General features: G+C 41.6%; 1 protein-coding gene across 5 annotated transcripts; it reads left to right on the top strand.

Moving 5' to 3' along the window:
* The first annotated feature begins 87,221 nt into the window (after positions 1-87,221).
* mid2 (midline 2) lies at positions 87,222-279,441 on the top strand. 5 transcript variants are annotated; one of them, XM_033030584.1, is made up of 10 exons: positions 87,222-87,452; positions 183,591-184,306; positions 241,224-241,319; positions 250,799-250,906; positions 252,905-253,053; positions 256,491-256,618; positions 258,524-258,667; positions 265,287-265,448; positions 277,434-277,641; positions 278,310-279,441. In XM_033030584.1, exons 2-10 carry the CDS (start codon positions 183,647-183,649, stop codon positions 278,713-278,715), a joined length of 2,061 nt encoding a protein of 686 aa, XP_032886475.1. In that variant the 5' UTR covers positions 87,222-87,452; positions 183,591-183,646; the 3' UTR covers positions 278,716-279,441. The 5 variants fall into 5 exon arrangements, with proteins under 5 accessions (XP_032886475.1, XP_032886478.1, XP_032886474.1 ...); XM_033030587.1 differs by lacking the exon at positions 87,222-87,452 and adding an exon at positions 160,609-160,873 and having other exon boundaries at positions 183,591-184,192; XM_033030583.1 differs by lacking the exon at positions 87,222-87,452 and adding an exon at positions 160,610-160,873.
* Positions 279,442-288,358: the final 8,917 nt, after the last annotated feature.

Genomic DNA, 288,358 nt, shown 5'->3' with positions numbered 1-288,358 from the left:
CTGGAAATAATAAGGAAAATTAAATATGTTTTAGATTCATTTTAGTCACAAGCTCATTCCGTTTTCAGCTCCAATGTTGGAGTGCATTTTGTTCTCTGGGCAGCTTTATAATTCAATTTATTTTAAACCTTTAAGGGGCTCCTAAAGCAAAGAACTCCAAGATCCAATTTGGAATATTTCCCGGACTAGATTTGATTCAGTGTCTGACTTTTGGCACGGGCGATGCTTTCCTTACATTTTATAGCTTGTTTCTGCTACACAGCTGTTGCCGTGTCCTCATAGCTAAATGGTGGAATGCCCTGGTGTGAGCTGACCACACGGTATCACTCAGCATGGAGTTGGTGCAGTTATATTGTTAGCAGCAAGTCAAAGGAGGACCATAACATTCAGGCTAATAATTGAGGAAAAATGTAGAAAGATTCCCAGCCCTACTACAGTTATAATTCCTTCAGGGGTTGACTAGAGTCCAAGTCTGAATCGAAATTCTTGCCATTTATTTTGATTGCTGCATAAGAATGGTAGCCTCCATTTGCTCATTACAAAACCAGTAGCATAATGTGGGTAGCATCCTATTTCCAAACATCAGCCTAGTTGGACCTCAGTGAGACCAATGGATAAGGAAAAAGAGAATGAGCAATCCATTTGACCCCTTAACCTTGCTCTTGTGTTTCACAACTAAGCTAATGTTCTAATTCAACACCATTTCTATACCCTACCCCTCGATTCATTCCATATTTAAATGTACATCTACTTCTGTTTTGAATGCGATCACTGACTGGGCATCCACAGCCTTCTTGCGAAGAGAATTACAAAGCTTCACCACCCTCTGTGCTAAGAAATCTATGCTCACTTTAGCCCTAAGTGGCCTCCCTTTTATTTTTGAGAGCATGTCCCATTATTCAGGGCTTCATAGCATCAGAATAGATTCCCTCCATACCAACTCTTTAGAGACCTCTAAGTATTTTGGGCAGCACAAAAATATCACTTTTTATTCTTCAATCCTCTACATTGGTCTACTCAGTCATTCCTTATGTGACAGACCCATTATCCCAGGATCCAATCTGGAGAAGGGGGATTGAAAAAAAGAACTACAGTTGCAGAAAATCTAAAGTAAAAACAGAAAATGCTAAAAATACTGTTCACATTTGGCAGGATCGGTGGAAAGAAAAACACAATTAATGTTTCAAATTGAAACCTTTTGTGCATTCTAAATACTGAGTGTTTCCAGCATTTTCTCTTTTTATTCCAGCCTGAAGAACCTTCACTGCATTTGTTCCATAGTAAACATTTATTTTCTCATCCTAGAACTACAAAATTGTACTCAATATTCCAGTTGTAGGCTTTCCAAAGTTATATATAATTGTGGTAAGACATATTGTCTCTTGGAATGAAATCCTCTGGTAGATCCATTAAACATGAATTCCCCTTGAAGTCCATGTTAATGGTGCTCAATCACATTATTTTCTCAGTTCCTTAATATTATAGCCTTGATTATAAGATTCAACAATATACCCCGTTGCCTTTCTAAATGCCTGCTTCACTTTAGAGAGATACAGCACGGAAACAGACCCTTTGGCCCATCGAGTCTGTGCCAACCAGCAATCACCCCGTACACGAGCACTACCCTACACACACTAGGGACAATTTACAATTTTTACCGAAGTCGATTAACCTACAAACTTGCACGTCTTTGGATTGTGGGAGGGAACTGGAGCACCCAGAGAAAACCCACGTGGTCATGGAGAACGTTAATACTCCGTACAGACTGCACCCGTAGTCAGGATCAAAACCAGGTCTCTGGCGCAGTAAGGCAGCAACTTATCGCTGCGTCACTGTGCCACCCCTACATGTTTGTGTTCAGTGACTTGAGTATAAGGACATCCCCATCGCTTTGACAAATATCATTTCCCATTCAAAAAATATTCTGCATTCCTGATTTATCTACCAAGTGGATAATCTCATTTTCTCCACATTGCCCTCCACCAGCTGCGTTGCTATCCACTCACTCAATTTATCTATATCTCCTTGAAACATCTTTGTAACATCATCACTACTTTTCCACTTAGTTTATGTCGTCAGTAAATTTGGAAATGTAACGTTTAGTCCCCACACCCTCAACCAAATCATCAGTGGACCTGGCGTGGGGAACCACCGTGAGGAGAACAAAGAAGGACCTGGTGTGGGATACTTTGTAACTTTGTCAGCGCCCTTTATGTTGCGACTCTTTGCATACATTGGATGTGCGAAACAAAGAATATCACCGTGACAATAAAGTATCATTCAATGATTCATTCAAAGCAGATTGTGAATTGAGAGGCCCAACACTGACCACTGTTGTACTCCACTAGCACAATCTGCAAACCTGACCTGGACTATTTTATTCCTACTACTAGTTTACTGGTCACCTCGGGGCGGGGCTGTGGCGAGTGGTAGAGTTGTGGCTTACAGTGCCAGAGAGCCGGGCTCGATCCTGACTACGGGTGTTGTCTGTATGGCATTTGTACATTTTCCAGGCATTGTTCCAGTTTCCTCCCATACTTAGTAAATACAGGTTTGTACAGGTTTGTAGGCTAATTGGCTTGGTAAAATTGTAAATTGTCCCTAGTGTGTGTAGGATAGTCTTAGTGTGAGGGAATTGCTGGTCGGCACTGACTCAGTGGGCCGAAGGGCCTGTTTCCATGCTGTATCTCTAAATTAAACTAAATTAAACTTGGATGGGACCTTACCAGAAGCCTTTTGAGAAACAAAGTAAGGCATAACCACTTTGTCTTCCTCTTCTGTTCTCTAGATACATCCTCAAAGTGCTCTGATAGATCAATTAAAGATGATTTCCCCTTCATGTTAGCACTGCTCGATTATATTATTTTCTGAATTCCTTGATATCATATCCTTTACTATAAATAATAGATAATATGTCCCCAGTTATCAACATCAGGCTAATAGACTGCTAATTTTCGGTGTTTCCTACATCCTTTTAAAAAAAACAAAAAAAAACACTCTTCAATCTGCAAGAGACAATCTTAAATACAAAATAATTGTAAGATGATAACCAAAGCATCCATTGTTTTCCAAGCCACCTCTTTCAAAACTAGGTGTACATTATTTAGGACATGATTATTTCTGTTTTGAGGTTCATTAACTTCACAAAGTAGTTCTTTACCAACATCGATTTTGTTAATTCCCTCATTTTCACTGGATCATTAGTTCTCCAATATTTCCAAAAGTATTTTTGTAACTTCTTCTGTGAAGACAGATAATTTATATTTAATTCTGCTGCCATATCACTATTGCCTATAAAAAATTATCTCTTTTCTCTAATTGACCTACATTGCCTCATGCTAGTCAGACCTTTAGAAGCTCTTTGAGTTTGTTACTATGTTTCCTGCTAGCTTGCTCGTGTTCTGTTTTGTCTATCTTCATCAACTTCTGATCACTTTTTGAATTTTAATATTTGCCCTCTCCTGAAGCTTGCAGCTTTTTCTGGCAACTTTACAAATACTATCTTTAACTTTGATACTGCATGGTTGGAACAATTTTCTTGTGATGTCTTTATGCCTTAAAGGAATATATAGTTTTGGCAGTACCTGTACTATTTAATTGCTATTTACTTTGTATCACTATCAGGCACTTTAATATAGTTTCCCAACTAGCCACTCTTGTTTCCTTTGTTTTGATCGTTGAAAATATTTGACTTCCAGCTTTGGCCATCCTGCATGTTTCTGCAATGGCAATCAAATCATATGCCTCTGTAACTATTAAATTAGTTTTAGTTTAGAAAAACAGCATTGAAACAGGCCATTCGGCCCACCGAGTCCGCACCGACAGCGGTCTCTTAAACTAGCACTATCCTACACACTAGGGACAATTTTGCCGAAGCCAAATAACGTACAAACCTCTACGTCTTTGGAGTCTGGGAGGAAACCGGAGTCCCTGGAGAAAACCCACGTGGTCACTGGGAGAACGTACAAACTCCATACATACAGCACCCATAGTCAGGATCGAACCCGGGTCTCTGGTGTTGTAAAGCAACAACTCTACCGCTGCACCACCGTGCCATTTCTAATTCATGTCCTTTATTGCAAATGCAGTGCGTAAATAGATAGAGCCTTAAATTTAGGTTTTTTAACTTGTTTCTGGATTCTGACCATATCGGCTGCTGCCTTGGTTTCCTCTACCTATTTATTTTGTTTCCATTCTTTAGATAAGCTCCCAAAAAACATCATCAAACACCCCATGGGGATATTGGTGCCAATTCTGCCAAATATATAAACTGTCCAGAGTACACAGATCTCATCTGGTCCAGAAATATTCCCAAAGTCTCAACAATCTGAAGCCCTCCTTCCTGTTCCTTCATCCAGCAAGCATTCATTTACTCTGTTATATACTTGTTTGCACATGGCACTGGGAGTAGTCTTAAGATCTTACGGCTTTGTAACCTATTTCCAAGTTCCTCTACAATCCGTTTGTAGACCCTTATTCCTCTACAACCCGTTTGCAGACCCATCATACTGATCCACAAATTACTTTTTTTTCATCTTTTTCCTTCAGTATTCTTAGCAGTCATCTAGTAACACTTTTCATCATAGCATCAGGAGGCTACCTATGGTCATTCATTGGAGTCACATCTATGCCTATCCATTCCTTGACTCATGAATTCCCATTTTCTATTGCTCTTATAATGGTGTATAAAATCATGAGGGGGATAAAAAAAGGTAAATGCACAGGGTTTTACTAAGGATAGGGGAATCAAGAACTAGAGAGCATAGGTTTAAGGTGAGTGAGGAAAGATTTAATAGGAACCTGACAAGCAACTTTTTCACACAAAAGGTGGTGGGTATATTGAACGAGCTGTCAGAAGAGATAGTTGAGGCAGGTACTATAACAACATATTAAAATCATTTGGACAGGTACATGGATAGGGAAGGTTTAGAGTGATGTAGGCCAAATGCGGGACCTCCAAATGGAGCGATATACAGTGTATTCAGAAAGTATTCAGACCCCTTCAGTTTTTCCACATTTTGATACGTTACAGCCTTATTCTAAAATGGATTTAATTCAGTTTTTTAATCATCAATCTACACACAATGCCTCATAATAAAAAAACGAAAACAGGTGTTTAGAAAATTTTGCAAAGTAATTAAAACTATATAACTGAAATATCACATTTACATAAGTATTCAGTCCCTTTGCTATGAAACTCAAAATTGAGCTTCGGTGTATCTTGTTAACATTGATTATCCTTCAGAAGCTTCTACAACTTGATTGGAGTCCACCAGTGGTAAATTAAATTGATTGGACATGATTTGGAAAGGCACACACCTGCTAAATATAAGGTCCCGCAGTTGACAGTGCATGTCAGAGCAAAAACCAAGCCATGAAGACGAAGGAATTGTCCGTAGACCTCCGAGACAGGATTGTGTTGAGACACTGATCTGGGGAAGGGTATAAAACAATTTCTGCAGCATTGCAGGTCCCAAAACGCACAGTGGCCTCTGTCATTCTTAAATAGAAGAACTTTGAAACCACCAGGATTCTTCCTTCCTTCCATCGAGGGGATTTATCGCAGTCGCTGCCTCAAAAAGGCTGGCAGTATCATCAAAGACCCACACCATCCTGGCCACACACTCATCTCCCTGCTACCTTCAGGTAGAAGGTACAGGAGCCTGAAGACTGCAACAACCAGGTTCAGGAATAGCTACTTCCCCACAGCCATCAGGCTATTAAACCTGGCTCGGACAAAACTCTGATTATTAATAACCACTTTCTGTTATTTGCACTTTACCAGTTTATTTATTCATGTGTGTATATATTTATATCATGGTATATGGACACACTTATCTGTTTTGTAGTAAATGCCTACTATTTTCTGTGTGCTTAAGCAAAGCAAGAATTTCATTGTCCTATACAGGGACACATGACAATAAACTCACTTGAACGAACTTCTTCATAGAGCTGGCCGCCCGGCCAAACTGGGCAATCGGGGGAGCAGGGCCTTGGTCATGGAGGTGACCAAGAACCCGATGGTCACTCTGAAAGAGCTCCAGAGTTCCTCTGTGGAGATGGGAGAAACTTTCAGAAGGACAACTATATCTGCAGCACTCCACCAATCAGACCTTTATGGTAGAGTGGCGAGACAGAAGACATTCCTCAGTAAAAGGCACATGACAACCCGCTTGGAGTTTGCCAAAAGGCACCTAAACAATATTCTCTGGTCTGATGAAACCAAGAATGAAAATTTTGTCCTGAATGCCAAGTGTCACGTCTGGAGGAAACCAGGCACCGCTCATCACCTGGCCAATACCATACCTGTGGGGATGTTTTTCAGTGGCAGGCACTGGGAGACCAGTTAAGATCGAGGGAAAGATAAACGGAGCAAAGTACAGAGAGATCCTTGATAAAAAACCTGCTCCAGAGCATTCTGGACCTCAGACTGGGGCAGAGGTTCACCTTCCAAAATGACAACAACCCTAAGCACACAGCCAAGACAATGCAGGAGTGGCTTCGTGACATTCTGTGAATGTCCTGAGTGGCCCAGCCAGAGCCCGGACTTGAACCCGGTCAAATATCTCTGGAGGGACCTGAAAATAGCCTTGCATCGACACTCCCCATCCAACCTGACAGAACTTGAGAAGATCTGCAGAGAAGAATGGGAGAAATTACCCAAATACAGGTGTGCCAAGCTTGTAGCATCATACCCAAGAAGACTTGAGGCTGTAATCGGTGCCTCAACCAAATACTGAGTAAAGGGTCTGAATACTTGTGTAAATAGAAAGATTAAACGAGAACTTACCATTTGAAGTTTGATCTATATTTTATGAGAAGTTGGAGTGAGAGACTATGTGAAGAACTCGCCAGCCCGCATGCACGTAAATCTTCAAAGCAACTGTATGAAACCACAGACCACTTGCACCAAATTAATATACGTACATTGCCCTTAATTGGACCACAGTCCCAATTGCCTTTGGGTTAGACAATAGGTCATGCAATATTGCAACACTGTTCAGAATTCTATCTGCCACCGTCCAGACATGCTCAACAAAATTTTATAACTTCTGAAAGTGCGCTTATCTGAGTCTCCTGCTGTTGCAAGAAAGTGATCAAAGGGAAATATCCATTCTATTGGCTGCTGACGATCCAGCCATCCTGGTAGAGTGAGACTTGAAATGATTTGTATTCACTCCTGCTTTCAGCTGCTTACACTCTATCCATCTTGAAGTAGTCTGCACCAACAATCTCTTGTGAAGCTATTATATAACTATAGAAACATAGAAACATAGAAAATAGGTGCAGGTGGAGGCCATTCGGCCCTTCGAGCCAGCACTGCCATTCATTGTGATCATGGCTGATCGTCCCCTATCAATAACCCGTGCCTGCCTTCTCCCCACATCCCTTGACTCCACTAGCCCCTAGAGCTCTATCTAACTCTCTCTTAAATCCATCCAGTGACTTGGCCTCCACTGTGGCAGGGAATTCCATAAATTCACAACTCTCTGGGTGAAAAAGTTTTTTCTCACCTATTTCTCACCATCTCATAGGTTCTTAGTAACCTCAGTGTACCTTTAAATAATAAACACCCCCAATCTACGATCTGGTGGGTATGCTGTCAACTACAACTTGTACGCAACCATGCCTGTTTTGCTTTATGAGTTCATTCACATAAAATGTTACCCTCTTGTCAAATATGATCGAGAGATCCAGACGGAGATTGTGTAAAGACTGTGCTCAACACATTCCACACTACTTTGTATCTAGGCTTTAGAGTGTTCATATAAAAGACACCTTCCATAACCTAAAGGGCCTGTCCCACTTGGGCCGTCACTTGCGCAACAGGCCGGTAGTGACGGTCGCGCGACGGTCCCGTGAGAGTCGCGCACGTCATCATGTGCCCGCACAGCCGTCTGGAGCGCGTGACGTCATTTGAAGATAGGCACAAAATACTGGAGTAACTCAGCGGGGCCGGCAGCATTTCTGGAGAGAAGCAATGGATGATGTTTCGGGTCGAGACTCTGAAAGAAGGGTCTTGACCCGAAACGTCACCCATTGCGTCTCTCCAGAGATGCTTCCTAAAAGTTTTTTAGGACCAAGATGAAAATGTTTTTTTTCACACAGAGAGTGGTGAATCTCTGGAACTCTCTGCCACAGAAGGTAGTTGAGGCCAGTTCATTGGCTATATTTAAGAGGGAGTTAGATGTGGCCCTTGTGGCTAAAGGGATCAGGGGGTATGGAAAGAAGGCAGGTACAGGATACTGAGTTGGATGATCAGCCCTGATCATATTGAATGGTAGTGCAGGCTCGAAGGGCCGAATGGCCTACTCCTGCACCTATTTTCTATGTTTCTATGTTTCTAACCCTGAACCAGGTATTGCTGCCGCAGACCTCTGACTGGAACTACCTGTCTCGGTTGCCAGTGTGCGCAACACATTCCCTTCGACTAGCCTCTCAATCAAGCCTACAGATGATATCCTCAATGGATGTTGAGGCAGTACCTACCTGCCCAATATTGTCCTTCTGGACATTTAGGCGTTTTGGCCTTGGCCTATCCTGAACTTGGGTTGCCAAACTGCTCCCTTGCGGAGCTTTTGCTTTTTATTATTTACTTCTATTTATGTATTTATTTATTGAGATTTATTTGTTTGTTTCTTTGTTTGTATGTTTTTTTACTTTTACAATATGAACATTCTGGAGGGGGAGGGTGAACAGCCAGTTGTCGTGGGGCATATTGGCACCAACGATATAGGCAAAAAAAGGGATGAGGTCCTACAAGGTGAATTTAGGGAGCTAGGAGATAAACTTAAAAGTAGGACCTCAAAGGTAATAATCTCTGGATTACTACCAGTACCACGGGCCAGTCAGAGTAGAAATAGGAGGATATTGCAGATGAATACGTGGCTTGAAAAATGGTGCAAGGGGGAGGGCATTGGAACCAGTTCTGGGGGAGGTGGGACCAGTACAAACAGGATGGTCTGCACCTGGGCTGGAATGGAACCAATGTCCTTGGGGGAGTGTTTGCTAGTGCTGTCGGGGAGGATTTAAACTAATGTGGCAGGGGGGTGGGTGCAAGAGCAGAGAGGCAGGGGGGTGTAAAATGAGGGTAGAAGCAATAGGTAGCAAGGTGAAAAGTAAAAGTGTCAGGCAGACAAAACCAGGGCAAAAATCAAAAAGGGCCACTTTTCAACATAATTGTATAAGGGGTAAGAGTGTTGTAAAAACAAGCCTGAAGGCTTTTTTATCTTAATGCAAGGAGCATTCGTAATAAGGTGGATGAGTTGAATGTGCAGATAGTTATTAATGAATATGATATAGTTGGGATCACGGAGACATGGCTCCAGGGTGACCAAGGCTGGGAGTTGAACATCCAGGGATATTCAATATTCAGGAGGGATAGACAGAAAGGAAAAGGAGGCGGGGTAGCGTTGCTGGTTAGAGAGGAGATTAACGCAATAGAAAGGAAGGACATTAGCTTGGAGGATGTGGAATCGATATGGGTAGAGCTGCGAAACACTAAGGGGCAGAAAACGCTAGTGGGAGTGGTGTACAGGCCACCTAACAGTAGTAGTGAAGTTGGGGATGGCATCAAACAGGAAATTAGAAACGCGTGCAACAAAGGTGAAACCATTATAATGGGTGACTTCAATCTACATATAGATTGGGTGAATCAAATTGGCAGGGGTGCTGAGGAAGAGGATTTCTTGGAATGTATGCGGGATTGTTTTCTAAACCAACATGTAGAAGAACCAACGAGAGAGCAGTCTTGTTGTGCGTGGCCCCTTGGGCAAGAGTGACCATAATATGGTTGAGTTCTTCATTAGGATGGAGAGTGACATTGTTAATTCAGAAACAAGGGTCCTGAACTTAAAGAAAAGTGACTTTGAGGGTATGAGACGTGAATTGGCCAAGATAGACTGGCCAATGATTCTTAAAGGGTTGACGGTGGATATGCAATGGAAGGCATTTAAAAACTGCATGAATGAACTACAACAAGTGTTCATCCCAGTTTGGCAAAAGAATAAATCAGGGAAGGTAGTGCATCCGTGGATAACAAGGGAAATCAGGGATGGTATCAAAACAAAAGAGGAAGCCTACAAATTAGCCAGAACAAGCAGCCTACCAGAGGACTGGGAGAAATTCAGAGTCCAGCAGAGGAGGACAAAAGGCTTAATTAGGAAAGGGAAAATAGATTATGAAAGAAAACTGGCAGGGAACATAAAAACTGACTGCAAAAGTTTTTATAGATATGTCAAGAGGAAAAGATTAGTTAAAACAAATGTAGGTCCCTTGCAGTCAGAAACAGGTGAATTGATCATGGGGAACAAGGACATGGCAGACCAATTGAATAATTACTTTGGTTCTGTCTTCAATAAGGAAGACATAAATAATCTGCCGGAAATAGCAAGGGACCAGGGGTTAAATGAGATGGAGGAACTGAGTGAAATCCAGGTTAGCCGGGAAGTGGTGTTAGGTAAATTGAATGGATTAAAGGCCGATAAATCCCCAGGGCCGGATAAGTTGCATCCCAGAATACTTAAGGAAGTAGCCGCAGAAATAGTGGATGCATTAGTGATAATTTTTCAAAACTCTTTAGATTCTGGAGTAGTTCCTGAGGACTGTAGGGTAGCTAATGTAACCCCACTTTTTAAAAAGGGAGGGAGAGAGAAAACGGGGAATTACAGACCAGTTAGTCTAACATTGGTGGTGGGGAAAATTCTGGAGTCAGTTATTAAAGATGGGATAGCAGCACATTTGGAAAGTGGTGAAATCATTGGACAAAGTCAGCATGGATTTATGAAAGGTAAATCATGTCTGACGAATCTTATAGAATTTTTCGAGGATGTAACTAGTAGAGTGGATAAGGGAGAACCAGTGGATGTGTTATATCTGGACTTTCAGAAGGCTTTCGACAAGGTCCCACATAAGAGATTAGCATACAAACTTAAAGCACATGGTATTGGGGGTTCAGTATTGATGTGGATAGAGAACTGGCTGGCAGACAGGAAGCAAAGAGTAGGAGTAAACGGATCCTTTTCAGAATGGCAGGCAGTGACTAGTAGGGGTACCTGCAAGGCATCAGTGCTGGGACCCCAGCTATTTACAATATATATTAATGATCTGGATGAGGGAATTGAATGCAACATCTCCAAGTTTGTGGATGACACGAAGCTGGGGGGCAGTGTTAGCTGTGAGGAGGATGCTAGGAGGCTACAAGGTGATTTGGATAGGTTGGGTGAGTGGGCAAAGGCATGGCAGATGCAGTATAATGTGGATAAATGTGAGGTTATCCACTTTGGTGGCAAAAACAGGAAAGTAGACTATTATCTGAATGGTGGCCGATTAGGAAAAGGGGAGATGCAACGAGACCTGGATGTCATGGTACACCAGTCATTGAAAGTAGGAATGCAGGTGCAGCAGGCAGTGAAGAAAGCAAATGGTATGTTAGCATTCATAGCAAAAGGATTTGAGTATAAGAGCAGGGAGGTTCTACTGCAGTTGTACAGGGTCTTGGTGAGACCACACCTGGAGTATTGCATACAGTTTTGGTCTCCTAATCTGAGGAAAGACATTCTTGCCATAGAGGGAGTACAGAGAAGGTTCACGAGACTGATTCCTGGGATGGCAGGACTTTCATATGAGGAAAGACTGGATAGACTCGGCTTGTACACGTTGGAATTCAGAAGACTGAGGGGGGATCTTATAGAAACTTACAAAATTCTTAAGGGGTTGGACAGGCTAGATGCAGGAAGATTATTCCCGATGTTGGGGAAGTCCAGAACTAGTGGTCACAGTTTAAGGATAAGAGGGAAGACTTTTAGGACCGAGATGAGGAAATCATTTTTTACACAGAGAGTGGTGAATCTGTGGAATTCTCTGCCACAGAAGGTAGTTGAGGCCAGTTCATTGGCTATATTTAAGAGGGAGTTAGATGTGGCCCTTGTGGCTAAAGGGATGAGAAGGCAGGGATGGGATACTGAGTTGGATGATCAGCCATGATCATATCAAATGGCGGTGCAGGCTCGAAGGGCCGAATGGCCTACTCCTGCACCTATTTTCTATGTTTCTATGTTTCTATAACCTGCAGGTAAAAATGCTACATGCCTTAACTGGTTTATCTATCCCCGAGAGGATGGCAAATGATGTTCCAGCGTGCTGGCAACTCTTTTTAGCCGAGCTGAAAGAATATAGCATGTGTTGAGGGAATCCTCAAACTCCCTGCCTCCTCAAATATCTGAGTTTCACTGCCTCTATCAATGAAATGCACCCTCCTCACTCTTGTGAGCAGCCTGATAACCTCAATCATAGATGTTGAGGCAGTGCTTCCATGGCCAATATGATCCATTTGGACAGCCAGTTTCAAGTTGGTCTACACTGAACCAGGGTAGACAAGCTGCTCCTTCTGGAAGCTTTCACAGAGGTTGCTGTGCGGGCCACCCTGCCAGCGTCTCTGAGCCCGGGTCGCCAACCTGCTCTTTTTCAGAGCCAGTGGAAGGTATTAAACAGACTATACTGCCAGTGTTTCCGAGCCCGGGTCGCCAGGCTGCTCCATTTCGGAGCTTTCCTGGAGGTTAGTAATCAGACCTTACCTGTCAGCATCTCCGAGCCCGGGTCAACTTCCTTATCGGAGCTTCAGCGAAGTTCCTTTTGCATGCTGTGCCTGTCCACATCTTCGGTCCCACGCTTGCCAAACTGCTCCCTTTCGAAGCTTTAAACGGACATTGCTGTGCAGGTCGTGCATGCAGGGTCTCTGCGCCCGGTGGGACAGGCTACTCCTTCAGAGCATTGGTGGAGCTTACTGTGCAGGTCGCGCCTGCCAGTTTACTCCGAGGCCGGCCGCCTGCTCCCTTCCGGAGCCTCAGTGGTGGTAGCTGTACAGGTCGTGCCTGTCAGCCTCTCCGAGCCCGCTGCATCTATTTTCGGAGCTATTTTCAGGACGTTCCTGCAAATAAAAACAGCTTACCTGCCGGAGCATTTTCAAATGCCTCCGAATCCCGCGCCATGCGACAACGTATTGACGCGCATGCGGGCTGGCGGGTTCTTCACGTAATCTCATCACGAGACTTCGATATAAAATGTGATATTTCAATTATTTATTTTATAATTGCTTTGCAAAAATTTTCGAAAACCCCTGTTTTTGCATTTTCATTATGGGGTGTTTGAGGAAGGGCATTCGTGTTATTGAGGTAGTGTAGCGTAGGTTTACAAGGTTAATTCCAGGGATGGCGGGGGTCTGGAGTTTAGAAGGATGAGAGGGTATCTCATTGAAACGTATAATATTGTTAAGGGCTTGGACACACTAGAGGCAGGAAACGTTCCCGATGTTGGGGGAGTCCAGAACCAGGGGCCACAGTTTAACAATAAGGAGTAAGCCATTTAGAATGGTGACGAGGAAACACTTTTTCTCACAGAGAGTGGTGGGTCTGTAGAATGTTTTGCCTCAAAGGGCGGTGGAAGCAGGTTCTCTGGATGCTTTCAAGAGAGAGCTAGATAGGGCTCTTAAAAATAGCGGAGTCAGGGGATATGGGGAGAAGGCAGGAACGGGAACTTTATTGGACTTTATCTTCCAACAAACATTATTCCCTTTAGCCTGTATCTGTACACAGTGGATGGCTTGAGTGTAATCATGTATAGTCTTTCCACTGACTGGATAATACGGAACAAAAAAGCTTTTCACTGTACCTTGGTACATGTGCCAATAAACTCAACTAAACTAAACTAAATGCTGGTAGGAGTGACTGGTATAGATGGAACATATTGGTCACCATGGGCAAGTTGAGCCATAGGCCCTATTTTTGCGCTGTATAGCTCGATGACTCACTATTCTTTGTCTCCTTTGTGCAGCCAATACTCTCCAAAGTTTTGCAGCAATCCCCTGAGGAACTATTGCTTATACCAATATCCCACCTATCGGGGAGTGAAATGGGCTTGTGGGGATTCATGGACTACCTGCTAGTTTACCTGATTATCACCCTTCACACTTTGTCTGCACATCCTTTGATGTACTGTGGCCACCAAACTAAATGTGTAACCCAAGAAGAACTTGGCCTCAAAGAAGCACCACAGTAACTTCAGCCATCACTCCAGCTCTAAAACCCAGAGATAAAGCTGCTGCGAAAGGATAGGCTTCAACTTCTCACCTTGTACAGAATGCACATTCCACTCAACTGAGCCGGCCTGCCATGCCTTGATAAAAGTAACAATTGGAATTAACCAATATGTTTAAAACATTATAAATTCACCCACTGACTGCTCAAAGCTTACACTAAGACCAAATACATACTTAAATTCATCCAATGTTGAGTCCCATCAGCATTTTGGTGTTTAATTCCAAAAAGGTTATTATTTCAAAAAATATTCTGCAGAGGGTAACTAAAATGCAACATAATGCGATGGCAATTTCTTGAAATGAATTACTTCTACGTAATTGAAATCGACAATCTGCTGGAAGTACATACACCTACAATTAATGGAATACTAAAAAAATAACAAATCACTTTTCACATATTGTCAACAACTTGAATTCCCACAGGGCTCATGGAACCTAAATTCTTCACAAGAGAGCTGTCAAACTTAATTTGACACTGACCCATTCAGGCCACACTAATACGGGGCAGCAGAGTTAAAGATTTCTAATTTTTTTTTAATGAAGAAGAAGTTGTTTATTATGAGTTCTTTATGGTTGGAGTTCCAATATTCATCATGTAAATCATAAAAATAATAGGAGCAGTCAGCTACTAAACCCTGAAACCTTGCCTCACCATTAAATAAAATCAATAAGAATCCTCGCCTGCTGCAATTTCTTTGTTATCTCCATATCCCTTGATCCTCATGGTGTCAAGGATCTACATTCTCAATTTTAAATGGTCTTTATTATTGATCCTTTCAGATGGAGAACTCCTAAAATTCACTTTCTTCTCCATGAACAAATCTGTCCTCATCTCCATCCATATCCTGAATTGTAGCTTTTACTGATCCTGTATCTTTAAAACTGTTCTGCTCTTTTGCTCTCCCTACAAAGGTGAATAATTTTCTTACCATCATAATCCATCTGTTGTCTTCCTTCCTTTTCAATTAACTAGTCAATAACCCTTTGCAGACTTTTTGCCCCCTTCTTGAAACACCTGTGTGACTTTTTATTGTCAGTTTTGATCTATAAAACGCATATCTCTCATCTATTGGCAGATTGAAAGTAGTTGAGGTCCAAACTCCACTAATCACATCCTGCCATCATCCGAAATATCATTTTTTTCACTTCATGTCTTGTGCTCTAACCTTGTTCCAAACCAATATATTATTCTTTATCCTATGAACACCATGTCTGCCTATTGTATGATACTTTTGTGAAACCTGATAGCCCAAGATCAAGATCAAGATCAAGATACATTTATTTGTCACATGTACCAATTGGTACAGTGAAATGTGTTGTCGCCATACAGCCAAACAAATAATAAATACAGGGCTTGGGGTTTCCTTATCTGTCCTATTCATCATACACTTGAACAACATTATTTGTTTGTTAATCTTGAAGTAGGTTTCATAAAACTATGGCTAAACATGCTCTCATTTTCCAAGTACCCTGCTTACACAGACTTTGTAATCCTTGATAATACTTTCAAAAATGTCCACTACTGATCTCAGGCTTATTGGCCTGTAGTTCTGTGTTTCCATCTCCCTCCTTTTTTAAATAGCAAGGATAAATTTGTTACCAATTTGCAATGGTTGTTCTAGAATATAGGTAACTTTAGAAGATTCATCTATCATATTTACAAAATATAATTTCATATATTTAGGACTAGTTAGCCTGACATCGGTGGTGGGGAAGATGCAGGAGTCAATTATAAAAGATGAAATAGCCGCACATTTGGATAGCAGTAACAGGACCGGTCCGAGTCAGCGTGGATTTATGAAGGGGAAATTATGCTTGACTAATCTTTGGGAATTTCTTCAAGATGTAACTAGGAAAATGGACAAGGGAGAGCCAGTGCATGTAGTGTACCTGAACTTTCAGAAAGCATTTGATAAGGTCCCACATAGGAGATTAGTGGGCAAAATTAGGGCACATGGTATTGGGGGTAGAGTATTGCCATGGATAGAAAATTGGTTGGCAGACAGGAAACAAAGAATAGGGATTAACGGGTCCCTTTCAGAATGGCAGGCAGTGACTAGTGAGGTACCGCAAGACTCGGTGCTGGGACCGCAGCTATTTACAATATACATCAATGATTTGGATGAAGGGATTCAAAGTAACATTAGCAAATTTGCAGATGACACAAAGCTGGGTGGCAATGTGAACTGTGAGGAGGATGCTATGAGAATGCAGGGTGACTTGGACAGGTAGGGGGAGTGGGCAGATGCATGGCAGATGAAGTTTAATGCGGATAAATGTGAGGTTATCCACTTTGGTAGCAAAAACAGGAAGGCAGATTACTATCTAAATGGCGTCAAGTTGGGAAAAGGGGAAGTACAACGGGATCTTCTTCTTCTTGGACCTTGTTCATCGGTCTATGAAAGTAAGCATGCAGGTACAGCAGGCAGTGAAGAAAGTGAATGGCATGTTGTCCTTTATAACAAGAGGAGTTAAATATACGAACAAAGAGGTCCTTCTGCAGTTGTACAGAGCCCTAATGAGACCACACCTGGAGTATTGTGTGTAGTTTTGGTCCCCTAATTAGAAGAAGGACATTCTTGCTATTGAGGGAGTGCAGCGTAGGTTTACAAGGTTAATTCCCGGGATGGCGGGACTGTCATATGCTGAGAGAATGGAGCGGCTGGGCTTGTACACTCTGGAGTTCAGAAGGATGAGAGGGTATCTCCTTGAAACATATAAGATTGTTAAGGGTTTGGACATGCTAGAGGCAGGAAACATGTTCCTGATGTTGGGGGAGTCCAGAACCAGGGGGCCACAGTTTAAGAATAAGCAGTAAGCCATTTAGAACGGAGACGAGGAAACACTTTTTCTCACAGAGAGTGATGAGTCTGTGGAATTCTCTGCCTCAGAGGGCGATGGAGGCAGGCTCTCTAGATGCTTTCAAGGGAGAGCTAGATAGGGCTCTTAAAAATAGCGGAGTCAGGGGATACGGAGAAGGCAGGAACGGGGTACTGATTGGGGATCATATTAAATGGCGGTGCTGGCTCGAAGGGCCGAATAGCCTACTCCTGCACCTATTGTCTATTGTCTGTTGTCTATTGTCTAATAAGCAATCAGGACATTAGTGCCGTGTTTCCACCCCTTCATAATGTCTTAACTCTGCCCTGACTAATTCTGTAACCTGATTTTCTGATCCAAGTTTCTTCTCAACTTCTGCCTTTCTCAACACTACCTAAATTCCTTTCCTACTTTGCATGCCTTTGCTAGGACTTCAAATCCTGTCTTGGAATAGGATCCATCCTGTACCATAATGGAATAGTGGCCGACTAGGAAAAGGGGAGATGCAGCGAGACCTGGGTGTCATGGTATACCAGTCATTGAAAGTGGGCATGCAGGTGCAGCAGGCAGTGAAGAAAGCGAATGGTATGTTAGCTTTCATAGCAAAAGGATTTGAGTACAGGAGCAGGGAGGTTCTACTGCAGTTGTACAGGGTCTTGGTGAGACCACACCTGGAGTATTGCGTACAGTTTTGGTTTCCAAATCTGAGGAAGGACATTATTGCCATAGAGGGAGTGCAGAAAAGGTTCACCAGACTGATTCCTGGGATGTCAGGACTGTCTTATGAAGAAAGACTGGATAGACTTGGTTTATACTCTCTAGAATTTAGGAGATTGAGAGGGGATCTTATAGAAACTTACAAAATTCTTAAGGGGTTGGACAGGCTAGATGCAGGAAGATTGCTCCCGATGTTGGGGAAGTCCAGGACAAGGGGTCACAGCTTAAGGATAAGGGGGAAATCCTTTAAAACCGAGATGAGAAGAACTTTTTTCACACAGAGAGTGGTGAATCTCTGGAAATCCCTGCCACAGAGGGTAGTCGAGGCCAGTTCATTGGCTATATTTAAGAGGGAGTTAGATGTGGCCCTTGTGGCTAAGGGGATCAGAGGGTATGGAGAGAAGGCAGGTATGGGATACTGAGTTGGATGATCAGCCATGATCATATTGAATGGCGGTGCAGGCTCGAAGGGCCGAATGGCCTACTCCTGCACCTAATTTCTATGTTCTATGTTCTATGTCTAATACTTAATCCACAATGTTGGTCACCACAATAATGCCCTTCCCACAACTACAACTAGGATGTCAAGAACATCTGATGTAATTGGCCTCTTCTTTACATTTTCAAATGTTGAAATGAAGGAAGCGTAAGAATTAGTGTGCAGTGTAATCTAAGAATGAATCTGAAATCTGAGGTTTGGTGTCATGGTGAAATTGCCCACCCAAAAAAATAAAAAAAGTTCTATTTATATGAATTTCTTTGTGGTAAATTTATACCAAAATGAAGTGAAAAGAATCTTGGCTCCCATAAAGGTGATGAAGTTGTAATTTATTTTATGTACATTACTGGGAATCCAGTATTTAGTCTCAAACAAACTGAAACAATTTGAATTGCATTTATTTTAGATTGCTTTGCTTAAGCCTTTGGGCCCCTTTCAATTCAAAGTTTATTATTCACTTTGTCAACAATTTAGCAGTAATTCTGTTGAAAATGGAGCACATATTTTCTATATCAGAATGCCGAAGGACCAAATAATGTATTTTAATCTATCATTGTGCCGTGAGAAAGGGTTTATTAATAATCCCATTGTTAGGGTCGGGGTCTTTAGGGAAGAGTGATCACATTTATATTAAGATTGAAAGTAAATCATTTCATTCCCAAATGAGGATGTTAAATCTAAACAAAGCCAAAGGCAAAAGTGTGAGGTTGTGAGGTGGCAATAAACCAACTTTGGCTAACGTTTGAAGAACTAATATATTGTTTACAACAAATATATATCTCTTTAGGGCACATTTCCCCCAACAAGAAACTGGTCCAAGTGTGGGGCTATTGTCAAGATTGTACTAGATAAAAGGAGGAGGCTAATAATACTGCTGAGAAGAGCAAGTGAGCAGGGGAGGTACATGAAAGCTGGGCAGCTGTGGGTCGAGCACAGGAAAGTGGATGAAGTAAAAAACCATCAATAACTTTATCGAATGGAAGAGCAGGCAGGAACTGCATGGCCTGCCCCTGATTGTATTTCATATTCTTAACTACTTAAAGCTATTGATTATCTATTCCATTGTTGATAAATTATTAATTTTCCAGACTCTAATCCTTTCTTCTATTACATTGGTATATAAATTGTCATTCTAAACTCTCAAACACTCCCGGCTCATGCTACTGGAAGATGGCACAGTAGAGTGAGTAACAGAGCCACTTCTTCATAACTTCACAGGTCCAGCCACCTCGGTTCAGTTCTGATCTCCTGACCTCCAGTGTTGTCTATTTGAAGTTTACATGCTCTCTCTGTGTCCACGTGGGTTTCCTCCTAGTATTCCAGTTTCCTCCCACGTCCCAAAGATGTGCAAGTAGGTTAACTGTCCACATTAATTCCCGAGTGCTCTTTAATACTCTTTAATACTCTTTAGATTCTGGAGTAGTTCCTGAGGATTGGAGGGTAGCTAATGTAACCCCACTTTTTAAAAAGGGAGGGAGAGAGAAAACGGGGAATTACAGACCAGTTAGTCTAACATCGGTAGTAGGGAAACTGCTAGAGTCTGTTATTAAAGATGGGATAGCAGCACATTTGGAAAGTGGTGAAATCATTGAACAAAGTCAGCATCGATTTATGAAAGGTAAATTATGTCTGCCGAATCTTAAAGAATTTTCCGAGGATGTAACTAGTAGAGTGGATAAGGGAGAACCAGTGGATGTGTTATATCTGAACTTTCAAAAGGCTTTCGACAAGGTCCCACATAAGAGATTGGTATGCAAACTTAATGCACACGGTATTGGGGGTTCAGTATTGATGTGGATAGAGAACTGGCTGGCAGACAGGAAGCAAAGAGTAGGAGTAAACGGGTCCTTTTCAGAATGGCAGGCAGTGACTAGTGGGGTACCGCAAGGCTCAGTGCTGGGAACCCAGCTATTTACAATATATATTAATGATTTGGATGAGGGAATTGAATGCAACATCTCCAAGTTTGCGGATGACACGAAGCTGGGGGGCAGTGTTAGCTGTGAGGAAGATGCTAGGAGGCTGCAAGGTGACTTGGATAGGCTGGGTGAGTGGGAAAATGCATGGCAGATGCAGTATAATGTGGATAAATGTGAGGTTATCCACTTTGGTGGCAAGAACAGGAAAGTAGAATATTATCTGAATGGTGGCCGATTAGGAAAAGGGGAGATGCAACGAGACCTGGGTGTAATGGTACACCAGTCATTGAAAGTAGGCATGCAGGTGCAGCAGGCAGTGAAGAAAGCAAATAGTATGGTAGCATTCATAGCAAAAGGATTGAGTATGGGAGCAAGGAGGTTCTACTGCAGTTGTAAAGGGCCTTGGTGAGACCACACCTGGAGTATTGCGTACAGTTTTGGTCTCCTAATCTGAGGAAAGACATTCTTGCCATAGAGGGAGTACAGAGAAGGTTCACCAGACTGATTCCTGGGATGCTAGGACTTTCATATGAAGAAAGACTGGATAGATTCGGCTTGTACTCGCTAGAATTTAGAAGATTGAGGGGGGATCTTATAGAAACTTACAAAATTCTTAAGGAGTTGGACAGGCTAGATGCAGGAAGATTGTTCCCGATGTTGGGGAGGTCAGAACAAGGGGTCACAGTTTAAGGATGGATAAGGGGGAAATCTTTTAGGACCGAGATAGAAAAACATTTTTTCACACAGAGATATAACCATATAACCATATAACCATATAACAATTACAGCACAGAAACAGGCCATCTCGGCCCTTCTAGTCCGTGCCGAACACGTATTCTCCCCTAGTCCCATCTACCTGCACTCAGACCATAACCCTCCATTCCTTTCCCATCCATATAACTATCCAATTAATTTTTAAATGATAAAATCGAACCATGATTGGTGAATCTCTGGAATTCTCTGCCACAGAAGGTAGTTGAGGCCAGTTCATTGGCTATATTTAAGAGGGAGTTAGATGTGGCCCTTGTGGCTAAAGGTATCAGGGGGTATGGAGAGAAGGCAGGTACAGGATACTGAGTTGGATGATCAGCCATGATCATATTGAATGGCGGTGCAGGCTCGAAGGGCCGAATTGCCTACTCCTGCACCTATTTTCTATGTTTCTATGATTCTATGAGTGTGCAGATGAGTTGTAGAAATGGGGATGGGGCAAAACAAAATGAGATTAGAGTAGTATTGGTATGAATCGATGCTTAATGCTTGGCCAAAACTCATGGCAAAAGGGCCTAATTGCTTGTGGAGTCTTGAAGAAAGTGTTATGGATCAAAAGAGAATTTGTTGAAGGTGAGTACAAGTTTCACCAGGCAAAGGAGAGTGTTAGTAGAGGGAAATTGATTGGATCTCTGTTTGAGGAAGAACCTGAGGGCCCTGAGACCTTCCTGGTGGGGGATGGGGGCGTAGAGAACCTGGAAGTCCATGGTAAAGGTGAGGCAATGGAGGCCAAGAAGTTGAAAGTTATTGAAGAGTTATTGTAAGGGTGTATGAGGTGTCTCCTTGGAGAAAGTGAGTGGTCAATTTCTGGCCTATTTCCTTGTCGTACGACACTCTGATTCCATGAATGGATGGTCACTGGTTATATTTGTTTTAACCTGTAGCCAATTAGTTCTATGCTGTAAACTTGTTGAGATGAAATATTCAGTTGGCCTGCTGTAACCAATTTACAGCTAGCTGCTATTGCAGTGGTAGCAACAAATCTCTCACTTTTGCTGGATTTAAATCCATACTAAGTCCCCCAAATCACTTACAAAAACCTGTTTTTTCTGGTTACAAGTTTTAGAAACTTCTAAACTGATTTCAAATGCAAACAAACTTCTGAGCCCCTTGCTCATTGTTTTTTTTCTCCTGCTCTGTCACTCTTTTAATTTATTTTGGATGCATTTTGTATTCTGTATTTGATTTTGTTTTAATTGAAATTCACAGCCACCAAGCCATAGAGTTATACAACCTCTTTGACCTCTGTGTCTGCACCATTCATTTAGCACTGATTTACACTAATCCCATTTTATTCTCATACTTCCATCACCTCACCTACTCACCATATGCTTCCAAGATTCTGCTGCTTACTTGAGGGACACTTTACCAATCAATTAAAATACCAATCTGTACATTTTTGGGATGTGGAAGGAAACTGGAGCATCCAGATTAAGCCGATGCAGGTAGAAATAATGTGCAAACATCACTGAGACAGCACTGATGGATAGAATCGATCTTTGATCACTAGGGCTGTGAGGCAGTAATGTATTAGTTCTGCTGCAGTATTGCAATATAATGATGTGGTGAGGTATAATAATAATAATACATTTTATTTATGGGCGCCTTTCAAGAGTCTCAAGGACACCGTACAAAAATTTAGCAGGTAGAGGAAAAACATGTAAGGGGAATGAAATAAATAGTAGAGACATGACTAGTACACAAAGTAGAGACAGAATACAATTCAAAACACAATATGAGGCAATTAATGCACAGATGAAAAGGGAGGGGGACGTGGGGCTAAGGATAGGCAGAGGTGAAGAGATGGGTCTTGAGGCAGGACTGGAAGATGGTGAGGGACACGGAATTGCGGATCAGTTGGGGGAGGGAGTTCCAGAGCCTGGGAGCTGCCCTGGAGAAGGCTCTGTCCCCAAAACTGCGGAGAATGGACTTGTGGATGGAGAGGAGACCGGCTGATGTGGATCTGAGGGACCGTGAGGGTTGGTAGGGGAGAGGAGGTCAGTGAGATATGGGGGGGCCAGATGGTGGAGGGCTTTGTAGGTGAGGATCAGGATTTTGTAGGTGATCCGGTGGGAGATGGGAAGCCAGTGAAGTTGTTTGAGGACTGGAGTGATGTGATGCCAGGATTTGGTGTGGGTGATGAGTCGGGCAGCTGCGTTCTGGACCAGTTGGAGTCGGTTGATGTAGGTGGAGCTGATGCCAAGGAGAAGTGAGTTGCAATAGTCCAGTCGGAAGGAGATGAAGGCATGGATGAGTCTTTCAGCAGCGGGCGATGTGAGAGAGGGTCTGAGTTTGGCGATGTTGCGGAGATGAAAGATGGAGGTTTTAATGACATGGCGGATGTGAGGCTCAAGGGAGAGGGTGGAATCAAAGATCACGCCAAGGTTGCGGGCCTTGGGAGATGGGGAGACAGTGGTGCCGTCGATGGTGAGAGTGGGGTTATTGATTTTGCTGAGTGTGGCTTTGGAGCCTATGAGGAGGAATTATGTCTTATCGCTGTTGAGTTTGAGGAAGTTATGTTGCATCCAGGTTTTTATAGCTGACAAACAGGAGTTGATATGGGAGAGGGGGGGGTTGTAGGGGGATTTGGTGCCGAGGTAGATCTGGGTGTCATCGGCGTAACAGTGGAAGTCCAGGTTGAAGTGGCGGAGTATCTGACCAAGGGGGAGGATGTAGATGATGAAGAGGAGGGGGCCGAGTACGGAGCCTTGGGGAACGCCTTGAGTGACTGTGGCTGCAGCAGAGGTGTGGTTGTGGAGAGAGGTGAAGTGGGATCTGTTGGAAAGGTAGGAACGGAGCCAGCTGAGTGCAGAGCCTTCAATGCCGAGGTCTTTGAGTCTGGTGAGCAGGATGTTGTGGTTCACTGTATCGAAGGCTGCGCTCAGATCGAGGATAAGATCCTTGTTTTGGAAGCAGAATTCAGTGTGCTCTATCATGTCCTTCTCCGTGACTGCTTGAGTGGCCCCTGTTGTTTTTCCTGTGCAGTTCTGCCTCACTCTAATGATTTAAACTGTCTGATAAATTTGTACTGGTGAATAGGACTTTATTGCTTGTTGTCACAGCTGCTTTCATTCGGGAGGGTTGTTCAAAAGTCTTTCTTTAGTGATTTCTAAAAAAAAATTCCAAGGTGGCAATCATATTGAGACCGAAAATTACAATAAATTGCATTCATTAGTTTACCACTAACCTTCCACCAAAATTATGGAGGTTAGTCAGGAGAACCCTGAAAATCCTAGCCAACCATCTGATCACATTTTCCTTAATGTTATCTGCTGCTAATTTTGCTGAAATTTATCAGACCTAATTAAATGGTTTCTGAAAATCCATTTAAACCACATTAATTGCAACTCCCTTCCTTGTCAACTCTGTTATTTCTTCAATTAGGTTATAAAGATGGAGCTTTCTTTTATTAATCCATTTTAAATAGTTAAAATTAACATATATTTCTCCAAGCACTCGGTAAATGAATTCCCACGTTATTAACTATAGTAATTTATTTTAAATGATTGCTGGGTTTATAAGTGGTCTAGAAAACATTTCCAATATTCGACAGGGTTTCCATATTAAAGAAGTAGATCAAGGTTGGAATATTTCTTCTTTCAATCCCATTTAATTGTACTGTGGATTGTTTTAAAATGAGTATTGCATTCCACCACTGATCAAAAAAAACTTGACAAAAAATGTATTTTAAACATAGAACAGCTGACATTATTTCAAATAGAATCTCAGATCAGTAACTTAACTAAAACCTTTTCATGGGGTATTTGTAAGGGATCACTTCTAATTTGTATTCTCACTGTTTTGAAGTAGAGGCACTTACCAAAATAAAGGAATACTTTAACATCATAAATTGTAAGCACTAATTATCGAATAAAAAATGTGCAGGAAACTCTTAATTCATGATCACTTCCCACAATTATGTTCTGAAAGCTCTGAATAGCACACTTGGGTCATCAAAAGCCATCTTGTAAATGAAGGAACACTCATTCCTGATTAACCAAACTTCCAATTAACATTTCATAAACTGCAGTAAACAGCACTCAGCAGGTGCCCATTTGAAATATTCCCAAACTATAGCAGGATATACCATAAATAGCACCATTTTGCAAAATCAGAACCAATCGCTGATAAACATCCGCTTTCTTGGTAAACACCTTAATTCTTTGAGATAAAAATGACTAACAAGCATACCATGATTTGATGTTGAAGTAACTATTTATCTCCGGTCCTCATGATCTGTGTTATTTAGTAATTTTTTCTATTTCAATTGTGCTGGTATATTCTGGACTGTAGGTAGAAATATTCATCGGCAAATAATTATACATACAGAGAGACTGGTTGCTTCTTCAGCTCCTTGTTCAATGGCAAAGAATCAACTCCACCAAAGTGCTAGCACACAAGGTAGTACACAATGTATCAGGAATCATTAGGCATTCACAGTGTTGATGCTACGTATGTGGGTCTAGAATTCCAACAATGTAATTCAATAGTGGACAAAAGGCAACATGTGCAAGAGAACACACTCTGCACCTTTCATCCAAAGAACTGCCTTTCCCCCAATACCCATAATGGGGCGAGCAGAGGAAGGTGTTTACACTATATATCAGCGGTGTTGGGGTGGGTGGGAGCAAGATCTGTGGTGATCATGGATGAGAAAACGTGAATGGGACACACAAGGAGGATCAGGGCAGGGTCAATTTGATTAGCAGCTGGATCAAGAAGCAGTTAAGAGCTGGGGTTAGGGATCAGAAACAGTGGTGACCTGGGGCTTGAGGGCAAGAGGTAGGTGAGTGATGGTTGGTAAATGGGTGAGAGGATGAGATAGGTGTTTGGAGCAAACAATAAAAGCAAACTGAAGAGAAAGCCATTGACATATTGGACTCCACAACAGCACACCTGGATGGCACGGTGGCGCAGCAGTACAGTTGCTGCCTTACCATGATTTGATGTTGAAGTAAATATTTATCTCCGGTCCTCATGATCTTATATCAGTTGTAGACCCGGGTTCGATCCTGACTACGGATGCTGTCTGTACAGAGTTTGAGCGTTCTCCCCATGTTCGCGTGGATTTTCTCCGACATCTTCGGTTTCCTCCCACATTCCAAAGACGTACAGGTTTATAGGTTAATTGGCCTTGTATAATTGTAAATTGTCCCTAGTGTGTAGGTAAGTTTTAATGTGCAGGGATCGCTGGTCGATTCACATGATTTCCATGTGAAAGGTCCTTGCTGTTGTGCATAAACAGGAGTTCTGCATGTGCAATGTAAAAATGTTTAATTTTACACCATCTAACATTCACACATTTGCCTGGTAGCCTCAGTGCTTTTATGCATTTGAATGACCAAAAATCAATTTATGGAAGTGGTCTTTGTTTTTAAAAATATCTCATTTCATATTGCAGAAAAACATTGTGCTGCACAGAGAATATCTTGGGCTATGTGCCTAGTCTTGCATTCTACCAGACCCATTAAATCTTATGAGAGAATGCTCTTCATCAATATTCTGTGCAGAGAGCTTCCAAGAATTCTCAATTTCCTGATGTAGCTTTGGCAATAAGTTTGGAAATATATCATAAAAATATGTTTTTAGCTATTTGTACAGATCCCCCAGGGTTCAGATGATCTTCAGCCAAAGGAACAGCTGTAGGATCAGGAAAAACTCAACAAATACTTCAGGGCCCTGCGTTCCTCTGTCAACATTCTGGAGTATCCCTCTCTCCCCATATTTCAACTGTGCGATTCTCTATTTTCCAACAAACAATAATCCCATTACTCCAATAGTTTAATACTGTAGATGCTGAACATTTGAAATTTAAAAAAAAGAACATGCCGGAAATGCTCAGGTCAGGTAGCATCACTGGCGAGAGAAACAAAGTTAATGCTTCAGATCATGGTCTTTCATCCGAACGAGGAAGTTTGGAACAAGGACAATTTAAAGTTGCGTAGAACATGCGGATTAGCACAGAGAGCAAAATAGAGGTCAGTGAACAAGATAAAAGAAGCAAGTGGAAAACGCACATGAATAATGCTAATTACTGGTTCCAAAAATCACTGACCGCTCATGTTGTTTCTCATCAATTTAGACTTTAGGCTTCAGAGATACAGTGCGGAAACAGGCCCTTTGGCCCAACGAGTCCGCACTGACCAGCAATCGCCTTGTACACCAGCACTATCCTGCACACACTAGGGGCAATTTACAATTTTACCAAAGCCCATTAACCTATTAACCTGTACGTATTTGGAGTGTGGGAAGTAACCGGAGCTCATGGAGAAAACCCGCGCGGTACAATGTACAAACTCCATATAGACAGCACCCGTAATCAGGATTGAGTCCAAGTCTCTGGCGCTGTATAACAGTAACTCTACTGCCGTTTCACTGTATCACCCTGAATTCATTGAACACTTAGCTATTCAGCTTCAATTCTGTTTCCAGTCAGATATGGATTCCGTTTTTGTCATTAAGTTATTATCGGTGCAACACAGTTGGCTTGTGTAAGGGACTAACAGCCCAACCAGAACATAATGGCTGACTAGTAGGCACAAAGAACTGCAGAGGCTGATTAAAAAAAACACTTAAAGCTTCTGGAATAACACAGCGGGTCAGGCAGCATGTGTCGTGGACAGGGACAGATAGTGTGTTAAGACCCTTCAAAATGGCTCAACGTACAGCAGGCACCAGCAGCAGCTGCTATTACTGTCAACAGTGCTTGTCATTGGAGGCAGGAGGTGAATTAAACTTACAAGATCTTCTTTGACACTCTTTCAAAAAGTGTACACAATTTTGCTTATGATTTTGAACTAATCTGTGAGCAGAATACAATGGTTATAGAACAAGATAGAATTCAATTTCCACCTAAATCTGGGATCATTCACAGGACATGCAGGATCTAGTAAAATAAATCCGCCCAAAAAATTACTGAAAGGATACCAATAATATTTCAAAACTACATTATGTTTGCTCTCACTGTTTTAAAAATACTCCATTCATTTTCACGAAGTTTTTAATCAGGATTTCTCTGAATTGATCTAATTTGGGCAGAGAGATTTATGGTTTGAGGTGCAGAACGAACCAGTAAAATTGCAACGTGTTATTCTCTTCTTTGACGTGATAGCCATGCAGTGGCATTTCCAACCAAGGGCTTATTCAGCAGGATGGAGCTGATTGTGTTCTCTCCCTCTAGGCACTGCATATTTTTATCGCCAACAAATGATCTAGCACTGAAGGTCATGGAGTACTTGCTGACAGTCGCTCAGTCTCTTTAAGTGAATCCCTCAGCAGCAGAGAAAGTCATTCATTTCTTAATATGCATTCAAAAAGATTTGTTCCTCTTTTTGTACATAAGAAAGAAATTTACAACTTGGCATTCAGGAAACCGCATGAAGACTTGTACTTTGTCAGTTCATGGTAACTGCAGAACACCCATTAGAATATTAAGGATGATTCAGATTCTTTCCTTGTGATGTTGTCCCTTCCAATCCCAAAAGCAATGAGTACATTATGCGGCATAAATCATTCTGGTCAGTAACTCAGCCATAAAACAGGGCACAAGGCCACCTCCCCAGGTTCTTTCTCTGCCAATGCTACTTTAATTCCGTGAGTTTCTGGCAAGAAAAAATTGATGTTATTAAAGGTTTAAATAGGGGAGTGAGACCAAAGTGACAACAGACAATAGGTGCAGGAGTAGACCATTCGGCCCTTCGAGCCAGCACCGCCATTCAATGTGATCATGGCTGATCATTCACAATCAGTACCCCGTTCCTGCCTTCTCCTGATATCCCCTGACTCCGCTATCTTTAAGAGCTCTGTCTAACTCTCTCTTGAAAGCATCCAGAGAGCCAGCCTCCACTGCCCTCTGAGGCAAATAATTCCACAGACTCACAACTCTCTGTGTGAAAAAGTTTTTCCTCATCTCCGTTCTAAATGGCTTACTCCTTATTCTTAAACTGTAGCCCCTGGTTCTGGACTTCCCCAACATCGGGAACATGTTTCCTGCCTCTGGCATGTCCAAACCCTTAATAATCTTATATGGTTCAATAAGATTCCCTCTCATCCTTCTAAATTCCAGTGTATAGAAGCCCAGCTGCTCCATTCTATCAACATATGACAGTTCAGCCATCCCGGGAATTAACCTGGTGAACCTACGCTGCACTCCCTCAATAGCAAGAATGACCTTCCTCAAATTGGGAGACCAAAACTGCACACAATACTCCAGGTGTGGTCTCACTAGGGCTCTGTACCACTGCAGAAGGACTTCTTTGCTCCTATACTCAATTCATATTGAGCCATATAAAATTAATGGGAGGCAATGGTAGATAGTCAGAACCTTTATCCCAGGGTAGAAATGTCAAAGACTAGATGGCATTACTTTAAGGTAAAGGGAGAAAAGTTAAAGGAGATGCACAGGGCATGCTTTTCACACAGAGGGTGGTGGGTGACTGGAATGCACAGCCAATGATGTTGGTGGCAGATATGCTGGTTGCATTTAAGAGGCTATTAGATAAGCACATGGTTATGCAAGGAATGGGGGGATATGGATCATGTTCCTGTGCTATACATTTCTACATTTTATATTTAAAAATGAAAATGTTTCTTCAATCCCATATTTGTTTTTGATATTCCCCATCTCCGTAATTGTTTGCAGCCATAGAGCACTGCCCAAGCCCCTGATCCTTTGACTACACCTTCACCCGCCATACTCCTGCTAGCCATATCCTATTGAGTGGAGTTCCTGCTCATTTTATCCAACTTATTCTCTTTTACTACCATTGTAGACTTTTGGTCACTCCTTCCTGTAACACTTCTTTGAGTTGGCATCCATTTCTGATGATTATACCGAGTGAGAACAAGATTAAGGTGTGAGAAGGAGCTGCAGATGCCGGTTTATACTGTAGATAGACACAAAATGCTGTAGTAAATCAGCGGGTCAGGCTGCATCTCTGGAGAAAAGAAATAGGTGGTGTTTCGGGTCTGAAGAAGGGTCTCAACCTGAAATGTCACCTATTCCTTTTCTCCAGAGATGTTGTTTGACCCTATTTCCTTCGCTCCATAGATTCGCACCCGCTGAGTTTCTCCAGCTTTTTTGTATACCTTCGATTTTCCAGCGTCTGCAGTTCCTTCTTAAACAACATGTCAGTCTGAAGAAGGGTTTCGGCCCGAAACGTTACCTATTTCCTTCGCTCCATAGATGCTGCTGCACCCGCTGAGTTTCTCCAGCTTTTTTGTATACCTTCGATTTTCCAGCATCTGCAGTTCCTTCTTGAACAACATGTTGTTTGACCCGTTGAGTTACTCCAGCATTTTGTGTCAATCTTCGAGGACAAGATTAAGCTGAGCATTGGACTGTTTCATAACTTTACAGCCTGATACTAAACTTTGTTTTAAGGCATCTGTGGCAACCAGCACCAGAAAATCTCAATGTTTCAGTCTTCTGAAATGAAACAAAATATGGCTAAGGAGCTTCTTTAATTCAAATTCTATCTCTATTAATTGTAAGGTTAGTGATAATTGTGTAAATTCAGAACACAGTACGTGGCACGGAGGTACAGCAGTAGAATTGCTGCTTTACTGTGCTACAGACCCGGGTTTGATCTTGACTACAGGTGTTTGTCTGTATGGAGTTTGGACGTTCTCCCTGTAACTGCGTGGGTTTTCTCCAGGAGCTCCGGATTCCTTCTACACTCCAAAGCCATACCGGTTAGTAGATTAATTGGCTTGGTACAATGATAAATTCTTCCTAGTGTGGGTAGGATAGTGATAGTGTGCAGGGATCGGTGATCGGCGCAGACTCAGGGAACCGAAGGGCCTGTTTCCACTCTGCATTTCTAAACTAAACATGAATTGGATGGAAAAATTAAATCACTCCATTAACAGCCAGCTGCAAGCTGGCTTTTCTGGAACAACAAGACACTAATGGTCTTTTTTATTTTTGGTAACTATATTTAGAAGGACAACAATGTGTTTTCCTGAGCCTCAAAAGAAATGACCTTAGTTGCAGGAAAGGTCAAAGGGGAATAGGCATTTCCTCTGTTCTCATGCAAATGTTAGAATCTTCAAGTAAATGAGTTGGTCCTGAGTCATACTGCTTTAGGAATTGGGCAACAGTACTTTGATATGTTTCTTAGTTTGATGCTGGATCTGTTCAGGGTGCCTTTCCAAGTTTGGTAGTTAAGCAGCTAAAGTTTGTGATGAGAAAATATTTGAGGCATCTTTCTACAAACACAAAGGACTGGGAGAAGATACTCTTAGATATTTGACATGCCTGTGTATTTGTCAGCTTCTTTCAAGAATTATTTCGGCAAAAGAAACTTCAAAGTGAATTTGCAATATTCAGGAGTTGTGTGATGTGTTATGTAACTTTCAGTAGGGCAGCCTTCCTCCTCCAAACTACATTTACATGCAGAACTAACAACACTGATTTAACAGTGCCTGGCATTCTGTGATCACTGTTGATAAATTATTCACAGCTGGATATACAGCTTCAGCCTTTTTTCAGGATCCAATATCACAAATGTAAAATGGGTTTTGATCTCAAATGTGGGGCTAATTTATCAGAACTTTAATTAATATCATGTATTTTTCAATCATTGCCAAGGATGGAGAAAGGATGAAGGCTTTTAAATTGTGGCAAAATTAACATAAGATAGAAATTTGTGCACTATGTCCCAACACAGCTCCGTGCAGTGTTTGATGGCTGGCAAAACAGATGCAATGCTGGTGGAAGTATGTCAAAAGTTGCCTCTTTTCATTGCAAATACACTAAAAAGGGTGGAGGCTGAGCTTCATCCTCTAGGAAGTGTATTTATTTTCATCAACTCTACCAAGTACACATATTCAAAGCACCCCGGACAGACATCAATCAAAATGGTGTCTGCTTGAATATATGTATGTATGTATATATCTATATACAAGCAGAAACCATTATGCCTGTGCATATGTATATATATGTGTGTGTGTGTGTATACACACATATATACACACACACATATACACATACATACCTATATACATATATATACGGACACGCACATATGTATGTGCATGTATGAATACACAATAAAGAAGAATGCTCAACAGGCTCTTCAGTCCACAAAGTCCATGCCAAAGATATCACCAAGTTAAACTAGTATAATCTGCTTGCACATGATCCATATCCCTCCATACCCTATGTACCCATGTGCCCATCCACAAGTCTCTTAAATACCAGTATCGTATCTGCTTCAACTATCACCCCTAGCAGCGCATTCCAGGTACCCACCACTCACTGTGTAAAAACACTTACCCTGCACACCTCTCTTAAGTTCTAACATTTATATTTCTACTGAAATTCTCTTTCATGAATTATGGGATTTGGTTTGTTGTTTTTTATTCTAGAGGACTTACACGTAAGGAAGATATAATTCAATGCACTTGTGACTTCTAATTGCGACAACACTGAGCAGTACAAAAAATGTACCTACAACCTTAGTAAAGCCACTAAGGCGGCCAAGAGGGAATTCTGGACCAATTCGGGGTCCCGAGACAATGACACGGAGACTTCAATTGCGACAAGGCATGCATGCTATAACGGGCCACAAAGCGAAGTCGGCCAAAATTGCTGGCAACAATAGGTCCCTCCCCATGATCTCAAAGCTCACTTTTAACAGTAGATCATAGAAGAACATCACCCACCCCATCAGTCTCAGGTGCGCCTGTACCAACAGTTGCTGTGGCAGATGTAAGATGGGCATCCTGAGAATGAATCACCACAGAGCAACTGGCCCAGATGAAGTCCCTGACCCCATCCTCAGAACCTGTGTGAATGGACTAGTTGGCAAAGATATTTGCAGACATGTTTAACATTGCTACTCCATTCTGAGGACCCCAACTGCTTTGGAGACCATTATTATCCCAGTGCCAAAGGAAACTAAGGAAATGTGCATTTAAGACTACCATCCATTGGATCTAGCAACCACCATTCTGAAATGTTTCAAGAGACTGGTGATGGTGCACATTAATGCCAGTCACCCAGCCAGCCTGGATGCATGCAGTTTCCCTGCCATTGCAAGAGGTCAATTGCAGACTGCATCTCCCTGGCTCGAAGCTCATCTCTGGAACACCTAGACAATGAAGATACCTACATTATAGTCCTATTTATTGACTGTAGCTCCCCCTTCAACACCATGGTCCTTCAACATCCAAGACCTCCAAAACTCCTGGACCTAGGAGTCGGCACCCACTCTGCACAGAATCAATAATTCCCTGACCTACCGACCACAATCAATATGGATAAGTGGCAACACATCCTGCACAATGATTATCAACACTGGTTCCCCGCAAGGATGCATTCTCAGTCCCTTACTGCACTCCCTATAGACTCATGACTGTGCAACCAAATTTTGCGCGAACTCCATTCACAAGTTTGCAGAATACATCACTGTGGCGGGCTGGATCATGAACAATAACAAAACAAGTAGAGGCAAGAGATAGAGAGCTTAGTAACATGGTATCAAAGCGACAACCTCGCCCTCTATGAGAGGAAGATGAAGGAACTAGTTATTGATTTCAGGATGTGTGCTGGAGTACTTGTCCCAATCAGCATCGTAGGTGTTGATTTGGAAATGGTTGAGAACTTCAAGGTTCTTGCCGTTAATATTGCCAATTGTCTTTCTTGGACCTCCACATTGAAACAACAGCAAAAAAAGCACACGACACCTCTACTTCCTCAGGAGACCAAGGGAATTCTGAATGAATCCAATGACTCTCACAAACTTCTACAGATGCACTGTGGAAAGCATACTATTCGGTTGTATCACAGCATGGTTTTAGAACAGTTCTGTCCAAAGACTGCCAAAAATTGAAGTGAGTTCTGAATGTAGCCCATTTCATCATCCAGACCAGACTCCCCACCATTGACTCCATCTACATAACAGGCTGCCTTGGGAATACAGTTAACATAATCAAAGACCATTCCTTCTTCTCCTCGCTCCCATTGGGCAGAAAATACTGAAACTTGAGGGTGCACATCACCAGACTCAGGGATGGTTTCTTCCACTCTATCAGGCATCTGAACAGTCCTTCCATAACCAGAGTACTGTCCAATTCTCCTGCCTGCCTATTGCAGACACTGAGAACTACATTCCTCTTCACTCCACTATTGTATTTGGGTTTGGCTTGATCGTGTTCACGTGTGGTATGACCTGATTTGATAGGATAACATACAAACACTGTACCTTGGCATAATAAACCTAAAACTAATCCTAAACCTAAACACCAAATCGCCCCAAACCCCTAGATATAGCCTATCAGCTCTGAAGATATGTCAGCTCTTAGTCCCACTAACATGTTTGCTAAAATATTAATACTAATTCCTTTAAATAACTCATTCTCACAATTCCCATGGTACCCCATTATTTTTGTGTATTCTACCATAAAAGCAATAATTAGGTATGCATTTCTCATTTATTACCATGTCATTATTCTTGTTGATCCATTTTCCCATGTTTTATTTTACTATTTTAAAAAAAAATTATGATTTATAGCTCAAAACAGCTCCCGTCACCTAGTTGACATGATATTTGCGGTGTGATTGTGTGGCCCCCATGAGAATGCTTTCAACTCTATTCTCTATCAGTTTCCAACTAAAACTCAGGGACATATCTGGATTAAAACAATGCGATCTAAGTAAACAAGTAATTGTGTTAAATCATTGACGTGTTTCTCTAGATCCATTAGATATGTACACATCTGTTAAGAATTTTTGAAGGAATTTATGAAGTACTCATGTCCAAGCAATATTCAGCTTATATAAACCCCTTTCATACTCTACTCCAACAGGTCATAAAATCACAGGATCAGGAATTTATATTTATGGTTGTAACTTCAGGAGAGTGTGTCGTGGAGTTTTATTCAATCTGCAATCTGATAATTATACACAGTGATTGCTGACTTTCCAACTTGTTTGTCTCGAAAGAGGTCAGCAGGACAAAGAAAGTCAAAGACAAGAAATGAAATAAAACTGGAAGAGAATGCAATTAGCCCCATAACATTCATCACAACATCAGCAGAACCTGTGCATTGCCAGACCCATTTGAGGTTTCTCACACCCATGGTTCAATTTCACAAACGGTCAAGTAATAATCTTGCTTGGCAAATTATCCATCTCCACTGTTGGCATTTATGTACACCAGAGGATACAAAGTGTTGGAGTAACTCACCGTGTCAGGCAGCATCACTAGAGAATGTGGAGAGGTCATCTGTCCCTATTCTCCAGAGATGCTGCCTGACCCTCTGAGTTGCTCCAACATTTTGTGTCCGTTTGTGTATTAACCAGCATCTGCATTTCTTTATCCTGTATCATTTCACTGTAAATGGCATGATTGTAATCATGTATTGTCTTTCTGCTGGCTGGATAGCAGGCAACAAAAGCTTGTCGCTGCACCTTGGTACACGTGACAATAAACTAAACTGATAAGCATTGTTTCTAATGTACACTGGAGGTGTTCAGTAGAAATATGTGCAAACCCTTTACACCCAATATCCTGACACTACCGATATGATTCCTTAGCACGATCATTCACAGCTCATCCTATGAAAGCCACAACTGAACTGCTTGGAGGCTTGGTGTTGTAGGAGGTTTGATGGTACAACAACCACTAGGTCAACATTCAATGGGTAGGACGTACGAGTCTTCTCCCAGAACTCCTCTTTAATTTCAGTGTGTTTTTTTTCCCCTTCAACTTGAAGAAGCATTTCACTTGTGTGAATAAAAGCCCTCCCGGCACTGAGACGGAACGTGCTGTTTGATAACATTCACCCCCATTATCTCCCTTATTCCAATACCAGTTCTACATTAAATATATTCAGCTCCTCTTTCAAATTCCTTTTCGAAAAATGACCTGCATTCAGAGAGTGATTGTGAATGGAGATTGGTTCCTATCAGTAAATGAATGTGGATATTTGCACCAAACCTTTGCACATCATGGTCAACCAGGAACAGTCTGTACTATACTCGAACATATATAAAGCTGCTATAATGTGACCATCTGATCGACTATAAATAATTTACCCGACATCTCTCATATACAGTAACTGGAAGTGTTACTCGCTGATACCTATAAGATGATACTTATAGATTGACATGCCTTGAAGGTATATGACAATCCAAGCATCTGAGAGCTCAGATGTGGCTGAGTGCAATAATGGCGTCCTGGTCACGTGATTAAAGGGGCTGTCCCACTGCGGCGACCTAATTGGCGAGTTTAGAAGAGTTTGCCCTCGATTCATACTCGCAGCATGGTCAACACGAGGTCCTAGGAGGTCTTTGTTACTCTCCTTCATGCTTGAGAGTAGTCCCCGCGTACTTGAGGCCTCAGCTAGGTCGTGGCGTATTTCTCTACATGCTGAAAAATGCCCGCGAGTGAAAAAAGGTCGCCATGGAAAAAATCCTTATTATTTTTTACTCGTAGGTTTAGTCGAAGTAGGTTGCAGTAGGTCGGCATGTTATTCGTAGGTAATCGAGGGTAGTCAAAGGTAATCGAAGGTAGTCAAAGGTAGTCATAGATAGTCTTCAACATAGTCGAAGGGAGGTCAAAGAAGATCGAGGAGGTCGTCTTCACTCTCCACTATTCGGTGTCCAATTTTCCCGAAGCTAATCGAAGCTAGTCTTGAACATAGTCGAAGGAGGTCGAAGGAGGTCTTCTACATAGTTGAAGGAGGTCTTCAACATGACACTTTTTCAAACACTCCTAAACACTTCTAATCTCAGGTTTTCCCCAGGAACTCCAGTTTCCGCCCACACTCCAAAAACATACAGGTTTATAGGTAAATTGGCTTGGTAAAATTGTCCCTAGTGTGTGTAGAATAGTGTTAATGTACGGGGATCGCTGGTAGATGAGGGCTCGGTGGCCGAAGTGCCTGTTTCCACACTGTCCTGTGCACGGCTGCCCAGCCAGCAGCTGTCTGTCTTTTCATCTTTTTATTTCTTATTTTAGTTAGTTAAGTGTTTTGTTTGGAGTTCTAGACTTTTTTATGTGGGGGGAGGGGGAAACTGCCTTTCAGGGTCCCTACCTGGTCGGAGAGGCAGCTTTTCTCCGGGCTGCAGCTTCGACCCGTCCTCGCGGCCTACCAGCGGGCCTGGAGCGGCGTTTCCTGTCGGGGACCGCCCAGAACCTCGGCTTCGGCGGCGGCACAGCGCTGGAGCGCTATCGCGGAGCAGGCGATGCCTTGCCCGGGTTGCCGCGCTGGAGCTCCGGTGAGCTGAAGATCGCTGAGGAAAACATCGCGGAGCTGCGGGACTGTGGAGCGATCAGCTGCGGGCGGCGGCGCTGAACTTTACATCGAGAGCCTGGGATCTCTAGATGAGATCACCAGTTGTGGAGCTCCAACCGGCGCGGCCTTGTTGGCTTCGGAAGTCGCGGCCTCCAGTACGGAAGCGGCCATTCCAGGGTTCCCAAGCCGCTGAGAGGACTCTCCCGACGCCGGAGCAACATCACCCGGCGAGAACGGCCTGGAACATCGGGCCTCCGTAGAGGCAACTGTGGAGGCCTCAATGGGCCCGACTATGGGTGAACTGGGGTTGGGGACTGGACTTTGTGCCTTCCCTCATAATGGGAACCATTGTGGGGGGATGTTCTTTATGTTTAAAACTCTTATTAACGTTATGTCTGTATTCCTTCTTTATGTGCTGCAAAATGGCAAGAAGCATTTCACTTCACTACACCTAGGTGTATGTGAATGTGACCAATAAAATACCTTTGATACCTTTGGTACCTCTAAACTAAACTAAAGAGGAGAGATAGCTGGGATAAAGAGGTGAGAGGAAGAGATGGGGCATAAGCTGGCAAGTATTAAAAAAACTAAACTCTCAGAGGTCTTCCACGAGAGATATTAAATGGAGGACCCTGCTTGCTTTCTCATTTGGACATTAATTTTTTGGAGCAGATGGTGCCCCGGCCAATATTTATCTATCAGTCAGTATCATGAAAATAGGTAAGTTATCTGCCAATGGAAATTTTGGGGAAAAAATGCATATGCTGGAATTGAAAATAAAAGGAGGGAAACACTCCAAAGGTGAAGCGACATCTGGGGAAAGTAAACCAGGGTGAGTATTTCAGATTAGATTAAACACTTTGACCTGTTATGTGAATTCTGTTTCCCTTTTAACATTTGCTACCTGGCATACTGAATTCTTCACGCATTTTTTGTTTTTATTTCAAGTTCCCTGTTTATCTCATCATAGTCAATCATGACCTAATGGGTCTAATTGCATTAGGGAATCCTGAGGTCATGAAGGTTCAAGAGTCAAGTCAAGTCAAGAGTGTTTTATTGTCATGTGTCCCAGATAGAACAATGAAATTCTTACTTGCAGCAGCACAACAGAATATGTAATCATAATAAATAATATAATAAAAACTCAGAAAAAAAGAACAAAAAATAACAGTGCAATAATAATAATAATAATAATAATAATAATAATAATAATAATAATTATAATAATAATAATAATAATAATAATAATAATAATAATAATAATAATAATAATAATATTGTAGCTTATGAGGTTGTAGTGTTTAATAGCTTGATGGCTGTAGGGAAGTAGCTGTTCCTGAACCTGGACATTACAGTTCTCAGGCTCCTGTACCTTCTTCCCAATGGCAGCGGTGAGATGAGTGTGTGGCCAGGATGGTGCGGGTCTTTGATGATGTTGGCTGCCTTTTTGAGGCAGCTACTACGATAGATCCCTTCAATAGTGGGGAGGTCAGAGAATGTGATGGCCTGGGCAGTGTTTACAAATTTTTGCAGTCTTTTCTGCTCCTGGACATCAAGTTGCTATGTAAATGTAGCTACGCTCTTTAAATTGCACTCAATATGTTTTCTGACATGTTTTCTGACATATCTTGCGATGTTCAGAATTATTCCCACTCTCAAGACAGCCTTCAGGGTTTTTGAATAAATGTTCTCTGCTGCACAGAACACCAGGAGTGTAATGTCAGATTTCATTGTTACATCAGCTGTATATGACATTAGTAGCAATTGTACCGCACACTCCTCTCTCACATCAAGAAGACCTTAATACCTTGGAGTGAATCCATAAGCCAAATCCATTTTTAGCCTACTGCGAGGGGAAATATTGAAAATAACCCAGGAAAATAGCTATGGGCATTGAGCTCAGTTCAAGGGAATAGTGATATTAAATATTAAAGTGGGTACAGATGTTCAATGCATTTGGCATGTACCAACAAGTGCTCAATGTAAAGGCAGTAGATGTATTGTGAGCCTTTGGATTTTATAATGAATAGTTCTCGCAAGTCAAGGATTACTCTTGTTGAATATTAATAGTCAAGAAAAAAATTGTGACAAATCAGAACCAGGAAATCATTAGCCCAACAGTTTACACAACAGTTTTTGAGGAATTAATGAAAGGGTTATTTATCCTGACTGCCCACCATTGACTCCATCTACACTTCACGCTACCTTGGGAAAGCAGCCAACGTAACCACGGACCTTTCCCACACTGGTCATTCCTTCTTCTCCCTGATCCATTTGTGCAAAAGATATAAAAGCTTGAAAGTGTGTACCACCAGACTCAGGAACAGCTTAGAAACATAGAAAGTAGGTGCTTTGAGCCAGCATCGCCATTCAATATTCATGGTTGATTATCCAGAATCAGTACCCTGTTCCTGCCTTTTCCCCATATCCCTTGATTTTGTTAGACCTATTTAACTCTCTCTTGAATACATACATTATGCAAGAAAGCTTCTTTCTCTCTGTTATCAGACTTCTGAAAGGTCCTTCCATTAACAAGGGCACTGTCCCAATTTCTAAAGCCCAGTTCTAATTTCCCAACCTATCTTACTGCAGACATTTAAAAAAATCTCCATTACTGTTAAGCTACAGTGCTGAGAAAGTGCATTCAGCACTTGAGTATTTTTCTCTTCACTCCACCTGTTGCTCAAGTGTTTGGCTTGATTATGTTTATGCACAATGTTATCTGGTTTGTTTGCATAGGATGCTAACAAAAACTTTTGACAGTACGTCGGTACAGATGGCAATAAGAAACCTAAATCTAAATTTAGAGATAATATGAAAGAATGGACGGAGAAAGGGGTAATATGAGGCCCAGTCTGACTCGGAACAGGTATGTTTTCATAGCTTTAGTGAATTTATGCAAGGAAGCGTATTAATAAATGAACAAATGACATCAGTGCAGAGATGAGAGTTAGAAGATGCGAAATCAATTTTGCTGGAAGTAAAAGAATATCAAGGGAAGGAACATTGCTAGGGGCTGTGCATGGGCCAGCAACAGCAAACATGCAATAGCAAATTGCATAAATCAAAAAATAGGAAGGCTTGTAAAAATAAAGTAATTTACACTAACACTATCATATACACTAGGAGCAATTTACAATTTTAGCTAACCTAATTAACCTACAAGCCTGCACGTCTTTGAAGTGTGGGTGGAAACTGGAGCACCCAGGGAAAAAAACCCCGCAGTTACAGGGAGAATGTACAAACTTCGTACAGACCCCTTGGTCCCCTAACGTTTGGAAAAGCACCGGATGTAAATTAGAAAGTGTAAACTAGGATGATGTTGGATACGGATGGGTTGTCTTTTGAAGAAATATGGAACAGGTCGGTGTTTAAAGGTAAGAGGGATGAAATAATTGAAACATGTAAGATTCTTCGGGATAAACATTGGGAGGATATTTCTCCTTGTGGGAAATTCCAGGATCAGGTGACTTAATCTCAGAGGAAGGGAACATTTAAGACTGAAATGAGGAAAAAATGTCTTCTCTCAAAGCATTGTAAGTCTTTCTGGAGTGTTTTGGCCCAGAAAGCTATGTAGGAAGAATCCTCGAATATAGTCAAAGCTGAGACAGATATTTAATCAGTAAGGAAATCATGGATGGACACGAAGTGATGGAGTAATTCAGCGGGTCAGGCAGTGCTTCTGAGGAACATGGATAGGTGATGTTTCAGGTCGGGACCCTTCTTCAAACTGATTGTAGAGGCCTCCATGTTCTCCAGAGGTGCTGCATGATCCACTGAGTTACTCCAGCACTTCATATCCTTTTATGTAAAGCAGCATCTGCAGTTCCTTGTTTCTATAGGAAAGTGGTCTTGGTCAGCTGGAGAGGCAGAATAGCCAATTTCAGTTCTTATTTTGTATAGTCTTAAGTTCAGTCTATATAATTTGGGTTTTCAAAATTGACACACAGTAGGCTGCAGGATTCCGCATCACATGGAATGATGGCTGCTTACCAAACTGCCATGAAAGGATTGGTTTCGAGACAACTGGTCTTCGCGATGTACATTCCAATCCAATCCAACTTTATTTGTTAAGCACTTTAAGACAACCAATGTTGACCAAAGTGCTGTACAGAAGAATAAACAAGACATCATAAACAGACAACATAACAGAACATAACATAACAGCTCACATAAGGCGCATAAATCACATATGAAATACAACAATAAATCAAAAGACATAAAACATGAGTAAAAATAATAGCCATGCAATAAAGCAATCAAAATAAGAAACTAAATCAAGCAAATAAAGTCGACATCTTACTGGGTATCAAAGGCCACGGAGAAGAGATGGGTTTTAAGAAGTGATTTAAAAACAGACAGAGAAGAGGCCTGTTTAATGTGGAGAGGCAGATCGTTCCATAATTTGGGTGCCGACACAGCAAAGGCACGGTCCCCTCTGAGCTTCCGATTAGTTTTAGGCCCACTCAGGAGCAGCTGATTATCTGACCTGAGAGAGCGGGCGGGTGTATAAGGGTGTAGAAGCTCAGATAGGTAGGGCGGGGCAAGACCATTTAGGGATTTAAAAGCAAATAAAAGAATTTTAAAATGGATCCTAAACTGAATAGGCAACCAGTGGAGTGAGGCTAAAATGTGCGAAATGTGCTCATGTTTACGTGTGCCAGTTAAAAGACGTACAGCTGCATTCTGTACCATCTGGAGACGGGCGATGGAGGACCCACTAACCCCCACATACAGTGCATTGCAGTAATCCAGCCGAGTGGTAACAAAGGCGTGGATTACCGTCTCAAAGTGCTGCCTTGACAGAATTGGCTTTATTTTGGCCAGCTGCCTCAAATGGAAAAAGCTTGATTTAACAACAGCCTTGATCTGACTGTCAAATTTAAGCTCAGGGTCCACTTTAACCCCTAGGTTTGTGATGCATTGGCAGTATACACGTTGTGGTTTGGGAAGCTGCCTGAAAATTTATGGATGATTCCAAATTTTGTGCTCATGTTAGAATCTCCAAAAATGAAAGAGTCAGATTCACATGTGATGGGAAAGCGGGCCCATGTAGAATTTAACGTGGAAGACGTGGCGTTGTACTTAGTAGACAGGGGTAGACAACAAGCCTGCATTTGCCCTATGGAGTAATGATTGCTGAGTGGGAGAAAAACTTAAGCCTAGAAATTAGATTGCAGCTTGATATATTTCTGAGAGCTACACTTATCTAAATAAAACATGGGATGGGTAATTAAAATTTGGGTTTTCATGTGCACTGCTTGAAATATGCAGGTTTTTTAGGGGCAGTCTTCCATGCCAGCACACAAGGGGCCCTGGACATGTGAAATAATTCCAATGGCGTACAAATCTCCAATAAACCAGAAAGGAATATTGATGCGATCTGTCACATATGAATCTTCGTGTACAATGCCACCTCAGAACGCTCCTGGAATAATTTTCCCATATCTGCCTTCTCCTTGAGTGGTCACATTTTGGATCTTGTTTGAAGTTAAGGTTTTGATCAATTTTTGCCAGATTTCAATTGTTGCTATGAATGGGTGCAGTTTATCCGGTAGAACAACAAATGTAGAAGCTGATCCAATTCCTATTTATTTTGTACCCCTGAGTTCAGGAACGAAAAGGCAAGCAGAGTTCTGGGCCCTTAAGGGCCTGTCCCACTTAGGCAATTTTTTTGGCGACTGCCAGCGACTGTCACAGTCGTAGCAGGTCACCGAGAAAGCGGCGACTGGACCCCCTCTATGACAATGTCTACGACAATATATGAGGCCCTACCACCTAGTTGACGTCAAGCTAGGGCAAGCTACCGACAACCGCCGACCCATTAGGACGTCCACCTACGACCACACCTACGATAACCTACGAACACACAGGCGACAACCTATGACAACCAAAGTCAACCTATGTCCCCCGCGCCAAGCTACAAGCAACGGTACCAGGACGTGGCGTCGAAGGATGAGAAGCCGAAGCAAAGAAGTGGAAGCAAAATAACCGAACGGAAACTAAGCCAAATCGCCAAATAACCGAAAATGTACAAAGCCGAAACACCAACTAACCGAAAGGGTGGGACGCCTAAAAGCAAACTCACCGAAAGGCCGCTCTGCCGAAACGCCAACTCACCGAATGGCCGCTCTGCCGAAAAGTTAAATAACAGACATGACATTGCCGGGGGGGGGGGGGGGGCGGAACTTGACAGCGATTGGTCCAGACCCCCGCGTCCATCATATCACTGGCCGGTGGAGACGGGAGGGTGGGGGTCATTTTCCTACACAAGCCATAGGTGACTGGGCACTCTGAACCCGAGCACCAAGTTGTAAGCGGCCGAAGGAATGCATCCCTCGGGGCAGCCCCCACTCTCCCACGGCCACGGCCGCCCTCCGCCTCGTCTCCCCCATGTGGCCGCACTTTGACGGGCTGTGTGTCGGCAGCGCCGGGTGGAGAAGAGGTGTGGGAACAGGCTTGTCTCTCCGCCCACCAGAGTCACTGACCGTGATGCACCACCATCGGACCCCAACCCCCACAACAGGGTTTTCACACCCCATGACCTCCGGACCCCGACCCACACATGGGGTGATTCACACCCGACACCCACACTGGGTGATTCACACCCACACTGGGTGATTCACCCCCACCCCGGCTGCGGGGACAGATGGCTCGGGGCATTGGCAGCCATAGTAAATCGCTTTTAAAACATGGGGGTGGGGGGGGGACGAATTCCTTGGCGGGCCGATGACAAGCGTGCATGACAATGAAATTTTTTATCTCCTCCCAATCCGGCCCACCTTGACAACAAGAAGCACATTTTATTTATTGTTTAAACACAGTAATACCATCCTTTTCGATAAGTAATGTTCTTTTTCAGCTTTTCGATGTCAGCGATTCAAAGAGATTGACATTTGTTTTCTTTTCGATCAGTAAGATCTTTCTTTCCAAAGATCATAACCTTGCTCTATTATATTTGGGTTTTTTTCAGCTTTTTGATGTCATGTCCGCTCGGCGTCAGATTGTTTTTAGGCTTAAAGTCTGACGGGCAATGAAAATGACGTCGAAAAGCCTCTGTGGCAATTGCAGTATTGTCGAGTCACTGCCAAAGATCATAGAGCAGATCCACATCTAATGCAGAGCAGCTATGAAAGTTGGTAAAACTGGCACTGACAGCGGTCCATGTGAAAGATCAGCACCTACCAACAATGAAGGCACTATGAAACCAGCTGCACAAGCCCTTCCCACAGGACGGGGTCGGCAATAAAACTCAAAAGAGAGTTACTGATTTAAAAACAAAAATGAATTGAATTGAATTGAATTGAATACCTTTATTGTCATTCAGACCTTACGGTCTGAACGAAATTTCGTGCCTGCAGTCATACATACAATCATACAATAATAAACAACAATAAACACAAATTAACACCACCACAGTGTATCCTCCAAGCACCTCCTCACTGTGGTGGAGGCAAAAATCTTAGGGTTACTGTCTCTTCCCTCCTCTTCTCCCTCTGCGCTGAGGCGATTCCCCACCGGGCGATGGCACAACATGTATAAATAGTTCTTACATTCAAGAACCTGGTTAATTAAGTGGTGGGATTATTTCCTTGTCCTAACGGCCTTTGCTTTAGCCGATGGTCACTTCCATTCCATCCCTCCCTCGCAAAGATGTGAGATTTCATTAAGAGCACACTTGGATGAATAGATACAAGCGGCATGTAAAGCGTTTCTTCCATGCGCGCAATACATGAAGCCGATGAAATGAGACAACTGTCACACCAAAGATGGACACAAAATGCTGGAGTGACTCAGTGGGACAGGCAGCATCTCTGGAGAGAAGGAATGGGTGGCGTTTTGGGTCGTTGTCATGCACACTTGTCATCGGCCCGCCAGGAAATTTGTGTGTCCCCCCCCCCCCCATGTTTTAATTTACTATGGCTGCCAATGCCCCAAGCAATCTGTCCCCATGGCCGGAGTGGGCGGTGAATCGCCCGATGTGGGTGTCGGGGGTGAATCACCTTGTGTGTGGGTCGGGGTCCGGGGGGTGAATCACCCTGGTGTGGGGGTTGGGGTTCGATGGTGGTGCATTGCGGTCAGTGACTCTGGGTGGGCAGAGGGACCAGCCTGTCCCACACCTCTGCTCCACCCGGCATCGCTGACCCACGTCACAGTGCAGCCGCACAGGGGAGATGAGGCAGAGGGCAGCCATGGCCGTGGGAGAGTGGGGGTTGTCCCGAGGGATGAGCTCCTTCGGCCGCTTACAACTTGGTGCTCGGATTCAGAGTGACCAGTCACCTATGGCTTGTGTGGGAAAATGACCCCCATCCTCCCGTCTCCACCGGCCAGTGATGTGATGGACGCGGGGTTTGGACCAATCGCTGACAAGTCTCCCCCCCCGGCAACGTCATGTCCATTATTTGACTTTTCAGCAGAGCGGCCATTCAGTGAGTTTGCTTTTAGACGTCCCATCGTTTCTGTTAATTGGCTTTTAGGCGTCCCGCCCTTTCGGTGAGTTTGCTTTTAGGCGTCCCACCCTTTCGGTTATTTGGTGTTTCGGCTTTGTTTCCATTCGGTTATTTGGCTTCCACTTCTTTGCTTCGGCTTCTCATCCTTCGACGCCACATCCGCACACGACAAGCAACGACCCTGTCGGCGACAACTGAAGACAATTCAGTCGCCGGTACCTGTCGCCGGTTGACGTAGGTTGGCGTATGTAGGCGCCAATAGAATTTACCGAAGTCAGCACACAGCGACAACCAACGTCACCTGGCGACAACCTGCATCATCCTGGTGACAACCTACGACAGCACCTACAACAGGAGAAGACAAGTTACATCAAGCTACATCAAGCCCACAGTTGCCGAAAAGTTTTGAACATTTCAAAATCCAGCAGGGACCAGAAAAACGTTACGACTCTTTAGGCGACTTGAGGAGACTACTCACAACCATACAGGTATCACCCCGCATGCATGTGGTGACAGCCTAGTCGCCTGTAGTCACCGAAAAAATCACCTAATTGGGACAGGGGCTTAATGTTTGTCCAATAATCACGCCCAGAAGCTGTTTTTGAGCTGCAACAATAAACCAAACACACATCAATCAACGTTATTTGATTGTACATAGCACCTTCTATCATGTAGCAAATTGGAAGAATAGCATTTCTTACCTTATACTTTCAGAAAGGTGTACAAAATTAATGAATGATTTTCATGCCAAGTCATATAGAAGCACAATTTGGAAGTAGAAAAGAAAATGACTGCTAAAAACATGTTGTGACAAATATTGCGACCATACTTTCTCAAATCAAAGCTTAAGTGGTTTCCCTGGAGGCAACAATTGCAATCATAAATTTCCTACAACTGAGCTCAAAATAGAATGCAAAATATTAACATTAATAGGGAAAAAAACTCACAAATCTGCAGTAGTAACATTACTAATTTACATATTACAGCAGGTTGGGACCCAAGTAAGCATAATTATGGAAGAGCAGCTGAAATTTCTATGAAGTGAAAAATCGCACTGAACAAAACATTCACGTTCATAATTCTGAGACATCATTGTTTCTTAAGGCATCCAAAATAAACATAAGCATCAACCATCACCAAGCAATATAAATGGAATGTCATTCTGTCGCCATCCTGTGCTAAATACAAGATGATATTCTGACCAGATATAAATCATTTAATACTGATCTTCTATGGGACTTTGTCAAAGATACAGATCAAACATTTCCTGATGAAACGTTTACTGTACAATAAGGACACAATTATTTGGAGTGTTTTAATGTGGTTTTCTATTAAGAAAGGAATCAACAATCCTTTCATCTTTATTACTTTCAAATGCTCTCATAGTATTCTCTGAAGATGGAACTGGCATGTGTGGTGAACCTTAATAATGATCCATACACTGTGTTCACTCCTTGCCAACAAAGCTGATAAACACATGGCACTGTATAGTTACAGCTCAGTCATTTCTTTAATTCAGTTGCTTATAATCCAAATGACAACGGTGCAGGAACGATGGGCCAGTAGGGAATTAGCAATGATTTGACGCTTTCTTTGAACAATGAGTGAGAATTTTAATCCAACTGTCGGTTTTGGAAATGATTGTCAGGATTCAGATCCCAAGAGAAGAAATATTAATGTGGCTCTGACAGATTTGACAGCTGTTTCTGTTACCGAGGTTATCATAGATAATAATGCTGCACAAATCGTCCATTTCCCATAGGGCTGTTAATTCTGCAAAGCGCACAGGTAAAAAAAACATTTTCTTTTGGTGCCAGGCCAGCAAATGATCTGCCCTTAATTGCTTATCAAATGAATTATATAATTTCCTTTAGAATTAAAAGGTTAACAAAGGGGGACCCAGCACGGGTGGCCTGCCGAGACCAAAGAGGAACCCAGCGGGGATTAGATGGAATACTTTGTAACTTTGTCAGTACCCTATATGTTGCACACTTGTGTATGCAAAACAAAGTCTCTCACTGTGACAAGTCACATGGGATAACAAAGTATAATTCTTTTCCATTTTAATGTTACTAGACCAAGGGGGACCGCTCACTAACCAACCCCCCATACACATACACTAACCACCCCCCCTTGATATTATATTAATATTATTCATTGGCTCCTTTTACCCCATCCCCGCCCCATCCACTGACGCATAGCCCCCAACTCGCAGGCGCATCTAGAGAGGGATGGGGGGTAGAGAGGGAGGGCAGAGAGAGAGTGGGCGGAGACAGGGGCAGAGACAGAGATGGGCAGAGCAAGTGGGGCAGAGAAAGTGAGAGAGGGAGGGGGGAGGGGGGGGTGGAGGGAGGGGGGAGAGGAGGGGAGGGGGGGAGAGGGGGTGGAGAGGGGGGTGGGGGGATGGAGAGGGGGAGGGGGGAGAGGAGGGGGGAGAGGAGAGGGGGGAGACGGGGAGGAGAGGGGAGAGAGGGGGGCAGAAGGGGAGAGGGGTAGAGGGGGAGGAGGAGAGGAGAGGAGAGGGGAAATGGGGGAGGAGAGGGGAGGAGAGAGAGGGGAGGAGGGGGGAGAGGGGAGAGGAGAAGGGGAGGATGGAGAGGAGGGGGGATGGGGGGAAGAGAGAGTGAGAGTGCGGACTTGAACTCGGTGAGTGGTGGCGTGGACACTGAGTGGGCAGGGCCGACTGCGAGCAGGTGGCGGGCCTCGGGAATGCTCAGGACCTCAGGGGACCTTGAAAGACCTCAGAAGCCCTCAGAAGCTCAACGAAATTAATGCGTGTTCAGCGGCTTCAATCCAGAGCACGGGGGAGGGGTAGGGCGGCTGGGCTGTGGGCGGGGCGAGGCGGGGCGAGGCGGGGCGGGGCGGGGCGGGGCGGGGCGAGGCGGGGCGAGGTGGGGCGCTGTGGACGGCCGGCCGAGTGCAAGTCGACTGCAAATCCGGGGGGTGGGGTGGTGGGGGTGATGTAACTCACAGCGTATGGAAAACAGTGCCCAGCAGGCTGCATGTTGAAAACAGTGCGTAGCGGGCCGCAAGGAACAGAGCCATTGTGACGTCATCAGCTCGTTAATTATTTCAGATTTGTGAGCAATTTTAATAAATAACTCAGGATATAATGCATCAAATTTTCAGATGAGGCGATTTTTGACATCATGGCATAAATCTCTATCGGAATATGTAAAAATGTCACCGTTAGCATGTCGTGTTTTCGAGGAGATGTGAATCACACACGAACATCACACAAACACACAAATACACACACACATAAATACACATCCAAGATCAGAGTTTTATAAGTATAAAGATTCTTATCAGAAACTGTTCATCTGCCAATTGATCATATGAGAGGTTATTGACCTGGCACTTTGTCACTAAGTTCTCTGTCACCTTCCTGTAATCCCTCATTATTGTCCATGATTCGTCCCATGACAGTGGTGTCATCTGCAAAATTGTAGATGGAGTTAAAGCCAAATTTGTCAGTAAAGTTGCGATTGTGTAGGGAGTATATTAGGGGACTGAGAACACATCCTTGCACGGCACCGTTGTTAAGAATCATTGTGGAGGAGGTGCTGTCACAAATCTTCGCTGAAAGTCGAGGATCCAGTGGCAGAGGGGAGGAGCTGATTCCCAGGTCTAGGAGCTTGGAGATGTGTTTGGATGGGATTACAATGCTGAAGCAGAGCTATAGTGGATACATAGGAGTCTAATGTAGAAGTCCTTGTTGTCTTGATGTTCCAGAGATGAGTTTAGGGTCTAGGGGCAGGCGTCTGCTGTGGACCTGTTGCGATGGTAAGTTAACTGCAATGGGTCAAGGCTGGTTGTGAGGCTGGAATTAATGTGCTCCATCACCCAGTGCTTCGAAGCACTTCATGATGGTGGATGTCAAAGCCATGAAGTGGTAGTCATTAAGGCCCGCTAGCTTACTTTTCTTTGGCACTGGGGTTAAGTGGTCTTTTTGATGTAGCTGGGGATGGATTAGTGCGAGGTTAAAGACGTCTGTGAATACCTCTGCAAGCTGATCCACACAGGTACTGATGACACGACCAGGAACTCCATCCAGCCCAGTAGCTTTCCGTGGATTCATTCTCAGGAAAGCCGTTCTTAGCATATGTCTGCCACAGTAACCATTGGTGTGAGACTGGCGTGGTAGGTGATATTTCTCCACCGACCTTCTGTTCAAAACGGGTGTAGAATGCATGAGGTTCAATATGGAGGGACCCATTGTTGCCAGCGATTCTGCCCGTCAGTTTTGAAGCTCTGTTCAAGCCTTGCCACAATCTACGGGGGTATCGCTGTCATTGCCTCAGGACTCCCGCTGGATCCTAGATTCCCTCCTGGCATCTTTAATGGCTCTCCAAAGGTCGTAGATAGATTTCTTGCGCCACTTGGGATCATTGGGCTTGAATGTTGCAGACTTGGCCACCAATTGGCGGTTCATCCACCGTTTCTGGTTGGGGAACACACGTATCATCGTCTTTGGTACAGAGTCCACTGCACACCACCTCTTCAGCTAATCTGCGACAGCAGTGAGATATTTGTCTCAATTAGCTGCAGGGGCCTTGAATATTTTTAACTCAATATCTCACAAATATATGGAATCTTCCCTCCACAAATTGTACTCTGAAAAGGAATGAAACTTTATAATATTTTTCAGATATTACATTGCAATCTTGTTTTGTTTTCACTTTTTCTCTCCCTGTTCATCCTCTGTATTACCTGATTTCCCCACTCTAGAATGATGCTGTTACATTTCAATCAGCTTTTGCACTCTTAGATAGAAAAGGAAAAGGGTTCAGGGCTCCATGCAACATCACAGTTTTTTCTCTCTTTCAATATGACCATAGTGACTGCTCAGATATATAGTGTGCCATAGGTGCAGGAGCCCATATACTATTGTTGTTCCTTCCATCATTATTATTGACAACTATGCCTCTCAGATATTTTCCAGCCCATTTCCTGATTCGTTCCCAGACCAAAAAATACTGTGCAATTGCTTACATCAATCAACTTTTGTTATCTTGTGAAAATAACATCAGCTATACCAAGCTATTCTTGATGGGGTTTTTCATTCTGCTTCTACACTACAATCCTTCACCTAGATTTATTCATGAATGTATAGTATTGCAGTTTCCAATGGGTACTTGAAAAGATTTAAAATCATTGGAACCTCAAATCAAAATAATTTGAATACAGAGTAATTTAACGTAGGGTATCAATCTCATTGTCATTTGTGTTCTGGTGTTGAGTACAAACTGCTAATCATTTATCCTTTGCCAATTCCAGAAGCTTGTCCACATTGCTGTGATATTGATCACACTGTTTTCTGACTGTAATCAAGTATATTTTGTTTCCGTCACTTTTCTTTAGACTTTAGAGATACAGTGTAGAAACAGGCCTTTCTGCCCACTGAGTTCACGCTGACCAGCGATCACCCCACTATGCTAGCACTATCCTACACATGGGCAGTGGCGGAAATCCCAGGAGGGGGCCATCTGTTTTGAGAGGTGGGGGACGATCCCCACCTATTTTTTGTAATCCGGTGAAATCTCCGCTTTCCGCGAGACAGTGGGGGTGGGACTGCTGATCGATTGCGCCGATTGGACGAGAGAGACGTCGGTCAGCTGGCAATGGGGGCGGGACATGATGATTCAGCACGATGATTGGAGGAGGGAGGTGGCGGTCAGAGGCGGAAGTAGGGGGTGGGACTGAGGATAGAGTGCGGTGATTGGAGGAGGGAGACGTGCCCAGGTCATAGGGTCACAACGGCAGCCCTGGACACAGACCTGTGCCTCATCTGCAGCCAGGATCGATCCCGGCCGGCTCTCCGGTGCTGCAATTGCTGCCGAACCTCTACTGGACCATCCCCGTCCCCACTTGAGTGAGAAACTCAGCGGGTGCAGCAGCATCTATGGAGCGAAGGAAATAGTCAACGTTTCGGGCTGAAACCCTTCTTCAGACTGTCTCAGTGTACTACTGCTATACACTTGTACTGTAGCTGAGATGCTTATCTAAGATGTATCTAAGTACTTATGTACAGTGATACTTGTATTGAACTGTATACAAAAATGAATTTCATTGTACCTCGGTGCATGTGACAAATAAAATATCATACCATAGCATTTTAACTGGTCTGGGTAGGAATAGCTGATTTCCTTTCCTGAAGAACATTATTGACCCTAGTAATTTTTTTACAGTACTTTAGTGGACTCACTTTATTCTAATTCCAGAATATGAACTGGATTTAAATGCAACTGCTGCCATGCTGTGATTTGAACACCAGTTGAATGGATCAGTCCAGCCCAGTAACTTAATAGTTTATCACCACCGGAAACAAAATCAATCCAAAATCACTGTGGTGAAGAACAGACTAATCTTTAGACTTTATACTTTCAAGATACAACATGGAAACAGGCCCTTCGGCCCGCCGAGTTCATGCCAGCCATTGATGACCCCATACACTAGCACTATCCTACACATTAGGGACAATTTACAGAAGCCAAGTAACCTCCAACCCCCCATGTCTTCGGTATGTGGGAGGCAACTCGGGTCACATGGCAGCACAGTGGTGCAGTGGTAAGGGTTCTGTCTTACAATGCCATGGATCCATGTTCGATCCTGATTACGGGTGCTGTCTGTACGGAGTTTGTACTTTCTCTCTGTGACCGCTTGAGTTTTCTCCGGTGCTCCGGTTTCCTCCCACATTCCAAAGACATGCGGGATTGTAGGCTAATTGACTTCTGTAAGATAGAACTAGTGTATGGGGTGATTGTTGGGCGGCATGGACTCAGTGGGCTGAAGGGCCTGATTCCATGCTGTATCTCTAACCTAAACTGAACTAAGGATCAGCAGAATGTTAAAATAAATCAAGTTTCTACATTGCATGGAAGTATATATCTTAATTAAACAGAGGGCTCTGCAAGTCTGGAGAAGAAACCTTTGGAAATACATTAGAAACGTCAGGTCAGATGGTATAACATTAGTTCAGGGTTTGCCCACCTTCACATTGACAAATGTTGACCATTATGCCCAAACAATTCAATGTTGGGCACTGACCAATACATTCTTCCAAAAATACTACATCAGCTACTTCCTCTTTCTATCTTAAAATATAAGAAAGATATTGTCAAGCTTGAAAGGGTTCAGAGAGGATTTCTGAGGATGTCGTCAGTACTAGAGGGTATGTGCTATAGGGTGATTTCACGAAAGGTCACTGGAGCGTAGATCCGCACCCACGTGACCGAAAATTTTAACTGGGGGACAAGCGTCACTTCCGGTACATGTTAGTGAATGGGAAAACACGCACTTTCACACCCGTTAAAAACATCGAAAACGGCCAGGTTTTGAGCTGCAATTAACTGAGCCAGTCGGGGTGACCGTGAGGAACAGCTACCTAAATTTACAGTTAAAAAAAAAGATAGAAACTAAGGTAAATACAAGAGGGAGCTGAAGGGGCAAAATAAGCGGAAGTTGTTAGCGGACATTTGTCGTGGAGATTTAAAGATCCAAAATATCGGGAATTATCGCGTTTGCTCGCTGCATTTCATCAAAAGTAAGGCATTATTGACTTTTTATCTTTATTCATTTGTTAGATGAAAAGTATTAAAAGTTAGAAATCCTTCAGTAAAATTGCAAAATCGCCCATGGTTCTCGGGTGGGTTTTAACATGCAAAATGAAAACGCTTCTGAAGCTCCATTCACCATTTAAATAATCGTAAACTATCAATGCGTCTTGAAATAAATTTTACTCAGATGCAAGCTAAAGAATGGTATAATTGTCAGCTGTTCATTTGACAAAATCAGGACATTTTTTGGCTAATAATAAAATGTCCTGATTTTGTCAAATGAACAGCTGACAATTATACCATTCCTTAGCTTGCATCTGAGTAAAATTTATTTCAAGACGCATTTATGATTCACGGATATTTAAATGGTGAATGGAGCTTCAGAAGCATTTTCATTTTGCATGTTAAAACCCACCCGAGAACCATGGGCGATTTTGCAATTTTACTGAAGGATTTCTAACTTTTAATACTTTTCATCTAACAAATGAATAAAGATAACAAAGCCAATAATGCCTTACTTTTGATGAAATGCAGCGAGCAAACGCGATAATTCCCGATATTTTGGATCTTTAAATCTCCACGACAAATGTCCGCTATCAACTTCCGCTTATTTTGCCCCTTCAGCTCCCTCTTGTATTTACCTTAGTTTCTATCTTTTTTTTTAACTGTAAATTTAGGTAGCTGTGCCTCACGGTCACCCCGACTGGCTCAGCAAATTGCAGCCCAAAACCTGGCCGTTTTCGATGTTTTTAACGGGTGTGAAAGTGCGTGTTTTCCCATTCACTAACGTGTACCGGAAGTGACGCTTGTCCCCCAGTTAAAATTTTCGGTCACGTGGGTGCGGATCTACATCCAGTGACCTTTCGTGAAATCACCCTATAGGGAGAGGTTGAGTAGGCTGGGTCTCTATTCCATGCAGCACAAGAGGATGAAGGGTGATCTTATAGTGGTGTATAAAATCATGAAAGGAATAGATCTGGTAGATGCACAGAATCTCTTGCCCAGATTAGGGGAATCGTGAACTAGAGGACATAGGTTCAAGGTGAAGGGGAAAAGATTTAATAGGAATCTGAGCGATAACTTTTTCACCCAAAGGATGGTGGGTGTATGGAACAAGCTGCCAGAGGAGATAGTTGAGGCTGGGACTATCCCACCATTTAAGAAACAGACAGGTTCATGGATAGGACAGGTTTGGAGGGTTATGGAACAAGCGCAGGCAGGTGGGACTAGTGTAGCTGGGACATGTTGGCCGGTGTGGGCAAGTTGGGCCGAAGGACCTGTTTCCACACTGTATCGCTCTATGACTCTATGACTATGGCAAATGAAACCAGGTCTTCCTAGAGATTTTTCAAAGGTTTTTCAAGCAATTATTGGCACAGAACCACTCTCCGATGAAGTAAACTACATTAATAACCAATGTTAGCAAAGCCCGTTTAAGCTCAAGATTCACACCCGGAAACAATGCACAAGCTTCAATTGCAAGATTTAACTAAACCGTAATATCAAAATAGATGGCTGTAGGAAGTACATTGTTGAAAGAACCTGCTGAACATTTGAGGCAGATCTCTTTCCATTTCTCACACCTTTCACCTCACTAATATTCAGATATTTTGTATGTATGACTGCTTCAATTTCGTTCAGACCTCGGTCTGAATGACAATAAAGGCTATCTAATCTAATCTTATCTAATCATAAGTTTCTCAAAGGACGTTTATATGTGAGGGGGACCTTTCCCAATCCATTTTTAATAATATATCCTCTTTTACAGCCCATGTTGTAGAATTTTGTAGCATCTGCTAGTTTAATAAATGTGCTGTCAACACTTTGCTCCATATGTTACAATAACTATAATAAATATGAAAATGGCTTATGCATGTATTGAAAAGGCATTCACTTAATAGACATCTTTTATAACCTGAACTCTAGCCAATTCATTATATACTTACATATGTCACCCTTAGTGCTGCATTTTGAGGCTTGTGGGGTATGAATGGGGTGAAATTGTAACCTCGAGGTTACAATTTCACCTCATTCAACCAGTAATTGATAGGATCTGATTTGCAATTCACTTTACGGGTCTTCCATTTCCACCTTCCAATGACATATAACACAACATCCCCACGTTTCCAAGTCCCTTTGGTTTTGTAAATCATGCCTTTTAAAAACACAGTCTCACAATATCCCTAAATTTAAGATAACATCATGATATTTTGTGGTCAAATCCATAACGCTTCTCCAATCGAATCAGTTATTCCTCAACACTATCTCCGAAATAATGTCTTAGAGTGATACAGTGTGGAAACAGGCCCTTCGGCCCCACTTGCCCACACTGGAACTTCTCCAGTACTTGGTTTCTATGTATTAGGTTGAAAAGCAATCATTAATCGGACAAACAAATACTGCCTGGGTGATCTCCATCGCTTGCTGCTTCTCTTTTGTAAATCACCAGCCACCAGTGCCCAACATTGGTTATCATGTTGATTTGATTGTATAACTGCAAAATATTATCCCCAAATCTATTTGCCTATGTCTGTACTGTACAGTCCAGCATATCTGTTATGTTCCAATTGGAGCCAGGCGAAATCTATATTTAAAATGTCTTTTAACTTTGATGTTCATCCAACCTTGCAACCAGCAGTATTATTTGAATAGTGTGTAACTTGAATCCCCAACCATATCTCTGTGTCTTAGCAGTACAGGGGTTCCAGTAGTGCCATATGGCTGCTGTTCAGTCCATTTATTTTTCATAGCTTTGATGTTCTAGAAGACATACTGCTCAAAGAGTTTGAAAAGACTTTCTTTCTTGGCAACCTATTTTAGTAACAGATGCAACTCCAGAGATGGGAAAGAATTTTCTCCATCTGTTATGATATGTTGTAGTTGGAGTTTTACCTTTTATCCCATTAGATATATGGTTTATCTGCTGACTTTAGCTGACTGTGGAATGGCCCCGAGCTTCCTCCTCAACTGCATTAATGAGTTCAACATCTTTGAGTGACCTTGATCAGCTTGCAGACATGTTCGTGATGGCAACACACTGAATCATTTTCTTCCTGCCTTGTGGTGCAGTCAGTTCAAAACTATGGCCTAGAAAATCAAGCCATTTTTGAATATTTTATGGCCAAATCCAATTTGAAGCTTCCCCAAACAAACCAAGCCAGCATTTGGACAGGTACAGGTACATGGATCGGAAAGGTTTAGAGGAGATATGGGCCAAATGCAGGCAGGTGGGATGTGTGTAGATGGGGCATCTTGGTCGGTGTGAGTAAGTTGGATGAAGGGCCTGTTTCCATGCTATATGACTCTATTACTCTATTAGCATTAAATGAGTATCATGGTAATAGTTCCATGTTCTTCTCTGCTTCCAAATTCAGGTTCTCTTGCCTATGATGGAAGGAAATGTTGAAAAGAGAATAAAGCAAACAATTAATACTATGTAGTCCTTTAGTGTTATATTGGGGTAACTAACTATTCTAGTTACCAGCTCCTCTGCTCATAGCAGACATGAAACAACAATGTCAATAGCACACTGTTTAAAGTTAACTGTTTTTGTTTTGAACTCAGAGCTCAAGTACTTTGTTCCATTACATCATTTGGCACCATATCAATGCAATTTGTCATCCAAATGAACATGCATTTTATCATGGCAGTATAGCACATGAAGAAGGCCATTAATCAGAAAACAAATTGCTGAAGGAATTCAGCAGATCAGGTAGCATCTGCGGAGGGCAATGCACCGGCTTTTTGATAGTCCTGAAGAAAAGTCCTCACCTGAAACATCATCAGTCCACTTCCCTCTACAAATGCTACCTGACTTGTTCAAATTGCCAGTTTCTGTAATCTCTTGTATCTCCAAAGCCCATTATCTATTCTGCCATAAATGGATTTGAGGATAAATCCACTACCCAGCTCTTGGTATATAACCCTATAAGTTATTTCTCTTCAAGTGTTCATCCAGGGATTTTTAAATGTCATGGATTGTTCTGCCTCCATCATTGTATCGATGGGGAATTTTAGATCCCCACCACCCATCGAGCAAATTATTTTTTTGCATATCTCCATTCCAATCCTCTCACCAATTGCTCTACTTATTTACAGACTTCTCAGCAAAGGGAAACGTATCCTTATTCTTTACACTATTTAGACGTCCCTGAAATTCTTGCACTTCAATTAAATATCCTCTTATGTTCCAACCTAGACTGTCTTTCCTCATGATTCCAGTCCTGGCAACAGTCCTAAACAGTCTCCATCACAGGAAATAGACTGTTGGCTATTTATAAACCCACTGACCCCCACAACTATCTCGACTACACTTCTTCCCACCCTGCTTCCTGAAAAGAGTCTATCCCTTACTCCCAATTCCTAAGTCTACGCCACACCTGCGCCCAAGATGAGGTGTTCCATATCAGGACTTCCGAGATGTCCTCATTCTTTAGAGAATGGGGGTACCCTTCTCCCATCATAGATGAGGCCCTCACTCGTGTCTCCTCAGTACCCAGCAGCTCTGCCCTTGTTTCCCCTCCCCCTAGTCACAACAGAGACAGAGTTCCCCTAGACCTTACTTTCCACCCCATCAGCCGTCGCATACAACATATAATCCTCAGAAATTTCTGCCACATCCAACGGGATCCCACAACTAGCCATATTTTCCTATCGCCACACTTTTCCGCCTTCTGAAGAAACCGCTCCCTCCATAACTCCCTGGTTAACTCATCCCTTCCCACCCAAACCACCCCCTCCCCAGGTACCTTCCCCTGCAACCACAGAAGATGCAACACCTGTCCCCATACCTCCTCCCTCAACTCTTTCCAGGGGATCCCAATTGTCCTTTCAGGTTAGGCAGAGGTTCACTTGCACCTCCTCCAACCTCATCTACTGTATCCGATGTTCAAAATGTGGACTCTTATACATCGGCGAAACCAAACGCAGACTGGGCAATTGTTTTGTGGAACACCTTAGCTCAGCCCACCTGAACCTACCTGATCTACCGGTTCCTGGACACTTTAATTCTCCTTCCCATTCCCACACAGACCTTTCTGTCCTCGGTCTCCTCCATTGGCAGAATGAGGCTAAACACAAATTGGAGGAACAGCATCTCATATTTCGCTTGGGCAGCTTGCAGCCCAGTGGTATGAAAATTGATTTCCCCCACTTCAGGTAGCCCCGGCTTTCCCTCTCTCTCTATCCCTCCCCCACCCGCACTAGCTTCTCATCTTCACCCTACAAACAGCTAACAATGGCCTGTTTCCTTTATCATCGTAACTTTTTTACACATCTTTCATTCATTGTTCTCTATCTCTCCACATCACTGTCTGTACTGTATCTCTCGTTTCCCTTATCCTTAACCAGTCTGAAGAAGGGTCTTGACCCGAACCGTCACCCATTCCTTCTCTCCAGAGATGCTGCCAGTCCCGCTAAGTTATTCCAGCTTTTTGTGTCTATCTTCGTCCTAAATATTCTCCTCTGTTGACTCTTCAGTCCATCGCATGTTCCTGTAATGCATCACCAGAACTGGGCAACACGGTGGTGCAGCGGTACAGTTGCTGCCTTACAGCACTTGCAGCACCGGATAACAGGGTTCGATCCCGACTACGGGTGCTGTCTGTACGGAGTTTGTACATTCTCCCCGTGACCACGTGGGTTTTCTCCGAGTTCTTCGGTTTCCTCCCAAACTCCAAAGACGTACAGGTTTGTAGGTTAATTGGCTTGGTATAAGTGTCAATTGGCCCTAGTGTGTGTAGGATAGTGTTAATGTGCTGGGATCACTGGTCGGTGCGGACTTGGTGGGCTGAAGGGCCTGTTTCCGCCCTATATTTCCAAACTAAACTAAACAACACAATAATCAAATTAGAGTTGAACCAATATTTCATAAAGTTCTAACCTTACTATCCTGGTCTTGCATTCTCTGTCTCAGCCCTGGGATCGGATGTGCAATCCTTCTGTCCTCTACATTTTTTAGTATTCCACTGCTTATTATTGATTCTTGCTTTTGTTGCCCTCTTTAAATGCTTTACCACACAATGTATCACTTTTTGTCCACTCAACTGGTCAAATGAGACATTTATATAGCCGTGAACTTTCTTTCACACTATCAGCCACACTGCTAATGTGACACCATGCGTATGCACACCATCATTCCACTATTTACGGCACTTATCGTACCCCCTGGAAAATTTAGTATGATGACACTTAGTCCATTCCCTGGACAAGGTTTGTTATAAGTAGCATACCAATTTACAATGCTATTCATACTTCCAGGTATTTCAGTATCCCTTTTTCAGTTTAGTTTATTTTCACGTGAACCGAGGTACAGTGAAAAGCTTTCAAGTTCAAGTTCAAGTGAGTTTATTGTCATGTGTCCCTGATAGGACAATGACATTCTTGCTTTGCTTAGCACACAGAACATAGTAGGCATTTACTACAAAACAGATCAGTGTGTCCATATACCACAATATAAATATATACACACATAAACAAATAAACTGATAAAGTGCAAATAGCAGATAATGGGCCACCAATAATCAGAGTTTTGGCCGGGCCAGGTTTAATAGCCTGATGGCTGTGGGGAAGTAGCTATTCCTGAACCTGGTTGTTGCAGTCTTCATGCTCCTGTACCTTCTACCTGAAGGTAGCAGGGAGATGAGTGTGTGGCCAGGATGGTGTGGGTCTCTGATAACACTGCCAGCCTTTTTGAGGCAGCGACTGCGATAAATCCCCTCGATGGAAGGAAGGTCAGAGCCGATAATGGACTGGGCAGTGTTTACTTCTTTTTGTAGTCTTTTCCTCTCCAGGGCGCTCAAGTTGCCGAACCAAGCCACGATGCAACCGGTCAACATGCTCTCTACTGTGCACCTGTAGAAGTTAGAGAGAGTCCTCCTTGACAAACCGACTCTCCGTAATCTTCTCAGGAAGTAGAGGCGCTGATGAGCTTTCTTGATAATTGCATTAGTGTTCTCGGACCAGGAAAGATCTTCAGAGATGTGCACGCCCAGGAATTTGAAGCTCTTGACCCTTTCAACCATTGACCCGTTGATATAAACAGAACTGTAGGTCCCCATCCTACCCTTTCCGAAGTCCACAATCAGTTCCTTGGTTTTGCTGGTGTTGAGGGCCAGGTTATTGTGCTGGCACCATATGGACAGTTGCTCGATCTCTCTTCTGTATTCTGACTCATCCCCATCAGTGATACGTCCCACAACAGTGGTGTCGTCAGCGAACTTGATGATGGAGTTCGCACTGTGACCGGCTACGCAGTTATGAGTACAGTGAAGAGCTTTTGTTGTGTGCTAACCAGCCGGCAGAAATACAGTACATGATTACAATCGAGCCATTTGCAGTGTACAGATACGTGATAAGGGAATAATGTATGGTGCAAGGTAAAGCCAGTAAAGTCAGATCAAAGATAGTCCGAGGGTCCCCGGTGAGGTAGATAATAGTCCAGGACTGCTCCCTGGTTGCAGTAAGATGGTTCAGTTGCCTGGTAACAGCTGGGAAGAAACTGTCCCTGAATCTATTGTATTTGACAGATATTATGGTTTAGGGACTCAAAGCCTACTCCCTATCTACACTGCAGCTACCTTCAGGATATAGACGAATGTCAGAGCTGCTATCATTTGAAAATAAGACACTGTTTAGCATTCCATTGTATGCAGATGCCGAGAAGTGTGTTCAGCTCTGGCTGAACAACTTCTAATCTTGTAGGTAGACAAAAATGCTGGAGAATCTCAGCGGGTGCAGCAGCATCTTTGGAGCGAAGGAAATAGGCAACGTTTCAGGCCGAAACCCTTCTGAAGGGTTTCAGCCCGAAACGCTGCCTATTTCCTTTGCCGAGTCTGAAGAAGGGTTTCGGCCCGAAACGTTGCCTATTTCCTTCGCTCCATAGATGCTGCAGCATCCGCTGAGTTTCTCCAGCATTTTTGTCTACCTTCGATTTTCCAGCATCTGCAGTTCCTTCTTAAACAGCTTCTAATCTTGTGTGTGGACTCGATAAGAAGAAGACTGTTTAGCATTGTGTGGTGGTTAACTGTGTGAGTGCCAAACTCGTCTGCATCCTGCCTGGAAAGAATTACAAAGAAGCAGAGCTATAGAGGAAATCCTCCTACTCTGAGCGAAATGCTGAAGGTCATTAGCTTCCTACATTAACCTTACAGATTTAACAACAGATTTAAAAATACATGCTGTTACATTTCAATGGCAATTTGTTCGGTTTTATCAATGAAACATATGTCAGCAAAGTCTAAAATTCATTATTCAAGAGACCAAAGAATGAAGTTTGTACAAGCAAATGGAGCTGGTCTGTGTGTGAATGTCATTTGTAATTCTGAGAGTTTGCTCATTTTTTATTTAGCCTTTACCCTGTCTATTTTTCCTTTAAAAATAGCTAGAGATCTCTTTCCTTCCTCTGAATCCGTTATTTGCCCAGCCACATCTCTTTCTCTGATGTAGTTTCAGGGCCAGCTTATACAAAAACAAATTAAATGATGGCTGAAACAAACCATATAAAATTAATTCAAATTGTATTAATCATTAAATCCAAAGTAAAGACATTTCCACAACTGCATCATACTATTTGATATACAGATGATATATGTGCGCCAAATCCTAGCATTTGGTATTGTACAGTGAATATAGAAAATACTTCGGAAAACAATTAATCCTCAGATAGAGAATATAAAATCATAAGTGGATAGTGGCAGGATTACACTTGATTGCATTACTCTTTCCCCATATATGAGCAGCATCCAGCCTGTCTACAGTTAGCAGCATTTGCAAACTACCCCATGAACACCCTACACCCACTTCCTGAGCACCAGGTCAGCATTAGGGTGATACAGTGGAGCAATGGTAGAGTTGCTGCCTTACAGCGCCAGACATCTAGGTTCAATCCTGACTATTGGTGCTGTCTGTACGGAGTTTGTACGTTCTACTTGCCGCCACGTTGGTTTTCTCTGGGTACTCCGGTTTCCTCCCACACTCCAAAGACATACAGGTTTGTAAGTTAATTGGCTTCGGTAAATTGTAAAAATTGTCCCTGGTGTGTAGATGGTGCATAGGGATAATCGCTGGTCGGCGCGGACTCGGTGGGCCGGAGGGTCTATTTCCGCTCTGTATGTCTAAAGTGAAGTACCAAAGGTGTAATTGCTGTTGAAGATCATCTCGCCTTGTAGGAAGATCAGTTATTCCACCCTCTAATACTGAGCACACTGACCTGCCTTGTGACCACGTCATTTTGTATGGAGAGATTTCAAGTGGCTACGGGCGGAAAGGAGGAGAGAGACAGGCAGAGTAGGAAGGAGGGCAGAAAATTTGAAGTTGGCATGCAGAGGGTGAGAAGTGAGAACAGAAAATGAAGAAAAATGAGAGAAGAGTGTAAAGGGAGAATAAAGAGAAGAGATCCACAGCTCCTGTACCATCTCCCCAAATGTTCCATGCCCTACCCCCAATCCCTCCTTGCCCCTTTCAAACTCCTCCTGCCTTATTCCTTGTTCTATATTAGCCTGCAGCGGTGTGTTAATGACACTCTGCCTGATAGTGAAACCTGGCATGAATTTCAGTGTAACACTGTACTAAATATTTTAGGTGACAGCATGTAGCTCAACTGCTGACAGTGACAGCTCACGAGTTGCAGCTTTTACTGTCTTCAGGCACTGCTTAGCAACTGTCGGGATGTTCATTAATAATGACAGCGGGGTCCGTATGTAGGGAAGGGATATATGGCCAGCACAGAAGAGGCAGCCAGGGATTAACAGCAATAAAATCCTCAGAAGTTATAGAAAACGGAAAGAGAGAATAAAGTGCAGATCATCATATAATATTGCTGGTGAAATATCATTCACCTCATTTTATCCGTTTATGTCCTGGTTATATTGCAGGATTGGTGCCTGCATTACAATGAGGAGCGGTATCAAATTTGAAATACATACCTGGCTCTGACATTTTATAGTCACTTATGTGCATAGCTGTGCTTGGCAGCATCCAAATGTATCTGAAATGAAAGACTGTTTCATCACATAGGTACCACTGACTAGCTACCCATGTTTCCTCCATTCCATGGGGTAACCCAGTTAATTTACAATACGTTGACGGCATTGTAGTTTGCTTCAGAACAATGCAACTAACTATTTTGTGCACATGGAATTTGGCTTCCTGGAACATAGTAGGAGAAATATAATGGGCCAGATCTGGCTGGTGCATGGTCTCACCCACTATCTCTGCCCAAACTCACCCCATGCTTAAAATGGTCCTGATACAAAGGGCTGATCCAACTGGCTTAACGTATCCTGGACTCCAGTGGTGAAACCTGAGTGGTGGTAGAGCTTTAGCGAGTCGACTGGAAAAGACCCAGGCCCAAAATTGCTCTCACATCAAGCACCATCAGACTACCACAGTTCTCGTTTTCACCCAACAAACAGCTAACAATGACTTGTTTCCTTTATCATCATTACTTTTTGCATATCTTTCATTCATTGTTCTTTAGCTCTCTACATCATCATCCATATCCCTCATTTCCCTTATCCCTAACCAGTCTAAAGAAGGGTCTCAACACGAAACGACACACATTCCTTCTCTCCAGAGATGCTGCCTGGCCCGCTGAGTTACTCCAGCTTTTTGTGTCTATCTCCGGTTTAAACCAGCATCTGCAGTTCCTTCCTACACAGCCTGTAACCCTGCAGATTGGCATGTTCCGCATTCGACACTAAAGACATGTCATCAATCCTGATTCAATGAGGAGTGTTGAAGTGTGGGCCAGGTGCATCATCAGGTACATCTGTAAACGAGGCGCTGGTTTACTGAAGCTGCAATATCGGGCTACATGTGCGATAAACAGCAAAACAGAGACACCCATGAATGCATAAAGTGGCCTTGTGAATGATGGTGAACAAATATACAGTAGATGGGAGTCGGGGGCGGCTCGGAGAATATCCCATCCTCAACAAAAACAGGGTCCAGCCTGTGAGTGCTAAAGGGAGGCTGAAGCATTTACAACCATTTCAGCTAGAAATGCAGACTGTACCATCCATCTCAGCTACCTCTTGATATCCCCACCTACACCAAAGCAGGTCTTCAGCTATTCAATTTACCATTGCATCATTACCCAGCAATCCCACTGCTCCTTTATTGTGTACCCTGATTAATGAAGGAAATTATGCCAAATGCCTTCTTCATCACCTAATATACATGTGCTACCTGCTTCAGGGATTCTTCAATTTGTATCCCATGGTGTCTCTATCATGGCATTGTCTTACAAGTAAGCCATCTATTCTCTGTTTGAAAGAAAGGCAAGGAAAATATCCCGTTTACCCAAAATATTTTTTTATTTCTTGATGAACTTTGCTAAGACAATTGGGCAGCCATGGTGGCACAGCGGTAGAGTTGCTGCCTTACAGCACTTGCAGTTCCAAAGACCCGGGTTCGACCCCGACTACGGGTGCTGTCTGTAAGAGTTTGTACATTCCCCGCGTGACTGAGTGGGTTTTCTCCAAGGTCTTCGGTTTCCTCCCACACTCCAAAGATGTACAAGTATGTAGGTTAATTGCTATATGTGTAAAATTATCCCAGGTACGGGATACTGAGTTGGATGATCAGCCATGATCAGCCATGATCATATTGAATGGCGGTGCAGGCTCGAAGGGACAAATGGCCTACTCCTGCACCTAATTTCTATGTTCTATGTTTCTATGATAGTGTTAATGTGCTTGGATTGCTGGTCGGTGCAGACTCGGTGGGCCAAAGGGCCTGTTTCCGCACTGTATCTCAAAACTATACTAAAAAGTCAGTTTGCCTGTTTATTTACATATTACTGTTTGCGATGTCCCGGTGTGCATAAATTGGTTCTTGTGCTTCCTACATTACATGAGTAAATAGGCTTCATTGACTGTGGATTTTTGTACCTCCTGGGTTTAAGGAAGATGTTAAATTATTGCAGCTCTTTGTTCAGAATTACAAGAAGCTCTCGCGCAGCAGACCCAATTACATTCTACAGGAGGAAATCAAGTAAGGATCTGAAAAGGTGATAAAAAGTATAGAGAGTAAAAAACAAAGTGCTGGAGGAACTCGGTGGCCCTGGCAGCATCTGTGGAGGAATACGGACAGACAGCACTTTGGGTTCGGACTCTTGTTCACACTGATGAAGTAGAGGGGAGAAAGCGGTCAGGGGAAGAAATGGAGCAAAAACTGGCAAGTGATGGGCAGATTTAGGTGAGTGGCAGATGGATGACGTCAATAACAAATGCTGGAGGTGATATGGAGAGTGCAGTTGTGGAATTGGATAAGGATGGAGGAGTGAAATGTAAAACGGGTGGGAGGGATAGTGGGTGGAAGGGAATGGGAGGGGGCGAAGAGGGCTATAAAAGGAAAATTAGAGAATCAGAGTAGGGAAGGGTGGGAGATGCATGGAAGGTGGGCCAGAAAGAAACTCTAGGACTTGGAGGAGAGAAAAATGGATTGTGACAAATTGGATAACACTCATGTGAAGGTGTCATAGACTCACCAGTCTCAATCCATGCCATGATTCTACGGTTTTACCATCTGCTGCCTGACGAAATTCTATGCCAATTAATCTGTGATGTATGTGTTCAAGAAGGAACTGCAGATGCTGGAAGATCGAAGGTACACAAAAATGCTGGAGAAACTCAGCGGGTGCAGCAGCATCTATGGAGCGAAGGAAATAGGCGACGTTTCGGGCCGAAACCCTTCTTCAGAATGATGATGTAAACTGGATGCTTTTCCTAGTGTGCCTTGCACGACGAGTATGAAAAATGAAGCCCTTTCATTTGATTTGAAAATTAACTCGACAAAAAACAAAATGCCCACTATCAAAATTGAATGCTTGGATTAAATAAAGTGCAGAAAGCAGGCACCAATGTTAAAGTGATAAAATTATGAGAAGCTGCGAGGCAGAAATAAAAAATGCTAATCTCAGCTGCACACAAGCAGATATAATTCATCTGATGTTCCAGCAATATAAGGGAGCAAAAATCTTGTACTGCTCTATGTGCATTTTTTCTGTTCTGTTGTATAGTTCAGCTGTGTAATAAACAACAGCATCCTGTGCAGGAAACTGGATACAGCTAATAACGTGACAATAGAAAGTTCAGCAAGCTGGTGACTGTATAGGAAGGAACAGCCGATGCTGGTTTACACCGAAGATAGACACAAAATGCTGGCGTAACTCAATGGGTCAGGCGGCATCTCTGGAGAAAACGAATAGTCAACGTCGCCTTTTCCTTTCCTCCAGAGATGCTGCCTGACCCGTTGAGTTACTCCAGCATTTTGTGTCTATGACGCTGGTGACTTACTGGTCCCACCAAGGAGACTTCACTCCTTCAGACATGTTGAAGCCACACCAGAGACTGACTCGCCAGCAGCAGGCGTCCCATGACTCGAAGGGCCAAATGGCCTACTCATAGAAACATAGAAAATAGGTGCAGGAGTAGGCCATTCGGCCCTTCGAGCCTGCACCGCCATTCAATATGATCATGGCTGATCATCCAACTCAGTATCCCGTACCTGCCTTCTCTCCAGACCCCCTGATCCCTTTAGCCACAAGTTCCACATCTAACTCCCTCTTACATATAGCCAATGAACTGGCCTCAACTACCTTCTGTGGCAGAGAGTTCCAGAGATTCACCACTCTCTGTGTGAAAAAAGTTTTTCTCATCTCGGTCCTAAAGGATTTCCCCCTTATCCTTAAGCTGTGACCCCTTGTCCTGGACTTCCCCAACATCGGGAACAATCTTCCTGCATCTAGCCTGTCCAACCCCTTAAGAATTTTGTACATTTCTATAAGAAACTCCTGCACCTATTTGTCTATTGACACAAATATACATGATTGAAACTGGCCTTCGATTCTGCACAGTATGGCAACACCATTTTGTTTGCACTTGACAACATGCACTTTGGCCGGGAAAATGTACTGAAGAATAATACATCAATTCGATGAAATGCAAATGTGAATTATTGGTCTACCACTGCTTTGTGTTTAACAAAATAGAATGTACATGTTGCGTGCTGTAATCTAATCACGTTTGCATGTGGCATATAGCTAATCCTTCAGCAGGAAATAGAGATGGAAAAGATCAGATGGTTTATTTAATGAATAAAACTAGATGTGAATTGCAGACTAGAAATATTAAATCTGATTAAATATTACCGGAATCGCATACTGTGAATTCTCAGCCAAAGGGTCCCCTGATTATGTGACATCAGCAGGGGATTTAATTTTGAAATACATTTTGGTCAAACCCAATAATTATTGAATCCAGAGAAGGGTGCTGCCAACTGTTAAAGGCATCTGTTAACTTTGCTACTCATTTGTATTTAGTAAGCATTGCTTCTTTTAAACAATACATTTAGCAAAGGCACACATTGCAGATTGATTAAGAACATAAAAGCCTGTGAAAACTACAGTGGGGCGGCAAACTGGATTAAAGATTTATTCAACAAAGGAAAACAAATGGTTGACTGGAATGTTGACCTGTGAATGTTGACCTGTGAATGTTGACCTGTGAACGTTGACCTGTGAACGTTGACCTGCGAACGTTGACCTGCGAACGTTGACCTGTGAATGTTGACCTGTGAAAGTTGACCTGTGAATGTTGACCTGTGAAAGTTGACCTGTGGATGTTGACCTGTGAATGTTGACCTGTGAATGTTGAGTGAGGGATTAAGTGGTTACTGTATGTATTGGGTTCCCCTGCATTTCAGCGTTAAAGCCCCTTGTTTTTTCATGGTATATCTAAATGGTTTGGAGATAAATGTAGGGGCCAAAACTAAGACATTTGCGGACAGCAAGGAAATTAGCAATAAAAAAGGAACTGCAGATGCTGGTTTATATCAAATATAGAAACAAAATGTTGGAGTAACTCAGCGGGTCAGGCAGCATCTCCAGAGAAAATGGATAGATGACGTTTTGGGTCAGGACCCTTCTTCAGGCTGTCTCAGTTGCAGTTGTTTACTTTCCAAGAACATTGTGATGTAACTGAGAGTATTAAAATAAAGTCTCTAGAAGGGTCCCGGCCCGAAACATCATCTGTCCATTTTCTCCGGAGATGCTGCCTGACCTGCCGAGTTACTCCAGCATTTAGTGTCCATCTATGGAAATTAGCAATGTAGTTAAGAGCCTGTCCCACTTTCACGACGTAATTCACGACCTTTTTTACTTGTGGACATTTTTCATCATGCTAGAAAAATGCCCCGAAGTACTTGATGCCACAAGTACTTACGACTAGCATCACGGCTTGCTACGACCTACCTACGACCTCCTACGACCTCCTACGACCTCGTGACAACCATGCTGCGAGTATGAGTCAAGGACAAACTCGGCAGAGGTCGTGAATTAGATCGTGAAAATGGGACAGGCCCTTTACTCGTTAAAAAGGAAGTTCCAGGCTACAGGAATGGATCAACAATCTGGTCAGATGTGGTTAAAAGTAGTAAAAAATAATTTATGAGTTCAATTCATGAAGTAATGGACAAAGAAGGCAAGGCTTAAATAGCAGGGCTCTGTGAAGGATTAAATGTATCTTGAATCTTGAATCTTGAGTCTTGAAAGGATGGAGATCTTGGTGCATGTAAACAAACCCCTGAAGTTAGTTAGTCTAATGTAAAGCACAGAAGATCAGATAAAACTGTATATTGTACAACATTGTAAAAAAGCTATGATTACACCAGAGAAGGTACAGAGGGATCTCTGGGGATGTTGGTACGAATGGAGATTTTTTTGTTTTGAGAAGAGACTGGCTAAATTGCAAAACAAAACCCAAAGTGCTGAAGTAACTCAATAGATCAGCAGCATCCATGGATAATGTGGATAGGTGTTTTCATGTCAAGATCCTTCTTCAGATTATCTTGGTTGTAGTTGTCTCCTTTCAAGCAAAGAACATTGAGATGTAATGAGAGTTTAAAATTCTGAAAGGGCTGGAAAGGGTAAATGGAAAAGTGTTATCTCCTTATCGGCAAGGTCAGAGGCAAGGGGAACATAAGTTTAAGTTAATTAGTTGAAAGGCAAGAGAGGAATTGATAGATAAATATTTTAATCGATGAGTGGTGGAGTTTGGACAATATCACATGAAAGAGTGATGGAGATGGGTCAAAAGTGCCTGGGTTGAGCTTGAACAACCATAACCTGCTACAGACAAACTGCTTGGTAGAAGGATTAAACAGCATAAATATGATGGGCCCGATCATTTGATCTGCTGCTATAAATGTCCAAGATTCTGAGCTCATCGTGGATTTTCAAAGCAACACATTTTAAGCCTTCTCTTTTCATTCAAAATTTTTGTTTCATGGGAATTGGATTCAGTACACAAAGGCATAGTGTTACCCGATGTGATGTCTATGTGTGTGAAACACCAGGGATCTGAAAGGCAATCATATTTCTATTGGTTTAGGGCCAGATACATCATGTGCTGTGATCACAGAACAAGAGGCTTGCGTGTTTTCCCATACTTTACTGAGCCTCGTGTCATTTCTCGATTGTTTTTAACCATGTTTCCGTGTTTGCCAACTAGCCTGGTCTGTATTCAGGGCAGGGGTTGTACGTGCGACATGGGAATGCTGTAGGGCAATATTTGGACTCACACAAGCAAGCTTGACAGCCTCTGGGGGGACTGTGAGTGAGCCAGCAGCTGAGATGTGGACCTTTAAGTTTCAAGACTATCCCACCTCGTGCTCAATAAAACAAGGTTTCTCGCCGACAGCAACCCATCTTCCTGCAACAATCCCTTACAAGCATAAAACCCAGAAATTATATTTTAGGTTACTATTCACTATTGTTTGCTTTGATGTACAATGTAATTTGAAGTCGCATCCACATTCTGAGTCATAGTCATGCATCACGAAAACACACCCTTCAGCCCAACTCGTTCATGAGGACCATCATGCCCCATCTAATCTAGTCCCATTTACCTGTATTTGACCCATATTGCTCAAAGTCTTTTCTATCTATTTACCTTGTCCAAGTGTCTATAAATGTTGTTATTACACCTGCCTCCTCTGCCACAAATTGCTGGAGTAACTCAGCGGGACAGACGCTATTGCCTGTGCCGCTGAGCAACTCCAGCATTTTGTGTCTATCTTCGGTTTAAACCAGCATCTGCAGTTCCTTCCAAACATACCTCCTCTGGCAGCTTATTCTGTAAACCCACCACCTTTGAGAGGAAAGGTTGCCCCTCATGTTCTTATTAATCTTTCCCTCTCACCTTAAAGCGATTCCCTCTAGTTTTTGATTTCCCAACACTAGGAAAAAGACTGTGAATTCACCCTATCTATTCCACCCCTGATTTTAGACGTACATCTCTGCAACATCACCCTTCAGTCTCCTGAACTTGAATGAGGAGAGTCCTCGCCTTCCCAAACTCTCCCTATAGTTCAGTCCGACAAGTGCTGGCAACATCCTAGTAACATTTCCTTTGCACTCCTTCCAGCTTAATGGCATCTTTCCAATATCAGGGTGATTAAAGTTGAATACAATTCTCCAAGTGCGGCTTCGCCAATTTCTTATACAATTGTGAATATTTTTTAATTGATTCTTGTGGAAAATAAGAAATTACAAAAAATTGGAACTGACTACATTCTGGCAGTGATGGGGGAGGGGGGGGGGGGGTGTTATATAGGGATAATTTTTAACAATATATAGTGCCAGCAGCAAACTCTTGCCCTCTGGGCCTTAATGAGGTAGTGTGCAATGTGTAATTGTAGGTGCCGTCCTTTCAACCGATGGTCTTTTTTTGGTTAAAGCAATTTTTGAAGAACACACCAGTCATTTTGAGACATGCAATGTTGGCAGACAAGACTCTCAGACTATAAAGTCAGCCATATAATATAAAGGATGCTTGGCACTAAGTTTCAGGTTGGAATCTACCCCAGAATATCAGACGTTTTTAGCAGACATTTAGTATGGAAATTTAACTCTGTCTGGAATAAAGATTGCAGTGGAAAATCAGACTAAAATCCATTCAGATCGCTTCACAAGGAATCTTCTTCTTTCAGGACTGAAGGTAAGCTGTTTTCTTCCAGCTATGTGGGTTCTGAGATGGCTGAAGAGGCTAAAATCAGACCCTGATGCACAAGGGCATTCGACGCCTTGCGAAGTGGCTCAGTGGTTTGTTTGAGAGGTTCTATGTTCCTTCCATGGTTGTTGCTTGACTTCCATATGCTGCTTGTAAAAAGGACTCAAAGGGCTCAGTGTCTTCTCGGATCAGGGGCCAGGGATCATATTATATTTCAGGACTCGGTGAAAATATTATATTTTTCAAGGAGATTTTAAGAATATTTGAGAATATTCTTGAAGTTCTTTCTCTGTGCTCTTGCTTTTCTCCAGAGATGGTGGCTGACCCACTGAGTTACTGACGCACTTTGTGTCTATCTTCAGCATAGTATGGCCTTTCTTGGAAGCCTCGTGTCGAATATATGAACAAGGTGGCCTTCTATCAGGGCATAATTGGTTCATAATTACTGGAGATATGGGTCTGGGTGAGAACACTGACATTGGTTTGTTCAAGTCAAGAGTGTTTATTGTCACGTGTCCCAGATAGGACAATGAAATTCTTGCTTGCTGCAGTACAACAGAATATTTTAGGCATAAATACAGATCAGATCAGTGTGATCATATACCATGGAATATATATATACACACATAAATAAACCGATAAAGTGCAATAGGCTGTTATAGTTCAGAGTTTGTTTGAAGTTGTGTTTAATAGCCTGATGGCTGTGGGGAAGCAGCTGTTCCTGAACCTGGATGTTGCAGATTTCAGGCTCCTGTACATTCTACCTGATGGCAGCGGTGAGATGAGTGTGTGGCCAGGATGGTGTGGGTCCTTGATGATGCTGGCAGCCTTTTTGAGGCAGCGACTGCGATAGATCCTCTCGATGGTAGGGAGATCAGAGCCGATGATGGACTGGGCAGCGTTTACAACTTTTTGCAGCCTTTTCCGCTCCTGGACGCTCAGGTTACCGAACCAAGCCATGATGCAACCGGTCAGCATGCTCGCTACTGTGCACCTGTAGAAGTTCGAGAGAGTCCTCCTTGATATACCGACCCTCCGTAATCTTCTCAGGAAGTTGAGGCGCTGATGTGCTTTCTTTTTGAATGCATCAGTGTTCTCGGACCAGGAAAGATCTTCGGAAATATGCACGCCCAGGAATTTGAAGCTCTTGACCCTTTCCATCATCGACCCGTTGATATTAACGGGACTGTGGGTCCCCATCCTACCCCTTCCAAAGTCCAAAATCAGTTCCTTGGTTTTGCTGGTGTTGAGAGCCAGGTTGTTGTGCTGGCACCATTTGGTCAATCGGTCGATCTCACTTCTATACTCTGACTCGTCCCCATCAGTGATACGTCCCACAACAGTGGTGTCATCGGCAAACTTGATGATGGAGTTCGCACTATGTCTGGCTACGCAGTCATGAGTATAGATTTAGTACAGCAGGGGGCTGAGCACAGGTGGGTAGAGGGGGTGGGGTTGCCCTGTTGGTGAGGAATGAAATTCAGTCCCTTGAAAGGGGTGACATTGAAACAGGAGATGTGGAGTCAGTATGGATAGAACTAAAACATTGTAAGGGTAAAAATACCCTAATGGGACTAATCTACAGGCCCCCAAACAGTAGCCTGGACATAGGGCACAAGTTGAATCAGGAGTTAAAATTGGCATGTAGTAAAAGTAATGTTGTGGTTGTTATGGGAGATTTCAACATGCAGGTAGACTGGGAAAATCAGGTTGGTACTGGACCCCAAGAAAGGGACTTTGTAGAGTGCCTTCGTGATGGATTCTTTGAACAGCTTGTATTGGAGCCTACCAGGGAGAAGGCAATTCTGGATTTAGTGTTATGTAATGAACTGAATTTGATAAAGAACCTCAACGTTAATGAGCCAATAGGAGGCAGTGACCATAACATGGTCAGGTTTCATCTACAATTGGAGAGGGAGAAGAGTAGATCGTAGGTGTCAGTGTTGCAGTTGAATAAAGGGGACTATGGGGCCATGAGGGAGGAGCTAGCCAAAGTTGACTGGAAAGATACACTAGCAGGGATGACAGTGGAACAAAAATGGCAAGATGAGCGGGAGCAAGAGGATTGGGTAATGTTTAAAGAACAACAGAAGATAACAAAAAAGACAATACTGGGAGAAAAGATGAGGTACGAAGGTATTCTTGCCAAGAGTATAAAGCAGGATAGTAAAAGCTTCTTTAGGTATGTGAAGACGAAAAAAATAGTTAAGACCAAAGTTGGACCCTTAAAGACTGAAAAAGGCGAATTTATTACGGGGAACAAGGAACTGGCAGATGAGTTGAACAGGTACTTTGGATCTGTCTTCACTAAGGAGGATACAAACAATCTTCCTGATATAGTAGTGGCCAGAGGATCTGGGGTAACAGAGGAACTGAAGGAAATCCACATTAGGCAGGACATTGGGATCGGAGGCTCCAGCAAAGCAGCCGCAGGTCCGGTGGACTGGGACATCGGGAGCTCGCGGGTCCGGGGGGAGAGAGAGACCGCTTCCCGGAGCTCTCGCAACGCGACTTCTCCAGCCCGTGTCGCGGGGTTGGAACGACCTGGAGCGGGAACGTACATCACCTGGCGCGGCTTCATGGCCGTGGGACTCACCATCGCACGCTGGGGCTCCGACCTTGTACTTTCAGACCGGGAGCGGGGCCGTAAATCGCCCCGCGCGGTCTAAAATGGCCGTGGGACTTAGCATCACCCGCCTGGAGCTTGGACATCGGGAGAGAAATTGAGAGCAGGGGAGAGAAAAGACTTTGCCTTCCATCACAGTGGGTTCACTGTGATGGATGTTTGTGTGAACTTAATTGTGTGTATGTCTGTAGGACATTGTTTTTGTTTGTATGGCTGTGGAAACAAAATTTCGTTTGAGTCTCACTGGGGCTCAAATGACAATAAATTTGTATTGTATTGTGTTGGATAGACTGATGGGTCTGAAGGCTGATAAATCCTGGGGGTCCTTGTACATCAGGCTATGAAAGTAAGCATGCAGGTACAGCAGGCAGTGAAGAAAGCGAATGGCATATTGACCTTTATAACAAGAGGCGTTGAGTATAGGAGCAAAGAGGTAATTCTGCAGTTGTACAGGGCCCTAGTGAGACCACACCTAGAGTATTGTGTGCAGTTTTGGTCCCCTAATTTGAGGAAGGACATTCTTGCTATTGAGGGAGTGCAGCGTGGGTTTACAAGGTTAATTCCCGGGATAGCGGGACAGTCATATGCTACATAGATACATAGAAAATAGGTGCAGGAGTAGGCCATTCGGCCCTTCGAGCCTGCACCGCCATTCAATATGATCATGGCTGATCATCCAACTCAGTATCCCGTACCTGCCTTCTCTCCATACCCCCTGATCCCTTTAGCCACAAGGGCCACATCTAACTCCCTCTTAAATATAGCCAATGAACTGGCCTCAACTACCCTCTGTGGCAGAGAGTTCCAGAGATTCACCACTCTCTGTGTGAAAAAGTTTCTTCTCATCTCGGTCCTAAAGGATTTCCCTCTTATCCTTAAGCTGTGACCCCTTGTCCTGGACTTCCCCAACATCGGGAACAATCTTCCTGCATCTAGCCTGTCCAACCCCATAAGAATTTTGTACGTTTCTATAAGATCCCCTCTCAATCTCCTAAATTCTAGCGAGTATAAGCCAAGTCTATCCAGTCTTTCTTCATATGAAAGTCCTGACATCCCAGGAATCAGTCTGGTGAACCTTCTCTGCACTCCCTCTATGGCTATAATGTCCTTCCTCAGATTTGGAGACCAAAACTGTACGCAATACTCCAGGTGTGGTCTCACCAAGACCCTGTACAACTGCAGTAGAACCTCCCTGCTCCTATACTCAAATCCTTTTGCTATGAAAGCTAACATACCATTCGCTTTCTTCACTGCCTGATGCACCTGCATGCCTACTTTCAATGACTGGTGTACCATGACACCCAGGTCTCGCTGCATCTCCCCTTTTCCTAATCGGCCACCATTTAGATAATAGTCTGCTTTCCTGTTTTTGCCACCAAAGTGGATAACCTCACATTTATGCTGAGAGAATGGAGCAGCTGGGCTTGTACACTCTGGGGTTTAGAAGGATGAGAGGATATCTTATTGAAACATACAAGATTGTTAAGGGTTTGGACTCGCTCGAGGCAGGAAACATGTTCCCGATGTTGGGGGAGTCCAGAACCAGGGGCCACAGTTTAAGAATAAGGGGTAAGCCATTTAGAACGGAGACGAGGAAACATTTTTTCTCACAGAGAGTTGTGAGTCTGTGGAATTCTCTGCCTCAGAGGGCGGTGGAGGCAGGTTCTCTGAATACTTTCAAGAGAGAGCTGGATAGGGCTCTTAAAGATAGCGGAGTCAGGGGATATGGGGAGAAGGCAGGAACAGGGTACTGATTGGGGATAATCAATCATGATCACATTGAATGGCGGTGCTGGCTCGAAGGGCCGAATGGCCAACTCCTGCATCTATTGTCTATTGTCTATTGAAAGTTATGAAGAGTTGAAGCAATACACAGCCAGTATTTTTGAGTATCATCATTGTTCGATAATTATTATATCAAGTAGAAACTGCAGATTCTAGTTTACATCAAAGATACACTCAAAATGCTGGGAGTAACTCAGCGGGTCAGGCAGCAACTCTGGAGAAAAGGATTGAGTGATGTTTGGAGGGTCATGATGAAGGGTCGCAACCTGAAATGTCACCTATTCCTTTTTTCCAGAGATGTTGCCTGACCCGCTGAGTTACTTCAGCATTTTGTGTCAACAATTATCAATAATGGGTAATAATGATCACACTTGGATTGACGGAAGTCTGTCATTGATTACTGGAACACTCAACACCCACAACGAATAGGAGGTTTACAGGGATATGGGCCAAATGCAGGCCGGTGGGACTAGTATCGATGGGACATGTTGGTCGGTGTGGGAAAGTTGTGCCGAAGGGCCTGTTTCCACCCTGTATGACCCTATGAGATGTTGGTGAAGTAGCAGATTGAGCCTAGTCCTTGATAATCCCCACAATCAGCTGTCAATCCACAAAACCCAAAGAGGGTTATGAGAGTAAGCCTCTGGAAGGCCATTGCTGCCTGAGGAACAACATTTAAGGAGGGCAGGGAACAGGGATAACAATATGTGTGATTCAAGTATCAAGTATGTGTAAATGATGTGTTATGGCAGACACTTTTACTGTAGGCTTCCATCCAAGGCTGCTGGAGCTGTGAGTTTTGGTATGCTTATTTTTGCAGTGGATTCAAACCTATGGTAACAAGGGACGAACTAAGCTTTTTTTCTGGCTTCCAGAACATTCCGATTAACTGAGAAAGGTCTGACAGGCCAACAGTCAGAAGGCAGCTTATTTTGTCACCAAGTGTCAGTGCCTCTCGATGTGCTTTGAGAAACAGACATTTGAGACACAGGTCTCAGTGGCTTCAGACTCTGTCTGAGCCCGTCACAGTGTTACCTTCACAGTTGGACTTTGGCCAGTACAAACAGTCCACTGTAAGAGCCTTTATAGGTGTTCCCATAAATGATCTTATCCCACAATGTGGACATTGGCTGTCGGTCATAGTCGGTGATGCTTGCTAGAGTAGAATAGCATGTTATTTCCTTGCATCATACATGAAACATGACAATTAGAGGCTGATTTGTCCACAGAGAACTCAACTCCCGGAAAAGCTAGCATCGGCATTGCAAGTGGAAGCAAACGGGAGGAAGGGCTGATGATAAAATGATCTTTGCAATGGTAACAAAGTCACAAAATACATTTAGGTAAAGAATGTTCTTTAGCCCATTTTGTCTCACAAATCTGCAACAATGTGCATAATGACTTCCCCGAACAATGGCTTTGACCATCAGTTGTCCCTCTTGACAACCTGTTCCCCCTTCCAATAATTTTTTTTGGAAAGAAGTACTCCAGGTTGTTGCACTAAGTTTGCGATTGACAACCTTGGATTCTGCTCTGTTACTCCCTGGGATCACTATTAAATCTTGCGCCTGGTCATTAAATTTCTTTCGAAAAGCTTGTCAAAAATAGACGCAATTAATCATGACAATTCTCCCCATTTTTGCACATGACCTCATTAGGGAACTAGATAGGAGGAGTCACTGACAATGCAAAGGAGTTAAATTAACATGCATAGAGATGAAAGAATTGGCTGGATTCATTATTGTGCCTCTATGGATATTAATCCTGTGTTTAAGAAGGAACTGCAGATGCTGGAAGATCGAAGGTACACAAAAATGCTGGAGAAACTCAGCGGGTGCAGCAGCATCTATGGAGCGAAGGAAATAGGCGACGTTTCGGGCCGAAGAAGGGTTTCGGCCCGAAACGTCGCCTATTTCCTTCGCTCCATAGATGCTGCTGCACCTGCTGAGTTTCTCCAGCATTTTTGTGTACCTTGGATATTAATCCTGTTCCTTCATGCTGTTGGAATCAAAAGCTCCCTGTCAGCTTGTTGTCTGACTTGTCAAACATACTAAATTATTTCACGTATAATATATTCATTCAACAGAATGAAACAAAAAGGTGTTATAGTTGATCTGAAAATACTGGGGCTGTGAAGCTTTGCATTTGATCATCGAGCAATTCATTTTCAAAGGGTTCCTAATTGTGAATGCTTTTATTTTTGACTGTGACTGATACAGGGCCCTGATCCAAGATTGTCCTTGGAATTGGGAAGTCATAGGTGCGATACCCCTTCATTGTGTGTGGTGCATACCAGGGAACCCATCTGCCATGATTCACAAGGGAACCTTTATTTCAGGTGTGCTTGGTTGGCTGGGTTCTCCTCTCTGTGGCAGTGGGTTATGGGTTTCCAGCCCCAGTCCATGACCAACGTAGGTAGCACTGCAATAAAGCAGCACTCCACTGTCAGAGTTTGGCTCCATCTGCAAGCTCAGGTGATTCATTAACATTATTTTGCAGGTCAAAGTAGCTATCCCTTGTTAAATTTTCAATTGAAAGTAGTGAATGTTTTCCAGTGCAAAACAGAATCGATACCACTTGGATCATTTCTGAATTTTGACCATGCATTTTTGGGCTGAAGTCACCCTTGTGCCACTAATGCAACTTGACCATCAGGGGATGCTGTCGCTTCCTGACGGACATTCCTGTTGGAGTATCGTGGGGTCTGGGAGAGGGAGTTGTAATTTTTTGTGCAGCACAGTGGCACAGCGGTAGAGTTGTTGCCTTCGAGCGTCAGAGACCCAGGTTCAATCCTGACTATGGGTGTTGTCTGTACAGAGTTTGTACCTTCTCCCCATGACTTGCGTGTCTTTTCTCCGAGATCTTCGGTTTCCTCTCATACTCCAAAGAGGTACAGGTTTGTAGGTTAATTGGCTTGGTATAAATGTAAATTGGCCCTAGTATATGTAGGATAGTGCTAATGTGCGGGGATCGCTGGTCGGTGTGGATTTGGTGGGCCTAAGGGCCTGTTTCTGCGTTGTAAAGATTAGATTAGATTAGATTAGATTATTTAATGTACAGGTTTGGAGGTTAATTTGGCTTCGGTAATTGTAAATTCTCCCTAGCATGTAGGATAATGCTCGTGTACGGGGATTGCTGATGGCATGGACTTGGTGGGCTGAAGGGCCTGTTTCCACGCTGTATCCCTGGAGTAAACCCACCGCACCTATTTTGCCAGCCTAACAATCAGCCTTTGATCTGCTGGCCTGACTCAGCAATGGAACCTTACAGACTGTACTGCCATGGACATGTGTTCTAATTGTGTTTTTGTACTAATGTCATTTTTGCAGTCTTTTTCTTTTTGCAAACCCAGATAATTTATGTATAAATTATGTTTTGTAGAAACAAGGAACTGCAGATGCTGTTTTATAAAAAAGGGTACAAAGTATTGGAGTAACTCAGTCTGATCAAGTGTCCCGACCCAAAACATCACTCATCCATGTACTCCAGAGATACTGCCTGACCTGCTAAGTTACTCCAGTTCTTTTTGTCCCATTTATGTTTTGTATGTTGTCTGAATCTACAATGGTGCTGTAAGCTAGATTTGTATATCATTTGTATCCTGTCATACTTGTGCATCTGACAATAAATAAATACTTGACTGCAACCCCACAGTACAGTCCTGATTGAGCCAAAGGCCACCAACCTTGCTGAACCAGGCTGAGGATGCAGAGTTTGTGGTTGCGGACTTTCTAACACGGATGTGCTGTGTTCAATCAATTATACCTCCAGCACAACTGACGTTTGAAGTAGGCATAGAGTGACAGCCCATGAGATAATGGTTACATTCCTGATTGCTATTCAACCATTCTTTATAATCTGCTAGACTTTCTAGACCATTTTCCAGTCATTATCACCTTTCTGTTTGTGGTACAAATTTGCTGTTTGTGTTCTTACATTTCAACAGTGGCAGCACTTCAAAAATAAGTCACTGATTTACACTGTTGGGGGCTTCTAAAGGGATGTGAATGGTGATAGATAAATCACTTCACAAACCATTTTCTGTATTCCTCCAAGAAATATATGTGCCGTGTGGAAATAGATAACAGCATTTTCTGCAGGAGATGTTAAAAAAAAAGCTTTACTTCTCTGTTGCTGGACATCAAGTTTACCAAAAAGCTTTGCTGAAAACTGTGACTTTTAAAATAACTGGATTTATTGTAGGGTAGTTTTATCAACAGCAGCTGTAAATTCTTCCACGTGTTTTGGCATTCACAGCAACACTGGCACATCATCAACTCCATTCTGAGCCCAGTTTTGTCAGACAGATCCATCTTGCAGCTCCCAAGTTCTGATCAATGAACTCTTGAATCGCAGGTCAGTCAGAACTGCTTTGATTTATATGCTGTTTACTCAATGCTTTGTCTACTTTTAACATTGTGAAACTGAAGTGATGAAGTTAGGTATTCAACATCAAAACACAATGGTATGTCTAACATTTACTTTACTTCTCGATCTCTTGAATAACGGGGTGAAAAACAGCAAATAAACGAGGACTTGCAAAGGAATTGTTCAACCCCATTAATTCTGCGTCGCTTTCATATTCCATTGGCTAGAAATATCGGAGTGACAATTTTCAACCATGCAGGAGTGCAGGGCATTTGGGAAATGGGAAGATTATTGGGGGCATAATGTCAGACATCTGGAGATTGGGACATGGAGTTGAGACTGGGCCACTTTATAGTAGTCTTAGAATGAAACCTTGGAATCAGGGACCAGGTGTTGAGATTGTAGTGAGTGGCTTACAATGGGGTTGGAAAGCTGTGGAGCCACTTCCTGCCTACTATGTTGTAACCTCAGTAGATGGCATTGTGCTGCATGGCCTAAGTTAGAACTCTAAAGAAATCAAGGATTCAACTAGACTATGTCAGAGTTAAGGTCAGGTTTGAGAAATACATTTCTGCGTTGACTTTGAAAACTGAGGCAAACTCCATACTTGCGATTGCTGATATTTATTCACACTTTAAAGCTTGCCTCCATTGTCTCTTCAAAAAACTATTTTCCAAGATAGTAAATTGGCCACAGCCATAATTAGATCTCATATTTGTTACAATTTGGAGTTTACTGACTAGCCAAATATCTAGGTAAACCATATGAAATACAGGGATATACTATAATTACTGGAGCATATGGAATTTTTGGGATACAAAATCAGAATAGAGACACTTTTTCCACAAAAAGCCAGGGAGGTGAGGTGAGATGGGGTTACTGCAGAAGTACACAATTTATATTTTATGTTTAATATAGGCAATTAAAATTCAATATCAAGCTATCATGTTTCCTGCTTCAGAGCATTTGCAAACAGGATGCATTGACATTTCACCAACACCCACCATCTACACTCACACCCCAGGTTCTACTGACCTTCTTTCATTCACTGATGCAACCATTGATCTGTATTGGAATGAGCATTAACCTCTACCCCCACACCCCACTATGACCAAGCAACAGGCCAATTGCAATGTGACTTTCTCAAATGAATGCATGAATCGAGCATCTTCTCCATAGGTCTGCTGGATGTGCACCATCTATGACGTTCCTGTCAATGTGGGCGGGCAGGCGTTTAACACTCGGGAGAGGGATTATGTGTTAGCTGACTCTGGCATGGTAGATAGTCAACAATAGCAGGGTGGTTATGTAACTGTCTTAGAATCATTCAGCCCAGCACTGGAACTTAAATGTTTATGTATTGTGTCTGTCCCATTCAATTAGAGATGGGTGGTACCCTAAATGCATGACTTGCTGCTAAACAAATGCCTCTCTTTGATGAATGACTGACTATATGGACTGACTATGAGGCTTTTGAAATCACTCCCCAAATCAGAAACGTCTAATATTTCCCTGATGCCAACTCCTTTGATGTACAAGCGAAACAAGTTGCTTATTGACATGATAACATTTCATATTGCAATAATTAACATCAGTGAATTCTTGATGGGGGGAATGTCTGAAGGGGCCCTAACAATATGCATTCTCCTACAATATAGTATTTTCAAAACCAATTAAATGAATGTAAGTTTATTGTACTGAACAGAATTTACCCTTTAAGGAGTGCACAATGAAAAAAGAGTACAGTCTGCACAGATTTCATATAAAGGAATTTGATTTTAGTTTAGTTTAGATAAGAGATGCAGTGCGGAAACAGGCCCATCGGCCCACCGAGTCCACACTGGTCAGCGAGCCCTCTGCACACTAGCACTATCCTGCACACAAGAAACAATGTACAATCTTTGTCAAAGCCAATTAATCTATTAGCCTGTACATCTTTGGAGTGTAGGAGGAAACTGGAGCATCTGGGGAAAACCCTCACAGTCACTGGAAGAATGTGCAAACTCCGTACAGACAGCACCAGTAGTCAGGTCAAACCTGGGCCTCTGATGCTGAAAGGCAGCAATGCTACCACTGTGCCACCGTGCCGCCCTTTTGTTAATGCATTGCATCTGCCTCCACCACCACCCCTGCCAACACATTCCCCCATCACTCTCTGTGTAAAAGTGCAGGTGTCATCAAAGAGCAATACCATTAAACACAATCATTATAGGTGCTGAGAGCTCATAGATCAGAACTAGGAAACTGCAAAATAGACCTAACAATCCAGTAGGTGATAAGGTGCAGGTCCTGATGTAAATGCAAACCACTTTGGATTCAAGTGGAACAAACCGATGAACAACCAGAATCTAAATGTCTTTCCTCAGTAGCAAAATAAATATTTTAACACAGATATGGTCTCATTGTAAAATGCTGCATGAAATTGTGTTATTAAATCAGAGTGTGTACATTAAGTAAAAAGCAGACCTTACTTAAATGTAGATTAATTAAAAATTGCAAGACAGCAGAAATAAACAAGATTCATATTGAGAAACAGAATCTAGATCTGACCAGCTAGATGGTTCCATGTATAATATTCTATAATCTTTATTGTAAATCATAATTTAGAACATTAGTTCTGAGTAAGAACCTAAGTATAGGTTTTAAGTATAAAATCACATATATAAAACCATTTGTATTTTTGTAATTGCATTAACTCTGTATTCTCTTGGTACTATTTTACTTGCAGTTGAAAACAATATATTAATAATTAAAAGTCTTCATTTACTTATAGAGTTCTTTTAGGTGGGTGCTTAACCTTCCTAGTGCTATCAATTTATAAAAAATCATTTCAAACAAGTTAAGCATATGTTTAATGTTGTTTGAAATCTGCTGCCAAAATACTAACAAAGCACTTATTTTTATTCATCAGACCAGGATTGAACAATCTTTGGCAAAAGACAGATGCGCTATGAAATTTGAATATTTCAGACTTGTCTCTGCTATTAGTATCTATTTTGGAATCCGTATTGTCCATTAATGATGCTTTAGCTCACCACAGATAATTAAGTCTTGTCGTAACGCAATCAATATTAATGATTCATAATCAACCGCTCTCTGACACTGAAAATATACTGCTAAAAAATTGTCCAATGGTCTCAGATCTTTAATTTCTTGGCAAAATGTAAAATTAAAAATTGTAGTTATTTTTATTTTTCCCTTCGTTCCCTAAATGTAGTCATATTCTCATTCGCTTTATTTGACATGTGTACCTATAAATTATATGTACCTTAACGGAAGATGGTAGATAAGCAGAACTGTGCAACCAGAAACAAGGTACCAGTAATCCACCCTCTCCTGCCCCAGCTTCAATAGACCGTGAACATTGTATGCCTTTGGCACTGGCTCCTTTCAAACACTGAGCTTAGCATCTCTGCCGGTTACCAGGCCAATTGGGCATATCATGTTGGTGGGAAACAACAAACAATTGGGGAGGTGGTAGGAGGGTGGGGGGGGTTGCGGAGTACATGTTGAAAACCAGGGTCCCACCATCTGCAGGTTAGATGCTGCTTGAATCCTGGCAATAGGCAGAATGGCTGGAGGTTGATGGGGTGGCCGATTCAAGCTTTGGACATGGGTGATCCAAAACAAGATCGGGGTTTGAGAGAGGAATTAGATAAATGAAGTGTCTTACTTGGCAAGCATCCTATATGGGGCTGACCCAGTTTAGTTTAGTTTACTGACATGTGTGCCAAGGTACAGTGAAAAGCCTTTTTGGTATGTGCTATCCAATCAGTGAAAAGACAATACATGATTACAATCAAGACTCCAATAGTGTGCAGATACAAGATAAGGGGAATATCAGTTAGTGCAATATAAAGTCCAGAAAAGTCCGATTAAAGATAGTCCAAGGGTCTCCAATGAGGTGGATGGTAGCTCAGGAATGCTCTCTAGTTGGTGGTCGGATGGTTCAGTTGCCTAATAACAGCTGGAAAGAAATTGTCTCTGAATCTGGAGTGTTTTCACGTACCTCTTGCCCAATGAGTGCCTAGCAACGATAGGCCCCGAGGCAATGATAACTCCTGGATTCCATTTCCTCTACAATGTCCCAAAAGGCACATCGCACCAGTAATTCAGAGATCCCACAAGAATTGTATCAGCAAAATGTACTGACCTTGAGATGGTTATTGTTGTATATCATTTGAGATCAAATCAATTTTCAATTGCAAATTGCTGTTGAGGACAAAATTATGCAGTTGAATTTATGTAATAAATTCCAATCTAATTCACCTCCTTCTCACCCTTGCCCTGTTCTCCTGGAGTCCAGATTGGCTGTTTCTCCTACGGCATCACTTTCAGCTCTAGTTTTTCGTTTTCGAGGTACAGAAGCACGTACACTAACAGTATCCTACACACTAGGGATAATTTATCAAATTTTTATCAAGCAAATTAGCCTACAAACCTGTACGTCTTTGGAATGTGGGAGGAAACTGCAGTGGCTGGAGAAAACCCACGCAGGTCGCGGGGATAATGTACAAGCTCCGTACAGACAGCACCCATAGTCAGGATTGAGCTCTGGAGCTGTAAGGCAGCAACTCTACCGCTGCGCCCCACAATCTGTGACCTTGTGACAAATATCTTTGGAGTTAAAGGACAGAACAAGCTACACAATGACACCATCACCATAGCAAGATGTAGCTGAATTGTGCAGAGCCTGAGGTCCCAAGAGTTCCATTTATTTTCCTCACAAGGAAAAATGCTTGAAGCAGCGAATACTGTCTCTCATTGCTTTAGTGAAGAATATGGAACATCTGCAATATATATAACATTCATCTTCCAAGCAGGTGAGAAAAATTAAAGAATCAGCACTTGGCTTCTCCTCATTGAAACTTGAAACGGTCTCTGTTGCCCAGCTGTTGCCCCATGTGGCCTTGATCTTTCATTTCTATACTTAACCAGCAGCTTTTGGGGAACAAACTCAGTTCAGTTTTGTGCAAAATTGCTGCAAATGCTATCTATCCTAATTAGATAGTGTTTGCCTGTCATTTAGTAAATTGTATTTGGGTGTTTAAGCTTTGGTTCATCTAAATGTATAAAACGTTTACCTAAGACCTATCATGCCTTGTTCTGTCCCTCCACTCTTCTAGCTTTCTTCCCCCCACCCCCCCCCCCCCACACCCCTGCAAACAGTGTGAAGAAGGTCCCGACCCGAAACTGCACCTATTCATGTTCTCCAGAGATACGGCCGGACCCATTGAGTTACTCCAGTATTCTGCGTCCTTCCTTGGTAAACCAGCACCTGCAGTTTTCCCAATTCTCCCAATTTTGCTAGCCCTTGCTGTCTCCTCCCCTTCCTTAACCCTCTAGCTGTCTCCTCCCACCCTCCCATCCGCCCGCCCTCGGGCTCCTCCTCCTCCTCCCCTTTTCCTTCCTTCACCCCCCATCAGTCTGAAGAAGGGTTTCGGCCCGAAACGTCGCCTATTTCCTTCGCTCCATAGATGCTGCTGCACCCGCTGAGTTTCCCCAGCAATTTTGTGTACCTTCGATATTCCAGCATCTGCAGTTCCTTTTTGAACACCTGCAGTTCCTTGTTTCTGTACAAAATGTATGATTACTCATGGGATCAGTCCTATTAGGTATCTTAATTTAATCAAACATATCATATTTGTGATAAGGTTCACTTCTTAATAAACAGACAACTCACAAAAAAGTTAGTTAGACCAACTCAAGCTTTACTGATCATCGTCAAGGAAGTGACGGGGATACACCAGTCAGGTAAGCAACACAGACACTTGACTTCCCCCACGCCATCACTTCAATGAACAAAGAGTTGCATGATGTTTTATACTGTGTGTGTGTCACTTAGTCACATTCCAAAGATGTTAGTCATGGTCAAGGGTACAGTCAATACACATTACCACAGGACATGTCTGAGCTTGTCTCTTATCAATTAGTAGACACATTTCAAAGGCATCTTATCAATTGGTACTTTCAAGACAAGACATTTCAAAGGCATCGGTCATTCTCTCAATATACATCACTGAGACAAATCTGAGCTTGTCTCTCTCATCAATTGGTAGACACATTTCTACAACACCGGTCATTGTCTCAATACACACAACCTGAGGCAAGCCCGGGTTTGTCTCTCTCTCTTATCAATCTACTGGAGAAGGCCTGCTTGAGATGAAATATAAGCTACAACTTAGTCAAGTATTCCACTATGTATCTTTTATATATTTAAAAGCATTTAATCTTTTCATTTGCACTGTCACAGGAACCACTAATTCCCCCACTACACCTTACAATCCCATTTCCACTGCTCCTTGTAATCATCCAGTTGATAAATGTGCAGTTCAGATTAGTATGGACTGTCTTGTAAAGTTACTAAACTTGATATTATCTGTAATTCTGGGAAGGGAAATACTCCCTCCTTGACCAGCAGATAAATGTGCAGGGATCAGGTGAACCCAGACTCAGGTTTGAATCTAATACCTCCAATCACTGATAAAGAATGCTCAATTGTGGAAGTTGTGGGTAAGCTTAGGACAAGGAACCAAAAGCACAATATTAGTTCCTATGTGGTACTTTTCATAACTGGATGTTCTAAGTGCTTCAAGGGCAATGAAACAGTTTGGTGCTCAGTCACATTTGTAATTTATAATATGAGGTAAACAGTTTTCACATAACAAAACTCCAGACCTTGATAATGGCCAGAAAATATTTTATTAGCGAAATTGGCAAGGGCTTTCCTCTTATTTGAAATAGTTCTGCACCTTTTAAACGAGTCAGAGGATAGATAATACTCCCTGCCTAACACCTAATTTGGAAGATGCACAGCAATTTCTCACAGTGGACAGAAGTTTCAACCAAGGCTGTGTACTCTAATTTCCAAAAGTAGGGCACAAACTCACGACCTCTTTATTCGAAGGCAAGAGTGCCTCCCAGAACAATTGGAACCAGAGAACACAAAAAAAAACCGAGAGAACAAAAGAAAACAACCTCTTAAATTTTATCAAAAAATATGTTTTCGTTTCAGTGTTGCCTCAGCTAATTGCTGCATCACTTTTAAAATCTAGGTAACTGACAGTTTAAGAAATGATTTCTCTACCCTTATTAAAGCAGATAATGTGAGATCTTGTCGAGCAGCAAGGAAATGTCATTTGTTTTCTCACTACCCAGACAGTTGGATAATAACACAAAGAATGTTGGTGCTTCCTACAGAGTTCCTACAGGAACTAGGAAAAGGCAATCAGTGGAGGGTGGGAGGATACGAGCTACCCAGCCAACTGCTGCGAAGCGGCTTTCTAATTGATCCCATCTGCCTGTGAGATGAAAGTCATTCTGGCAGCTCGAGTCATATATCCCCTGGGAAGCGTCGCTGAGCGCTGGGCTGTGTATCTCTCCTCTCGCCTTGCCATTTGCTGCTGAGTTTGAAGGGAGGGAGTTGTGTGGGTGACTCCGGTCGAGTGAATGAGTTTGAAAAGCTCTTGCACAGAGAGAGGCTGGAACAGAGGGAACGGCACTGGGCTTCAATCACGTTGCTGTGAGCTAAGCAACGGAAGGGGATACACACTGTTGACAAGGAACGTGAACACTGATGGATGGAAGGTAAGACATAAATAATGGAGAAAGCTTTGTAATTGCCCACGTGAAATGCACTGCATAGAAGGCACGTTAAACATGCAGTTGTTGGACTTGCCCAGAGTCAATCTACATTACTTTAATGATAACTTATTCTGAAATACATTTTCCTGGATATGAAGTTTAATAAAAGCGCGCACTTATATTTCTCCAGCTTAGATTTCTTGCATGGAAAACTGGGGACCTCACACTGAGGCGCTGCAAAATGTTTAATCTTTCGGTACCAGTAAAGATTTCTGTCAAGAGATGCGGGGTGTATGAAGGACAGGTTGATTTTCATATTTAAAGTGCCTGCTGCGGCCTTAGTTTCAGATCTGCACGATGACCGACTTTCTGTGAGCTGCTACAAGGTGTTTCAGCTGCTGATAGAAAACCGTGTGCTCGTTTTATAAACAGGACAATAATAATCTTTCTAGTACCTGTGCTTTATAATATCTAATGTTCTGTATTTTTTAATTGTATTTTATCCTATCCTTTTGAGGGCAAAATACAACATGTATATACAATTAACAATGTCTTCTCTATGGTAGCCTGATGCTCAGTAGTACCTTAGCAACCGCATCCCCCCCATCCTTCTTTCTCCAAGCTGCCAAAGTTAGTAGCAAGATGAATGTATCCATTTAATGACAGATTGCTGGCAAGTGTATGATGCACCCACAGCCAAATAGTGTGCCAGCGTCCTATCGTGGCTTAACATGGGAGAATTGGGTGAGGTTGTGGGAGATCGTCACACCTGTTGAACTATCTGACAATAAAAGGCCACATCTCCAGGAAAGGATTAGGAAAAATGGAAAAAAAGATTTGTGGGGTGAGGGAGGAGAAGGGGGGGTTTATTAGTGGGGATGGAAAGGCACTTCTCATAAAAGCAGAATAGAACCATGCTGAACCACGCGGACTCTGCTTATAAAGGATGTTGTTGTGAGATCATTTAACAAAAGGCCTGCTAAACCCTGGAGCCAGGATTTTGCTGATTCACTTATTCCTTCCTGGGGGTTGCAGTTTAGTTGGGGGATGTCATTTTGCAGCAAGTTGACAGGCTAACAGATTTCAGAATGAATGAAAGAGATTAACTTTGGTTGAGAATTGAGACTGGGTCTGTGTGCTCAGTTTGTACCTCCTGCAATTACCCATTCCACAGAATAAAGGCCGAAGCTTCCTGTAAACAAACATTTCCACTTCAGACCTTGAGAGGCAGTAGGAAATTGTGTCATGTCGTAACGAAAAGTGGAAAAACTTTTGTAGAGGTGACTAATGAAATTCAGCAGGGGCCCATTTTAAATCAGCAAAGGGATGCATAGACAAAGAGATTCGATTAGATATTTACCACGAGGAGAAAAATGATGTTAATATTTTGGAAACATTTAATTAGGTTGTTATATTTATTGATTGAGTTTGATCCGAGCAGTTTTAATTTGGGATGATTGGATATCTGGGGGGACTTGGGTGAAATTATTCATGGGGAAAAGGTTCAGTGCAAAGTTAAAAAAAAGACACAACATACTGATGTAACTCAGTGGGTCAGGCAGCATCTCTGGAGAGCATGGATAGGTGATGTTTCGAGTCGGGATCCTTCCTCAGACTGACTGGAATATCAGTCGGTGGAAGGATCCCAACCTCAAATGTCACCTATCAGTGTTCTCCAGGGAGGCTGCCTGTCCTGCTGAGTTACTCTAGCACTTTGTCTTTTCTTTGTAAACCAGCAACTGTAGATCCTTGTTTCTACATTTAGTGGCAATTTAGACTTGTGCGATGAGGAGAAAGACTGTAATTTGTAATTCACAATTTACCCATGCTTTTAAACAAACAAAAGCTAGCCGCCCTTCTTAATCCTGCCACTGGGGGAAATCATTTGAAGGAGATAGTTCAGTCCTTAATTTCCTCACTGCCTTCTACATACAGACTGTTACAGGTTTTGAACTACATTATAAAGAATCTATAAAACTTGTATATTAAAATCTCATGAATGGCTTGAATGTTTCATTTGTGAGTTTACTTAATTTTCTTTGCAAACTTTGATGACCTTTCATCTAGGCCTGAATGACTCTATTTTGCAAACTAGCACCTCCCAGCTGTAAGTACTGTGACTAAGAATCTCCTGCTACTGTGTGTCAGATACACACCTCCCATTCTGACGTCCACGGGCACTAGGACTGGTGTCAGCAAGTTTACAGATGAAGGCAAAGCAGGAGAATCAATCCTCTTGTGGACACAGTCAGTGTTGGCACATATACTGGGACAAATGCTCATTTTGATTCTGAGCGAGTCCATGCTGTTGTCTAACCTATTTAATATAACAGATTGTACAGCGAGTGTTTGACAACACAAAATTACTTCCTCGCTCACATTTATTGACCCATCGTTCTTTGATAAGTCAAAGTATTTTTTTGCAATTGACTAAACACGGATAAATTTAAATTAATTTTATCAGAGCTGGACACAACCTCATGCAATTTAATGATTGAGCCCTGCCTGTATCAACCAATAGTTCAGTAAAGCTCGGGCGCCTGGTGTTCGGTACATTTGTGCCCCACTGCAGGACACACTAACAAGTTCAGCAGCAGAGCAGGAGGTCAGATGTACAAGCATTTGATCTTCAACTCATCTTCAACTCTCACGTTACAATATGCAATGGTAGGAATTGGAGACAAGCTAATGCTAGACAGCCAATGACCCTCTAGATCTTTGTCAATTATCTCCATTCCTTCTATCTACATAATTTTTTGAAACTGTTGCCTAAAGTAGTTATTCTATACTTTGGACAATTTGTGAATTGGCCCCATCCTTTACCCCAGGGGTCGGCAACCTTTTTCTGCATAGGGGCTGGGACACATATCTGTGAGTGGATGGTGGGCCACATCTATTACGTGTGCACATGGATCCTGCCCCAGATGGCAGGCATCAAATCACGTGTTCACTGAAGGTAGACAAAAATACTGGAAAAACTCAGCGGGTGAGGCAGTCTCATGCAATCCTTGCATGTCTCACCCGCTGTGTTTCTCCAGCATTTGTGTCTACCTTTGATTTTTCCTGCATCTGCAGTTCTTTCTTAAACGTGTTCACAGAGGTGCGTGGCCGGCTTTGCACAGGATGTGGTACAACCAGAGCTCGGCGCTCGGCAGACCGGATGATTACGGGGAAAAAAATCTGCCTGTGGGCTGGATGATTTCGGGTTATGGGCCGCATTCATCTGGGGGCCGTAGGTTACCGACCGCTGCTTTACCCCATTATTGATAAGTGTTTTCAGCAGCCTCCACACACGGTATGACCCTCTCTCCCTTTGCATTCTCTTAGGTCGCTGAAGAGTTTCTTTAAACCATCATTCCTCTGGACATTGCAGGCTTAGCATCTGTTTTTCTATATTAAGTTGCTATGTTGATGGAATAGCGAACACTCTGGATTACCTACCTAAGTGCGATGATATCTTCACACTACCTACATGAGCAATTTCCAACAAAATTCCCTGGTTATATTTGAGATGGAGGTTTTAGCTGATTTTATCCTCTTTAGCCCAAGGCCACAATGGCTGATTTAACACCACTGCCTCCAATCCCATTGAAATAACAGTTATACTTGTTAATGTAGTTTAAGCATCAAATCCAAAATCCAGCTGATTTTCATTAGTAGACTGCATGGTGCACATATCAACTGAGAATTAATTATTTTTTCCCTTCATCTAAGATTTTGTTTTAGACAATATCAAAACTTATAAAGCACATTACTGGATAATCACAAATTTCTTTGGCAAATACAAAAGCTGCCCCAGAAGTCATCCATGGATGTACAATCTATCACTATGTGAGCTTAAGGGTTTTTAGCTGTCGCATTGAATTGATTTTTAAAAAGTGGCTTTTGCAGAAGTGCAAAGGGAATTTATTAGATGCCGCCATGTAGAAAAATCTGTTACATTAACTATTATATCTATAGATCTGGGGCCTCAGATACTCCACTGGTAGCGGTAGCGCTCCAGTCACCAAGATCAAGCAGCATATGCTTTACGATGAGCAATGTACCATAAAATTATATTAATAATCTACAATGTAGTTATCCTTTAGATCTGCACATTTTCAATGACACTGTAATTTAATTTTTGATTCAAAATTCAAGTAGTCAGTCTACAAATAGGTCAGAAGTTGAGAAATGTATAGTTTGTTACAACACACAAAGTCATAACCAAGCCACTGTGAGGGTAGGGGAAAGGGGAGGGAGAGGTGAGGGAGGGAGTAGGGGAGGAGAGGAAAAAGAAGAGGGAGCGTGAAGAGGAGGGGGAGTGAGTGCTGGGGGATGGGAAATGAGCCACGCCTGCGCAGTTGGGGGCTATGGGTGAGTGGTGAAATATTGCGTTGGGAAACAGGTGAGTGGTGGAAGGTTGCGGTGGGTGAGTGGTGGAATATTGCGTTGGAGAATGGGTTGCTTTGGGGACCAGGCCTCCTGTGGGGGCTATGGGTGAGTGGTGGAATATTGCGTTGGGGGAACGGGTTGCGTTGGGGGACCAGGCCTCCCTTGTGACGGGGACGCAACGGGTCCCACTTGGTCTAGTCTCCATTAAACTTTGCCCCTCAGTAAAAAAGACTCGGTGTAAGTTGCAAACCTTTACTCTGAAATTTGTTGCTTATACGTTTTCCATTAGCAGTAAGCATGCTTGCCCATCAACCTGATATTTCAATGATTGAAGCCTGTCATTGAATGTGTTTTGCCAAACAGTAAAACAACCAATAGTTGTTGATTCATGTCATGTACAGTTGAGTTGCTAACCAAAGATTATTATACATATATTTAACGATTAATTGTTTTTATTAGAAATTATGGTAACCTCACTAGGACCCCATGTATAACCCACCACAATAAACCTATTAACATTAACAATAATTGGTTCCCAGTGCAATGATACTAATAATTGCAAGCTTGAATGACCCAATGTCAGTGGTGCAAAGTGCATCTAGCCTCACTCCTCCTTCAACCAGGATTCAATCCTCACTTCTGGTGTTGTCTGCGGAGTTTTCACATTGTCCCTTTTGATTATGCGGGTTTCCGCTGGGTGCCCCAGTATTCTCCCTAAGATAAGTAAGTTGAAATGTTAATTCACGACTAAATTTCCCAGTATGCGAGTGAGTGGTCGAATCTGGTGAGAGTAGATGCAGATGTGGATAAAATAAAATGGGATAAGTGGAGGACCGTGCAAATAGGAGATTGATAATTGCTGTGGATTCGGATCAAAAGGCCTACTTCTGTGCATTAAGACTTGTTCTTTCACAGCAAGTTGCCTTGCCACGAGGTACCTTAACTGGTCTACTGTGCATGTCACTTAACAGTCCTCATACTGACAACATCATGCGAAAGGTATATTGGCTATTCTGGATTAACCCCTCTGCAAAACTATAACTCTTTCATATTGATAAATAAAGTTATAAATATACTAGCTAGAGTTGAATTTGGGATGTAATTATGGAACACGTACTTTAATAGACTATGCTTTTGAATGCACCTGTTTTTATTTTGCTTCCTTAGTGTTATTAACATGCTTTGCGATGTATAGAGCATTCACTAATGTCAGCCCTGGTGTTGTACTGAGTGGAGTTACACCAGATTGAAACAAGATTAGATAGATAATCTAGTTTAGTTTGGAGATACAGCACGGAAACAAGCCCTTCGGCCCACTATGTCTGCACCGTGATACAGGCTACAAGTAATCCCCATACACTGGCATTATCTTACAATTAACCCATAGTCCATGTTTTCAGCTGAGCCAGACCAATGGTGCTCGGAATTAGATTGCAGCAAACATTTCTAGGATTAATGGAAGGGAAAGAAAGAAAGATCAGCTACATGTACTCCAGGGGATTTACACGCCTGACAAAGGTTGAGTTCAAGGGTTAATTCAACAGCAGTATTTTGCTTGTCATGCAATTGTCTTGCCATGGGTCACTGATAATGGCAATGGTCATTTGGGTGAAATAACATATAACTGTCTTAACACAGGGAGCTGTCAAACCACAGGAATCTGCCCGATGGGTTTGCAGTCTGTATGGCTGTTGCTAAATATAAATGCAATCTGAGAAATTCCGTCAGACAAACTATTGTTTTCTATTGGGCAGGAGGCAAATAAATTATGCATTGAGAACACTTTCTACAAGGATTAAGAAGGAGAGTATTGCTGGGAGGGAGATCAAAATGGGGAAAGTGGTTTCCTGGAATCAAAGCTGCCTCGAGTAAAGTCGTTTTGCACATTTCCAGTGGATTCAAGATGACTTGCGTTCCTGGTGAGCTTTGTCAGTGAGTTCATGTGACAAACCTTTGCCAAGGAATCCCTTTGTTTCTGCTGGAAGCGACATCTCAACATTTTGGAGTTAATGTTAATATATTAATATGTTAACATGTGAATATCTTTTTATATATATATATATATATATATAAAAAGATATTCACATGTTAACATATTATATATATATATATATATATATTTCAGTACTTTATCCCTCCGTTTAGTTCTGCGATGTTCAGCTGTAGGTGTGGAAGTCATTTCCAACAGGAAAATAAATCAATATTCTATTAATTTTGATTTAAGTGACTGTTAATAGGTTGCTACAACCAGAGAAATAGATGATATGAATAAACAACATATGATTTCCCAGAGAATCATATAAAGAAAATATACTGTATTCAAATGTTCTATCGTATATATTATCAATAACAACAATCTTCTGCACTTACCAACTTTCATTCTTCACTTCAGACTCAGCCTCATTAATGAACACAGGACATACAAAAATATAGCAAAGGAACAGACCCTTTGGCCTACTTTGTCTGTGCTAAACATAAGGCCAAGATTAACTAACCTCATCTGTCTGCACATGATCTATTCCCTGCTTATCCATGTGCATATCTAAAAGCCTCTTAAATGCCACTTTCGTATCTGACTCCACCACCACCCCTGGACGCATGTTCCAGGGACCCACCATTCTCTGTTTAAAAAAAGAAAGAAAGAAATAAAATAAAAAAACTTGCCCTGCACATCGCCTTTAAACTTTGCCCTTCTCACCTAAAAGATATGTCCTTTAATCTTAGACACTTCCATCCTGGGGAAAAAAAGGTTCCAACTATCCGCACTATCTATCCTTATCCTTATAGCTATAAAACTCTGATCTTGGATGTGTGTGTGTGTTTTTTTTGTTTGCATGCCATCACATCTACTTGAAGAAACGACGCGCTAACGGTAAGATTTTTACATAATCCGGTAGAGATTTATCCCGTGAAATCAAAAATTGCCTTATCTGAAATATTCATGCATTATTTCTCGAGTTATTTATGAAAATGTTCAAAAATTTCAAATAACTTAGAAAATAATCAAAATGATGGTTCGCTGATGACGTCACAATGGATCTGCCTGCCTGCCTCTGCTCGTGCTGCGAGTGACGTCACCCCTGTCTGTCTTCTGTACTTCTTGGCTTCATGCTGCGCACTCCGCTGGGCTCCTTGAAGTTCTAGAACATGGCGGCGGCAGTCTTTATCGCCGCGCAGACGCGGATGAGGGTGCGGGGCAGCGCGGTGGGAAGGTGGCCATGACGGCCATTACTCCCTCTGGGGGAGGCCGTCTATGGAGACCTGCGATTCCTCCGTCAATCGCAGGGCCTCGGGGAATCGTGACGCATTTTCCTCGCTGGTGATCCCGATCCCACCTGGCAATCTCTGGCCATCACGGGAGATGACCTCCTCTACGTCTCCCCCGCCCGATCATCCGTCACGTGGGTGGGTGAGCTTCCCCTCGCAGAAGCCACAATCGGCCGGCCCTCCGCTGCTTTTGACTGTCCCCCCTGCTCGCAGCAGCAGGGCTGCCCAATCGCAAGACGCCGCAAATCGGAAACCACAGCTCCAAAAGGCAGCAAGCTACCCTGCCTCTGTGCCCCTCTCTGTGCCCCTCTCTCTATCCCCCTCCCTCTCTAGCCACGCCTGCGAGTTGGGGGCTATGCTTGATTGGATAGGGCGGGGCTAGGAGTAAAAGGTGTGAATGAATAAAATTAATATAATATCAATGGGGGTGGTTAGTGTTTGTGTGACGCTGCAGGCCGCACCCTCCCCTTGCAACCGCGCTTTGAGGGGACAGGACCCAACGGGTCCCACTTGGTTTAGTACCTCATAATTTTATATAGGGTGATTTCACGAAAGGTCACTGGATCATAGATCCTCACCCAAGTGGACGAAAAATTTAACTGGGGTACAAACGTCACTTCCGGTACATGTTATTGATCCTGGAAACGCGTACTTTCACACCCGTTAAAAACCGCGAAAACGGCCCGTTTTTTAGCTGTAAATAACTGTGCCAGTCGGGGTGATCGCGAGGCACAGTCATCTTACTTTAGAGTCCAGAAGATAAAGAAAAACGAAGGTAAAGACAAGAGGGAGCTGAAGGTGCAACAACAGCGGAAGTGGTTAGCAAACATTGGCCGTGGAGATATAAAGATAGAAAATATCGGGAATTATCGCGTTTGCTCACTGCATTTCATCAAAAGTAAGGCATTATGTTTTATCTTTATTAATTTGTTATATAAAAAGTTTTAAAAGTGAAAAATCCATCATTAAAATTGCAAAATCTTCCATGGTTCTCAGGTGGGTTTTAACATGCAAAAAGAAAATGCTTCTGAAGCTACATTTACCATTTAAATAATCGTAAACCATAAATGCGTTTTGAAATGAATTTTACTCGGATGCTAGCTAAGGAATGGGATAATTGTCAGCTGTTAATTGGACAAAATCAGGACATTTTATTATTATTATCCAATTAACAGCTGACAATTATCCCATTCCTTAGCTTGCATCTGAGTAAAATTCATTTCAAAACGCATTTATGGTTTACGATTATTTAAATGGTAAATGCATGTTAAAACCCACCTGAGAACCATGGAAGATTTTGTAATTTTAATGATGGATTTTTCACTTTTAAAACTTTTTATATAACTAATTAATAAAGATAAAACATAATGCCTTACTGTTGATGAAATGCAGTGAGCAAACGCGATAATTCCCGATATTTTCTATCTTTATATCTCCACGGCCAATGTTTGCTAACCACTTCCGCTGTTGTTGCACCTTCAGCTCCCTCTTGTCTTTACCTTCGTTTTTCTTTATCTTCTGGACTCTAAAGTAAGATAACTGTGCCTCACGGTCACCCCGACTGGCACAGTTATTTACAGCTCAAAAACGGGCTGTTTTCGCGGTTTTTAACGGGTGTGAAAGTACGCGTTTCCAGGATCAACAACATGTACCGGAAGTGACGTTTGTACCCCAGTTAAATTTTTCGTCCACGTGGGTGAGGATCTATGATCCAGTGACCTTTCGTGAAATCACCCTATACTTCTATCTGGTTTCTCCTCAATCTCTGGTATTTGAGAGAATACATCTGTTTGTATTAACTGAATTTAATTTAAAAAAAAGGCCACAGGTACCATTGCTGCACCAGAGAAGGTCCAGTCCCAATGCTGGGAGCTTCCCCAAAATGATGATGTTGTAACTTCAAAAGAAATCTGGGACTCTGGGTATGTTTTCCAAAAAGATCGATTCATCACCATTGCCGTTATTTTATTAAATTTGCCAGGCTCAACAGCTTTCAAATGAAATTCTTCCTGCAGTTTGCCCTTCCCCATCTCTTCAAATATCAATACTTTGTTTAAAAACAATCAAACCTCAGAAATGTGTCTAGCTCACAACATTACTGTCAGGCATTCAGTGTGAAAATTTACCTACTGTGCATCTAAGGTTATGTGCAAATTGATTTCTTTCCCTGTCTTTTGCAAAAGGCAATTTGAGGTAAATTTTGATGCAGAAAATTGTACCCAAGGGATTCTATGCCTGTCATTTACACTGTCAAACCACAGGGAATAAATCACAATTAAATCCAATTGTTATTGAAACCTTAGCTATATCTTACTGTGTTTCCGTTTGAAGATGTCCAGAAGAATATCACCTCATTTAAATTAAAAGCTACTTGAAATTTAAATCAAATTTAAATTAAATATGGAGTCTAATATATTCCATGCATATAGATGGCAGTAACTTATCTGGAATTAAATTGAAATTAAATGAATTTTCTACTGGGTCCTAAATAGGTAAAATCAACAGATTAAATTAAATAAGAGGCAAAAAAAATGAGATTTGAGGTAAACTGTGGAAATATAGATTTTCCCATTGAAAGTAGTATACAAAATTATCTTAAACACAAAAAAAGACACAAAATGCTGGTTAACTCAGCGGGTCAGGGAACATCTCTGGAGAAAATGGATAAATGACAATTCGGATCGGGCCCCTTCTTCAGACATTATTACATTATGATCATATACACATCTGAAGTAGGAAATGAGAAATTATGGGAGAGAAATTAGATAGTACTTGAAAATGTGTGCCGGAGTCTGTTGTACAACCAAGCAACACCTATTTGATCTGATGGAATTTGTACACTAAATTAATTTTCACAACTCATTAATCTGATTGTAGGATCAAGACACCTGTTTACAGTATTAGATTAATTAGTTTGTTTCCAAAGGTACATTCTGTCAGTGGATAACTACAGTGTCAGTTGGAGGCAAGACTGCTGGAAGTCATTCCACAGGGTTGAGAAGGTGGCTGGGTGCCAGAACAGAACAGAACAGAAAGCAGGCATCCTGAATTTCAGTTGCAGCATTGGAAGCATTGATAGGGGAGTTGGAGTGGAAGAATGCAATCTTCAGTGCACGTGAGCTAAGGAATCCATCGGTATCAATAAGGCGACATGATGGTGCAGCTACCGGTAGAGTTGCTGCCTTGCAGCATTTGCAGCGTTGTAGACCCGAGTTCGATCCTGACTTCGAGTGCTGTCTGTGCGGAGTTTGTATGTTCTCCCCGAGACCTGTGTGGGCTTTCTCCGAGATCTTTGGTTTCCTCCCACACTCCTTGTACATCAGTCACTGAAAGTAAGCAAGCAGGGACAGCAGGCAGTGAAGAAAGCAAATGGCATGATGGCCTTCATAGCGAGAGGATTTGAATATAGGAGCAAGGAAGTCCTACTGCAGTTGTACAGGGCCCTGGTAAGGCCACACCTGGAGTATTGTCATGAAGTGATACCGTGTGGAAACGGGCCCTTCGACCCAACTTGGCCACACTGGCCAACATGTCCCAGCTACACTAGTCCCACCTGCCTGCACGGTCCATATCTCTCCAAACTTGTCCTACCCATGTACCTGTCTGTTTCTTAAACGATGGGATAGTCCCTGCCTCAACTACCTCCTCTGGCAGCTTTTTCCATACATCCACCACCCTTTGTGTGAAAACGTCGCCCTTCAGATTCCTATTAAATCTTTCACCTTGAACCTATGGTCCTCGATTACTCTATTCTGGGCAAGGGACTTTGTGCATCTACTGGTTGATTACTCTCATGATCTTATACACCTGTATAAGAACACCCCTCATCCTCCTGTGCTCCAAGGAATAGATACCCAGCCTACTCAATCTCTCCCTATAGCTCGCACCCTCTAGTCCTGGCAACATCCTCATAAATCTTCTCTGACCCCTTTCAAGCTTGACAATATCTTTGCTATAGCACGATGCCCAGAACTGAACACAATACGCTAAATGCGGTCTCACCAATGTTTTATAAGTAAGTACGTTTATTGGCCAAGTATTCACATACAAGGAATTTGCCTTGGTGCTCCACCCACAAGTAACAACATGACATACAGTGACAGTTACAAATGACTCCGAAAACACTAAACATTGATAATAATAAAACACCATTGATCAAGCATGTGAACCAACAAAATACCAGATCAAAGGGAGGCTACAGATTTTTGGCTGTTGAGTTGAGCAACTACTCATGGACAAAAACTGTTTTTATGTCTGGCTGTGACAGCTTTGACAGTCCGGAGTCTCCTTCCAGAGGGAAGTGATTCAAAGAGTTTGTGGCCAGGGTGAATTGGAGATTATCTTGCCCGCTCGCTCCCTGGCCCTTGCAGTGTTCAACTGCAACATGACCTCCCAACTTCTATACTCAATTAAATGTATTCAGTTTTGTTCTCCTAATTTGAGGAAGGACATTATTGCTATTGAGAAAGTGCAGCGTAAGTTCACTAGGTTAATTCCCGGGATAGTGGGACTGACATATGATGAAAGAATGAATCAACTGGGCTTATATTTACTGGAATGAGAGGGGATCTTATAGAAACATATAACATTCTTAAAGGATTGGACATGCTAGATTCAGGAGAAAAAAAAATCCTGATGTTGAGGGAGTCCAGAACCAGGGTTCACTGTTTAAGAATAAGAGGTAGGCCATTTAGGGATGAGATGAGGAAAAACTTTTTCACCCAGTGAGTTTTGAATCTGTGGAATTCTCTGCCACAGATGGCAGTGTAAGCCAATTCACTGGATGTATTCAAGAAAGAGTTGGATATAGCTCTTTGGGCTAACGGAATCAAGGAATATGGGAAGAAAGTAGGAATGGGGTACTGATTCAGGATGATCAGCCATGATCATATTGAATGGCGGTGCTGGCTCGAAGGTCCGAATGGCCTACTCCTGCACCTATTTTCTGTGCAAGTTTGTAGGTTAATTGGCTTGGTATAACTGAAAATTGTTCCTAGTGTGTGTGGGGTAGTGTTAATGTGAAAAGATTGCTGGTCGGTGCGGATTTGGTGGGCCAAAGGACATGCTTCTACGCTGTATCTCTAAACTAAATAAGGAAGCCACGGTGAGAGGAGGTGGCTAATGAGGTCAATGCTGGGAGTGAAGTACTCTGAATATCAGAAAGTTTAATGAGCTGATAAATGGTCAGCAGAATCATCATCAAACCCCATCTAATAAATGCTCTAATTGTTCCATGTAATAATGTCGTCATTACAATCTGACATCACAGCAACTGTAACATTAATATGCTTCACATTTGCTATGACACTAAAACTCTTACTCACTTTTTGCAACTTTCACACAGCCATTCAGCCCTAGTAAGCATATCAAGACACTTTGCTTAGAAAACACTAACCCAGAATAGATGGGGCACAATCAACATCAGTGGCAGCAGGTTAATTTTTAATCCATAAAGATGTATTTTCTGAAATAAAGGCATGTGATAGGACTTCTTTTAAAGAGATTGTTAAACTTGTTAGTTTCAAAGATTGTTAATTTCCTTTTTAAAGATGTTTCTGCACCAGTACTCCCTTGTGCACACTGAGTATTAATCTTCCATAACTGATGATAAAGCAATTGTTCAGTCCCTAACAGCATATGCATATATGGATCATGTGCATTAATTATAGGAAGTTTAGTTTAGTTTTGAGATACAGTGTGGCAACAGGCCCTTCGGCCAACCAAGTCCGTGCTGATCAGCGATCCTCGTGCACACTAGGAACAATTTACTATCATTACCAAAGCCAATTAACGTACAAAGCTGTACGTCTTTGGAGTATGGGAGAACAGGCTCTGCAATCACAGGGAGAACGTACAAACTCGTCTCTGGCGCTGTAAGGCAGCAACTCTACTGCTACGCCACGGTGCCGCCCAGTGAATGGTAGTGAAGTGAATAGTACTGGAGCAAATCTAACTATTCTAGTCAGGCGGAACCACCAAACATTTGCCTCTGGACTCGGAATCAATCTTTGGAAACATTTGTTCATGCTTACTGTGAGACGATTTGCAAAGTTTCAGCCATCTCCCTGGAGAACATGACCTTGTGGACAGAAGCCCCAAGGTAGACCAGTAATTACAATTTTAGCCCATAGCACGTTAGCTGCAGCACCGCTAGGTATTCAATGACTGAAAACATTTTTATAGTTTTATTAAAGCGATTGGCCACTGTCTCCAAAGCATTAACTGAAGCTAATTTAATCTAATTTCATCAGAGTAATAATTAACAACAGAAATGGAATGTCTTGCATTAGTCCAATGGCATGCCACTCATCAATAAATGGTTTAATGAGGAAATTAAATCATTTTTAAGCATGAAAATAGCTAGTGAAATAAATTGCAAGGATTACACTGTCCAAATATTATGTAATTCTGCACCAATGAACTTGTTCAATGAATAATCTATTAAGCATAATTTAAGCATAATTGGATCTGATGTAAGAAAGCAGGTTGAGAATAATTCAACAGAAGCTAATTGCCCATAGAACTCTGTAGGCAAGATCTTGAAGAAGGGTGAAACCTGATAGTGTTAGGAACAATGCTTTGTTAGCAACAGATTACATGAAGAGTGAGGAGTTTGTAGAATAGAAAACCATGGGTAGTGACAGGGGAAGAGAAGCTGGCCATTTCTCAATATGGGCAGTCTAGGACTCAGAACATGAGCGCCAGATCCTGCAGAAGTTAAGCAAGGTAGTATGTCCCCAACAAGTGGATCAAGTGCTCATTTCGAATCGGTTAACATAAAGGTAGCAGTGATGTGGTGAAAATCAACTGGAATTACCACCTGGATTAGTTAAGAGTTAATTGAATGGCCAATCAGCCTTGAAGGGCAGCGGTGGGGCCTCAGCGACGGCGGTAAAGCCTCGTGGCGGAGGTGAAGCCTCGCGGGTCGACCATCGGTCAATGAGAGCGTGGGGGAACCACCATTTGGGGGAGAGGGGAGGAACAATGGGGAAGGTGAGGGGGCGGAGAACAGGGGAGGAGCCAGCAGGGGTACTTTGTAACTTTGCAGCACCGTAGGTGGCCGCTATTTGCATACCTTGGAATGTAAGCAAATAATTTCACGGTGCCTTGTCACATGTGCCAATAAACCATTCCATTCCAACTAGCTCTCTCCTATCATTTTACTCTGACATTGAGGAAATCATAAGCACTTGATGTTTTCTACAGTTGATATTAGTTTATTATTATCACATGTCCTAAGGTACAGTGAATATCAAATTTCGAGATAAAATTTCAATAATTCTTTCTAATTACTAATTCATATATTTTCTTTCCAGCATGTTTTTTTCCTTCCAAATGTCTCTCATTTATACATTTGTGTCTGCCCAGCATTGAACTCCACCTTGGCAGATAAAATTAACCACTGCACGCATGACAAGAAGAGGAAAACGTTCCTTGCAAACTACCGCAAATGTTCTTAGCATGGTTTTTTGAATGGATTCTCTAGACTCAAGTCAGAAGTCGGAATGTGACCTTGTAAAATATAGCAACTTTAGAATAAGCGAGTTTGGTATTTCGATATTCACAAGGAATCATGGAATTTGTCAAACGTCATTTGGGATTTAAAAAAAAGCGAATGCAGCGCTGTATAAACTGTGTATAAATTGTTAACTATTCTACCAAAGAATTAATCTAGAATTCTGTCAACTCAATAGTTTCCTATCTTCTTCTGCTGCTCACATACTACTTACACAGTCCCAATTCTAGTTCAGTTCATTAACTGCTATTATGAGATATTCAAAAAGTTAAAGAATTTATTATTTTCATTTAATCCTCAATGTACTTGCTACTGGAATAAGAAAATATTACTTGTATATTTTCTTATCTTTATTCATAATTTATGTGTAAAGATATATTTAATCGGAGGCAGGCAGCGACTGTATCAGTGTGATGTGGGCTGATGCTTTACCTACAGGTGGTGTGAATGTACCGTTAAGGCAAAGATTCATCTCCGAGGAAAACTGAATCCAGGGTTGGCCCTGTGAAGGAGCCGGCAATCCGATATAAGACATTTAACTGCAAATGCCTGCCCTTTAGTATTGGATAGATTGAGTGGAGGGTCTGTGCTGTTCTAAGTTTGCGGTGGTTGCAGTGCGTTTCCCCCAGCCATCTCACCCAGTTCACGTTGACCAGCGCAGTTCACCAGCCCTTGTTAGCAGATGCTCTTCGTGCAGGTGTTACCCGAAGCCCAAAGGTTTTGTGGAGGTTCTGCGTTAGGATCGGGTACACAGTGAGATAGCTAGAGGGCTGTCAGATCAGAGGAGCTGTGACCCACTCCTGAGCAAAGCCTCTACTTTGGCTGTGGTTCAAATGGCTGCAAATTCTCATAATTATCACCGCCTGGTCCGGCTCCCAACTGTGTGCCCTGACAGACTGGAACCAACCTCAGAGGTTAAAGCGATAGCATCTTTATTTAAGCCAACCCACCTCGAAAGTTTAACCAGCCTGTTTGAATCCAATCCGAACTTTCCAACACAGCACATTCTCCTTGTTTCCTTCAATCCAGGAAGGTTGTTTAGATAGGAATGTAAGGATTGTCTCAAATTGGTTGACCACACAACTTGTAATTCGTGTAAATCAATATCGAATTTGAATGGCTGAAACTTGGGCTAATGCCAGGGGTTTATAATTGACAGGTTTGTTCCAGGCATTCTTGCGTTTTCAAGACTGGTGCTGTATTGAGTCAATCATTAAAATAGATACAATTGTGGATTTGTGCACCCTGCAGTACGCTGTGGCCTACTACTGACGTATTTGACGGATACATTTATTTATAAATCTCATTGAAATGAATACGCACGTCCGTACTCCCAGTAACTCAGCTGGCGAGAATGTTTATCCCGAATGACCCATGACCAGGCCATGCACAGTTGTAATACCGAACTCGCTTATTTATGTACTTGCATTTACGTCTCAAAGTTGCTGTGAGTTGTGCTGGGAAAGTGCTTGGAGTGCATACTGTCGTTGTGTCCTTGGGCAAGACACTTCACCCACCTTTGCCTGTGTGTGAATGTGTGTGAATGTGTGTGAGTGACTGGTGGTGGTCGGAGGGGCCGTAGGCGCAGATTGGCAGCCACGCTTCCGTCAGTCTGCCCCAGGGCAGCTGTGGCTACAGAAGTAGCTTACCACCCCCGAGTGTGACTGAGGAGTGAATGAATAATGCGATGTAAAGCGCCTTGAGTATTAGAAAGGCGCTATATAAATCCCATCCATATCCGGGTGTAGATGTCAACACTTGCAAAATCCAGGACGAGGATGACAAGGAGCATCTTGGCCAGAGAGATGCTTCGCTGCTAACTGAGTAGTAAAGTTGTAAGTGTTTTAAAGTGGAAGAAAATGAACCAAGTGAATGTCTTTGTGAAGTTGGGAGTATACAGCGTATCTAGAAAAGCTGGTATCTGCCAATTATCTGACAGAAAATAACTAATAATGTTTTTGTACCTAAGTTATCTCTTTCAATTGTGTAAATAATAGGTTCTCATTTATGTTGACTAAATTACCTTGAAGAAAAATGTAATTGGTAAATGAGTAATAGTTCTATTTGTGTAAAATGCTGGTAGGTGTTCTATAAAAAAATCTTGTGTGAAAAGAGAATATAAACTGTTAATAAAACTGGCATTTTGGAAAGGGCATGATGAATAGGGTGGCAGGAAAGGAAATATTTCGTTCTTGCTGCATAGACGTGGTCACATGCAAGTGGAAACTATATGGAATCTATATGCCAAATGCTGGCAAATTAATCTTGCAAATGAGCAATAATTAAAAATATAAATGATTCAGGGAAAGCTCACTGACAATCTATCTTCTACCCTGCACCAAGCAAAAAAAGCTGCAGAATTTTAACAATCATAAATCAGATGGCAGATGCATTAATCTCAGCAAACACTTTTTTACACTTCAGAAGTGAGCCCGCTCATGTAAATTCTATAATTTGTTGGCAGCGAATGTGAAATGCATTTAATCATTAAGTCAACAATAGAACTGGTAAGTAATTAACGCCAACCTTCAAAGATATCGGAAGAGTGTTTTTCTATCCCACGTAGGATTGAAGAGTCTTCAGTGTGTGCAGTGCTTTACTGATGCTGATTATTCTCTGACAATATCACCTCCTAATGTATCTTTTCCCCAAGAACTGGAATGAAATGATGTCAAGATGTCTTTGATATTGTGGTGATGTTTATTATATTTATGTATGTATATCCTCTTATCGTTAATTACCTCAACACATTACGGTCATCACTGAATATACCCCAATCCTTGAAGCTTCAGATGAAGACATGGAGGACTTTTACCTTAAATGTCTTAACGTCATAAGGAACAGGAGTAGAATTAGGCCATTTGGCCCATCAAGTATACTCTGCCATTCAATCATGGCTGATCTATCTCTCCCTCCGAACTCCATTCTCCTGCCTTCACCCCATAACCTCTGACACCTGTACTAATCAAGTCTTGGTTCACATAACAAAGGGAGACAAACTGAGCCTCCTTGCTGACTTCAAAATTAGAATGGGAAGGGATGTAATCCTCTTGAAAACATGATTGACAAGGAAGAAATAGGGAAGTGTAACTCCAATCACAATATACTTGGATCACAGCCTTGTAAAAACACAACAAAGATGTTCACTGTGAACCCCTCAATTGAATGTATGAATTTTTATTAGACTTTTATAGATAACATTTGGATGACCCAAAGCAATATTTTAAAAAAACATAATGTCATAAACAAATCTGGTGACATCAATAAATAATTCAGCTTCCATTGCAATGCACAGATTCTGATTGTAGGAGCCAGCTTCGATTTTGATGGGAATTAGATTTAAAAGCCAATGTAGAATTAACTACTTATCTAAACCATTGGTTCCCACTTTTATTGATCAAAAAGAGTCGCTTGTTCATACTTAATGAATTATGCTCCCTCCTCCCCTGATAAATGCTTGATGTGGTCAAGGGGTCACTCCATTTAAGGAGCAGGGAATATACTGAGTATTGACAGGAGAAGGCTGGGTGACTTAATATGGTGAGTATATTATTATTTATTTATGAACTTTCCAACTGAATTATGTCACTATCAATAAACAGGATGAATTTTAAAACTCTCCTCCATCCCACGGGATACTGCATCCCTGGTTATTGATCTAGTTGATACATCGCTGAGCAAACAATGAATTGTAGGAGTATGTAGGAGGTTTTAAAATAAAGTTTTATGACTACAAAAAAACACTCATTGAACAGCTCAAGAACAAGCCACTGGTTCCATTAAAATAATCAAATTATTGTCTGAGCATGTAGTTTATGGAATTTAGCTAGTTCGTGTGTCTAACAAAGTGCAATGGGCTGTGAAAGTACTTCAGGATGTGCTGAAGTGCAATACAAGTTTCCCTTCTGTTAAAGATGGGCACAAAGTGCTCGAGTAACAGCGGGCCAGGCATCATCTCTGGAGAAAATGGATGGGTGATGTTTCAGGTCAAGACCCTTCTTCAGACATTTTCCCTTATGTTAACAGGTTGTGCCTTTTATGTTCAGGTAATTTAAAACCATGTTACAATGAATTATGAGTCCTATGCTCAGTCTGGGGAAGGGTCCCGACATGAAATGTCACCTGTCTGTGCCCTCCCAGAAGCTGCCTGATCCATTGAGTTCCTCCAGCACTTTGTGTTTTGTCAATATTTCAGCATCTGCAGTTTCTTCTGTGCCTAAATTCATAAGTGATAGGAGCAGAATTAGGCCAGTTGGCCCATCAAGTCTATTCCGCCATTCAATCGTGGCTGATCTATCTTTCCACATCTTGGATTAAGATCTCATCCAAAAACAGATGTTTAAATGATGTATGAAGGGTACGCATCAATTATAACAACCTGCAGAAAGACCACCGAAAGTAAACAATTGTGCTTTAAATAATCTCCCATTATTATTTCTGGGTATTCCAGTTGTTTGCTTATTTCCCTGGACTTCTGAAAATCAGATTGGAATTCCATGAATCCTTTCTGAACAGCCCACGTTAAACAATTTGTGGTCTCTTTACATTAACCACAGTTTATTTATTTCAGAGCAGGGAAAGTCATTTGTTTAATGTGAAGCAAAACAATATTGTTCAAATGTACCAAGACAAAATATACAAACAGTATAACTGAAATCGTATTCTGAAACTGAACAAAGTGGAATTGTTCATTTGCATGGTGGTTAAATAGGAAGATCTAAGTCCCCTCTAATTGAACTCTATGGAATTATAGGGGCCAGCTCTGGAAAACCAGCCAAACTTGATATAATGGCTTAACTTGGGAGAAGTAACATTCCTTGAGACTACCGGGGAGATTAAGATGGCTAAAGGACCAGAGAGTACCCTAAAGTTTGAGAGAACTATAATGGCAGACCCGTGAGAACATTCTATTTATTACAATGCAGGAAAGGCACATTGAAACTGCACAAATAGCAATGTTTGCAGTCTAGTAAAATATTCAGAATGCATTCGGGAAGATAATGCGCATTCATGTTGTGTCTGGGATTTAAAAAAACAAAATGTGGTTGGCCTACAGCATAAAAGATAGCATTTATTAATTGCATGTAGAAACAAAACGCTGGAGTAACTCAGAGGGTCAGGCGGTATCTCTGGAGAAAAGGAATTGGTGACTTCTTATGTCGAGACCCTTCTTTAGATGGAAGAGAGATCCATGTACCGTTCAACATCTGTAGGAAAGAACAGCAGATGCTGATTTAAATAGAAGGTTGACACAAAGTGGGATAGGCAGCATCTCTGGAAAGAAGGAATGGGTCTGAAGAAGGGTCTCGACCCAAATCGTCACCCATTCCTTCTCCCCAGAGATGCTGCTTGTCCCACTGAGTTACTCCAGCATTTTATGTCTACCTACCTTTCAACATCTCTCGGTGATAGCACAATGAAGGAAAAGATGAACTTCCTCTTCAATGTCTAAAGTCACTGAGAAGTTGCTTCTGGGATGGAGAGCGATCTGCATTTTCCATGATTTAATTGCAGGAGTGTTTTGCAGGTCAGTGTAGGTTCTGCTTTGCAGATGTTAAGTATAAGGCCCATTCTCTCGTATGCTGATGATGGCTTAGAGATATGATTCTAAGCATGTGCATTTTCCGACATCATCGGTGTACTGCAACTCTGACAGAAGTCGGAGTGCACTTGTTCTGGAATGGAGATGACTACTCCAGGTCATGGGTGACGGAGAATGTAACTGACTCTGCTGTCCTAAGTACTCCCAAGCTCGGTATAAGATGGTGCATAAAGATGCCTCCGGGTTGACTAACCCAACCAACAATGTGGAACCATCCGAGACAAAAATATGGTCTCAGCTGATACACACAAATGCATGTTTACTGTGCACATAATGGAGTGTTTTACACTGATTCCATCTTTGAGGATGTGGGCTGTTTGAATATTTGGCATGAACATCTGTAACAAATAGTGGATTGTTCTCTGCTGCAGATTCACTTGAAGTACTCTACTGAAAGAGCTGAAACTGGGTGAGATGATTGGTTTAAAGAGGGGTGTATCTGGAAGCATACTACAAAATAGGCTGGGAACCAATACTTGTAACCGGATGGATTGTGACGAAGATGGAACTGTGGGGGAGGAAAGGGGAGAAGGCTTTAAAACTAATATAAACACATAAAATAGTAATGATACCAATGTCTCTTGGACAATGTGGGTACTTTATGCCCCTGTCCCACTTAGGAAACCTGAACGGAAACCTCTGGAGACTTTGCGCCCCACCCAAGGTTTCCGTGCGGTTCCCGGAGGTTGCAGGTGGTTGCCGGAGGTTGCAGGTTGTGGAAGCAGATAGGGAGACTGACAAAAACCTCTGGGAACCGCACAGAAACCTTGGGTGGGGCGCAAAGTCTCCAGAGGTTCCCTTTCAGTTTTCCTAAGTGGGACAGGGGCATAAAGCAGCAGGCTTCATTTATTAAGTGCTTGAGCTCAGGTTTGCAGAAAATGAGGTAGAATTGGGCATGTCTGGCATGTCGGCAAGAAAGGGCTATTCTGAGCCAGATTTAAAGGAGGTCACCTCACTAAGGTATTGGAAGCTGGCAGTGGAAAAGGAAAGAGGGTAATGACCATCTACAAGTCAGGGACAGGAAGATGTCGTGAACATTATCTATCATATTCAGCATATTTGACTGATGTACAGACTTCCTGCTGGGTAGATCCTGAAAAGGAACTATAATAGATCAAGGAAGAGGAGACTAGCAATGCAGGTTGAGAATGCCATGACAAGTGGCTTAAATATTATCTATTTCTGTTCGTAGATAAATCCTGGTGATTTATTATGTCTTGTGTTTTGGCCTGAAAAACTACAATTTTTTTGGTGATTAAGAGTTGGTTTATCTCTAGTACTGCTGGAGACTAATATCCCAAAATAAAGAGGAAAAGGCATGCAAATTGAGAGAAGACAATATCTAAAAAGATGGAGGCAAAGGAGATTTTTTTTCCATTGTAAAACAGTTCTGATGACAATGGGAACACTTCCACAAGGATGAATGAGAAGATATATAATGTGGTGGCTAAGCAGATAAATGGGGACATTTAGAGTAACTTAAACTAGGGAGAAAAAGAGCAGTTGGTTGTAAAACCAATCAGGAAAAGTCTGTACGGAATGTACAGACATATCATTTAAGAGTCATTGAGTCATAGAGCAATCAGCATGAAAATGGGGCCTTCAACCCAATTTTTTCATGCCAACCAGGTTGGCATTCTGGACTCACCCCATTTGTTTGCATTTGCTCCATATCCCTCTCTAAACCCTTCCCATCCATTCATCTGCCTAAATGACTTTTGATGAGCAAGGGAAAAGGAAAAGCATTAATTACAAGAGAAAGAAGATGAAGTGCATGTAGAATAATGCTCTGGAATTTCAAGTGAACAAATTTGAAGCGATTATATTATAGTGAAGTATAAATTGATATGCTGTTCTAATTGACATAACTGCAAAGTTGACAAGAATGGAAAGATACCGAGTTGTAATATTTTTCTAGAAAATTATGGCATTAGAATTAATGATGTAGGAACAATTAGAACATAAGGGATTTGAATTCCACTAGGGAAATAAGCAGCTTTTTACTCCAGCATTTTGTGTCTCTCTTTGGTTTAAACCAGCATCTGCAGTTCCAAACAGCTTTACTGATTGATTGAGCTGACAGATTGATTCTATTCAAAATCTCTGGAATCCTGTGAATTAAACTGGTAAATTCACTCCACATGAGATCGTCAATGCCACCATTCATTTTAATGATGTGTGTAGACATTGGATTGATCACATAGACTTTGTATGTTTATATTGCGTCCCATCCAGAAACTGAATAAACCATGGGCCCGATCTTGTTGAGCTCTACAAGTGTTCCCAAATGAAACTGTCAGCACTCAACTATCTGACCAGCCATAGCCCCAGCTGTCATTTTGTGTCCTTTTAAGTATGGAAGGGTTGAACTTTTTTTTGCCTTCCATCACAGAGGAATGTGGAGGAGTCACTGTGGTGGATGTTTATGTTAAAATGTTTTTTGTGTGTTCCGTTGCTTTTTATTTGTATGACTGACTCGGCAAATGAAATTCCTCATATGTTGCAAAACATACTTGGCTAATAAAGTATTATTGTATTGAAATTCATGACCAACCGAATGAGAGGCGGTATGACTTCTGCCACTATTGGTATTGGTTTATCATCATCACATGTATCGATGTACAGTGGAAAAACTTCAGTGTGCTAACTAGTCAAATCATATTATACATGAGCACAATCAATCCAAATACAAGTACGACAAAGAACAAAAATTAGAGCATTGTGCAAGGGCCACAATTAAATAGCTTAGGAAATCGGGACTACACCCTTAGTTTATGGGAAGACTATTCAGTAGTCCAATAATAACGGGGAGGATACTGTTCCTGAACTTCCACATGCTTCTAAGTTTTTGCATCTTCTGTTCAGAGGAAGAGGGGAGAAGAGGGAATAACTGGAGTTTAAATGGTCCTTAATTATGTTGACTAATTCCCAAGGCAGCATGAAATATAGATGGAGTTGATGTGGGGGAGGGGCAGGTGGGGGGAGGCTAGTTTGTGCTATGGACTGGGCTACATCCACAACTCTGTGATTTCTTGCAATCTTGGGCAGAGCAGTTGCCAAGCCAAACAAATGCATTCCCATAGGATGCTTTCTGAAATGCACCTGTAGAAATGGGTAAGAACTGTCAGAGACATACCAAATTCCCTTCTGGGCCTATCCCACAGGCGATTTTTTGGGTGACTACGAGAGTCGCCTAAGTGGGACAGACCCATTAGTCTTCTGCGGAAGTAAAGACATTGGTGTGCTTTCTTGGCCATAGAATCCAGCAATGGACCCCAGTCTTATTAAGATACTCTATTTGAAGAATCATATCTCATCTATTATTCAGGATCCAGGTCAAGACTAGTGAAGGAATACCAGACCCACCTTAGACAATAGACAATAGGTGCAGGAGTAGGCCATTTGGCCCTTCGAGCCAGCACTGCCATTCAATGTGATCATGGCTGATCATCCCCAATCAGTACCCTGTTCCTGCCTTCTCCCCATATCCCCTGACTCCGCTATTTTTAAGAGCCCTATCTAGCTCTCTCTTGAAAGCATCCAGAGAACTTGCCTCCACTGTTCTCTGAGGCAGAGAATTCCACAGACACCTTCAAGGGTGTTTCTAAATATGTGAATTTGCAGGCAAAGCTGTCAATAAGTTATATTGCTATGTTACTAGAGTTTGATTTATATAATTATTAATATGTTACTTTGTACAGACATTTTTTTAATTCATTTTTAGTTCAATCATTTAAAAGTAATATATTTTAAAGGGACCAGAATGATTAAAATCACTTGCAACTCTCACAGCCGACAACATCCTTTGTCCAACGTTATGGAAATTGAGAGCCCTTTGGGCTGTTTCAAAGGAAAGTCCTCTGCAGTATGTCACCCAACCCTGAAGCTGCAGAAGGCCAATGAGATGGAACCTTTTTGCGGGACTACAAGATCCTGACAGGCAGGCAGAAAGATCCAGCCCAATACATTAGCCTCCAGGCCTTTGCACCCTCTGCTGGATACATAATTAATTGCATTTGATTTTGATATTGCCCACCCACCAGAAACTAGGTTGGAGCTGTCAGAATCACCAAGGGCAGAGCAGCTGATCATTATTTACAGGTGCATTTTAGATCCTGATACCCTCATTCTGATTTAAGTATTACCATGGATTTGGGCTAATTCAGTACAGAGGGTGCACACAGGAATGGCTGGAAAAGGATCACCATAAGGAGAAGAGACATGTCCTTGGATAGAAGATCCCTAAAACATGGGTCTAACATTCATCCAATAGGTTCTGGTCCCAGCAGAGATTGGGTTGGTGAGATTTAATAGATACCCAGGTGCTTGAGCTGACCAGGCTGTCTACTCTCACAAGATATGTTGGATATTACAATGTTTTTCTTGTAATCAAATACAGTTTAAACCTTTACATTGTGGTCAAGAAAGAGAGAGAGTTTGTCATATACACTGGATTTGACCAAAAAACAATGAAATTCTTACTGCAGCTTTACAAGAATATTAGATGCAACAACAAAAACAATAGCTATGCAACAAATTATCAGTTATTCCAAGTAAACCAGACCAACAAAAGTGTGTAGAACAAAACCAAAGTATGTAGAATGTAACAGTGCATCATAGTGATGCAAAGTCTGCAGTGGTTTGGTCCTGAGGTTAGGGTTGTGCACGGTGGTTCAAAAACATGACGGCTGATGGGAAGAGGCTTGAACTTGGAAGTAATGGTTTTCAGGCTCCTGCAACTTCTTCTGAATTACAGCAGTACAAGGGAGCATCGCCAGAGAGATGTTGGTCTTTGATAACATTAGCTGCTCCTGTAGGTCTCTTCAATGTTGGGGAGGTCAATATCCATGATGGACCAGGCAATGTCCATCACTTTCTGCGGCTATCTTCCTTCTTGAGTGTTTGAATTACCGAACCAGACAATATTCTCTCCACCATACATCTGTAGAGGTTCAATATATTCAGTGACATGTCAAATCTATTCAAACTTCTCAGGAAGTAGAGGCTTTAGTGAGCTTTCTTTGTGATTGCATCAATGTGCTGTGCCCAGGACAGATTGCCAGAGTTGAATGTGCCCAGAAACTTGAAACTTTTCATTCTCTCCACTGCCATCCCGCCAATGAAGACAGGTGTATGGAACCTCAGTTTTCCCTTCCTGAAGTCAACAATCAGCTTCTTGGTCTTGTTAACATTGACAGCAAGGTTGTCATTCTGGCACCAGTCATCCAGAATATCAATCTCCCTCCTGTACTCTGGCTCACATTGCCTGTTAACCATCGAACAATATTCATGGGGAAAGAGTGAGTGGATCAAGGGACTGAGCACAGAGCCTTGAGGTGTCTCTGTGCCAATGGCCATGAAGGAGGAGTTTTGTACTGATTGAGGTCTGTTGATAAGGAGGTCGAAGATCCATGTGTGCAGGGAGGACCAAAAACCCAGTTCCCCGAGTTTGACCTTGAGTTTGGAGGGGATGATGGTGTTGAATACCGAGTTGTAGTCAACAATGGAACAATCCCTATTTGGGGAAATTTATGCATGAGAAGACTGCCATTCCTTGTTTCATTTGGCAAATTATTATTGGTTTAGAGATACAGCGTGGGAACAGGCCCTTTGGCCCACCACGTCCACACCAACAACAATCACCAGTGGACTAGTTCTATCCCACACATTAATGTTAATTTACAGAAGACAATTAACCTACATATCTTTGGAATGTGGAAGGAAAGCAGAGAACCCGGAGAAAACCCATGCGGTCACAGGGAAAACGAACAAACTCCTGACAGACAGCACCCATTGTCATGATCAAATTCGGGTCTCTGGCTCGAAGGCAGCAACTCTATCGCTGTGCCACCCTTGTGCAGAGAGGTAAAAAGTTGAATGATTTAATTGTACAAATTCTGGCTACATAATTGTAATGTTTGCTTAAACTGCTACTAAAGTAGAGTTACTTATGTGGATTTACACTGTATCATTTACCACAGTAACAGTGCCACAAGTACATGCTGAACGCAGCTAACTGGATATTTCATGCACAAGATGAAAATGGCATCAATAGAGTTTTGGAAGAAGGCACAAAACCCAGAAAAATCTGTGCAGAGCTACAAGCAGCGATGATACAGCCTTCTATTAACCGGGGTAATGGGCTTATTCCTTCTCAAAAATAAAGTTAATTTTAAAGTCGGATCACCAAATTCATACATGGCCATGTTTGTAAGCATGATTTTCAAGGTTTCTAGGTCAGTTCATTATCACATGTACCAATTAAGGTGCAGTGAAATTCGAATTGCCATACAGCCATACTAAATAAATCAGAACACACAACTACATAAAAGTTAACATAAATATCCACCGCAGCGGATTCCCCGCGTTCCTCACTGTGATGGAAGGCAATAAAGTCCAATTTTCTTCCTCCTTATTCTCCTGCAGTCGGGGCAGTCGAACCATCCACAGTTGGGGCGATCGAAGCTCCCGCTGCCGGCGTCCGAAAGTTCTGCGTTGGGGTGATCGAAGCTCCTAGGGCTTGGAGTTCCCGAAGTCGGTCTCTGACCAGAGACCACGGGCTCCACAATGTTAAAGTCTGCAGGCTCCCGCACTAGAGCTCAGAGGTCGAGCCCTTGCAACGGGGGTCATGAGCTCTGTGATGTTAAAGTCCGCAGGCACCCGCGGTGGAGCTCTCAAAGTCGGTCTCCAGCAAAGACTGTCAACTACTCGATGTTAGGCCCCTGTGCAGACGGAGATATGGTGCGGAAAAAAATTGCATCTCCGTTGAAGTAAGAGATTAGAAAAAGTTTTCCCCCAACCCCCACCCCCCCGACATAAAACAAGCTAAACAACACTAAAACATACAAACACATAAACACTAAAACACATACAAACAAACAACAGAAGGAAGGGACAGACAGACTGTTGGCGAGGCAGCCATTGCTGGCGCCACCCGGTGGCAAGATAGGTGCTTCAGAACTTTAAGTTCCTGAACATTGCCAAGACTGGTCATTCGTTAAAATTATTTTCACTTTAACAAAAGCAGTGGTTTTGCTTTAAATTGGACCAACTAGGCTGAGACACATTCTCCTTCTGTATTACATGCAGATGCTTAGAACATTCTGTCTCTGAGCAAAAGCCCAGTCAACCCTGGGATTAGGTCCCCAGGGATGGTTTTGGAAAAACTGGAATTTCTGTTTCAAACAGCCTCCTTAAATTAGCCTATTCCAAACTAAAAATAGATCAGTTTCTTTTCAAATGTTGTAAGTTCAGTCTGGGAAGCAACAGCCAAGGACAAGCTGACCCTTGCAAATCAAATGTAATTACTGGAGGACACAATTACTTTTATCTTTGTTACTTATGTTTGCATTGACCTAAAAAATAAATAATCATGGTACAAAGCAATTGAAACTGAAATATCAAAGAGAACATCCTATTAGAAATATAATGCCTTGAAACAGATGAAGGGTCCCAACCAAAAACGTCGCCTACCAGAGTCTGAAGAAATGTCCGAATCGAAACATCGCCTAACCATGTTCTTCAGAGATGTTGCTTGACCTGCTGAGTTAGTCCAGCTCTTTGTCTTTTTTTTTTGTAAACCATCATCTGCAGTTCCTTGTAACTAAAGACGTTAGGTTGTTTACTTTTTTTGAAATAAACCTTGCGAAGAATAAGAAAGGGACTAACAACAATAAACCACAATACTTATGATGTGTATTAATTGACATTGTGGCTCAACTGGTAACCAACTAAAGCCTTTTGTGGCTCAAGATATGTTAAGAGCTACATTAAGAAATGGAAAGTGATTCCACAATTCTTGATTCGTGCGGGTGACGGGGGTAATGGGGAGAAGGCAGGAGAATGGGGTTATGAGGGAGGGATAGATCATTATAAGCATAATCGTAATAATACTTTATTAGCTAAGTATTTTTTGCAACATACGAAGAACTTCATTTGCCATACAAACATACCAATAAAAAGGAACAGAACACACAAAATACATTTTAACATGAACATCCACCACATTGACTCCTCCACATTCCTCACTGTGATGGAAGGCGAAAAAAAGTTCAATCTCTTCCCTTCTTTGTTCTCCTGCGGTCGGAGGCCTTGAGCCTTCCGTTGACAGGGCGATCTTGGCTCCCGTAGCCGGCGACGTTTCAGCCCTCGCGTCAATCAAGCTCCAGGGCAATGAAGCTCCTGCATTGGGGGGGGGGGGGAAATCTCAGCTTCCCCGCGCCAGGAGATCAGACCCCGGGTTGGGGCTGGTCGAAACCTTCTGTGTAGTTTGGAGCTTCCCGACATCGGTCTCTACCCGAGACTGTGAGCTCCTCGCTGGTGAAATCCGCAGGCCGCGGTTGGAGTGTCGATCCCAGGCAAGGGATCAGCTACGATCGTAAGTCCACATCCCCGTGGTGGGGCTCAAAGTCAGACCCAAGCCAGCTCCACGAGGTTAGGCCGCAGAGCGACCGGAGATACGATCTGGAAAACAATCGCATCTGAGTGAAAAACAGACGAGTGAAAGTCTTTCAGCTGAGAAATAACGATTTAGCCTGTTTCCTATCACAACCTGTACAATGAAAGGCATGTAGCAATACTTCTCTGTCATGTTGGGGCTTTGTGTTGGTATTTTTACTGAATCAAAACACCAATACAAACAAGGACAGCTGGGAATGCAGTTTATTACTCATCTTATAACCATATAACCATATAACAATTACAGCACGGAAACAGGCCATCTCGACCCTTCTAGTCCGCGCCGAACACGTATTCTCCCCTAGTCCCATATACCTGCGCTCAGACCATAACCCTCCATTCCTTTCCCGTCCATATAACTATCCAATTTATTTTTAAATGATAAAAACGAACCTGCCTCCACCACCTTCACTGGAAGCTCATTCCACACAGCCACCACTCTCTGAGTAAAGAAGTCCCCCCTCATGTTACCCCTAAACTTCTGTCCCTTAATTCTCAAGTCATGTCCCCTTGTTTGAATCTTCCCTACTCTCAGTGGGTAAAGCTTATCCACGTCAACTCTGTCTATCCCTCTCATCATTTTAAAGACCTCTATCAAGTCCCCCCTTAACCTTCTGCGCTCCAAAGAATAAAGCCCTAACTTGTTCAACCTTTCCCTGTAACTTAGTTGCTGAAACCCAGGCAACATTCTAGTAAATCTCCTCTGTACTCTCTCTATTTTGTTGACATCCTTCCTATAATTAGGCGACCAAAATTGTACACCATACTCCTGAATTGGCCTCACCAATGCCTTGTACAATTTTAACATTACATCCCAACTTCTATACTCAATGCTCTGATTTATAAAGGCCAGCACACCAAAAGCTTTCTTTACCACCCTATCTACATGAGATTCCACTTTCAGGGAACTGTGCACAGTTATTCCCAGATCCCTCTGTTCACCTGCATTCTTCAATTCCCTACAATAATAATAATACACATTTATTGTCATTTGAGCCCCAGTGAGACTCAAACGAAATTTTGTTTCCACAGCCATACAAACAAAAACAATGTCCTACAGACATACACACAATTAAGTTCACACAAACATCCATCACAGTGAACCCACTGTGATGGAAGGCAAAGTCTTTTCTCCCCCCTGCTCTCAATTTCTCTCCCGATGTCCAAGCTCCAGGCGGGTGATGATAAGTCCCACGGCCATTTTAGGCCGCGCGGGGCGATTTACGGCCCCGCTCCCGGTCTGAAAGTACAAGGTCGGAGCCCCAGCGTGCGATGGTGAGTCCCACGGCCATGAAGCCGTGCCAGGTGATGTACGGTCCCGGTCCGGGTCGTTCCAACCCCGCGACACGGGCTGGAGAAGTCGCGTTGCGGGAGCTCCGGGAAGCGGTCTCTCTCTCCCCCCGGACCCGCGAGCTCCCGATGTCCCAGTCCACCGGACCTGCGGCTGCGTTGCTGGAGCCTCCGAGCCCCAGGAGTCGAGTCGCAGCAGCGAGTCACCACCGCTCCCCACGTTCCGAGGCCGGCCAGCCCCACGATGGTGAGTAGTCCGCAGATCCGCAGTCTCCCGAGCCCCCGGGTCGTTCAAGTTGGAGGCCGCTCCACGGTGCTAGGCCCCAACGACAACGGAGACCCGACAGGGAAAAGGTCGGGTCTCCCGAACAGGGAAGAGATTTAAAACGGTTTCCCCCTCCCCCCCCCGCCCCCCACATATACACATTTAAAACCAAGCTTAAAAAAAACACAAACACTACATTTAACTAGACAAAAATAAAAAAATAAACAGACAGGCTGTAGGGGCCGCTGCAACGAGTCGCGCCGCCACCATGTACAAGCAATTTACCATGTACGTCCTATTTTGATTTGTCCTGCCAAGATGTAGCACCTCACACTTATCAGCATTAAACTCCATCTGCCATCTTTCAGCCCACTCTTCCAACCAGCATAAATCTCTCTGTAGACTTTGAAAATCTACTTCATTATCCACAACCCCACCTATCTTAGTATCATCTGCATACTTACTAATCCAATTTACCACACCATCATCCAGATCATTGATGTACATGACAAACAACAGTGGACCCAACACAGATCCCTGTGGCACCCCACTAGTCACTAGCCTCCAACCTGACAAACAACCATCCACCATTACTCTCTGGCATCTCCCATTCAGCCACTGTTGAATCCATCTTGCTACTCCACCATTAATACCCAACCATTGAACCTTCTTAACCAACCTTCCGTGAGGAACCTTGTCAAAGGCCTTACTGAAGTCCATATATACAACATCCATGGCTTTACCCTCATCAATTTCCCGAGTAACCTCTTCAAAAAATTCAAGAAGATTAGTCAAACATGACCTTCCAGGCACAAATCCATGTTGACTGTTCCTAATCAGACCCTGTTTATCCAGATGCTTATATATATTATCTCTAAGTATCCTTTCCATTAATTTGCCCACCACTGACTTCAAACTAACAGGTCTATAATTGCTAGGTTTACTCTTAGACCCCTTTTTAAACAATGGAACAACATGCGCAGTACGCCAATCCTCCGGCACTATTGCCATTTCTAATGACATTTGAAATATTTCTGTCATAGCCCCTGCTATTTCTACACTAACTTCCCTCAATGTCCTAGGGAATATCCTGTCCGGACCTGGAGACTTATCCACTTTTATATTTCTCAAAAGTGTCAGTACTTCCTCTTCTTTGAATCTCATAGTTTCCATAGCTACTCTACTTGTTTCCCTTACCTCACATAATTCAATATCCTCCTCCTTGGTGAATACCGAAGAAAAGAAATTGTTCAATATCTCCCCCATCTCTTTTGGCTCTGCAGATAGCTGTCCACTCTGACTCTCTAATGGACCAATTTTATCCCTCGTTATCCTTTTGCTATTAATATAGCTGTAGAAACCCTTTGGATTTACTTTCACCTTACTTGCCAAAGCAACCTCATATCTTCTTTTAGCTTTTCTAATTTCTTTCTTAAGACACTTTTTACATTCTTTATACTCCTCAAGCACCTCATTTACTCCATGCTGCCTATAATTATTGTAGATCTCTCTCTTTATCTGAACTAAGTGTCCAATTTCCCTTGAAAACCATGGCTCTTTCCAATTTTTACTATTTCCTTTCAACCGAACAGGGACATAAAGATTCTGTGCTCTTAAAATTTCACCTTTAAATGTCCTCCATTTCTCTTCCACATCTTTCCCATAAAACAAACTGTCCCAATTTACTCCTTTTAAATCCTTTCGCATCTCCTCAAAGTTAGCCTTTCTCCAATCAAAAATCTCAACCCTAGGTCCAGTTCTGACCCTCTCCATAATTATATTGAAACTAATGGTATTGTGATCACTGGTCCCGAACTGTTCCCCAACGCATACCTCTGCCACCTGACCCGTCTCATTTCCTAACAGGAGGTCCAGCACCGCCCCTTCTCTAGTAGGTACTTCTATGTATTGCTGCAAAAAACTATCCTGCACACATTTTACAAACTCCAACCTATCCAGCCCATTTACAGAATGTGTTTCCCAGTCTATGTGTGGAAAATTGAAATCTCCCACAATCACTACCTTGTGCTTACTACTAATATCTGCAATCTCCTTACATATTTGCTCTTCCAATTCTCGCTCCCCATTTGGCGGTCTATAATACACCCCTATAAGTGTTGCTACCCCTTTCCCATTTCTCAGTTCCACCCAAATAGCCTCCCTAGACGAGCCCTCTAATCTATCCTGCCAAAGCACTGCTGTAATATCTTCCTTGATAAGCAATGCAACACCTCCACCTCTTGCCCCTCCAATTCTATCACACCTGAAGCAACGAAATCCTGGAATATTTAGTTTCCAATCACAGCCCTCCTGCAACCATGTTTCACTGATCGCCACAACATCATACTTCCAGGTGTCAATCCAGGCTTTAAGTTCATCCACCTTTCTTACAATGCTCCTAGCATTAAAATATACACATTTAAGAAACCCACCATCTCTTATTCTCTGTTTATTGTCTTTTTCTTCTCTCTCCCCTACATTTTGGGTCAGAGTGCTACCATTCTCTGCCTCCTGCCTCACACACTGATTTGAGTCCCTCCCCCCATCCATACTAGTTTAAAGTCTCCGCAGTAGCCTTTGCAAATCTCCCCGCCAGGATATTGGTCCCCCTCGAGTTCAAGTGCAACCCATCCTTTCTGTACAGGTCGCACCTTCCCCAAAAGAGGTCCCAATGATCCAGAAACTTGAATCCATACCCACTGCACCAGTCCCTCATCCACTCATTTATCCTCCACCTCGCTCCATCTTATCTGTCAGCTAATCTATTCAGAAGGAAAATAGACTTTTTTTTTTGTTTTGTTTTTTAGCTGCCCGGAAATAGATAGTTGTATACAATAGGACATCATGGCACATGTCAGGATTCCTCAGAGCTCAGACTAAGTGCCCCTCATTTTGTATGTTTGTTTGCAGAAATCGTATAAGACGTTTCCGGTCGACACCCTTCTTCAGACGTCTCGACCCGAAACGTCACCCATATTTTCTCTCCAGAGATGTTGCCTGTCCCGCTGAGTTACTCCAGCTTTTTGTGTCAACCTTTGGCTTTATTTTATTGTGTTAAATAGATGAAGCCTTGTCAACTACATTTTACATTCCAGAGTGCGGAGAGACTGCTGTTCTGTTGAGGTGCCTTTAATTCAAATCAGTCATTTAACTGAGACTCTAATTTTCTTTCCACGCCCCACATGTCAAAGGAAAGCATAGAGTTATTCCCAGTATCTAGGATAGCATTTGTCTCTCAATCAACATTTATAAAAAGCAGATTATCCAGACATTGCACTTTCCTGTTTAGGGAAATGTTCTGTGTGCAGATTGACAGCTGTGTTTCCCACGTTATAACAATGGCTACACTTCAAAAGTATCTAATTGCTTAGAATGTCCTGAAAAATACATGGAAGGCATTCTGAAATAAAAGCAGAGGATTCTGCTAATACTCAACAGGTCAGGCTGCATCAGTTAGGAGAGAAACAAAGGTATTGGGAAACTGGGAAATGTTAGAAAAAATGCAGAGAGAGTGGGAAGGAGGGTGCAATAGACGAGAATCTGCGTGGAGAATATTATTATTTATCACGGCAGAAACTTAAAAGAACCAATTTTTCCAAACTTTGTGTGTGCAAGGTTTCTTGACCAATTCTGATCTAGATTACACGCCATATTCCAAAGACCTACAATCCACAGATAGGCTTATTAAAACAGCATCCTTAGCTAGTTTGGGTGGCATTGAGGGACACGGGTAGAGTTGCTATCTTAGAAGCATAGAAACATAGAAGATAGGTGCAGGAGTAGGCCATTCGGCCCTTCGATATGATCATGGCTGATCATCCAACTCTGTATCCCGTACCTGCCTTCTCTCTATACCCCCTGATCCCCTTAGCCACAAGGGCCACATCTAACTCCCTCTTAAATATAGCCAATGAACTAGCCTCAACTACCTTCTGTGACAGAGAATTCCAGAGATTCACCACTCTCTGTGTGAAAAATGTTTTTCTCTTCTCGGTCCTAAAAGACTTCCCTCTTATCCTTAAACTGTGACCCCTTGTTCTGGACTTCCCCAACATCGGGAACAATCTTCCTGCATCTAGCCTGTCCAACCCCTTAAGAATTTTGTAAGTTTCTATAAGATCCCCCCCTCAATCTTCTAAATTCTAGCGAGAACAAGCCGAGTCTATCCAGTCTTTCTTACAGCACCAGAGACCCGCGTTCGATCCTGACTATGGATGCTCTTTGTACGGAGGTTGCACGTTCCCCCTGCAACCGTGTGGGTGTTGCGGTTTCCTCCCACATCTCAATGATGTGCAGGTTTCTTGGGTGAATTGGCTTCTGTAAATTGTCACTGGTGTGTAGGTAGGATAGAACTGGTGTATGGGTGATTGTTGGTCGGTGTAGACTCAGTGGGCTCAAGGCCTGTTTCCACACTGTATCTCTAAACTAAACTAAACAAGGAACACTGACAACAGAGATCAACCCCATCCTAGAGAAGCAGTAGTTCACAAGTTCTCTGTGAATCCTGGAAAACAGCTCCAAAATAATTCAACACTTAGTTTGTCAAGCCTTGAGATTTTATTGAGTGGAACATCTATAATAAATGTTCCACCCAGCAGAAAGTGAAAGAACCATAACTCTCCGAGATTCACCAGCCTTGCATGAATTAATGTGTCTTCCATCTGATGCAGGTGAGTGCCTTTGTTGTGCATGGAAGCCTTTGCCAGTGAATGAGATATTGACTGCTGAGATTGGTCAATATCATTTGATTTCTTCCAAAGAGATGCAGTTGAATTCAGCACCATAGATGTTATTTAGATTTTTGATTATTCCTACATAGGTAGAATATTCGGAATGATTTGTTTTTAGTGTTGTGTTGTAAAACAAAGTGAAAAAGCTCAGGTTTTAATGAACTGCCCGGGGCTGCAGGCACTGTCAAAGTGTATTAAAGCCAGCTGGGTCATGTTGCTGCACAAACTCTCTCAAACTGCTGTGAGGAAGGTCAATTGGCCCATTAGTGAGGACATGCCCCAGAATTCTTAAATCTCCAGAAATTAAGCACACCAAGCACCTCTTCATTACATATCTAGGAACTGAATCACTTTGCATGTCACTAGTTTCTAGAACATTTCAATCTGGGATGAAGATGAATACCAACTGCATCGCCAAAGGGTAACACTCATCTAGAGTTTTATAGTGATGTGTACATAGCAACCCAAAGCATGGATGTGCTCACATAAGATAATGAATTTCATGAGATAAATCGGTGTCTGCAAATTAATAAGAGTTCTGCTATTCATTGCACACTGTGCAAATCATTGGAGTTGTTGGTTAAGCTAGATTAGTACTTTGGCAGAAAACCTTGGACAATGATATCTGCAGTGAATTACGTTTAGTGACTGAATGTTTTCCCTTTGTGCTGGTGAAATTTATGGAAGCTAGGGTTCATCCTGGCAGTTGGTTTGTATGTAACTCTTTGCCAATACAGGCTGTTAGAAGAAGCATACTGCACAAGCAAATTACATCAGGAAATTAATCTGCTCCATGCACTGTTTTCAGCTAAAGCTATGTGCAGTGATCTCATCAGAGACGCATTTAGAAACTTTTTAGAATCTCTGATTTGAAAGAACTGGTCTGAGAGTCCTGCAGATACTGCAGAACCCTCTCTTTATCCGCCTCCCCACCCCCCATTATTTTAGAGAAACACCATGGAAGTAGGCCTTTCGGCCTACCAGGTCCATGTTGATCAACGATCACCCATACACTAGTTCTATCCCACACACTACGGGCAATTTACAGAAGCTAATTAACCTACAAACTTACACATCTTTGGAATATGGGAGGAAACTGGAGCACCAGGAGAAAGCCCATGCGGGCACAGGAGGAGCGTACAAACTACATACACAGCACCCATAGTAAAAGTGGAACCTAGGCCTATGGCACTGTAAGGCAGCAGCTCTACTGCTGCACCACTGTGCTGCCACTAGAGGTGTATGTTTCCTGGCCTCTATTCTTTGTACATTTTTAGTGGTATTCTGATCTTTGACTGGCATTGAATGACAATCCATGCCTAATGAGTGCTCACCCTGTGAAAAACATCGGTTGCATTGACAATGTCAAGTTTAACTTTGTGAGGAGAGGCAGTCCTATCTGGTCCTATCACCATTTGGCATGTTGATACTGCTCTCTCCAATCCATTAACGGTGGCAATTCCAGTCATCCAAATCTATACCACCCCGGAGGTACAATTATTCCCTACTAACCCGTTCTGTTTTCCCCCTGGATTCATAATGGTGAAGAAACTTCAGTCGTTTTTAGCAAAGTTGATCCTTTACATGCTCCATCCTTTCATTTTGTTTTTCTGGTTTCTTGCTTCTTAAAACCCAACACATGCCTATGGTGGCTCAGCTTATCATTATGAGTCTATACAGTGTCAACAAGCTTTGATGGTATTCCAGTCTAATCCCAAGTACTGAGGTGAGTGTAGTGGTCCTACAGCCTCTGCAACTTGCATCAGTTAAATCAGGATATAAAAAGGTCACAAAATACTGGGGTAACTAAGCGGGACAGGCAGCATCTCTGGAGAGAAGGAATTGGTGACGTTTCGGGTCAAGAACCATCTGAAGAAAGGTCTCGCCCCGAGTCACTCCAGCATTTTGTGTCGATCTTCAATTTAAACCAGCACCTGCAGTTCTTTCCTGCACACAGGTCACCTTGTTGGATGTGCAAGGTTCAGCTAAACACTGTACAATGTACTCTTCACAACTGGGGGACTGGTGGGCTTTCACATAAGATGCACTTGTTGGGTTTCGTTCAAATCACACCTTCTTAATACTTAAGGCAGTGAGATGAGACAAAAAGAGAGATTTGTTGGTCTGGTTTTAACTGCACTAAGTGGCAAATTAATAGGCCACCAACCAACCAGTAAGCAATGCAAAATCATGTCAAATATTTTAACAAAATTATTATTTTGCTGTAAAGCCCATTATTTATCCAAGAGTATGATCCTTGTATTTATGCCGTTGCCTGAATCCAAACAACAAACAAGTAGTTACAGAACTATTTATAGGCCAGTTGTCCTCTAATTTATTTTGTCTACAGAAATGTTCCCGTTCAGATTCCTTCCATCTGTTCCCTGAGCCGTTATTCAGCCAAGATGATAAACAGAAAATCTCACCCACAGTCATTACAAAGGTCCTTTAGAACTTTCCAATCACCAGCAGGTGGCAGCAGAGTCGACTCAAAGGAGACTGTGGTGCAGCCAGAATGAATGTTTCTGGAAATGTTTAGAAGAGAATTCAACAACTTAAGAGTGTAAAACATGGAATAGTATTGATCACCACAATTCAGAGTCCAAAGCTGAGTGTTGTGTTGAACTTAATTTGCTTTGATATTTTAGTTTACATTCTGGAAAATGTGACGATTTCAAATCAGATTCTTCAGATTTGTATTCATTCCACAAAGAAATGAAAACAAAAAAAATATCAGTGTAAGTGATGGAAGTAGGTCTGCAATGAATGTGGCATAAACAAGATCTTACAAATAAAGTATATGCCCTTGTGGCTTCCCAGTGTATGGTGAGTCTATACAGTGTCAACAAGCTTTGATGGTATGTATATGCAGTATCAAGAGTAATCCATAATAAGATGTAAAGCCTTCGGAGTGTGTCTGATTTACTGACATACCGATAAACACATGATTAAATATGTTATACTATACTACTGCTCCCTTTAGGCTTTCCATCTTTAGGTTTTAGAGATACTGCGTGGAAACAGGCCTACTGAGGCCGCAGCGATCAGTGCTCACCCTATACACTAGCATTAGTAGTGAGGCAGTTCGCAAATGAAATGTCAACTTTCCTCTCTGCCTCCACAGATGCTGGTGAGTTTCTCTGAGTTCCTCCAGCAGTTTGTTTTGTTTTGGTTATTCTACATGCTAACTTGTGAAATGGGCGGATATTGTCCTTTCACACTCAGCCCATCAGGAACATGGTAGAAATGAGCTTGAAGTCCGAATGCCTCATAAAAGAAGAAAGTGGTGAACTTATAGTCAGAAATTGAGTTTTTGCAGTGACAAATGATAAAAATGGGATTCTGTGGGAAAGGTGTTAGGAAGGTGAGAAATGAACAAAAAAGAGAGCCAGTAAAGATTATTTGGAAAAACAAAAGTGAATTCTTGCAAGGACAAGTTGTGATTATAAATCTATAGGAGGTGTCTTCAATGGCATTATCTTTGCATTCTTTATTTGGTAATATGCTTAAACTACCTTGAAATTAAGAAAATCTCCTCATGAATTTACACTTGACTCCCTGCCAGTTACATCTGCGTATAAGAAATTGTTATGGGCAACATAGTCAGTGAAAATGTTCTGATTTCTAGTTAAAAATCAGCTTAATATCACAAATATCACACATATGCGTGCATAAATAGAGTTCCATTTTCAATTCCCTTCTCTTGTCCTTAAAGCGTTAGCCTCTAATCGGGGCATATTTTCAAAAATATTTTCAAAAGATTAAAAAATATTTTCAATAAGGTTTACTACCATTCAAATATGGCAGTAAATCTTGTTTACTGGTGACACAGTGGGTCAGCTGGTAGAGCCACTGCCTCACAGTGCCAGAGACATGGGTTGGATCCTGACCATGGGTGCTGTCTGTATGGAGTTTGCACATTCTCCCTGTGACTGCGTTAGTTTCCTCTCTGTACTCCGGTTTTCTTCCACATCCCAAAGACAAGTGGGTTTGTAGGTTAATTGTAAAATTGCTGCTTGTGTGTAGGAAGTGAATGAGAAAATGGCATAATATAGAACTAGTGTGAATGGGAGATTGATGGTCAGCGTGGACTTGGTGGGTCAAGGGTCTGTTTCCTTTCTGTGTTTCTAAACTGAATTTATATTTAGGACATGACAAAAATGTTAGTTTGAATATGGCAAGCAAACCGGACGCATTAATCCAAAACACAAGTATACACACTTATGTAAGAATGATTCTATGGATACTTAGAATGGGAAGCATTATTGATATTTCCTTCTCTCACACAGAATCCATGGAAGGTAAGTGGAATATCTAGACTACAACCTTGTTTCAAATCAGTTATAGAGTCATAGAGTGATACAGTGTGGAAACAGGGCCCTTCGCCTTCAACTTCGGCCAATATGTCCCAACTGCACTAGTCCCACCTGCCAGCATTTTGTCCATATCCCTCCAAACCTGTCCTATCCATGTACCTGTCCAACTGCTTCTTAAACGTTGGGATAGTCCCTACCTCAACTACCTCCTCTGGCAGCTTGTTCCATACATCCACCACCCTTTGTGTGGAAAAAATTACCCCTCGGATTCCTATTAAATCAGTTAACTCAAAACAGATCAAGGATCAATATTGGAATCATACTGATCTTTATTGCTTGTCAGTTCACTGAATGAGCACTTTGAGCCACTGTGGTCCAGTGTCACTTGGCGTTAATCAAATGTGCTAGATATCACGCATCATTTCTGCCTAGTCGACACTGTAACTTACTCCCTTCAATGTTAGGTCACAGTGATTACTGCACATTACGGAGAGCATGCATTTGCCTCTGATAATAATTGGGATTCTGTGGACTCTCGGCCAGTGCACACGACAACTGAAATCTCTGCTTCTCATCTCATCTTTAATCATCCTGTTTCTATCTACCAGGGTTCAGTGAATCCAATTAAGTTGTCTCATTCGGCGACCTGAAGCCACCAAAGGAAATCATGTTACATTTGCAGAAGTGCAGCTATCAATGCCATTCCATCCTACAACGCCTCATCCAGCAAGCACTCGATAGATAAGGCCACTGTGGCATTCAACCAAATCCCAGTGTAATTAATACAAGAACATTCCATGGCTGAACTAGAACATTCATATGCAGATGGCACTCGGATTAATTATGGATAATTGTCGGAGAAGGAAAGGCACTGCAACAGGAGAGCTGTAACCATCTTGTGTTTCTTTCTATTATCCTAATATGAGGGATGTGTGAGGATCTTTAGCTGACTGTAGACTCACAGGAGTCTCCTGGATGAGTAAGAAATTTATAGCTTTGGCAATACTGCTTAGTAACTGTGTGCCGTTCTGTTTGCCCTTTCTAATTTTTTATTTTTATACTTTGCCCTATTTTATACTGAGGTTCTCTCTCAGGACTAGTGATGCAAAACTCAGATCCCATCTCCTTTTATGTTTGGGTGCAGGCTCCAGGAAGGGACATCATTAATCTTGAGCTAATATATATTACCATATTAGGAACCACACTGGACACAGCAATGTCTGGCAAGATGTCCTGTTGAGCACTTGGGTTTATAATTCCTATCTTAGGAGAGTGATGTCTTTGTCCAATAGCTTTAAATTTTACATATTAATTTTGTTATTTTAAAAAAAATTCTAACACAAAGTGCCGGAGTAACTCGGGCAGCATTTCTGGAGGAATAGATGACGATTTAGGTCTGGACCCTTCCTCAGACGGATTGTGGGGGTAATGAGCGTTTGGGGGGGGAGGGGGGGGGGGGGCAGGACAAACATGGCAGGTCAACTATTTCCTACAATGCTACAATTCTACACCCCCATCCCTAAAATAATCAGTTTGAAGAAGGGTCCTGCCTCATCCCCTATCCATGTCCTCCACAAATGCTGCCTGACCTGTCAAGTTACTCCAGCACTTTGCATATTTTTTGGTAAACCAGTAACTGCAGTTCCATGTTTCTTATAATAAATTCAACCTGATTAATTAATTGCAAATCTTCTAAGTTTCTCTAAAATAATCAACAGATTATTAACACTAACCCATGGATTACTGTTAGTATAAAGGATATCCATGTCTCCTGAAACCAGCTCATTTCAATTATCCATCTAATGCAGTGTAACAGTGAAGCAAACTTACAATTCATGGCCTGTGTTTGGTTGCCAATTGAGAGGCAAATTTCCAAACCACTAAACCTAGGGAGATGTCCATGGAATATTGCAATTTATATTGTGTGGAGAACTCTTTCACCGAAATCAGATTCTGTCCAGATCAGTGATCGCTATGATCCAGTGACCAGGACATCTTTGAACTAAAGAACCCTCACAGATAGTAAACCAAGAAGGCAAGAGCTCAATTTTCAATCAACATTTTAAATAGCATACAGAGGGGGGCCACTTTGTGGGTGGCACTGTGGCACAGGGGTAGAGTTGCTGCCTTACAGCACCATAGACCCGAGTTAGATCCTGACTACAGGTGTTGTCTGTACAGAGTTTGTACGTTCTCCCTTTGACTGTGTGGGTTTTCTCCAGGTGCTCAGGTTTCCTCCCACACTCCACAGACAAATAGGTTTGTAGGTTAATTGGCTTCTGTAAATTGTGTAGGATAGAACTAGTGCTAGAGTACGGGGAGATCCTGGTCGGCGCGGACACGGTGGGTTGAAAGGACTATTTCCATGCTGTATCTCTGGAAAATTTGAAATATTTTGGATAGTAGGTAGAAATCTGAAAGAAATAAAATAAGTGTCATCAAGACAGTCCAGCGAACCTTTGGAAATGCAGCAATTCTCAGCATTAAGATTAATATGCTTAGGATTACCAATCAAACATGCACACATTTAGAAAGCTCGAACATACCAGCAAATATTGATCAGGAATTTCCTCCTTTTACTTTCATTCTGAACATGGAATCCTTATGATGTCCAGTGGTGGCATCAGATGTTTGCCAGTACTTACGGTTTAACGACGTAATATTTTCTTTCATTGATTTCAATAGAGGAAAAACACTTATAGGGGATTTAAGCCATGGAATTATAGCCATTCAGCACAGACCCGGGCTCTTCGAACTCCTGTGTCCACATCGACCTCAAGTCCTATCTACAGTATACTAATCCCATTAACTAGCACTTGGTCTGGACCCTATTATGCCTTGGCGACTCAAATGCTCATCCATCCTTCTTAAATGCAGTGAGACCCCCTTCCACTTACTCAGCCAGTGTGTTCCAGACTGCAACCATTCTCTGGGAGAAAACAGTCTTTTTCAGATCCGCAAAGAATGATGTTTATTTTAAATTAGTTTATTTAAGTGTTTTAAATTGATTTGAACTTTAAAATAGTTTTTTGAATGTTTCAAATTTTCTTAATCGTTTGATTAATTTTGTTATCTTTTTGAAATGCTTTTGTATGTTTCTGCATTGAGAAATGTTCATAATGACTCAATAACATTGCCAGCCAGGCAAACTGCAAGCTTGGCTTACCTGCTGTGTTTTTAGTATTTTTGTAAGCAGGGCTTGTTCAGCCAATCCTCCCCTCTACTTTACCCCCCACCGTTCCCATATAATAGGATCGAGAAGTGGAAGCAAAACAAATCTTACCACTGTGCTTGAAGTTGGCACTAGCAGCAACCCCTTACCTGGAGAATTGCACAAGATACACACAGCCGTTTCTTGCAGATGACCATGTTCCGGTAGTATACCTCAAATACTTGGAGACAACACTGCCAAAGTCTAACAAAGACTACAAAAATGCTATTGGCCCCTAGAACTTGGGGCCGTGGGAATGTCATTCCTATACAATCCCATTTTAAGTCCTGGCATCTGTTAACAGAGTCTGTAAGTACCAAGGAATAAAACTATGCATTAACTCAACCAAATGTATTTAATACATCTGAACTAATGATAAAACAGTAAGAATTATAATTTAAAATATTGTTTAATTGTAATTATTACTTTTCATGTGGATTTATTTTTGAATTCATTTGTACTCAAGTTAGTTTGTAATTCTAAATTGACTTATCTTCACATCAGGAGTCCTTCTATTGATTCAAAGGTTCTGACTTGTCCCATATTACCCTATCCTCGTCTTCAGTGATATGTGTGCCTTTCGTAATTCAGAGACTTTCCCCTTAACAACAATTGGTATTGTAAGAGGCATTTAGACGGACTTAAATAGGAAAGGCATTGAACAATAACGTTCTAAATTCAGACAAAGTGGATTAATGTGGATGGGCAGAAAGGTCAGTATGGACATGGTGGGCTGAAGGCCCCATTTATATACAGTGCACCTCTATGACTCTATGCATCAATCATATCAAGCATTTTTTGGAATAAAAGACCTCAGTATATCCAATATATTTAAGACAATTAGATTTGATTGCCTACACCAAAATAAGAATGAAGACAAGAAGAAAGGAAAGGTGGAAATGAGAATAGCAGTTAATCGAAAGGCATTTGATTAACAACAATGGTAAAGATGACACAATAGCCAGAAATGTGAGCAGGCAAATTGCAGAAGTTGGATTTGAATTAAGAGAAAATATGTCAACTTTGCCATTGCAGCTGGGTAGGCTGTTCAAAGATATGAATGAGCTATATTCAATCAAGAACAGTTTGAACACAGAAAATAAGCAAAACTAGAAATGAAAAGTAACTGAAAAGTCGACAACATGGGACTCGGGTTTAATGCGAACGGTTAAAACTAGAAGCAATATGATGGAACTTTTTTGGCATAGAATTTTATGGACTGAGTGCCCTGGGCTATAGAACAGTGGACCTAGTTTCAAAGGGTAATTGAATAAATATTTACAAGAGCAAAGGAATTGTGGTGCTTTGGATGAAGAACAGTGGAATCATTGTAATCGGAATGGAGGAATACGGGTCAAATAGCATCCTTCTACAGTATACCAGTGTATGATTCTATAATTATATTTACAACAGACTGGTAATGTATTGCAAAGCATAACAGCAAGCTTAGCTGTTTTGGAGTAATTAGGTGTGATGGTCTGGGGAAATCTGGAGTCTGGAATCATGCGATCAATTCTTGAAGCTGAAATTTGATTGCTTGCCTATCCTTGGAATAGCTGTTTGCAAATGTATGATAGAAACTAGGTCATGCAGTTGCAGTTTGAGAATTATTGTATGGGTGAATGAACTTTGAAGTATCAAGGGAAGGATATAGCCAAGACAGGAATGTACATTGGACCCAGAGGGATGGATGTGGGTGTGAAACAGAATTATTTATTTTCATTGGAGGTGGATTTACATTTAGCTATTTGAGGTGAAGGATCTCAAGACTTTCTGGTGATGCACTTGTTTAAAGAATCCCAACAAGCAAAAACTTCTACAACTTTGAGCAAAAAAACGTAAAATGCTGAAAGGCAATGATGTAAATAGAAGTCAGATACTTAGACTGTGAGCAGAGAACTGGAAAATACCGGTTTAAAATTAGCATGTTTTAAGCCTGACTAATGTCGTGATGATGTCTTGCTGTACAGCAACTATGTGAAATTGAATTTTCACAATCGAATATGACTTTATATTATCGCTGTGAGAGGTTAGAAAATGATTCGAAAGAGAGTTCATGGAGTGCTCATTAACTCCCTCAGAAAAACAATAAGATCAATTTTCAAATCAGTTGTTTTGGAAAACAAAATGATGACTTCAGTAACAAATACACAGATAATTTAATGCTCTGGATGTGGTCCTCACTAGAAACTAATAAGGTTTCCAATCAAAACTGCTGCTACCAGGGGAAAGTGTACTGATGGGGAAGAGGGTGTTACACTTTGTAAGACAGCTGTCTGAAAGTGAATAGTATATTGATTTTCAGGAGCTTTCTCTAACTACCTTAGGGAATCAGGGAGTCTTTAATCAGAATTTTCCCTTGGGTGATTAAATGGGCAGTGTCAATGCTCTGATAGCTTAGATACATTGTATCAAATCTACAGGAGGAAGAGAAGGAGGTGGAGGAGGAGGAGAGTTGATAGATTGAATATCCCTTTAGCATTTCTTGCTTTCTTATGTGAATGTCTACGTTTTCATCACACTGATCATTTCTCTTCCATGGATCTCTTGGCAATTCCAGTGTTGAGACATTACCAATACACCCAACACTAGGCAATGACACTTGGTGTAAGGCCAAGCACAGCTTGCAAGATGTAGCATTGTGCCACTTGAGACCACTTTCACAGTATATTCACAATGTTTTATGCAATGCATGTACAGTAATCAGCTGCAGTTTCCGTCAGAACAAACAGATGGGAGAGTCTCATTCAGAGACAAGCCAACAGTTGCTTAGTAAAGCATTTCCTTAATAAAACATATTTACATAAATCCTATATCAACAATATAGGAATCTTTGTTTTAAGTATTGTAAGCAAGGAGTGACGTAAAGTGAAATTAGCATTCTTCTTTCTAAAGAAACCAATCCCAGAGACAAAATCCAATTGAAATATGTTAAGCTCTTGTTAGAAGTCATGAAAAAGCATTTTACATTTGCTGAGACATGCCAGAAGGCATGTGAAAGTTAGATTTTGTTTTAATGTGGATTATGCATACAGGAGTGTTCAAAAAGGAACTGCAGATGCTGGAATATCGAAGGTACACAAAATTGCTGGGGAAACTCAGCGGGTGCAGCAGCATCTATGGAGCGAAGGAAATAGGCGACGTTTCGGGCCGAAACCCTTCTTCAGACTGAAGAAGGGTTTCGGCCTGAAACGTCGCCTATTTCCTTCGCTCCATAGATGCTGCTGCACCTGCTGAGTTTCCCCAGCAATTTTGTGTACCTTATGCATACAGGAGGTTGTCTTTCAACTGAGTCGACTATCAAGTCATGACATAGGAAATGTATCTGAAATGGCTGAGATTTATTGGGAAGATCATGCTTGAATCATCCAAGGAAATCAACTGGGGGCAGTAAACCATCGATCATCCACTACCAGATCAGCTAAACACATCAGCCTAAATACCTGAAGGTTCTTCCAAGCACCAAGGAGATGTCTGTTTTGCCATGTTATGTTACAGAAATGAGATAACATAACACAGGGTCTACTTACCCAACTGTGTAGGTCACAGGACTGCACAAAAAAGCAGATGGGGTAATGATTTCATTGCCACTTTTTGCAGTGACTTGTAATTAGATACTATTTTCTCTTACACGTCTTTGAAATCAATTGTTATCCCTCCTTTACTGGAGTCCAGCTACTGTTGTATGTAATGAAAGAATATCAATTGCAGGGTAATGCGGTAACATTAGGGTTGGGGGTCATGTGTTCCATGAATAGTTTAGTTTAGAGATACAGCGTGGAAACAGGCCCTTCGGCCCACCGGGTCCGCGCCAACCAGCGATTCCCGCATTTTAACACAATCGTACACACACTAGGGAGCATTTTTTTACATTTATCAAGCCAATTTACCTACATACTTCTACGTTTAGTATTCCCCTTGGAACACACACCCACAATAAAGCTTCAACCAGTTCTCTTTAGTTTTTTTTATTATGGTACTGTATAATTTCAATTCAAAGTAATAGCATTTGACATTGCATGTGACGTGCTGTTGACTAGATGATATGGATGGCTGGATTAGAGTCTGCATTACGGACCAAAACAATCATCCAAAATGATATGATGTACAGTATTAGCAGATCAATAAAGCAGCATTCTGCCCTGGGAATAGTATCTGTACTTTTCCGATAGAAATTTCTAAATTCCAGGCACACTCAACTTGTTCCCAAACTGTGGATCCACACCAATTAGTCCTAAATCAGAATCAATTGGCAACCTAATTCGAAGCTCACAGTGAGTAAATGATGGAAATAGAAATTTGTCAAATAAGAGAGCCAAACATTTTTTATTTTTCAGTGTTTTGGACTGTGGCATATTGGTAAAACAAATTAAAGAGTTTATTACTTCACTTTTGACACATACATTTCAGGATTTTCAGGCTGCTTGACCACAGAAATTATTTCACAATGGTGTTTTTTTAGCAAAGTATATCCCTCAAAAGATGAATCAATAGCAATTCATTCCACATCCATTTCAGTGTACCTTAGTGGCTGTTGGAAAATATATCTACTCGTATTTGGCAAGATTTTCATTCTCCTGAACACGTTTTTTCTCTGTTGCAAAATTCCCCCAAATGAACAATAGTTCCATATGATTTTCAGTTACTAGTCTGAAAAGTAACAGTTCTTCTTTTATACACAGTACAATCATGTTTTATTGACCTGCTTTCCCATGAAATTGTATTGTTCAAAAAGTCAACTCAAAATCTCTCCTCGGGGATCTCCGACGTCAAATATAACTCAAAGTCTCTTTATACATAGTCAGCTTCCTGGACTTAGAATCTTTGAAGGCTACTGCTGATGATCTGTGCAACATCGCACAATCTGATCTCTACTGCATTTGGAAAGTCAACAACACTCTGCAGAAGCCAACAGGGCAGTATTGACACTTGCCTGCATTTGTGGAATTGCCTGAAGTGTACACATTCAGGGTCTGTATGTGTTTGTGCTGAGATCCCGCTGCCAATTTCATCCCAGGTGCATCTAGCTCTGGCCTAAGAGGGGCTCTATGGTTTCACCGAACAAAATATCTGCAGGCTTCACCCAGCCTGTCCAGATTTTTCTGACGTCAAGAGACACCTCCAATCTCTACAATATCCATTCATTGTTTGGCAACACTTACTTGAGGAAGGAAGAGTGTTACTTGTATCTTGCTACGTCATTTTAAGAGCTGCCTAGAAAGTTTGAGCGTGCTGCATTAAAGCATAGCAATGGTGAGAGCTTATAACACATCAACAGAGAACATTAGGCTGAAACTGACAGCGTTTCTGTGCAGCATTACACTGGGAATCTCAACAACACTGTTCTGCATGCCACATTTAAAATTCTTGCTCTTCATATGACTCACAAAGAGCATTAAAGTGACCCACGTCAAGGTTTTATGCCAAAAAAAAGGCTTGGAGCATTTTTCTAGGCTGACTCGTTTTTAAAAATGTGGAAACACAACGTATTGCTGTTTCCCACCAGAATCTGGTAAAAAAAAAAAAACTTTGAAAGTCTGGTAATCAAACAGCATTTCACATGCATTGTATTGTAAAGATTTTTGGGGCTCTTTATCTATGAAGGAGGAAATGAAAGGGACACAGAAACAAAAAGAAGGGCTTTAGAAAAAGGGAGGAAGCTCAGTAAAGTTAAATTATATCTTATTCACCTCAAGTAAGATGAAACGGTGATGCTGTTATATTTTGCAATGCACATAAAGATAAGTCATTCTGATTGAATCTCATGGTTTACCGAGATGTTATACTCTACTTGCTGTGAAGTAAATCTACTTAATGATACATATCAAGCTGCAGCTTACCATATGTTAACTTCATTTATCACAGCAGAAATTCAAGAAAAAGATGGGAGGGAAATGGTCCAGAGCACCAAAGAAAGGAATCGTATTCCAGTGTTTCTATGCTACATAAGCATACGTCAATTCCCATATAGATAAGTCTTGCTAATGCCACTGAATCCAAGAAGGGATCAAAAGCAGTTCAAATCCATATAGTCACACCTGATAGGAGAGTGAATGATACAGTTGCTTTAAAACTACTAAAGCATTTCATTTTCCAGCACTGCCTTCTCTCGCCTAGAATAGTAAGTATTTACCAAGCAGTAAATGAGAGAAAGGGTTTTTTTGCAAAGTGGAAAATGGCAATACGTAGAACTGGTCAATAATATCTCTTCAAAACCAGTGATGAAAATGTGAAGGTTATTCTAAATGCCAAGTGTGAATGGGGCTCTTAGAATGAATGATGAAAGGAAAGGTGAAAGGTTAGTTCTGTATGACAAAAGCCCTTGGAGGAAACTGAGAGAGAGAGAGAGAGAGAGTGTTAGATTTTAATTCCTCCTACGTAATTCTTGCAGGCATCTGAAAAATCCCACAGATAAATAATTCCCTCATCAGATTGGATCTTGCGACCCAGGCAGTTATATTACAATCCTCAAATCAATATGCTATTTGAGACAGCTTTTGGATTGTGGATCACAATAGTTTGAAGAAGAAAATTCTTCATTAATTGAGGACTGAGTAAATGTGAGTGAATAAAATGATTTGCATGTACTGTTCCACACACAAGAGGACATAAACCAACTGGCATAGTTTTTTTACAAAGTTGGATGGTGATGATGAAGTATAATAAAAGTATATATTGCAAATGAAGATGCTATTTGTGAAAGTTAATTTGATTGGGGAGTTGCAACATGCTTAACTATCTAAATACTTTCCATGACTGATCAGAAATTCTACACTTTAAATTCATGCTATACTTTACTAAACACTCACAATTCAATTGGACAAGTTAGCGATCTGTTCAAAGTACAAAACCAAAGAAACACATCATATACAGGCACAACAAAGGGGTGGAAGATTGCAGCCTTCACGTGGTCCGCCCTGTTCCGGCTAATGCAATCAACTCGACGTGCACAAACAGAAGATCAAATAGAACAAGTTGGCCAATAACTTTAGGCCACACGAAAGAAGAAGAAGGCACAACAAAGAAAATTGTTCACAGGGACAGTGGGCCACAACAAAGAGAAAATGCTGGGAATATTCATCAGGATGGGAAACATCTGTGGAGAGAGGAACAGATAACATTTTGGGTTGCTGACCTTTCATCAGAACAAAGGTCAGAAATAAGTCAATGTCTTGATAAGGTATTAAGTGGTAGCTTTAAAATTTGTTTCCAATCTTGGGTGGGAGAGTGTGGGAAATTTATGGTACATGGTTGGAAGCTGTGGAATGTGCATTTATGCATCTCATGTAAAATAACTCAACAGTTAGTTTGAAGTGTCATCTCATCTCAATGTGCTTCTGTCCATCTTCTAGAGAGGGGAATACATATTGTGGTATATGTGATATTTCATGCTGATATACAAAGTAAAGGTTCTTTGTTATAATTTGGAAGTCCATAGGGTTGAAAGGAATGGCTATGACTTATGAGGATATTTAATGTCTCTGAAACCAAAATACTTTGCATAGAGATCTTAAAATTGTAAGAATCTTGATGAATAGCACAATATGCATATTTTAAATGTTCAGTCGAACATCTAAGGGATAGTTTAGTTTATAGGTTAGAGATACAGCGCGGAAACAGGCCTTTCGGCCCACTGAGTCCACGTCAATAAGCAGTCACCCATACATTAGTTCTATCCTACACTCTAGGGACAATTTCACAGGAGCTAATTAACCTACAAACCCGCATGGCTTTGGAATGTGGGAGGAAACTAGAGCATCCAGAGGAAACCCATGCGGTCACAGGGTAAACGTGCAAACTCCATACAGACAGCACCTATGGTCAGGATCGAACCCAGGCTCTGGCACTGTATGGCAGCAACTCTACCGCTGCATCACTGTGCCGCCCACATAGGATTCCCCAAACTGGAGACTTCTTAAGGGGCTGTCCCACTGCGGCGACCTAATCTGCGAGTTTAGAAGAGTTGCCTCGACTCAAACTTACAGCATGGCCGACAGGTGATCCTATCAGGTCACTGGAACTCTCCTTCATGCTCGAGGGAAATTCCCGCATACTCACGGCCTCAGTTTGATCGAGGAAAATGTTTCAGCGCGTTGAAAAATTTTCCGCAAGTGAAAATTGGTCGTCATGGTTCTTTAGAACTCGTAGAGTGGAGTGGGGCCGCTATGTAGTTATAGGCAGTCGAGGGCAGCCGTAGGCAATCTCCTTCGCTGACTGGGCATTTTAATTGGCTCATTCGAGTTTTCAGGACCAAGGAAAACCGACCGGTAATGTTAAATGCCCGCTAAACTTGATTAAATGTCGTCCGGCTTCTTAAAAGTGTCTCCACTCCTTCTCTTCCCCCTCCCTTCTTTCCCCCTTCCCCCCCTTCTCACTCCTTCTCTTCCCCCCCCCCCCCACCCCCCCGCGCTCTCTATAGAACTTACTGTACACTATGCAGCCGTCTTTTACCTTCCTGTTCATCGAGGGTATGAATTTCAGACAGCGCTCCCCCGCTTTCCCTGGCCCGCGCCTTTTCTGTGTGTGTGTATGTGTGTGTGGAGAGTCGGTCCATCCAGCTCACGGTTTCATCGCTGACGGTTGATCCAACTCAAGGTTTTTCAGGCGAGTGCCCTCGAGCTTGAAGGTCGAAGACAGTCGCTGAAAGGTCGCCTCAGTGGGACAGGCCCTTTAATGTTGCTAAAACATTTCCAGCACTTTATTCAAACTGTAATACCATGTGCCATTTTGGTCATCGGCACAGAGAGGATTTCATTCATATTGGGGAAATACAAAACCAAAGCGAGAAAAAAATATATATAAGAGTTAAGATGTTACACTTGTTTTGTTTGATTTACGAGGATGTTCAACATCATCTATAACATCCAAGCACTTTTGCATTCAATATTTGCTAATTGCCATCCTTTCAACTTTCCCTGCTTATTATTGTTCCCATTTTTTAAACTTTTTCTTCCCCACCCCCCAAACATGAAATTATAATGATATGAAGGATAGTTGGTGATATATCCCACTGGGGGTACTTCACCATGTGATTAACATACCTTGCAATGCAACTCTCATGCAAAACATGAACATGAGCACTTAATCAAGTTGACATTGCTGTTTACCTTTGTGTAATATCTCATATTTTGTCAAAATTGCAATCTACATCTCATTCTTCATGCCAACTTCTTAATTGGTCTAAATCCTTTTGAGTTTGCCTCTATTTTGTTTTGCTATAACTTACCAATGATTACATTATAAGGAGACATTGTATTACAATATCCTTTCGAAAAGTCAACACTGTAGCATTGCTTTTCCTTCCAGTGCAGTAAGATATAGAAGAGCATTGTGAACGTTTTATGCTTTTATACTTCACACACCGTGCATTAGTATCTCTAAAATATTAATGTGATACTGGTCAGATATATTTTGCAGGTTTTTTTCACCTACTTCTCGCTTGGGATAACATTTTTGTTGTACTCTTGCCTGAGCTACCTTCCTTCATTTATTTTTCAGAGATTCACTTTGCACAGATTATGTTAGTCTCCCAGGTGTCTTTCAACCCAACTATCTGAAAAAAAAATGTATTTACTAAATATCTTGAAAAATATTACATATTAATAGACAAATTTCCCTGCACTGTTCTAAATCAATGTTTATTGATAAAGGCTTCATGGAACCCTTTCACATTTCTAGACTTACTTTTAGTTTTGCTCTAAAATAGTGCACTGAGATAGGTTTCTCATTCTCAAAAATAATTATTTATTTTAACACCATCACATTACTATCTTGACAGGGTGAAAGTGGGGGGCATTGCTTTTTTTCTTGTTGGAAAATCTAGAACTCTGGATTACTGTTATAAAAATAAAGGAAGCAAAAGATTTTCTCAGAGACTGGTGAAAGCATTGTCTATGTGTATCGTTAATACAGAGGATTATAGGTTCTTGATAGGTTCTGGGTGAAAGATTATTGGTGGTAAGCAGGAAGATGTGGACATTTATAATCATGTCATCAATGATTTTATTGAAGTGGATAAGACCAAAAGGGTAAATTGGCATATTCCTACACCTAAATTCTGGGGTATTATATACTTTGCGTATTGCAGAGTTGGAAAGCTATATCAAGTTATCCACCTTAAGGGCCTGTCCCACGGGCATGCGACCTGCATGCGACAAGCGTGACCTAAAGGGCCGGTCCCACCAGCATGCGCGTGCATGCGGCAAGCGCGACCTAACGTGGCGCTTGAGCCGCAAGGCATGCGGCAAGCGCGACCAAACCAGAAGCGGGAGCCATGCGGAGGTCGAGTGAGTGACACGGCGTCGAGGCGGCTACGGAAGCCGTTGCCGCGCGGAATTTTTAAACACGCTCAGTTTTTCGGAGCCCCGCGCGATGTCGGGACCAGCTCCGCACAACTCCATACGGCTCCAGCGATCGAAGTGGGACCGGCCCCTCGAGGCCGTACGGCTCAAGCCACCACGTTAGGTCGAGCTTGCCGCATGGAGTCGCATGCTCGTGGGACAGGCCCTTCACTTTTCTACCACTGGCAATTAAAAATATTCCTGAATCTTAATAAATTCATATGCTTTGTTAGCCATTGATGGCCTCCTTAGAAATAAAGCCACAAGTCTGCCTTGCTAAAAAAAAACGAGTCAAAGGTTGACCCCCACATATATTGACTTTCATGAATTATATTACGCTACCTAATTTGTCTCATAAATAATAGGTTTTGGTGAGATTTGAGGGTGATATTAATCCTTTTTGTTTTGTGAAAAATATGTAGCTGAGCAGTTAAAATCTCTTGTGTGACTGAGCCATAGGGATACCCTTCTGAGACTTTCTTCACTGCACTCAGCATGCAGAGGTAATCAGAGTTACTTTCCAAAGCCAGCACGGTGCTTTTACCCAAATCCAAATCAAGCCCCAATATTGCAACATTAATTCAATGGCTAAACCAGTAATGGGCAAAGCAACCTAATAAGGGACTGAATCAGACCCAGAGGCAGCCTGAAAAAAAACATTCTTGAGCCCACAGTAGAATTGCTAATGTACCAGAATGTGATTTTGCTCCATGTTTTCCTAGGTAGATTCAGCAATCAAGTTTTGTTTCTAACCACCACCTAAGTTTAATATTTCTCTTGATGAACATAGCTGTGACAATGCAGAAGTACTTTAATAGTAGAAAAAAGGAATTGCAGATGCTGGTTTATACCAAAGATAGACACAAAGTGCTCAGGTAACTCAACGGGTTAGGCAGCATCTCTGGAGTAAAAGGATGGGTGATATTTTGGGTCAGGATCTTTCTTCAAGACCCTTCTTCCCAACCTGAAATGTCACCCATCCTTATTCTCTGGAGATGCTGCCTAACAAGCTGGGTTACTCCAGCACTTTGTGTCTACCTTCTTTAAATGCTATTTCCATGATAGTTTGTATACTAATCTTTATGGTCAATAGATTAGGTTATTGCTTTATATACATGGAGCAACACTAAATTTGATGCTGCAAAGGGACATATCCATCTTTGGAATTCAAACATGCTTTGGATTTGAAAGCTAATTCTTTTGAAGTCAGTAGTTACAGTACCTTTGGCAAAATTCATATCTTAGTGGCTTAGAACAATTTGTGGCAATGATGCACAAATGTTTAATCCCCTCCTGAATATCCAGACATCACGTAATTCATAGTTCGTTAGCTGCAGATGAATCCAGGATAAAAATCCTTAAAATGAGAGCAGTGAGGGCAGGTTTATCCCTGGATATTGTTATGAATGTAGATTCCTATTTGTAATGAGGAGATTTGCTCTGCATGTACAGAAAGCTTTCCCACAGTCAATAAAATGGCCATCAGCATTCTGCAAATGCTGTAAACAAGGTTACCAGAGAAGGTTAAGAATGACTATGCAAACATAATTAATGTAGTACCGGGAGAGCACAGAGAAGTAGGAAAACAAATATGATCATATATTGCCATCTATTTCTGCATCATTTCACATCCTGCCAGAAATATGACTGACATGCACGAGTTGAGCTTTCACTTTTGTTGTGATTTCAGCATCTCTAAACAGCTGGCAGGCCACGGAATGACATGTAGAACATCTATACTGGTGCATTATAGTTTTGAAGCTATTTTATTCCACATCAAATGCAGAACCATGACTCTGGATTAGGGTCGAGGTTGCTTGACTGCACCTCTTCTCACCTGGAACATCGTTGCCAAGAGGTGGAAGTTAATTCTCTTTTTTACACTAATTATGCGCAACGTATACCTACTCTGATTCCCCTGATAAAAAAAAATCCTGGAGATGGGCAAAAATACTGAAGGTAATGTCATGACATTTTGTGCACTGATTTATGCACCAGAATAGATCTCTGCAGTTTTGTCAGGTCCCATCTATAGATGTCAGGACTGCTATGCAATTGCCATGGGAAATGAGTCGGTGCTGAAAGAAGTCTCACCATGGTGGCAGAAAATGCTCCCAAGGAGTTGAGGGAAAATGAAGTGGAGGAGTGTGGAGAAAAGGATAATGTCCAAGACCTTCATCCCCTCCCCATGCGATAAGCTTCTCCGTCAACACCCATGCCTTGAGCAACTCAAAATGACTGCAACCAGCCGACAATAGATTTTTTAAATGACTGAGCTCATTGAACGACACGCCACACATACTCCACACATTCACTAATGACTTAGTTCATGGAATATTGGTGATTGGAAAGTGAGACTGGGAGATGCAGTGAAAAATGCATTGATTTTACAGTGCAGACACCTTTAATGTCCGTCTCTTCCCAAAGTCCTCCACAATGTGGCCTGAGTCACAGAATTGCCCTGAGATCACCTATTTGGCATTCATGGAGGAATTGTGTGCTACACAACCGACAGCAATATTAGCTTCAGTATTGATGCTGGACAAACATGAGGCATTCTAATGGAAGTGCCCAAATCAATTCTCTGATGGTCGCTAATCAATCCAGAAATTATCACTAACCTGAATCTATTGGGGGAAAATTTGTTTTTTTAATGTTATTTGCATATAAAAGTGTATGCATGTGAGCGCAATTTCCAGGCATAGACTTTCAAAACTAGCCGGCAATGATTAGTTTAATTTCTTAAACATAACATTTTATGATCTAAATGTCAGATATGATTATTATACAGTAGATTTGGGTTAGCATTAAATATATCCCAGTCTCGACTGGTGTTTGCCCTCTGCCCGCCAATTTCTTTTAAACTGACCCTGAATTTGGTGTTGTGAAACAAGCCTGACAGCATGATCTATCAAATGTGAAATTAAGAGAATAATCCACTGACATGTCATCTGGCAATAAAGCCTCCACTCATCTCCACAAGTGGGTTCCTGGTTAACAAAGCAGGCAGAAATCACTTGAAACTCATCCATCAACGCAGTAGCCAAGTGCCCAAGGAAGTTCCAAGTTCTAATGACTAGATGTGATCTAGCCAAGCCTCCACTGGCTGAATAAAGAAGGGAAACTCGCCCATGATTCCTGATCCCAATTTAGTGCCCTTTGGTGGAGATTTCACACACATGCGATTGACTGAAGATGAGGCCCAGCTTAGAACCACTTTTTCCCTGAAGCAGATGAAAAGGAGCTAACTGTCACCTGTCAACATGCCTCCTACCTGTAGAATTGTACACCATGGGATCGAAAAAGGCGATGATTGAAAATAGAAAAGAGGTGTGTGCTTTTGTGAAAGTTATGCTATACTGCAAGGCACCAAGGCACATGTGATTATCCTATAAAATGTAATGATTTGCACTGTAGCTCAATGAAGAGTTGTGGCTTTGTATTTCTACTCAACTGGCATAGGTATTGAATTCTTCAAGTTTTAACCTCACGTGTCCATTATGTTTAGAAATAGTCCTCTTGGAGCAACCCCCCCACCCCCCCCTCACCTCAGAAGTGGGTACTGAGGTGATTTGGGGATGGCATTAACAACAAGTTTCAGCGACCATTATCACTTTAATGTCAACATTTCCAGTCGAAGGTGCAGCTTTCTATTTTGCCTTCCTCTCTGTAAGACAATTTGATCTGATTACATGCATGGTCGGACTGCAGCTGGTGACAGGGCCATTAGCAGGATTGATTTCCTATCACAGATGCTCCCCTTACGTGAACGTGTTGGTTGAGTTCAATAGTGTGATCCATCAGTATCTTGATTAAATGGATAGTGTATGTCTACTGTCATCCTGAAAATATTGAGCTGTCAAACAATGAAATACCAGGAGGATCTTTGCCAGGTAGATACAAGCACTTAACTGCCTTTCTTCTAACACTCTGCGAAAAATATATTTAAAGGGGCACTGTTTTTCTAGTTTAGCCAACAATCATTTAATTGACGAGAGAATTCCGTCCATCACCTCATTTACAGTTATATTAAAATGAGACAAACTCATACATTTTCAGGCAGCATCTCTGGGAAGAAGGAATGGGTGACGTTTCCGGTCAAGGCCCTTCTTCAGACGTATTCATACCTTTTCACGCCGTGCATTTTCATTGTATCTTATGCTTGTAAAGCAACAAAGGGATTCCAAGACACACATCTATAAGACGATATTCTTCTATAACATTGCATTAAAGAATCCGATGAAGTTTCCCTCAGTTGCTGCAATAATTTGCTCAATCAATCATTTTTTTAAAACAGTGTTTCTGGGCTGTATGACCAGACAGGTCATACTTAATAAGCCTGATCCTGTCTTCATTCTATTATCCATTCACAAAATCGTAGGAGGTAGTAGCCATAGTGCTACTGGATGAGAGGCTTTGGTGCCTCTTGCCTGTCTGATTTTATCAAACTCAGCGAAGACCAGAGATTAAATCCAGCATTGCACTCTTTATGGTGCTGAGTCATCAGGCAGGTCTCTGTCTCCTATGATTTACTCCAGTGGTTTATCTAAAATGTTATCTAAAACAGTGATTAAATTCTATCTGCTGCTACTGTGCAATCATCAATACTTGGGCCATTAATGAGTGCCTTATTCATACTCTTCAAAATAAATAATTTTGTTTATGTTTGTCATTATTTATAGTGTTACAGATGTGCAGAAGCACAGCCTACAACTCTTAGACTCAACAGGGGCTTCACTGAAACAAAGTGTAGGCATGGATAACAATGTCTTGGCAAATACGATTCACTCCATTTCAATTTATTCTTGGGCCTGTATGTTGCTCCTTGACAGCCATGGAGCCATGGAGATTTTTGTATGTGCTTGTTGTACGTCATGTGCATTGTACGTCATTTTTGTATGTGCTTGTTGAATTTGTGCTTGAGTTGCCATGATCATATTGAATGGCGGTGCAGGCTCGAAGGGCCGAATGGCCTACTCCTGCACCTATTTTCTATGTTTCTATGTTTCGTTGACTCCTCCATGAGCTCTATGTTGTCAAACTGCCTATTTGATAATAGTAGTGGTCGCTGTAGAGCTAGAAACATAGAAAATAGGTGCAGAAGTAGGCCATTCGGCCCTTTGAGACAGCACCGCCATTCAATATGATCACAGCTGATCATCCAAAATCAGTACCCTAGCTAGTATCTTGCAGGAAGCTAGTGCCTTACAGTGCCAGAGACCAGGGTTCGATCCTGACTACGAGTGCTTGTCTGTATGGACATTGTACGTTCTTCCCATGACTTGTGTCAGTTTTCTCCAAGATTTTCGGTTTCCCCCCCCCCACACTCCAAAGAGATACTGGTTTGTAGGTTAATTGGTCTGGTATAAAAGGTAAAATTGTCCCTAGTGTGTGTAGGGTAGTGTTAATGTGCGGGGATCACTGGTCAGTGTGGACTCGGTGGTCCGAAGAGCCCGTTTCCACTCTATCTCTAAACTAAATTAAAAAATCACCATACATTTCAACCAACTCATTTGTGTACAGGAATTTGACTGTGACTGCTTTGTCTGGGTACTTTTTTAAATAGGTGTGTCTTCTGTACATCCACCCACAAGTTATATGTTCATGATGTGCTCAATGATGATTGCAGTGGTGGTAGTATGGAGGGACCCTACATCTTTTCTCCAACTAAATATTATGAAGGAAGACCATAGAAACTGCCTTCATCACAACTTCTCTTCCCCTGGCCACGAACATCCTGGTAACTATCTAAATTGAAACCGGTGGTGTATTTGAACCTCAGGTGAAGTTTGGACCACATAATATGCCACCATTATATTGCGACCATTTTATATTCTTATTTTTACTTGTGGATTTTCTAACTCTGTCTGTGTCTCTGCTCAGCAGCAGTTGAAATCAGGCCTATCTTCTCTGCAACTTCAGAAAATGCCACTTAGCTCACAGCAAAATCTATAGGTTTATTGGTGTCTATTTGGAACCATAGAAAACAATTGGAAAGGGGACAGGACTATTTTGAGATGGAATTTTGTTAAGCACAGTGCCTCTGAATTAAATTATTGTCGGCATGCAAGTATTCTCTTTTCTGGGGCTCCTGTTCTGAAATTGAAAATGGAGATGTTATTTTGAATAGGAACATAATGGGTGTGTTTTTGTTTTTTTATTCATTATCGCTGGTGACAATCGTACAACTGTCTAATTGAAGGTTTTGCTTTTGAACTGTGGTGGTATCAGGAGACTGTGTGATGAGTGCCATGTGTTATACGCCTCAGACTGAAAGCAGTCAGCAAAGTCCATCTAAGAGCACAAGATCCAACATCCATATCTGTATCAAGGGATTTCATGTTTGTCTTTCGGCATATTTCCAGCCGCTCTTTTTATAATTGCTTGTGCAATGGTTTTTACTTTAAGTCCAAGGAGATAATTATTTTCTGGAAAAAGTCAGAAGAATCAAGTGCCTGAAAATGTTCCAAATAAAGTGTCAGAATTAACAATGTCCTGGAGGAAAGTCTGGAATTCTGCGTGAGAATCAGCTGCAATGCTCACACTAAGCTTTGAATGTTGAAAAAATTGATTCTCTGAAGAACTTTTTCCTGTTTTTGATAGAAAACTGGGCACTGCTTCTGCATGAGAAGTGACAAGCTTTTCTCTCAGTGCACTCGCAGGCCAATTCCCCTTCCCTTAAATGCCAAATGGAGAAGGGATGCAAGCTTTTTCTAAATCCTTGCTGAATCTTGACTAGCTTCACATTGGCATGAATATGATCTGTTGTCTATTCTTGATCCCTTAGTTTTATCTTCTTGCAATTTATACTGTGTTATGGATTTGGGACAAACACAAACATCAGCAAGTATTCAGAGGTTAGAAGTTAATGTTAAGCCAATTCCATGCATATGATTATCTTTGTGTAAGTTTGGCTTATTAAGTATGGCTAATGAGCTCTCTTTGATGCAGCACAAACATCCAAAAGGCCATCAATTAAAGCACATCTTGCATTTAGACGGCAGCGTTCACAATCTCCAAGTAATCTGAAGCATTTCATTCTAACAACTTGACGCTGCCTTTGTGGTTAGATTGACAGCAAACTGAGACGAAGCAGGGACACACATGTAACCAGGAGACATGACTAAATAACAGGTTTTGAAGTAATTGATGCTCAGGATATAAGGAAAATGGCCCTGGTCTTTTTATGGAATCTTTCACATCCACCTGAGGGAGCTCATCCAAAATTTAGCACATCTGACAATGCAGACCTACCTCAGGGCTTCATTACATTGTCAGTCTATTATAAACTCAACTAGCTGTATCTGGAATTTCAGACCTTCGGATGCAGAAAAAGAAAGATGTTGCCAATTGAACCATATGTTGGAAAATTGTGAGGACAACTTTACTTTAACTCTGCAACATGTAAAGTGGAAAGTAACGTTGGGTGAGCTGTGAACTAGTAATTGATTCAGTCTAGTCCGTCTCCCACCAGACTGGCTTGGCATGTCTTAGACAAAACAAAGGTTAAAACTCAAAATAGAACTATTCAGAGCAGAGGCATCAAACAAATTCTTGGTAGATGCTGGTCGGTGCCTCAAATATCCTACATAATATGAGGTTTAGACTGCATGTCCTTATTTGCTCCAGAAACAGGAAAAGAAAGAGAATACTTCATTAATGAATGCTGCCATTTATAACGGTAGCAGAACTCTAAATAAGCCTGATGGCATTGTATTCAGGGTTTAATTTTGCTGAACTTTGGCCTTTAAGATGCAAATTATGAGCTCTTATTTTAAGTCTTCGTAAAGTCTGTGGTGGGGGGTAAAGCAGCATAATTGGTGTAGAGCAGGAGTTGAACATAAGGATTTACAAGCTTAACCAGATAGAATTACTGCATCAAATATCTTTGGAGGGAAGCTATCTTTATGAAAATGTGTTTGATATCTCAGGGCTTGCGAAATTGCCATTTCCCCCTTGGCATCATTGAACGGACATCAAGCTTTTGTCACTATTATTTGTTTGTAAATTATAGCAAAATAGATTTTTCAAATTCTTCTTCTCAATGTCATTTATGTCACTACCAATCCCTTTTAAACCATTAAGCAATCAGAATTTTAATTATAACAGAAAAGAAAGAAAATACTTCATTAGTAAATGTTATCTATCTTTATACTTATAAAACTCTGATCTTGGATGTGTATTTATGTGTGTGTGTTTGTGTGATTCACATCTCCTGGAAAACAGGACGCGCTAACGGTGAAATTTTTACATATTCCGACAGAGATTTACGCCATGACGTCAACAAACTGCCTCATCTGAAAATTTGATGCATTATTTCCTGAGTTATTTATTAAAATTGTTCACAAATCTGAAATGTTTTTTAAAGTTAACAAGCTGATGACGTCACAATGGTTCTGCTCCTCGCGGCCCGCTGCGCACTGTTTTCCACACGTTGCGAGTTACGTCACCCCCCCCCCCCCCCCGACTCGCAGTCATTTGGTCGCCGCCCGCTCGCAGTCGATTCTCACTCGGCAGGCCGTCTGCAGCACCCCGCCCGCAGCCCAGCCGCCCTCCCCCCCGGGCTCTGGATTGAAGCTGCTGAACACACAGTCATTTGGTTGGGCTTCCAAGGTCCCGCGAGGTCACGAGCGCTCCTGAGGCCCGCCGCCCGCTCGCAGTCGGCCCCTGCCCGCTCGCAGAGTTCAAGTCCACCCTCTCACTCTCTCTCCCCCTCCCTCCTCCCCCTCCTCTCCTCCTCCACCCTCCTCTCCCCCCACAAGCCCACCTGCCCACACACACCCCCGCCCACACACAACCTCCCACATACACCCCCCCCCCACACACCCCACACACCCTGCCCACACCTTCCCTGCCCACACCTTCCCTGCCCACACCTTCCCTGCCCACACCTTCCCTGCCCACACCTTCCCTGCCCACACCTTCCCTGCCCACACCTTCCCTGCCGACACACCCCCGCCCCCACTGCACCCCTGTCCCCACAACCCCCCCACCCCAGCAATCCCCCCCCAGCCCCCACAAACCCTCAGCCCCCACAAACCCCACCGCCTCCACAACCCCCCACTCCCCCACACACACACACACACCCCCGCCACCACATCCCGCTGCCCACACACCCACCTGTCCACACGCCCCTCTCCCCCATACAATGCCTCCGCCCCCCACACACCCCTCCCCCGCTCACACCCCTCCCCCCCACAACCCCTCCGCCTGCACACCCCTCTCCCCCCACAACCCCCCCAACACACACACACACCCCCCTGCCCACACACCCTCCCCACACACACCCCACTCCCACACACACACACCCTCCCCCACACACACCCCACTCCCACACACACACACCCTCCCCCACACACACATTCCTCACACACACCCCCACACACACATACCCCTTCCACATCCCTCCTCCCCCCCACCCCCACCCCACACCACCCGCCACACACTTAGTAAAGTAGGTGGATTCACGTGAAGAGGGCTTAAGTCTTTGCCTTGGCTGAATGTATCACTTCGGACAATTCAGGTCCTTGGAAGAGTTTGGTTGATCCTTCCAGCCACTTCCGTCATCAACTCTCAATATTTAAGGTAGAATAAAATTACAAAAAAAAAGCAAAGCAAAAAATATGTTAAATTGGAACAGATCATTTGGTTGTTATCTCATCTGAGGGTCCCAGCAATGCACAACTGACCACTGTGTTTCCTAAAAATGACTTCGATAGTATGAAGTGACACAGGGTATACATTTATGTAAATTCTTTATGTTAAATGTTTTATTGAAAATATTTTTGCTTTCTCTTCCAAGCAGTCTAATTGGAAAGAAAATGTTAATTAAAATGTAAATTTTCTTTTTTTTAAATGATGGAAATACTCAGCAGGTCAGGCCACATCTGTGGAGAAGGGTCGGCCCGAAACGTCATTCATTCCTTCTCTCTAGAGATGCTGCCTGTCCCGCTGAGTTACTCCAGGTTTTTGTGGCTTATCTTCTGTGAAAAGAGAAACGGTAAAAGTTTCAGTTCTGAGATACTTAATTAATCTCTGGGAATGAGATATTTCAGCTGCAGAGATAGCAGGGGAAGGATGGTTACAACAAAGAAAATGTCCCTGATAGGGTTAATCTAATTGGATTATTATGGCAGTTAGAAGCAGATGATGTGTTGAGAATAGCAGGGCTGTGGGACATGCCCAGCAAACTAGATTAAACAAATGTAGAGAGAAACACTGAGCTGAAGACACAGACAGAAGACTGGCAGAAATGGCAGTTCTGGTACAATTAGAAAGAAAGAATGAGTTACCTTAAGATGGAGTGCTTGATACTAAGTCCAGAAGGCTGTAACCGTTACTAATGGAAGATGAAGTAATATTCCTCAAGATGGCATTGGGATTTGTGGTAACAGTGCAGAATGCCACAGACAGGGAATAGAATGGGAGTAGGCTGGAGAATTAAGTTGGTGATCAGGATTATTCTTGTGGACAGAAGACTGATGCCCCATAAAGCGATCACCCAATCTGCATTTGATTTCTCCAATGCGTGATGTATTTTGGTAATCACCTGCACAGAAAATCTGTCTTTAGCTTACACTCTAATAAACAGACTTCATACAATGAACAGGAGTGAAAAGTATTGCTGATTTCTCCATATTATCCCAGGCCAATGAAACCTATTATTACACTCCTTTCCTGCCCATTTAAGATTGAATAATACAGACTGAGATGATGGATAGGATGTGCACAAGCAGAATTTGTTTTGATATTTTAGTTTTTTTGTGACTCTCAACGAAGACAGAATCCAAATAATGTGAGGAATGGATTCAGGCCACAAATCTTCTTACTAATTAATTCTGGAAGGCAGTTGCACAAAAAAAAAGAGCATCTGGCTTTTTCTCTTGCCTGTCAATTTTGTATGTCTGTGCAAGTATTAACTGAATGAACCAGGATCTTCCACTCAATTGCACACCATGTAAATCCAGGCACAGGCTGTTGGTGGATTCCAACAGTGGAAATCTTGGTTCAGGTTACCGTGTCTGTCAAGATGCCATCACCACACTTGCCTTGGATGGGAGAGTTTAACTCATCACATTCACAAAAAATAACATGGCCCATTAAAGCCATGATATCAAGTTGTGGATTGTATATAAACAGAGGCCTAAATTGAATTGTAAAAATGTGAACTGCAAACCCAACTAATCAGAATTCATTAAACCCATGCTCACCATTTTCTAACGGACGAATTACCAATTTCATATCGGTTTCATTAAGTTGTAATCAGCTAAGCACATGAGGGATCTCAAACTGAAATAGAAACAGGAAGGCATGTTTTATACATAGGAATATGAACAAAACTACTATAAGGGGAGCAGAATTTTGATGAAATCGAAAATATATACATAGAATTCAGACCAAATCGAAACTGCTTCTGGCATTATCTCCCTTGTCACTGCAGGTGTTCGGTTTAATTTGAATCTAATTCAACAAGTCGAAGCATTTTCCAAATAGAAATTCCCATTTCACATTATGTATCAGTGTACACTTAACAATAGACACCGGCAGAGTCTGGGTGGTCTTCTGTCTAAAAAAATAATTTGAGCTCATCCTGTTCTTAGCAAAAGATAACTTCCCCCACCTTCCCCCCCCCCCCCCCCCCCCACCCCACTTCAAAGGAGGATTTTCATAGTTCTTATTATCTTTGGGAAGTTGGTTGCTGATCCAATGGCATTGATTTCTCATTTGATCGCTTTATATTTCGTAAGAAGAAATATAAGAAGCAGGAAGATTTTGTGAGTTGAGATACAGTGTTTGAAAATCTGGTGTTCATAAATGCAAAGCAGTACACAAGTAAATGTTTTAGCTTACTCCATTTCACCACACAATGACAAAGTAAGATTTATTACCTTGTGTAGCTATATTTATGATATTGCTACTTAGAAATTGTAAATACAAACTGAACAAATGTGCCTGCTGATTTGCTAAGATAGATCTGTCCATTTAATATGCTTTATGATGATTAGATTTTCAATTCATTTCCATCTGCAGAAAAGATGGGCTCCGAAATAATGATCCTGCTTACTATGCCCCTGATAAGACACATGGTGGTATTCTAAACAGGTCCATGTTACTAACAGTGTAATTAAACCTTGTTTAAAAATGGGAGAAGTCAGATGGAGATAGGCTGTTTCATTACAGACAGCAGAAACTAGTGGAAGCAATGTCATCCTTTCAGGAGTAGAGCATCTACTATTCCATATATGGCCACAAGCTCCAAAACTGATCTCTGGTGTCAAGTTGTGCAGAGTAGGGAACACATTTTTTTAAAAAGACCTTAAACACCTTAATCCTAGTCATACAGCGTGGAAACAGGCCCTTTGGCCCAAGTTGCCCATGCCAACCAACATGCCCCCTCTAAACTAGTCCCACCAGCCTGCTTTTAGAAACATAGAAACATAGAAAATAGGTGCAGGAGTAGGCCATTCAGCCCTTCCAGCCTGCACCGCCATTCAATATGATCATGGCTGATCATCCAACTCAGTATCCTGTACCTGCCTTCTTTCCATACCCCCGATCCCTTTAGCCACAAGGGCCACATCTAACTCCCTCTTAAATATAGCCAATGAACTGGCCTCAACTACCTTCTGTGGCAGAGAATTCCAGAGATTCGCCACTCTCTGTGTGAAAAATGTTTTCCTCATCTCGGTCCTGAAAGATTTCCCCTTTATCCTTAAACTGTGACCCCTTGTTCTGGACTTCCCCAACATCGGGAACAATCTTCTTGCATCTAGCCTGTCCAACCCCTTAAGAATTTTGTACGTTTCTATAAGATCCCCCCTCAATCTTCTAAATTCTAGTGAGTACAAGCCGAATCTATCCAGTCTTTCTTTTGGCCCATATCCCTCTAAACCTACCTGTCGAAGCGTTTCTTAAACGTTGCAATAGTACCTGCCTCAACTCCCTCCGCAGGCAGCTTGTTCCATACACCAACCACCCTTTGTGTAAAAACGTTAATCCTCTGGTTCCTGTTAAATCTTTCCCCCCCACCCACCTTAAAACTATGTCCTCTGGTTCTCGATTCCCTTATTCTGGACAAAAGACTCTGTGTTTACCCAATCTTTTCATTTCATGATTTTGTACACTTGTCCCAATACTTCTGGTAATTACATCGCTAAATAAAATTAAAAATATATATCAATACATTTGGAATAATATTAATTTTGTTACATTGTCTTAGATTCACTTCTTCCATCATGTGGGACTCCTTGTCTGCTGGGAGGTAACCTGACTGTAAATACTTGGACTTTGCAAACACTGCAAGGAGCATGTATTAACAGACAAGTCTTCATTTCTCCAATATAAAGAAACCTTTCCTCCATTTAGTGATTGAACTGAAATCAGGTTGAAGAAGGAACAACGTCATCAGATCATGTAATAATATGTTAGCATCCCAGATACATTCTACACCATAGCCATGCTGATGTGGTTGCGATAATGGGAACACAGAACCACGCCACAAAACTTGGACACATATCAAGAACTGTAGGCAGTCTAATGTCCATTCTCAAAAATATAAATGGTGCCATTGAACCCATTGAACCCATTGGGACACAGCTAACTGGGATATTTAAGCAGCTAGTGTTTTTCTGGAAATGTGCTTCAAACCCTTTAGCGTCTAATTAAAGTAGATTGATGGAAAAGGATAGAACAACAGATACACACAATTAATTGGTAATGTATTTACTTCTGCATCAGATGATTGTGGGAACAAAATCCACTTGCAAGATTCAGCATTAAGTTCCAGGCTGTGCGGTACCTAGGAAAGGCTGAGGTGTTAGAAGTGTTGTCTTTCAACGAGACATTAAACTAAGGTTATCACTGTTCCTTGAGGAGGACATAAAAGGTCTCTTGGTATTACTTCAAGGGAAGTAATACAAAAAGGGACAGTGGAGTTACTTTTGATGTGCTGGTTAATATGTATTTCTCAATCCATATTCGGAAACCAAATCATCCGGTCACTCACATTTCGACTTTGTTGGAAATTGGCTGTCAAAATATGATGAGTTGCTGCATTGCATTTTGTAAATGATACATACTGCAGTTTAGCAGAGGTGAGGGAATGAATAATTAGGGGACTTTGTCTTGGATGGTGCTCGGGTTTTGTGTGTCTTGGGAATGGCATTCATCCAGGCAGCAGTGGCGGACTGGCCAGGGTGTCACCTTGCCCGATGGCAAGTGGGCCCCTGATGAAGTGGGGCCCCCTTTGTCTCCTGGCAACCAATATTTTTAGACCCAGTCCACCACTGCCAGGCAGTATACAATTCACTCCTTATTTCTGCTATTCTGATATGGAAAGGGTTTGGGGATAATCTGCTCTAGTAGACACAACATCATATTCATATTACATTCTGGTCAATGGTCACCCTCTGTTTGTTGATGTTGGCAGACCCAGCTATCAAATATAAAGGGTATGCAGTTAGGCTAATTCTTGTGGGGCATAGTTGGTTGCCTGACACTTGTGCATTAATTGCCATCAATTGGCCTATGCCCACAATAGTGTTCAGATGGGAGGAAAACATCTGCCATCTTTTCTACCTTTAGAAGATGAGATCTACATTCACCAGGACCAACAAAGCTGAGACTTAATGAAGTAATTTTGAACTGTTGTTATTCAGGAGTTTAATCATGGTGTATACATTGTAGTATGTGCTAAGATAACATAAATAATAGTATGATATTGCCCAGATATTCTGTTCTAACCTCAATCGTAGGGTAAATATTGATCAGGACAATGGGAATAGTTCTGTAATAATTGTGAACCATTGAGAGTCACTCAATGACTCTTGACTCATTGATTCATGATTATTGATTCTTGACAATGCAATAATCTTTCCCTATTTATTATGTTGGGGAGTTACCTGGGTTGTTTATGCTCATGACTCTCCTGAGATCTGAATCTACTGACTCCGTGGCAAGACTGCCCTCTGTTAAGCCACAAAGCAGTGAAATAGTGCAGCACAGTAGCACAGCGAATGAATTGCTGCCTTACAGCGCCAGAGGCTCGGGTTCAATCCTGACTACTGGTGCTGTCTGTACGGAGTTTGTACATTCTCCCTATAATCACATGGGTTATCTCCGGGTGTTCCAGTTTCCTCCCACACCCCAAAGACATAGAGGTTTGTAGGTCAATTGGCTTCGGTAAAATTGTAAATTGTCCCTAGTGTGTAGAATAGTGCTAATGTAAGTGATGATCACTGGTCAGCACGGACTCGGTGGGCCGAAGGGCCTGTTTCCATGCAGTATATCTAAAGTCTAAAGTGAAAACATTTTTAATTTAGTGGTCATAATATTATAAATAAAATGTATTTTATTTTATCTATGAAATCTTACACATCCTATAATAATACATTTTTTTGGGAGGGAGGGTTGAGGTATTTTTAATTATTTGAAAACTTTGTTTACTTTATTATGTTCTCTATTGAGTATTGTGTTTGCAGACCTGTTATGCTGCTGCAAGTAAGTATTTCATTGTTCGGTTTCAGTAGATATCACAATTAATCACTCTCGCCTCTTGACTTCATTAATTGAAAATCATGTTGAAATGTTCTGAGGTCACGAGACTCTGTATATAAATGTGTCAGTTCCTTTTTACCAACTGAGAGAGAACTCTGTGATGAAGGTGTGATGTGTAATTGAATGACCGTTAAATCTGAGAACCAGAATGATCATTTAAACCAAGTCTTGTAAGAAAAATAACCCGTTGCAGATTGTAGCTTAGAGCTTCATGTGCACAGAATTACAAATACATTGCCATCTTCAGGCATAACAAAACATTTTGGAATGCAGATAATAGTTGTCTTATGTGTAACACAGCCTAATTAGTATCCTACTCTGTCTAAACCATTGTTAGCTATGTTTTATCTGTGGTGTAATGCTTTGAACTCTTCTCGTTTTCCTGTGCACAATTCCTGTGATCCGTTTACGATACTGCATGAAACACCAATATTTGTGTTCTGAAGAAGGGTCTCGACCCGAAACATCACCTATTCCTTTTCTCCAGAGATGCTGTCTGACCCGCTGAGTTACTCCAGCTTTTTGTGTCTATCTTCAGTTTAAACCAGCATCTGCAGTTCTTTTCTACACAATATTTATGTTATCCTGCGTATAACAGCTACAGTCCAAGTGCTTGGCCAGATGAAATATCCACAGACCTGTGGGCTATACTTATTGTAACTCAATTGATCCCTTTGAAAATCTCATCACATGCTTCCCTATGGCTACTTCCTTAAATTCCATTAAGAGTAACCTTAATAAAACAAAATCAAGCAGTGTAATGCTGGATATTGAAAGACTGTAGGCTTTTAAGGATGAGGCACATAATTTGAGCACAAAAAATAGCATAAGATTTTATTTACAATATTATAGCCACTAAATTAAAAGAATGCAGCTCAAAATTAATGTCCAGGTTCCTGCTCTCAACAGGGCTGTTATGGTCGATCATTATGGAATAGAATTGCAGCCAAGATCATCACTTATCTATTGGTCACCTATTCCTTCGCTCCATAGATGCTGCTTCACCCGCTGAGTTTCTCCAGCATTTTTGACTACCATCATTTATCTATTAATCACCAGAAATGCAGCTCAAATATGCTCATGATGCTCTCTTTTTCAATTCACTGTAAAATGGTGACAGACATAAAATATGTCAGTTGGCTTTCCCTAGATGTTGTGTCAAGCCCTGGCCATCCATTATATACTGACACTGGTCTAGCATTGATGCAGTACCACACTCACTTGAACACGTCACCAAACGTAATATCTTCCAAATGATCCCATGGCTCTATTTACAGAACAACAGGGTGTTTTCTCATGTTTTAACCAGCAGTTGTCTCACAACCAACACTGGGGAAGATGCAGATACACCACATCCTATTCTGCTGTTTATAGGATCATGCTGCATACAAAGCTGTTCACACATGTCGGGAAATTGGGGCTTAGTCATGTTTTTAGTCCATTAAAGGGATGCTGCATTTACTGTAAGCACCTGGTCAGGTGCCTTGAAAAATATCAGGAAGTAGGTGACTGTTGCCATCAAACATAAAGGTTAAGTCAGTGCCATAAAGAACCTCTCTTCAGGGAAGTTGTGGAGTCGTTTCAGCAAGGTTGCAGTGGAGTTGAGCAAAAACACAGTGAAGGTGAGGACACATATCTTTGGTGTGTATTTACTGTTCAAATGCTCTGCCTCAAGTACCGCAAAAGCTATGGGTTCATCACACCGCTGGAGATTTAAGCTTGTGTCTGCTGCAAATTAAACGCTGCAGGAGGTAATGGGGCACCCCACAATGCCGACTGAGAAATTAAAGCTGAGGCTGACAGAGGCAGAGAATAATATATTCACAGAACAGTAGCAATACATTGACCCTTTAAATCCTGCTCTTTTCCTGTCTGCTATGAAATGTGTTCTCATTTTTTTTCTACTATAGGTCACACGTTCAACAGCCAATTTCTGTTGGGAAATGTAGAAATGATTGCTATGCACCGGATAATATGATTAGGCACGCATATGACAGAAGGCAAATTCAGATGCATTCTGGCGAATTGTATATGCACCCTGCACGAATTGCACCCTGACCAATTTCCTATGGTTACTCATCAACATGGAAGTGATCGCTGCAGTTATAAAAAATGTACAAAATTGTTTTTATGCACAAACCGTAAAACCCAAATGTAAATGGGTTCAATTTCTAGATAACAGTCTGTATGATAATATTGCACAGGAATTTATTGACTGCAGAAATATTTTGCAGGGTCTCCATTCTTAGCAGATTCAATCCTGGTACATATTCTACAATTGCTTGTTTTATCTTATGGTGTGAAACTTATGACTTCCTGTATTTAACTTGAATTCATCAATTTTCTCAAGTGAAATCATCAAGTCGAGTTTATTGCCAGATGCACAAGTAAGGTGAGGTATAGATACAATGAAAATCTTGCTTGCAGCTGCAACATAGACATATAAACTCAAACAACACATAAAAACATAAATTATACATAAATCGCACAGAAATTCTACAAATCAGTGAAAAGAGAAATACAACAAAACAACATGAATTAGTATAGAACACAACTAGAAATCAAGTCCATGGTGGTGCAAGTGGTCAGTTCACGAACATGATGGTGGTGGGGAAAGTACCTGTTCCTGAACCTGGTGGTGTGGAACATCAGGCATCTGATGGCTGAGTCCACCACTTTCTGCAGCCTCTTGTATTCCTGTATATTACCAGCTCATGATGCAACTGGCCAGGATACTTTCTACAGTTCAACTGTAGAGATTTGTAGCAGTAGTCGGTGAAATGCGAAATCGCTTCAAACTTCCAAGAAAGCAGTTGCTTGCACCCCTTCTTCATGATTATATCTATGTGCCAGGCCCAGGACAGATCATCCAAGATGGTAAGCCCAAGAATTTAATGCTGCTAGCACTCTCTATTGCTGACCCACCAGTGAAAACTGGCACATGGTCTCCAACCTCCCTTTTCAGAAGTCAACAATGAGTTGCTTGGTTACGTTAAAGGAGAGCTGGTTGTTGCAGCAGCACGCAACCAGGTATTCTATCTCTCTCTTGTAGGTTTACTCATCACCAACAGTGATTCGGCCAACAGCAGTGGTGTTGTCGGTGAATTTGTAGATGGCATTGGAGCTTTGCTTAGCCACAGTCATTGGTGTAAAAAGAGTATAGTAGAGGGTTAAGCACGTAGCTTTGAAGTGCATGTGTTGATGATTAGTGAAGAAACGATCTTGTTACCAATCCTAACCACTAAATGAGGTTTGCTGATGAGGAAGTTGAAGATCCACAGAGGTACAGAAGTCCAGTTCTTGAAGTTTGGTGATGATTTGCAGGGTATAATTGTGCTGAAGGCCAAGCTGCAGTTGATGAACAGCCTGACATATGCATTCCTGTTATCCAGATGGTCAAAGTAGAGTGGAGAGCCAGTGAGATTCCCCCGAAGAAGCAAACTTATCCAAGTACAGTCGTGGAGGCTCACGGAACTGCAGATGCTGGTTTACCACACAAAAAAGGCACAGTGCTGGAGTAACTCAGCAGCTCAAGCACCATCTCTAGAGAACATTAATATGTGACATTTCGGATTGAGACCATCTGAGCACAGTTGAGAGGACGCAAGGAATTGCAGATGCTGGTTTACCAAAATATGGCACAAAGTGCTGGTCTCAGCAGGTCAAGCAACATCTCTGGAGAACATGGATGGGTGACATTTCAGATTGGAACCCTTCCTAAGTTTTTCTGAGTATAGTTATTAGCCATTCTAGTAAACTTGCTTTTTAAACTCCGCAAAGAGTTTGCGTTTTAACAAACTCTTCAATAGTTGGAAGCGTTTTTGCCACTCATATGCCACTGGACATTTGTAAATAAATAATAATATTCCACTGGAGACCAGGAAATTCCAAATTAACCACGAATTAAACGCTAACCTATTCCAAAGCTACTATCTTAGCCATCGAATACTCCTTATCTCACCCTCCCCTTACTGATTCATCCCGCTGCAATATGTAAACAGCATTGCTAGAGTGAACTAGTGTCAGAAATCGTTGCTGGCTTTGGAAATCATGGGGATTACAAACGCGGGGTTGGGGACAGGAATGGTTCAGCATTGCCAGCTTGGTATTCAATGGATACATTCTATTAAGTGAGTGAGGCGGTGGTCTAGAGCAACTAACAAGTGGTTTATTGTGGCTTTCCCCCACTAAATGCGCGAGGATAAAGGAAATAGCCCTTATCAGCAGGGTTCCAGTGCGCCGCCGAATCTCGCAGCTCGCTGAGCTGCCTTTGTGCCAGCGAGATAAAGTGGGAGGAGCTGCCTTCCTGTAATTGTGTCGTTTCACAAGTTGGATATTCCGATTCCAGCTCTCAGTGTGCCGCTGTAAGGACCCGGAGCGGCCGCCTTGCTGCTCCCAGCTTCTTTAACGCATTCTTCTGCTGTTCATTTCTGACTTTCGGTCTTATTGCTGCCACTTCTCCAAGATGACAGGGCAGTCGGCTGCATACCTGAGTCAGCTGGTAAGTAACCCCTCCCACCGGGGGTCGGCTTGAGTACCAGGTTATCCTTCTAGTGTGTGAAACAGCTTTCTATTTTTTCGCGAGGGGTGAGAGAAACACGTTGATTGCGTGTGGGGTAAGAGACCGATAAAGGATCAGAAATTGTTGCTTGAGCTCAGTGTAAAACAAGTGTAGCCTCTCAGATGGTACCTTGATCTCCAGACGTGATTCACACGCTCCTTGCTTTCATTGTCGGTTTATATTTGCAATTATAGTTCGATAGATTATTTAAGTAAACGATTTGCTGGCTCAGTGTGCAGGTATAAACTGTGAACCGAAGAGAAAGAGGGAGGGAGAGACGCCAGCAAGGGTAAATAAACCATATATTTGATCCTACTTCTACTTTAGAAACTTACGGTTCTGTGCCATACTTATTTAGTCAGTACTCTCATGAGATTGGTATGCCGGTTGGAATATCACGTATGCCTCCTTGAAGTTCGGCGTCATCCCCACCCGTCCCCTATTCTTATCCATTCTTCAATAGATGCTTAAGCCACGCACAATGAAGCTCAATGGAAACATATGACTGCAGTCAGTTAATTATAGACACTATTCTGCTTGGATAATTGTGAGTAGCTGCAACGTTGGGAACCAGTGGCTCCCAGGTCTTGCTGAGATTGCAGCGAGCTCCGTGCACTGGTAATGTCAATGTTTCTAGACACGGGCCGCGGTGCAAATTAGTGTGTATATGTTGGACGCGGGGTGAGGAGAGGTAGCCACATGGAATCGTTATAAGAAAGTGCGTGCTTTGGAGGAGAAACAAATGTTTGTGGGAAATACTGGGATTTTGAACGTTTTTTTTTAGGGATAAACGTGTCTCAGACATGTCTTGCACCAGCCAGGCTAAGGGTCGCCGGCTGCATCTGGCTTTAACAGTGCAATGACTCACTGCAGAATGTGTGCGCTGATCAAAATGTGTCTGCGGTTTACTTTACAAAAACATAATACTTCTTCTGAAAACATCTGGAGATATGCCATTTTAAAAATATTTTAAACTCCTGTAACCACCCCCTCCCTCCTCCAATTCCCTGTGCTGATAACAGCCAGAGATATTTGCCTCGCCCTCTTTTCAAAGTCATGCGAAGTGCTTGGCATTATTCCGGCTATCGTGTTCAAGGTAACTGATATTATTGTTTCGTTTACCGTACTCGTGTGGAATGTTGCAGCAATAGTCTAGCAACTCAATTCAACTTTTCTCACCATTTCAACCCCGAGGCCAGTTTTGTATTCTCACTGGAGCACTATAGGCGTTCGTGGCAGGAAATGCATTACATTGTTTATGTGGGTTAAATGCAGAACACACGCAGGTCAGCAAAGTGTCGCAAGGAAGGACACAAAGTGCTGGAGCAACTGAGCGGGTCTCAACTCGAAACCGACGGTGCAGGAAGGATCTGACTGGGCTCCCTCGCCGATCCATGTTCTCCAGAGATGGTGCCTGAGTTACTCCAGCATTTTGCGTCCAGCAGCTACAGTCCCTTGTTTCTCTAAAGTGTCACAAGGCACGGCTAAAAAAAAAAAAAAAACGTTAATGTAGGAATTAATCTGGACTGAAGTTATGGAGGTTTAAACAAATTCCTGGTGTATTAATTACCATGAAGCCACTGATTTGAAGCATTAGCGCTATTTCTCTCCACGGATGCTGTCCGACCTACTGAGTATCCCGGCCTTTAATTCATGTAAGACTTGTATAAGGGTTGCAACAGACCAACGCAACCCATAAATTATTGTGCCCCAGTCCACCCGATCTTCACTGGCAGCCACACTGGGTGCCCCTGACTACCGATGAGGTCGACAACCTGATCCATTATGGTTTACTCTTTGCCCGCTTGCTGCTGATGTTACAAATGGTTCATTCAACCCAAGCCAAGGTGAGGGCAAAGGTCTTATAGAGGTATATAAGGTGTATAAAGTCATGAGGGGAATGGAGATGGTCAATGTGCAGAGTCTCTAACCCAGAGTAGGGTATCGGGAACCGGAGGACAGGGGTTTAAGGTGAGAGTAACCTGAGGGGCAACTTTTTATCTCAGGGTATAATGGGTAAATAGGACAAAGTTACCAGAGATAATTATGGGGTATTAGTTGGGCCACATTTGGAGTATTGTGTACAGTTCTGGTCTCACCATTACAGGAAGGATGTGCAGACTTTGAGGAGGGGGCAGAGGAGGTTTACCAGAATACTGCCTGGATTAGAGGGTTTTGGCTGCAGAGAGCAGTTGGATTTTTTTCCTCTGGAACGCTTGAGGTCGAGGGGAGACTTCATAGAAGTATATAAAGTTATGAGAGGGATAGATAAGGTAGACAGTCAGAATCTTCTTTTCCCCCAGGGTGGAAATGTCCAACACTAGTGAGCATAACTATAAGGTGAGAGGGGGAAATTTTAACGGAGATGTGTAGGGCAAGTACACAGAAAGCGATGGGTGCCTGGAATGCATTGCCAGGGTTGGTGGTGGGGGCAGATATGAAGGTGGCATTAAAGAGGCTTTTAGACAGGCACATGGAAGTGCAGAGAATTGAGGGATATGGATCATGTCCAGGCAGAAGAGATCAGTTTAACAAGGCATCATATTCAGAACAAACATTGTGGGCCAAAGGGCCTGTTCCTGTGCTGTACTTTTCTATGCTCTATAATTGAGGCAAGTCCTACAACAACATTTAAAAGGCACTTGGACAGGTAAGAAAGGTTTAGAGGGATATGAGCCAAAAGTGGGCAAATGGGACTAGCTTAGATGGGCATCTTGTTTGACATGGATGACTTGAGCCAATGTGCCTGTTTTCGTGCTGTATGACTATGACTCCAACTGATGCACATTTAATATGGGCTGCATGGATGGCCAAAGTAGATATTGGAGGCATAGATTAAGCATCACAGCAATTACAGTGTAATAAGAACTGTGCCAATCACTTCCGAGTTGACTGTGCCTGAACCCCTCTGTCAGTGGATCACCAGCTTCCTGACAGACAGGAAGCAGCATGTGATGCTGGGCAAGCACATCTCGGATCCGCAAACCCTCAGCATAGGAGCACCGCAAGGCTGCGTACTCTCCCCTCTCCTCTACTCTCTCTACACCAATGACTGCACCTCCACAGACATCTCTGTCAAGCTTCTCAAGTTTGCGGATGACACAACCCTGATTGGACTGTTCCAGGATGGGGAGGAATCGTCCAAACAGCAGAGAAGGTTATTGGCTGCAACCTTCCCTCCATTGATGAACTGTACACTGCAAGGGCCAGGAAGCGAGCGGGCAAGATCATCTCTGACCCCTCTCACCCTGGGCACAAACTCTTTGAATCACTTCCCTCTGGAAGGCGACTCCGGACTGTCAAAACTGCCACAGCCTGACATAAAAACAGTTTTATCCACGAGTAGTTGCTCTACTCAACAGCCAAAAATCTGTGGCCTCCCTTTGATCTGGTATTTTGTTGGTTCACATGCTTGATCAATGGAGTTTTACCATAAATGTTTTATTATTATTAATGTTTAGTGTTTTCAGAGTCATTCGTAGCTGTCACTGTATGTCATGTTGTTACTTGTGGGCGGAGCACCAAGGCAAATTCCTTGTATGTGAATACTTGGCCAATAAACTTACTTACTTACTTAAATCATTATTGAGGCATCCAATGTGGATGGATGACAGAGACGTCAGCAGCCAAATGGGCCTTTAGAGCATATAAATAGCTCGTAGGAGAGCGTTAAATGATTGACTGGGAACTTTGGTCATGTCTTGGTTCCAGATGCTTCTCATTCATGTGGGCTAGCAGAGCCCAGGTACAAATCCTTATCTCTGCTGCGCAAGGCACCCCCAGCTGGAACAACTGTAATTTCAAGGTGAGAGGTTGATGTTTTGAGGAGATCTGAGAGTAAGAGGTTTTTTTTCATGCTGGGATTTGAATCTAGAATGCTTTGCCTGAGGAGGTGATGGAGGCAAGTACTCTCAAAATATTTATGAAGTAACTAGATGACCACTTGAATTGACGAGGCATAGAAGCTACGAATTTAATGTCTGTAAATGGGTTTGGTATAGGTTTGTACAATAGTATGTGTTTCAGTGCTGTATGATACCAACTTAATGCCTCTACAATTGACTGAGAGATTGGAAAAAGAAATCAAATGTGCCAAATTTCACATTTGATGTTTGATACTGAAGCCAATGAAATTTTTGGAACTATATTGGATCTCATTGAAACATATAAGATTGTTAAGGGCTTGGACACGCTAGAGGCAGGAAACATGTTCCCGATGTTGGAGTCCAGAACCAGGGGCCACAGTTTACGAATAAGGAGTAAGCCATTTAGAATGGAGACGAGGAGAAACTTTTTCTCACAGAGAGTGGTGAGTTTGTGGAGTTCTCTGCCTCAGAGGGCGGTGGAGGCAGGTTCTCTGGATGCTTTCAAGAGAGACCTAGATAGGGCTCTTAAAAATAGCAGTCAGGGGATATGGGGAGAAGGCAGGAACGGGGTACTGATTGGGGATGATCAGCTATGATCACATTGAATGGCGGTGCTGGCTCGAAGGGCTGAATGGCCTACTCCTGCACCTATTGTCTATTGTCTATATGCTAATTTAGTTTGGCCAAAACGTTGTTATGACAAATTGTGATGAAGGAGCTCAAACACCATCACACGGATTGAGATATAATATCAGGCAGTTTTGAGTCAACTGCACAAGGTTATTTATCATTTCTGGCATTGTTTAAGACTATCATTTAAAACAAATTCCTCTTGTTATTATACATCTGCCTGAGGAGACAATGGGATCGGGATGAGATTGTTTGGATGAATATGAATAAAAATATCTCTGTGTTTAGATGGGAATTGTCAGCACATCAATTTCTCGGGTAAAAAATGGGAATGGGGAGACCGTGTTGCTTGAATGTAATTTTAGTTAAGGTTGAAATTGAAGGGAAAGATTGTATTACATGATAAATGATGAATGTTTTATTCGAGTCAAATGACAAGGAAAATCAACATACAATTTCGTAACATAGATAAGATGCTGAAACATGCTCTAACCAAAGAGCTTGTAGATTGCATAGTTTTTATGAATCATGTATAAGGCCAGAGCAAAATTTCCACTCCCTCATTTATTTTAGTAGCACTATTACATCTGTCAGGTGATTCCATCAACTGACAGATAGAAGAACAGTGTTTCAACTTTACAGCAGAAGATTTTATTGACCCATGGAGAAAGTGAGTATCTCTGTAAACAAATTCACACTAGGAAGAAGCTCCTCTGTGTATTCAAATTGCTGGAAAATTAGTGAGGTATCATTAATGGAACATGAATACATTTTAGCCAATGCTCTGAACATAACTTCAGGAGTCAAACGGGATAAATAGATGCTGAAATAAGATGCGTTAATGATTCATTGGAGCCCATTAAGGGCATGTAAAGATGATTAGGAACTTGCCTTTGAATGCGTGTCTTTAAGTATGCATTTTGCAACTAGGCAGTCCTTCTGCTTACACATCATCCACATTGTGCCATTTGTCCCCTTCTATGTTGTTCCTCAAAATATTTGCTGTTGAAGTTAACTTTTTGTAAGAAACATATGTTTTGAATATTTTATGCCTTTGGGCCGTTGCACAGTTTAATGGGTACTTGTGAAGTACGTGCATATTTGAGAATTGATGTGGAATAAACAATAATCTGTAAGTGTGATTAGTTTTGGTGATTAGTTCAATCCATATCCACTGTTTGAAACGTTATTTCTTTTTAAGCACCGTCCTGCAAGTTATCCAGGAATTCCAAAATTGTATGAGATCTCCAGTCTGGCTATTTGCCTACCACAGCCATCTCTACAATCCTATCCTCAAGCAACACAATGGTGCAGCGGTAGAGTTGCTGCCTGACAGCGTCAGAGACCCGGGTGCTGTCTGTATAGAGTTTGTACATTCTCCCTGTGACCGCATTGGTTTTCTCCGGGTGCTCCAATTTTCTCCCACACTCCAAAGACATACAGCTCCGTGAGTTAGTTGGCTCCTGTAAAATTGTAAATTGTCCCTAGTGTGTAGGGTGATCGCTGGTCGGTGCGGGTTTGGTGGGCCTTTTCCCTTGCTGTAGCTCTAAAGTCTGAAGCATGATATCTTTGTCAACTCCCACCTCCAGACATTCTGTTGGGTATCTATGTCCCTTCACATCGACTTCTCTGAGGCTTGCATTCTGTAGCCAATATGGTGATGCCACTCAATTTATGATCGATAATCTGCTGGACCTGGGGCGCAATTGCTGATTTGTATCGCTATTTCTCTAAAGCAGAAATCAGCCAACAATAAACTATTTATTTAGCTAACTGGACAAATGTAGAAACAAGGATCTGCAGATGCTGACCCAATTGGTAGCACCATTTTGACCAAACACAAAGTGTTGCAATAGTGTTCGTACACCCATGCTTCAGAAAGCACAGTAAAGAGAGATGATCATTCATTCTGACAATTTGTTTCAAAGAAAAAATCTCTCTTAATGCAAGATGCACACTAGGCGTAGGTTCACTGCTACATAGGAGCCTCTGCATTGCATTCTTGCATATATTAGAGAGAATGGAAGTTGGGGTCCAGGGGGAGGTTTGTGGTGAGCGTTCTGCAGCGTCCAGCTGGGAAAATGCAACCAGGAAGGTCTGCCGATTAAAGGGAAAATCATCCCTTTAAACCCCCACTGCACCTTTGACACTTTCCAAGCACCACAGACTGACTGGCTTTGTCATGTCTCCTTTCATTTATCAAGACATTGGTTAGTGTTGTACTTCCGGTGGCGCTGGTGCCAGCAGCCTCCACCTTCAGCCCGGTATCTTTTTGTTTTTTTAGTTATGTTAAAGTGTGTTTTTTATGTTTTTTTAAATGTCTTTATGTGGGTGAAGAGGGCACGGTAAGGGGGATACCGTCCTTCGGTCGCTTCCTGGAGAGGACGCGACTATTATTCGAGTTGCGTCCTCACCCCCCCAGCGGCCTACCTACTGGATTGGCGCGGCCTTTCCTGCCGGGATCGACCAGAGCTCCAGCAGCGGCGGGACAGCGCTGTAACATCGCGGGGCTGGCGATGCCTTACCGGGGATCGCCGTCTGGAGCCCGGAGTGCTGGACCTGCTGCACCGACATCATGGAGCTGCGGTTTGCGGAGCTCCCAACGCGGGCGGCGCTGATCAACAACGCGGGGTCCTGCGACTCCACCCGGCTCGGCCTGCGGACTCGGGAGCTGCGGACTCCGGCTGTGGGAGGCGGCTGATCAGGAGGTCCGGGCCGCTGAGGAGGAGGATGTTCACCGTCGGGGATCGGCGTCGGCGTTCCATCAGCCCGGCGTGAGGGCCTGAACATCGGGCCGCCCGGTGCGGCGACTGCGGGTGCTAGGAAGGCCTCGACCACGAGTGAACATCTGGGAAGATCGGAGGGGAGGCTGGCTGGACTATGGTGCCTTCCTCACCTTGGTGCCACTGTGTTATGTTGTGTCGTGGACTTTCTGTGTTTGTGCTTTTCTTTTTTTAATTCAATTTTATTTTTAATATGTTTTATTATTTATTATTTATTTATTTTTATGATACTGCCTGTAAGGAAAATTCATTTTGTTGTCTCTAATTGAGACAATGACAATAAATTTGAATACAATACAATACAATAGTCTTCAGTCAGGATACAAGTTGGCAGATAATTAATTTAAATTAGGACAGAAATATTGCATTGTTTTTGATCTCATAATCTTATTTAATTGTCATGGTTAGCGTTGTACAATGGCATGGTTTAAGTATCTGCATTTAATTCTGTTATCCTTTATTCTGATCATGCACTGCATACTAACTGTTCCCATTGTCTAGTTAAATGCTGTGCTGTTTTGAGTGGGTTGTTAGTGCTATAGAAAACAAAAGTCCAACAATTATAAAGTAATAAAAAATGTGGTGGCATTAATGGGAACTCTTGTATTTCAGAGGAAATAATTTCTAAAACTAAACAAAGGCCCCATCGAAAGTTGCCAACTTTGCCCTTTCTGCACATTCTGATTTGACATGGGTCAGATTTCATATTCATGCTGACAACACTCGGATCTATTCCTCTGCCACTCTCATTGATTTGTAAACCATCTCTGTATTGTCTATCTGCTTACCGAACAACAGTCTTCTTCAACTTATTCATTTCTTTCCAAACATTGACAGTCTGGCTCCTGATTCCAAATGTCTCCCCCACTTCATTCAAATGGAACCAGACACTGAGCCACAGACTCCTAATGTGAGACAATATAAACACGCACTGCTTGCCAATCTTTGCTGTTGTGGTAAAATCCCACATGAAACCCCATCCACGCCAAAATTAGTTGAATGCTACTGTTAGACTCCCAAGATGCACCTTCCTTAAACTGCAGTTAGCTCCAGAATTCTACATCCGCCATCTAACCCTTGCTGAGACCAGTTTCCTTGGCAAACTCCAGTAACAAGATGGAGAATTCAAGTTTTCTCGTTGTCATCCACAGACCAGACCTGTTTGTAGCTTTGACAGGGACACAAGAATCTACAAATGTTGGCTTCTCAATTCTGATGAAGGGTCCTGATCCAAAATCTCACCAGTCTCTTCCCTCCATGGATGCCGCCTGATCCATTGAGTTCCTCCAGCAGTTTGCTATTTGCTCATAACTTTGATCCTCCCTACTTCTCAAGTGGCCAGCTATGCAAGTATTCTTTATCAAACAACTCCATTGTTCCTTCATTGATGCAGAGCTTCTGTCACTTTAACTCTCAAGATTCAAGAGACATTTATTGTCACATGCACCAATTGCTACAGTGAAATTTGTGGTCACCATACAGCCATATGAATAAAACAGCACACAGAACACGATAGTCTTTAACATAAACATCCCCACATAGCGGAATCAAAGTTTCCCACTGTGAGGGAAGGCACCAAAGTTCAGTCATCCTCCTCTTTGTTGTTCACCCGTGGCCAGGGCCTCCTGAGCCCCCCGCAGTCGCCGCTACGGGCAGCCCGATGTTCAGGCCCTCTCGCCGGTATGTAGGAACTCCGACGTCGGAACGGAAGAACATTCTCAGCGGCTTGGACTTCCGAATCGGCCACTTCTTACCGGAGACCGCGGCTCCCAAAGACCACAGGCCAAGTTGGGCGGAGATTCACACTGGCGGCCCTCGGCAAAGGAATCCCAGAACTCCGCGATGTTGAAGTCAGCACCGCCCGCGGCTGGGCTCTGCAAACCACAGATGTTGAAGCAGCAGGCCCAACACTCTGGAGCTTCAAACGGTGATCCCCGGTTAGGCATCGCCCGCTCCACGATGGTAAATCAGTGCTGCGGCGCTGCTGAAGCTCTGGCCGGCCTCCGTCTCCAGCAGGATAGTCCGCGCCAATCCAGTTGGTAGGCCGCGAGGGGGGGCGAGGACGCGACTCGGAGAATAGTCGCATCCTCGCCAGGAAGTGAATGGGAAACAGTTTCCCCCTTACCCTACCCATCTCCCCACATAAATATACTAAAATAAAACTCCAAAACATACTTTTTAAACAGACTAAAAATTAAAAAAAGATGGAAAATGACAGACTGTAGGCAGAGGCTGCCATCATGCGGCACCCCTAGTGGCACTGTTAACCCTTTCTGCGAACTCTCTCACTTCCTCCAGAGACCTCAGTAAAGGCAATGCCAACCATTCAACCAATTCCACTGCTATGCCATCATCCTCACCCCAGACATTTCTTTTTTGTCCTATTGAGGCCAACAGAAGTTGATGTTTAAAAAAAAAAACATGTAATCTGTGGCAAAATTGGAGGGAAAATGAGATGAGAGTAGCAATGTTGAAAAAAGGCTGACAAGACAAAATAAAGAGCAGAATGTGTGAATCTATATGCCAAGAGATTTTCATGGAGGTAACTTTACAGATTGTAGGAAGCACGGAATACAGAGATAAGAACAGATAAAGGGAAAGCAAATGTGTAGGAAGGAAGCAGAAAAAGTAAATAAAACATATTAGGAAAAATGAGAGCCTGAGGTGAGAGTGACAAGACCATCAGAAAAAAATGCTGTCAGGCAGTGAGGGTAGTCATGGAATACAGAAAGATAAAGGACCAGAATAAAACATAACAAGTGAAGCATAAAAAATGAATGACTAACAGGGGACAATGAAAAACTAGAAGTGTCCCGGTGTTCCATTGAAAAAACCAGTGCGCTTTTAAATAAATGATACAGAAAGAATATGTACAAGTTAAGGGTTTAAATGGGAATAAACAGCCTCAAGTTTCTGAACATGCAAGAGTATATTCCTGAGCAGATACTTCAGGAATTAATGAAAAATGCCAGTCCCCATGTTTCCCTGACATGATTTACCAAATAAATTGCTAAAAATATTTTGGTGCTGTTGGATGCAGAAAATTGACAAGCGAGATGAAAATGTGTAGTGCTCTTAATGCCAGAAAATGGTAGGACAACAAAAAAAAGCTGTTAACAAATAGGTCAATCCTAAGTGTAAAGATTTTAGTCATACAGGGAGATGCTGACGCATCAATCCTAAATATGGATATGAGTTCCTGAGCCATGGAGGTGATCAAAACTTGAGCCATGGAGGTGATCAAATTGCATTAATTGTTCCTCTTTCTGCTCTACTGACCCATTCATAGTCTTATTGTCTGCAGGTCATGAATCAGAAATAGTTGATATTTCCAATCTTGTAATTCCATTTTCATTTTCCATTTTCCTTCCCGAGGTAATCCTTTTAGCCTCTGTGGTAGATGGACAACACAGTGCTTGAAACAGACAACACTGTGTTAATTGTTGTAGAATTAGGGAACAACATCAAAGAATTGAACTGGGTTATGAAGGATTCTCATAGTTAATTTGATTTATTCAGCTGCATCTTTTTTAGGAACTAAATCCCACATGAAAGCACATTGAGTTAGCTGATAAGTATCTTCGTCTCTCCAGATATTTTTGAGTAAACATTTGCAAATTACTCTACCATTTTGACATTGTCTGTCGACTCATATTTACATGCCTATTAAATTCATTTGACATCATTTTATAGCTTTTCAATAAAGTTGATGCTTAGTCAAAGAGACAACACATTGGCAGTGTTTAAAAAAAAATCTGGTTTAGACACAGTGCATATGTTGAAACAAGGAAATGCAGATACTGGGTTACAAATAGACACAAAATGCTGGAGTAACATAGCGGGTCAGGCTGCATCTCTGAAAAACATGGATGGGGGCATTTTTGTTGCATGATACCCAGTCAGTGAAAAGACTAAAGATAAATAATGTTTAGTGCAAAATAAAATCCAGTGAAGCCCAACTAATGATAGTCCACAGGTCTCCAATGAGGTAGATGGTAGGTCAGGATCACTTTCTAGTTAGTGATAGGATGGTTCAGTTGCCCGATAACAGCTGGGAAGAATGTCCCTAAATCTGGAGGTGTGTGTTTTCACATTTCTGTACCTCTTACCTATTGGGAGAGGGGAAAAGAGGGAGTGACTGGGGTGAGACTCATACTTGATTATGCTGGTGGCCTTGCCGAGGCAGCGTGGTGTAGATGGAGTTAATGGAAGGGAGGTTGGTTTGCGTGATTGTCTGGGCTACGTCCACAATTCTCTGCAATTTCTTGCGGTTTTAGATGAAGCTGTTCCCAAACCATACTGTGATGCATCCTGATAAAATGCTTTCTACGGCGCATCTGCAGAAGTTGGTGAATGGTGTTGGGGATACGCTGAACTTCCTCAGTCTTCTAAGGAAGTAGAGAAGTTGATGTGCTTTGTTAAGGGGCTGTCCCACTTGGGCGACCTAATTGGCGAGTTTAGAAAAGTTTGAAAAAATGACATGTTGAAGACCTCCTTCGACTATGTAGAAGACCTTCTTTGACCTCCTTCGACTATGTTGAAGACTAGCTAAGACTAACTTCTGGAAAATTGGTCACCGAATAGTGGAGAGTGAAGACTATCTTCGATCTCCTTCGACCATGACGAAGACTATCTACGATTACCTACGACTAACATGCCGACCTACTACGACTAAACCTACGAGTAAAAAAAATTATCGATTTTTTTTCCATGGCGACCTTTTTTTATTTGCAGACATTTTTTAACATATTGAAAAAAATGCCGTGACCTAGCTGAGGCCTCGAGTACTCGGAGACCACTCTCGAGCATGAAGGAGAGTTACCCAGACCTCCTACGACCTAGTGTCGACCATACTGCTAGTATGAGTCGAGGGCAAACTCGCCAGAACTCGTGGATTAGGTCATTGGGTCCATGTCCCAATGCATAATGTTATTTGTCCATTCCCTCCGCAGATGCTGCCTTTCCTGCTGAGTTCCTACAGCACTTTTTGGGGGACTTTTATTAGTTTGATGTTCTTTTCAGAATGAAAGCAGCAGTATATAGTACATTCAATACACACAATTAATTTGATGGAACGAGTCCAACAGGCACATGCCGTGAGTAATTACTCAAGGTAGGCAGTCAGTCGGCTTTAAAAAAAAATCCTAAACCTCGCAGGCGCAGATTGTTCTCGCCGTAAAAATAATAAATAAAAATAAGTAACAATTCAATTTGTCCAAGGCTTCCAAATCTCCTTCAATTTTTTAATTACTGAATGGGTGGGGGATGGAAGATGAAGGCAGGTGGAGAGATGGTGGGGAAAACGGCAGCACACCGAGACAATTTGAATCGGTTGTCATCTTATTGAATGACAATATTAATTCAAGGGACCAATTGGAGGGAGAGTTCCTTTCACAGCGTGTGGAAAGTCTGTGCCAGGGGTTAAAGATGCGGGGAGGGCAGGAGTGTTGAGAAAGAGGGTGTCAGAGATCATGTCAGTAACTCACTCACCGCTGCCGCAGCGCTCCGGGCATGGACAGCAGAACTGGCCGCCACTACCGGGGACGGAAGCAGCTCGGGTGACTGCGACAGCAGAACCGGCTGCCACTTCAGCGCCTTCTGCAGGCCCGCTTACCTCTGGCAGTGCTCTCCGACTGAACATCTCTCACCTGCTGCTCGCTGGCTTCGCTCATGTCAGCCGCTTCCCGCAAATCCTTATATTCCGACAGCCGAGTAACCTCAATTGGTCCCTTGATCGCGCTGTCAGAATTTAAGGATTTGTGGGAAGCGGCTGACATGAGTGAGGCCGGCGAGCGGCAGGTGAGGGAGGTGTGTCGGGACTAGCCGAAGGGTCCACTAGCAGCCAACCGAGCTAATTCACTCCCTGGCCACAATGCGGTGGCTCCGTGCCCGGAGCGTCGCAAGTGGGTTACTGGCCTCGATCCCCTCCTTCACAACGCTACTACCCTCCCCGCAACTTTACCCCAGGCCAGACTCCTCAAGCGCTGTGAAAGGAGCTCTCCCCCCACCCCGGGAAATACGGTATTTAAAAACATAAAGCACCAAGAAATGCACTTACCACGTTATTGGTGCACAAACTCTATTCTTCTCTCTTTGTTTCCTAAGATACTCTTAAAATAATGACAATCCATATTTGAAAAACCCGCCAAGAAACTTGCACTGCACATGTGCAGTACTGCAAAGGCAGAATTTCAGCTGCCTTCAGCCCCGCTTGTCATTGACGGCTTGAAGCAGCGCTGACAACACGTGGGCTGCACAGACCTCCGCGTGTTGCAAGTGCTGCAGTTGAAAGGCACGGAGAATTATGCCTACCTAAGAGATCGATCTCTTAGATAGGCATAAGTCTCCATGCCTTTACTATTTATATTTAATAATTACCATTTCATAATTTTATTCAGGGTAGGCAGTGCCTATATTGCCTCCCCTGACGGCACGTGCCTGGAGTCCAAATAGGCATGAATGCTTCACTCAAGTATCTTCATCTCTATCAGCATAACTCTCCATTCCTTTTTCCCATGCAATACTTATCCATCCTCCCCTTCAATGTATCTCTACTTTTCACCGGCACTACTCCGCAGGGAAGAGGTCTGCATTCTTATCAATTTGAGTAAAGATGTTTCTGTTGCGTTCCCGATTTCATGGTTGGCTGCTTTCCTGCTAACCTGGAAATGGGTTTCTGATTTCATGCTGTTTTTGAAGTAATAGGTATGACTGCAGTTTTGCACTATATGGCCATAGAATACACAATGTGGTCTTGAAAAGAAAGATGATTTTAAAAGGAAAGCCTTCTATCCTGGGGAATGAAACAGGTTAGCATTTTACTACCCATTGTTGCTAGTGACTAGTTTATATGTTACATATAACTATTGTGACGTTAAGCTTCTTCCACACCATATCCTGTAAATGCTCCTGGATAGGTCCCCATTCCTTGATGAAGGAATGGGGACACCATCAATGATGTACCCTAAGTTTAGTGACAAATGAACAGAACTATTGATTAACTAGGATGATGGATCTCACAGGTGAATCTTAACTGTTTCTCTTTGCCTAGATGCTGCATAGCATGCAGAATTTTTCTAGCATTTTCTAGTTTTATATCAATTAATAAGGTTATGATTGTTTATATATGACAGATTGCTATAATTTGCTCATTCGCCTCACCATATGAAGCAAATGGAAATGTTTTCACATAAGTCCGAGCTACATTTGATTCTGGTGCGTAAAGTTGAAACAAAATTAAATTGAATCCATTAAATTCTACTTACTTAGCATCAAAAATCAATTTATTAAACCGAAATGTAGATTTCACTTCTTGAATTCTTGTGTTGCTGTCATGGATTGAATGTCATTTTTTTCCTTTCTCCGCAAAACGCAGGCAACTGTGTGCAATTGGCGTGAGCTAATTTCTGATCCCATTTGTGGTTAGGTCTGATTGCTGATGAGATCTAGTTGGCACAGAGGAGCATTTCACACATGAGTTGACTGATCTTCAACTTTATGTGTCATACCCATGAGGAGAAATAAAGTCATCATCCTCATGGTTGACTGCTGGAAACTTTTCTGTTTTAATCTTTATCAATCTTCAAATCTGTTTTGATGCTAAGTAGAATTTGATGTATGAAACCTCACAGGAGTTTTTCCCAGGAGTTTCCACCAGGACCTTGAATTTATATGGCAGTTTTCTTTTCTCTTCATAAACCATGTCTCCAAAGAATACAGCAGATTATCTCATAGTGTGGACCAGCTTGCAACCAGATTGAATTTAAGTCAATTTTATTTTAGTAAAGTGCAGGGGATGTGAGATTTTCCCTGTCAACTTCATTCTTTAATGTAATTGGCTAAGTCTGCGGAGAGCCTGCAAGCACACCACTTCTCCTGCTTGTTTGAGAGGCTCTGGTCAACATTGTGCTGTTCATTCTGATACAATACGATAGAACTTTATTTATCCCAGGAGAGAAATTGATCTGCCAACAGTCATAAAACACAAGATATATGAAACATGAAATGAAAGTGACGAGTGGAAAGGATTGGGGGTGTGCAAAGATGGGGGGGGGGGGGGGTCTTCAAACCCATGACAGAAATGGAATGAGTTGTATAGTTTGATAGCCACAGGGAAGAAGGATTTCCTGTGGCATTCTGCACTGCATCTTGGTGGAACCAGTCTGTTGCTGAAGGTATTCCTCAGGTTGACCAGCTAAATGTGAAATTAGATTTAACCTTTGAAATGTATGGGAGATATTCTGGTTTTAGCCATGTCTCTAAATCTATCATCACCATAACTTGATGGTGGATTCAGCGACCCACGTGTCTAAGCACTGCACTATCGGGTATAAATTTGATTGAATGCAGAGCGATGCTCCCTCGCACATAGCCTTGTCAAACATTCCCATGACAGCATAGCACAGTGTGCGTTAAATGCAGAGTAATATTCCACAGGCTCTATAGTTTTGCAAATTAGATGTATCTACATCAGATTCAAACACGCCTTAATCCTACTCTTGGAATGGTGTCTTGTATAATACACAATGATATTTTCTACATTAGTATTTCTCAAGACTTGAATGATAATATTGGCAATGCTTTGAAAATGCCGTTGAATTACTGGCAGCTATATATGGTGACCTGACTTAATAATGGATCTAATGCATGTGACTTGTGCAGCTGTCAGCAAAGTAGCTTTTCAAGCCTCTGCCCCTGAATTGGAACAAAGCTTTGAAGATGAAAGAAGAGTGGTATTTATTCACTAGACCATCTGGTTGCCATTATTTTTTGTAATCACCAAGAAATGTCCTTGGTTCTAGACCTGTAATTCTGACCCATTGCCAGAGGCATTCAAACACAAGATAACTATCAACCTGCTACATTTGAAACAAACTTCAAGGGTCTTTTGGCTTACGCTGGCTGTAACATTGAGTTCTTTACTAGTGCTCATTTTCGACGTGGGTGTTAGTTTTTTTGGGTCCATCCTTATTGCAGATGTCTATTTGTGCCTTATGAAATATGGTATCTGAAGGTTACAACATTATTTTCTGACTACTTTGTCTATTCCTGTGATACCTTTGTTATGCTTCTTTGGTTTTCTGTAAATGCCCCCCCCCCCCCCCCCCCCCCCCCCATTCCTAGTTCCACTTTATCTTTCTAGTATATTGTGTTTTTTCATTAGGGAATTTTTGATGAGGTGAATGAAAATAATGAGAACTTGTCAACATGGATACTCAACCCTCCATCAGCTAAATTGAATAAATTACTTGTGCTGCCTTCTAATTTTGTACTTTTAAATTGCCCGTCCTCCACAAGGCTCTTCCTCCTTGTTGGAGTACTGTACTGCAGCACTGGGTGGCTTTGTTCTTTTCTCCAGAGGCTATTCCTGCCTGACACTCAGTGCTGACAGGTTATTTTAGCAAGGAAGTAAAAGAATCAGACGCCTTATTTTGCTCTGACCTATCATTAGTTCAGATGCTCTTCTGGTAGTGATTGCTAAAGAGTGGTTCAGTAGTTTCCAGTTTGTAACTAAAAGGATATTGGATAGCCTTTGTGCATCTGTCATCATCCTTACTGAAACACAAACCATATGCACTGGAAAAGCAACAAAAAAACCTCCCACATGGTTGTAATGAGAAGTGCACCAGATATTTGGGTCGGGCAACATCTGTGGAGAGAGGAACAACATTTATTAGGTCAGTGACCTCTCATCAGAACTGTTCTTGATCATTTTATTCTGCACCTGATTATATTATTCTGCACCTGATCGAATAAGTAAGTTAAAGCCATTTGCTGCTGTAAGCGGATTCACAATTTTAGCTTAATACTTCACTTAGACATGGTAGCCTGGATTATTCGATTTTGGAATATAATGATTTGTCTCGGGCATTTTGATCATTCAAAATGGAAAACGAGTATTTGATGAGTATTTAAATCTGCGTACCAATTGCACACAGAAGCTCTATGTAAGCAGCATAAGAAATACTCTGCCTTGCATCCTATTCATCCAGCTACCACATCAGTTACCTCCTGTCCCTAACTGTGGAAAAGGTCCATATTGGCCTCATGGGTTGCCTCAGCACCCAAGCATCTCATGGGTTGCCTCAGCACCCAAGCATCTAATTATAATCATTTTGCATCTGGAAAGTCCAGTCAATATGGAACTGTCTTTAACCGAGCAAATCAATTGCTTAAATCCCCCGTCCCACTTGGGCGACCTCCACCGCGACCTCTGGCGACCTTAAGCGACTTTTTTTTTTAAATCCAGGTCGCAGTGACCTACGACCCCCTACGACCTTCCACGACTATGTGTACGACCTCCTACGACTATGTTGAAGACCTCCTTCGACTATGTTGAAGACTGGCTTCGACCATGTATGTTTTACTCGAGGATGGTCTCTGGCAAATTGGTCCGTGAATGAGCACGACCCCCTTCCACCTCAGAGGACCACACCGAAAGCCAACAACGACCAGAGGCGAGTGACTACAGCTCAAATGATCACCTGATTAAATGATGTCATGTCTGCATTTTTTTCTCACTAAAGAATGCCTCCCAGGTTTTTTTTTTTCTTAAATCATTCTGAACCATGCAAGCAAGGAAGGAACTAGTTTGGAGGATGTTAGGAAAAATACAACTACTGCTGTTTGCAGTAGCCCTTTTGCTTCAGCAGCCTTTTAAGAAAGGCAGAAGGGGAAGAGCAAGGATGAAGAGGAAGCACAAGAAAAGGTCTCAATGGGTGAATGGAGAAGATATGATGGACTGTCCCAGTACACCAGATGACTGGAAGAGAGTGGCATTGGGCTTTGCACATGTGGAACTTTTACACATGTGGGGCAATGGATGGCAAGCATGCCATTCTTGTCCCTGTCCCCCTCATTTTCCTTTTCATACAGGATGGCATTCTGCTGGAACCATTCCTCAAGGTCCCCCTCCTACTGCCTGGTGAAGGTGTAGGGCATAACCATCCTCCAGCCCTCCCTCTGATGCTGTGTCAGACACAGGAGAAAGGACTGCTTTGCTGCCTTCAAATGAGGCAGCGAAGGATGGGGTGGTGGTGGGGACATACTACCACCCTGGTCTCCTCCTCCAGGGGTCTCTCATGCAGGGCTACCTCCTCCTGCACTATCACCTCATGTGGCATCACCTCCTGCCACTCCTACTCTTGGGTGGGCAACACCTGCATGGCAGGTATTTTTTTAGGGTTGTGCCCTCCCCCTGCACTGCTGCCTTTTTGGTGCCATCTCTAAAACACAAGTCTCCTCTCCAAAAATCTCTCCAGCTATGAATGAACATGCCTTGGAGTGAAAGAGGTGACGTTCTGCTGTTTAAATTACCTTTTTATTCTACTGACCTTTTTTTCACCCCGGATCTATTACCTTTGACTACCTTCGACTACCTACGACTAGCATCATGACCTATTGCGACCGGCTTCGACTAGACCTACGACTAAAAAAATATTGATTTTCCCACGGCGACCTATTTTTAGTCGCGGTCAATTTTTAACATTTAAAAAAATACGGCGTGACCTAGCTGAAGCTTCGACTACGTGGAGACCGCTCTCGACCATGAAGCAGAGTGATGAAGACCTCCTACGACCTTGTGGCGACCTTGCCTCGACTATGGGTCGCAGGCAAACTCGCCAGAGGTCGCGGTGGAGGTCGCACAAGTGGGACAGGGCCTAAGCTCTTCTTAAATCAGTCAGCTACAAATTTATAAATTCTCTGATAATCCCACCCATTTGCCTGATGAGACCACATCTCAATTATTCAATCAAAAAATGTCAAGTGTTCGACATCCAAATGAAAATTTTAAAGAAGTACTTGAAATAATCAGCAGGTCAGGCAGCATCTATGGAGAGAGATCCAAAGCTACCATTTCAGATTAATAACTCTTCATCAGGTATCTTAATTACGTGTCCAGTTTAGAATACTAACAAATATAGAATTTCAAACCGTAGATGACCGAGTTAATCCCAAGATACAGAGGTCGAGGTTATAAGGAAAATCTGGGACTGTATGTTTTTCATTCAAAGGAAATGGGCTGGAAGTAAATAATTGAAATGGATGAAGATTGAATGCGATCAAGAGAGCAGTTCTGGAAGAATGTCTGATTGTTTCAGCCAAATCCAAAGCAAAAGATTCACAAGTTCAAGTTGATGAAGGCCAGATTTAGGAGATTCTTTTCACAAAATGTTATCATCATATAAAACGAATTTACGATTGTAGTGGTATTGGTAAAAAATGAACACTGGAAACACTTAAGAAGCAATGCAATAATTGAATGTGCATTTTGTGAATCACGAGCCACCAGGAACAAATAGCAATCCCCTCTTCATATTTCTCCAATTATATTGTGGAGACCAAACAATTTTATAGTGATCTCAGTTACCACTTAACGCTGTAAGGTTTGCTGTCTGAAATTTGATCTTGATGGTGAATTGAGATATAGGATGCTCACAATAAGAACTGTGAAATGCAGATCCATACAAGAGTCAAGAGTGTTTAATTGTCATAGGTTATATTGTTATGTACGGCTTGCTGCACCAATCTATTAGAATGTACAGGATACTGAGTTGGATGATCAGCCATGATCATATTGAATGGCGGTGCAGGCTCGAAGGGCCGAACGGCCTACTCCTGCACCTATTTTCTATGTTCTATGTACTGATTAAAGGAAGGGATATTTGCTAAAATGAGAGAAAGTAAATTTATCCTTCCAAATGTCCTTGCCTTTTCAAACTATTTTGGCAGATTTGAAGATAGAAAATATAACACAAACGCACAAGGAAGGAGAGACTTGAAATAAAGAACTAGACCAGTTAAGGTAGAATCTATGAAAAACTGAGAAACATAGATTAGGAATTGAATGATTAGGAAACGTCAGCATAGTTTCATGAAAGAAAAGTTGTATTTAACAAACCTAAAACAGATTTTTAGGGATATAATTAACAAAGAACGTTCAGTGAGTTCAGAATATTCCTTCTGAATCTTCAAAAGGTATTTGAAGAAGAACAATATAAGAATCTATTACATTAAACAAGGCTTCTAGAGAGAGTACATTTTACATGGATGGGGGAACAGGTTAAATGTCAAAACAGAGCAGGAATTGAGGGCATTTTTTCAGATTTTCAGGTCTTCACTAATGGAAAATCACAGGGAATAACCCTGCACCCCCAATTCTGCACAATTTATATTAATAATTCAGGCTAACATGTAGAGTATCAACATTTTTGTTTGCTGTTGTTGCAAAGCTATGTGGGAAAGTGAGCAATGAGCAGTACTCAAATGGTTTGTAAAGGCTTAGATAGAGAGCAAGAAAATGCAGATGGAAAATAATGTTGGGAAATTTGTGGTAGGAAGAATAGAAAAAAAAATAAGCAGTGTGCAACTGGTAAAATATGATGTCTAGAACAAATGTTGAAAATAAACATGCATATAATGTAGACAATTACGAACGTAAATGGTATATGTTTGTTGCAGAGCTATAGTTCTAAAATGTAAGAAAGTTCACAGGAAGTTAGTGAAAGTGATATTGAGATATACTAGATATTGAGTTGACAGGGTGGATTCTGAAAGCTGTTTCCTCAGTCATTTCTTGTGTCCTTGGTAGATAGACATTGGTGCTACACATCACTAAACTTTCTGATTGGGATGGATTGGTTGCTGCACAAATGATCAGAGATGGTCTTCCAAAAGAGATGTAAACATTGGAATAGGTCACTCCATGACTGGTGTTGTAAGCACAAAACGAATTGAGATAAAATGGACTAGCGTAAGAAAGAATGATGTAAGATTTTGAAAGCCCTTCGGAATAGTGGTGACACTGAACATTTGTGCTTATTTTGTATAATCAATATTTGCTCATGAAAAAAAAAATCTATGCTTTTAGTTAAGTTGGAATCTGTCGATTGCATTAATATCTCTAGGTCATTCCTACATTAGTTGGTATCTTTCACTATAGATTACATTTTTACACAGAAAACCTAGTCCCACATTCTTTAACATTAACATTATGAAAAACAAATTATCCAATCCTTATCGGAGCAGGCTCTGGTCAATCTGACAAGTCTCCTTGGTACTGGTCTTCTTTGACGGAAAAATACTTTTGGTGAGAAAGTAAAAAGTGTTATACAAATTAAAATCTCATGCACATTACATCCATCACAACAATGAAATATACTTGGCATTTATTTCACTAAAACAGAGAACCAATTTAATACATACATTTTGTTAGATGTTCAACTGTTCCTCTCATTTATAAATGGTGGAAATATTCTATAGTGATTGTTGGACATGTAGCTGTAACAATTAGGGGGCCATGGCTCGTGTTGTAACCCAATCTGGCGTCCTTTTCAAATCACAGTAACCTTGTGTTATCCCGCAGGAGTTTAATAGTTGGAATGACATCAGGCAAATCAGTGCCTTATGCAAACTTGTAGGACGTCATCTAACATTAATGGTAGGCAAAAATGCTCAGAAAAATATTTTGAAGAAGGGTCCCAACCCAAAACAAAACCTGTAGGAATAAACTTCAGATGCTAGTTTACATTGAAGATAGACACAAAATGCTGGAGTAACTCAAACAAAACCTATTCATGTTCCCCAGAGATGCTGCCTGACCCACCGTTACTCCAGTATTGTGTCTATTTTTTGACAAACAACATTTAGCGTGGCACAATCAAGGACAATCAGAGCGGTATTGTTCGGGGTATTGTTCGGTCATGTTTTTGTGACTGCAGGACAACATGAAGTAGAGTTCAGAAGGGATATTAAATCCTGGCCTTTTGTGTATGTATAAATGATTTGGATTAAGTGCGTGGACTATGTATAGTCAAACAATGGGATAGCAAACAAAGGAAGAAAATACTTGATAAATGGTAGGATACTGACAAGTACAGAGCAATAGATGATCTTGAATTGAATCCCCACATCCACAATAATAGCAGACCATGGGCGCCCTAGAAATCATTTGGAGTTCATCCACTCTAAGGCTTGAACAATAAAAAAAGAGCAGGAAGGTGACATTAGAACCTTACAAAAACATTTGAAACCAACCTGGCCAAGGACCAAGATTGGATAGGGAAAGTTTAGAGGGATATGAGCCAAGCACGGGCAGGTGGGATTAGTGTTGATATGGCATCTTGGCCAATATGGGCATTGGGCCGAAAAGCCTGTTTACATGCTATATATGACTATATATCTGTAAGTACTCCCACTTTAAGGCAGTAAGTCAGTGGGCTAAATGGCCTGTGTAGTGTAAATTTGACAGTTAAGATTATAGTCTGTAACATTGATCTTCCTCTTTATTTAATGTTAAGGTTGGATTCAAGGGAAACATGTCTGCCATGTATTAAAGAGTGTACAATCATCTCACACTGTTTTTCAACTCTCTCGCAGGTAGCTGACCAGCTTCCCTGGGTAACACTGATAATGCAAGTTTGCTTTGCCTGAAGATGGAAACACTTGAATCAGAATTAACCTGCCCAATCTGTCTGGAGTTATTTGAAGATCCTCTGCTGTTGCCCTGTGCCCACAGTCTATGCTTCAACTGCGCCCACCGAATCCTCGTCTCTCATTGCACCACCAACGAGACCATCAAATCAATTGCTGCCTTCCAGTGTCCAACTTGCCGTTATGTTATATCTCTGAACCACCGAGGCTTGGAAGGGTTGAAGCGGAATATAACTCTGCAGAACATTATCGATCGCTTTCAGAAAGCTTCGCTGAGTGGGCCCAACTCCCCCAGTGAATGCCGCCGTGAACGGCCCTACAAGGATCCCGTCACCATGTCCTCCGAGAGGGTCCAGTGCCAATTCTGTGAGCAAGAGCCACCGAGGGATGCGGTCAAGACGTGCGTGACTTGCGAGGTCTCCTACTGTGACCGGTGCCTCAGGGCCACCCACCCTAACAAAAAACCATTCACCGGCCACCGGCTGATTGAGCCAACTCCGGACTCTCACCTGCGTAGCCTAATGTGTCTGGAGCATGACGATGAAAAGGTGAATATGTACTGTGTCACGGACGATCAGCTGATCTGTGCCTTATGCAAACTTGTAGGACGTCATCGGGAGCATCAGGTTTCCTCACTGAGTGATAGATATGACAAGCTTAAGGTACAGTATATGGAGCTTCACTGTGAATGACCAGGCCACTTGGTCTATTTAATCTTGTCCTTTATGCAGAATTTTAATCTTCCCATTTCATCTTTTATTGGCCTCCTAAACAAGTAGACAGGAACTTACATATCCAATGTCAAAGGATGGATATTCCAACAATGCGGGACTTTATGTTACTGCATTGCAGTTTTAGCTTGGTTAACACAGCCAAATACTGGCACTGGGATAACTGTCTCTTAATTCAAATGCTCTTTCAATAGGATTGCTAGATGGAAATGTATTTCTGTTGATGAATTTTAATTGAAGTTTAATAATAGTCCAACTCTTGAGATTTTACGGAAAAATAAAACATTTGCCAAGGTTTATTAAAACTACAAAAATATATATATCTTGGCCCATGATTAAATCGGATTGTACGATGCAGTACCAAACAGATGGAAAGTCTGTTTTCAAAGATGAGAATCACCCAATTTAATGATTTATTTTCTTGGTTAAATGAGAATTACTGTGTGATTTGAAATCAAATCTTCTGAGATATTTCAGCAAGTTAGTAAGTAAAATTGAAAAACGCAATCATGTCTGTTCCAGATTATATACTTTTTTTTTTATTTACACGTATCAATTGCTATATTTTTCATGAAAAATATTTTTAATGGATCAATTATGCACGATTTCTCATTCTTTACCAACAACTCAATTTCTTTAACCAACTCCAAGAATCTCAAACACTAATAAACATTTATTTATTGTATTTCATCAGTGCCAAAGGCTTTGAAGGAACAGGGTGGGAGAACATGGGTATTGATCTAAGTAACATGGCACTCATGAGGGAAGTAAACATGTGCAATAGTTGCAGCTCAGTCAGAAACTACGGCACTGTGTACTTTGTATAATTTACTTGAATTTTAACTAAGATCAGGAAGTTCATGCTATTTGCAGATTGCTATGCTGAGAATTGTACATATTAAACGGTAATGGTGTCCAGCTGTCATTAGTACTGTTGAGTGGTCATTGACCACATTTAGTGTGTGAATCGTGCAAGAGATGGCTGCTCTTTAAAAGGAGGTGCAGTCGTCTTTCTTACAGTTTGGCTATCTACCCAACCAATTGTTCAAGCGCTTTTGATAGCAACATGCGCATTAATTTAGTTCAACAATGAAACTGACAAGTTACTAAAGAACACAGTTTGTCCCATAATGATGCTTGAGAAAAGAAACAGGATTTATGAAACGAGAAGATTTTGTTCAATGGCCAAGCATATTTCCCAAGAGATCAGAAGTTTTTGAAATAGAAATTAATCAAACTTTTACTCTTTTAATGATTACAATGGGATTTAGCATTTGAAATAAACATCACATATTCTGAGGATACTTGAAAGGCATTTAGTCCAATGTGTCTAATTGCATAAATCAATTGTTGGGCCCTGGTGTATGTAATAAGAAATAAGAGTAAGAAATAGCTATCAGTTTTCCAAAAACAAACTGCTGGGGTATGTAGTAGTGGCATCTGTGGAGGGAAATGGATAGACTATGTTTTGGGTCAGGCTCCTTCGTCAAAAGTGCAGTAGAGGGGAGATCCCCCTCTAACTTCCCGCTACTCCAGTCTTGAAGTGTCCGGACACGAAACATCCATTTCCCTCCAGGTTTCTCCAGCAGTTTTTTTTTTTTTTTGCTCCAGATTTCAGCATCTGCAGTCACTTGTGTCTCTGTTAGTTTTCAAGCTTGCCATATCATTCAATACGACCATTTACCTCAATTCTGCTTTATCCCAGTAATCTTAATCCCAGTAATATGGCAAATTCCCCAAAAAATCATAACAATTGAAGACATTTTTCTTCACCTCAGTCCTAAATAAATAAACCCCACAATTGTTAAATCTATTCTGCCTGTTTCTGGACTTCACTCTGAATATTGGTCCTATCAAACCTTTCAACTTTTTATATACTTCAAATATATGACTCCTAATTTTTCTAATATATTGAGAAGGAAAGGTCAGTTCAACATCATTGCTCTCACATTAGGGTAATTAGTGAACTTCAGTAATTAACCTAGTGAGCCTTTACTCCATTCCAATTAATGCCAGTACATCCTTCATTTGCTAAGGAGATCAAAATTGTGCACAACACTCCATGTATGGTTGCACCAAGGTCCCTTATAATTGAAGTGAAACTTCAATATTATACACACATTCCTTTGGATGAAGGTCACCCTTTCTAATCGATTGCTTAATCTGCAAAGCTGTTAACCTTTGTCATCAATGTACAATTACATCTAGCATGCCCTGATTTAGTAACATTCCAACAAAAAAAATCTACTTCTCCAATTTCCTTAACTCCACAGATAACATTACATTCTGCTGCATTATTTACCATCTAAGACATTATTGCCATTCATTTTCATGTTTTTATCACTTTGAAACCTCCTTGCGGTTTATTTTCATACTTAATTTCCCCAAATTATCCATCATATCCCTTACCTAATCTTATATTACACGTAATGTTAGCCCTAATCCAGTGGTAAATTGGTAGTGTTGTCTTACAGCACCAGAGATCTGGGGTCAATCCTGACCTCAGGTATGTCTGTGTGGAGTTTGCAAATTCTCCCATTGAAAGCCTGGTTTCTCTGCCACATCCCAATGACGTGTGTAGGTTAATTGGATTCTGTAAATTGCCCCTAGAATGTAGATAGTGAATGAATAAGTGGGAACTCTTGGATCGGAATGGTGATTGGAAAATAAAGTGCATGTGCAAAACATCAAACTATTGAATTTCATTAGTAGTGTAAATGAGTGATCAATGATCGGCTTGGACTTGGTGGGTCGAAGGCCCGTTTCCATGCTCTATCTCTAAACTAAAACTAAATCCAACATATGTCATGTGGCACATTTCTTGAATACCTTTTCAAATCAAAATACTCTGTATGTACTGGCTCTCCCTTATCTATAAATAGTAATGACCTCTAAATTCTGGAAACTTAATCAGATACCCTTTTCCTTTCATAAATCTATGTTGACTCTCATATCTTTGTGTACAACCAATATATATCCAGGTATTCACTGTTCCCTTCCTTTTAATATCTTTAACTTCCCTTCTTAGTGGTGATTGGACTGATTTTTCCCACCATATGTTTTATTCCTCAAGAGATTTGCAGTGAATTATGAGGAAGCTAACACCTGTTTTAGAGGCCATTAGTGAAGCTTGCAATTATTATTTTTTTAAGTTATAACTTCAATCAACTTAACAGAGAATTTCAAAGAAAAAACTATAGGGAGCCAAGAAAAATAGCACAACAGAATCTGCACATGTCCCCATATCTCTCAGCCTATTCTACCCACTTCCAGCTCTTGCCTTAAGACTGTATATGGCGTAATGTTGATCTAATGTGGATGGGCCATTGTGCTCCAGTGAAGATGATGAGAGCTGTGTCCTAAGTTTGGATGGGCTTGCACCTCCTGACATGGTCTTCAGTCGCACTTGCCTGAAAACTGGTCGCAGCCAACTTTCAGATTTTATAGAAGAGCAACAACTAATATCTTTCTTCCAAAAAAAGAGAAAGTTTTGTGCTGCACAATAAAAGAGTGAATACTATTTTGGTAAAGGTCAACCAAGGGTATAAAACGTGCAGGAGGCATGCAAAACTGAGAGGAACAAGGATGGGAGAAAACTTCTATCATGTGGGGGATGAATCATTAGCAACTACTAGCAACAGACAAGAAGTAATGGGAAACGAAAGATGGATGTTCTGCTGTCAGAGGGTCTGAGTAATAATATAATCTGGAAAATAGATATCTGGAGCTCAATTGATACAATTCCTAATATATGCTACAATGTGTTGGTGTTAACATTTCCTTCACTGTACTAAAGGGCCTGTCCCACTTGGCCGTCATTTGCGCGCCATTTACGCGACCTCCAAAAATGTGGTCATCGCGTTGTGACATAGGTAGCGTGTGGGTAGCACGGGACGAGTGCATGGAGGAGTGTGGAGTTGCGCGTGGTATCGCGCAGCACTCTAGGATTTCGTACGCTGATGCATTGGCGTCGCACACTGGCGTCCCGATGTCTCACGTGTATCGCGTGGTGACGCATGGTTACGTCGCCGCGCGCCGCAGGGTATTCTAATGACGTCACGCACACCAGACAGCATGATGATGCGTGATTTGCGTGCGACGACGCGTCGACCTATTTTACATATGAAGCGTAAATGAGGCGCAAATGACGGCCAAATGGGACAGGCCCTTAAGGTTCAGTCAATGTTACTTTGTCTTGCAGCAGTATGCATTGGGATAGTGCATCTTGTTTGCCAGCAAAGGACAGAATCAGATTCAGCTACATCTCCTGCAGTTGTAATTTGAAGGCTTTTTCTATTTGGAGATGAGACATAAACAACAAGCAGTAGGCGAGGCACCCTAAAGGCTAATGCTGCCTGTGGCAGACAGGCCCCGCAATGCCGCCAGGACATCGGGCCTTCATGATCAGGTCAAGAACCCTGCACTTTCAAACTGGGACTTGAAAATGAGGCCCAAACTGACGAACGACTCTGTATGCTAAAGATAGATGTAAAAAGCTGGAGTAACTCAGCAGGTCAGCCAGCATCTCTGGAGTAAAGGAATAGGGGATGTTTCGGGTCAAGACACTTCTTCAGACTGAAGGCTGAGTCTGAAGAAGTGTCTCGACCTGAAACGTCACCTATTCCTTTTCTCCAGAAAGGCTGTCTGACCCACTGAGTTGCTCCAACTTTCTGTGTCTACCTTCGGTTTAAACCAGCATCTGCAGTTACTTCCTTCAGAACTCTGTATACTATCTCAATGTGCTACAGTTGTGTTGTATCTGAGATGCTTATCTGAGATGTATCTAAGTGCTTATGTATAGTGATACTTGTACTGTACCTCGGTACATGTGACAAATAAAGTACTGTTGTAAACCATTGGATAAAACCTAGTGAAGGAGACAATGGCCAGAATGTTTAAAATGGGGGCTGATTAGGAAACTTCTTACATGGACCAAGGACACCTGGAATTACTGAAAACACAGGGGATTAAATGCAGAGTTGGATAAAGAGCAGATTTTCAATCCATTGCCAACAATACATTCTGGGATAAAAATAGTGAAATTCAATTCTATTATTTCCGCAGAAAAATAAATCGAATGAACTTTGTTTAAAGCTAGAGTTGAATAGATTGGTGTCACAGTGGAAATGCTTTCTTCTATTCTAATTGATCAGACAAAATAAATATATATTTTCTGCTGTTGGCTCCAAGGGCTGATGGTAAAATAGTCACAGTTGTATAACACAGATGTAGGCTATTCGATCCATCATGGAATTACTGACCTTTTTGCCCGTCTATACTAATCCCATTCCTGATGTACTTTAATCTGGTCACACCTCAGCCTCCTTCATTCCAGTGAGAACAATCCCAACCTTTCTGATCTCTCCCCATAACTAAACTTCTTCATGGTGAATTACCTTTGACCTCTCTCCAGCACAGCCATAACCTTCCAATAGTGTGTCGGTCAGAACAGTACCCTACACCTCAATATGTTGTGGGTAAAGAGAAAGAGATTCAAATTTGTTAAGTTGGAATTTAGCCAGGTCTGGAGAACAATTCTGACAAATTAGCAGTTTTTTGAAATTAAAGTTGTAGGAAAAAATAAAATTTGTTGATGTGCTAAGAATGGGGAGAAAGTGAAGAAATAAACAGTGGAGAGGTGAAGTCCTGCATCATCGTTTACAGAACAGTCCCTGAGATGACTGGAGGTGTGTCAATGGTGCTTCATTGTCACATACGCAAACGCACAATGAAATTCTTTTTTTTGCATGCAGTTTAGTAAACTATTTCCATACCTAAGCCCAAACCCCAATTAACAAAGTGTACAGAAATGGTCCACTAAGACCACATGTCTAGTCTAAGTCTAGTCCATGCTTTAGGTCTTATCAGCGGCTCTGATCCAGGCAAACCCCAGGCTGCTGCAGGGCCACAAGCCATCGCCTACCTTGGACGTTTGGATCGTCCAGTGAACTGACGTCCAATTTGCACTAACCTGTGATGCCTGCTTCTCCTTCTTCCACTTGGAAAACCCTCTGAAATTTGGACCAGGGATTTTGGAGCTAAGGAATTGTTAACTTTTCTCTTTAAGCTCATTTACACAGAATGGTTTCTGGCTAAAGTATAGCAAAACAGTTGGCATTACAGACCCATTTTGCAGCAGTTCAGCACTTTGAGGGGCAAAGGGAGGAAATTAGTACGGACATATTTTAAAATGGGGGTGAATGGAGGTGATTTTTTTTTTTTTGTCTTCGACTTAAAGTTATGCTTCGTTTGGGAACAATCCACAATGCAACCAGTTACATTTGATTCATTTTGCTACTCCAACTTTAAATATGAATTTATATAATATGTAGGTACAACAAAAACACAATGTTTAAATAAATGTAATTGCTCAAGCTACATTTTGCCTATACCTTCCTCTGGTGTGCTGGAGGTTATACAACCAACATTCATTCAAATGTTAAGAGACACATCCGAGTTATAGATTGAATCACGATAGTTAGACATTCGATGTAATGCAAGATTTATGAATGGGTTAAAATATTCCTTGGTATGTTGGAAAGATATCAACATATTAAGCAGGAGTTGCAAATCAAGCCAATTCACAAATTAAGATGTTTACTATGGAGTTGGATTTAGAGGGATTTAGGATTTGATTGGGATTAAAATGATAAGATCTCTCCACAGGATGTTTTGCAGATGAGGGAGTGGGAAAGTTGGGCGTTTAAAGATTTGTTCAGCTTGGAACTGAAACGTAACCTACTTGGAGCAGAGAAACCAAAAATTACACACACTTTATAATTCTGCAATGAACGATGAAATAAGAAAAATTAACCTTGAAAATGGTTTTGCATTTAGAACACAAAATCGTTTTACAAATACCATAGACCAAATGTATGGATGTGAAATAACAAGATAATAAGAGATGGTGGGTATCCAACTAATTTGACATTTGTCCCACGGTTCAGCCTCTCAGTCAGTGGGGCGGAGGTAGGGGATGGGACCTTTTTATTCATTTAAAAGTTAAAAATTAACTTTCTCCGTGCAGGTAGGAATAATGCCAAACAGGAAATTGAGAGACCATCATGATTGCATTTCGGATTATGCCCCATTTCCTGATCCTAAAATATATATGTGTACACAAATGGTGCTGCAGAAATCCAGAGGCACAAATAGTTTTACTTGAAGGCTGTTCAATTGCGGAAGAGTAAAACAATGTATAATCAAAGAATGAAAATTATCACTGAAATCTCAATACCCGGGACTGAGAAACTATTTGCTTGGCCAGGAGGCCGAATTACTGGTAGTTACTATGGTATATACTATGTTAGAAACATTTATCTATTCAGACATGCATTTGAATCTTATCCAAATTGATAGGAGGAAGATTTTTTTTCATCTGCCGGGTGTAAACTGATGTGTTAAATTAGCTTGGGGTAGTTTCTACGCTTTTCCTAATCTCTCAACTGCCCGCAATATCAACAAACCATCACCAGAGTGTCAGTCTCACTCAACATTCACGGGAATGGCTGACATGTGAAATGGAAAATGCCACTCTGCCGCAGGAAGAGATGTTTTATTCCCAAATTGGGGATATTGTTTTCATAGTTTACTGTAATTTTATCCTGTGGCTGCTTGAAACCAAAGCAAGGTGTGAAAAGTGGAAAATATTGCCATTTTCACACACTGGCGTTCTCAATTACCGCACATCACAAAGTAAGTGAATATAAAGATGACATTTAAAAAAAGCATCACTCATTGAAATCTGAATTAAAAACTAGAGCAATGCATGGGAAATGCAGGGAGATGATGAGAGAAACCTTCAAAACAATGACTTTTCACCTGATAAAATGTTGACAGTCATCTCTACAATACTGCTCGACGTGAAGTATTTCTGCTTTTATTAGATTTCCAGATTTGAAGTTATTCTGGTGACTAGATAAGCTTAGGATGTGAACATCCATCAGTAGTATTGTAGGATTCAGAACTAATTTTATTTAGCCCATTTAACCAATGTTAAAGTAAGAAAGTTGCAAACTACATGAGATGAACAATTAATTTAAAATGTTTGATCTTGTATGTACTGCATGCTATCCTCCTTATTTACTGAAACTAATCTCCTAAATAAAAGTTATGAGGTTCAGCTCTGTCAAGAATTTTCAGAGGCACAGAATATAATTATTTACCAGTTATAAACCAAGGAGTGGGAGACCATAATCTCTAAGAATTATTTAAACCTGTTCCTCTTACTGTGTGGAAATATCATCAAATCACAATCAGTTGCATTCATTATGGAGCTAAATCGCCGGTTGAGCTTTGAGTAATATATTTTCACTTCTTCATCAGAAGAGTGCCCATTGCTGCCAATGTGTGACAGTTTCATTTGCCACGCCATCTCCATTTATACCGCATAGTAAGGACTTTTATGTTGAGAGCTTCATGCTGATTAGAATGTGTGTCTAGACTGTCCAGATGTGTTACATTTGGAATCTAAGTAGCCACACAGAGGTCAAAGACTTTCATCCCATTATTCTGGTCTGAACTGAAACCATATCTCAGAGATGAAAGGGCACTGTTTTAATTGATTGACCCATTCGATACCAGAAATAGTTTCTGATGGGCTGTGACATTTCAATTTGTTATAGCATTAACAGGCTGGAAAAGTAACCCGAGGTTACAATAACATTAAAAGGATAAATATTTAAGCAAAAGGATCTTGCATTTGTGTAGCAGCTTTTAGAAGCTAGAAGCCCCCAAAGCACTTTATAACCAAAGAAGCACTGTTGAAGTCTATGTACTCCAGTAACGTAATCCATCATCAAAGATCCACAATCACTTTATTTAATGAATAGCTGTTGAGAAACTTTGCGTTTGTGGGGAAATCATTTTACGTAAACATGCATTATTATTGGCATTGACTTAAAGATCTTCATGACCATACATGCTTGTGATCTTTTTACTTCTGTGGTAGTTCCAAAAACAAAATTAGTGCCTCAGGCAGAACTGTTTCCTGTTCATTATATTTATCTATCTGTGTGGGATCTCTGTATCAAGAAAACTACTTATCATATGTCACAAGACCACAATGTCAAAGTGATAAAAGAGGAAAAAAATCTCTGCTGACATAAAAACAAACTGCTGGAGGAACTCAGCAGGTCGGGCAGCTCCTGCGGAGGGAAATGTACTTTCGGGTTAAAACCCTATTTCAGGACTGAAAGAGTGGGCAGGAGATATCCAGTACAAACAATTGAGGAGGTGGTGTTAGAGTTGACAAGCATTGGGTGGATTCATTTGGGGATTGGTGGATGGAGTCAGTTGGGAGAGAGAATGGCAGAGAAATCAAAAGAGGCTGGGACAGAGGTGGAATTAACCAGGGGCTGCAGATGATGGAATTTTATGGGAAAAGAAGGTGGAGTATTGGAATAAAATAAGAGAGGTGTGGTGGGCAGATGGGAACAGTGTACGGGGGTGGGGATATCCAATGGAGGAGAGGAGGGTGATGGGCAGATGGAGTGCATTGAGAAGGAGCAGAGTGAGAGGGGCAGTTGTTAATGGATGTGTGGAGCAGTTTGATTTTTGCTCACCCCCACATCCGTAGTCTTTTATACTCCATCTCTGTTTCTCCATTTCTGGAAATCTCCATTTCTTATTACCCTGTCCTGCACCCAAATTTTTATCTGTGATAACTCAGGTCCTTTAAGTTTAACTTTATTATAATGAAGTGCTTCTATGTGTTTGTCTGACTGTATGTGCCTGCGGTGCTGCTGCAAGCAAGATTTCCACTGTACCTGAACCTCAAGGTGTTTGTGCATATGACAATAACTTGTGCATATGGCACTCACCTTGACTTGACAACGTTGCATGCCACCTATTTGATCTGTGGCATGGACTAATGAATCATTTATTGCTCAGCTTTTTGTAATTTTGACAATAGTTATTTTAGTTTAGAGTCACGATATGGAAATAGATCCTTTGGCTCAACAAGTCCATGCCGGCCATCGATCATGCATTTACATTATGTTATACCACTTGCTCATTCACTCCCTGCACACTGGGAGCAATTCTTACAGAGGCCAATTATTCTACACACTGGTATGTTTTTGCGATGTGGGAGGAAACTAGAGCATCCAGAGAAATCGCACAAATCACAGGGAGAACGTGCAAACTCCATGAAGACGGCACCCGTAGTCAGGATCGAACCAGGGTCTCTGACACTGAGAGACTACCACCTGTGCCGCTCTGCCAACCCATAGGGACCACTGTTCACCTTAGTGAAGGCAACGTTTCAGCTTCATTGTTCAGGTGAATATGATTGACGTGAGGACTCTTTTGATGAAGTCACAAAGAACTGCAGATGCTGGAATCCTGAACAAAACACAAAGTGCTGGAGGAACTCAGCAGGTCAGGCAGCATCTGTCGAGGGAATGGACAGGAGACGCTTTTGGTTAGGGCCCATCAAACTCATTTGATGTTGGATATTTGATGTTTGCTTCCAGCAGTACTTAGTCAAATCACTTCTTTGTGTTATTGATTGTATCGAGCGGTAAACATTTCCCTCCTGTAGTTTTAATGAACTAAACCGCATAAGGTACAGTGCAATGTTTTTGTGCAACAGCGGTAATTTGGGTATCAACCAACACAATGCATATTGTATGCTGAATCAGGAGAGAACTTTCCAAATAATATATGTTTTTTGTAATTGCATATTGTAAGTCCATTGTTTATTCCACAACTATTTGAGTTAGGGGCAACTCATTTTAAAGGTGTGAATACCCGTGGAGGGCCAGAGATTACCTGTCAAAATTATTTGGTTCACTATTAAAATTAAATTTTAAAAGCTGCCGCAGCCATGGTGTGAAGTTTATTTTTAAAGGTAAGTGTGAGGAACAGGAATGTATTCTTGGAACAGAGGAGGAACCAACTTTGACACAAGAAACAAGCAGCAGAGAGAAGATGAAACAGGGAAACGTTTCTGAAGAAGGGTCTCGACCTAAAACGTCACCTATTCCTTCTCTCCAGAGATGCTGCCTGTCCCACTGAGTTACTCCAGCATCTAAGGAAAAGTTGATGTTGGTTTACAAAAATAGACACCCAGGAGCAACTCAATGGGTCAGGCAGCATATCTGCAGAATATGGTTAGGTGACGTTTTGGGTCGGTACCCTTCTTCAGTTTGAAGAAGGGTCCTCATCCGAAACGTCACCAACCCATGTTCTCCAAAGATGCTGCCTGACCCAAACAACTGCGCCCAGCCTGCCACCCAGAGTAACTATCTGCCCAGACAGATCAGGACCAGATACAGAGCTAATATCACTGAGTTCTGCACCTGGTGTCAAGGGGGAGGTCCCAGTAGTGACTGGTTCAGACAGACAAGTGCAGAGGCTCAGCCTTCTAGTGCCCTGACAGGCGTTGACAGAAGGCTGAGCTGAAAGCATTCCCCAGCCTTCTGTTACAACACAAAACTACAAGAGGATAGCCTAAAAATAAAACGACTCCCCTTACGCTTAGCTTGTTAATCCGTAAGCTAAATATACCTATTGTTATGTGTGGGATCTCCAGTGCCACCAGATCTGACAGGGAGAAGGATCAAAGGGGTGATTTCCCCAGCGCGATGCTGACTGGCATCTGCCTCTGGACTCTAGTCCAGCGACAAAGTGCGGCGACAGATGTGGAACCATCTGTTATTCAGTAAGCCTTGGATTTACGGCAGCCATTTGTAAAGAACTTACTTACATTTGAATGGGTGAATGCTTTTGGCTCACATCAGAACTGTCAGTCATAGTAGGGAGATTTTGGCCTGTCGTTGGTCATTGATGCCATTTATACAGGAGCACAAACGTAATGAGCGCATTTACACTTTTCAGTTTGAATTTTATAAAACATGCTCCAGTTTAAAGGTATGCGATGGAAGAAGTGATTATGAAAGCAAGTTTGCTAAGACACCTCTCCTGAAGAAAACGTGATTTACCAGATGATGTTGCGAACAGTATCTTCATGAGTTACTGGGTTATTTCAGCAATATAGTGTTATTTGCCATCATATTATTGTTGCTAGGAAATGCAGTATCGCATGAAATTTACTATGTTTACATTTGAGGCCGATGAATGGAAAATCTAGTGTTCACTGTATTAGCTGTGTTTACAGCACATGTCATTTGGCCCTGCTGGATTATGTCTATGGTTATTGTTTGCATCTCTCTTCCTGTCTTCCTTCCATTCTGTTAATTTCTCTCCTCCATATCTATCTACCTTTCTCTTAAAAGCATTTATGGTATGTAGTTCAACAGTTCCTTGTGATAGCAAGTTCTATATTTATACACAGGCGGCATTTGGTATGGTGTCACATCAAAGGTTATTGCAGAAAGTAAAAGCTGATGGTGTCAGAGATAACATATTGGCCTGGCTAGAAGATTGGCTGGCCAATAGAAAAGGGGCCAGGCATAAGCAGGTATTTATTACAAGATGTAATGAATGGTGTTCCAGAGGGATCAGTGCTGTAGTCTCAACATTTTACAATGATTTAGATGAAGGCACTAAAGGAGTGGTTGCTAAAGTTGCAAATGACACAAATTAGGTTGGAAAATAAGTTGCAAATGAGTTGGTATTATTTGGTATTGGTTTATTATTGTCATGTGTTTTTAGTAAAATTAAAAGTAAAATTAGTAAAAATTTGACAGTAAAATTTTTATTTTGCATGTTATCCAGGCAAAACATACCACGTGTGATTCCTATCATACCCACACATGCATATAAAAGGTAATGCATAAAGAGAAAGATAACAGAGTGCAGAATATAATGTTACAGGTACAGGGGCCTTGCGTTTTTTAAAGCTTCATTTTCTCTGTATCTGTAACATCTCCAGTTTTTAATTCTCCCACGCTAGGCAAATAACTCTGTGCATTCACCCTATCTATCCCCTTTTGATTTTATACACTTCTATAAGATCACCCATCAGCAATCCCACACTCCAAGGAATAAGTACTAGCCTGCTCAACCTCTCCCTATAGCTCAGCCCCTCAAGTTCTGGCGATATCCTTGAAAATCTTCTCTGCACTCTTTCCAGGTGATCCAGGTGAAAACTATGCTGTAGTTTTTGATAACGAACCACATAATGAAACATATAAGATGGAGGTCGTGATAGGATGGAAATGACAAGGCTTCCATGTCACCCACCTCATCAAGAACCTCTGCCTCACCTGTGGCAGGGTCTACAGATCCCACATGGGACTTATCAGCCACCAGGGAACCCACAGAATCAGAGTGGAAGTGAGTCATCCACAATTTCGAGGAACCGACTAAGTCGCAAATAACTTTTTTGTTTAAGTATGAAGTCCACAATTGTGAGCGGTCCTCCAAGTTAAGATTATCAAAGTTTCCACAAAATGTTAATATAGTTTATCTGCTTTTCAATTCTTAACCTTATTGAAATCCACTTCACTGCTGGGTTTGTCCCAGTGAGCAAGAGTGAACTCGCTATCAAAACATGGGGGGGACGTGTCCCCTCTGGCCCCCCCGGGTTTTCCGCCCCTGCTAGTGAGCCAAGCCAAGGTTTGGTTTATTGGTTCTAGTGACATTTTTCAGATCCCATTTCCTCCACTTCACAGTTAGCTGCACTGAACATCTATTTTCCTATTCCTCTTGCGTTTGATTTCTTTCCTTTCATTAGCTGCACCTCTCAACCTCCCATTCTCTTCCAAATAAAAGTAAATCCTATTCTAAAGAATCCCAACCACTGACATAAGGCTCACTTTGAAAATTGTTTCCTAGTTTATCTATACTTCCCTATTTGTCCATGATTTTTCAATGCTGGGTTTTTTTCAGAATGTTTTTTATGCTGGGTGTTATTGATCTCCATTTTAAACATTTGAAATTGAGATTCCTTGTCAGGTGGATTTACCAGTTTACTTCCACAGTTTCCATTCCCATCCAATCACGGTGACCTGTTCCCGCAATGTATTACTTTGGACTTTGCCTGCCTTTAAGTTTTATACTTTATTATATTCTGTGCATTGTTATCTCAGTATTGCACACAATCTCCCACCTTCCTCCCATTCATCCAAACTCCCTTTATATCCCCATCGATTCCTTTCTTTTGGAATTCTGGTGTTTTACATTAATGGGAGTTTCAAGTACCATGTAAAAGCTATGTACTTTTTTTATTTTCATGTGTTGGCTTGTTAGTTTATATTCAAGGGTGATTAAAATCTCCTTAATCATAGCTTGTTTTTGATTAATTAATTCCATAGATGTATCTACGCATTTCCTCCTCCACCCCCATTCTGCTATTATATGGTCTGTAGAATTTCCCATAAGCATAACCAATCCTTTGAGATTGTGTTCCTGCATTGATGTTAGTTATCTTTGTTCTATTTCTATTAATGGTTTCTAACTAGCAATGTGACTTCAACCACCCCTTTGTTTTATTATTCTTGTGGAATAGATTTTATCTTGCAATATTTTACTGATTCTTTATGCAACTGAGTTTTAATTATCCTGACTGGTTCTGTTGCCTCACTACAAATTATTGCTGCAGTCCCTCAGTTTTAGTTCAGATGCAATACACGTTATTACTTGGACTATTTGGTTTATTTTGTCCATTGCTGTCTTTACCTATAGTTTTTAATCAACTTGGATTTGTATCAATTGCTGTGTTTGTTTCTTAACCATTTGCTACCCTCATACTTTAGTGTGTTCTGATCTTTAATATTGATGACTATTTCATTTACCTTCAAGCCCTGATATTTTCCCACTGGTCTTCTCTTTGTTTTTTACTAATTTAATGTTCCACACAACCTTGTTTATCTTTCCACCAGGAGACTGATCCCAATTCAAATTAAGCAGAGACTTTTCCAGTAGTACAGTCATTTCCTCTCCCCACACTGATGGCATTCTCCCATGAAAAGAAACCTTTCCTTCCCACACCAGTCTATCTGGGATGAGCAGTAACTACTATTATTTACACATGACGATAGTAGTGGAAGAATAGTAAACTTAATTGAGGCCGTACACAGATTTCCGATGCCATCTTGTGGCCTTCAAGTTTCAACTTCTTAAAAATATACAGTCTTATCTTGGCCTTTAAGGCCCTTTGTCTTGGCAGCAGGTAGGAGCAGAATTAGGCAATTTGGCCGATCAATTCTACTGCGCCGATAAATCACGGCTGATCTGTCTTTCCCTCTCAACCCCATTCACCTGGCTCTCCCCATAAACATTTGACGACCTTACAGCATGGTAGCGCAGCAGTAGGGTTGCTGACTTACAGCGTTTGCAGCACCAAAGCCCCCGGTTCGATCCCAACTAAGGGTGCTGCCTGTACGGAGTTTGTACGTTCTTCCCGTGACCGCATGGGTTTTCACCGAGATTTTCGGTTTCCTCCCACACTCCAAAGACGTACAGGTATATAGGTTAATTGACTTGGTGATGTGTAAATTGGCCCTAGGGTAGTGTTAGTGTGCGTGGATCAATGGTCAGTGCGGATTCGGTGGGCTGAAGGGCCTGTTTCCGCTCTGTATCTAAAACAAAAGCTAAAACTAATCAAGAATTTGTCAATCTCAACTTTAAAAATACCCAATGACTTGCCCCAAAGGTCAGCCTAGCCAGGTGATGCTGTTAACGTCTTTGAAAGAAATGGGGGAAACATTTTAATAACACTGGCATTTTATTCTAGATTTCCACCACAGATGAGGACACTAATTTCTAATCACCTAGATGCCCAATAAGTTAGAGAATGACCAGAATCACCTTGCCCCCACACACACAGACAGGGTTATTTTTATGTGGTGTTCTGTACAACTGTATGTCATACCATTGTGGTAACATGACTCAGAGATTTTCTGAACCTCTTTGCTTACCATATGTTAAAGTAGGTTTGGTTACTAGCATCATCAAGAGAATAAAATGAATGTGTAGGAAGGAACTGCAGATGCTGGCTTAAACCGAAGATAGACACAAAAAGCAGGAGTAACTCAGCGGGACAAGCAGCATCTCTGGACGGAAGGCATGGATGACATTTTGGGTTGAGACCCTTCTTTGGACTGGTCGGGGAAAGGGAAACGAGAGATATGGACAATGATGTAGAGAGATAAAGACCAATGAATGAAAGATATGCAAAAAAGTAACAATCATAAAGGAAACAGGCCATTGTTAGCTGTATGTTGGGTGAAAACGAGAAGAAGATTGTTGGAGGCCGTAAATAAAATACTCCCCCTAAATGACTCATTGCCAAAATTAACATTCTGAAACTATCCATTCAAACAGGACTGGTACCAGGACAATCAATACCTGATCTGGGATATCTATTCTGGCACAATTTGCTTCAGTTCCTCGCCTAGCTAGGAAAATGGGAAACATTAAAAAATCAATTGCAATTAATGATTTAGATCACGTGTGATGATAAAATGGTAAAGATGCGTCGTAATGAAATCGCACTTTCAAAAGATGAAAAAAATAAAAAAAATTAGGGAAGAAAGTCGGACCCCATGATAGTCTGGCCAGTGCACTGTTATACAACTGTCTTAGGCCGTAATCCTTAGCAAGATTACTGTCTCCCTTTCAAAAAAGGTCTATTGGATTTATTACTGGAGACTGATGTCAGTACAGTTACTGCATTCACAGAATCTACCAGCACATAAGAAATGCAGAAAGCGGTATCCGCTGACACAAAGAATATGTGCTCACAATAAATTATGTACGAGACATCGCTAAACATTAATAGCAATGTCATTTCAATCAGATGGATTTTTGTACAGGTTAAAACCATAGCCTTTAAGCTGCATGTCTTTCCTTTCCCATCGATGAGACAAAGGGCCATGGTGCTCCATCAATGCCTCTGTAAACACCATGAGGGATACAGTGGTGATTTTCCTTGCACTCGACCATGTGCATCCACTTCTTCTCCCCTTCAATCCCACCTCCATAGAAGCAGATACAGTAGAGACTTTTTTGTTTTTGTTTTTTTTGTTTTTGTTTATTTTATTAGAAGTTAATACAGTACAAAACAATACCGTGGCACCTAATTTTAGGTGCCAACTATGTCATACCGTAATCCATTCTATGTACAACCTCTAGTTTTATGTTATGAGAAGGAAGTAAGCAAGACAAGAAAAAGAAAACAATAGAAAGGGGAAAAAGTGGAAAAATAGATGGTAGAGAGTAGAAAAACGTGAAGTGTGTATATAAAAAATAAAAAAATAAAAGAAAAAAGAAAAAGTGGAAAGTAGAAATAGAAGAGAAGGCCCCTTAAAAGAGAAATTTTCAAATCTATATTCGGAGATGTAGATCTATCCACGTCATGAACTGAAATCAGCAATCCTTATGGTACCGCTGCATCACATGATTCCAAAAAGTCGATGAAAGGAGACCAACTCCTTAAGAATTGGTCATATTTATCTATTAGTCGGAGTCTCATTTCTTCAAGGCGTGCTATGTCCATCATATTCCTAATCCACATTTTAACAGTTGGTATGGTTGTATTTTTCCAAAATTTAAGTATCAATTTCTTTCCAATTATTAACCCATTTTGGTCTTTATTTAAATTGGTATCTTCTCCTATTATTCCAAATATAATCCATTCCATTTTGGGTTCTATTCTTGACTTGAAGAGCTTTGTAAATATATCAAATATATCACTCCAAAATTTATTCAACTTTGTGCATCCTACAAATGAATGTGTTATATTAGCGTTTTGAAACAAACATTTATCGCATCTGGGAGAGCCAGTTTGGATAAAATTTATTCAACCTCGTTTTTGAATAATATAGTCTATGTAATAATTTGAATTGAATTAAATTATGTCTTGCATTAATAGAACAGTTATGTGTATTCATCAAATACTTTTCCCATCTATCCTTTGAGATCTTTATCATTAGCTCATGTTCCCAATCTTCCCTTAGTGCATCTGTTGAGGGTGATTCTCTATATAATATATTATTATAAAAGTATGATATTAATTTTTGTGAATCAGCCTTAATATTCATTGCTTCTTCTAAAGGGTCTAAAAATATAGTTTGAAATCTATGTGTACAGTAGAGACTTTTAAAATACATTTGGATAAATATACAGATAGAAAGGGTTTAGTGGGACAATGGGCTAAATGAAGCAAATCTGACTAGCACAGTATGAGTTGGCATAGAAGGTGGGCTGAAGGGTCTGTTGGAAGGCAGAAATACTCACTATATGATTCCAATATGATAAGTAAATTGATCAAACCAATGTACTTGGTTGAACAAAGCTTCACCCATGTCTTGGTTGATCAAGTGACATGGTTCTGTTCATGTGCTCCTATGTTTAGTTTCTAAAGGCAGTGGTCATAGGCTGATCCTCTCATCTTGGGGAAAAGCAAAATAGATGCTATTATCATAACAAAGAATGTGTAAGAAAGAACTGCAGATGCTGGTAAAATCGAAGGTAGACACAAAATGCTGGAGTAACACAACGGGTGAGGCAGCATCTATGGAGAGAAGGAATGGGCGACATTTCAGGTCGAGACCCTTCTTCAGACTGATGTCAGGGGAGGGGTCGGGACAAAGATAGAATGTAGGCGGAGACAGTAAGTATTTCCACTATTTTATGTTTGTATTTTTGGTTTCTCTGAAGTAGAGGAGACCACGTTGTGAGCAGTATGTGCACATTGTGGCAGCATAGTGGTAGAGTTGCTGCCATTCAGTGCCAGAGACCCAGGTTCGATCCTGACGACGGGTGTTGTCTTTACGAAGTTTGTACCTTCTCCCCATGACTGCATGGGTTTTCCTCGGGTGCTCCTGCTTCTTCCCACACTCCAAAGACGTACAGGTTTGTAGGTTAATTGGCTTAGGTAAAAATTGTAAATTGTCCCGAGTGTGCAGTGTAGTGCTAGTATACAGGGATCGCTGGTTGGGGTGGACTCAGTTGACCGAATGGCTGTATCAGTGCTGTATCTAAACTAAACTATCTACTAAATTGGAAAAAATGCAGGTAAACTGCTGCTTTAGTTAGAAGCACAGTATGGGTCCCCGGATGATGGAAAGGGGCCAACTAAAAGAGCAGGTGGAGTAATCCTGCTCAACATTTAACATCCAGAATAGTATTTTATAAGCATTATAAATCTTTTTTTAAGTTATATTACCAGGAGAGAAGTTTTTTGTCATTTGCTAAGGTAAAGGGTGAGAAAGAAGGAGGCCCATGTGCATACTTTCCATAGATAGTGGGAGCTGCAAGCAAATGTCACCCAACACCAGGGAGAGAAAGTTGTTGCAATAACTTCTGCTAACATAGATTCTGAACCAGTGGTTGACTTAAACTTTGAAATGTGCTTTAGAGACCAATTAGAGACTTAGAATTTTTGTCATGTTTTTGGTTGAGGAACCTGCTTTCCCAACCCTCAGCCACCACATTCTGAGATTATTTAATTCTGAGAGACTTGATTCCTTGTATCGCAGAACTGGCTTTTCATGAAGCACGATCAGACTCAATCCAACGTGTATAAGATGGGTATGAGACTTCCAAACTAGTTAGTTGGATGATCGAAAGGCTGACTGACTCATATTGCCATGAGGATAGAATTCTACGCTTTACCGGTGAAAACTGCATTATGTGGTGCATTTGAAGCAGGGAGTCGATGCACACAGGCTTAGTTTAACAGGAACTGTCCAAAACCAAGGGTGTCATGATCCTGAGTGACATTGGCTTGATGCTGAAGGAAGTTTAAAGATACTTTTGAAAGGCAAAAGTTGTTGCAATGTAGAGGAGTTTTCTCCAGGGCAAAATGAGAGTTTATAGTTTTGTTTTCCTGTAGTAATGGACCAGTGATTGATTCACATATTGCTGTGCAATTTTTCAGTTTTATTGAATACATTCAAATGCCATGCAAATAAATGCTACACTGTGTACTTACAATGGAAATTAAACTCGAGTTGGATGCTTCTTATTTGAACAATAATTCCAGATGATACTTTCCATAAACCTGAATTATTTGTTATTGCATTCAGTATTATATATTCCCAGGCATTATATTTGAATCCTTTGGCCAGGGAGTTAGATTTGATTATATGTTGTACATAATTGCATCGACTTAATAGTGTTGATTGATTGTGAATGTCAGGTTGCTGAGAGGAGCTTGGTTGAGACAGCGTTTATAACGGGTCAATGCGGGAAAGAATCAGTGTGTATAATCCAATGGCATGAAGCTTTATGTAGGTTGAACAAAAAGGTTAGGCACAATTTGAATGTTGTGTCTTTCTTTCATCACATCAGTTGGGATAGCACTGTGGCACAGCGGTAGAGTTGCTGCCTTACAGTACCAGATACCCGGGTTCGAACCTGACTACGGATGCTGTCTGTACAGCGTTTGTACGTTCTCCCTGTGACTGCGGGATTTCTCCAGGTGCTCTGTTTTCCTCCCTCATTCCATAGACATCCTTCCATCATTCCAAAGACATACAGGTTTGGAGGTTAATTGGCTTTGGTAAAATTTTCAACATCCAAGATATAAAATATTTCAGAAGATTACAAGATATCACAGCTCAAACAACACGTATGATTTTCCATTCAGCAAGATCCCAGTGCTCATTCTCCGCATTGAGACATCCAAATGTTTCTTAAACGATTCAAGGATGTTTACGTTAAAAACTTTTAATTGCGGAAGAATTTCCTGACATCTGAACTAAAGGTAAATGGTATTGTTTATAGAAGGCCAGGACAAAGGTCATATCCAGGCATTCATAGCCAGTGAAAGTGCAAGGAACAAGGAGAAGGGGAAGAAATGGATTGTTGTCTACTGCTTTTCTAAACACAAACAGCTCATCTGCTCGGAATTTAGGAAAACTCCAACTGTCAGATTGTAGCTCTTCCCCACCCTCTGTAAATCTTTTAGCTCAGGTTTCCCGGCTAACATTTATTGGGCTGCACAAGGATCGACCATTTATCTGTCATCAAGAGATACTACCGCTGAGGTAATCACATCGTCAAAGAAAAATGGAATGGAATCAGGACAGACATTCACCTACTTAAATCAGTAGATATTCAGACATGACCCCCACCACCTCCTCTCCCCCTAAAGGGGCTGTCCCACTGCGGCGACCTAATTGGCGAGTTTAGGAGAGTTAGAAAAAAATGTCATGTTGAAGACCTCCTTCGACTATGTAGAAGACCTCCTTTGACTTCTTTCGACTATGTTGAAGACTAGCTTCTGGAAAATTGGACTCAGAATAGTGGAGAGTGAAGACGACCTCCTTCGACCGCCCTTCGACTATGTTGAAGACTATCTACGACTACCTTAGATTACCTTCGACTACCCTCGATTACCTACGAATAACATGCCAAACTACTACGACCTACTTCGACTAAACCTACGAGTAAAAAAAGTAGCGATTTATTTTTTTTTCCATGGCGACCATTTTTTACTAGAGGGCATTTTTCAACATGTTGAAAAATATGCCACGACCTAGCTGAGGCCTCGAATACGCGGGGACTACCCTCGAGCATGAAGGACAGTTACAAAGACCTCCTAGGACCTCGTGTTGACCATGCTGCGAGTACGAGTCGAGGGCAAACTCGCCAGAACTTGCGGATTAGGTCGCCGCAGTGGGACAGCCCCTTAAGTTCAGAGTGTTGGCATTCACAACTACATTGATCCCTCTCCAGTCAGTGACAATAGTGAGAGATTTTTACCTCTAGCCTTTGTCATTTACCCCATTCATTTGTCAATTAAAACCCCCCTCACCTTTGTCCACCTATCACTTGCCAATCTTTATTCTGCCCCCATCCCTCTTTTCTAGTCGCCCCCCCCACTATAAGCCTGGAGAAGGGCCCCGACCCAAGATTTCTTCTGTCCTTCCGCAGATGCTGCCTGACAAGTTGAGCTCCTCCAGCATTTTGTGTTGCTCAAGATTCCAACATCTGCATTTCCTTGCGTCTCCCGCTCGTTCGTACCTGTTCTGACCAGCTGCTGACCAGTGTACACAGTTATAATAAAGCATTCCGCCACTATACCTGTGGAAAGCAGCTGAGGTGTCTTCCTGCTCCAAAAAAAAAAAATTTGTTCTTCACCACCTCCCCTCACATAAGGGAAGTCTGAGAAACCTGCCAAGGTGAGAAGTCCCATGCTGAAGCAGGATTGCCACTCGTCTGGTTTGAAACAGACGGTCTAGTGTTTGAGTGGGCTCTTTAGCAATTTCTAATATAAATCAGTCATATGATCATAAAGAACTCCTAACACTGCCCAGACAGCAGAAAGCTAACGAATGGGCATTAAACATGGCTTATAACATCATTACAGCCTTAGCTTTTGATGAATTTTAGTCAACAACTCGCAAACAGTAAAACTCCTGCCATGATTTCACGCATATAACACCCTCATCTGGCTGGCCCTGGATGGAACCTGTCCACCAGAAACTAGAACACATACCAACAATCTGCCCTTGTTAATTTGTAGGAAGAACAAGATCTCCAATTTTGCACACCCTATATTGTACCGGTTTCATTTTAGAATATTTATTATTCAGAAAAAAAAAGTTTTTATGCCAAGTCCAAGTTTGCAGCAGCATCACCGGCTCACAGACCCACACAAACACACAAAGACAAATTATACATAAATGACATATAAAATTCTAAAAGAAAGAAGACTGCAAAAAAACAAAAACATGAGTGCAGGAATATATTTAGAGAGAAAAAAAAACAAGTCCATACATGCAGGGATGAGTGAACCAAGGAATTGCAGAGGGAGCGATCTCTGCAGAAGGTGGAAAGGGGTGGAGATGGAAAGATGTGACTAGTGCTGGGATCAGGTTAGAGGTGCCAGAAATGTCAGAACATGATGTTTTGGGTGCGGAGGCTGGTAAGTGACTAGTGAGGACAGACAAAATGTATCCTTGTTGCATCTGGGAGGAGGAGGAGTGAGAGTAGAACTACGGGACAAAGAGGAGACGCAGGTGAGGGTTCCATCTATGACAGCTGGGTTGGAAATCAAGGTAGTATCAAGGTAAGAAAGTAGAGGCGCCTGTGAGTCTTCTTCATGATTGCACCTATGTGGCGGATATAGGACAGTCTTAAGATGTAAATGGCCAGGAATTTGACGCTGTTAACTCTTGCCACCACCATCTCACCAATAAAAACGGACAAATGGTCTCCCAACCTTCCCTTCTTAAGTCAATGACATTGACGTTGAGCGAGATATTGTTGCGGTACCACTCAGGCAGGTGTTCTATCTCTCTCTGGTATGCTGACTCATCACCACCTGTGATTTGACTAACCACAGTGGTGTCATCGCCGAATCTATAGATGAGATTGTCGTGCTTTGCCACACAGTCATGGGCCTACAGAGAGTGAAGCAGGGGCTAAGCACAGAGGCTTGAGGTTCACCTGTGTTGATGCTCAGTGAGGAGGAGATGTTGGTACGGATCGGCTCTGATTGAGTTCTGCCAATGAGGAAGTCAAGGATCCAGTTGCAAAGGGAGGTACGGAGACCAGGTCTTGGAGCTTGATGATGAGAAAGGAGGAGACGATAGTGTTGAACGCCAACCCAGGGCTCTCGCTTAACTTTTTTACCCTGTTGCCAGCCGGGCAACCTTGGGAGCTTTTTAGGTTGCCAAATGACATTTTAGGTGGTCATTTAAGATGGCTTGCATGAGGTGTGCTCGGACGAAGTGCATAGTTACCAGTCGGAATTATGCTCAATGAAGCATTCACATATTATTTCTGGTTCAAATAAAGTCACAAACTAACATATTCACCAATCAAGACATGATATATACCACAATGACATGCAGCAAAATTATAATACGGTATCTCAACTCTTTTTACACATTGCAATTAATGCAATTTTTATTATTTCTTTCCACTTCCAAACAAAAATGTGGTTGGATTATTCATTGTATGATCAACCTGTGTCAATAAATCCTGGACCTTGATAACATATATGCTTAACCATGCACACTACAGATTGATGCAAGCATGTTTTCTGTGAAGGACCGAAAATTATCATGACATGGCCATAGCATGGGTCGTTATTGCTATTGGTACAGAAACACTCTCGCTTCTCACATAATGTATCCACAACAAAATATACAGGTTGCAAGGAATTTTCTAAAGGCATTTTATGATAATAGCTGACAAAACTGACTATACTCATCTGACAGGTTAAACATTACACTAACTTACAAGAGATGGCCAAAGGACATAAATGCAGCAAATGTTTGGTAATATATTTAAATGTGTCAAGACGCCACATTACCAGACATTCAGATTAGATGTATGTGGCAATGAAGATACCCAGTTTGTGAGCAGCATTTTTTTTTTTAATTGTTGATAAACGCTTTTTCCATCATTCCCACTTCAGAATTAACGTTAAAATTTCAACTGAAATATCTCCTGACCAAATTTGTGATGTATATGACTGACTGTAGCAGTAAAACCTGGATAAATCCAACGTATAGTTGTGAATGTTGCTCATTAAATAACTACAATACTGATACTCCATATCAACAGCATTGATTTGCCATTAAAATGAATTCTGTAATAACGTGTCAGTGACAATCGAACACTGCGGTTTTAATGTTTCATGTGTTCAAAATGTAATTAATCCATCTTTATGGATTAAAACAAATAATAACATTGGGAATTAAAACATATTTGATTGCATTCCGTTATCAAACATACATCAATGTTAGCTCTGAAGACATTTCAAGCACAATAGGGTCGGGAGGGGGGGTATATGAATCAGTGCAGGATGGATAGGTGGGGGGGGGGGGGCTTGAGAAGGCAATCGGTGTGGATTGGATGGATTGAGGCAGGGGAATTAGTGAGTGTTGGTTGGAGTAGGTAAAATTATGAGGGGAGAGCGCGGAGGATGTCAGTGGGGTTGAATGGGGGGGATCTGTGCAGGATGGATGGGGGGGACAGTGCAGGATGAAGGGGGGAGCAGTGCAGGATGGATGGGAAGGGGGGTCAGTACAGGATGAATTGGGGGACCAGTGTAGGATTGATGGGGAGGGGCAGGAGAATAAATGTGAGGTGGCTAGGGAGATCAGTGCAGGATGAATAGATGGGGTGGGGGGGGGGAGCACAGGGGATGTCAGTGAGGACTGAATAGAGACAGGAATGGGGATCAGTGCGGGATGGAGAGGAGGGGTCTCAGGATAAGGGGAGTGGAGGAGGGCGTATGAGAGAGAGAGAGAGAGAGAGAGAGGAAGGGGCAGAGGAGGTGGGAAGGAAGGCCAGCGCTCCTCGGACAACACCTGTCAGGCACGGAAATCGCAACCAAAATATGGAGGGTACCGCGGACAGAATGTCTTGGCGGCCGCGCGCGCATACGCACATTCACACGCGCGAGGCTTCGGAGGCTTCTGTGAACGGTAATTTCAGCTCAATCCAGCGCTAAATGCAGTCCAACTGTGCCTGTCTCTCCTACAGCCCTGTCTCAATCCAGACATGGCTGTTGGTTAACCTGGCAGGATAGGCAAAGTGAGCTGGGTTTTGCGCTGCTCATCTGCGCTCGCTGTGGGCCTGGGGGCACCGCGCCCGTCCGACTCCCGACGCCTCTGGCCACCCCTGGGGGGTGGGGGGGCTCTCGGGTGGGGACGGGGATGGTCCAGTGGCGGTTCGGAGCGATTGCAGCGCCGGAGACCGGGATCGGTCCTGGCTGCGGTGCAGGTCTGCCGAGAGTGTTTTGGTTCGTCTCCCTCCTCCAATCACTCACCCCCCCCCCCCCCTACTCTACTTCCGCCTCTGACCGACACCTCCCTCCTCCAAGGGTCTGTTTTGAAAGCGCCGTTGGCGGAGTGGCAGCAGCTGCCGCTAACAGGCCGGGCGGGGCGGTGTGCGGGGGGAGGAGGAGATGGAGCAGTCGCCATCGCCGCTGCTGCTGCTGTGCGGGGCCCGACATTCGCTCCGACCAACCGTCACACCACACTTAGCATCTTTCCCACAACCGTCGCCGATACAAAACGTCACGTTCATTTTCTCCAGAGATGCTGCCGGACCCGCGGAGTTACTCCAGTTTTTTGTGTCTATCTTCGGTATAAACCAAGTTGCCAAGCCGGGCAAAATGACTCGCCGTTTATGTTGCCCGGCGGCACTTTGAGTGGTCATTGGCACCCAGGCAACCGTTAATTTCGAGCCCTGCAACCTATGGTTAACGAATAGCAGCCAGACATATGTGTTCCATTTATCCAGATTGTCCAGGGCAGTATGGAGAGCCAGTGAGATAAGGGCCTGTCCCACGAGCACGCGACTGCATGCGGCAAGCACGACCAGACCAGAAGCGGGGGCCGCGCGGAGGTCGAGTGATCCCCGTACAGGGCCTGTCCCACCAGCATGCGACTGCATGCGGCGAGCGCGACCAAACCGGAAGTGGGGGCCGTGCGGAGGTCGAGTGATCCTGTACGAGTTGACGTGAAGTTCGAGCGAAGCCCGCGGGAGGTTGCGCTAGGCGTATGCCGTCAAGATGTTGCGTACGGCCGTCGAGGCGGTGCGTACACCGTCGAGGCAGTGCGTACGGCCTCAATGCGGCTGCGGGCCAGCAGGCCGTTGCCGCGCGGAATTTTTGAACACTGTCAGTTTTTCGGAGCCCCGCGCGATGTCGGGACCAGCTCCGCACAACTCCATACGCCTCCGGCGATCGAAGTGGGACCGGCCCCGCGAGACAGTACAGCTCAAGCGACCACATTAGGTCGTGCTTGCCACATGCAGTCGCATGCTGGTGGGACAGGCCCTTTAGCATCTGCTGTTGACTTGTTGTGGCGTTAGGATGTGGGTCATTCCTGAAGCAGATGTTGATTCATGCCATAACCAACCTCTCAAAGCACTTCATTACAGTGTCCAATCTCAAAATATTTATTACTCATAAACAACAGGGTTTTTTAGTATTCAAGAAGGAACTGCAGATGCTGGAAAATCGAAAGTACACAAAAAAGCTGGAGAAACTCAGCGGGTGCAGCAGCATCTATGGAGCGAAGGAAATAGGTAACGTTTCGGGCCGAAACCCTTCTTCAGACTGAAGGGTTACGGCCCAAAACGTTACCTATTTCTTTTGCTCCATAGATGCTGCTGCACCCGCTGAGTTTCTCCAGCATTTTTGTGTACCTAGGGTTTTTTAGTAGCCAGCAACTGTGATGATTTAATTAACACAATTTCCTGTTCCATTTCAAACAAAGGAATCCATAAGCAAAAATGTAATATGCATATAACAGGTATGCAAATCATTATACTTAAAACGTAGCACATCAAACAACTGCTTTGCAGGTGATTGCTGGATAACTTGGCTTCAATGTCTAGAGGACCAAGGTGTCACAGATTCAAATAGAAGCAAAGGGTTGAATTCAATTGAAATCAAAGCTCTTCCCATTGATTAGCTCACTAATTAGTGCTCACCATCTAGACAATTAACTTTCTGGAGCGTGAGAAGATATAAATGCTTGGGGGGGGGGGGGGGGCAGGAAACAGAGTAAAACAAACATTTTTCTGAAGAAAAGAAAATCATCATTTTTATTGTGGCATTTACAATCCTAACTTCCCCAACTCCATCAGGAAATGCCGATTGTGTGGTCTAAAATTAACTGGAAATTTGTCTATGTTCTACGTACATGCAAATTGACACGTATAAATTCCTATTGGAATTTCCTGAGGTATCGAGAGGAACTTTTTGCTTTGGGTTGACTTCCGATGGGTGCTTTCTCCTTAGGAAAAACAAACCTTCTGTTTCCTGAGCTATCCAATCTAGGTCGTACAGATTTCCTGACAACACACAGAAAGTTGTCTTCCTTTGGCACTGTCGGACATAAATTCACCTCCCTCTGTTAAAGACTAAAATATTGACGGGCAAAGAAGGTCAAACTTGCTGGACTGCAGATTGCAGTTGACATCAGCATATCTATGGTCAATCGGATTTCCAGGATTCCGTTGTAATGATTGGCATCCAATCATACAATTCTAGTGTGATGCAGATTGAGATAGCATATCCTTATTTACTTGGCTTTTTAGTTATGTTTTCTTGCACATATATTTACTCTAAAATGAGGAAATGACTGTAGCTTTTCAGAAAACCACGTGGAATCAGATTGCAAAAGGATTAGATATAGCCAGTAAAATCTGTGTGGCTAGAAGATACCATTTGACTGTTGGGTTATGAAGCTAAAGGTGTTTTTTAATGACACCTCTGAAATAAATGATACCGACCCAGGAACCACCTTCATAAGGGCAAGGTCATTGGAGATCCATATGGTCCACACTTTTACTATGTTGTGTTAAGTCTTACCAAATATATCTCCATAGATCCTCGGTTAGTATTTCTAAATCAGGTCACAGGACTACGGGCATAGGTTTGAAATTAATTGTAAATTACTAACACTGGATTTTTTAAACATTATTTAATACAAGTTATACAAGGAGCCTTGGATGAGATCCACAATCCATTGAGGACCAGACCTTGGACATTCAAGTCTGGGTCATATAAGAAGTCCATGTACAACTTGTAAGGCCATTGGGAAAGCGAAGGGACACTTTTGGTTTCAACTGGAGGAACAGATGGACATTCGACGGCTGGTGGCTGGGCTTGCATTCCATTACTTCCCATAAGGTGACACCATGTAGTAGCTCAGGTAATAGTGATGCATCGCTCCCGGACGAGCTCAATGCTTTCTATATTCACTTCAAAAGGGAGAACATTGATGCGCCTTCTTGGGCTCCGCAGTTCCCAGCAACACTGCATTCTCAGTCTCCAAGGCTAATTTCAGAAGATCCTTCATGAGGGTGAACCTTTGGAAATCTAGATGGTATATCTGGCCACTTAAAACTTAAGTAGCAACACTGGCTGCAGGTTTTGCAGGCATGTTCAACCTCTCACTCTAGTTTAGTTTAATTTACTTTATTGTCATGTGTACCGAGGTACAGTGAAAACATTTTGTCGCATACTAACCTGCCATTGGAAAGACAATGCATGATTACTATTGAGACATTTACAGTGTACAGATCCAATAGACAATAGGTGCAGGAGTAGGCCATTCGGCCCTTCGAGCCAGCACCGCCATTCAATGTGATCATGGTTGATCATCCCCAATCTGTACCGCCACCTTCTCCCCATATCCCCTGACTCTGCTATCTTTAAGAGCCCTATCGAGCTCTCTCTTGAAAGTATCCAGAGAACCTGCTTCCACCGCCCTCTGAGGCAGAGAGGGCGGTGGAGACCTCTTATTCTTAAACTGTGGTCCCTGGTTCTGGACTCCCCCAACATCGGGAACATGTTTCCTGCCTCGAGCGTGTCCAAACCCTTAATAATCATAAGTTTCAATAAGGTACCCTCTCATCCTTCTAAACTACAGTGTATACAAGCCCAGCCGCTCCATTCTCTCAGCATATGACAGTCCCGCCATCCCTGAAATTAACCTTGTAAACCTAAGCTGCACTCCCTCAATAGCAAGAATTTCCTTCCTCAAATTAGGGGACCAAAACTGCACACAATACTGGGGCCCTGTACAACTGGACCTCTTTGCTCCTATACTCAACTCCTCTTGTTATAAAGGCCAACATGCCATTCGCTTTCTTCACTGCCTGCTGTACCTGCATGCTTACTTTCATTGACTGATGTACAAGGACCCCCAGATCCCGTTGTACTTCCCCTTTTCCCAACTTGGCACCATTTAGATAATAATCTGCCTCCCTGCTTTTGCTACCAAAGTGGATAACCTCACATTTATCCACATTAAACTTCATCTGCCATGCATCTGCCCATTCACCCAACCTGTCCGTCACCCTGCATTCTCATAGCATCCTCCTCACAGTTCACACTGCCACCCAGCTTTGTGTCATCTGCAAATTTGCTAATGTAACTTTGAATCCCTTCATCCAAATCATTGATGTATATTGTAAATAGCTGCGGTCCCAGCACCGAGCCTTGCGGTACCCCAACTAGTCACTGCCTGCCATTCTGAAAGGGACCCGTTAATCACTACTCTTTGTTTCCTATCTGCCAACCATTTCTCTATCCATGTCAGCACTCTACCCCCAATACCATGAACCCTAATTTTGCCCACTAATCTCCTATGTGGGACCTTATCAAATACTTCCTGAAAGTCCAGGTACACTATATCCACTGGCTTTCCCTTGTCCATTTTCCTAGTCACATCCTCAAAAAAATTCCAGAAGATTAGTCAAGCATGATTTCCCCTTCGTAAATCCATGCTGAATAGACAGATCCCGTTACTACTATCCAAATGCTACTGAGATACTCTATCATTTTGTGTCTATACATGGTTTAAACCAGCATCCGCAGTTCCTTTTTATTACTTTTGATTGCACTATTACTGATTATTAATTTATTTTATTTTTGCTTATAGTATATTAACCATATAACATATAACATATTGAGTGTTATTACATTGATGGACCTGTAAAGCTGTAGTGAGTAAGATTTTAATTGCCAGACATATGACAATTGAACACACTTGAATCTCTTGAGCCTTGACTCTTGAACAACCATGACCCTGATGCTGACAATTCTGGGCCCCACTCTTAACTTCTCTCTCTCTGAATATGATTTCTGTCTTATTTATACCTCGTGGCCAGCTATGTATTCTGTTACACTTCCTTGAGCTCCTTATGCTATTGCAAAGTTCATTAATCTGGTATCTGACATTTATTGCAAGCTTTTCAAAAGATGAACTATTTTTCCTGGATTACTCCAGTCTATTCCAACCAAAGATGCAATGAGGCTGGGCAGAAATCCAAACAAAACTTCAATTTCAAGATTTTTCTTCGTGTTTCTATGTTAGTCGGGATTTAATTGAATTTCCTAATGCAAATGTTTAATGTGTATTGAACGTCAGCTCCCTGGCCATTTCTGATATCCCTAAGTACAGGCATAACGGTACTTATCTGCTAATCTTCTTGGGACAGCATTGTCTTATTATTGGGCATGTGTGATAATGCTTCTGCTATCTATTTCCTAGATTGTTAAAAATGCATGAAATCACGAGGAGCTCTGCATTGTTAATGGTGATGTCTGTCAGATAACATGTTAAATTCATACCTACCGTCATCCTGTTTCAGTAGATTAAATGGACATAAGAAATCTCTTGATCTTAATTAAAGGGAGCTTGCTCCTATTCCAATCAACATTCCAGCATTGACAAACATTGTTGAAAACTCATTGTGGCAAACAGAATCCTACATTCAAAATAAATTGCCTTCTTATCTGCAGAACTGTTCTTTTAAATAACAGGGCTGATCGGCTCATTGAATTTATGCCAGATCTTTGAAGGAAATATGCAATTAGTCCCACACACTGTCCTTGTCGCATAGCTCTACAATGTTTCCCTTATACATTTATATTCAATTTCCTTATGGAAAGTATTAATGAATCCACTTCCACTATCCTTCCAATTAATTAAAAACAAATTTAATTTTTTTTTTAAAGTTCAATTTCTGCTAGGAATTTCTTGGTAATTATCTTGAATCTGAGCCCTCGAGTCATGGTCCGTCCTGCCTGTCAACTATGTTCTGAATTCCATACGTGTCAATTTGCATGTTTCCTGGACTTTTTCCACACAAGGTAATTAAATTAGTCCAATGAATGGGAACTTCCAAAAACCGTCTACATAAGCATGAGGCTGCCGATTTTAGATTAATTTGGACAGTTAGCTGCCTCGAACCACTTTTTAGTATTTCAGGGCTCGCAGCTACTAATTGGAAAATTTCTGGATTTCTTTCATGTTTCTTGAGCAGCTAGTTTTATCAACATCCATTCTAAAAGAGCCATGCCAATCTGATATGTTCTTTGGGTTGAAATCATGATTGCTGAATTGGAATTTGCTCGTGAAATTGTTCTCATCAATAATTGAGAACCACCACACTTGCCCATTTGTTTTCTTTACGTATAACAGACCATTAATTTCCAGTTAAATCTAAGATGGACTCAATGCCAGGCATGTGATCATGGTATGCAGAACAAACCAAACCTCTTGTAGTTTGCATGGTTTAAGGTGAGTACAGGAAATGTATGGTGGAAGATCAGCATTAGTATGAAGGAACTGCAGATGCTGGTTTAAACCAAAGATAGACACAAAAAGCTGGAGTAACTCAACGGAACAGGCTGCATCTCTGGAGAGAATGAATGTGTGGCGTTTCGGGTCGAGACCCTTCTTCAATAAGCATGGGCCATTTATGACTGAGGTGAGAAAAACATTTTCACCCAGAGAGTTGTGAATTTGTGGAATTCCCTGCCACAGAGGGCAGTGGAGGCCAAATCACTGGATGGATTTAAGAGAGAGTTAGATAGAGCTCTAGGGGCTAGCGGAATCAAGGGATATGAGGAGAAGGCAGGCATGGGTTATTGATTGGGGACGATCAGCCATGATCACAATGAATGGCGGTGCTGGCTCGAAGGGCCAAATGGCCTCCTCCTGCACCTATTTTCTATGTTTCTATGACAACTTACAGAAGCTAATTACCTAACAAGCCAGCAATGTTTTGGAATGTGGGAGGAAACCGCAGGACATGGAGAAAACCCACACGGTCTCGGGGAGAATGTACAAACTGTGCAGACAGTACCCATAGTCAAGATTGAGCCCAGGTCTCTGGCACTGTGGGCAGCAACTCTACCACTGTCCCACTGTGCCACCCCAAGTAATGTATATAGTGTCAAAGCCCTGGCCTGCCACCAACAATTTGTGGTTTACTTTACATAACTGGTACCAGAGTTGGCAGATTAGATTTTCTTGTGTGTTCAGCTGGGTATAATTGGTTGTGGAAAAACACCATTCAGTAGAGTGCACAGTGAGATCTTCCCACTGTATTTGTTTTGTGTACTGTGTATCTATCTTGAAAGCATAGTTCTCTGCCTTTCAATACCTGCCTGGTCCCCTCTGACTGCAGCTGGACAGAGAGCACCTTTTGTGTACCTAAAAACCCTGCTGGCAATCTGGCAGCTCGCTAGATAGACACAACTCGCTAATTCATCTTTAGTTTAGTTTAGAGATACTGCGCGGAAACAGGCCCTTCGGCACACCGAGTCCGCACCGACCAGCGATCCCCGCACATTAACACTATCCTACACACACTAGGGTCAATTTACACTCCTGTACCAGCCAATTAACCTAGAAGCCTGTACGTCTTTGGAGTGTGGGAGGAAACTGAAGATCTCGGAGAAAACCCACGCGGTCACGGGGAGAACGTACAAACTCCTACAGACAGCACCCGTAGTCGGGATCGAACCCGGGTCTCCAGTGCTGCAGATTCTACCACTGCGCCACCGTACCGCCCCATATCTTAACGGTTAAACAGTGCTGGAGGGCGAACAATAAAACAATTTGCTCACCTAGAGGGAAGAAGAGAGAAAAAATACAACAAATCAAAAATTTGAAGTTCTTTGACCACTTATTGGTTGTTCAGTTATATTATTAAATATGAAAAGCATACAAAAAATATCTAAATTTTTATTCAGCAAATAAAGACAATGATGAAGTAGCAGGTGAGTAAAGTGCCGATTCAAACTGCTGGCTGCTCCATGCTGACATAGAAACATAGAAACATAGAAAATATGTGCAGGAGTAGGCCATTCGGCCCTTCGAGCCTGCACCGCCATTCAATATGATCATGGCTGATCATCCAAATCAATATCCTGTACCTGCCTTCTCTCCATACCCCCTGATCCCTTTAGCCACAAGGGCCACATCTAACTCCCTCTTAAATATAGTCAATGAACTGGCCTCAACTACCTTCTGTGGCAGAGAATTCCAGAGATTCACCACTCTCTGTGTAGTTTACATGGTAGCTGATACATAGCAAGCCATAATAAGATCCTAATTGCACGCACACAAAGTGCTTAAAGAGTTTTGCAATATGCAGTCTTCCACCCTCTCGCGGTGATAAAGAGACACAAAAAGGCCCAACGAGCTGAGCATCTGTATTAAACAAGAATTGCTGAAGAAGCTTGTTCTCTTCAGTTGAGTCAAAGTTATTAACACTCCATTGCTACAGGCACAGATCTGTATTTATAGGTTCTGGAGAAGATCTGAGGAACCATAACAGCATCGTTCACGCTTTCTTTGATCATGGAAAGCATATAATTGCGAATAAATGTATTTTAGACCACAATCTGTAATGATTTATTTCCCCTCAAGAAGAAAATAAACTTTTTTGCAGGTTCAAAAGGGCACCATTGGTTGTGAATTTCTGTTGCCTATAGCAACTTACAAACATTTAAAATGCTTATTTGACAATCCTCTACCTATTGTGTCAATGGATGTTGTTAATCCAGTTATTTTGACTCCTTGAAATCCAGTCAATATTGTAATATCAAAATACTTTGGTCTTTTAAAGACAAATTATATTTGGCTCAAAGAACGGAATTATCAGAAACCCAAATGTCAGGAGTGGCTCTGAGTTCCCTAATAAATAAATCTGCAGCCTTGCATTGACCTCTTGAAGTGGAGGCTATGTTTTCAGTCAGAACATTTTGGGGGGAAATTGCTAAACCTGAGTTTAAAACTTGTCATAAGTGATAGGAGCAGAATTGGGCCATTCGGCCCATCAAGTCAACTCCCCCATTCATTCATGGCTGATCTATCTCTCCCTCCTAACCCCATTCTCCTGCCTTCTCTCCATAACCCCTGACACCCATACTAATGCTCCCCCTCTGCACCCGCTGAGTTTCTCCAGCATTTTTGTGTACCTTCGATTTTCCAGCATCTGCAGTTCCTTCTTAAACACAGAATCTATCCATCTCTGCCTTAAAAATATCCATTGACTTGTGTAGCAAGGAACTGCAGATGCTGGTTTAAACTGAAGATAAACACAAAATGCTGTTGTAACTCAGCGGGACAGGCAGCATCTCTGGAGAGATGGAATCGGTGATGTTTTGGGTCGACCCTTCTCCTCCACAGCCTTCTGCAGCAAAGAATTCCACTGATTCACCGCCCTCTGACAATAAAAGAGGAGCTGTATTATTTGTGGTACCCTGAGCAATTAAAATTCTGCCAAGATTACTAAAAAGCTTCTTGAAGCACTGCCACACTACTGTTAATGGGAGCTTCCTGTGCATAAGGTGCCTGCAGGTTTCCTCCATTCCTGCAATTGATACATTTCAGAAAATGCTTCATTTGCCGTGAAGCACTTTAAGACGTCCTTAAATCGTAAATATAAGTCTCTTCTTGTTTGCGAGTACAAGTAATTCTTTGTCCAGCTACTTAACTAAAGTTAAAGAACAGAGATTAAATTTTCAGATGTATCATCTGCTCCCTTTGACTTTGATATGTGCAGCATTGTTCTGTAAATCGCAGATGAAAGAAGTTTGCAAGAGCAAACAAGTTCTCACAGACCAGGACAACCGTTCCATTTTGTAATCCTGTGAAAACGCAACTGTTAAGAAATGTTGCGCTGGGACAATAATTGCCATTTGATAGTGAGTCCATTCAACAGCTCACAAGAGCAGCACTGTGATATGGTAACATGAAAGAAAATGGACGCCTCAGGATCTGCAAAGATCACCAGTTTGTAAACCTCCCCACATTCTTCCTCTGTGATAGTGCACCGAGTTATCTGAAAAACATTTGTCCACCTATTTGCACCTCTACATGTGTTAAACAATTACTTCCTAATAAACTTCTAAATTTGAACCAAAGATTAAGTTGCAATGAGATGGAGACCCATTCCGTTCATACTGCAACAGCTTTACTAATGAATAGTTCAGGCTCAAGTAGAGGCACCTTCTGTGTCGAACCTTTCACCAATATTTCTATAAGGCTGCATATTGAATGGAGTCATTCTATTTTAACTGATTAGGATGCCTGGAGTTTTTAAGCATAGCTGGCATGGGATAGCTACAGCCTGACCCGTCTTCAGCTGTACATAATCATGCTGGTGAACAAAACTATAATCTTCTCTTATAGGCAATAGGTGCAGGGATAGGCCATTCGGCCCTTTGAGCCAGCATTGCCGATCACCCACAATCAGTACCTCGTTCCTGCCTTCTCCCCATATCCCTTAACTCCGCTATCTTTAAGAGCTCTGTCTAACTTGTATTGGGCAACGAGTCGGCATCTTGGGCCACTGGTGTAGCAGCATTTTTCTGTTCAAGCTCAATTAATCCGCAATGATTACAGGATTTGCCAAAGATAATATGTAATAAAAAGGAATTGCGGATGCAGGTTTATACCAAAGATAATTTCCACAAGCACCTCCCTTCCCCTTCCCCCTCCTTCCCCCCTTCCTCCACCACACGTCAGTTAACTAGTTCCACAGTTCACAACTATGTATCCCTCCTGGGTTCACACCTGTCAGGAGCCAACGGTCAGCTTTTCTGAGAACGTCCCTGCCCGAGGTCAACTGTTGCCGGCCCCAATTTGTTCTGTTTTTACTTCACTTCCGTTTTCCCCCCCATAATCCTGACTACAATCAGTCTGACGAAGCATCTGACCTGAAACGTCACTTATCCATTTTCTATCCAGATGCTGCCTGACCCATTGAGTTACTCCAACATTTAGTGTTTATATTTGTGAAAGATAAATTGCCCTCCAATTAATCCCTTCATATGGTGATAGAGGGCAGTTAGTTCTCTCAGCCTTTAAAAAAAAAACGTATAGACATCATATAGACACCAGTCTATATGGTTATATATTGGCGCTCAATGTCCACAAAATAAAGGTATTTTACCTACACACCCACACTGCCTCCTGACATGGTTCAGCATGACGTTTGGGAAATATGAACCTTTACCTTGTTTTTATGCGTGGCCCTCAGAAGAGTATTGGATTGTCTATTCAATTCAATTCAATTCAATTCAATTCAACTTTAATGTCATTGCACAAATACTGAGTATCGGTACAACGAAATGCAGTTTTGCGTCAGTCCGTAGTAGTGCAATATAGAATTTTTTTTTTAAAGATACAGAACAATAAAAAATGCAGAATAATTAAACAATGGGGGGACGGAGGGACCGGAGGAACCTATCGGCGGGACTCCGAGTTCAGCAATGCGACGGTATGATTGTAGAAGCTGTTCCTCATTCTACTGGTACGAGACCTGAGGCTCCTGTACCGCCTCCCTGATGGGAGGAGGGCAAACAGTCCATGATTGGGGTGGGAGGGGTCTTTAATGATCTTCCCAGCTCGTTTCAGACACCGTTTTCGGTGGAGGGCATCCATGGCAGGGAGCGGGGCGCCGATGATGTGCTGCGCGGTTTTCACCACCCGTTGTAGTGCCTTCCCGTCCGCAACAGTGCAGCTGCTGTACCATACCGTGAAGCAGGCGGTCAGGATGCTCTCGATGGTACACCTGTAGAAGTTGGTCAGGATCTGGGGGGACAGGTGGGCTTTCTTGAGCCTCCTCAGGAAGTAAAGGCGCTGCTGTGCCTTTTTGATCAGCTTGGAGGTGTTGAGGGATCAGGACAAATCCTCCGAGATGTGTACCCCGAGGAATTTGTAGCTGGAGACGCGCTCCCTGCCTTGCCTGCAAATATGGTGTCTGAAGAAGGGTCTCAACTCGAAACGTCACCCATTCTTTCTATCCTGGGATATTGCCTGTCCCGCTGAGTTCCTCCAGCAATTTGTTTCTATCTCTGGTGTAACATTGTGATATGTTCTCCAGAAATGCAGCCTGACTCACTGAGTTACTCCAGCACTTTGTGTCCTATTATATTGTGCAGCCCTTTTAACAGAAGAGTTCACTTCTTGGAGAAAACTGGAATATGGTTCCATTTGTTACCAGTCAGTTGCCTAATTCCTGCAGTCTGAGAAGGAGGGAGTATCACAGCCAAACCTCTGCTTTGCAAGAGAAATGATCAGCTGTGCTACAAAGTGGCAATTCCACTGTTCTTCCATAATAACACTTGGTATGGATTCTTGAGAGTGAACATGAAATCAACCAAAACTAGCCCAAAATACATTTGTGGATGAGCAGCCCACTTTACACCTTTTCCAGTGATAACAATGGAACAGAAAATAAAATTTAATTATAAAGGCCATTAGATTTTCTAAAAAATATTTTATACTTTTCACGTACATCAATTCCTCCTTTTAGTATTATTCATTTAGTTTAGTTTATTGTCACAACATAAGGTCATAAGTGATAGGAGCAGAATCAGGCCATTCAGCCCATCAAGTCTACTCCTCCATTTATTCATGGCTGATCTATCTCTCCCTTCTAACCCTATTCTCCTGCCTTCTCTCCATAACCCCTGACACCCATATTAATTAAGAATCTATCTATCTCTGCCTTAAAAATATCTATTGACTTGGCCTCCACAGCCTTCTGTGGCAAAGAACTCCGCAGACTCACCACCCATGACTGGCTAAAGAAATTCCTCCACATCACCTTCCCAAAGGAACGCCCTTTAATTCTGAGGCTACGGCGTCTCGTCCTAGACCCTCTCACTGATGGAAGCATCCTCTGCACATCCACTCTATCCAAGCCTTTCACTATTCGGTAAGTTTCAATGATGTGCCCCCTCATCCTTCTAAACTCCAGCGAGTACAGGCCCAGTACCATCAAGCGTGTATCATGGTACAGTGAAAAGCTTTTTTGTTGCGTGCTATCCAGTCAGCGGACAGCAAATACATGATAATCAAGCCGTACACAGTGTACTGTACACTTATGGGATAAAGGGAATAATGTTTAGTGTAAGATAAGGTCCAATAAAGTGTGATTAAAGATAAACAGAGGGTCTCCAATGAGGTAGGTGATAGGTACAAGGGAGGTGTTTCACTGACTGGGTCAACATTTATTATCCATCAGTAATTGTTCCTGAATAGGCAGGCCTGTTCCAACATTCGAAAACAGTTAGGGGTTGAGCACATTATTGGCTGCAATAAATACATAATGATAAAGACAGCAGATTTCCTTCCCTAAAGGACATTAATAAACCATTTGTTTTTTCATGACTGATGAGTAATTTAATGATTGTTATTCCTGATATCAAAGGTAGAACATTGCAGTTGTTGCATATTTAAAATAGAACACAAAATGCTGGAATTCTGCAGCTGGCCAGCAGAATCTATAAACGTAGAAATAGTCAATACCCTCTCAATGCTGATACAGCTTCTCTCTCCATCGGAGTATTAAGCTTTTCCAGCCTTTAGTTTAGTATATTATCATGTTTACTGAGGTGCAGTGAAAAGTGTTTTTGTTGTGTGTTGTCCATTCAGCGGAAAGAGTTTCGAGGATTACAATCCACAGTGTACAGATGCAGGATAAAGGGTATAATGTTTGGTATGAAAAATAAAGCCCAGTAAAGTCCAATTAAATAAAGTCCAAGGGTCTCAATGAGCTAAAAGGTAGGTCAGAACCGCTCTCTAGTTGGTGATGGGATGGTTCAGTTGCCTGATGACACCTGGGAAAAAACTGTCCCTGAATCTGGAGGGTATGCATTTTCAAACTTCTGTACCTCTTGCCTGATGGGAGAGGGGAGAAGAGGAAGTGTCCGGGGTGCGACTCAGCCTTAATTATGCTGGTGGCCTTGCCGAGGCAGCGTGAAGTGTAGTTGGACTCAATGGTTGGGTGTGCGTGGTGACCTGGGCTGGGTCCACAATTCTCTGCAATTTCTTGGGGTCTTGGATGCAGTTGTACTCAAACCATGCTGTGTCGCATCCCGATAAAATGCTTTCTATGACTCATCAGTAGAAGTTGGTGGGAGTTGCTGGGGGCATGCAAACTTCCTAAGCCTTCTAAGGAAGGAGAGGTGTTGGTGTGATTTCTTGGCGACTGCTTCGATATGACTGTTCCAGGACAAGTTGCAGGTGATATTTACTCCATCTACACTTTGGCGCTGTCAAAGTCAAAGTCAATTTTATTCGTCACATGCACATTACATGCTGTGAAATGAATTTTGCTGTCAATGTATGCCGGGATATGTGTACCACTTTGCTTCCTGAAGTTGATCACAATCTCCTTTGTCTTGCTGACATTGAGGGAAAGGTTGTTGTCTTGGCACAAGGTTACAAAGTTCTCAATCTCTTTCCTGTACTTCATCGCATCATTATTTGAGACTACAATGGTGTCGTATTTGTAAATTGAGTTGGGCTGCACAGACATAGGTGTATAAGGAGTAAAAAAGACGGCTTTACACCTTTTCTGTGTCAGAACTATTAACAGTTTTTAATTGCAAGTATATTTAATTAATTCAATTTATATTCCTCACTTGTCACATAAGGTTCTGAATGTATATTTCCAAATCAATGTATTTGTTAAATAAAAACCAGGTGACTGTCCCTTATTCTGGTCTACGTCCAGCAGTTTTACAGTCGGTGTATCTGTAGTTCCTGAGGCAAGGAAAAACAAAGCATTGATGCTTAATCAGACCGGCTGTTTATCCACACATTTACTTGTATTAAGAATGTAGGATGGTATAGTCATTGATCTCTTTGAAGTAAGCCTAATTAAATTATTAAACAGCTGTGGGGATTTTATTTGGTCTCATCTGAAAACTTGCTTTCAATTTATTTATATACTCCAAACAATTAAAATTGTGTAGCCTTTAATAATATTTCCAATTATTCTCCCATTAGTTTTTTATAATTAAGCATGACTAGAGTAAAGCCAAAAGTGGGTAAGAGATCTGCTTTCTCAGTCTGAAAAAGGGTCTCTACCCAAAACGTCTCCCATTCCTTCTCTCCAGAGATGCTGCCTGCCCCACTGAGTTACTCCAGTATTTTGTGTCTTATCGTCGGTTTAAACGAGCATCCGCAGTTCCTTCCTGCACATCTCATTTCTAATGTTCATTTCACATGTTTATGGCAGCACAGTGGCATAAAGATGGCACAGCTGCCTTACAGCACCATAAACCCGGGATCGATCCTGACCTCAGGTGCTGTCTGTGTGGAGCTTGCGTGTTCTCCCTGTGACTGCGTGGGTTTCCTTAGGGTGCTCCGGTTTACTCCCACATACCATAGATGTGCAGGCTTGTAGGTTAATTGGCCTCTATAAATTGTCCCTAATCTGTAGGGAGTGAATGAGAAAGTGAGATAATGTAGAACTAGTGTGAATGGGTGATCGATGGTTGGCATGGACCATCAGTGGACCAAAGAGCCTGTTTCCATGCTTGCATCTCTAAACTAAACTCAATTAAATGTTGGGACTCATTGGACTGCCAGTTTATTGCCCATCAAGCTACTCTACTGCAGAATAACATAGTGGCCCAAAGGTGAAAATAATATTGAGAACCCGTAATAAAGCAAAAGTGGTGAAAGTATTTGAGAGTTAAAGTATTTGAGGAGGCCAACTGGAAATGATTCACTTGCTCAGTTTCATTGAACCAGATACACCATCACGTTGTGATGTGAGAATGATCAATGTCTGCTCGCAGAATCCAGAAAGAGGTATCATTGCCCCCGTAGCAGAAGTGTTAATATATTCTGTAACGGCGCTATGTTCCTTTCTTGAATTTTAATGTACTTTCCGATCCCATGCGCTCAGTCTCAGTGGAGGCACATTCACAATAGCTCACATCACTGGTTTGACTGATTTGCTACAGTTCTTAGCTAAACAAATCCTTCCTGTTTTTCTGACAGGAGTAATCTATACTTCACAATAGCTCCAGTTAGCAGAGTTCCTCCAAGTGAGAAGTTAACACTTGTACATATGTTGTACATAGTCAAGACAGTAAAAAAAAACTTTTGTCCATCTGCACACCTCTCTGGCACAGAAGCCTGAATTTAATCATATTAACTGGGTCTCTCTTCCCTTACATTTAGAACTAGATATGGATCTATTCTTTATGTGCAGGAAAGAACTGCAAATGCTGATTTACACCAAAAATAAACACAAAATACTTGAGGAACTCAGCGGGTCAGGCATCATCTCTGCTGAAAAGGAATAGGTGGCATTTTGGGTTGGGACCCTTCTTCATACTGAGAGTCCGGTCAGTCTGAAGAAAGGTCTCTGCTGAAAAATCATCTATTCCTTTTTCTCCAGAGATGCTGCTTGACCAGCATTTTGTGTCTATCTTTGGATCTATTTTTTACTTTAGTTTCTGCTTCAACAATTTCTTTGGAAAGGGAATTTGAGGCTTGAGGATGCTTAGACTTTCCTTTCATTAGATCTACTCACCTCCACCTCCAAAGGAAAGTAGGACTACAGGAAGCAGCAGTCATTGGTCCAAATTTCACATGGACAAGATTTTATAATCACATCAACTCCCTTCATAACCTTCATATCGGCCATCCCCTTCTGCTATTGGGGTCCAATCTCCTTACTGCAAGCTGCAAGGAGTGGACCTGCTGATCTTTCCTGTAACTCTCCTCCTTTAAATAAATGGTCATTGATCTTGCAACACCAACAAGATAATGCAGCTGAGCTTAGTCAGGCTGCATTTGGAGGTGGGAACCTCATTGGATTGTCCCTATGAATTCAAGTTAACTCCAGCATGAGGAAATTGGTTTAAAAACATGGGAACAGAAGAATGTTGACCAACTGATCAGTTGTAGTGAGGTTATAGAACAACACATAACATCACATCTTATATTCCAATTGTAAATTCATATGGCTACATTTATTATGAAAACTAAGCATGAAATGTTGATAGATAGACACAAAGTGCTGGAGTAACGCAATGGATCAGGCAGCATCTCCTGAGAATAAGGATCCTTTTTTTCCAGGGATGCTGCCTGGCCCACTGAGTTACTCCAGCACTTTGTGTCATTTTCGTATGAACCAGCATCTGCAGTTCCTTTCAGCACATGAAACATTAATGTTGTATTGTCATTGTTGTACTGGTGGTGGCATTGCAGCTGATAGAAAATACATCCAGCAATAGGATTCGTCGTATATTTTGTAGACAAACCACTCACAACCCTTGATTAAAATGCAGGCTGTGACATATTTCAGATTAATATGAGTTCACCAGCACTACGCTGTCAATAGAAGAATAATATTACGTGGCCTTTTTATCTTGTGGTACAAACAACTCTGAAAAATGGATGGAATTGTCTCAATATAGCTAGTTGATTTCATTATTGACATATTAGAAACCAGCAAAGGTTTTGAGCTCCCTCCTAAATCCATATCCTGAGTTATACTCAGCAAATTTAATATAACTGTGCTATAAATTTAGATGAGTACAGGATGTCAAAAGGAAATTGCTCCGCTTTGAACATTGATAGGCTCCTCAAACACTGGAGTTGTTCAATTTCCTCTCCGCCTGAAGCAGGAGTGATGTTTCTTCAAGATCGCTTTGAAGTTGATAACAATTTGCATTCCCAAATCTGACCTAGCTTTTACTTCCTCTAGGCAAGCTAAGATTATTGCCACTGTTTAATTTAGACATACAGCATAAAAAAAGACCCTCACCCTCAACTTTTAAGTATTCAAGATGGTGTTTATTTGTTTGGATGCTTCTCTTACTGTCTTGAGGTGCTACTGTATTTAACTGAATCGGCCTAGGAAAATGTATTGTGAGTCACTTTGAACTTTGACCTGCCAATATGTCATTGATAATTCAAATAAAAAATAATTTATTTGTACCTTTTGAGCTATTTATAACATTCAGTCATGTTGTTTCTTGCAGTAAAATAGCTAGTTTTGCAGTTTGCTTTTGGTAGAAGATGCTCAAATATATATTCCACGGGTAAATGTAGCAAGGGATCCTTTATTCAATATAAGTCCAAGAGGTTTCAAGAAAACGGTGTAGCTCATAGATTTATCCAAACCGCAACTACATCAAATTGTAACTTTGTAACTTTGTAACTTTGTAACAAATTGTAACTACATCAAATTGTAACTTGATGGCTGGCTGGGAATGGAAATGGACATTAGCATCCTGCCTCTGCTTTTCTTTCTTTCTCTCCAAATCATTGTATCTTTGTCTCTGGGACTCCATTCTCTCATTCCCAGAAGTCTACGTTTTAGCAGATTTAGCCATGTCAAACAATTTGTAATCTAGTGAATTGTAAACCACTGGAAGAGAGAGATGAATTTCACCTGGTAAGAATTTAATTGTTCTATCTGGGATGGCAATAAAACACTCTTGACTCTCTTTAATAAGTACATACAGTAGATTTAATAGAAAAATAATTAATTTCGGTTCAGATTTGCTTACTGGACTTAGTGACATAATCATGGCCAATGGTTGATAATATCATTAAGTAAACAAACCAGAACCAAAATTGAGTCTGAAGAAGGGTCTCGACCTGAACGTCACCCATTTCTTCTCTCCAGAGATGCTGTCAGTCCCGCTGAATTACTCCAGCATTTTGTGTCTACTTTCGATTTAAACCAGCGTTTGCAGTTCTTTCCTACACTGAACCAAAATAAATTATTTTTCCGTGAATATCTATTGTACGTGTTTGTTCGGCTCTTCATTCAAGTGTTTCAATGAAGGAAATGGAAATGGAAATTGAGATTATATTAACCTAATGCTGATTAAGACAATCTAACTTTCATTCAGAAGGATGCTGAAGAAGACAGCATATATTTGAACAGACTATTCAATGTGTCATGTCTGTTGAAGTGTAGGAATACCCAGAATCATACCATTTCTCACACCATAAAGTCCCAATAACAAAGGATAATTTCTCTCCAGAGACTACCCCTATTGAACCTTTATATATAGAATTATGGATAACTTTATTTTTTTTTAATTTTGAACATTATAATTTAACACCAGTGGTATTAAATTATTCTGTTCACAATCAAAAGAATGCTGAAGTTATCCACAATTCTTTATATAAAGATTTCATTTATGAAATGGCAACATGCTACCAAAAGAAGAAATCATGTCAAACATTCAAGACTACATCTGCAGCCCAAGTCTTAAAAGTTGCTAGGAAACAAGTTTAAAATTATAATAATTATATTATCTACAAAGATGTTACCTAATTTAATAAATGCTTGACAATTTAGACTGGTCAAGTTATCAACTTAGATTGGTCAAGGAATTGATAATTGTTTTCACATCTAATATTCTGTCCTCAACTCTGCAACTTTGGTAAATCTAGAATAAATGTACTCCATTACGGACATGAGAATGAACACAAAGTGGAATTCAATGTGAACAAAACCGAGTACATGTTATAAATGTACTGACAAGGAGCACAGGCATTACTTTCATTTTATGCTCTGCCGAATGTTTTCCATTTCTGTTACATCATCAATGCCCGTCAAACAAAAATAATCAACATTCCCAGGTAAAATTATATTCTCAGTTGCTTCAGTAGTAATTTTGCATGTTTTTTGGCTCTAAAAGCCCTAGTCAGAGAGACTTTAAGCTGAATCATGACCAATAGGGAGGGTAGGGGAGTGAAAGATTATGAGCTGGAAGATCATGGAGACTGATTGGAGATCAGGACATGATCTGGTTGGAGATGAAGGATCACAGTTACACTTGAAAGAGAGTCAAGTGTAATTGTGTGCATAAATTAATTTATTTAACTTTTAACCTGGGATATGTAGATTTGGTACTGGGTTTGAATAATGAGAACTCTCGATCCTCTGGTCATTTATTTACACCAAATCATTGGAAGCATTATCTGCAAATCCAGATTGATCAACAACTAATATTTATGTACAAAGGATGTCCCTCGGCACCTCATAGAGGCATTAGCAAACAAGGTTTGGCACTGAGCCATTTGAGAAAATATCACACAAAAGCAAATAGAGAATATAGTAAGCATCGTAAAGAAGGAGAAAGAGACAGAGAGGTTTAGTTTAGTTTATTGCCACAGGTACAGTGATAAGCTTTTTGTGACATGCTATCCAGTCAGCGGAAAAACTATACATGATTACTATCGAGCTGTCCACTATGTACAGATACAGGATAAAGGGAATAATGTTTAGTGCAACATAAAGTCCAGAAAGATCTGATTAAAGATAGACCAAGGGTCTCCAATGAGGTAGATGTACCCAGGACCATTCTCATTGGATTCCGGTCTATTAGCAATGAAAGTCGATCCAGGTTGGTCGAGACACAAAATTAATATGAAAATGTAGTATGATGCACATAATCTCAAATGTATGCACTTGTTCCTAATTTCAACCTGAACAATACTAGTGTATTGCAATTTATTGAGTGAAACGTAAAGAGTCACAGTCAGCTGCTCTCACAACACTGTGCCTATGTACATGTACAATAAATATACACTACAAAGTGGGCATGAGGGTCCAAATGGCCTATTCCTGCTTCTATATCTTAAATTTAGGCACTAAATTACCTGATGTTGCCTCGTCACTGACGTGTTCATGAGTGCTTATTTCCATTCTATGTTAATTCCTCCACTGAATTGTCTAATGGTTATGGTTTAGACTTGATTAGTTTTGCTTCTGGCATGATGCAGATATTAATACCTGTACATTTTCTAAATGCGATTTTGAAGCATCCATACTGAACTCCTCTCTGTAGTCTAATTTCAATTTTCTGGGTCCTTCGAAATTGGTTGATTAAGTATAATCAGGTACAATCAATCAATCAATCAGATTTATTCATCACATACACAATAAAGTGCAGTGAAATGAACTTGCCAGCAGCAGTACAATAAAAAAGAACACACAATACACAATAAAAATTAACACAAACATCCGCAGCATTCTACACTGTGGTGGAAGGCACAAAGTATAGTCAGTCCTCCTCCATTTTCCCCCGTGGTCGGGGCCATAACCTCTGCAGTCGCCGCTGTGGGCGGCCAGATGACAGGCCCTCTCGTCTGGAAGGTAAGTCCCGAATCGGTGCTTCCCTACCGGAGACCGTGGCTTCAGGATGACGTAGTCTGCTGGCTGGTGGTCGTAGCTCTTATCAAGGGATTCCCGGCGAGGGATCCCACTCCGGAGGGTAAATCCACGCCGCGCCCGCGGCTAGAAGCTCCACTGCAGAAGCAGACCGCAGCTTCAAGATGTTGAAGGCTCTTCTCCGGGGGTCCCCAACGAGGGATCCCAGGCTCCGGATGCTGCACCCACGGCTTGAAGCTCCACTGTCCGTGGCGTCAAGGTGTTGTAGTCCGCGGGCCGGCGGGTCGGAGCACTTCTTCTTGGTGGGTCCCCAACAAGGGATCCCAGTCTCCGGACGTGGCGCCCACGGCCACTGTCACGGGCCAGCGATCAGAAAAGGTTCACGCTGCGCCCGCTGCTGAAGCTTCGGGCCCGACTTCGGGAAAGGCCGCACCAATCCTTGGTGTTAGGCCATGAGGGAGGCGACATGGAAAGCGGTTTCTTCCTTCACCACCCCCCACACTAGACACACCGAGAGACATTAAAACACACATTTGGACAGACTAAAAAAACAAAAAAAGTAGAAATGACTAGCACGCTGCTGGCAGGGCAGCAGTCTCGCAGCGCCCCCACCCACCTACAATTTAGGTACAATTTTGGGAGTTCCACTTGCTGATTGTCGTGTTCCATTAAACATTTGATCTGGCAAAAGTTTTCAATAATTCTCTGTACATTTCACTCCTGGTATTTGGCAACACTTCAGTTAAATTTGCACCTTGCAATGGATGACGTTAATACTCCTGGTGTGCTCCATCTTAGGTATGATGATCGTTTTCTAAGGAGGACCTGAGTCAAGTTTCCTTGACATATAATTCCTAGTTCCAAAATTGTAGGTCGCCAGCATTTCTGACAGTTTATCGTTAAAATGAATCTGTAATTATTGTACTATCCATTAAACAAAATATCTTTTGCATTCCATGGCATTAAAAGGTTGCTAATGTAGTGTCAGAACTAATCTCCATTAGTTTTCTTGTACATTGTTTCATTGGGACACATTTTCACATTGATTGTCAAATTCTAAATTGTTAAAAGGTTCTCATTCAAGTTTTGGATAAAAAGCTGTTGAATCATAATTTTAAAAATTGCATTTTTAAATTACAATTTAATTTAAAAGGGCTATGCACCTAATATTTTGGTTCATTCATAAGGTCGTAAGTGATAGGAGCAGAATTAGGCCATTTGGCCCATCAAGCCTACTCCACCATTCAATCATGTCTGATCTATCTATCCCTCCTAACCCCATTCTCCTGCCTTCACCCCATAACCCCTGATACCAATACTAATCAAGTCACACATGATCTGTGTGCACGTGTGTACATGCGCTTGTTCTTTATTCCAAACCTGAGTAATGCAGAGGGTATGGAAAAACACAAAGATTCATAAAGAACTGCTAGAATATGTGCGGCACTTTAACTGCATCATGCATTTGTGTATGCGTCAGAAATATTATACATGCACTACAACATGAAAAGGATATGACTAAGATTTTAGTATTTAGTTCAAATGTTTTGCCATGTAAGGTCATTTCAATTTCAGTTCCAGTTCTTACCAAAGGAAGCTCAGCCTGCAAGCTTTAATTTCCTTTTGAGGCAGCAAGTGAAGGTGAGCTGCATTGCTCTGCTCCTTTGCTGCTTACCAATTTAACAATACAAGGACCAGTTCTCAATCAATCAATGGACCTCCGAATGATAAACTGTACATGGCCTAAATTTTATTTTTTATTAAATCTTTACAACATAGCGCTTTATTTTCATATCACATGACTGGACTGCTTCAGTTATTTCTCCTGCCTCTTCTGATATATTGAGCTTACCGACCAAAGCTGCAGAATAGCAATTTGAAATCCTAAGCATTTAATTAAGTTCCATTTGGTGGGAATATTTGCAGAGGTTATCAAATTCTATACCCTTGCTGGTTCAAATGGTATCCACTTGCTGACAGACAGCTACTGCACAATGATTCATGGCACTAAGTCACATAAATCCCAATAATTGCAAGTTTATAGAGACACACAGCATGGAAGCAGGCCCATCAGCTCACCGAGTCAGTGGCGATTATCAATCGCTCATTTACAATAGTTCTTCATCAATCCCATTTATTTTATTCTCTGCACGTATTTTCATTCAACTGCCCCCAGATCCTGCAACCTAGTACCTGTCACTGAGGCAACAGCTGTGCTACTGTGATGATTAATTTTTTTAAAACAAATTTAAAAAAAGAATTCAATATTGTAGCACGGTGACGCAGCGACAGAGGTGCTGCCTTACAGCGCCGGAGACCAGGGTTTGATCCTGGCTACGGGTGCTTGTCTGAACGGAGTTTGTACGTTTTCTTCATGACTTGCTCGGGCTTTCTCCGGGATCTCTGGTTTCCTCCTGCACTCCAAAGACATACAGGTTTGTAGGCTAATTGGCTTGGTATAATTATAAATTGTCCCTTGCATTTAGGATAGTGTTAGTGTCTGGGGATTACTGGTCGGCGCGGACTTGGTGGGCCGAAGGGTATGTTTCTGCGCTATATCTAAATTAAACAATGCTCCTTTAAAAGCACAAATACCAACATATTTTAGCAGCAGACCCACAACTAGAACGGGCATCGGCTGTCTGCTTCAATACTCATCTAGGGCATCTTATAGCCAGATAATAATTTCCAGTCAACTATTTCATTGTCCACCTTCTCAGATGGACATAAAATATCTCACGGTTACATTTGAGTCTTTCCTATGTGTAGAATCTAGCTATGCATAAATTCCCACCATGTTTCTCTGTAATACAGCAATTACAGTAATTCAAAAATACTTAGTATTTATTTGTGAAGCGCCTTAGGTTACCCTGAAATCATGAAGAGTAATATAAATGTTCATATAACAGCTTGTTTTGTAAAAATAGTTCAGGAATACATACAAATTACCATTAAGTATGGATAGAAGTATGGGTATTAATAAATTTTGTTAAAGTATATATTTATAAGATAATCTTAATTAGATATCAAATTTACATTTAAAAATTTTACATAGACAGGTTTTTTATTGATTGTGAACTGGGAATGTTGTCACTAAGATGCTGCTGTTTCAAAGGCAAAGGTCTCAAGTGTGTCCAGCCTATCCTCAGACCCTCAGTGCCTCGATTCTGGGGGGGGGGGGGGGGGGGGGTTCAACACATGTGTAAATAACTACTCCAAGGTTATGACGACAGAATGGGAAATGTCCCAAACAAAACGCTAACAATCTTTGATCACAGTCAGCTGATTGGGTCTTTCATAAGGTCATGTGATAGGAGAAGAATTAGGCCATTCGGCCCATCAAGTCTACTCTGCCATTCAGCCATGGCTGATCAATCTCTCCCTCCTAACCCCATTCTCGTGCCTTCTCCCCATAACCCCTAACATCCCTTTCCTACAACGGTTTCAATCATTTTGCCTTAGTGTGGAGAATTGCAAATTACTAATTCAAACTTTAAGATGTAAAGTTGAGTTTTCCCATGGACAGTAATTTCCAAGGAGCAATTTTCCTGCCTATAACTAAACACATGTTGAATTCAGCCCAGCGATGCAGTTGCTTTGCTGGAACCCTTTGATAGTCAAACCTGCGGTACATATTTCTAATAATGGCCACCTGGCCATTCCTTGTCACAATGCCGGCCATAATTCACCATTGAGTAACGAGCAGATTGACTGTATTATTCAAGCCACAGGGCTGACAGATTTGGAGAATGAAAATGTCACATTGATGCAGCAGTTAAATGTAATTTGTAGCCAAATATGATAAATTTAATATGATAAAACTTAGTCTGGATCAGACTATTGATCAGACTAGTGTTGTAATATACTCAGCATGTCAAATGAAAAATGTAATCTGTCTTCATTAAAAAATCATCAAAATGACAACAGAATATTAAAATTATTATTAAAAGTTGGAAAAAAGTCATTTCCCAGCTTTTTGGTGACCATTTATTCCATCATTCCGGAAAATGAAAGACAAGCTGAATCACTGCAATGGGTAATTAAGAATCTAGCACACTTTTTATTGTGATACTGAGCTCATTCTTATGCAAGGGCAACAAGTTTATTTCCCTCCAACTTTCTGCATTTAGGCAGGTACATGAATAAGAAAAGTTGAGAGGGATATGGGCCAAACACAGGCAAATGGGACTAGCTCATTTATAAAACCTGGACATGGACGTGTTAGGCTGAAGGGCTTGCATCTGTGCTCTATGACTATACGATGTTTCTGATTCATTTGTGAATGCCGCAGTGGTGCAGCAGTAGAGTTCCTACCTTACAGTGCCAGAGACATGGATTTAATCCTGATTACAGATGCTGTCTGTATGGAATTTGTACATTCACTCTGTGACCGCGTGGGTGTTCTCCGGGTGCTCCGGTTTCCCCCCACATTCCATAGACATGCAAGTTTTTAGGTTAGTTGGGTTCTGTACATTGTGCTAAGTGCGTTGGATAGAACTAGTGTATGGGGTGATGGCTAGTCGGTGCAAACTCTGTGAGCTGAAGGGCCTATTTCCATGTTGTATTTATAAACTAAACTAATTTGGGTTCTTTGGATAATTTGATTGTTTCATGGCCAATTTTTATTGGTATCATCATTTCATTTTATTTTTAAGTTTTCAAACTGCTACGCAGTGATTCAAACAGTAGATCCCTAGATTATTAGTACAACCATTTTTTGAACTGATATCATAACTACTCAACCAGCTTAACTATTATTTTGTCATATCCAATTTCTCTTGGCATGAGTGCATTTTAATATTATAACAATTCTGTCATGTTTTAGTGTAACACTTATTTCCATTCATTCTAAGCAAGTTTCCACTACAATAGGTCCAAGGTGAGTTTTTAGTTCCTGAGGCAATCTATTGAATTGTTTATCTTTAGTGTTTCAGAAAACAGCTTCAAAATGATCTCATGGCCATCTATCATCTCAGACCTTCCCAACATCTTTTTTTTCAATTGCATATATATATTCTAAGTTTAAAACTCTGAAGACATTTTAACTCCAAATCACAGTGGAAAATATTGTATATATTAACTAATATGTAACATTTAAACAATTTTCAATCACAATTCAGTTGCTCAGCACAAGCCTGTGTTAAATATACCCTTAGCTTAAGGTTTGAAATGAGATTTCATCACATAATTCCAACCAACATGCATGAGGAATTTTGACTGCTGTAAACTGAATATCAGATGGAGTCTTTGCCATGTGGGAGCACTCACCGAGCAGATTGGAGATTTATGAGATCTGCTTATTTTAGCAATATGTTTTTCAAAGAGATTTTTCACAGCATGATTCGGGAATAATCCCACGTGACCATATTGTGCCAGAGTCAAAGGAGCACATATTGATGAATTACCTTTATCTCTGACCTGCACTTCCATCAAGTCCTCTTCGATGTAAGAAATTCTGAATTAGCCTGATAACATGCGGAACATACCTTGCATAATAAGCTTTGGCCACAATGAATTAACCAGAGGACATGACCAGGATTATCTCCTTGAAGGAAAGCCATGGATTGAGATGAATCATGTGCATCATTTACTAATCCTGTTTAAGATGGTCAAAGAGGAAAGCTTCATGTTGACACTGCATATGCTGATTAACAAAAAAAAGACACAATGTGCTGGAGTACCTCAGCAGATCAGGCAGCATCTCAGGAGAACCTAGATAGGCAGCGTTTCTGGTCGGGACCCTTCAACCCATCCCATAACGTTGCCTATCCAAAGCTTCATGCTGCTCTCCCACTATAAGAAAATTAGATGATATATTGATTCTGCAGTAAAAATAACTTTTCCTGACAGCACTGTCCTTCAATACAGTTTGTGAAATTCTGGGTTGAAAATAGGTAACATTATTTCAGTTAACGCGTCGATATTGGCTTCAAAGTCAGGATTTGATTTGAAGTTTGTGGAATCAATGGATTATGATTTGCATGCATCGGTTTAACTCTAGAGTACAGGGAGCATCTACCTTCCATGTTGCAGAATTCTCGAGGCCTCCCTCAGTCTCCATTGTGGCTTCCCTCCACCCCTCTATCCAATGTGCAGGGACACTGCTCCAGAGTTTACACTAAAACAATCCACTGTTTACACTAAAATAAATACTTAACCCTTATATATGCCAACAAACTACTTTTCTGCTAGTTTTCTGCTATCACTCAGTACTTTCATCCAAACAAGGACGTGGTAACTCCTAGATCATCTCACCATGCACTGGGCCTGATGTCAATGGCATTGTAAAAGGCCTTCACCTTCATTTGGCTGACCAGGGGAGCCATGTTGATGAGGACACAAAGCAACAAGCTCCCTTCTGTTTTTCCATTAGGTTTCATCAGCACTAGAAGGGGATCATGTATAAGTTGGTAGAACCAGAGCCATCCGTGGTATGGTATCCCAATAACACCAGTGCCAACTGTACAGCACTCAGTATGGCTCCATAGCAGCATCAATAAAATTTCAATAAAGCAAGTGAACTTATTAAAAGGTGTCAATATTTCATGGGTAGCTATTTTAATTCCTCACTCAAGATACACAAAGTATTTAATAGTGCAAGGATCTTGAAAATTCATTCTACAATGTCATTGTAAGATTTTGTCTGTGTTTGGAGAAAAGAAATTGAGCAGTACAATTATCTAGTCATGGATGCAGGTCGATGAGTGGTGGTGAAATAATATGTTTCTATGTAACCCAGTATTAAAGCAAGGCATAAAGAGCTGGAGTGACTTAGCGAAATCATGCAGCGTGTCTGGAGAGCATGGATAGGTGACATTTCAGGTCTTCAGATTGAAGAAAGGTCCTGATCCAAAACCTCACCTGTCCATGTTCTCCAGATATGCTGCCTGACCCCACTGAGTTACTTCAGCACTTTGGTTCTTTTTATGTAAACCAGCATGTGCAGTTCCTCGTATCCTCAATATTAAAGCATATTATAAATGCAGATTCCTATACAATGATCTTGTGTTATCTGTAGTAGTATATCAACCGGCCAATATCTTGATGGTCAATGATGATTAACCAGAGTCAAAAGAAATTGAATAATATTGACTGCAGGTTAGGAAAAATGCCAAATGCTATTGAATTCTTAAAGGTGAAATGATACCAGGAATATATTTTATTTCAAATGGCTTCATATTGATAACTGAATCATATTCATTTCAATCATTTTTTGCTGAAATGAGGAGAGAATGACAATTTATTTTGTTGAGTCACTATTCAACATACTGTTTGGTTTGGGTTTCATGACAAGCTTTTTAAGACTATTTTCAAAATTAATAGAATATCAGGATTGCTAGCATTCCCAAAATGTATACAGGAATCGCAATCAATTTTCAAATAATTACATTGTGTTTATGGATTACATACATAATGTGAGATTCTTAAATCAGTCTCGAAAATGAAATGAAACCTTCGCAGATGAGTGGAAATTCATACTTTTGTGAAGATAAACACAAGCTGTAAAGTCAGCTTGTAGACAGTCCGCAGTATAAGAAGTTAATATATGGATATCATAAACTAGAATACTGAACATAATAAACGCACTGCTGCATTGTTGGAGTTAATATGAGCAGTTTGACCCATTAGAATGGTAATAGCATGCAGATGCTTTAAGTAGTTGCTCAAAATCTCTTTGTAATTTTATCATGTGCCTGATATTTTACACTTCTGTCAGATGCATTCTTTATTACTGTCTTTTCAGTGGTGTATAGCTATCATTTACCACGACATGCAGTGAATGAAATAGAACTTATGCCAGAGCCTAGATAAATGTGTCACGCTCTGATCCTGAGATGCACATCCATCTGTGAATGCCTTCACCGCACATCCTTCTACATAAACTAATTAAGTAAAAGTGAGATGATGGTCAATAATGCAGCTGAAAGGGTATATATTCTCAAGTTGCATGCTCATGGCAAATAAAACCACAACGGCAGAACATATATAATATTCGCCTTTCAATATTCACCTTCTTTTGAGATGATGTTTTAAATAAATCAACATAGTGGAGCACAATGGGTAATCTGTTATATAAATGAATCTTTTCACCTCTGGGATTTATGTTGAATCTAACCCACATTGAACAGACCAGACTTTCTCCTTTGTGCTATGATAATGATTTTTCATTATAAAGGCAGAAAGAGATTTGGATTATCAGAGGTATGATAACGTTGATCATATTTTATTGGACTAGTATGCAGTGCACCGTAGTAAATGTAGATAACCAGGCATGGACATGAGATAAATCTCACCATGGGGAGTTGAGGAATTTAATTTCATTTTATTAAATATATCTGTAATATAAGTTTGACAATGGAACTCCCAGATACTCAAATAAGCTTAATTGACCATGCAGGGAAGCAAACCCGTTGCCCTAACTTGGTCTGGCCTGCGTATGATTCTAGATCTGTTTTTGACAATTTTTAAATATCATCAGAAAAGGCTAATCAATTTTGAATTGAATTAGGGACATTAAATAAACAGCCTTGCTTACTTAGAAAAGGGAGACCATTAGCCTCATCAGGTCCATCCCAGCTCCTAAGATTATATTCATATCAAAGATAGACACAAAATGCTGGTGTAACTCAGTGGGTCAGGCAGCATCTCTGGAGGAAAGGAACAGGTGATGTTTTGTGTTGGAACCCTTCTTCAGACTGAAGTCTGGAATTTGAAGACTGGGGTCTGAAGAAGGGTTCCAACCTGAAATGTCACCTATCCTTCTCGCCACAGATGCTTCCTGACCCACTGAGTTACTCCAGCATTTGGTGACTATCTTCAGTATAAACCAGCATCTGCAGTTCCTTCCCAAACACTTTGCATTCATACCAGTCCCATTCTGTCTATTATTTCCCTCTAATGCTGTAACGTGTTTTCTTTTACATGCCCATCATCTTTCTTGTTATTCTCTTGCTATTTACCTAATCCATTTTATGGAAACCAAATAACCTACCAGCATGTCTTTGGGATGTGGTTGGAAACCAAAGTGCATGGAGTAAACCGAGGTGGTTACAGAGAGAATTTGCAAAATTCAAACAGCCAGTATTCAAGATCAGGATCAAACTGAGGTCAGGATTTAAGGTAAAAAAAAACAAACTGCTGGAGGAACTCAGCGGGTCAGGCAACTCCTGTGGGCGGAATGGACAGATGACATTACAGGTCGGAATTCAATATTTTCACCAATGGGTTATAAGCTACCATCAAGAGGAACATGAGGTGCTGTCCTTCCAGTTCCAATTCTCTCTGTGGTCTAACTGGTAATGGAGGAATCCAAGGACAGAAAGGTTGGTATGGGAATGGGAAGGGGAGGTAAAATGGTTCGTGTCTGGGAGTTGGTGGGTAAAGTGCAAGGGTTTGGTGAAATGGTCACCCAGTCTACACTTGGCCTTGCCGAAGTAAAGGAGGCCAATGGTTCTGGAGCACCAAAAGCCATAGACAAGTTTGGAAGAGGTGCACCTGAACCTCTGTAGGCCCGGCCATGGGTGAACAAGGGGAAGAGAGAGGACTGGGCTTTGTGCCTTCCCTCACAGTGGGATCCATTGTGGGAAAATGTTTTAATGTTTTATGTTCAATTATTTTTTAATGTGGTGTCTTACTTTTATTGGTGAGCTGCAAATGGCAACTCAAATTTCACTACACCAGACAATAAATGTCCTTTGTCCTTTGCCTCACGTGGAAGGCCTGTTAGAGCCGCAAGATGGACATGAGAGAGGAGGTGTAGGGACAGGGGGAAATGTCCAGGGTGAATGGGTGGCAAGGGATCAGAGAACGAGAGCTGTGGAGAGAATGGTCCCTGCAGAAAGGGGTGGGGACAGGAAAGGTGAGGGCAGGATTCATGTGTCCCTAGAGCTCTGAGTCATCAGCACTAACCACTACTGCACCACCGTTCCTTGCTAGAGATGCCCGTGTCACATGAATAAAATATCTAATGTATAATTTAAGCCCAGATGCCGGTGAGCAATAATCCAAAAAACCTCCAAAGAATCACATTAACAATAGATTTTGTGGAACTAAAAGATGCGTTAGGTGGAAAAACCTGTTCTGCAGAAATAGGGCTAATATTCATGCATTATTTGGGGTACAGTAGAATTACTGTTCTGGTGACTATTTTGTTTGATTTGGGGAAACTGAGATTGTATGAAAACTCACATTGCAGCGCATGTAAAAAGCTGATAAAGGACACAGTCAAAAACACTCATGACTAATTCTTGTCTCACCACAGCAAACATTGGAGGCTAACCTTACGAGTCTTGTGAAGAGGAACTCTGAGCTGGAGTCACAGATGGGCAGACTTATTCAGATCTGCCAACAAGTGGAGGTGAGTTCTCATACTAGAAAGTTGTTTGGATAACCTCACTGAAGAATAAACTAATGCTAACAAAGGGGAATTTAATCTCATTGGCACAAGCTAGACAGCTTATAAACAGAACTAACACACTGGTCATGGATGAGATTTGTTTTCTCATGAGTTTACGGGATGGTAGGCTTCAGTCATTTGGAGTTAATTGGAGGTCCATGGATCTACTCACAAATGAGAGTTTTCTTTAAAAATTAAATAGGTTTTTAGAAGATTGAATGAACTACTAAACTACAGATCCCACTTCATCTCTCTCCACAACCACACCTCTGCTACAGCCACAGTCACTCAAGGCGTTCCCCAAGGCTCCGTACACGGCCCCCTCCTCTTCATCATCTACATCCTCCCCCTTGGTCAGATACTCCGCCACTTCAACCTGGACTTCCACTGTTATGCTGACGACACCCAGAACTACCTCGGCACCAAATCCCCCCACAACCCCCCCCCCCCCCCCCCCCCCTCTCCCATATCAACTCCTGTTTGTCAGCTATAAAAACCTGGATGCAACATAATTTCCTCAAACTCAACAGCGATAAGACAGAATTCCTCCTCATAGGCTCCAAAGCCACACTCAGCAAAATCAATAACCCCACTCTCACCATCGACGGCACCACTGTCTCCCCATCTCCCCAGGCCCGCAACCTTGGCGTGATCTTTGATTCCACCCTCTCCCTTGAGCCTCACATCTGCCATGTCATTAAAACCTCCTTCTTTCATCTCCGCAACATCGCCAAACTCAGACCCTCTCTCACACCTCCCGCTGCTGAAAGACTCATCCATGCCTTCATCTCCTCCCGACTGGACTACTGCAACTCACTTCTCCTTGGCATCAGCTCCACCTACATCAACCGACTCCAACTGGTCCAGAACGCAGCCGCCCGACTCATCACCCACACCAAATCCTGGCATCACATCACTCCAGTCCTCAAACAACTTCACTGGCTTCCCATCTCCCACCGGATCAACTACAAAATCCTGATCCTCACCTACAAAGCCCTCCACCATCTGGCCCCCCCATATCTCATTGACCTCCTCTCCCCCTACCAATCCTCACGGTCCCTCAGATCCACATCAGCCGGTCTCCTCTCCATCCACAAGTGCAACCTCCGCAGTTTTGGGGACAGAGCCTTCTCCAGGGCAGCTCCCAGGCTCTGGAACGCCCTCCCCCAACTGACCCGCAATTCCGTGTCCCTCACCATCTTCCAGTCCCGCCTCAAGACCCATCTCTTCACCTCTGCCTATCCTTAGCCCCATGTCCCCCTCCCTTTTCATCTGTGCATTAATTGCCTCATATTGTGTTTTGAATTGTATTCTGTCTTTACTTTGTGTACTAGTCATGTCTCTACTATTTATTTCATTCCCCTTACATGTTTTTCTCTACCTGCTAATTTTTTGTAAGGTGTCCTTGAGACTCTTGAAAGGCGCCTATAAATAAAATGTATTATTATTATTATAGCTCACCACATAATTATATTACAATACTGCAGCAGAACTAATACATTACTGCCTCACAGCCCTAGTGATCAAAGATCGATTCTATCCATCAGTGCTGTCTCAGTGATGTTTGCACATTCTTGTTTTTCCTCTACCTGCAACATTTTTGTAAGGTGTCCTTGAGACTCTTGAAAGGCGCCCATAAATAAAATGTATTATTATTATTATTATTATTATTAAATAGCCAATGTTCATTCGCCAAGTGAATTTACTGATTTCAGAGAAAGATTCAGAGGCCATATGTTTCCTCTGATTATTCAAGGGCAGTGTTTGAGTGGGTAAAACTTTTTTAAATTAGCAATTGTAATAAAAGAATTCTCCAGAAAAACTTTGAAACTTTTGCATTACATATGTGTCGAATAACAAGCAGCTCGCTGGATCCCTTCAACATATTATCTATTTGATATAATATGTTGTGTTTATGATTGCTTCATGGTAAGAAAATGATCAAAATAACATAACGTAAAAACAATACGATATACTTGGGAGAGTGTCAAAAACCAGTACACGCACACTTGCCATTTGACAGATGGGTTTATTGGGTGAGGCAAAAATTTCAATGGTTTCTGGAGAATTTATTTTTTCCAAATTGCTATGTTACTCCACCAGGATTTGAGGGACTGAGTCATAGGGAAAGGTTGGGCAGGCTTGGAGCACAGGAGGCTGAAGGGAGATATTACTGAGGTGTATAAAACCATGAGGGGAATAGATAGAGTGAATGCACACTCTTTTACCTAGGGTAGAGGAATCGAGAACCAGAGGACATACGTTTAAGGTAGGAGGAGAAAGATTTCATAGGAACCATAGGGCAACTTTTTCAGTTGAGAATGGTAGATATATGGAACAAACTGTCAGAGGAGGTAGTTGAGGGAGGTATTATAACAGCATTTAAAAGACACTTAGACAGATACATAGATAGAAAAGGTTTAGAGGAATATGGGTCAACTGTGGGCAAATGGTACCAGCTTATTTGCCACGTGAGGGTTGGGCTGAAGGGCCTGTTACTGTGCTGCATGACTATGGCCAGAATCCCACACAAGCCCTCTTTCCTCCACAATCTATAACAACAGAACAAATCCTAATTGAATTTTATTTTCATTACATAATGTAATGTTAGATCACCTAAATCATCTATTAAATACTAATGCAACCTCCAGTATAAAATATAAGGGTTGAAATCTCCCCATAGTGTTCTTAGCAGCCTGTAAACACAATTTGAAGAAGTTGCAGTGAACATGGAACCCAAATGAATTTATAAAGCACTGCAGGAAACTGAAAAGCTCCAACTAATTACAACTATCTTTTTATCATCTTCAACTCCTGCATTGGTATATTTAAAGACTGAGATTTCAACCAGGCTTCATTTCTCACTACTATAATCACTGAGTCAGTCTGTGCATTCTAAACCTGACTCCAGGACAAAATTTCAAACATTGACTATAACACAACACCGATGAAGGTGAATAAGGTGTTTCCCTTGCATGAGCTATTAAGCCAGCAGCCCATCTGCTCGATTTAGTTCAGGTATTTACTATCTTCAACCACCTATGGATATATGCTAATGCTCCAAATAATACTTTTCTCACATTCAAAAATGATGAAATGTCTATCGTTTCATTTTTGTTTGCAGAATCTTTCTGTATGGAAAATAGTGACCATATTTACTTTTTTTTTAAATTGCAGCTCAGTACACTTATAATAAATTTACTGTGTATAAATTACTTTAGATATTTGTAATACAAGGCAGTCCAATAAAAATGCACATTCTCTTTCATTACTTCATCTGACGTGACACACCGAGAGGCAACTTATTAAATTAACTGCTACTCCTTCCTGTTGTTAGTCCTTGGCCCGTTAATGTTCACCTTAGTTTATATAATTTAGCATAATGGAGGTGAATCCACTTAATATTTGTGGGCATCACTTCCAGTTTCTTACGTTAACAGCAAAGATCCTATAGCAAGCAAGATAGATTACTCGACGAAAAAGACGTATGGTCATGGGCTGATTTATGGGTAATTTTAGGCCCCATTTCTGTAACCGGCTTCCGTCTCCGCACCAAAGATCCCATAGCGGATCACTAGTGCAGAGATCACTAGTGCAGAGACGGAAGCCGGTTATGGAAAAATCCTCGTAAAATAAAAGTTATTTGGGAAAAATCTTCTCCTCATTTTCAGAATTATAATTTATTAACACAAACTGTTCCCCCGCAACGTTGATCACACTGCGAGTCGGATCGGGTCGGGTTACTGAAATGGATGAAAAAAAGGCCCACGTTCCACTCCGTTGCGTACTACACGTCAGCCCATTGCATTTAGAAGGAGTGATCTATCTTGCTTGCTATAGGATCTTTGGTTAACAGTGGCAGTAAAACATTCAGAAATTACAGATAAATCCAGCAAACCTGCCAGTACATTCTCAAATTCTAAATAAATTGACCATTATTTATTTTTATTCTAGAGTAAACAAACAGTAGCAGCACCAGCAACCCATGTCTTTTTGTAGCCTACTCCACCTGTCCACACAACATTTGTCCTGTTCTTCCCATTAATAGTTTCCTTCCCGAGAGGTTCTGCCAAATTTCTGAGCTGCGTAATTTCCATCGAAAATAAAGTAATTCTAATTGGTACTTTTGTAGTCTTCGGAAGCTTACAGCAAGGCTGGGAACAAGTTGTCACAATATTGTTGACAGTGGTTTGGCTGTGAGACAAACAGACAGTAAGACCCTTAGGAATGTAGTATTGTGATAGACACCATCATCGTGGTATTTATAAAAGGGTAACCCCTGATCTCTTTATTTCCGACATGCTCATTCAGAAGTAACGGTGCAATTGATAAAAGCACATCTGGAATCTTGGAATTGGATTTAGTCCAAACAGGCTGAGGGATGAAAATGCCGTCTCCCTCTGCTGATTGAGAATGTATGATGGGGCAGTGCAAAGGGTGCTTTATTTTTATATCATGCTCCCCAGGATAAAAAAAAACCCTCAAGGAAGCAGCATCCTTTATCTAACGCACGCTATGCGTGAGTTTAGAATACATTTTTAAAAATCGTTAAATAAAAATATTTCACGCAACGATTTTAACGATGCATCTTGAACCAAAATGATTTTAACGTAATTCTAGTGTCAAGACCATTTCATATACTATGTTATATCTTGGACCTATTACCTCTGAATCATTTTCTTTGCCAAAAATGTTATAAAGTCCCCTCTTTGATTTTCTGTGCAATATTAAAAAAGACATCAGGGTAATTCAATCACGGCATAGATTTGTAATAACATTATGAATACATGAAGACTGATTCTTCTTCCCAGAACAAAAATATTGAATAAAGTGTGCAATTGAAAAAAGAAATCTGAATTTGACAGAGAAACTGCAAACCAAATCTGGGAAAGAAATTGAAAAGTCACGCAGCTCAGAGCTTGCAGAATGGATAAATGAGACTACTTCCATTTTACTGTAACTGTCATAAATATTTCTGACAGCAGAGTTCACAAAATAAATTGGCCTGCTGAGGTTTATAGCTAACTGTTGTGGTTCACTCTATTGCTGAGAAATGTCTGGGCTTTTAATTTTAATAAAATAATCTTTTTATTGTGACTTATCTTCTCAACCCCCAAACCCACTCTATTTATATTAATTTTGTGGAAGGGGAACTTCTTACTTTTCCAGTTTTGGTTGTGTACATGCAAACAATTATTTAGTTAAATACCAACATTGTTTTCTGCTATACCTCTTCCAGGCACTTGCTCTTTTCTGCCTGGGGCTATTTTCCTTGCATCCCCCCTCCCTTGTCAAAGTCAGAACATCTGGTGTCCAGCTAAGGCCTGTCCACCTGTGCCAGCCTGCCTTAGTATTTTTCCTTTCCTATCTCGGCGAGGGCATGTGCAACGCCTACTGAGGCTAATAAACTAACAACCCTATGGCAGCTTTTTACAAAGAGCAAAGCCTTCAGGAGAAAGTGGATGACACTTAGTTTCTCTCAGTCTTTAACCATGAGAAATTATGATGTAATTTCCACAGCAACATGTGTTACCTGAACATGCTGATATTGCTGCAAAAAGAAAACAACTCCCATTCGTTAATATAAAGATTCATACTTTAATGGATTAAAGAATAGCGTTCTTCTTGAATTAACTAATATGGGATGTGAACTGCCTCTATGCAAGAATATTTGTTTGAGGAGTTGCTATTTTTTTGGTTTAGTTTCGAGATGTTGCACTGAAACAGGCCCTTCGGCCCACCGAGTCCGTGCTGACCAGCAATTCCCGCACATTAACACTATCCTACACACACCAGGGACAATTTGCACATACACCAAGCCAATTAACCCACATAACTGTAGGGCTTTGGAGTGTTGGAGGAAACCGAAGATCTCAGAGAAAACCCACGCAGGCCACGGGGAGAACGTATAAACTCAGTATAGAGAGCACCCATAGTCGGGATCGTACCCGGGTTTTCGGCGCTGCAAGCGTTGTAAGGCAGAAACTCTACCGCTGCGCCACCGTTGACACTTAAAAGACATTTGGACAGGTACTTGGATAGAAACAGTTTAGAGGAATATGGGCCAGAGCTTGGATGGAGCGTCTTGGGCTTTACGGACATGTTGGGACAAAGGGGTTGTTTCCTCAATGTGTCACTCTATGGCACATCTCAAAATATATACCAAATAATACTCCAGGGATTCTTGTTATCTCCATATCACTCTACATCCTTTCAAAAGGCAAAATCCAAAGCTAAAATAATTCTCCATGTGCCAGGTTATTATTCTTCATGCATTGACCTTGCACTGGGTTTGGAGGGAATATTTATTTTGAGGAGGGATCACATTGGATCCTTCATTGGATTTCCATTTGTGGCATGGAACAGGGACTGGTTCGTAGCCAATTTTATTTTCTCCAATAATCCAAAAAAGAATAGATTATGGCCTGGGTGAAAATATATACATGTTGAGTCCTTGAAATGTTTCATTACATGAAAATGTGTGTTCAACCAGTGCTGTTCAGATAACCAGAGAGTAGCATTATTTCAAAGTGGAACACGTATTATAATCAGGAACCTGTGTATGAGTATTGTACATAAAATAGGTGATAGCCCAAAGTCACTTGTAAAGCATGAGTTTGCTGCCACAGTCTCTTGCTCTGGCAGGAGCTTTTGAAGGAAGAAACGTTATCTCAACTGGTGGGACTGCCTTGGGGCAGATTTGGGATTATGGTAGTGAAAACCATGTGTCCAGTTACGTGTCTGAGGTTAGGCTGGGAATTACAGTGTTTGAGGTCCAAAAAGAGGAATTTGCTTTTCAGAAAGACAATGACAGGCCAACTATGGAGTAATGAAGCAGTATCTCCTCTGGATTCTCAGGAGTAATAAGACATTTAGAACTGATAACAAAGCATCAACATTTTTTTTAATGTAAAGAAGGCAGCGATGTTGTGGATTGCATTATACTACTGGAATTTGTGATCACCTATCCAATGCAAACCACAAGAAAATTATTAGATTCTATTTCACCATATCAGGATTTTAATGAATGATCTGTAAGTTAGCACTAGATACCATACAAACGTTGCTATGCCAAGTTGCCTCGATTCACCATGACCCCTGCAGTACATTGTGATAGCTTCTCAATTAAATTATGCTCACTAGCAACTATTCAACTTGGCTACATACTAGCATCTTGTAAAATATAGATAGGTGAAATTCAGAGGTCATTGCAAGATTGCAGCATGTGATGAACTGGCCAATTTGATAATTACATCATTTGTCCAATGCAAGTCAGTACACAAGGCAAATAAGTTCAAGTTCAAGTGAGTTTATTGTCATGTGTCCCTGTATAGGACAATGAAATTCTTGCTTTGCTTAAGCACACAGAAAATAGTAGGCATTTACTACAAAACAGATAAATGTGTCCATATACCATGATATAAATATATACATGATATAAATAATAGCTAGCTTGTGGGATTGTTGCAAATTCATTCAATTCTGGAGGTAAAAAAAATCAATTTATATGTAAAGTTTGAACACTTTCTCTTCTCAGGTAGACATCGTACAAGGATGTTACTTGCGATAGATTTTAATAGTTTATAATCCAATTCCTGGTATACATATAGTTGCAGCACACGAGTGGCACAATTTACATCCCTAAATCTATCTCCCTCGGGGCACAGAATGGGTATAATAGGAAATTATTTATTATCCCATTGATACAGGAGAAAGATATAACACTTGGCACATTTTTATTTACTGTATGCTACAACTGAACTCAATACTTGTACGGTATTCACCAGAAGAAGTAAGGGACATGTCAAGGAATTTTATGCAGACACAAGGAACTATCGATGCTGGCAGCTTGAGCAAAAAAACAAAGGCTGAAGGAACTCAACGGGTCGTGCAGCGTCTGTAGAGGGAATGTCAGAAGATGTTTTGGGCTGGGACCCTTTTCCAGACTGATAGAGTTGGGGCGAGAAAGCTGGCAAAGGAGAGGTTTGAGTGGGGGCAAAGCCTGGCAATTAAGAGGTGGATACCATTGAGGGGAGAAACTATTCAGACAATCAGACAAGCGAAGAAGATGAGGTGTGAAATGTAAAGCCAGAGGAAGGAATATGGATAGAAGGGGATGATTAGGGGAGCGAGGCTGAGGGAGAGGGAGATAGGTGGGATTAAGGGGAAAATGGGTCTTGGTGATGGGAAATAACTATACGGAAGAGGAGAAAGTTGGGCTAGTAGGATAGCAGGGGAAAGAGTGGGGATGGGGAGGCCGAATGGCCTCCTCCTGCACCTATTTTCTATGTTTCTATCGGGTTATTGATTGGGGACGATCAGCCATGATCACAATGAATGGCGGTGCTGTCTCGAAGGACCGAATGGCCTCCTCTTGCACCTATTTTCTATGTTTCTATTACTTGAAATGTTGAGAATTCTGTGTTTGACCTCCATTGCCTGAGTGAGGCAACATGCAAAGTGGAGCAACAGCACCTCATATTCTGCTCGCAACCCAATGTTCGGAACATTGAATTATCCAATTTCAGATAATACCCTCCATCCCCCACCTCCCTCTTTCCCTTGCTCCCACATCCTGCCCAGTGCGCATGTATTTCTCCCACCATCTTAAACACCCATCTCCTTCACTTCTGGCCTCTGTGACCCTTCTGCCAATTGCCGTCTCATCTACATCTACTTATCACCTGCCATACATTTCCCACCCCTACCTCGCTTTCTGAAATATCATCTGTCCATTCCCTCCACGGATGCTGCCTGACCCATTGAATGTTCCAGCCTTTTGTTTCTCGCTCAATGTTATGCTTTCTGCGCAGAGATGTTCAGTACGAATGCTACCCAGCCCTAACTGTTTTTACCATTCATTCAGGCTTCATTTATTCCTATTACTGATGGTCACTAACAAGGTTGTGATGAGTCATCTTGCACCACTACTTCATGGTGTGTGGTGAAAGCTAAATTTGCAGCGGAGTTTGGCAGGAGCTTCCCAGATTTTGGCTCAGTGTTCAAGCAACCATTTTAATTTTGGCTTAAAGGAGAAAAATGATGTCCTGTTTCACTTTCTGCCCTTGATCTTCCATGTGGTGGCAGCCACAGGCTTGAGAGATGTTGCCAAAAAAATGGTAGCAAAGTTTCATAATCATTGTACAGAAACAGATATTTAAACCAGTGATCTTGGTGGATTGTAAGTGGGTACTGTGCTCCAAGTAGTATGGAGCTGAATCACATACAACAAAGTGCTGATGTTTCATCATACTTAAAGGAACAATACACGGACAATATGTAAAGAATAACGTAAGTGCTGGGTAATAGATATAGCAATGGTTATTGATCTACTTCCGTTACCTCTAAGCTTGAACCAAGGCTGGAAATATCAGACTGCAAGTCAATGATTTGTGTAAGAATGGAAGATAAGCGTTTTATTGATTGATATCTGTTGACAGGTAACCACTGCAATACAAGAGAACAAACTGAAAGAGGAATGCGATGAGCTGATGGACATTATCAGACAAAGGAAGCAGATAATTGCAGTGAAAATAAAAGAAGGAAAGGTAAGCTTTTGTCTGTGTAAATAGCCCAAATAAATGTGCCAAAGATCAAGCTGTTAGTATCCAGGCTATTTATTTCTGCGGTTGAAAACGACATGCTTCAAATCAGCACACGGTTGCAGTGTAGTAAGTGGAGCAAAATCTACTCGGGATAAATTTGAGCGATCGTCTGAAGTATGCAAGGAGCATTTTTGGCTTTGTTCTTTTCTCCAAACTTTAAGCAGAACTGTTGAATGACAGGCTGAATATCAAGAAAGCTGCACGTCAAAAGTATGGCCTCGTCACATACAGTATCTATTCCACTATTTATATGTAACCAATTGTTAGTTCTTACTCAAAAGTTATATCCATTAAACCAAATTTCCTGACCGAACTAATCTTCAGAGTTTTAATCAATCATTAAATATTTTGGCTATGGATCCACGGTTAATTTAGCATAGAGCAGGGATCAAATCTGGCACTGTTATTGCATCCACACATTAAGGAGAGTTTTTTGCTTCCCTACTGATAGAGATGGGGTGGACATCATTATTTTTAAGGAAGTGAGCAGTGACTTACAATTCCAGCATCATCCTGGGCTTGGCAGCATCTCTTTAATCGGAAGTCACAGAGGTCAAACAGCATAGAAACAGTTCCTTTAACCCATTGAGTCCACGCCAAACCTCAAGCATCCATTTACACTGATCCTACAGCAATCCCATATTATTCTCACACATTCCCTCATCCATTGCCCCAGATTGTCTTGCTCACCGACACATGAGCAGCAATTTGCATGGCCAATTAATCTACCCGTGCACATCTTTGGATTATGGAACTAAACCGGATCACCACGTGCAAACTCCACTCAGGCAGAACTGAATTGGGTCACTGGAGATTTTCAGCAGCCACTCTTCTAGCTAACATTGTGCCCACTGTGTATCTGAAATATAAGGATATAATTTACTGTTCCCAAACACAAAACCTAATTGGCATCTTTCTACTGAACTGACTGTATTGCAACATGTGATATTGGTTCATTCCAGTCTTCAGTGTACAGATTCCAAACTACCAGCAGGGATTTAACATACTGCACTGGAGTTTTCATTTCTACAATAATCAATAGTTATCCCATAATGAAGGGGTTGGTTAATGCAATAAAGAAGCAATTGCTTCAACAATAGTGTTTAAAAAGAATCTTTGACTTGCTGAAGCATTCCCCTGAGCCCAAGAATCAATCATTGAAGAACAATAACCACTGCTGGTGTACCACAAAAAGACAATAATTTAAGAACTATTTGATTTGAAGTTTGTCACTGCAGTGAACTCAGACAATAAGATCTTATCTTTCCATGGGTTTGTTCAGCTGTCTGTGTCATTTTGTGGCTAGGTCAGCTGTTTAGTCCTTTTTAATTGCAATTCTTTATTGTAGGAAAATAATCCTACTGATTATTAATACAATTATTCTAGAGGATAATCCACCAGATTATTTTCTCCCTCTCCAAAATTGCTCACTCATTGCTAGAATTGCTTAACTTCCAAACCTTTTGTTTTCATATGAAAGACCTGAGAGATTTCTAACAAATTGATTGATACAAGTAGGGGGGCATAGAGTAGAGTAAACACTGTTTACTCAGAAATGTCAATTCTGACAAAATTCCTTTAAAACACCTCTTCCGAGTGTAGAAATATCGACTAATTGTACTGACTTTTAACCTAACATATAATTTGATCTATTGCAGAACCCATGAATTTATATTTCCCATTTACAATCAACAGACAGAACTTTCAATGACCCATTGATTTCCAATTCAAACATTTTAATGACTATAAAATTTGAGCATGCAGAATTTGAATTCATGCTCCTGTGGTTTTATAACAAATGGACTTTCAACATCAGCAATCAGAATATGAATAGAGCGCTGTGTGGTTTCTTCAGAAGCAGGTTATATGTCTTGATGAATGACTCTGTCTGTTTGCCTTCTAATCTTGTATTTATTTTCCTTCTATCTGATCCCCTTCAAGGTTATGAAGTTGAGGAAACTAGCACAGCAAATAGCAAACTGCCGACAGTGCTTGGAGCGGTCAGGGTCACTCATCAGTCAAGCGGAACAAAGCCTCAAGGAAAACGATCATGCGCGTTTCTTGCAAACAGCAAAAAATGTAACAGAAAGGTGAGCCGAACTTTACTGAAAACATTGGATGTAGATCATGTTTAGTTTAGTTTTGTCTAGAGGTACAGAGTGGAAACAGGCCCTTCGGCCCACTGTGTCCGCTCCGACCAGCGATACCCGTACACGAGCAAAATCCTACACACTAGGGCCAATTTACCATTTTTTTCACCTGTCAATTAACCCACAAACCTGTACGTCTTTGGAGTGTGGGAGGAAACAGGAGCACCCAAAGAAAACCCAGGTGGTCAAGGGGGGAATGTACAAATTCCGTACAGACAGCACCCGTAGGCAGGATCGAACCCGGGTTTCTGGCGCTGTAAGGCAGCAACTCTACCTCTGCGCCACTGTGCTGCCCTTCACCGATGTAAGATGGAGTGAAAATATTAAACAAAAAAAGCAACTCCCCATAGTTATTACAAAGGATAATTTATCTTACTAGTTTTCCCATATCCACTTAAGTATCAGCATAAATAGAGAGTTACAATTGGCTGAATTCTCCTTGGGGTGCATTAGCATAGAAACTAACATTGCACCAACTTTCCCCAAATCAACTGAATATAATCAGAAGAAACCCTTGCTCAGAACTTACCTACCTCAGCTGAAGAGTGTCGGTGTCGATCACAACATTTATAATCCGATCCCAAATTAGGCCAGTTTATTCTGGTCAGGTCAAAGATTGATCCGATCCCTAGGCAGTGACTACATTTGGCTCAGATCCCGACTTAGCAATGCAGAGCCATTGAGCTGTTGGAAGAATTCCAAACAAGATTGATCTTGAAGGACTCAATTAATGACAATATAAACTACCTCATGATTCTGCAGAAGGTTATAAAATGAAATTCAGAATATGAAGTAACCTTTTTGGGACTTTATAATAATCAACTGATAGATTATTATATTAGGAAAGATAAGCATTTAACTGATGAGAGAACATGAAAAGCAACATAATCAACTTTAATTCTTCGACAGCAAAAGTAAATGCCCTGCTATTATAACAAGTTTATCAATGATCCCTTTATTTTTAGTTCATTCCTTCCCACTGGTTGAGATTTTGTTTCACAAGTGTCCGCAGGCCAATAATATCATTCTTCAGCTGATTCTTCTCTTTTGAAAAACTCGGAGAGTGCATGCAACCCAAGATGTTGTCTTGTTTGAATAAAGTTTGCCTTTTCTGAACATTGTCAAGACCACAATATTCAGATCAAGAATTAGAGGTGGCGGAGTGGCATGATCACACACGTAATCTATTTAATTACCTTAGCCTTGCCAATGAAATTTACCACTGAGTCTTATCACCATTTAAAGTTCACATTTAGTTTTAGGGAGTGACACTTCCGACTATCTCCGAATACTCTAATTACACAGGGAAAGTATCAGAGGTTCAATATTGGAATTTCAATGATCCTTACCACAAAGCCAGGCAAGGTGGTACAGCGGTAGAGTACCTGACGTACAGTGCCAGAGATCGAGGTTCGATCATGACAATGTGTGCTCTGTGTACGGGGTTTGTATGCTCTTCCTGTGACCATGTGGCTTTTTCTCCGGGTTCTCTATTTTTCTCTCACATCCCAAAGACATCCAGGTTTGCAGGTTAATTGGCTTCTATAAATTGTCCCCAATGTGTAGGATAGAACTAGTGTACGGGTGATCGTGGTTGGTGGGGACTCAGTGGACGGAAGGGCCTATATCTATGCTGTTTCTCTAAATAAAGCAAAGTTGAGCAATTTCAGGAGAGGTATCACTAGCATTAGTATTAATTGTTAATGCCAGTGGCTCAGCCCATAGAAATAGTGAGTCCTTTCATTGTGAGTCGGATTACTTTGGTGAAAAACACAGAACCCACTTGTACAATGTAAGCAGGTTTCTGCATCGAGTCATCAAAAAAACCCACACATTAAACTGCAAGTTAAAATGGTTATAGAAATGTAGTGCATTACAGGGCACTCCACATCAAGTGTACTGCAGTATCAATACCAACTGCAATAAAGAATGTTTATAGTGGACCGTTCCAAGTTGAAGATATCCTTAATAGAATCAGCAGTCGAAATGCTCATTTAAAAATGTGAATCTTTGTTTTTTGTGGCAACTTCTCGAGAAAGTTGAACAGTTCATATTTGACTAAATTAAGCAGACAGCAGCTCAATAACTTAGGGATTGTACCACTGTGCTGCAGCAGTGGCAATGCCTACAGCACAGAGCTTCACTGAACACAGAGTAAACTGGATCTTTCTATTGCTTATGCATGCGAGCAGCTCTGGAGAATTGACCTCAAAGATCTGCAAATTTTCTTGCATTCTCAGCAGTCAATGCTGATTAAATTCCTTATTGGAGGGAATTATACCTCAGCTGATGATTTTATGCCATATACTGTAACAAAAAAGTGGTCTAGTGCAACGGTAGGACTTCAAATGATTGAATTTAATACCTCCAGTATGCAATGCACCAATTACAGTATCAAGTGCGTAAATGAGTTATTTTGCCTTATGCCTGTGGATTTATTCAAAACAGTTACAATAAAGTAGCTTTTAATCATGCCCATTTTTATTTATATTTTACTAGTGTTGATTTCTACTTTGCTTCTAGTTTCTGGTTTATCGTGGGATAAACAAGAATGTATGGGATTATTATGTATGGGATTATAAATATTTTATAAACCTCAATGTGAACATTATGACTTCCACAGAGGAATACAAGTGCTGGTGCTCCGTAATAAGATGTTCCATTGAAAATGGTGTCTGCCAATATTTCAGATTCACAGAGACAGTGCCTTGCTGTGCTAGTTCATTTCCACATAGGTCTTGTAGGTGGTACGTTCTATATTGCTGTTTTCCAAAATAATCAATGTCCACGAGAGATGGAAAAATAGCAAATAAAAATGTCACCAGTTCAAAGTTCATTGCTGTTGGTTAGTTTTCTCATTATTGCGAGAAGGACAAAAAAGACCAGGCCCCAAAAATGTTATGTGTAGGAAAGAACTGCAGATGCTGGTTTAAATCGAAGGCAGATACAAAATGCTGGAGTAACTCAGCAGGACAGGCAGCATCTCTGGAGAGAAGGAATTTACTGATGTCAAGGGAGTGGGCGGGACAAAGATAGAATGTAGTCGGAGACAGTAAGACTAGGGAGAACTGGGAAGGGGGAGGGGATAGAGAGGGAAAGCAAGGGCTATTTGAAGTTAGAGAAGTCAACGTTCATACCGCTGGAGGAACAATGTTATGCTGTTCAAAAATCAAAGTGCTAGAAGAACTCAGCAAGTCAAACAACATCTGCGGAGAGAAATGGACGGACAATATTTCAGGTCGGGATTATTCTTCAGACTTGCTTCAGATCCAGATCTCTGCAATTTTTCGTATCTCAAAAAAAAACTTGATTTGCAAGTGGTGCTTTTAATATTATATACTGTAGTTCTTCATCATATTTTGTGTGTTATTTTGTAGGGTTGCCATGGCCACAGCATCGTCTCAAGTTCTAATCCCAGATATTAATTTGAATGAAGCCTTTGAACATTTTACCCTGGATTTTGCGAGAGAGAAAAAAATACTCGAAAGTCTTGACTATCTTACAGGTAATGTTATTAAAAGAACAAAACCTTGACAATACTTTACTTTGTGGTCTATTACCAAGTAGTATATTACTAACATATTGAAAATATCCATCTTCCACTGACTCCACCTGATTGAAAGAGAATGACGCAGTAGCATTGTACATCAATGAGAGTTGTCTTTGTCATGTACAACATGCTCCATATACTTATCTGAGCACTTCAGTATCCTTCATCATCTTTTACAAATAATTGCATGGTCCCATTCAATCACATCCAAATAACATAAATTAGCTTGGATATATGCAACCACGTCTCTTGTCGTGGTGGATGTCTGCTTGTTCTCCAAACTTATTTGTCAGACTTGGTCACTATGCTCTTTCCTTTAGGCATTCACTCTTAAAATTCCTGAAATCCTGCGTAAAACCTCTGTTCTTGCAAATCCAGCTCTGCTAAGCCATTGGATGACTTTATGGATGGATCAAATCCTTCATCAGTATAGTCATTGCACAAGACTTGGTAATGTAAAAGATGCTCAAGTTTGATACAAGAGAACAGGCATCACCAGAGTGAAGACTGTGAGCTGAGTTGCAATTGCATAATGAATCTTGTATTGTCTACAGCTTGCTTTGGCCTGGTAGGAAATCATTGCAGAAATGATATGCAGGACTCAATCTGAAGCATTAATGTCAACGAGCCTTGATGTTATGTTAAATGTTGCTGCTAACAAACTGATACCATCTAGGCATAACATCACTCTGTCATTAATGCATTCCTATACAATTATAATTCCCTCTGAGCCTCCAGGTGAAGTGGGATGTACATGGTTTATTTTCACTCCAGGGCTAAGAACTAGTGTAAACAGGGTCCCCTTTTAAATACCAATCATTCGCTAAGCCTGCTGAAATTCCGCTTCAAGGGAGAGGTGACAGATTCATATTTCTACAGTGGATGCTAGCAAAGTGTTCAGAAGTTTACACCGCAGCCTTAATCACTTGTACAAATGCGCAATGGGTGACTTCAGCTGTTTCTCCAGGAGGCTGATAGAAATGTGACAAAGGATTAATGGAGAAGAACCCTTTATGGTGATAAATATGCATTACCCTTCCATCATTTTTTTTGGACTCTGAAGGGGGGAGAAAAGTACGGTAATAGGCTTCATCAATTTTGTGGGGCAGTAAACTAAATGTGAAAATAACTAGTTTAATGTGAATAATTAAGCGACACAAATATACAGCGACTGATGATAGATCACAGCAGTACAAATTTACATAGGAGGTCTTGTTTGAGAGGAGACATAAATCAGTCTCAACCGATCTGTCATAAAGCATATAATTGTCAAAAGATTAAATATTATGAGAGGCATAGATAGGATGGACAGTCAGAACCTTTTTCCCAGAATGGGAAAAATCAAATATTAGTGGGCATAGCTTTAAAATGGGAGACGCAAAGTTTTAAAGGAGATGTGTGGGGCAGGGTTATTTTACACAGAGGGTGGTAGGTTCCTAGAACGAGCTACCGGGGTGGTGGTGGAGGCAGACATGATAGCAGACACAATAGATTTTTAGAAAGGCATTTGGTTATGCAGGGAATGGAGGGATATGGGTTATGTGAAGGCAGATCAGAGTTGGTCTTGGCATCATGTTTGGCACAGACATTAAGGGCCAAATGGCCTGTTCTTGTGCTGCACTGTTCGAAGAAACACCACCCTCAATCAACTAGCATCTTTTGAATAAGACAATGGCTCCAGGGCAATTTCCTTTCTCTTTTGGCCTGCTTAGGCTCTTAAGCCCTTCAGTATTGTTGACCACTATGTTTTCCTCCCCGCTGCACCTTTGCAGCCTACAATGCATAATATCAAGCATGTTTAATTTTTTGCTTTGTTGAGAGTTTTCCATTGAAACTGTCACTCCCATTTTTTCATTGCAGCCCCAAATCCTCCAGGCATTCGTGAAGAGCTTTGCACAGCATCACACGATACTATTACTGTTCATTGGACTTCTGAAGATGAATTCAACATCGTCTCTTATGAGCTTCAGTATACAATCTTCACAGGACAAGCAAACTTTATCAGTGAGTTTACAAAAAATGAAACAAGCATAGTAAACAAACACTTTTATATTGACACCAGAGAATCTGCAGTACCAATCCAATCTACAATGGTGAAGGCTAATGTGGGGACAGGGCCTTGCACATAGATAACTAACATCAAAGGAGGAGGTGTGTGTTTATAAGCGTTGGATTATTGGTAGTCAGGCAAGGCATTGCATGAAGCAACAGATAAATCTAATGCAGTATGAACCACACACCTCCCATTTAGAAGCAAACATCTGAGAATCACACAATTATTAACATTTAATTAAGCACATTTATCAAATGTTTACAATGCATCGTGGATTGTCTTTCTGCTGACTGGTTAGCACGCAACAAAAAAGCTTTTCACTGTACCTCGGTGCACGTAACAATAAACTAAACTGAAACTGTTCCTGCAATACCACTCCTCTCCATTCAAATGGATGGCCTGCCTTGCTGCAGGTTCTCTGCTATTGATGCTGGGGAACCATCACAACTTCATCTTGTGTTGCCAACTCCAATGTCGAAGCACAACTGAGAAATCCTAAGTGAAAATCAGCCAGCCACCTCAGCCAGGTCTTCAGATTCACCTGGGTATAATGAATTTGGTGGCATTTGTGCATTGAAATATTTTCCATGTGAAAATGACAGCATTTTCCTGCAAACTCTGGTTCATAAGGCAGTCAATATTACCTGATATATATATATACAGTATTTTCCATAAAACCTCTTTATCAAACAAGAATATACAAGCTAACGTATTTCACAATATCATTGTTAAAACCCAAGTTAATACAATTCTTACACACCAGTTCTAAGCATAAATCACTCTTGTTGTGAAATTACTGTTTAGTGCCTGGTCTTGTACATCTTTGATGTCCTGTGCTGGATTACAATTATAGTTTCCTGAATACTTAACAGTTGTAAAATGCTGGAGAGCTGTACTTAGTAATTTTATGAAGCGAACATTATTTTAATCACTGGAGAGTTGTTATTATGTTGAATTTTGCATGGAGATGTGAGATATCTTGAGAGGTCACTACAGGGAAAATTATAAGCAATATGTTATTTACAATTTTGTTATTTTCACCTGAGCTCTATTTTATTGTTTCTGATCCCACACAAACTATGTACAGTGCAATTCAGGAGCCAGCCATTTTTTTTGATTTTTTATGTGGTCTCTCAGAAGATATTTTGTTTCAAGACATGTTCCTGTTTTTTTTTAACTCCATGGACAAATTCAAAGAATCATAGTGAGCGTGGGCTGTTGTGAAGTCTTAAGAGATTTCTGTCAATTTGTATTTTTCTTCAAGTCTTGCATTTTACATTGTGGTTAAATGAGGACAGAGCTGCAGCTACACAAAGCTGGAATGCTTATTCTGTCAAAAATATTTTAGACAAGATCATACCTGGAATTCTGACACATTGTCATGCGTTATGACTTGCCATGATTATTTTGCCTCGTAGATAACAGCAAGAAACCTCCTACTGTTGCTGCCATGTTCACAGCTTTGACCTTTGCTTCTGGGTTCTTCTTGGTATCTTCAGAGTGTTCCTGTAGCAGAGCCTGTCCATTGCTCACATTAGTATTAAACTGGAGTCTATTGCCACACTTGTCTAATGAAAACACTTGCATTACATTCCCTGATGGACAGGTCGAGGTGGAAGGGTGTAAGGAGGAACTGCAGATGCTGGTGCATTGGTGATCATTGTAGAACTAGTGTATGGATGATCGTTGGTCGGCAAGGACTTGGTGAGACGAAAGGCCTGTTTCCATGCTGTACTAAACTAAACCTCATGAGATTTTGATCCCTGATTCAAAACCGCTCTCTGCATAAGTCATAGGAAACATCCATTCTACTATTGAACCCTGTCAGCATTTAAAAAGGGTTTGGCACGGTGGTGCTGTCCCTTCATGCGTGAATGTTGATCCCCAAATATGTTGGCAATGGCATCAGAGCAACATGTAAATAGAACAAGGACAGATCATTCAGAACTTCAGGGTTCATAGATAAAAAGTAAACATGGTATGTAAGTTTCAGATTCATCAGCTCATTCAGAAACTTTTCAGCATCAAGTTAATGTATAACCAGCAAGGGAAGGTAATGTTAGATGGATTAATTCTGACAGGTTCCTGTTCAGCTCTGTCTTCCAGCTGACCTGATAGTGACATTTCCACTTCCAGTGGAAAAATGCTGAAGTGCTTGTGAAACAGTAACAAGCTGTCCCATGGGCCAAAATGCTGTCAGCTTAAAACTATCCTCCTCTCCTTGTCATGCAAGTACTTGTCATCTATACCTTATTTTAGGATGCCAGCCTATGCTGAGGTGAAAGCCTGTCATTTTGCTGATCACAACCGAGTTATGCAAGTCTGTAAATTGCCTTGCATAACTAAAGTATGGACTAAAACTGAAAGAAAACACAATAACACAAGAATATATGAGCCATCTGGACCCTCAGGCCTGCATCGTCATTCAATATGATCGTGGCTGATCAACTCTTGGCCTCAATTCCTCAAGTCCACACTAACTTTAACAATCCTGTCTTTCAAAAACATCAATTTCCACTTAAACCACTTTGAATGTGCTAGCCACAACTGTGATCTGCAACACAGAATTCCAGGGATGCACAAATTTGTGAGAAGGAATTTCTACATATCTTGATTTGAAATGACCATCCCCTTCTCTTGAAACTATGTCCTTCTTTCAAGATTCTCCCAGTGGTGAAACCATCTCAACATTGATTCTGTCAAGGTTATAGAAACATAGAAAATAGGTGCAGGAGTAGGCCATTCGGCCCTTCGAGCCTGCACCGCCATTCAATATGATCATGGCTGATCATCCAACTCAGTGTCCTAAAAGATTTCCCCTTTATCCTTAAACTGTGACCCCTTGTTCTGGACTTCCCCAACATCGGGAACAATCTTCCTGCATCTAGCCTGTCCAACCCCTTAAGAATTTTGTAAGTTTCTATAAGATCCCCCCTCAATCTTCTAAATTCTAGCGAGTACAAGCCGAGTCTATCCGGTCTTTCTTCTTATGAAAGTCCTGACATCCCAGGAATCAGTCTGGTGAACCTTCTCTGTACTCCCTCTATGGCAAGAATGTCCTTCCTCAGATTAGGAGACCAAAACTGTACGTAATACTCCAGGTGTGGTCTCACCAAGACCCTGTACAACTGCAGTAGTACCTCCCTGCTCCTATACTCAAATCCTTTTGCTATGAATGCTAACATACCATTCGCTTTCTTCACTGCCTGCTCCACCTGCATGCCTACTTTCAATGACTGGTGTATCATGGCACCCAGGTCTCGTTGCATCTCCCCTTTTCCTAATCGGCCACCATTCAGATAATAGTCTACTTTCCTGTTTTTGCCACCAAAGTGAATAACCTCACATTTATCCACATTATACTGCATCTGCCATGCATTTGTCCACTCACCCAGCCTATCCAAGTCATCTTGCAGCCTCCTAGCATCCTCCTCACAGCTAACACTGCCCCCCAGCTTCGTGTCATCCGCAAACTTGGAGATGTTGCATTCAATTCCCTCGTCCAAATCATTAATATATATTTTAAATAGCTGGTGTCCCTTAGAATCATATGTTTCAGTAACATCACCTTCGTTCTTCTAAGCATACTGACCCAACCGGTCTATCCAGTCTTGATAGGGAAATATCTTCACCCCAAGCTTTAACCTGGTCAATTTCTTTTCCACCATATATTCATTGAATGTTATTGGGATGAACAAAAAACAAAATCATGATCAAAAATTATGTTTAAAACTTGATTTAAAAAAAGGCCTGTTTATAAACCAGTACAAATATTGGTGAAGAACAGGCCATGACCTGCTAAATTTCAATGGAAACTCTAGTTTTAATTCTTGTGAAACAATATTATATGATCTTCAAATAAATGTATGAGGGAGATGATGATGATGATTAGCTAATATACAACATAGAATATATTGCATTTTATGGATCTTTGAGATCAACTAGATCAACCATCTTCAATTGGCTGCAGCGGTAGAGTTGCTGCCATACAACGCCAGAGACCAGGGTTCGATCCTGACTACCGGTGCTGTCTGTATGGAGTTTGTACGTTCTCCCCTTGACCTGCATTTCCCCGGGAGCTCCGGTTTCCTCCCATTCTCCAAAAGAGTGCAGATTTGTAGGTTGATTGGCTGGGTAAAATTGTAAATTGTCCTGGGTGTGTGCAGAATAGTGTTAGTGTGCGAGGAATCTGGTTGCGGCAGACTCAGTGGGTCGAAGGGCCGGTTTCTGCACTGTATCTCTAAACTAAACTAAACTAATGTCTCCAAAGCATACAAATTCCTACTTGCTTATCCACAGGTAAAGTATTAGAATAAAGCAACATCAGATTGTTAGGGTGCTTGAATCTATTGAGGTGGATTTACTATTCTACCTTCGGAAGGAAAATGTTCTGGAAGGTGAGGACCTATAGCTCAGGAGCTGCCGGGAGACTCAAAGTAGAGATCACACAAGAAGATTATGAAGACCGTAGATAGTGGACTCTCACTTAATATAAGTAACAAATCTAGAAATATTCTAACAATTATGGATCAAAATAATCGGAGACATTTTCTTGTCTATTCTTATTTCTAAATAAATATTTTGCAAATAATTACTAAACTTAAATATCTTCAGGTCAATACATTGTCTTGTTCTTAATATTTATCATGTTCATAAGACACAAGAACAGAATTAGGCCATTTGGCCCATTGAGTAATCAATCATGATTGAACTATCTGAACATGTCTGAAGAAGGGTCTCGACCCAAAATGTCAACTATTCCTTCTCTCCAGAAATGCTGCCTGTCCCGCTGGGTTACTCCAGCATTTTGTGTCTACCTTCGGTTTAAACCAGCATCTGCATTTCTTTCCTATAACTGAACTATCTTTCCCTCTCAAACCCATTCTTTTACCTCTTACCTTTAGCACCCTTACGAATCAAGAACCTATCATTCTCCACTTTAAAAATATCCAAAGACTTGGTCTCCACCGCCATCTGAGACAATGAATTCCACAGATTCACCACCATCTGGCTAAAGAAATCCCTCCACATCTCTATTCTAAAGGTATAGTCTTTTATTCTGAGGCTGTGCCCAATGGTCCAAGACTTCCCCACTAGGAAATATCCTCTCCACATTCACTTCATCCAGGCCATTCATTATTTGGTACTTTTCAATGATCTCCCGTCCTCATCCTTCTAACAAGCCCAGAGATGTCAAACGCTCATCAAACGCTAACGTAATCATCGCCGGTATCATTCTTGTCAACCTGATCTGGACCCTTTCCAATGCCAGCTGATCCCTCCAGAAATTCCTAAAACTGCTCACGATACTCCAAATGCAGTCAGGCCAGTGCCCTATAAAGCCTCAACATTATATCCCTGCTTTTCTCTTCTAAAATGATGATTGAAGCAAATTACTACCTTCAATAATGTGATTCATTCCCATAATTTCTGAATTAAATTATTCAAATCATCAGCAAACATATCAGACCTTTTTCAGGAGCTGCCTGAGAAGATATTTAAATTTAAGCACTACCTCCGCTATTCACCTGTTTGGTTCCCAGCGGACTCAATTGATTACCAGTCATTTACTAATCGAACTGAATAATAAGGCAATTAATCACCCTCTGTGAACCAAGCAGAGTAATTCATTTCTGTTTGAACTAACTGACTAAAAACCTCCTGACAGGAATCCCCCAGTGGCTGATTTGCAGCACAGCTATGCAAATGCTGTGGAGTTCCAGGTTTGATTTGCACTCTTTTGAATCAACTATTAACTTGGGTCAACACTTGGAAAGGTGCAGTTGTTCGTGAGAGCTTTAAGGAAGTTGGGTCTGTAAGATCCGGTTGGCACTCATTCACTATCCAGCAACACCCTACTGCGCACATCTGGAATGCAGAAGTAGGACAGTGGTGATGACTTAATTGGCAGAATAACAAACCAACACAGATGTGGAGGGGATGTTTCCACTCATGGGAGAGTCTAGGACCAGGGGCCACAGCTTCAAAACAAAGGGACGTTACTATAGAAGGATTAGGAGGAATTTCTTCAGTGGTGAATCTGTGGAATTCATTGCCACAGACGGCTGTGGAGGCCAAGCCAATGGATATTTTTAAGACAGAGAATGACAAATTCTTGATTAGTATGGGTGTCATGGATTATGGGGAGAAGACATGAGAATGGGGTTGAGAGGGAAAGATTGAATGGCGGATTAGACTTGATGGGTTGAATGGCCTAATTCTGCTCCAACAAGTTATAAACTTATGAACACTTGTCACTAATGGAAATAAACTAACAAATGCCCAGGCGAGGCACTGGGAGTGCTCATAAAACTTTACTCCAGCTCCAATTGGAGGCATTGGTTCGAATCCCACTTCTGACACCATGTGAATACCTTAATCTCACACAGGTTAAAGCACAAGCATCTTTATTGTCCAGTTCATCATCATATAAGCAGTACATCGCATGTTCAGTCAACTGCAGCTACTAAAGACAGTAGGCGAAATGCTTTGTTTCGCTGTTAAATAAGCAATGCTAAGAATTCAGTTTATGTTCATCATCTTATTCAGTCACAACCCTTCCCATTGCAGGTTTATACAATTCTGTTGATAGCTGGATGATTGTTCCTAATATCAAGCAAAACCATTACACAGTGCATGGACTTCAGACCGGAACCAGATATATCTTTGTGGTGAAGGCAATCAACCAGGCAGGCAGTCGCATCAGTGAACCCGCTCGACTGAAAACCAATAGTAAGTATTGCCTATGATTTATTGACAACTTTTTATGAGTTAAAATGGTTAAAACCTTAACCCTCTGCCATCCTCAGCCAGCAATGGGATGTTGCGTTTTCCTTCTAGTTCTGGAGCAATAGTTGGGTTTTGTAATAAAACTGAGGTAGTTTTTGAAACTAAAATTCACTAAATGTGCCTTCCAAAAAAAGGTAGTTATGCCTTCTCCTCCTGTTGGCAATTAAGTTGTCTCTGCCGCATAGTGTCTCTATTTACGATAACCATGATAGCAATGAGTGTGGGAAATGACTCCAGGGCCTGGCTGACATTACTTGTTGTAAAGGTTTCTGCACCGTCAGTATGGGACATAAATGTTCTGCATGGAATAAGTGCAGTGTAGTAAAAGATTTAGTTTCCTCCAGGAGGGCATTGGTTATCATGATTCAGTTATAGTCATAATAATAATAATAATAATAATAATAATAATAATAATAATCTTTATTGTCATTGTACAAGACAACGAAATTTTGTTGGAGCAGTCCTCCAGCTGCACAGGAATATGAGTATAAAAAAAACAGTCATGTGTGTACTGTTCAAATATAATTAACAAATTTATTTCAAATGCACATAAAGGGTGCTCTGTACTAACCATCGTCCAACTGGGGGGGAAATTAAACCTGTCCAAATGTTCCCACTAAGATTCCATTTAAGAGAGTTTATAGATGCAAACTTTGTCCAATTCTTAAAGGCTTGATATACTGGTTGCCCCCATCTTACAAACCCAATGTATCCATGTAAAAAGGTTTGGGAGACTGGTAGGATGATTTTGCTAGTTCCTGCAGGGTTACAGGTCAAATGTGTCAGCCTCAATAACAATCAGCACGGGAGCACCTCAAGGCTGCGTGCTCAGCCCCCTGCTGTACTCACTCTATACCCATGACTGCGTAGCGAACCACAGTGCGAACTCCATCATCAAGTTCGCTGACGACACCACTATTGTGGGGCGTATCACTGATGGGGATGAGTCAGAGTACAGAAGAGAGATCGAGCAACTGTCCATATGGTGCCAGCGCAATAACCTGGCCCTCAACACCAGCAAAACCAAGGAACTGATTGTGGACTTTGGAAGGAGTAGGAGGGGGACCCACAGCCCCATTTATATCAACGGGTCGATGGTTGAAAGGGTCAAGAGCTTCAAATTCCTGGGCGTGCACATCTCTGAAGATCTTTCCTGGTCCGAGAACACTAATGCAATCATCAAAAAAGCACATCAGCGCCTCTACTTCCTGAGAAGATTACGGAGAGTCGGATTGTCAAGGAAGACTCTCTCTAACTTCTACAGGTGCACAGTCGAGAGCATGCTGACCGGTTGCATCGTGGCTTGGTTCGGCAATTTGAGCGCCCTGGAAAGGAAAAGACTACAAAAAGTAGTAAACACTGCCCAGTCCATCATCGGCTCTGACCTTCCTTCCATCGAGGGGATCTATCGCAGTCGCTGCCTCAAAAAGGCTGGCAGTATCATGAAAGACCCACACCATCCTGGCCACACACTCATCTCCCTGCTACCTTCAGGTAGAAGGTACAGGAGCCTGAAGACTGCAACAACCAGGTTCAGGAATAGTTACTTCCCCTCAGCCATCAGGCTATTAAACCTGGCTCGGACAAAACTCTGATTATTACCAACCACTTTCTGTTATTTGCACTATCAGTTTATTTATTCATGTGTGTATATATTTATATCATGGTATATGGACACATTTATCTGTTTTGTAGTAAATGCCTACTATTTTCTGTGTGCTTAAGCAAAGCAAGAATTTCATTGTCCTATACAGGGACACATGACAATAAACTAACTTGAACTTGAACTTGAACTTGAACTTGAATGTTCTTGACACTATCTGGAATTTTGCCACGTTGAACCCAGGAAGAAAGCATTCTAGTTCACAAGTTGATGGCCAGGCCAGCAGCAGTGTCCTTTTTAAACCATCAATAGCATTCAAAAAGCCTTGTTATGACATTTTTTTAGAGGATCATTATTTGCCCAAAATAAGAAATATTCTTTTCCCATGGGACTGCCCACCTCTGCAGATATCTTCTGCCATATGGGATTTCGATTCACAGGGGCATTTGCAACTTGCAAATTGATCAAGTTACGAACAATGCTCAGTAATGGAACCCAGCCATATCCCAGGGAGAACCTGTTTACAGGCGCTCCCCGACTTACGCAAGGGTTACATTCCGTGAACCCTTACACAAAACCTTACCTTATTGAAACTTACATAATAATGAAAGGAATAGATAGCGTGAGATAGAAAAGGATGTTTCGACTGGTTGGAGAGTCTAGGACCAGAGGTCATAGCCTCAGAATTAAAAGATGCTCTTCAGGAACTTCTTTATTCAGAGGGTAGTTGATCTGTGGAACTCATTACCACAGAGAGCTGTGGAGGCCAAGTCAGTGGATATTTTTATGGCAGAGATAGACAAATTCTTGATTCGAACGGGTGTCAAGGGTTATGGGGAGAAGGCAGGAAAGTGGGTTTAAGAGGCAGAGATCAGCAACAATTGAATGGCGGAGTGGACTCGATGGGCCAAATGGCCTAATTCTACTACTATAACTTATGAATTTGTGAAATCAGTTTTTATTCGTCAAAATCACCATTCCCACTCCCTGCCCAAAATAGCTCACTGAGTGTATTAACTGTCTCAGTGGGGTCCAGCTGCTTCTGCGCTGCGCGGCCTTCTGGGTAAACGCCGCCACCGTTGTCGGCTTGAGTTCCACCTGGCCATTAGGGCACTTTCTGCGGCACACGGCCTTCTGAGTAAACAACACACCACAACTTGTTTCTGATGTAAACTCAAGTGTTCGTGCAGTGTTGTGGACATTATTGTGGACAAATTGTGGACAAATTCATTTCACTTGCACTTTATGTGCAATGTGACGAATAAAACTGATTGTTGTTGATTGTTGATTACAAACTGCTTTGATTGCACCAAGGACTGCGTATAGAATTGTTTACACAAGTGCGAGTTTAGGCAAGTCACCTACTGCGTAAATTGAGGAATGTCTGTATTCTGAATCTATCCCAATGTTTATAGTGCAGTTCCTAGCACCCTAGAATTAAATAGCACAGAAGGCCATCTGGAGATTTTGCAGCGGGTTGGGGAGCAACAACTAATTTATAAGCTTTCATGTGTACAATAGCTTCCAAGTTGCAATTGCAACTTTACATTTTGTATCTATCTGGAGTGAGATGCGATTTAAACAACAGGACACAAAAAATGGAGAAGTGACTCACCCTGGACAATGCAAGGAATTGGGTTTTCATGTGCTCGGTTGAAATGACACGTCACTGAAGTACTTCAGAACCATCTCGATGGAAATGAGTCCATCTTGAAAAAAAAAATCAGTCCTTTGAAATTCTATTTAGATTATGCAGGACCCAAGCATAATGTATATGTTTTGGATCAATATAACCCAATTTCTCCTGACCACACATACGTAGCATCTAACACAGAAAATAGAATTTCCAGAGTAGTGCAATCCACTTGGAAAAAAATGTGAACATTATACTCCTAGAAGTGTTGATTTTCATAAAGTTGCACTGAATAAGGAAGGCAACGTCATGCATCTCAGTTGCCAACGACCTGTTCATTTAAATTGGAGAGTTGCTTGTGTCTATTCAACCTCCTAGATTTCATTAGGAGAGACCAGCTCTGTACTTATCCGATGTCCATGTATTAGTGCCACTCTCTTTCTTAGCTTCTTTCTTTGTAATTGGCACCAAAATAAGGTGACAGTGCAATACAATACAATACAGTACAAAATAAGGTGACAGTGCATTTGTGGGTTAGGCAAAAGAATTTCACTGTGTTGTGCATAAGTGACAATAAAGAACCATTGAAGCTTTAGAGGGTAGTTGGACTGAATAGTTGACTCAAGATGACTAAATAATTCAACACAAACAGATAATTCAACAGATAGCAAACATGTTGATTTGTACCTCCAATAGTGTGCGTGCAACAGTGGGCAGTTTTGTTTTATAGAAACCTATTCAACCTCCGAATAAATTCAACCACTGTTTAAACATTTCTTTAGAAAGTCGCATTTTTTAAAAATCTGTGAATTTTAGCAAGCTTCCAGTTTCGATACCAGATCTGTGCTGAGTTAAATGACCTCAATCAAGACTCTATAGTGAGAAGCAAAAAAAACAAAAACCTGCAGATGTTGTGATGTGGAACAAAAAGAAAAAGCAGAATGCTGGAAGAACTCACTAGGTCAAACTGCACATATGGAGGCAAAAGGTGAAAGATGATGTTTCAAGTCAAGACCCTGCATCAGGACTCAAACATAGTGGGAGGCAGCAATCACACAGATGAGAATATTTAAAATAGTGCAGTGGATTCCCATTTCTGATTAATCTTCAATTGGTTTAACCTCAAAATTTGTTGAACTGTTTAAACTCTAAACTTTATCTTCAAACCAACTGAAGACAGGAAATGAGGAAGAGTTACTGGCCCTGGAAGTTTTTGAATACTACTGATGCCTGTGCCCAACAGCGTGGAGATAACTCTTTGCTGGCAGAAGGACATCTTTCTTCTCAGAAAGCAGAAAAGATCATGGCCTTCCTCATAGCTTGGTGGGAAAGATCTCTTGCTGATACATCATTGCAACCAAGAGAATTTGCAACACAAAGATGCCAGTCAAAAGAAAAAATGCATAGGAAGGAACGGCAGATGCTGGTTTATGCCAAAGATAGACACACTGCTGGAGTAACTCAGTGGATCAGGCAGCATCTCTTGAGAAAAGGAATAGGTATTTATTTTCTCCAAAGAAAAATGACTTCTCAGTGTAATCTCCCTCCACTAATCCTCTACCTTTAAGATGACCAGCGTAATTATGGTGATCTAATTTGAAACTTTGCCACATGGTGTAGTCAGCATAGAAGGTGAAGCTGCCAGAGTTTTTACTTTCACACAGGTTGTGGAGTCAACCTTTAGCTGAACGGCTTGGAGTTCTTGGAGGAATTTATTTACAAGTTCCTTGGAGGAACTTTTAGGAGTGGGAGTACTCCTATAAGTCCTATAAGGAGTACCTATCCTGCATCTCACTGCTTTCGATAAGACCCTGCCATGCCATAGGCAGCTTAACTGCATTGTAAAAAGCATTATCCTTTTTAAAGCAATTACATTTGGGGAAAAGTTACACAACATCAATTTTGTCTTCACCTCCAAAATATAGTAGTATCATTGCATTTTTATGTAAGTGGCATAACTTATTTGAACTGATCTTTTCCGTCTCTCCACATAGCAGCGTTAGAAATTCAGTACATCAAGTGAAAATGTGCAGATCTAGTCTGTTAAAATGAAATGCTCGAATCAGTCTTCTGCTTTGAAACAAAACAACACATCCATCTAGAGTTGGCATTATGACAAAATATCAAGCCAGACATCAAAAGATCAACGATCTTGGCAGGTTAATCTCATGAAGAATACCAATGAACAAAGTAGTTGACAAGAGCTTTGTTGTGTATCTGGGAAGTCATCATAGGCAGAGGGATTAGAGGCATTCAATCACTTCTTAGTCATCCTCATGTTAAAGTTGATAATATTGCTGAAGCTCGTTCATATTGAGGGACGATTGATGTTAATTGATTGGCTTCTTCATATGCAGAGTCTGTCTGTGTTCCACATTGTCTTCTTTAATTCACAAGATGGATTTGGCAGCATCATTCTCAGGAGAGACCCATATGCCCTGTCAAAAATAATACGCATCTTTAAAATGACAATCATAACAACCTGCTGGCTGCTGACTTCACCTACCCCATCACGCCCAACTCCCCTGTGACCTGTCAGTAATGTAATGCAAGAAGCTTTTCACCGTGTCCCTGCACACGTGGCAATACTAAACCAATGCCAAGTAACATTGCTGGTCCTTTGAGGGCTATACGTGCTCTACCCACTTTGAGCTGGCATGCAGCGAAGATTGTCGATCTTACTTTTGATTGCAAAATGGCAACAAAAAAATTAGAACTGTGTACATAATGGTGAACTCAGTCATTTTGTTGGTGTAGAATGGGCTCCTCAGGTTCCAAATGACCCAATTTGTGGAAATCTATCTTTATATAAATCCTCCCATACATTTTTCAAGCATTTTTTCAAGCTAGTAGTAATAATAGTAATACAATGTTTCATGATATTCAACAATGAATGTATACAGTACAATTAATTATGGGTGGTGTTGGGGTGATTTTTTCAATAAAATGAAATAATTCAAAGAAGTATATGTGGTAGCAACACGATATGGGTTACTATAGAAAACAGACGTTCTCAGGAGTGAAATCGTTATGTAACCCAAGGTCTGTCTGTATTAGGTTCTATGTTTCTGCCATTGTCAATACTGTATAAAAGATATACCAGATGGAACTCCTATATCAACTAAAAGACTGGGCCTATAGTCTGGGATTAACAGCATACAACGGTAGACACATACGTGGGAGACTAAATGGACTGGCATTGCCACTAAGTCTGGGATCAAATAATATCTTTCAACTACCACATAATTGTGAGATTATGCCTTTTTTAAATCTAAATGAGAGATTATGGCATATTTTAAAAGTTTTATCATAACACTGCCACCGATAGTTGTTCGTATCATGTTACCTAATTCCTCTTACTGAACCTTTCTATCATCTCAGCATTTTTAAATAATGAAACATAATATTAATTTTGAGAGCAAGGCTGACTTAAAGGCAGCTAAAATGTAGTAGAGAAAAAGATTATCTACTGAAAATGATAGAGGTTTTTAAGAAAAACCTTTGGAACAGAAAGAATAATGCCAATGTTAAACGCCAAATTATGAAGTGCGGGTTTATTAAAATATGATTTTACCTAAACTAATAATAAGAATATGTAAGAGAACTACAGTGCCCTCCATAATGTTTGGGACAAAGACCCATCATTTATTTATTTGCCTCTGTACTCCACAATTTGAGATTTGTAATAGAAATAAAATCACGTGTGGTTAAAGTGCACATTGTCAGATTTTATTAAAGGGCATTTTTAAACATTTTGGTTTCACCATGTATAAATTACAGCTGTGTTTATACATAGTCCCCCCATTTTAGGGCACCATAATGTTTGGGACACATGGCTTCACAGGTGTTTGTAATTGCTCAGGTGTGTTTAAATGCCTCCCTAATGCAGGTATAAGAGAGCTCTCAGCACCTAGCCTTTCCTCCAGTCTTTCCATCACCTTGGGAAACTTTTATTGCTGTTTATCAACACGAGGACCAAAGTTGTGCCAATGAAAGTCAAAGAAGCCATTATGAGACAGAGAAACAAGAATAAAACGTAGGCTTACCAAAATCAACTGTTTGGAACATCATTAAGAAAAAAGAGAACACTGGTGCTGGCAGGCCAAGGAAGACCTCCACAGCTGATGACAGAAGAATTCTCTCTTTCATAAAGAAAAATCCCCAAACACCTGACCGACAGATCAGAAACATTCTCCAGGAGTCAGGTGTGGATTTGTCAATGACCACTGTCTGCAGAATACTTCATGAACAGAAATACAGAGGCTACACTGCAAGATGCATACCACTGGTTAGCCCGATAAATAGGATAACCAGGTTACAGTTTGCCAAGAAGTACTTAAAAGAGCAACCACAGTTCTGGAAAAAGGTCTTGTGGACAGATGAGATGGAAGATTAACATATATCAGAGTGATGGCAAAAGCAAAGTATGGAGGAGAGAAGGAACTGCCCAAGATCCAAAGCATACCACCTCATCTGTGAAACATGGTGGTGGGGGTGTTATGGCCTGGGCATGTATGGCTGCTGAAGGTACTGGCTCACTTATCGTCATTGATGATACAACTGCTGATGGTAGTAGCATAATGAATTCTGAAGTGTATAGACACATCCTATCTGCTCAAGTTCAAACAAATGCCTCGAAACTCATTGGCTGGCAGTTCATTTTACAGCAAGATAATGATCCCAAACATACTGCTGAAACAACAAAGGAGTTTTTCCAAAGCTAAAAAATGGTCAATTCTTGAGTGGCCAAGTCAATCACCTGATCTGAACCCAATTGAGCATGCCTTTTATATGCTGAAAAGAAATCTGAAGGGGACCAGCCCCCAAAACAAGCATAAGCTGAAGATGGCTGCAATACAGGCCTGGCAGAGCATCACCAGAAAGGATACCCAGCAACTGGTGATGTCCATGAATCGCAGACTTCAAGCAGTCATTGCATGCAAAGGATTTGCAACAAAATACTAAGCATGACTACTTTAATTTACATGACATTGCTGTCAAACATTACGGTGCCCTGAAATGGGGGGACTATGTATAAACACTGCTGCCATTTCTACATGGTGAAACCAAAACGTATAAAAATGGCCTTTATTAAAATCAGACAATGTACACTTTAACCCCATGTGATTTTTTTTCTATTACAAATGTCAAATTGTGAAGCACAGAGGCAAATAAATATGATGGATCTTTGTCCCAAATATTATGGAGGCCACTGTATATAATAAACATTTTACTAATTTAGGAAGAACCAGAAGTGAAATTAATGACTAAAATAAAATGCTGTTGAGGACTGATTGCTGCTGATTCCTTCATAGAAAATCAGCAATAGGCACAATTCTTGAGTCAGCACATTCTGTTTTTATGTTGGGTCAAACCTGCTGACTGGGAAGTTGGCCCTTTGGACCATGTGGTTTCTCTCAGCATGCCCTGACTGCTGCCTTCCTTTGGGCCAGCTGACCAGCAAAACACATCACACAGCCTCCAAGTACAAATACATGGCGGCTCTTCCAGAAAGGTCCTGGGAGCCAGTAAGGCAATTTAGCTAAATTAAATCTAGATCTATTAAACATAGGAACATAGAAAATAGGTGCAGGAGTAGGAATTCGGCCCTTCGAGCCAGCACCGTCATTCAATATGATCATGGCTGATCATCCAAAATCAGCGGCCGTTCCTGCTTTCGCCCCATATCCCTTGATCCCCTTAGCCCTGAAAGCTCTATCTCTTGAAAACATCCAGTGAATTGGCCTCCACTGCCTTCGTTGGCAGAGAATTCCACAGATTCACAACTCTCTGGATGAAAACGTTTTTCCTCATCTCAGTCCTAAATGGCCTGTCCCTTATTCTTAATTAGTATTACTATTAGTGATTAGTATTACTATTACTATTAGTATTATTATTCTTCCCAAGTATATTAATGGTGTAATTGTATTAGCCACAAATCAACCTAGTATATTTCTAGCCTAAGGAAGGGGAAACTACACAAGGTTTTCATTGCACCATTGAATTCCATAGAGGAATGTGTAATATGTGTGTTCAACGAGGTCTTACCATATAAGCACCACTGAAGAATGTGCTGAGTCATAATCCCGGGCATAAGGAGTGGTAAATGTGTGTTGTTTATTCAAGGCCTCGTCACAGACTGCCTATAGAACGGTCTAAAAATATTGTTGCAGTAAAGAAAGCACTTAGTCAATTCAGTGGCTATAAAGTAACAACTACTTTTCACATTCAATTATATTGATTGTCGAGTGCACCAGTGCAGCAGAGTGTGGTAGGTCCCAGTCTGACAGTTAAAGGGAACACAACAAGGCTGCAGGTTTTTACATTTCTTTTTCAGTTGTCATCAGAAACCCAGAGTTTATGCAAAGTTAAACAATTAACAAACAAAGTACTTTTGAGTAGATTTCCTGTCTTTCAAATGGATGATCCTAATATATTCAAGGCTCAGACTAATGAATTATTGGGCAATAATCAGTAATCCCACAGTTTGTCCTGTGATAAGTGTAGCTCATTGGGCTGATGTTTCTGCAACCTCTCTCAGGGAACTAGGCACTACTACATTGTTAGTGTTAATCTCACCTAGATAACAAATTAAACTAGAATATCATGCAAGATAATCTATCGGTTTATCAATGAAGAAATTATCACACTTAATATTGGAGTTAATAGATTTACTTTTATCACCAAGGTTAGTAAGCAATAGGTTGGGTTGTTATTGATCAACCTGACCCATTCCTTACGATTGCAGTGCCTATGGCCTTGAATAGAAATGTCCATACCTTGCTGCCACCTTGGTTTCTTGGTCCTCCAAAATATTCCAAATGGAATTTAAACTGGAGGTGGTGGAGGACCTAAGCCAGAAAGGGTTTTTGGGAAGAAAGAACTACCTTAAATTTAGTTGCATCTGGTTGGGTAACTATGGTAGGGTGAAGATTATTCCATGCTTTAATTGTGCGGGGGAAGAACGAATTGCTGTACACATCTGTCTTGGTAGCTGGAATCTCAAATTGGACGAATGCCTTTGTCTGCTCCTAATTGGTTTGGGTTTGGTGTAGGTCTTGTAATCTATGTCGAGCTGACCATTTAACATTTTGTAAAAACAGGTCAAACGGTGAGCTTCATGTCTGTCTTTGAGAGGGTTCCACCCCAGTGAATTCAGAAGTTTGGTAGCGCTCATTTCTCTCTCATAGGTGTTAGTAACAAATTGAGCTGCCTGTCTTTGGACACATTTGATGGAAGAAATATTTTTATTTGTGTATGGGTCCCATGCTGCAACTGCGTAGTCCAATGATCCAACCGATGTCCAATTAAGCAGAGTGCCCTGTGACCATATACTAGACATCAAGCAGTGATCCGGAGTTATCATGATTTTCTTTTGACAGCTCAGCCAACACATTTAGGTGTTATTGATGTTTAAATCAAAAGCAAAGAAAAATAAATTACTTACTTCCATTTACCTACTCAATTCAGGTCAACAACCCCTTTCAATTGAATCAGGTCTTTGTTACACAAGTCAGAAATGGCTGACAAAGCTAAATGACCAGATATGAAACTAATCCACCCTTCGACTTAGCTCAGCTCTGGACCCAACGCAAGATAACAGATGTCTATATACATCCCTGGAGAGATTGCATCTGGAATATTGGGTGAAGGTCTGATCTCTATCCAAGGAAAGCCATGATACTATTCAACAGTGCAGCAGTACAAGGGGTCGAATGGCCAGTTCCTGCTTCTTTTTCCTATGTGGCGATAGACACAAAAAGCTGGAGTAACTCAGCGGGACAGGCAGCATCTCTGGTGAGAAGGAATGGGTGACGTTTAGGGTCAAGAAGACCCTTCTTCAGCCGGGTCTTCTTCTGAAGAAGGGTCTCGACCCAAAACATCACCCATTCGTTTTCTCCAGAGATGCTGCTGTCCTGCTGAGTTACTCAAGCTTTTTGTGTCTATCTTCAGTTAAAACCAGCATCTGCAATTCCTTCCTATACATCTTTAAACTACGCGCATGTGCACATGCAGATGCTAACCTGTGTAATAGCATTAGTTTGACAGAACTATCAGCCAAAGCTCAATACAGTGTGAGCCATTGTTTAATAATCTGATCTACCCAAGCAATACGTTCATGGTACGCTTTCCTTATGGCTTTTGGTGGACCCGACTTGGCACTGGAACAGAAGTGCTACTCGGACGTAAAATGTGATAAACCAACTTTAGAATCTATCACTGATTTGTCATCAGTGTAAATGAGACAGAAAATATGTAACAAATAAATACCCAAGTATTTTTGCAGTTTTTCTTGGTATTCATGGAAAGATTGGCCGTGTATCATTAACAATTCCTTAAGGAGGAGACAGTTAGTTAAAATAAGAAGCAGCATCAAGGAAATTAGTCATTTTCTGAAGAATTTCCAAAATGTATTCTATTGGAAAAATCTTGTTCAAAACACAAAATGCTGAAGTAACTCAATGGGTCAGGGGCATCTGTGGAGGGAATGGACATACAACGTTTTGGGACGGGATGTTTCTTCAGTTGCTCTGTTTGTCGGTGGCATTGAAATCAGACGTTTTATTGTTGCTTCGCAACTCAAAATCCAGGTCTTTATTTAAAAAATAATAATTCTCAAGCCTCAAAATTGAATGTGCAATGGAAGAGAATGAGATTAAAGGAGATTTTCTAATTTTACTGTGTTATTCAGGTCAACCCTTCAAATTGGACCCCAAAACTGCTCACAAGAAGCTAAAGCTGTCCAATGATGGCCTTGCCATGGAACGGGATGAAAATTCCATGAAGAAGAGTCACACCCCTGAAAGATTCAGCAGCCAGGGCAGTTATGGTGCAATGGGGAATGTCTTCATAGACAGCGGTTGCCATTACTGGGAGGTTCTACTTGGAGGATGCACATGGTATGGGATATTGAAAGATCAGACACTACCGACAGAGAGAAAAATACTTGACTTTTTAAGATCAATTTAGACTTTTCCCCCCCAAAAAAATAATGCTCATCATGAGTATTTTGCAAAATGAATGAATGTGTGATGCTTTATTGTCACATGTGAAATGTTTTGTTTTGCTTAACACCTAGGCAGTACACAATTGTTGCCACGCTTTGGTGGCGACAAAGTTACAAAAGTCCTATCGACTGACTGTCGCCACACATCATCAATCCAAAATATTAACCAATTGTGTCAGGACCTGATGACTGATCAATGTATTTCCGTGTGCTCCAGAATTAACCATGGTTGCAGGCAAAGTATGCCTGCAATAGCATTTGTGCCACCATCTGAAAAGTTACCCAAGTGATGTCCCTTCCATTCTTAATATGATACGTAATTTTATTAATGTAGTTCAAGGGACCTACATTAAAAGCAATAATCCGTTGCTAATATCAGTGTAATTTCAACCTATCAAAAATAAGATTAAAGACAATTAACTTTATATTCCATTACAAGATCACAATTGAATTTCTAACATTCTTTTTACAGCTTGTTCATTGAAAAGGATGAAACTATTGCAAGCTGGAGATCAAATGTTAAAGTGGTTACACAACTTTACACTATTTCTCTTCCTCCAGGTATTCTATTGGCATTTCATACAAGTCAGCCCCGAAAAACGAATGGAATGGAAAGAATTCTTCGTCGTGGGTATTCTACCGATGCAATAACAATTTTGCAGTCAGACACAGTGGCAAAGAGATGTCAGTGGATGCCAGCCATCAGCTGCGCAGGCTTGGCATCCTACTGGACTATGATGGGAACACGCTGTCATTCTATGATGCCATGAACACGCATCACCTGCATACTTTCGACATCTCCTTTGTTCTCCCTGTGTGCCCCACATTCACGATCTGGAACAAATCGCTAATGATCTTGACGGGGCTTCCTGTACCGGACCCTTTGGACTGCTTAGAACAGCAGCAGGAGTGCATTTGTAGACCCCAGGAATCTCCGTACATGACAGGTTTAAAAGGCACTCAATAAAAGGCCAGACTGAAATAGGGACCCACCCCTCCATGATTCCAAATTCGTCCAAAAAAAAAATAGCAGCTATTGCAGACAGGGCTGGACTATGCATTGTGCCCTCTCATTATAGTACAGGAGCCGCCTTACACATAGTGACTACTATTGTATTGATTTATAAATTATTTATGTTGAATATGTTTGCAGATTATCGTTGGAGAGATATTGTATTCCAAATGCACTTTCAAGACATGCTTTAAAAAAATTATGAAAAGCTGTTTTAAGTCAAAGATGGAAGATATATTAAGTAGTTCTGAAGATGTGGTTTCCTCCATTTCAAGACCTTCTTGCATTGTACAATAGATCCATCGGGCTTTACAGAGTCAGGCACAAATTGTTCTTGTTTGCTGAGAGAATCACGCGCACCATGGAGTGAAGCTTCTGACTGAGCAAAAAGAAGGATGCCAACTTTCATATGTCGCAGCAATAGAACTACCATGAAGAGACCATCAGAAGTTGCTGCAAGATGACAGATAATGTTTCCAGAAGAGGCATTTTCAGAGAGTGCCTGGGAGCAGAACCCATTGCCATCAAGTCATCTTGATGTACTTCGTAAACTCATTATCTTGTCGTCTTTGTATTGTTTGTGATTGAAGAGAAACAGTTCAAGGATTTGTACAGGAGCCACACTCATGCTATGGAATTTTAAACTGTATATGTATAAATGTTATAAATATTTAAAGAAAACCTGGCTGATTTCACCCATTTGAAACGAGGGACCGTTTTCCAAGTTTGCGATAATTTTGAAAATGAAGAAATACACTGAGGTACAAGTGGAAAGAAGTGTATCTAAAGTGAAGCACTTGAAGGTACATGTTGATTGATTGCAAATGCAGACATCTCACAACTAATCAGCATACCCAGCCCCCCTCTCATCCTTCTAAACTCCAAAGTATACAAGCCCAGCCGCTCCATTCTCTCAGCATACGACAGTCCCGCCATCCCGGGAATTAACCTTGTAAATATGCTGCACTCCCTCAATAGCAAGAATGTCCTTCCTTAAATTAGGGGACAAAAACTGCACACAATACTCCAGGTGTGGTCTCACTAGGGCCCTATACAACTGCAGAAGGTCCTCTTTGCTCCTATACTCGACTCCTCTTGTTATAAAGGCCAACATGCCATTCGCTTTCTTCACTGCCTGCTGTACCTGCATGCTTACTTTCATAGACTGATGAACAAGGACCCCCAGATCCCGTTGTACTTCCCCTTTTCCCAACTTGACACCATTTAGACAGTAATCTGCCTTCCTGTTTTTTATACCAAAGTGGATAACCTCACATTTATCCGCCATGCATCTGCCCACTCCCCCAACCTGTCCCAAGTCACCCTGCATTCTCATAGCATCCTCCTCACAGTTCACACTGCCACCCAGCTTTGTGTCAACTGCAAATTTGCTAATGTTACTTTGAATCCCTTCATCCAAATCATGGATGTATATTGTAAATAGCTGCGGACCCAGCACCGAGCCTTGCAGTACCCCAAAGTCACTGCCTGCCATTCTGATGCTCTGGGCAAAATATTACCTTTCGGGTCAAGACCCTTCTTCAGTCCTTGTGTCTCGACCTGAAATGTCACCTATTCCTTTTCTCCAGAGATGCTGCCTGGCCCACTGAGTTACTCCAGCTATTTGTGTCTATCTTCGGTTTAAACCAGCATTTGTAGTTTCTTCGTACATACATTAAATAGCCATGGAAGTAGACAAAAAGTTCGGTAGGAACACTGAATTTTCAATTATTTGCCAAGTCCAGAAGTTGTATTTTAAAACTTTTATTCAAGCACAACGACTATACGGCATCAGAGCAAAGCATTAAAATATCGGCAGAGCTTAATATCATAACTAACAGAACAAAGAAACTGTGACTGTGACTAAAGGACTGAAGATTGAATATGACGAGAGACAAAAGACACTCAGCTAATACCTTTATAGAACAGACACAGCATACACTGTTGAAAAACAAGTTTCCTTATCTATATGGGGTTATTGATGTCCTTTGAATACAGCAATCCAGGATGAAAGCCGCAGGGGTTAAATTACCGTGCAGCTAGCTGACACCACTCTACTTCACAGAGACACAGCTTTTGCAGCCCCTGTCTAATCAGAAACAACAATCCTGGGAGTCTCACACCTCGTAATGTGCAAGCTCCCACATCCCCTTCCCATGCCATAGGAAGGATAAAATATTACCGTAAATGTTGGGAGAAAATGTGTTCTGCTGGTTATTATGTTTTTACTTAATGAAAATTAGCAAGTGGCTTTCTAGTTCCAAAGTAACCCAAGGCAGGATATAATCGTGCAGGGTAGTCATGATACAAAAGATGAATAGCAAACTTGTAAAAATGAAGCCCAAGGCACCAAGGTGGCGCAGTGGTAGAGCTGCTGCTTTACAGCGCTTGCAGCGCCGGAGACCCAGGTTCGATCCTGACTAGGGATGCTGTCTGTACGGAGGTTGTACGTTCTCCCCGTGACTGTGGGTTTTCTCCGAGTTCTTCGGTTTCCTCCCACACTCCAAAGATGTACAGGTATGTAGGTTAATTGGCTTGGTGTATGTGTAAAATTGCCCCTAGTGTGTGTAGGATAGTGTTAATGAGCGGGGATTGCTGGTCGGCGCGGACTCGGTGGGCCGAAGGGCCTGTTTCTGCTCTGTATCTCTAAACTAAACTAAAGTGACATACTTCATTAGACAATTGTTTAACGTGGAAGGGTAAGTGGGGTCCAAATTAAATCAAGTTATGCTCTTCAGATGAATGTTCTCCCTCATTGCAATTTATTTTTCCCACATTGAGGATTAAGTTTGGATCTTAGTTCCAAGAATTAAGTCTTAGTTCCGAGGAATTCAACATTTTGAACAGAACTGATTTTGCACAAAACACAGCATACAAAAATAATCAGAAGCGCTAGTCAAGTCATGGCAGGGTTATGATAGAATGGAATGTCCTTACTTCACTGAACTCATACTTCACTCATAGTCCTTACTTCACAAGTTCAATAATCAGAATTGCTTTTTGGGTGCCGAGGCTGAGAGAAGCAATCTTTGATTAAGTACAGTTTATCTAGAAGTTCACAGTTCATCAGAATGCAAGTTTTTATCAAAACCACATTTTACTTCAAAAAGAAAAGCCACAAAGTGCTGGAGTAACTCATCAGATCAGGCAGCATCTCTGGAGTACATGGATAGGTGATGTTTCGGGTCGGGTTCCTTCAGCATTCTTGTAAGTGGAAGAAAGAATGCTGGAAGAAAGGAGGGGCAGGATAAAGCATGGCAGGCAATAATTGACTGCAGAGGAGGGAAATTTTTATAGGAGGCAGATGGATGGACAAAGGCCAGGGATAAAGAAAAACAAAAAAAAGGATGAGACACAAGGATTGAAGAGCTGCGAATTGTGAGAGCAATGTAAGATGAGGGGAGAAATGGGTCCAGGTAAGTCGCAAGAAATGGGGAGAGAAAAGGAGGAGCGTGGAGGTAAAAGGGGGGGTGGGGTTATTAGAGGTTACCTAAAATTGGAGATTTCAATGTTCATTCCATCGGGTTGCAAGCCATCCAAGCAGAATACGAGGTGTCTTCCTCCAGTTTGTGAGTGGCTTCCTCTGGCAATGGTGGAAGAACAGGACAGAAAAGTCAGTACGGGATGGGAAGGGGAGTTCAAATGGTGATCAGCTGGGAGATCTGTCTTTTACTTCATTGTGCATCTTCTCTCAGTGTGGCATTTTTTCAACTTTTTAAACATCCTTCGCTGCCAAGAGCTCCCAAAGTTGCCACAAAATGAATGGCATTATCCACCCCCTAACCTTAAATCTCTTCGCTATTGTGTAGCCAATTCAGAATGCAATGCCTTTGATCCAGAGACACAATTATTCAAATATGCAGCAATGCAGTGCAATGCCAGGCAAATAATTCAGGGATTGAAGAATTGGTTAATAGGAGTTATTCTGGTCAGCAATCTGTCAGTACTGCAAGATAGGTTTTTTTGGAGTTGGGGAAATAAGTGTGTTAGGTTGAGACAATGTCCAAGAATAATTATGAAATGGCACATTGAAGACCATTTCAGTCGTGAAGACAATGACCAGAACAATGTAGAGGAGTGGGATAGGCAACAAAACAAAAAAGAGGTATAGTAGACATGGACCTGGCCTTGGATCAAGTTGGGTCAGTAAGTATATCACCCACATGATAAGTAGTGGGTTTGGAATTGGGATGGGAGTTGGGGAGAAAAAGAAGAGAAGTAAAGGTCTGGGGTACACAAAAATGCTGGAGAAAGTCAGCGGGTGCAGCAGCATCTATGGAGCGAAGGAAATAGGTAATGTTTCAGGCCGAAACCCTTCTTCAGACTGATAGGGGGTGGCGGGGAGAAGTAAAGGTCTGTTGTCAGATCATTCAAAGAGGATGATATGCCAGTATGAGAGTTACCTTCCTGAGGGAGCAAGTCTAACACTATTCTATGTTAGCCACTTCTGGGCCAACTTGATCCTATTTCCTTTATAGTGCATTGCACAGGGAACGGTGACCTGCACACTGTATCAATGCCCAATTACAACTAACACCAGAAAATAGTCAGATTTCTAGAGTGACAGGAAATGGTCCAGAGGTGGTTATTCTCACTGTTGGGGAGTCTTCAAACAGGAAAGGATTTAAATGAACAATATTGCATTACTGCATAATGCTGCATTCACCTGCCCTGACAAAGAAGCACTTATTTGCTGCAGTGGGAAATAACAGGAGATAGACCCAGATGTAATAAAATGCTGGTGTGCCTATGTCAAGTCGATATTTAACTAACAGACATTTGCGGGACATTATGCTGCTCTGCTCATCTCAATGCTGGCAGTAGAATTTGGAGGGATTACTGGAATGGTACCCGGATGTGGCGCCGACGGACGAGAAGCCGAAGCAAAGGAGTGGAAACCAAATAACCGAATGGAAACTAGTCCGAAACGCCAAATAACCGAAAGGGTGGGACGCCTAAATGCAAACTAACCGAAAGGGCGGGGCGCCTAAAAGCCAACTAACCGAAAGGCTGCGTCGCCTAAAAGCAAACTCACTGAATGGCCGCTCTGCCGAAACGCCACCTACCCGAAAGGCGGCATCGCCTACAAGCCTACGAACCGATATTCAGTCTAAAGCCACAGACAAAAACTGTCACCAACTCTTGGAATAACTAAACTTTCCAAGCACTTACAAATTTATAACAATTTCTACGGCAATTAAATCTGACAATGAGATTAATGGCTAAATTGCATGAGTGCTGTTGCTATGTAAAGAAAACATTGCTTAATTGTTTGGTGTTTCAATTGTTTAAGACAGCAAGAACCATCTTAAAGGTAAGTAGAAGGACACAAAATGCTGGAGTAGCTCAGTGGGTCAGACAGCACCTCTGGAGAACACGGGCAGGCAAATGTTTATAATCTAGTTGCCAGATTATAGCAGTAGATGAACAATGAAGAGGAGAGCTACCATGTATTTAACCATGTTCATAAATGGACCAGTAAGTATACTAACCAATTTCTGACTTTGTGACAATGGTTGAGGAACAATGAGGGAATTAAATGTTGCTTCCAAAAGTCCCTGAGCTATTGAAAATGGAACAAAAATACCCGTAATATATCAAACCCAAATTCTGTCACAGATCGCTGTTCGATAATTATTCCTTGAGCGTACACATTTCATGAAACTTCATTAAATCAGACTTTCATAAAGAGAACAGTGAAATTCGAGAGGAAGCCATTGCATTTAGTAATAAATTGGGAAATAAAAAGCATGGGAGCTCGTGAATTTCTAATTTGTGCTGCTTAATTACATATTGCAAAAGAGCTGTTCATAACAGAGTCAATCAGGAATGATAAACAAGGCAACAAATCACTGAAATTGCAAATGCAACAATCAGTGGGCCAGCATTTGGAAATGACAAAGTACAATACATTTATTTTTAAAAAGGACTTCATTAGTGAATTCCACCAAGTACAAATAGAAAACACTAGAAATAGGTAAAACGGTCAACAACACAAAATACTTGCCATATTCTCCAGAGATCTTACTTGAAATGCTGATTACCATCCACCATTTTCTATTTCAAACTTCCACCATCTGCATTTGTTTTCCCCTTCTTTTTAAAATTATTATAGTATATTTGCACAGCATAAGATTGCACAACTTCCCACAGTACGTCTTGTAAATCGCCTCATTTTCTCACAGGTCACCCTATCCTGTGCAGAAATAAAATCATTTCTCAGTGGCATCGGGTGTCCTGAAGTGCACTGAAGGCTTCCCTCCAAAAGCCCAGCAAACTGGGAAATTTGGACTTCAAGCAATTCTCAATTACATTTGCAAAACAAAAAGCAAGGATGACACAATTATACAAAGCAAATCTCCTCAACCACTATTTTGTGTGATTTGCAAATGTGGGACAGAAATTGCAATTATCAACATCATAAGGTGACATAATTTTAGGGATATTGAAGTAACACTATCGGCAGTTAAAAACAACTTATTTCCATCCTTGGATGGATAATATTTGTATCACAGCTCAGTAATTCGTTGAAGAGTGTGACATACATGTGCAAACTTTTGTCAGTAAAATCTAACACAATAGACAATAGATGCCATTCGGCCCTTTGAGCCAGCACCGCCATTCAATATAATCATGGCTGATCATCCCCAATCAGTACCCCGTTCCTGCCTTCTCCCCATATCCCCAGACTGCTATCTTTAAGAGCCCTATCTAGCTCTCTCTTAAACGTATCCAGAGAACCGGCCTCCACCGCCCTCTGAGGCAGAGAATTCTACAGACTCACAACTCTCTGTGAGAAAAAGTGTTTCCTCGTCTCTGTTCTAAATGACTTACTCCTTATTCTTTTTTTTAATTCAGATTCAGATTCATTCTTAAACTGTGGCCCCTGGTTCTGGACTCCCCAACATCGGGAACATGTTTTCTGCCTCTAGCGTGTCCAAACACTTAACAATCTTATATGTTTCAATAAGATATCCTCTCATCCTTCTAAACTCTAGAGTGTACAAGCCCAGCCGCTCCAATCTCTCAGCATATGTCAGTCCCTCCATCCCGGGAATTAACCTTGTAAACCTGGGATGGCAGGACTTTCATATGAAGAAAGACTGGATAGACTCGGCTTGTACACGCTAGAATTCAGAAGATTGAGGGGGGATCTTATATAAACTTACAACATTCTTAAGGGGTTGGACAGGCTAGATGCAGGAAGATTGGGGAAGTCGATGTTGGGGAAGTCCAGAACTAGGGGTCACAGTTTAAGGATAAAAGGGAAGTCTTTTAGGACTGAGATGAGAAAATCATTTTTTACACAGAGAGTGTTGAATCTGTGGAATTCTCTGCCACAGAAGGTAGTTGAGGCCAGTTCATTGGCTATATTTAAAAGGGAGTTAGATGTGGCCCTTGTGGCTAAAGGGATCAGGGGGTATGGAGAGAAGGCAGGGATGGGATACTGAGTTGGATGATCAGCAATGATCATATCGAATGGCGGTGCAGGCTCGAAGGGCCGAATGGCCTACTCCTGCACCTATTTCTATGTTTCTATGCTTCTAAACCTACGCTGCACTCCATCAATAGCAAGAATGTTCTTTCTCAAATTAGGGGATGAAAACTGCACACAGTACTCCAGGTGTGGTCTCACTAGGGCTCTGTACAACTGCAGAAGGACCTCTTTGCTCCGATACTCGACTTCTCTTGTTATAAAGGCCAACATGCCATTCGCTTTCTTCACTGCCTGCTGTACCTGCATGCTTACTTTCATAGACTGATGTACAAGGACCCCCAGATCCTGTTGTACTTCCCCTTTTCCCAACTTGACGACATTTAGATAGTAATCTGCCTTCCTGTTTTTGCTACCAAAGTGGATAACCTCACATTTATCCACAATATACTTCATCTGCCATGCATCTGCCCACTCCCTCAACCTGTCCAAGTCACCCTGCATTCTCACGGCATCCTCCTCACAGTTCACACTGCCATCCAGCTTTGTGTCATCTGCAAATTTGCTAATGTTACTTTGAATCCCTTCATCCAAATCATTGGTGTATATTGTAAATAGCTGTGGTCCCAGCACCGAGCCTTGCGGTACCCCACTAGTTACTGCCTGCCATTCAGAAAGGGACCCGTTAATCCCTACTCTTTGTTTCCTGTCTGTTAACCAATTTTCTATCCATGTCAGCAGTCTACCCCAAATACCATGTGCCCTAATTTTACCCACTAATCTCCAATGTGGGACCTTATCAAATGCTTTCTGAAAGTCCAGGTACACTACATCCACTGACTCTCCCTTGTCCATTTTCTTAGTTACATCCTCAAAAAATTCCTGAAGATTAGTCAAGCATGATTTCCCCTTCGTAAATCCATGCTGACTCGGACCGATCCTGTTACTGCTATCCAAATGTGCCGCTATTTCATCTTTTATAATTGACTCCAGCATCTTCCCCACCACCAACTGGTCTATAATTCCCTGTTTTCTCTCTCCCGCCTTTCTTAAAAAGTGGGATAACATTAGCTACCCTCCAATCCACAGGAACTGATCCTGAGTCTATAAAACATTGGAAAATTATCACCAATGCATCCACGATTTCTAGTGCCACTTCCTTAAGTACCCTGGGATGCAGACCATCAGGCCCTGGGATTTTATCAGCCTTCGGTCCCATCAGTCTACCCAAAACCATTTCCTGCCTAATGTGAATTTCCTTCAGTTCCTCAGTCACCCCAGATCCTTTGGCCACTACTATATCAGAAAGATTGTTTGTGTCCTCCTTAGTGAAGGCGGATCCAAAGTACCTGTTCAACTCATCTGCCATTTCCTTGTTCCCCATAATAAATTCACCTTTTTCGGTCTTCATTTCTTTTGAAGATTTTAAACATGCCAAGGTCTCAGTTGCAAAAGATCAGGCAAAACATGATTTCATACCAAAAACTAATGTGCTGCTTCATCTTCCTCTCCAGAGGCTAAGCTCAAAACTTACTGGCATTATCCGCACTTGCATTTTACTGTTAGTTTGGAGGGTAACGAAGTTGGAAGAAACGGAGGTTGGTGAGTTTGGTATCAAGAGGGAGGTGGAAGGCAGTGGTGGGGGTGGAGAAAGAGGAAAGTGTGGGGTGGTGTTGACACAAGGACTTGGGCATATTTCTTTCATTTACTTGTAGGTCTTGAGGGCCAGTGTTGCAGGATTAGGACTATATTGTCCTGGCTGAGACAAGCGACATGCTCCAAATTTCCCATCAATGCTTTAAAAAAATTTCACAAGGAGCAATGGGCTTCCCAGACAGGAATAGTGTTAGGGTTGCAATTCCTACCCACAAAAGGAAGCACCTGGTTAAGTCCCAATGACAAACTGGAAAACAGTTGCAAATGTGATTTACTCCAGTCTAAACAAATCTTCCAAAAAAAAACCACAATACTGAAAAAGAAAAATGTTTGCATCCCATCTCTCATCAAAAATATTTTCTACGCAAGTATTTGAAATCTTTAATTCGAAGTATATTTCAAGTAAACATCTTCATAGATTCAGGTAGCAATAGTTCAAAAGAAACTGCACAACAATGACAGGACAACAAGTTTCTGAAAGAGATGTCTCCAACATCAGTGGACCTC

This window comes from Amblyraja radiata, chromosome 12 (genome assembly GCF_010909765.2).
Source record: "Amblyraja radiata isolate CabotCenter1 chromosome 12, sAmbRad1.1.pri, whole genome shotgun sequence".
In the NCBI taxonomy this organism is placed as follows: Eukaryota; Metazoa; Chordata; class Chondrichthyes; order Rajiformes; family Rajidae; genus Amblyraja; species Amblyraja radiata.
Note: the sequence above shows the minus strand (reverse complement) of the source record. Positions and strands in the feature narration are given on the sequence as shown.

Bases quoted from the DNA above. Each gene is read 5' to 3' on its own strand.
- mid2 (XM_033030584.1), top strand. From the start codon at position 183,647: ATGGAAACACTTGAATCAGAATTAACCTGCCCAATCTGTCTGGAGTTA. The intron at 256,619-258,523 runs GTAATGTTATTA...TTTTCATTGCAG, and splicing joins AAGTCTTGACTATCTTACAG to CCCCAAATCCTCCAGGCATT. The intron at 277,642-278,309 runs GTATGGGATATT...CTCTTCCTCCAG, and splicing joins CTACTTGGAGGATGCACATG to GTATTCTATTGGCATTTCAT.